Source organism: Castor canadensis, chromosome 16, assembly GCF_047511655.1.
Source record: "Castor canadensis chromosome 16, mCasCan1.hap1v2, whole genome shotgun sequence".
Taxonomy (NCBI): Eukaryota; Metazoa; Chordata; class Mammalia; order Rodentia; family Castoridae; genus Castor; species Castor canadensis.
Window position 1 is genome coordinate 13,623,203 of NC_133401.1, and position 266,190 is coordinate 13,889,392.

At 50.7% G+C, this 266,190-nt stretch overlaps 10 protein-coding genes, 1 long non-coding RNA gene and 1 other non-coding gene across 34 annotated transcripts; 6 read left to right on the top strand and 6 right to left on the bottom strand.

Moving 5' to 3' along the window:
- Positions 1 to 17,408: 17,408 nt before the first annotated feature.
- Ltbp4 (latent transforming growth factor beta binding protein 4) lies at positions 17,409 to 47,743 on the bottom strand. 4 transcript variants are annotated; one of them, XM_020166957.2, is made up of 33 exons: positions 45,671 to 45,840; positions 43,825 to 43,883; positions 43,523 to 43,658; positions 42,939 to 43,048; positions 38,094 to 38,285; positions 37,673 to 37,920; positions 37,494 to 37,596; positions 37,045 to 37,119; positions 36,826 to 36,948; positions 36,442 to 36,606; positions 35,651 to 35,800; positions 35,445 to 35,552; positions 34,846 to 34,977; positions 34,635 to 34,760; positions 33,814 to 33,939; positions 33,119 to 33,361; positions 32,561 to 32,686; positions 32,354 to 32,473; positions 31,289 to 31,417; positions 30,935 to 31,060; positions 30,482 to 30,604; positions 30,107 to 30,238; positions 29,022 to 29,153; positions 28,817 to 28,942; positions 25,947 to 26,093; positions 23,755 to 24,021; positions 23,452 to 23,523; positions 23,073 to 23,201; positions 22,739 to 22,885; positions 20,739 to 20,891; positions 19,561 to 19,941; positions 19,021 to 19,173; positions 17,409 to 17,809 (listed from the first exon to the last, which is right to left on the bottom strand). In XM_020166957.2, exons 1-33 carry the CDS (start codon positions 45,817 to 45,819, stop codon positions 17,655 to 17,657), a joined length of 4,863 nt encoding a protein of 1,620 aa, XP_020022546.2. In that variant the 5' UTR covers positions 45,820 to 45,840; the 3' UTR covers positions 17,409 to 17,654. The 4 variants fall into 4 exon arrangements, with proteins under 4 accessions (XP_020022546.2, XP_073913193.1, XP_020022545.2 ...); XM_074057092.1 differs by lacking the exons at positions 43,825 to 43,883; positions 45,671 to 45,840 and adding an exon at positions 47,694 to 47,743; XM_020166956.2 differs by lacking the exons at positions 42,939 to 43,048; positions 43,523 to 43,658; positions 43,825 to 43,883; positions 45,671 to 45,840 and adding an exon at positions 41,479 to 41,764.
- On the bottom strand, positions 28,048 to 28,151 carry LOC141418271 (U6 spliceosomal RNA). The gene has a single exon (XR_012442955.1). It is a non-coding gene; the product is annotated as a U6 spliceosomal RNA (small nuclear RNA).
- Positions 47,744 to 50,205: 2,462 nt separating the features above from the next.
- Shkbp1 (SH3KBP1 binding protein 1) lies at positions 50,206 to 62,183 on the bottom strand. 2 transcript variants are annotated; one of them, XM_074057111.1, is made up of 18 exons: positions 62,051 to 62,183; positions 61,792 to 61,845; positions 61,616 to 61,661; positions 61,435 to 61,508; positions 61,069 to 61,127; positions 60,737 to 60,817; positions 59,624 to 59,785; positions 59,453 to 59,543; positions 59,177 to 59,367; positions 58,462 to 58,577; positions 57,707 to 57,794; positions 57,507 to 57,623; positions 55,205 to 55,375; positions 52,649 to 52,804; positions 52,133 to 52,229; positions 51,103 to 51,281; positions 50,725 to 50,836; positions 50,206 to 50,616 (listed from the first exon to the last, which is right to left on the bottom strand). In XM_074057111.1, exons 1-18 carry the CDS (start codon positions 62,134 to 62,136, stop codon positions 50,385 to 50,387), a joined length of 2,112 nt encoding a protein of 703 aa, XP_073913212.1. In that variant the 5' UTR covers positions 62,137 to 62,183; the 3' UTR covers positions 50,206 to 50,384. The 2 variants fall into 2 exon arrangements, with proteins under 2 accessions (XP_073913212.1, XP_073913211.1); XM_074057110.1 differs by having other exon boundaries at positions 50,725 to 50,839.
- A 365-nt stretch (positions 62,184 to 62,548) lies between these two features.
- Positions 62,549 to 138,149, bottom strand: Sptbn4 (spectrin beta, non-erythrocytic 4). 4 transcript variants are annotated; one of them, XM_020166916.2, is made up of 36 exons: positions 138,046 to 138,149; positions 135,470 to 135,656; positions 126,696 to 126,847; positions 125,011 to 125,184; positions 122,369 to 122,460; positions 121,279 to 121,359; positions 119,753 to 119,868; positions 117,866 to 117,978; positions 117,583 to 117,770; positions 117,393 to 117,510; positions 116,967 to 117,125; positions 115,756 to 116,058; positions 114,851 to 115,001; positions 111,430 to 112,366; positions 109,827 to 109,964; positions 107,372 to 108,122; positions 105,721 to 105,923; positions 101,036 to 101,126; positions 97,536 to 97,682; positions 96,127 to 96,390; positions 82,514 to 82,738; positions 81,708 to 81,797; positions 79,120 to 79,398; positions 78,897 to 79,027; positions 77,811 to 78,015; positions 76,523 to 76,903; positions 74,401 to 74,645; positions 71,031 to 71,169; positions 70,829 to 70,913; positions 70,263 to 70,459; positions 68,845 to 69,464; positions 67,808 to 67,880; positions 66,909 to 67,201; positions 65,253 to 65,426; positions 65,023 to 65,065; positions 62,549 to 63,578 (listed from the first exon to the last, which is right to left on the bottom strand). In XM_020166916.2, the coding sequence occupies exons 2-36, from the start codon at positions 135,639 to 135,641 to the stop codon at positions 63,420 to 63,422; spliced, it is 7,689 nt and encodes a 2,562-aa protein (XP_020022505.2). In that variant the 5' UTR covers positions 135,642 to 135,656; positions 138,046 to 138,149; the 3' UTR covers positions 62,549 to 63,419. The 4 variants fall into 4 exon arrangements, 3 of the variants coding, with proteins under 3 accessions (XP_020022505.2, XP_073913230.1, XP_073913231.1); XR_012442493.1 differs by lacking the exon at positions 66,909 to 67,201 and having other exon boundaries at positions 63,482 to 63,578; XM_074057129.1 differs by lacking the exons at positions 101,036 to 101,126; positions 105,721 to 105,923; positions 107,372 to 108,122; ... (13 more) ...; positions 135,470 to 135,656; positions 138,046 to 138,149 and adding an exon at positions 99,651 to 99,749.
- Positions 138,150 to 139,500: 1,351 nt separating this feature from the next.
- On the top strand, positions 139,501 to 155,443 carry Blvrb (biliverdin reductase B). 2 transcript variants are annotated; one of them, XM_020166954.2, is made up of 5 exons: positions 139,501 to 139,651; positions 148,977 to 149,141; positions 149,275 to 149,364; positions 153,516 to 153,644; positions 155,199 to 155,443. In XM_020166954.2, exons 3-5 carry the CDS (start codon positions 149,289 to 149,291, stop codon positions 155,354 to 155,356), a joined length of 363 nt encoding a protein of 120 aa, XP_020022543.1. In that variant the 5' UTR covers positions 139,501 to 139,651; positions 148,977 to 149,141; positions 149,275 to 149,288; the 3' UTR covers positions 155,357 to 155,443. The 2 variants fall into 2 exon arrangements, with proteins under 2 accessions (XP_020022543.1, XP_020022542.1); XM_020166953.2 differs by having other exon boundaries at positions 139,502 to 139,661.
- A 1,647-nt stretch (positions 155,444 to 157,090) lies between these two features.
- Positions 157,091 to 160,940, top strand: Sertad3 (SERTA domain containing 3). Of its 3 annotated transcripts, XM_074057131.1 has the most exons (3): positions 157,092 to 157,650; positions 159,001 to 159,135; positions 159,673 to 160,939. In XM_074057131.1, exons 2-3 carry the CDS (start codon positions 159,106 to 159,108, stop codon positions 160,273 to 160,275), a joined length of 633 nt encoding a protein of 210 aa, XP_073913232.1. In that variant the 5' UTR covers positions 157,092 to 157,650; positions 159,001 to 159,105; the 3' UTR covers positions 160,276 to 160,939. The 3 variants fall into 3 exon arrangements, with proteins under 3 accessions (XP_073913233.1, XP_073913232.1, XP_020022504.1); XM_074057132.1 differs by lacking the exon at positions 159,001 to 159,135 and having other exon boundaries at positions 157,091 to 157,566; positions 159,673 to 160,940; XM_020166915.2 differs by lacking the exon at positions 159,001 to 159,135 and having other exon boundaries at positions 157,095 to 157,650; positions 159,673 to 160,938.
- Positions 160,941 to 168,971: 8,031 nt separating this feature from the next.
- Positions 168,972 to 172,137, top strand: Sertad1 (SERTA domain containing 1). Its single transcript, XM_020166914.2, has 2 exons — positions 168,972 to 169,129; positions 171,063 to 172,137. Exon 2 carries the CDS (start codon positions 171,066 to 171,068, stop codon positions 171,777 to 171,779), a length of 714 nt encoding a protein of 237 aa, XP_020022503.2. The 5' UTR covers positions 168,972 to 169,129; positions 171,063 to 171,065; the 3' UTR covers positions 171,780 to 172,137.
- Positions 172,138 to 180,164: 8,027 nt separating this feature from the next.
- Positions 180,165 to 186,575, bottom strand: LOC141417853 (uncharacterized). The gene is made up of 3 exons (XR_012442497.1): positions 186,540 to 186,575; positions 184,379 to 184,630; positions 180,165 to 180,366 (listed from the first exon to the last, which is right to left on the bottom strand). It is a non-coding gene; the product is annotated as an uncharacterized lncRNA (long non-coding RNA).
- On the top strand, positions 180,217 to 195,099 carry Prx (periaxin). 4 transcript variants are annotated; one of them, XM_020166952.2, is made up of 7 exons: positions 180,217 to 180,273; positions 183,514 to 183,557; positions 183,640 to 183,738; positions 184,405 to 184,530; positions 186,413 to 186,569; positions 190,298 to 190,494; positions 191,119 to 195,099. In XM_020166952.2, the coding sequence occupies exons 4-7, from the start codon at positions 184,504 to 184,506 to the stop codon at positions 194,884 to 194,886; spliced, it is 4,149 nt and encodes a 1,382-aa protein (XP_020022541.2). In that variant the 5' UTR covers positions 180,217 to 180,273; positions 183,514 to 183,557; positions 183,640 to 183,738; positions 184,405 to 184,503; the 3' UTR covers positions 194,887 to 195,099. The 4 variants fall into 4 exon arrangements, with proteins under 4 accessions (XP_020022541.2, XP_073913237.1, XP_073913235.1 ...); XM_074057134.1 differs by lacking the exon at positions 180,217 to 180,273 and adding an exon at positions 182,735 to 183,215; XM_074057136.1 differs by lacking the exon at positions 183,640 to 183,738 and having other exon boundaries at positions 180,222 to 180,273.
- Positions 195,100 to 199,280: 4,181 nt separating this feature from the next.
- Positions 199,281 to 206,641, top strand: Hipk4 (homeodomain interacting protein kinase 4). The gene is made up of 4 exons (XM_020166913.2): positions 199,281 to 199,745; positions 203,373 to 203,729; positions 204,694 to 205,542; positions 206,191 to 206,641. Exons 1-4 carry the CDS (start codon positions 199,281 to 199,283, stop codon positions 206,368 to 206,370), a joined length of 1,851 nt encoding a protein of 616 aa, XP_020022502.2. The 3' UTR covers positions 206,371 to 206,641.
- A 603-nt stretch (positions 206,642 to 207,244) lies between these two features.
- Positions 207,245 to 229,046, bottom strand: Pld3 (phospholipase D family member 3). 3 transcript variants are annotated; one of them, XM_020166951.2, is made up of 12 exons: positions 228,910 to 229,046; positions 216,027 to 216,122; positions 215,854 to 215,928; positions 215,623 to 215,765; positions 215,031 to 215,214; positions 213,193 to 213,313; positions 212,988 to 213,115; positions 211,745 to 211,945; positions 209,209 to 209,348; positions 208,174 to 208,339; positions 207,844 to 207,943; positions 207,245 to 207,739 (listed from the first exon to the last, which is right to left on the bottom strand). In XM_020166951.2, the coding sequence occupies exons 2-12, from the start codon at positions 216,051 to 216,053 to the stop codon at positions 207,552 to 207,554; spliced, it is 1,473 nt and encodes a 490-aa protein (XP_020022540.1). In that variant the 5' UTR covers positions 216,054 to 216,122; positions 228,910 to 229,046; the 3' UTR covers positions 207,245 to 207,551. The 3 variants fall into 3 exon arrangements, with proteins under 3 accessions (XP_020022540.1, XP_020022539.1, XP_020022538.1); XM_020166950.2 differs by having other exon boundaries at positions 228,867 to 229,025; XM_020166949.2 differs by lacking the exon at positions 228,910 to 229,046 and adding an exon at positions 216,649 to 216,781.
- Positions 229,047 to 229,148: 102 nt separating this feature from the next.
- Positions 229,149 to 252,934, top strand: C16H19orf47 (chromosome 16 C19orf47 homolog). 8 transcript variants are annotated; one of them, XM_074057139.1, is made up of 11 exons: positions 229,161 to 229,258; positions 229,407 to 229,701; positions 231,536 to 231,651; positions 234,164 to 234,215; positions 239,050 to 239,173; positions 239,280 to 239,394; positions 241,790 to 241,871; positions 245,923 to 246,060; positions 248,268 to 248,420; positions 250,033 to 250,103; positions 251,646 to 252,934. In XM_074057139.1, the coding sequence occupies exons 3-11, from the start codon at positions 231,607 to 231,609 to the stop codon at positions 252,138 to 252,140; spliced, it is 1,275 nt and encodes a 424-aa protein (XP_073913240.1). In that variant the 5' UTR covers positions 229,161 to 229,258; positions 229,407 to 229,701; positions 231,536 to 231,606; the 3' UTR covers positions 252,141 to 252,934. The 8 variants fall into 8 exon arrangements, 7 of the variants coding, with proteins under 7 accessions (XP_020022532.2, XP_020022535.2, XP_073913240.1 ...); XM_020166943.2 differs by lacking the exon at positions 229,407 to 229,701 and having other exon boundaries at positions 229,149 to 229,258; XM_020166946.2 differs by lacking the exon at positions 229,407 to 229,701 and having other exon boundaries at positions 229,150 to 229,258; positions 239,086 to 239,173.
- Positions 252,935 to 266,190: the final 13,256 nt, after the last annotated feature.

The window sequence follows — 266,190 nt, forward strand, 5'->3', positions numbered from 1 at the left end:
GTGTAGAAGGAGCAGGGTTGCAGAGGCTGTGTGTGTGAGGAGGATGTGATCTCCCTGAGCAATACATCTGAGTCATAACTCAGGGATCAGCACCTGCCACATGGGTATTAGAGGAGCCCAAAATTAATCACCCCGTTTCTATTATTAACAGACTTTGAGCCAATGGATAAGAAATGCAAGTTCTAAAGTACTGCTAATTGGTCAAATTCAACATTCCATATAAATAGTTTTGCAGTAGTGTATCTTTGACCACACTGGTAAATTCAGCCATAACTCAGGCCTGATACAGCCACATGTCTTAAAGGCTCTCTATATTTTTAAGAATATTGCTTGGGGATGTAACTAAGTGGTAGAGCAATGCCTTGCATGCACAAGACCTTGGGTTCCATCCTCAGCATCTCTCTCTCGCTCTCTCTCTCTCTCTCACACACACACACACACACTGTATTATTTATAGCTCTTTCAAATGAGATGATTGATTTTGTGCAACCCAATATTCTATCCCCATTGGATACATGGGCAAGTGGAGTCACTCGCCTAAGGCCACACATCTGATTGGTGGAGGATCTGGGACTCAAACCCAGCCTCTGGCCAACCTCAAGGCGCATCACTAAACTAACCAGGCTAAGAAGTAAACCTAGGATCTGCCCTCCAGAGTTTCCATCACAGCCCATTAACATGCTCGGAGAATCCAGGACCAGGGGAACTGACGAACAGCTCTGCAAGTGCACAGGCATCCCCCAGGGAGGGAAGAGAGGGCTCTGCTAGAGATAAGCCATGCTTCGTCACCTCCAAGCCTTTGCCTGTGCCATTTCCTTTGTCTACATGCCCTTCCCCCACCTTCTCCCAGAGAATGCTGGTCACTAAGTCCAGCCAGGACTCCACAGCCTGGAGCCCCATCCTGTCTTTTTTTTTTGTCAGTACTGGGGTTTGAACTCAGGGCCTATGCCTGGTGTCACTCCAACAACCCTCTGTGTGTGTGTGATGGGTTTTTTCAAGATAGGATCTCACTAACTATATGCCTGGGCTGGTTTTGAACCATGGTCCTCCAGATCTCTGCCTCCTGAGTAGCTAGGATTGCAGGCATGAGACACGGGCACCTGGCATCATTCTGTCCTTTTAGTCTTGGGTTTAGACAGCTCTTTACCACACTCCCCAGACTGGGTCAGGAAGTACCTCCTTTGGGACCCTGGGCTTATCCATCAGATCTCTGACCCACCCTGGGCTGTCACTATCCTTGACCCACTCTGGGTCTGTAGCAGGTCTGTCTGCTCCACTGGACTGTGAGGAGAGGAGGGTCCAGTGCTCTCTCATCTCTCCCGTGTCCCAGCACAGGGCCAGGCACAGAAGAGGCAGTCTCAGCTGCTCACCTCTGCCAGCGACTGGGAACTGAGCTAAGTAAAAGAGCCTAGAACCGGGGCAGAGATGGTTTGGAGCTATAGGTCAGAGGGGTACAGCACGCAGCCATCATGGACTGACTCAAGGCCACGTCCAGGTGCCCAGAGCGGTCTTTTCGCTGAGCTCCTCCACATCAGCCCCACAGATGCAGGTGGGAAAGGCGACACCAGGGGCAGCTCCTCAGCGCCGCATCGCTGGAAGATCTTTCATGGGCCCCTCTTGGCCACATACCCCATCTTCCCTTCCATGCCCTGGATGGAGACTCTCGCTCTTTTTTTTTTTTTTTTTACTTTTTATTTTATTTTGTTTTTGTTTTTGTTTGTTTGTTTGTTTGTTTTGTTATTCATATGTGCATACAAGGCTTGGGTCATTTGAGACTCTCGCTCTTCTTGTTGCTTCTTTCTGCACAGAGGCCGCAGACTGGGGTTAACCTCGGCATGGCTTCCGCCATCCCAAATGCAGGAAACCCTGAGCTAAAGATCCCTAACCTACAAGAGATGCTTCATCTCACCTAACGCCAGGTGCCGCACCTCACGCATCGAGGTCATTTGGAGGGACTACCCCTTGGCACCGATCCGCACCCGGTTTCCTGCTTTTGGAAAGTTCTGCCCCTCTTGCTCCTTCTCCCGGGAGCCACCAGGGGCCGCGCCTGCCACATGGGCTCGTTCCTCGCAGGACCGAGCTCTGCGCCCCGCCGCGTTTCCCGTGGTTCTGGGAAGCTCCGCCCTCCGTGAGGCCGCTGCTTCTGCTGCCTCACGCACGCCCACCGCCACCCCTGAGGACGCAGCTGGGAGATCAGCCCCAGCCCCCCACCGTGACCGTGACCGTGACCGTGACAGCGGCAGCGCGCGAGCCCAAGCGGTCGGGGAGATGCTGGAGGGCGGCGGGGCAGCGCCCCCTAGTGGCCCTGACCGCGCAGCACCCGCAGGTGGCTCTCCGGGAGGGCCCCGCCAGAAGGATGCGGAAGACAGAAAATCATTTTTTTAGAAAAAAAAAAGTATTAACATCGCAGCCATGAAGAACCTTACCATTCAGGCCCTGGCTCAGCCGTTCCCTCCTCTGCAAAGTCCTCCCTGACTCTCCCAATTTGCATCCGGCGCCCTTTCCGGCTCCATAATTCAACGTGCATGCCTGTGCCTCCCAACCCCGTCCACTTCCCTCTGCCGAGCCCCCATCCCATTCCTGACCCTCTGCGTCCCCGGCCCCCCACAATCCCAGCTTTGACCACCTAGCTTGTCACTTTTTTTTTTTTGCCTTTTTGTTGTTGTTGCTGCTGTTCTTTTTGTCTTGTCACTATCTATAATGGGTTCGGTTTTTTCCCCTACACAAGAGCCCCATGAGTGCAGGAATGAAGGCTGTTTGGTCACCACTGTGTCCCCAATTGTCGCCCAGGCCTGCGGTGAACCTCCTAGGAAGTATGCCTCTCTCATCACTGTTTTACTTTGTTTTGTTCCGCAGCTTTTTAAGAGTACAATCTACTCCTAAAATCCACTCGTTTTAAATGGCTTAACGATTTGAGGTGATTTACAGTTGAACAACCGGCACCATAATTCAATCTCAGAATGTAAACGTCACTCTTAAAAAAAAATCTCTCTCACGGCCTATCCCCACCGACCCCCCACCCCATTCAGCCTCTGATCTACTTTCCTTCTGCCACATCTTCAAGGCTCAGGCACTGAAGTATTGTATTATTATTATTAACTAATATGGGGACAGGGAAATACTTCCTTGTCAACTGTCCAGTGCTGACGTTACACGAGAACTCAAAGCCCAGTTGGAAAAACAGCTAGTGGGGAAAATATGTTCACTCATTTTATTCATTCACTTTAAAAAATTTATGAAGACCTGCCATCTGACAACCAGTTTTTTTTTTTTTGATGGCACTGGGGTTTGAACTCAGGGACTCAGACTTGCTAGATTCACTCTTACCACTTTAGCCACTGCACCAGCCCCAACACGCATCACTTGTCAGGCACAATTCTAGGTTCTGAGTGCAGGGAAAAGGAGAAACGTCTCTGTCTGATATCCTAGTGGGAAATGGAAAAGAACGAAATAAGATAGCGCTCCTCTGTAATCCCTGCACTAGGGAAGTGGAGGCAGGCAGATCGGGAGTTTGAGGCCAGCCTGGGCTACATAAGGAGAGCTGTAACGGCTCAGGTTTTAGCATGATTTGCTGTTATAAGTAGTGCGGTGGCAGAGAGCTTGTTGCTGAATTTTTCTGCACATACAATAACACCATTTTCATTGACTCCATTCCTTCTTTTTTGTGTGTGGTACTGAGACTAAGGCCTCACCCATGCCAGGCAAGCACCCTACACATGAGCTATGCCCCCAGCCCTCTCCTACTTTCTAATGATTCTGAACCCAGGACTGTCTAACAAATGATGACGTGCCATTGTTTAATCGGTCGGGTTTTATTCTGTCCTGGTGCTTTGAAGGACAATTCATGTTACCATTGATGGCCTCTTGGATTTGAGTGGGAGTCACCTGATAGCAACACTCACCCTAGTGCTCACCATGCACCAAGTTAACTCTTAGGACAACCCTGGCAGGTAAGCTGCTATTCTTCTTTGGGTTTTTTTTTGGGGGGGGAGGTACAGAGTTCATGGGGCTGTTTTTTGGTACTGGAGTTTGAACTCAGGGCCTCATACTTTTTGTTTGTTTTGTCTTTTAATTTTATTTTATTTTATGTGAGTACATTATTTGGGCCACTTCCTCCCCTCTTGTTTTGTCTTAAGACAGCATTTTTTTTGTTGAGACTGGGGTTTGAACTCAGGGTTTCTTGCACGTAAAGCAGGCACTCTACTGCTTAGCCACACCTCCAGTTCACTTTTTACTGTGGTTATGTTGAAGATGGTGTTTTTGTTTTGTTTGTGGTGCTAGGGTTTGAACTCAGGGCCTACACCTTGAGCCACTCAGCCAGCCCTTTTTTGTGTGATGGGTATTTTTGAGATAGGGTCTCTCAGACTATTTGCCCAAGCTGGCTTTGAACCCTGATCCTCCTGATCTCTGCTTCCTGAGTAGCTGGGATTATAGATATGAGCCACTGGAGCCTGGTAGAGTGCTCTTCTTAATCAATAAACTGGGTACAGCAGTTCATATGTATAATCCCAGTTACTTGGGAGGCAGAGCTGTAGAAGGATAAAAGTCTGAGCCCAGCCCCCATGCAAAAACATTCAGAGCCTATCTGAAAAAATAAGTAATGCAAAAAAAAAAAAAAAAGGACTGTGGGCATGGCTCAAGTGGTAGAGCACCTGACTCGCAAGTGAGAGGCCCTGAGTTCAAACTGCAGTACATCCAGAATCAGCAGTTGTTAACATGTTATGCGATTTGTTTCCTCTGTCTCTCTCTGTATGTCTGTCTCTCTCTCTCTCTCTTTACCTCTCTCTCTCTTTGTTCCTCCCCCTCTCCCTACCTCCCTCTCTCTCTCCAAATACTCCCACATCAACGTTTGTCCCTCAGTATATCCCCTAAGGATAATAAGGACACTCATACAGAACACAATACTGGTATTACACCTAAAAAACATTATCGATAATTCCACAGTAAATTTATTTGTAAATTTTTTGTTGAGATGGGGTTTCACTATATGTCCCAGGTTGCTCTTGAATTCCTGGACTCAAGCCAACCTTCCTCTCACTTCAGCCTTCAAGTAGGTGGGACCATAAGCTGACCCAATTTTCTTGTGTGTGTGCAATGCTGGGGATGGAGCCCAGGGCGTCGCACATACTAGGTAAGAGTTCTTCCATGGAACTAAAATGCCCCCAAGCCCCAAGACAAGATACAGAGAAAACATAGAGACACAGGGTCTCGCTATGGAGCCCAAGATGAACTGCAACTCAAGATCCTCCTGCCCAAGTACTGGGATTACAGGTGGGAACCACCATGCCTGGCTCCAAGACCACATATTCAAATGAATGAAAATGAGACTGGTGAAACTGCCTTTAAATTTCCCTGTGATTTATTCAGGGAGAAAAAGAAAACTAACCTAGATAAGAGGGGGTGGCAATTTACTAAAAAACAAAAGGAGACTTGGATCATGTTTTCAACCTGTAATGCTTAGGATGTGAAGTCCTCCCTGCAAAAGAAAAAGGCTCATGCTGGGCACTGGTGGCCCATGCCTGTAATCCTAGCTACTCAGGAGGCAGAGATCAGGAGGATCAAGGTTCGAAGCCAGTCCGGGCAAATAGTTCTTGAGACCCTATCTTGAAAAAAACCCATCACAAGAAAGGGCTGGTGTAGTAGTTCAGGTGTAGGTCCTGAGTTCAAACCCCAGTACCACACACACACACACACACACAAAAGAGGTCTTTGGTGACATTGCTGAGCTGTTGTGTCAACTTTGGCTAAAGCCAACCCAAGTGTGGATTTTCCAGTTACAAAACTCTATAATTTAAGCCATTTGAGTCAGCTTTTCTGTTGCTTGTATCCCGACAAGTCATTAAAATATTTAACAATCAGTACTTTTGAGCACTGAGCAATCAGAATGGTTCGCCGCTGTGCCGAACACTTGCTCTTGCTGGATTGTGGGGAGGTCTGAGAAGTCCTGGGAGAGGGACCAGGTTTATAGATACATAAACTTCCAGGGTTAGGGGGCATTGCCCAGCATGGGCAAGGCCCTGGGTTCAATCCCCAGAACTGAAAATAAATTTGAAGGTCAAACAGTATAAGCATGTATGGAAATATCACAGTGAAACCCCTTTGTACAGTTATTATATGCTAATAAACAAATAAGTAAAAATCCATTTCTGGGCGCTGGTGGTGCATGCCTGTAATCCTAGCTACTTGGGAGGCTGAGACTGAGAGAGTCATGGTTCAAAGCCAGCCCAGGCAAATAGTTCTGGGGACCCCATCTCCCAAATAACCAGAGTGAAATGGACTGGAGGTGTGGCTCAAGCAGTAGAACACCTGCTTTGGAAGCACAAAGCCCTGAGTTCAAACTCTAGACTCACCAATCAATCAATGCATTAAGATCCCTAAAACAATTCCAGAAATAAAAAATTCATAAATTTTAAGTTTCATGACATTCTGAGTAGTGTGGTGAAATCTCACCCAATCTTCATGTTTTGCAGAACTTGGCATGTATTTCATCCATTTTATTTTTCATTTTTTTTTCCTTTTTTTTTGGTACTGTGGTTTGAACTCAGGGCTTTGCACTTGCTAGGCAGGAACTCTACTGCTTGAGCCATGCAGGGTCTTGCTATGTAGCCCAGGCTGGTCCCAAACTCATGGTCCTCCTGCCTCAGCCTCCTGAGTGCTGGGATTACAGTCGTGCACCACCACACTTGGCTTGTGAATCATTCCTTCACCCGGCACATCCATGCTGTATACAATGCCTGTTCATAAGTCACTTATAGCCATCTCTGTATCAAATATGCTGTTTTGGTACTGCATGCTGTGTATAGAATTTGTTTCTATCTGAAGTTTCAGGCACCAACTGGGAGAGTCTTAAAACTTATTCTTTGGCAGCCTGGCATGGTACACTTCTATAATCTCAGTACTTAGGAAGCTGAGGCAGGAGGATTGCAAGTTCAAGCCTAGCCTGGGCTACATAGTGAAAAAAGAAAAATCTCATCCCTGGTGGATAAGGAAAGACCTGTATTAGCTTTAATTGCTGGAACATACAACTCACTTCTTCGTGAGCTGGTATGAATAGATTTCTGTTTTTTGCAGCTAACCACATCCAAAAAAGAAAGAAAGAAAGAAAGAAAAAGAAACATCCTGTCTTGAACCTGAGTCATGACTCCAACATGAAAATAACAAGAGCAGTGTAATCTCGCTCTAACTCATGAGGTCATTTCAGCTTTGGGTCAGGCCGAGATTTTGATGACGGGCTGCCAAAGTGTCCGCACCCTTTGGCCCAGGAATCACCCCCCTGGGACACACACGGATGTGCACGGGGCATTATTTATAATGGGGGGGGGGAGCTGGGAATGGCTTGGCCATCTGGCAACGCTGCCCTGGTGACTAAACACAGTGCAAACATTGGGATTGTGTTTACACAGAGACGTTTTAACAGGAGAACAGCTTACATTGTAAGAGGGGAAAAAGCGGGGAATTGTATAAACAGTCACTCAACAGCCATGGAAAACACACTCACGCTCACACACACACACACTCATATTAAAGCCCACACAGAACAAAAAACACTGAATTAGAAATACATCAAAATGATCTGGGGGGCCAGGCACTGGAGGGTCACGCCTGTAATCCCAGCTACTCAGGAGGCAGAGATCAGGAGGATCACAGTTCGAAGCCAACCCGGGCAAACAGTTCAAGAGACCCTATCTTGAAAAAACCCATCTCAAAAGAAAGGGAGTGGCTCAAGGTGTAGGCCCTGAACTATTTGCAGAAGGAACATCAAACTATTATTTATTTATCTATTTGCAGTGCTGAGGATGAAAGCTGCAGTGTTGTTCATAGCAGGCAAGCCCTCTACCACTGAGCTGCACCCTTAACCCTTTTATTTTCCATTTTTCAAATTATATCATGAACAATTCTTTCTTCTGCTCCTTCTCCTTCTTCTTTTTTGGTGGTACTGGAGTTTGAACTCAGGGCCTTAAGCTTGCAGCTCTGCCACTTGAGCCACCCTGCCAGGACTGGCTTCAAACCTTGATCCTCCTGATCTGATCTCTGCTTTCTGAGTGATTAAGATGCTAGATGTGAGCCACCAGCCTGGCCTATCATGAGCACTTCTAAGCAGACACAAGTAAAGAAACAATACACTTACATAGACCCTCTCCCAGCCTCGAGCACCATCAATATTTTGCCATCTCACCTGTCCCCTCCCTAGTTTTGAAATACTTGAAAAATTGCAAGGGGGGGTAAGAGTGTGGCTCAAATGGTACAGTGCCTTACTAGCAAGCACCAAGTCCTGAATTCAAATCCAGTACTTCCAAAGATTGTAAGTGATGGGTTATCATGTAGTTTCTTGGGTTTTTGGTTTGTTTGTTTGTTTGTTTGTTTTTTGGTCTTTTGTTTGTTGCTGTTGGGTTTTTCTGTGTGTGTGTGTGTGTCTGTGATACTGGGGATGGGACCCTTGAGCATGCTAGAAAAGTGCTGTACCAGTGAGCAACACCTCAAGCCCATTGCTTCATTTTTAAATATTTCCAGGAGAAGGAGGAGGAGGAAGATTTGCTTACATAACCACAAGGCCATTATCAACTCTAACAAAACCAACCAGTTTTTGTATCATCTAAGAAGCAGTCAGGATTCAAATTCCCCCAATTGTCTCACAAACAAACTTTCACAGTTGTTTGAATTGGATTCCAGACAAAGTACATTCATTAGGTCAGGTCTTGAGTTTTCATTATTCTTAGTTGCAAACAGTAAACTTCCCAAGTGAGCAAGCATGTTTGTGCACCGGTTTTGGGAGATTTGGAGTTTTGACATGGGCAGTTGTGTAATCCCTCAAGGCACTTCTATTGCCTCAAGAGTCCCCTGCAGCTTTGTAGTCAAGTTCATTTGGTTTTTGTATCTCTGCATTTATTTTTCCAATGGAAGAAAAAACAATCGTGGGAGGTCGTTTCAGGTCTGAAGAGATTCAAGTTCCAAATTCCAGCAGCAAGAACCCAGGTTTAGAGACCACTGGGGTGGTGCACACCTGTAATCCTAGCACTTGGGAGTGAGTTTGAAGTGCTGTCATAAAGCAAAGCAAAACAAGACAAAAAGTAAGTTGTTGATATGGCCCCCAGGCCTGCTCTCTGCTTAAGACCTCACTGTCACTGAGCCTCAGTTTCTTCATCTGTAAGGTGGGTGCTACGAGGACCCTAAGAGTTGGAAAAACATCCAGGAAGGTCTCAATTATGACACTTGTTGGTCTAACCTGAGTCTCCTTTTTTTCCTTTTGTGGTAATGTGGGTTTGAACTCAGGGCCTACATCAGCCCTTTTTTTGGTGGGTTTTTTCAAGATAGGGTCTCATGAACTATTTGTCTGAGGCTGGCTTTGAACCACGATCCTCCTGATCTCTGCCTCCTAAGTAGCTAGGGCACAGGCTGTGTTGTCTCTTTTTGTTTTATTTTATTTTGTTTTGTTTTGAGACAGGATTTCACAGTGTTGCCCAAGCTGGCTTAGAACTCATAATCTTCCTACTCCCTACCTCAGCCTCCCAAGTGCTGGGATTACAGTGGTGACCCACAATGCCCAGCTGTAAGTTCATTGCTTTCTGCCTTCAATACCACTCAGGCTTGACCATTCCACAGCCCCCAGTCCCCAGGCCTGTCCTGCTGGTCTCTCCTGGTCTCCCTGCAGCTCTGCCCCTCTGCTGCCTGGCTGCCTCCTCCCTGAGTTCCTGCCCTCCCTGTGTCCCCTCAGACCCACTCCCACACAGCCACCCACAGGTCCTTCCTAAATCTGACCATACCTTCCCATATCCCCAACAATAACCCCAGGGCGGCCAACCCTCCCTTCCTTATGCAACAAAATTATTTCCAGAAATAACCAGGAGAGAAATTAATGATATTTATGGCCAGGAAAGAAATGAAAATATTTTCTTTTCTTTCTTTCTTTTTTTTTTTTGTTTGCAGTACTGAGGTTTGAACTCAGGGCCTACACCTTGAGCCACTCCACCAGCCCTTTTTTGTGATGGGTGTTTTTGAGATAGGGTCTCTCGAACTATTTGCCCAGGCTGGCTTCCTGAATTTTGTCTCCTGAGCTAGAATTACAAATGTGAGCCACCAGCGCCCCACACATTTTCTTTTCTTGAACCTCATCTATACAAAGTGGTGGGAAGAGGAGGAGGGAAGAAGAGGAAGAGGAGGGAGGAGGAGGAGGGGATGGAAGGAGGGGGGGGAAGGAGATGGGAGGGAGAGGGGGAGGAAGGGGAAGAGGAGGGGGTTTTAAAATAAACATTATAGTACCAAAAAAGAAAGGATTAGTATTTATTCAAAGTGTACTGAAATTCAGATTTTGCACTTGGATCCTCTATGTAAATAATTGTAAGGGTTTTTTTTTTTGTTTTTTTTTTTTCCTGCTGGAGGAAAGAGATGGGAGAGGGGAGACGCCCTCTGAGCACTTGGGAGGCAGCCTGTAAAGTCCCCCCAATCCTAATCAGAACTTAGGGTGAGTGGGGATGTCACAGAAACGTTACCTTGCCCCAGCTTCATGGGGAAGCCCAGCACCATCCCGTCCCAAGGGCCTCATAAGTTCTCTACCGGCCTGATTTCTCTCTGTCCAGGTCCCTCTCCTGCGCTGTGCACCACACGCCCTAGGGAAACTGCTGAGCAAGCTGGGGAAAGGCGGGACAGTCCTTTCCCATATAAAATCACGTGGTAATGGAAGGAGGGAGCTTGGGGGCCACGCATGTTCCATCTCATAAACTGGTGCAATTCCTTGTCTTTTGCAACTGTTTTTATTGCAGCAGAAAAAGTGCAAACCCTACGTGTAACCGGTGGCTGAGTTCTCACCAACTGAACACACCTGTGTCTCCAGCTCCCAGACCAAAGGCATTTCCAGCCTCCAACTCCACCTGGCTCCCTTCTGTCCTCTCTCCCTCCCTCCAACGTCACCACCATTCTGATTTGTGACAGCATACAGTGGTTATGTCTCCTTTAAATTTTACAGGAATGGAATCAGAAAAGATGTCCTCTTTACTGTCTGACTTTTTTCACTCAACGCTGAAAAAGTTTCATCCTGGTTTTAATATGTAGCTATAGGTTATCCTGCATGGTTCCATGGTGGGACTGTACCCAATTTATTTATGTGGGTGGTGAAGAGTCCCCTCTGGGCCCAGACAGACAGTCCAGTGCAAAGGTCCTGAAGTATGTCTGGTATTTTGGAGCCTCGTGGCTGGAGAGGCGTGAGCAAAGGGGGTGGGTACTGAGGAAGGATGAGGTTAGAGAGGGGACAAGAAACAGATGGTGCAGTGTCTTTTTTTTTTTTTTTTTGTGGTCTGGGGTTTGAACTCAGGGCCTCCACCTTGAGCCACTCCACCAGCCCTTTTTTGTGATTTTTTTTTTTCAACATAGGGTCTCTAGAACTATTTGCCTGAGCTGTCCTTGAACTGAGATCCTCCTGATCTCTGTCTCTTGAGTAGCTGGGATTACAGGCGTGAGCCACCAGCACCCAGCTGTGAGGTGTTTTATGGGAACTTTGGCTCTTTCTGTGAGTGACATGGAGCCCTGAGGGAGGTTAGGAGCAGGAGAGGGACTTGATGGGAGGGTTGGTCTGTGCACACTTCCTTGCTGCAGGAGAGGGGAGTGCTCAGTGGGGGCGGGGGTGCAGGATGAGGCTGACACAGGGTGGAAGCAACAGAGGTGGTAAATAGTGTTTGGACTCAGAACTCACTTTTTCTGTATGTGATTACTGATGTATTTTATTTATTTCTACTATTTTTCCTCTGTGATTTATCATCCTCATTTTTCCAATGCCTTTTTTATTTTTTCATCATTTAAGCTTCTTAAAATTGGCTGCATTTCTGGCTTGGTTTGTCTTTTTTTTTTTTTTTTCTACCTCCTTCTCCCTCTACTAATTTGGAATCTATTCCTTTAGTAGTAATTTGTGTTACCAGCATAGCTTTTTTTTTTTTTTCTTTTGAGACAGGGTCTTACCATGTAGCCCATGCTAGCCCCAAATGGGAGATCCTCCTGCCTCAGCTTCCCAAGGACTGGGATTACAGGCACCACACACACAGCCACTTTTTAAAGCCAGGTCCAAAGTTTGATCGATGTCGTAATCACCATACTAAACTGTGATGCTCTCTGGATGCCATAGGGTTTTTATTTAACCTTCCTAATTCTTACCATATTAATATTGTTGTCTAGGGTATTAAACCTGCTACTGTGGTGTGGATGTGATTTGCCCCCTCAAGGTTCGTGGGTTGGAAATGTGGTCCCCAGAGTGACCATGGAAGAGGTTTTAGTTGCCTGGGGGAAGGTGATCGGGTGGTTGGGGACGTCACCCTGGGAAGACATTAAGACTGTTCTCACAGGACTAAGTTCTCCCAGAGAGGCTTGTTATAAACTAGCAAGGCCGGCCCCTCCCTGTGTTCTGGCCTCCTGCCCCTTGCTGGCAAGCCAGCCAGACAAGAAAACAGTGCCATGCTCTTGGACCCCAAACTACTACCTAAACAAACCCCTTCTGTTTATATATTTCCCATCTTCAACTCTTGTCACTTTGGGCCCTTGAGCAGGCTAGGCAGCTGCTTTACCACTGAGCTGCTCCCCAGCCCTGCTTCAGGGGCGTTGTTATGCCAATGGGAAGCAGTCTAATAGAAAACCTCTCTCTCGCTCTCTCTCTTTTTTTTTTTTTTTTTGTGGTGCTGGGGCTTGAACTCAGGGCCTACACCTCCAGCCACTCCACCAGCCCTTTTTGTGATTTTTTTTTTTCAAGATAAGGCCTCATGAACTATTTGCCTGGGCTGGTTTCAAACTGCGATCCTGCTGATCTCTGCCTCCTGAGTAGCTGGGATTACAGGAGTGAGCCACCAGCACCTGACTGGCCACACCTCTCATTCTTAAAACATATTTTGACTATTTCTTTAGAAATACTTACCTGGGTGTGGCTGTGCACATCTGTTGTCTTAGCAACTCAGGAGGCAGAGGCTGGAGGACCTCCACTTCGAGGTCAGCCTGGGCAAAAGTTAGTGAGAATCTGTCTGAAAAGCAAATAAAAAACAAACTAAGGCCCAGGATCAGTTCCCCAGAACCAGAGAGAGAGAGAGAGAGAGAGAGAAAGAGAGAGAGAGAGAGAGAGAGAGAGAAATAATTGTTCAAATTTATGAAAAAAGTTGCAAGCTAACTAATAGCAAAAAGAATGTTCATGTAGTTTTGATAAATTTTACCAAATTTACTTTATCATTTACTGTTTCTTTCTCTACTATGTGTTTTCTGAACATTTGAGGCCTGTGAATACTTTAGTGTGTTTTTTCTTTCTCTTCTCTCTCTTTTTTTTTTTTTTTTTGTTTATTTTGGCAGCACTGGGGTTTGAACTCAGGTCCTCAAGCTTGCTAGTAGGCAGGCTCTCTACCACTTGAGCCACTCCACCCACCTTTGTAGAATTATTTTGAAACAAAACTCTAGCTATGGTATCATTTTGATTCATGATTCTTCTTTTGAGATCGGGCCTCAGTATGTTTTCCCAGCTGGTCTCAAACTCCTGGCTGCAAGTTGATCCTTTTGACCCAGCCTGCAGAGTGGCTGGGACTACAGGTGCACACTACAGCTCCCACCATTCATGTTTTGTTTTGTTTAAAGGCACTGGGGTTTGAACTCAGGTCTTCACACTTGCAAAACAGGCACTTTACCACTTGAGCCACACCTCCAGTCCATTTTACTGTGGTTATCTTGGAGATGGAGATCTCATAAATTATTTGTCCTGGCTAGCCTCGAACCGAGATCCTGTGGATCATAGACTCTCAAGTCGTTAGAATTATAGAAGTGAGCCACCGGTGCGTGTCATGGTTATTTTGAATGGCTCAGAAAATGACTCTGGGGCCAGACTGCCTAAGTTTGATTCAGGCTTTGCCACTTTGTAGCTGTGTGACATCAAGTAGGGCTGATGTGATGATTAAATGACGTGATCGATATGTTCAAAGTATCACAGTTCTGGGTGCATAGAGTTATTTAAGTCGGGCGCCAGTGGCTCACATCGGTAATCCTAGCTACTCAGGAGGTAGAGATCAGGAGGATCGCGGTTCGAAGCAAGCCTGGGCAAGTAGTAGTAGTATCTGGAAAAAACAAAAAAATCACAAAAAAGTTCTGGTGGAGTGACTCAAGTGGTAGAGTGTCTGCCTAGCAAGCATGAGGCCCTGAGTTCAACCCCTTCCCTCCAAAAAAAAAAAAAGAGTCGTTAATATTATTTAGATGTGACGACAGTGACCACGACATTGAGGACCCCATCCTGTAGATCAAAAAGAGGCTGTCAGGAGCTCTGCGCTTGCTGATTGGCGGTACGGTTGTCGGCCACTAGGGAGCGCAGCGGGGGATGGGATGCACCAACGCGTGGTGACCAGCAGGGGACGCTGTGTCTCTGGTCCCGCGGGCACAGTGACCAGCTGGACTATTTCCCTTTGGACATTCCACAGGAGAACGCGTCGATCCCGGCCAGCGCCAAAAGCCCCAGGGCCAGGGCTGGGGACTAGTGCGGGGGACGTGGGCAGGAGAGAAACTGCATCCTTGGCGCAACCTCCAGGCCCTGCGGTGGTGAGAGGGATGTGTGTGGTTCCCAGACGACAGCTGCCTTCTCTGCCCCAGGAGCTGAAAATTCCAACACTTTTGGCCACCCCTGTCCCATTCGTGGGACATCTATACAGCAAGGTGGTTGGGGAAGGGTGAGGGGATGGGATGTCCTCAGGAGCTCCCCAGGAAAGGAATGGAAATATTTGGAAATTGCCTGCAACATTTTGGTTTTCCTTCTATGAATGTCTTCGCTGTACATCTTGTCACGTGTGTCCGTGTGTCTGTGTTCCCAACTGGAGTTTCACGAGGGTACACCTCCCTCCCTTTTTTCTCCTGTTTTTGGTGGTGTTGGGAGGGACGCAGGGCCTTGCACTTAAACCTGCCCTCAGCCCCTTTGCTTTGTTATTTTTGAGATAGGGTCTTGAATTTTTATCTGGGATGCCCGGACCTGGAACCTCCTATTAATGCCTTCTGGATAGCTTGGATGATAGACCCACCCTGTTTATTGATTGAGACGAGGTCTCACCAACTTTTTGCCTGGGCTGACTTTGAACCGTGATCTTCCCAATTTCTGCCTCTAGAGCAGCTGGGATTACAGATGTGGACTCGTCCTAGGATTTCTTTTCTTTTCTTCCTTGCTTTTTTTTTTTAAACTCAGGGCCTTGTACTTGCTAGGCAGGTGCTCTACCGCTTGAGCCATGCCCCCAGCCCACCCTGAGATGTCTTCTTAAGCACCTGAAATGTCACCAGCATTGTCTAGGACCTTTTTTACCCATAGGCCTTTGCAAATGCTGCTCTTGCCACCTGGACCACGATCCTCCACTACTTTGTCTAGCTCATTCGCCATTCAGGTCTCAGCCTAGACATCTCCACGATGGAGATGCTGCCTAGCGCCCACCCCAGGGACTGGGCTAAAGTTTCTATTCCCGACACTCACAAGCAAGTATCATGGAAAATATTCACTGAGCACCAGTGGCTCACGCCTGTCATCCAAACTACTCAGGAGGTTGAGATCAGGAGGATCACAGTTTGAAACCAACCCAGGGCAAATAGTTCAAGAGACCCTATCTTGAAAGCCCATCACAAACACACAAAAAAAGGCTGGTGGAGTAGCTCAAGGTGTAGGCCCTGAGTTCAAACCCCAGTACCACACACACACACACACACACAAAATCTAAAAAGTAAGAAAGAAAAAGAACAAGATCTCGTCATATGCCCTCACCATCTGACTGATTGCCAAAGAACTCAGGATTTCCTGGAGGCCCAGAGTCATAGCAGTGACTGAGCACTTGCAAGTGAAATCTGAGCACTTGACATGTACAACAATTCGTTTAACTGTCACCAACAGTCCTACAGAGCAGGCACTGTTAGTCTGGGGCACAGAGGCTGTCAGGAGTGTTTCCCCACCCCAAGCTTTGGAGGTGGGCGGAAGACAGATCAAGAAGGAGCAACCTGGGCTGGCAGAGTGGCTCAAGTGGTAGAGTGCCTGCCTCGCAAGCGTGAGGTCCTGAGTTCAAACCCCTGTGCTGCCAAAAAAATTTTAAAAGGAGCATCCTGGGCTAGGTGAGGTAGTGCACACCTGTAATCCCAGCTACTCAGGAGGCAGGGTAGGATGGTCTAGGTCTGAGATTGGCTGGGGAAAAGTGAGAAATCCTATCTGAAAAAATAACTAATACAAAAAAGGGCTGGGGACATGGTTCAAGTGGTGCAGCGCCTGCCTAGCAGGCAGGAGACCCTGTAGTTCAAACCCCAGTACCACCAATATTATATATATATATATATATAAATTTATTACATTGTTATATACTAGATATGTATTATTTAAAATTATATACAAATTATTATTTAAAATAGGAAGGTTACCCTTGCTGTTCCACCCCATCCCTTAAGCAGAATGTCAATTCTTGTGCTTTTTGTGATTTTCTTATCCTGCTTCTGGGCCCCTTTAACATCATTTGCGGGGTCCCTGAAACATTTAGGGTGAGACACTCACAGGTTGGTAACGAATGACTCAGATGAGAGTGGTAGTACATACCTGTAATTCCAGCACTTAGGAGACTGAGGCAGGAGAATGGTGAATTGGAGGCCAGCTTGGTCTACATATGGAGACCCCATATCAAAACAACGCACAATCACACACAGTTCATTCCTACCTCCACTCATTCCTGCATAGGCCCCTGGGCCAGCACTGTGTATCCCTACTGTCCGCAGCCAATTTCCAGCTGGGATGGTTTGGGTCCACCGCCCAGGGAGTCCTGTCCCCTGCCTGCACCCAACTTGTCCCAGGATGACTTAATACATCTTTAAGAAGCAGAGAAAATCTGGGGCCACCTCCAGATAAGAAAGGAGGGACCACTAGAGCAGTGTCAGAGGCTGCCCCTTTCTCTCCCATCCTAAGGCCTCACACAGGGAAGAGTAGACTCCCCCAAGAGGGTCTACAGTAGTAGCTGCTAAAAATCTTGAAATTTCTCTTGAGATTAGAAACTGAAACAAAGAGAAAAGAGGAAGACACCCAGAGAGATGCAAAGACAGAAAGTCACAGAGAACTGGGCAGAGAAAATGAAGCAGACAAGACAGGAGGAGATAGGCAGAGGCCAAGAGGGACAAAGACACGTCACAGAAATTAAGAGTCAGACATGGAATCAGGAACAATGTGTGTGTATAAAAGAGAGAGGGGGATTTAGTGATGAGAGAGAGATTGAGATTTATTTAGTGACTCAGAGAAGAAACTCTGGAACCAGATTTTGAGGCGAAAAAAAGGCATGCTGGGTGTAGCACTGCACAACTGTAATCCCAGCACTTGGGAGGTTAAGGAGGATCACTAGTTACACAGCGAGAATCTGCACCAAAAAAAGAACAAAAGCTAGAGAGAGAGAGGCAGGCAGAGGCAAAGGTACAAAATAGGCGTTTTTAATTGAAAATTTTATAAAAGGAAGGGAAGGGGGTCAAGGGGGTCAAGGGCGAGGCCAGGTCCGGGCGCGGCGGGAGGGCAGGGCGGGGCAGCAGTGAAAGGCGCGGGTCTTTGGGTCAGTCCATCCATCCTCTGTCGGTGGAGTCCCTGTGCGCACGCGCAGGAGCGGGCAGCCGGCGCGCGCCGCAGGGCCCCGTGCGCAGGTGCGGTGGGGGGCGGGCACGCGCGCTCAGGCCCGGGGCCGCGCGGGCGCGCAGTGGTGCGGCTGGTGCGTGGGCGCGAATCCCGGGCGGCAGACGCAGCGGAAGGAGCCGTCCGTGTTGACGCAGCGCGCGTTCACGCAGAGCGGGGAGGCCGCCTCCGCCTCGTCACACTCGTTGATGTCTGGGGAGGGGGATGGCGGATTGCTGCTTAAGCCTGGGGACCCACAAGCCCTCCTCCCTTGGTCCCTTGGCCTCGTGGGGCCGAGGAGCACGCATATGGAGCCTCTCTTCTGGAGTCGAACTCAGCCACCTGCTGGCTGTGTGAGTCCAGGCAGGTGGCTTCATTTTTGTATTCTGTAAGGTGGGTACGGAAGCCCCTATGTCACTAGGCTTTTGATAGGGAAATAATAGCGTTATTGATAAACAGTAAACACTTACCCTCCACCAGACATTATTGCAAGTCCATGACCTGTGTTAACTTTATCTTCCTAGTATCCCTAGGAGGCCCAGCAGGGGAAAGCCCCTAGCCTGATGTCACACAGCAAGCCCACCCCGGGCAGCAGGTCCTCTGGGCAGCTGTCCCAAGTTTCTAGGTGCCCAGCCCCCGCTACTCTTCCCCCCACTCTCCTCCCCACCCCCACCCCGCCCGTGGGACTGGGGTTTGAACTCAGGGCTTTGAACTTGCAAAGCAGGCGCTTTGCCACTTGAGCCACACCTCCAGTCCATTTTGCTCTGCTTATTTTGTAGATATGATCTTGCAAACTATTTGTCCAGTACTGGCCTTGGACTGGGATCCTCCTAATCTCAGCCTCCCTAGTAGCTAGGATTACAGGCATGAACCACCAACACCTGCAGCCCCCCCCCCCCATACACACATATACACACACTTCTTGGCCGTAAGATCTCAGGATTAATTTCTCCCACAGGACTCAGTGTTGTAGATCTGTGTTAATGGTGCTCAGAACTCTGTGAAAGGGGTTCTTTGAATATGCCCACTTTTAGATAAGAAAAGCTAAGCAAAACACCCCGTGATCTAGCCAAGATCACAGGGCAACTGGCTGACTGAGCCCGAAGTCTATCCGACTGCTCCAGAGTTCTTAATTGTAATCACTTGATTCAGACATGATTAATATTCCCATTTTGTGGATGGGAAGACTGAGGTTTTCCAAAGAGGTCAATGCAAATTGTCCAAGGTAGCACTGGGAGTCTTTAGAATTCACATCTGCAGGATTCTACCCCTGCAGATGGACCAGCCCTGCTCTGTTACCCCGCCTTCTTCAGCCCCACCCCTGAGCAATCACTCCCTCCGGGCTGGCTGACGCAGGGTAGCTAAGTCCTTTCCCAGTCCCTGGCCATTCTCACTGGTAAGCCCCAACTCTGCCCGCCTCTCACCGACGCAGGCCATGCGGGTTATGTCCAGGCGATAGCCGTCGAAGCAGTCACAGGTGAAGCCTTCAGGGACACGCACACAGCGGCCGTGCGCACAGCCATCCAGGATCCCGCACTCTTCCGCCTCCAGCCCTTCGTAGGGCTCAGACAGGGCACCTGCACAGAACGGGGAGCTGGTGACTCAAGACCTCTGCCTTCTGTCCCTTCATTCCACCCCGCCCCCACCGCTTTCAGCGTCCTTGCCTGGTTCCCTTGGGCGCCCTGAGTCTCACTCTAAGCGGTCCCTCCCACTTCAGGGCCGCAGGAGGCGCCGTGGGGCCAGGAGGTCCACCCTGATCAACTCTCCCTAGCTTTCCCTGTCCCCCGTCTCTCTCTGTGGGTCTACAGGTAATTTTCTGGTCTTATGCATTGTGGCTCTGCTGTCCGCTGCTCGGATTTTATGTGCTTCCCCCATCTCTAACTCTGTCCTGCCTTCCTTTCCTCTCTCCAGCCCTCCCCCGCTTTCTGTGTCATCTCAGTGTGTAACTGGGCTGCGGTACTCACCTGCATAGCCTCCACCTTCATTAGACTCCTCAGACTCTGGGAAGGAGCCACGAGTGTCGCGGGACCGATAGGGCCAGCCAGTGCCCCGGCCGGAAGGGGCAGGAGCCTCAGATTCAACATACGGGCCACCATCGTCCTCAAAGTCAGGCATGTCGAAGGGTGGTGCCCCATATGGGGCCTCCCGGCGGGCAAAAGGCCCAGGTGGTGGTGGGTAAGGGTCGTAGGGTAACACAGGTGGAGCATACAACTCAGGCCCATAGGGAAGGCCCTGGTAAGGTGGGCCTATGTCTGGGCCATATTCATAGGGGAGTCCAAAGCCACCTGGCCGTGGGGGACCATATGCAGGGGGACGCAGCACATTGCACAGGGCCTCGAAGTCATCTGTGAACAGGAAACAAGCCACACAGTTAGAACCATAGGTGTCCCCTCCACCATCCCGCACTGGGAAGAGAAATCCAGAGAGGATTAGGGAGGGGCTTGACTGAAGCCTGGAGCAGGAGAGGCTTGAGAGGGGCTGGCTTTGGAGGAGCAAGATACGAGGTTTCTGAAACCAGGATTGAGATTCTGGGGGCTGATGCAGGGGTCCTGAAGACCGCAGCTAAGAATCAAAGTCCAAGGGGCTAGAGTTTCTGGGGGCCCATGGGAGAGGACTAGGAACTTGAAGAAATAAGATTAGGGTATTTTATATGCCAGAACAGCTGAGGATTCAGGACTAGAATGTTTGGGCCTGGAGTCCCAAGGACTGAGGATTAGGTCCTCAGATCTCTGGGGCTATCTCAGGTCTTGGGCACGTGGACTGTCTGCCCAACACAAGGGAACTTGGTCTGTGGGGCTATGACCAGAGAGTCTGTGGGCCAGCATGAGGTCTGAGGGTCCCAGATTGGGAAAGGGCATCTCATAGGCTGGATCTTTGGGTTTAGAGACCAGGATGGAGGGGACCAGAGACTGGACTTCAGGAGCCTATGGGGCTGGAAATACGGGCTCTGCTGAGTCCACCCTGGGATTTCTGCCACCAAGACTCGGAAGTCTTTACTATATGATTGGGGACCAAGATTTGAGTTAAAATAACAAGTTTTGGGGAGAGGGGGTCTGGGGTTTCAAGACTGGTTAGACTGAAAGCCTGGATTTGGAGCCTAAGGGGCAGGGCCTCTGGGTACATCCTAGGCCCATGGCAGTACCTGAGTCCTGGGCAGGGCACAGGGCACAGTCCATGCCCCAGGCTTCCCCATAGAGGCAGCAGCATTCTGTGTAGGTGGCCTGACGATCTAGCCGAGGGCGACTGCAAACCAGGTCAGGTCCCACTTCCTGCCAGCACACGCCCAGATTGTCATCTGTGGGTGGTCACAGATCAAGGCGGATCAGGTGATGGATCAGGGCAGACTGGTACTGGGACCTCCCAAAGGCTGAGCCCCTCCCTTACCGGAGCCCAGCCACCTTCTGCCTATCAGTAAATCCTCATTAGCTGTGGTGTGCCTCTCAGAAACCCTGAGGATTAAGGAAAGGCTTGTTCTTGCATGAGGCTGTCATATAGGAGGAGAGGGCCAAAAAAGAGGGCCAAGGATTGGGAGATGGGGTCTGAGAAGGCTGTACCCAAGCCCAGGCTCCTCAGGGCTTTTCGATGCCAGGGCAGTTGCTTTCCTTCTCTGGGCATTGTTTCGTTTGTTTGGTTTGTTTGTTTTGAGGCAGGGTCTTGTTATGTGGCCCAGCTTGGCCTTGAACTCAAACTCTGGAATCCTTCTACGTTAGCCTCCTGAGTGCTGGGATTAAAGGCACACACCATCATGCCCAGCACAGTTTGGTTAAATTTTTTTTTTTTTTTGTGGTACTGGGGTTTGAACTCAGGGCCTACACCTTGAGACACCAGCCCTTTTTTTATGATGGGTTTTTTTGAGATAGGGTATTGTGGAACTATTTGTCCAGACTGGCTCCTCAATCCTCCTGATCTCTGCCTCCTGAGTAGCTAGGATTACAGGTTTGAGCCACTGGCGCCCAGCTTGGGCAATGTTTGTGTTTGAATGAAGTCTGGGTTTTGAAGATGTTGTAGGAATAGGAAATGGGAAAAGAGAGTTTGGGCCAGAGGCAAAAACAGAGTATGCTGGTGACTCAAGAAAGATGGACAGAAACCTACAGAGAGGGGGGAAGTCAGATAGAGACGAAAACCAGACTAAGAAAGGACCCAAAGAAACAGATACAAACACATCAAAAAGTCAAAGACTCAAAGAAAACAGGAAAACAAAGATATAGAAAGAATGGAGAGAAGCAGAGACCTAGAAACAAAGAGATCAAAGAGTGTCAGAAATTCAGGAAAAAACCAAAAGAGACAAGTAGCAATCAGCCAGGCACCGGTGAGACATGCCTGTTATCCTAGCTACTTGAGAGGCTGAGATTAGGAGGATAGTGGTTTGAGGCCAGCAGGGGTCAAATAGCTCTCCAGACCCTAACTCGAAAATACCCAACACCAAAAAGGGCTTGCAGAGTGGCTCAAGTGGCAGAGTGCCTACCTAGCAAGTGTGAGACCTTTAGTTCAAACCCCAGTACTGCCAACACCCCCTCAAAAAACTAAAGTGGCAATTGTTGAGTACCTGATAAAAGTAGGCTCCATTTTGTCCTTATAAAAAAAATTCCAGGGGCTGAGGCTATAGCTCAGAGTGTGTGCTTTGTATAAGGTTCTGACTTCAATCCTCAGCACCAAAAAACAAAATAAAAATTCCACCCTATAGGGGCTGTGTAAGAGGGAAGCTAGGGCCTTGCATGGTGGTACATGCCTGTAATCCCAGTACTCAGGAGACTGAGGCAGAAGTATGACAAATTCCAGGCCAGCATGGAATGCATAGGAAGACTATCTCAAAAAATAAATAACAATGTGTGTGGAGGGAAGGCTGGGGTCCAAGAGGAGACCTTGCAATGTGCACATGGACACACAGCCAGTAAGTGGCAGATTGCCTCTAAAACCTTCACCTTTAACCAGCTGACATCTCAGGGATGAAAGATAAGGAGACAGACTCTGGGGCCCCAGGGGGCGTGGCCTTTGCCAGATGCCCGGGGGGTGTGGCCCTTCTCGAAGGCGTGGCCCGGATGCGAGCTTGAGGCTGAGCCAAAGGAGGGAGCGCCTGGGGGTTGTGGGCGGGGGATAGGGCGGGACATAAAAGCTGGGGGCGGACTTAGGGGGCGGGGTTACCGAGGCTCTGGCTCTCATTGGACACGCAGCGGCGCCGAGAGCCGTCCAGCACGAGTGGGGGCTCGCATGTGCAGTGATAGGAGCCCACCGTGTTGACGCAGCGGCCGCCCTCGCAAGCTGGCTCCTCGTCAGCGCACTCGTCGTTATCTAGGGCGGCACGGAGGGCGTGTCTAAGCAGCCCTCCTCCCCTTCCCATTTCTCTCCCCAGCCCATTGACAGTGTGATAGATGGCGTCTAGACTCCAGGAAGGACTTCCCGCCGTGATTGCCACATTCCTGGCGTGGCCAGGGTTTGGAGAGAGTCAGGGGGAGGATGGTGGAGGTGGGGCCCATACCAACGCACTCCAGCCGCTGTGCATGGTAGTAGTAGCCATTGCTGCAATAACACGAGTAGCCTGGGGCTGTGTTCACGCACACGCCGCTCTTGCACACCTGGTCTCGGAAGAGCTGGCATTCGTCCACATCTGCGGGATGGGTGGAGAGAGATGGGGACAGGTCAGGGTGTGGGGTGGGCTGCATGAAGGGAGTGAGTGACAGCAGGTGTGCATGACCAGAGAGGAGGTAGACAGACTCAGGAAACACAGATTGGGGTACAGTGGAGGAGAGTTAAGGAGAGAAAGAAACAGAGATAAAGAAGACAGGAAAAGACAGAGAGGGTGAGACAGAGTTAAGCCTGGGGGTTGAGGGTGGGTAGAGGTTGAAGTCTGGTCTCACCTCTCCGGAGGCTCAGGTCTCCACTGGGCGCCAGATAGCCCCGGCCATGGGGGCACAACGACTGGTACTCAACTGCACACAGAGACAAGGCTGGGTCCAGATCCTCAAGTCCCAGCCACATCCCTGGGCCCTGGGCCAACCTGTATTTGCCCCCAGTCTAAGTCCTTGGCCCCTTGCCTGTCAGTGCTCAGCTCTCACCCACCTGGTAGCTGGTAGCTTGCTTTTGCCCTGCCAGCACCGGTAGCTCAGCCCTATGTCCAACCCAAACCCTCCGCCCTGCGTCCAGCCACAGCCCACACCCACCAGTCTCAGTGCTTGGGCACTGCTGGATTCTGCAGCCGCTGCCCCAGCCCTCGCCCACAGTACAGCAGCATTCCTGCCATGTCACGTTCCGTGCCAGGATGTTGTCACATGCATCCGGGGCCGCTGTGTCAAAGTAGCACTCCCGGCGCCCGCTGCCCACAGGACCCTGCCTGGGTGTGCTGGGCCGGCCAGGTAGGGGAGGCGGGGGTGGCCTGGCCGGCAGACTGGGGCTGGCAGGTGCCTGGGGCTGAGAGCCCGGTAAGGTGCCTGGGGAAATAAGGAGCTTTAGCTCAGTGTGGGTTGAGCCCCCAGCTCTCCCATGTCATAGATGGTGCTCTCCCAGAGGGCACCAGCCATGAATAGCAGAACCATACTTCACACTTCTCATCCCTATGTCATTACCTTTCTATCACTTTCCCCTCCTGTCACTTCTGCAGAGTTTGTCTCACCATCTCACCCTTTTCCAGATGCCCCCCACTCATCACTCAGCTACAGTTTAGGTGGGTGACAGACCATTTCCATGGCCTCCTGCAGCCACCCTGGGTTGTCACACTCAGAGTGTCCCAAACTGACTGAGTCTTCTTCCCCAATCTAGGTTTTGTACTGGACACATCTCCCCACCCAGGCAGCCCTACCCATGGCCTCTTGAGATTTCTCCCACCTTTTCTCCCTCACCTCCCAGGGTAGTATCCTCTTTGGTCCCTGCCCCAGCCTGCTCCCTAGGCTCCCAGCCTCTAGTGTCACCCTCTCCAATCACTTCCAATATGGCAGCTAAGGGAGAGTTCAAAACTGGTTTTACAACTGTCCTGCTTAAATCTCTTCCATGGGCTGGTGGAGTGGCTCAAGTAGTAAGAGCACCTACCTAAGCAAGCGTGAAGCCCTGAGTTCAAACCTCAGTGCCGCAAAAAAAAAAAACTTCCATGAAAACTTGGGGCATAGCTCAAGTGGTAGAGCACTTGCCTGGCTTGTGCACAAGGCGCTGGGTTCCATCCCCAGTACCACAGAAACGAAAACAAACTCAAACCTTTCTATAGTACCACATGCCCTGGGTCAAAGTCCTCCGGTGACACGCGTTAGGACGTGTGGCACCTGTCATCGTCTCGGCCTCAACTCTCCCCACCCCTTGTTTTCTAAACCATGCTGTGGCAAACTGATTTCAGCTTCTCAAACGGGCCAGATACTCTCTTGCCTTGCCAGGCCTTTGTTTCGCTCTTCTGGGTTCTCTGCCTAGAATGCCCCCTCCCACACTTCGCCAGCTCACGCTACTGCTCTCAGTGCACACTGTCCCCTACCGGAAATCCTCCCTCGTCCTCTTCGCAGGCTGGCCCAGGCACCTCTTCCAAAGCCCTCTAGATTTTCCTCTCACAGCCAGGTTCCCTCTGGCCTTGCTTCCTCCCTCCTCTTAATTTCTCTGGATTGTCACTAGCTGGTGACATCTCTGCTCCATTAGATTTTGTTTTGGTTTGGTTTTGGCTGTACTGAGGTTTGAACTCGGGGCCTTGCATGCATGTACCCAAGACAAGTGCTCTACCTATTGAGCCACACTCACAGCCCCTTTGTTTTGATGGTTTTTTGTTTTTGGGATAGGGTCTCACTAGCTTTTCCTGGGCTGGCCTGGAACCACAATCCTTCTGCCTCTGCCCCCTGAGTAACTGGGATTACAGAGTTTTTTTCTTTCTTTCTTTTTTCTTTTTGGAGACAGAGTCTCGCTATGTAGCTTAGGCTGACCTCATACTCCTACCTCAGTCTAGTGCTGGGGTTACAGGAGTGAGTCAATATGCCCAGCTCCCCGCTGGATTTTGAGGCTGTTAAAGATAGACTTCCCTGGTCACTATTGTGTCCCCAGTGCCCAAAATAAGGTCAGAACTGGTATTTTTTTTTTTTTTGGTGGTACTGGGACTTGAACTCAGGGCCTTATGCTTGCTAAACTTGCTAGGCAGGCACTCTACCACTTGAGCCACTCTGCCAGCCCCAAATGAAGGAATCTGGTAGAGTCAGAGAGTCAGGGTTAGCCTGAAAGAGTCCTAATACCCATGTTAAGCTACACATTCTAAAGTTTCTTGTTTTTGTTTCTTTTTTTTAAAAAAACAATAGCATTTAATGAGGGCAGCTGTCCACATCGAGAACGATCAAGCCACATCATTTTCCTGCAGGGCCAGCGGCCATCAGTTAAATAAACACGTCATTCTCACCAACAGAAGTCCGCGGGGGCACACAGCGTCCAGTCATGGGGTCAAACTCCTCAGGGCTGGTGGGGCAGAGGCACAGGAAGGAGCCTTCAACGTTCTCACACAGGGCAGTTCCGCACACACCCTGTAGTGTTTCACACTCATTCACGTCTGTGAGCAGGAGAGAACGGGAGGGAGACCGTGGCTGTAATCTTCTGTAATTCCTCAAGTCTGAAGAGCTGAACTTTTCTTTCTTTCTTTTTTTTTTTATTATTCATATGTGCATACAAGGCTTGGGTCATTTCTCCCCCCTGCCCCCACCCCCTCCCTTAGCACCCGCTCCGCCCCCTTGAACTTTTCTAATATACTGGTTATTTTTAATGGCCCAGACCCCATGCTCCACTTTTCTTCTGGTAACAAACCCTAGCCTTCCCTTGGGAATTCTTTGCTCCTTCAATTTCAAGCCATGTGTTTTGGGAAGGGCTGAATGTGTTCTGGGGAAGAACCAATCAGATTCCTTCATTTCTTTGCTTCAGAGATAGGACACTGGGTCAATCAAAGCCAGACTTGGAACTTTTGTTACAAACATTGAAAAAGAGCCTTTCTCTTTAGCTCTAGGACTGCCAAGCTGAGGCTGTTATTCCTGACATGCTAGGGTCACCCTTATCACTGAAAAGAGGGTCTGTCTAAAAGTAAATCCAACAGAGGGAAAGTAGAACCTAGGGGGAGACAGAGAGAGCTTCGTTATAATTCTTGAATCCAGTTAAACCTAAAGTTCAAATATGTCTGAGGACACTGCAGTTTTAGTTCCCTTTTAAGAAATTAAGCCTATTTAGGGCCAGGCATGGTGATGCTCGCCTTTAATCCCAGCTATATAGGAGGCAGAGATAGGAAGATCTCTGAGGCCTGCCCTGGGCAAAAAGTGCAAGGCTCCATCCGAAAAACAAGTGAAAGCACAAAGGACTAGAGGTGTGGCTCAAAGGGTAGAGTGCCTGCTTGCTAGGCACCAAGGTCCTGAGTTCAAAACTCCCATACTGCCTCTCTCCACCCCACCCACACACAAAAAAAGAAAACCTGATGCAGGCTAAGGATATAGCTCAGTGGTAGAGCAATTGCCTAACATGTGCAAGGTTCAATCGCAAGCACCAAAAAAAAAAAAAAAAAGTTTATAGTTATTACTAAGTAGCATTTACTGTATACCAGGCTATATGCCTTACATTTATTAGGCTGAGTATGGTGGTGCATTTCTGTAATCCTAGCTTCAGGAAGCTGAGGTTAGCCTGGGCTACATATTGAGACCCTGTTTCCAAGAAAACAAAAAGCTAATCCTAGGTACTTGAGAGGCAGCCAGCTGGGGAATAGTTACCAAGACTGACCCTCTCCCAAAAACAAAATGCAAAACAAAGGGGCTAGAGATATAGCTCAAGTGGTAGAGTGAGGGGCCCTGGATTCAACCCTCGTATTGCAAAAAACAGAGAAAACAAAGAAAAGAGAAAAAGAAGTAAAGCCTGTTACATTTGCATTTATGAAAATGTACAGAATGTGAAACTGAAGACTCATGCACTTTGCTATATTGTAAATTGAACTTCAAATTAAAATATTACAAGAAAAAAAATAAACAAAATATTGCAGGGCTGGTGGAGTGGCTCAAGGAGTAAGAGCACCTGCCTAGCAAGTACAAAGCCCTGAGTTCAAACCCCAGTGCTGTCAAAAAAAAAAAGGAAAGAAAAATATTATAAACACATATTGAACTTTAGTAAATGATATGCACACTGAGGAAAAAGATCATAAGAAAATCTAGATGACAGGTACGCAGGTGTTCACCCTACAATTCTCTCAATTTGCTGTATGTTCAGAATTTTTCTATAACTTGTTGGGGAAAGTTTTTTTTCTTTTTCTTTTTTTGGTGGTACTAGGGCTTGAACTCAGGGCCTCATGTTTGACAAGTGCTCTTGAGCCACACCCTCAGTCCTTTTGCTTTTGTGTCTTTCAGGTACAGTCTTACACTTTTGCCTGGATGGGCCCTGGGCCTCAACCCTCCTACCTCTGCTCCTGCTTCTGACTAGCTGAGATTACAGGCGTGCACCACCTCACCCAAAAAAAAGCCCACAATTTATGTATTTTTTTAAATATGGAACGCATCACAAATTTGTGTGTCATCCTTGTGCAGGGGCCATGCTAATCTCTGTATTGTGTCAATTTTAGTATATGTGCTATGGAAGCCAGCACCAAACAAAAAGGAAAAAGAAAGAAAAAATTTAAAAGCCCCTACACAAAAAATGAAATACAAATGAGTAAGGTTTCTGTCATTTGCCACTAAAACAGTTCTTACTGATAGGGAGTTGACCTTATATTCCAAAATAAGGTGGCTCACGCCTATAATCCTAGTTACTTGGGAAGTAGAAATGGGATCAAGGTTCCAGGCTAGCCCAGGCAAAAAAGTTCAAAAGACCCAATCTCAACAATAAAAGCTGGCAGTGGTGGAGCCGCCTGTCATCCCAGCTACCTGGCAAGGTAAATAGGAGGATAACATGATGCCCTACTCAAAAGCCAAAAGGGCTAGAGGCACAGCGCCAGTGGCTCACGCCTGTAATTCTAGCTACTCAGGAGGCAGAGATCAGGAGGATCAGGGTTGGAAGCCAGCTGGGCCAAATAGTTTGTGAGACCCTATGGCAAAATGAGTCAACACAAAAAGGGCTGGAAGAGTAGCTCAAACAGTAAGAGCGCCTGCCTAGCAAGTGTGAAGCCCTGAGTTCAAAACTCCAGTACTGCCAAAAAAAATAAAAATAAAAATAAACTACAACCCTAAAGTTCACATTTCTTCAGTTGTATGGAAAAGGGCCTGACACCCATCTCTCTCCCATCTGGCCCCACCCACCCGTGGAGCCCCGTACCCACGCAGTGACGCCCATCTCTTGCCCCCTCGTAGCCCTGGTCACAGAGACATTGGAAGGCGCCAGGCAGGTTCTGGCACACAGCATGGGCACCGCAGAAGGACCGATTCCGGCATTCGTCCACATCTGCAACCATCAGACAGTCAGGGCATTTCTGGAACTTCCACCCCCTCCACACCTCACCCACTACCTGATGGACACCCACCTTGGCATCCACCCCCTGGTGTGGGCTGATAGCCGGGGTCACAGGCTGGAGTACAGCGGTAGGAGCCAGGGGTGTTCTCACAGCGCTGAGCTCCACAAATCACCGCACCATATTCTTGGCATTCATCCACATCTGCAAGAGAGTGAGGAGGGGAAACTATTTGCAGAGGCTGGCCTCAAACTGCGATCCTCCTGATCTCAGCCTCCCAAGTAGCTAGGATTACAGGTGTGAGCCATCGGCACCAGGTTCTATTTTCCTTCTTTTTTCTCGTGTGTGTGTGTGTGTGGAGGGGGGGGTAATACTGAGGTTTGAAATCAGAGCTTCATGTTCATGAGGCAAGCACTGTTTAAGCCACTCCATCACTCTTTTTTGTGTTGGGTATTTTCCAGATAGGGTCTTTCCCACTATCTGCCAGGCCTGGCTTCAAACTACAATCCTCCAGATCTCTGCCTCCTGGATAGCTAGGATTACAGGCGTGATCCACTGGTGTCTGCTCTATTTTCCTTCTGAAACTTAACATTGTTATTTTTCTTTTTATTTGTTTTGGGGGCACTGGGGTTTGAACTCAGGACCTCACCTTTGCTATGCAGGTGCTCTTGCATAGCACTTGATCCACACCCCTAGCCTCTGACATTATATTGTATCCACATATTTATTGGAATGCCCACTGTCGCCTTTCTAGAATGCAAACTCCAGGACAACAGAGATTTGTCTGCCCTGCTCTTCACTGTATCCTCAAGGAATAGGACACACAGTAAGTGTCCCCATATTATTTATTGACTGAATCTTGAACTTATTCACATAGTTACTGTCTGCCCCCTCCTCCACAACCAAAAGTTAATTCTAGGGGGGCACAGGTTTCATTTGGCTCATTTCCTGTTGTGCCCAGTGTGTAGCACATAGTAGGTGCTTAAAGACAATGGTGGCTTATTTCCACGATAGTGCTAAGGTGGGAGGGGAAAGGTTCCTTGGTTGGGGGCCCTTTCCCTTCCTCGAAGACGGTGAGGCAGGGCGTCCCTTCTTGGTACCCAAAGGAGCAGACTTCAACAAACCATTGTGGGGACTGAGGTAGGGGTTTGTCTCACCGTCACAGGTGCCCTCGGGGCCCGCGTGGTAGCCAGGATCGCAGTCCTGGACACAGCGGTAGGAGCCGGGGGAATTCTCACAGCGCTGGGACCCGCACAGGGCTGGGCCCCGCTCTCGACATTCGTCAATGTCTGAGGAAAGAGGCAGAGGAGTCGGATGGTGGGAGCCGAAGGAGGCAAGGAGGGGGCAGGAGAGGAGAGTCAAAAGGGATAGGCGGGGAAATCAGAGGAGAGGAGAAGAGGGTAGGAAAGGGGGGATGGAGAGGCAGGGAAAGTAGCGTGGAAAAGGCAGGGCTGGGAGGCCAACAAAGGACAATGGGGGGGGGGGCGGAAAAGAGAGGGGGAGAAGGATCAGGCTGGGGCGGGGCCTCTCACCAAGGCAGGAGGCCAGGTCAGGGCCGGCGCGGTGTCCGGGAGGGCAGACGCATTCGAAGGAGCCATCAGTGTTGGTGCAGATGCCGCTCTGGCAAAGGTCCTCCTCGCTGCACTCGTCCACATCTGCAGGACCGGGTGTCGGAACATCCCAAGCCACGCCCCTCCACTGCCCTTGAACGCCCGAACCCACCTGCCTTATGTCCCGCCCTTCCCTGCAAGCCCCGCCCCTAGGGCTTTAGGATTGGTCCTTTCCAACGATCTAGACAACGTCCCCAAGGACCTGCTCCTCCTTCGTCCGCACCGTCACTCCTGGAAGTCCCGCCCCCATCCTGGGGAAGGCAGGGAGACCCTTGCCAAAAATTGGGAGTCCCCATTCCGCCCTCTTCTTTTTTCCCCGCCTTTTCCTGCTATGAGCCCACCCTTTCCGCGTGCAGGCCCAGCCTAGCTACCGACCAAGGCAGGATGCTCCGCGGGGTCCGGGCCGGTAGCCGGGGGCACAAGTACAGGCAAAGGAGCCGTCGGTGTTGAGGCACTCGCCGTGGGGGAAGCAGAAATCACCTTCCAGACACTCATTTATGTCTAGGGTTCGAAAGAGTTAGGACTGGGTTGCTTGGTCCCCTGACCCGACAACCCAGACCCAAGTCACGCCCACAAAGTCTTACTCTGGTCCCCAAACCACATGCCCGATAACCCGTGCCTAGGTTCCTCCCATAGCCCGCTTAGTCCAATTTCCACTTCCCCAGCGGGTTTTGCTCAGGAACCCAGGTCCTACTCCCAGGCGCTCCAGCTGGTCACAGTCCTGCTCACCCGAGCAAGGTCCGGGCCGACCCGACGGTGCTCGGTAGCCCGTCGCGCAGCTGCACCGGTAGGAGCCTTCCGTGTTCGTGCAGTGGCCGTGGAGACCGCAGGGGGCGCCTGAACTGCACTCGTCCACATCTGTGGAGTTAGAGGAGTCAGAATGGGGTCGGTGTAGGGACACTGGCCACATCCTTTTGGAGGAGAGGCGTCTGGGAGAGGTGATGGAAAGTGTCTTTAGTAAAAGATCCAGTTCTACCCAGATGTAGGTACAGCAGTCAGGTTCCCTGGTTCTGGGGGGTGGGGGGAGTTGGGAGTCCTGTGGGTGTCTGGGAATTCCCTGTGCTGGGATCCTGGGGTCATGGGAAGGGATTCCGGATTGGGACAAGGATCAGAAATTAACTAGGATAAAGGGTATTATAAGCATTATAAACTAGTATCATTGAATGGGATTCTGCTGGATAAATGGGTCAGTGTCAGTAACTGGAATCTGAGACCAGTTAGGGTCAGAGGTTAAGTCAAGAGTTCTGCCTGAAGTCAGGGATCCAGATCAGGGACCATGAGCCCAGTTAGGTTCTGAGGAAGGGATTCTGAGAAGAGACAGGGGCAGGAGAAGAGATAGGATCAAAGGTTGGGGTTGTGAGCAAGGTTATGGTTAGGGTCAAATGTCACAAACTCAAAGGTCATAGGCCACGTTCAGGGCCAGGGGACAGCGAGGGTTAAGAGAGCCGCAATTGCTGTCAAGAGCTGTGATCAGGGGTTATCAACAAAGCTCATGGTTAGAATCAAATGTCACAGTCAAGTTGCATGTTCATGGGTCACAGAGTCAGGAGTCACATTCAGGGTCACAAATTACAGACCAGGTCAAGGACTGCAGTCTGGGTCAGAGGTCAGTCTGGGTCAGAGGTCAGTCTGGGTCAGAGGTCTGTGGTCTGGTCAGAAGTTACAGTCAGGTTAGGGGAGTTACGGTCCAGAGGTCCAGGTGAGGAGTTTTTGGGTCAGGTCAGGGTTTTGGACCAGGTCAAGAGTCACAATCATGATGCACGTCCCAGGTCACAGCTAGGAACCTAGTCTCACCAGTGCATCTGCCACGGTGCAGGTGGTGGCCAGCAGGGCAGGCCCTGCACTGGAAGGATCCAGGTGAGTTCACACACTCCTGCCCAGGACACGCCAGATGGTTCTCACACTCATCCACATCTGAGGATCAGAGGAAAGGAAGGCTTTGAAGTAACAGACCATCACCCCCTCACCCATCCACACTCCTCCCTCCCTCCCCGGCCTCACCCTCGCACTCGGAGCCGGCAGCGTTCGGTTGGAAGCCTGTGGGGCAGACACACTGGAAGCTGCCTTCTGTGTTCTCACACCGGCCATAGGCGCAGGGCGAGGGGATACGGGCACACTCATCCACATCTGGGCCAAAGGGGACCAGTCAGGCTGAGGAACGGGCCTAGAGCCTTCCTTATTGCCATCCTCACCCATTCCAACATTCCAGTTTTGAGCCAGCCTCCTGGGCTTTGCCAGGCTGTCCTCTACTCCCAGGAGAACAAAATCATTCCTTGTTTGCCCATTTCACTGTCTCTCCAGCTGCTAGAATGGCTAAGACTTTACATCCCTCATGTTGCCTTCCCTCTCCTCTGGGTCCCCACAAACAAAGGGAGAAGGAATGGGAGTGCTCGCATTTTGGAGAAAGGGGAGAAGACTGGAGTGAGTGCCTCTGGCCTTGGTCACTGTGCCCGATACTAGGCCTCTCTGCAACCCCCTTGCCCCCCACCATTCCCAATAATGTCTCTCCAGTACCCACAGAAAGTCGCGGTGCCGCAGGGTTGGACCCAGCACCCTCACCTTGGCAGGGGGCCCCCGGTCCTCTGGAGCGGAAGCCAGCAGGGCAGGCACAGTGAAAGGAGCCAGCCGTGTTGTCACAGCGGCCTGGCCCGCAGGGTGGTGGCTCCTGGGTACACTCATCCACATCCTCTTCACACGCCGAGCCCCGGAAACCAGCCGGGCAAACACAGCGGAAAGAGCCCGGCAGGTTCTCGCAGACCCCGCGGCCACATAGGCCTGGGCTCTGGGTGCACTCATCCACATCTGCGGGGGCAAGAGGAACCTGGCTCCTTTATCACTCCCCCCTCCCATGCTCCACTTTGACTTTCCACCCTCCATCCTTCCGCCTCCGTGCATGTCCCTGGCATTTTTACTCTCTCCATCCGCCACCAATCTCTGGTTGGCTCCTAGAACTTTCTAGTCCCTATGAGTCCGGCTCCTTCTCTGTCCTCTTTAACTTGGCCCCATTCCCAGTTACTGGCATCTCCATCCCTCCTCACTCTGCTCCTCCATCCTCCATGAGTCAGCCTTTCTGTTCCTCATCACTTGGCATCTCCATAGTCACTCTATAGTCAAGAGACCCCACACGTCTGGTTTTCAGAATCTGATCTCTGTCTCCCATCAGTCAGCCTTCCTTTTACCCCATTGCTTAGTCTCTCTTCACTCCTCATCCCTGCCCCTCTGCTCTTCTCCAGTGTCCCCTCCCAGGCCCTCACCCTGGCAGCTGGCTCCGTGCGGTGCAGCCTGGTACCCAGCGGGGCACACGCACAGGAAGCTGCCTGGCGTGTTTTCGCAGCGCCCGCGGTCACACGGCGGCGGCACGCGGTGGCACTCGTCCACGTCTGTGGGCAGAACCCGGCGGCTGTGGGACTGTGGCAGACAGTCCCGGGAGAGACCAGGCGGGGCGGGAGTAGGGGGGCAGGGCAGGGGCGGGGCTAAATGGGGCGGGGCCACACTGGGACTGAATCTCTGGGCGGGGCTCGAAGCGGGTAGGCTTAAAGCGAAGAGGGACATCGCCCGGAAGGAGGCGGAGATGAAGACCGTGAGAGGAAGGCACTCTGGAGGACAGGGCAAGGGCGGGAAGGGAGGATACGACGACCCAGCAAAGAAAAGAAAAGCAAGGAACGGGGCTAAAGAAGGAAGGGGCAGTTTGGGACGGGGATCTGATATGGCAGGTATGGAATCAGGGATCCTGGTCATTTTGTAAAACAGAGGAGGGCCTGGGAGGTAGCCTGCGACCAGGAAGAGGAGGGGGCAATGGAGAGGCGGAGCCAGGACGTGGTCTGGGGGAAGGCAACTGGAAAGCCGGACCTCCGGAAAAAGAACGGCCAGCCTGGGGACAGGGTGGGGGTGGGGTGGGGGGTGGGGGGGTGGAGCCATGGGAAAGCTGGGGCTGGGGCTCCGGCCAGAGAAAGACGGAGCAGCAGTAGGGTTGGACCTGTGTGGGGAAGGGAAAGAAGGCCGGAGGGGCTCTGGAACCAGAGTGGCAAGACCCAGGCCGTGAGTGGCCTGGAGCCTGACCGGGCAGATTTCTCACCCAGGCACTCCGAAGCCCTCGGGCCGGCTCGGAATCCCGGGCCGCACACGCAGCGGAAGCTGCCTGGTATGTTCTCGCAGCGCCCAGGAGTACAAGGCTGGGGCACACGGCGACATTCATCCACATCTGGAGGACACGGAGGGGACTGGTCACAAAATGACTAGGCAGATCTCCCGACCCCAGCTCCACTCACGCCCTCTGCCCAGCTCACCGATGCAGCGGGTACCCTGGGGACTAAGCCGGAAACCAGAGTCGCAGGCACAGGTGTAGCCACTGGGCCGGGGTATGCAGCGTCCCGGGCCACAGATCTGGGGGTTGCGCTGACACACACCCAAGGAAGGACCTGGGGGACCCAATCAGCGGGGTTTCCCCAACTCTGAACTTTTTGTCCTTTGCATCCTAATACACTCCCCTCAGGTCCTCCGCCTAGTACACCTTCATCGATGTCCCTCCCCTCCCCAAGCCCAGTGAGGGTTCTCATCATATCTATCTGAATCTGCTCACAATAACACTATATATATGCTCCATACTCCGGAGACGTCTCATGGAAACCTCATGACAATCCCATTTTAACAGAATGAGAAACTGAGTCTCAGAGAATTTAAATAGCTTGCTCAATTAACAGAGAATTTGAGCCCAATTCCAACTGATCTAACTACCACCCAACCCTATTCCACATTCTATTCCCACCATATTCCACTTTCTATTCCATATTCCTGTTTGATATTTCCTGGAATCTTTACCTTGGACCCTCTACCTCCAGACCTCACCTGTGCTACCCCCATCAACACCCTCAATCCTCTACTGCACCTGATTCAGGAATCTCAGGACCAGTCCAAGCAGGGATGCTGGGTGGGGGAAGGTCAGGGCCAGGCCGAGGCTCCGGATGTGGCTCCGGACGACGGGTGGGCAGAAAGCCTGGTAAGGAAAGAGTACCAAGATCTGAATTTGAGTGTCCCTGCTCCTCTCCTCAATTCTCTATGGAGCTGGAGCAGCCCCTCTAGAGGCCAGCTCACCTGTGGGTGGCCGAGGGGTGGCTGGTGGAGCACGTGGCTGGCTGAGAGACACTCGAGGTGGCTCTTGACTTAGGGGTCTGGTGTTGTATCGGAGGTCAGAGGCTGAGTAGTGGTAGCCAGGGCCAGCGGGGCAGATCTCCCGAAAACCCTCTGGGAATAAGACAGGGAGAGGGGCAGCAAGAAGGTGAAATGCGAGGCGAGTCGGGGGGGAGATCTAGAGGCGGGTCAGGGCTTGGCCTGAGAATATGTGAGGGGTTTCACTTGGATGCTGGGGTAGTGTGGTGCCCAGGACGTCTTAGAGACTAAAAGTGGGGCCACGAGTTTTTCCCCATTTGTCATGATGGCAGGGACTGGGGTTGAGGGCAGGGGCTAATTTGAGTTGGGGGGCAGGAACAGCGCGGTGGTGGGGCTTAGACTAGGCATTGTGCCAGGGAGGGGTGTGTCTGGGGTGGGGCCTAAAGGATTAGCCTAACCTGAAGGCGGAGTCTTAGGAGCTGGTACCTTAACCAAAACTCTGGGACAGGGATGCCTGTTTCAGGGGCTGTAGGTGACACACGGGAGACACAACCTAACTTCAGGGTGGTGCGTCTCAGAAGTGGGTGTGGTTAAGGATGAAGGTGAAGCCCAGGGTGGAGTCTGAGGCTAGCGGGTCTCAGAGGCTTGGGGGCGTGGTCAAGGCTAGAACCCCATCTGGGTTAGAGGGCTGTGAGCCTCAGAGGCAGAGGGAGGGGTTTAGACTGAGCCTCAGTGCGTCGCAGTTAGGGAGGAATAGGTACGCAGGAGGCGCTCACCTGAGCCAAAAGGTGGGCAGAGCTGGCAGCCTCGGCCCCAAGCCTTGCCCACCCGGCTACAGCAACAGATCTGTTTGGTGATGTTGCGCAGAATGGGCAAGGAGCAGCCTCCATCGCGAAGCACGCGGAAGCAGGGGCCCTTCGCCTCTGAGATCACGTGTTGGGCTGGGGGACAGGGAGGACATTCTTCAGGGCGGGGTGGTTGTGCAGCGGGCCTGAGGGATCTGGGAGGTAGGAGAATGGTCCCAGAGAGGGTTTGATAGGTGTGAGCAGTATTGGGGGGTAGGTATGAGGGAATTAAGGGTTCTGGGATGCTCTGGGATGACGTTTGGGGTCAGGGTGGGCTTGAGACCCAGCAGCCTCGGTCCCCTCCCAGAGGCTCACAGATGCAGCTGCTGCGGGATGAGTCGAGCAGGAAGCCATCAGGGCACACACATGTGTACCCGCCGCGTGTGTTGGCACACTCCCCATGCTGGCAGCGCCCACCTGTTGCGCACTCATCCACATCTATGAGGGTTGGGAAAGTCACCGTAGAATCAGGGATTCCATCCCTTGCCAGCCCACCCCTAGAGCTAATCCCCTGCCTCCCCTACTCCTCCTCACCTACACAGGATCCATTAACCCTCTCAAAGCCAGTCGGACACGGTCCATCTGGGCTACCTGCTCGGTTGGAGTTCCCTGTGGAGAGAGGAGAGGGGTGGGCCAGGAACGGATGAGTGGAGAGAGAAGTGGGAGAGGACAAAGGTGGGATGGGAGGGTGGCTTGAATGCAAGGTCAGCCCTTCACTGGCCTAAGTGAAGGTAATTTTGAAGCCTCCAGAAGTGCATGGATATGACCAAGGCCACAAAGACAGGTTGAGAGCTCAGAGTGTCCAAAATCAGAAAATAGGATGGGTGGTTCCAGAGTCATGTAGATAGATCTAAACTAGAAAGAATCCGTCTAACAGGGTAGGCCTAGCTAGAAACGGGTTTATCTATGAGGAGAGGAAGAGGAAAGGCGAGGTTCTCGTCCCTCCCCGGCTTCCAGGATCTCAGGGACGATCTGGGGCTTACCCAGGTGCTCCGAGCACGGCTGACAGTCGTGAACGCCCCAGGCCAAGCCGTCCCCTCCGCAGCAAACATCCTGCGTCCTGAGCCCGGGTAGCGGCGATGCACACTGTGGGGAAGTGTTGGGTGAGCGCGCCCGTGCGCGGTGGTACGCTCCGGACCCCTCCCCACGGGCCTACTCTCACTTCGCTTTCGCGCAGCTCCCGAAAGCAGTAACCGAAGCCCGAGGCGTCTGAGTAGCCGTCCTCGCGTGGCGCGCTCTGTGCCAACACCGTATAGGGCGCTGCCGCCTCTGCCCGTGCTGCCGCCTCAGCCCTGGCCACAGCCTCGGGGTCTGCCTCCTCCCAAGGCCCGGACACACGCTCCACCTGGTGCACTATCACCGATGCCTCCTGTGGGTGCTCCACGTGCACGCTCACCATAGACGCCACGCCTGACGGGAGGCAGGATGGGCAAAGGGATGTCTACAAGGGTTCTTATGGGCTGGTACTAGAAATGAGAGGAAGGGCGAGTTGGGGAAGAGTACTCGAAAAAGCCAAGCTTGAGGTCTGAGGAGCAGTGAGATGGTTGACAGATTGGAAGGGACTTCGGCCATACTCTTCTCACCGTGTTCGTCGTCGCGGTGGTTGGCCAGCGGCATAGTGTACACGGAGCGGGTAAGACCTGGCATGGCTGGGACCGGGGGCCTGGCACCAGAAGAGTGCAACTGGCAGAACTTGCCAGCGAAGTCCGGGGGACAGAGGCAACGGTCAGGCTTCATGCACACACCGCCGTTGTGACAGATCAAGGGACATAGGACTGAAGGGAAAACGAGGACACGCAAGGTCAGCACCATGCCTGGCAAGCACCCTTCCGGCCAACCCATCCAAACTAGGCCAGTCCCCAGCTCTGTAAGTAGGGCCTCAAGGTAGCACTCATTTGACATAGCTGTCTTGTAGCCCCGCCCAATTCGGGTCATTTGCATCGGCAGTGGTTCAGCCTTCTATGATACAGCCCCGCCCCCTAAATGGGCTCTTCATTCACTTCCTGTCACCTGCTTACTTCTGGAGTCCCGCGGATTCCACTTTCTTCCTGAGTACGCGGCGTTTCAGCCTCGCCCAGACAATGCTGTCCCCGCCCATTGGCTCGGCCCCCTCCATTCTGGCTCTTCCCTTAGCTTTTAGCCTTGCCGATGAATTCACCCCCCTTCCAAATCTGTGTTGTGCCGGTTCACACTCACTCTGAGCCAGTCCACCACGTCCCAGCTCCGCCCACTGGCCATGCGCCCCTTTCTAGGTCACCCCACAACGCCTTCTACCCGCCGGATTCCTAACTCCTAACCAAAGCGTCTAACCTGTCGCCTTTAACCCCGCCCATCCCTTTCCTCACTCTTGTTGGCTTTCCGTCACTCACGCCCCTCCCACTCTACCTTGTAGCTAGCTGAGACTATTCGCCCCGCCCACCACATCAATCTCCGCCCACTTCCCCTGAGACTGGCTCCAGAGTTCTTGCCCTCCCTTCCCGCCTCCGGTAGCTCCCGGGCGGGGCAACTAGCGGGAACGAGCCTCCTCTCCCCTCTGCGCGCCCTCCCTGGGCCCCAGGCCACCTCTGGGCGGGGCACTGCCAGCTGTGCGGCGGGGTAAACAAAGAGAGGGGTGCGGCGGGGGCAGGGCGGTGGCTCGACATTCCGGACCCTTGGGGAGCCCCGGGACCGCTGAGCCAAAGGAGGCCGGACGTGTCTTTCGAGGGCACCCCCTCCCTTTCTCTCCCGGGGCTGCAGAAAACAGCTGGAGACAGCTGTGCAGAGGGGAGGGAGGGGGCAGACGGCGGGGGCTGTCCTGGGACGCGTGTGTGGGATTCTGAGACACAACTGTAAGAAAGAAAGCACAGAAGAAAGCCACCTCAATTTACAAGGGTCAGGGGACAGGAGTCCTGGGAGACCAGCTAAAGGGCAGTACTCTGGGGTTCAAAGAGAGCTCAAGGTTTCTAGCACAGAGTGGGAGGCTAGCTCAGAGGAAACCAAGAGTCTTTCAAGTCCTTTTGGAGAGTTACCTAGAAAACAGGACTCTAGTGTTTTCCCGGGGGGGAGGGGGTGACCCATTTGAGAGTGGTGAGAACAGAGTTTAAATGGAGAAGTGGAATTCCTGGAAGTTTCCAGCACATAAGATCCTTAACTAGCTGGGCCCCCGAGACACTGTAGAAACCCCCTTTCCTCCCATCTGAGAGATTAGGGGCCCCAAAATTTTTGATTAATGGCTGCCTTTGGTGGGGGGATTAGCACAATTTGTAGTGTCCTCTTGGGAGAATCCACTGATGTGATCGAGAACAACTCTGGGGTTCTCTGAAGATGGGTGGGATCTACAGGTCCTGGGAGGAGGTCAGCTGGAAAAGCAGTACTTAGAGAGACAGGAATCTCTGTGAGACCAGGAAGCATCCCTTGGAAATATGAGAAAACTCAGCCTTGTGTGAGATAAGAATTCAGTGGAGTTATTGGTGTTTAAGGCTTGTAGTCTAGGGTTTCTCCTGGAAGTGGGGAGAGATAGCCATGGGATAATCCTAGAGTTCTCCAAGGAGGGGCATAGTTCGGGGTGGGGGATTATCTCAAAAGACTGAGAGCCAACTCCACTGGAGGAGTCCCTCTCTGGAGTCTGTTGACAAGAGTGGAGAGGGAGCTTGGAGGTGTAGGGGCAGAAACTCTGAGCTCCCAGCTTAGGTGAAACAGACCAGGACTCCAGGTACTCTAATGGGAGTCCTGGAATAGCAGGGTCTGAGAGGCTTAACTAGGAAGCAAGATTCAAAAACGGGAAGGGTCTCTGACTGGGGCGCTGGGAAACTGACCAGGTCTAGGGGCATTTCCCAGCTTCAGAAGGCATTTCTTGCCTTCTCTTGGCCTAAGTGTTTGCTCCCAGCCCAGCGCCCTGAGGGTGCCCACACCAGGGCTTGCCACTAGATAGATGGGCAAGGCCAACTCCTTGTCCCACCCCCCTGGAGGAACAGGGAGCTGAGGACATGGGGTCCCTCCGAGGTCAGTCCTCCTTCACATGCCCCTCCTTGTGCCTCCAGGGGCTTGGCACCCGCCTGGGCACGGCGCCTGGCACGGGCGCGTTGGGGCGGGGCCGGGAGGGAGTGAAGGAAGGAGGGAGGAAGGGGAGGAGAGAGGGAGTGGCAGCAGGCGGGGGCTCAAGAGGGAGATGAGCTCACGCCGGCCCGGGTTGGGCTGGCTGGGGGCCAGGCTGGGCGAGTTCTTGGCGCCAGGGGCCCCCACTCCCCACTCCGGAGGGCCTGAGGGGTGGGGGGCAGGGAGAACCCGACCCCCGAAGAGCCCGCTCATCCCCGCACTCTAGGACAACAGGTGGCGTGCCCTCTCCACCTCACCTGAACCCGGGAGGGCTCCCCATGTTTTGGGGTGTCGCAGCGCGCTCTCCTTCGGTTCCCTCCGCCCCCAGGGGGCGCCCCTTCCCCAGGCCTCCTATCTGGATTTCTGTCGCACGTGGGGCTCCTGCAACTCAGGTCGTGCAGAGAGACACCCCCTCCCCCTTTCTCTGAACCCTGGAACTCTTAGCTCTCCTTATCCCTAGCCCTCACATGCAATCGCAGGTTGGACTCTTCTAATCCCTACCACCCAAAGACACTGAAACTGAGGCATCGCTCCACACTGCCCTGAAATTCTCCCTCTGTCCCTGGGGACCCATTACGCAGAGACTCAGAATTTAGGCCCCCTTCCCAGAAGTTCCCAGGCCCCTCAATTCTGAGATTCCCATTTTGACTGAAAGGCATGAAAGCCGGCCCCTCACGTGGGACACCACAAGTCCCTGAAAACTTGCAAAATCGGGACCCTCAGAACCCACTCCCCAAACCAGGAATTAGGAGCACCCTTCTTTACCCCAGAAACTCCCCAGCACTACTGCACTTGGAATCTGGGCTCCTTCTCCCAGGGGGATTGTCTCCCTCATCTCCGGGGGCCCTCCTCCCTCTGGGTACCCCTCCCTCGGGAGCATCATCCCGCACTCACAGGCGCGGAAGCCGGGTCCCCCCGGGGCCGCCCCGCCGGGCGCTCCGCTGTCCACGCTGGTGGCGTTGCGGGGCGCGCATGTCGGGGTACAGCGGGAGCCAGTGGGCCCATGGATGCAGCGCAGGCCACACACGGCCGGGGTGAAGCGCACGCGGAGACGCTCTCGAGGCCGGCCCAGCCCGGGCTGCGGCGCGAGCTGCGCCAACAGCACCAATAGCGACACCCAGAGCAGCCGCGCGCCGCCCGCCATGGCTGCAGCGCTGCGCTCCGCCGCGCCGCCGCCCCAGCCCGCCCGAGGGGCCCGGCCGCGCCCGCCCGCCCGCGGGGGAGGGCGGCCGCGCCCCCGCTCAGGCCCCCCCCTCCCCACCACTCCCTCCCCGGCGGCCGCGCGGGGGCGCGTGGGGCTGGGCGCCTAGCCAGAGGCGCGAAGGCTGGGCGCTAGACTCGCAGGGGAAGGGGGGGCGCCCCCTCTGCCCCCACTCGCGCTCCAACAAGTGGATGGGGCCTGCAAGGGGTAAAGGGAACAGGTGGGGGCGGGAGGGTTTCCCCCCAGACAGAGCTAAATCCATTAAGAGGAAATTCATAAAGTGTAGTGGAGGCCGCATTTGGGGAGATGACTAAAGGCTGATCTGCCTAGGCTCAGAGAAAGGGTTTCATCTAGATAAGGAGCTATTATCGTACATCTGAGCAGCCAGGTGACACATGTGGGGAGAGGAGAAGGGTCGTTACACATGGGCACATGAAGGAAATAGGGGGGCTGGATCCTGGAGAGGAGCCTATCAGGGACACACTTGAAAATGCAGCCACACCCGCCCACTACTCCCCACACCTGGCGGGAGACCTCAGATGGATAAAGGGAAAGGATGGATTAAGGTTGTGGGCGAGGGTCCTCACATCTGGATCTGGGAACCATCTGGAAGACTTTAAGAAGGAGGGGACTCGTGGGCTGAAGGCCGCAGACGGAAGGGGACTTTTGAGGTTGATTCAGTATGAGTGTGTTCTAGTCTGGAGGTCGGGAGCTGGAGTAGGACAGTAGGGGCAGGGAAGGGTCAGGCAAGCAGTGAGCGGGGAAAGCGTTCAGCCCCCAGCCGGCCGGCAATTTTGGGCACTAGGTGCCAGAGCAGGCGCCAACCGGCACAATCGCTTTTGTTGTCTGGGCTGGTTCAGCCTCGTTCTCTGCTGGGCCAGCACCCCCCTCTTCGGCGGCGGGAGCCCGGACGCCTGGCTTCCCGGCCCCACCCCAACGGGTCAGCGCCTCTGGCCTGCGTCTAGTTCTGTCCCTGGCTCACCTCACACAGCTGGATGCCCAGATCCCTAGAGGTGGCCGCTTCCTGGGGGTTTGGGGTGGGCTAAGCTACAGTGAGGGGCGGGTAGGCAGCGACTGGACCGTGGGAACCAGACGGCTTTATCAGGCCAGGAACCCCCCACCTCCCAGGCGGAGGAAAGGCGGATGTTCTTACCCCGGGCCTGGCCGGCAGGGGCGCGATGTGGGGGCCTCCTTTTCAGTAGTGCCCGGCCCCCAGGCCCTCTGGGCCGCCGTCGCCTCAGCAGAGCACGGGCCTCCTGTAGTCTGGGTGGGAGGGGCCAAAAAACGACTGTCACCTCAGTTAAGTTGACATTTCCCACCCCTTAGGAAAGGGTCCCCCATGCCATGAGGTCTTCCAGTAGCGGCTTCTCACAGCCACTAACCACCCCCCAATCCCTTATGTGAACAGGCTTTGAGTGGCCTTTAGACACTTGCCGGAAAAAAAACAAAGCCTTGGAAGAAACAGAAGAGCAAGAGAGGAGAGAAGAGGAGAAGAAGGGAAGGAGAGGAGAGGACAGGAGAGGAGAAGCAGGGAGGAGGCAAAACTATGAGAGAAACAGAAAGACATGGGACATGAAGACAGAAACAGAGATAGAGACCCACAGACTGAGCCAGACAGGGAAAAGGAATAGAAACATTGGTACAGGCAAAAAGAGAGAGAGAGAAAGAGAGAGAGAATGGTGGCAAAGCTAGGTGACCCTCAGGGAGGATCTGGTAGGGGAGGGATCACACACTTACGTCAGCGGCTGCCAGTTGAGGGACACCTGTCTCTTCGTCAGGCTGGGGCTGGGGCTTGGCACTGGAGGTGCTGGGGTCAGGCACCGCTGGGGACCTGTACACTTTTCAGGTGGGCAGCTTCGGACCCTGCAGGAGGCTTCAGAGACAGCCAGGGGCTAAGTGGGGAAGGAGGGGACTGAGTCTCTTTCTCATCCAGTGCATTCAGCTTTCCAGTTGGGATGGAAGCTGGGGTAGGGAGCCCCCAGCCCTTCTTCTCCTACCCCCTTTCACCCCCGACCTCTACTCGACCTGGAAAAACCCACCTCGTATGCATCGGCTCCTCCTAGGTGTCTGGCCTAGGCAGCAGCGACAGGCAGCAACGCTATATAAATAGGGGGCGGAAGTCACTCAGGCCCCTAGAACCCCAGAACTCCCCAAAGGAGGGCAAGACAAAGCTTAAAGAATCTCCAAACAGGTATGTGACTATCTTGAGGCACATCTCTGCATACCTCAGTTTCCCCATCTGCACAATGGGAGGAGACAAATTGGCTTAGATTTTCCAGGAGTAAAGGCCACAAAAAACTTACTATTATGAGTCTTATGAAGTAGGTTGGTGGTAAGGTTTTATTGGAAAAGATATTTTAATCTGTATATATATATATATATATATATATATATATATATATATTTTTTTTTAATATTCAAAGAAGGTTTCTAAGTGCATTTCCAAGCCCCCACTGTCTGGGGTGTAGAACTCCGCCCCCCCGCTCCGCCCTGTCCGAGACTCAGCAGCCATCCTGCTCATGGTCGACAGGTGGCGCCACGTCCACAGACCTCAATGGCTGGGCACAGCGGCATTCCCTTTGACTGTAGGTCCCACAGGGTGCTGAGGTGGAAGGGGATACTGAAGTCCAGGAATGCGAATCCCGAGGCCTGAGTTCTAGCCCGTTCCTGCCCTTCCACGCTGTATGTCCTGGGGCCAGCGACTCCTGGTCGTTGGGCCTCAGTTTCCTGCCTGACCAGGAGGAAGGGCTCTTTCCTGGAGACATCCCCGCGCCCAGAGGGTCTCGGCGGCCGAGCCTTCAGCTCCAGCGCAAGTGCGTCGCAACCCAGGGGCCCCCCAGACAAATCCATTATCCCCAGGTTGGGGGGGGATGCGAAAGATGAGGTGCGCTCTCAGACCCCGAGAGAAGAGCAGTGGAGGATGCTAAGGCAGGGTCATCCAATGCGTGACCCATCTCAGACCAGTGGGCCCCAGTGGGAGAGGAAACCTCCCTGGGGAAAGTTTCCGAGACCCCCGATCCTGTCGTTATCCCTCCCGCTTTTGCTCTGGGTTAACCCCTTCCCGGCCCCGCCCCCGGCGCGGCTCGGGTTACTAAATGCATTCGCAGAGACCGAGGCGGGAGCTGAGCCCGGGGCCTTTGTAACGGAGCGCAGGGCCGCGGGGAGGGGGGTGGGGGTGCTAGGCAGACTGTTTTCTTCGATCTCGTCACCCGTGGGTGTGGAGGAGGGATAGAGCCCCCAAATCTGTAGGACATTCTGCATTTTCGCCACGAAATCACTGGTAACTCATTCAATCGTAGATTCCTCTAACTCTAAAAAACTAGAGCGTCCCCAAATCTCATAAAACCTGAGGAACCCTCCCCCCTGTCCCCGATTACCCCCGTCTCTATGCCTCCTAATTTATTAGAAAAAAAATACCTTTTTAATTAACCCAGCACCCCTAGAAATCAAGGACATCTCAACTCTTACGTAAAGGTCCTTCCAGAACCTTTCAATACCTTTCTTGAGCACTCAAGAAACTTGGGGAACTCCATCCTAGCGCTAGGGCCCCACCCATCTCTATCATTCTAGAACTTAAAGCCCCACCTATCAGCTGGGTATCTTTTCCCACTAAACCCCCGAATTCTCTGGAGTCTTATTCATCTCCACCGTACTGGGATGGGGTGAGGGGGGGTCTCCTTTCCTTTCAAAGTCTCAGTATTTCTCTGATTTTAACCCCTACAAAATAGTGACCCCCTAAAAGATCCAAGAGCCCTGGCTATTTCATTCTCCCACCGAAGAAGTGGGTTCGTATTTCCCTAAATTCCGAAAGTCCTGGTCCTCCCGGACCATCAGACTTATTAAGTGGAAGGTGCACCAGGAGGAAGGGGCTGCAGCGGGGCTTACCCGGCCGGGCGGCCCAGATCCCCCGCGACCTCGATGGCCTGGCTGGGGCTGGGGCTGGGACTGGGGCCGGTGGCGGAGGCGGCGGCTGCGAGGAGCAGCAGTAGCAGCATCAGGAGGGGGCGGCGGCCGCTGGGGCCAGGCTGCCGCATCGTGTCTGGCGCGGAGTCCGGCTCCGGACAGGAGGTCTGTCCAGCGGGTCCAGCTCTGCCCGGCCCAGCCCCGCCCCCTCCCCCCGCCCCCGCCGGAGGCCGACTCACTTTCTCCACTGTCCAAGCCGGGACTGCGAACTTCCCGCCAATCAGAGCCCTGCGCTGCCTGCGCTCCCCATGTGGCCAATCGGGCGGCGTCAGGGGCGGGGCTAGATGGACAGGTGCGGGGCGGGGGACCCTTGGGAGCCTGGAGTTCTCCAGGCAGTGGAAGGAAACCTGGAATCAGGTTCTGATCCCGTGAACCCTCTTGTGAAGCAGAGGCCCTAAGTGAGGGGAGGCTTACAACCTGGAAGAATGTGCAGGGTGGGGTAGGGTCCCCTGTGCTAGATTCCGGCTGGCAAGCCTCATCCCTTGCTCACAGTTCTGGGAAATTTCTGTCAGAATTTAGGTCTCTGGCTGGTGGACCTTCCCCCCCCCGCCCATGGTGCCCATTCCCACTGGAGGGACTAAAGATTCTGAGGACGGGATGGGCATGGTGATGCACGCCTATAATTCCAGCACTCGAGAGGCTGAGGCAGGAGGAGCTCTAATTCCAGGCCAACCTGGGCTACATAGTGAGATCCTGACACCCTGCAACCCCCCCCCCAAAAAAGAACAACAACAAAAAAAGATTATGAGGCATACAATGCTAAATCCTGCTCCAGGTCCAGGTCCCGCCCCTCCGAAGGTCCCAGGCCCACATTAGGCCTTCCCAAAGGATTTGGACCCAAGGCTCTGTCCTACATCGTTCCAGGATCACCATCCGCAAAAGCTTGTTCCTCTTAAATTCTGCCCTTTGGTGGACCCAGGCTCCGCCCGTGACCCACGGACGGGTTCCCAGCCTCCTTCTGCTCCACTCTCCGCTACCATCCCTAGAAGATACCAGACCTCCTTCCTTGCTTGAACCTTTAGTCTCAAAAAAGCACCCTCCCGTCCCCCGAATAATAGACTTTCTCCTTAGAAAGTTCATGTCTCCTTTCCTAAGGACCGCCGTGGTCAACAGCCCTAGGCTACAGGGGATCTAAAACCCCATTCACACCCCTTTAGTTGGTTCTAGGCTCTAAGCCCAGCTCCAAAATCAGATGATCTCAAGACAATTCCTTCCCTTCCTTATAAATTCAACTTAAAGCCCTTTTCTCAGACTCACAAGCCCCGCCTTTCTTCTCCAAAGGCACCGCCTCCAGGGCTTCAGACCCCGCCCCTTAGTCATCTCCTTTTCTGAGCAGAAACCCATAGGCCTTCCCAGACAGAACTGGAATACAGTTCCACACGTAGGATCCCACACCACACCCCTTCCATGTTTGCTCTGCTTCTGGGTTCCCGGCCCATCTCTCTGCAGTTTGGTGCTTGAAGTTTTCCTTTCTATAGCGTAAGCCCCGCCCCCAAAGGCACAGAGGTTCTGTCCACACAGGCTACGAGGGCCACAGGCCCTCAATGCAGGGTCCACTCAGACCAAATTCCTGCTTTTCTGATGGAAGGTGTACAAGATGGACCCTTTTTCCCTCCCTTGCAGTGAGATACACGGATGACTCACACAGCCACACTCACACCGTTAGTGCCACCTACAGCAATCCACACCTCCGTCCCACACTGACACCTAGAAATCTGGGACCACCCCACCATCCAGGGACACACAGCCCCCTGGAGCAGTAACAATGACACTCATATCTCATTCACAGCCATTCGTGGGCTGACCCAGTGCAATGATGGAGTGCCTGGTTCTGTCCACTAAATATGCTCTGGCCTCTGCCTTTATAAGGCTTCAAAAATCCCTGTTCACATGGCCTTGCAGGACACTGTGTCCCTCACCCGTTTCCCCTCTCCCCACATCCTACCCTGTGGCTGGAGCATTTGCTGGGGGCGCTGGCGAAATTTCTCCCTTCTGCCTGGGATCCAGGGCATCTTCAATGCTCGTTGCTAGGCAACAGCCTTGGGCTCACCACTGCAACTTCCGGGGATGGTATCGGCTTCCCTTCCCCCCAGAATTTGGAGTCCTTTCTCATCTCCTGGGATCTATTTATCCCTAGATCCTGATCTGATCCCAACTCTTCAGAAACCCTCGGAGTTCTAGACCCCTGGCACTCCCCATCATTCTCCCCTCCACAGTCTTATCCTTAGTATTATTTTAAGAAAGAAAGAAAGAAAGGAAGGAAGGAAAGGTAGAAAAGGAAGGAAAGGAAGGAAGGAAGAAAGAAAGAAAGAAAGAAACACCAGCCGGGCGCTGGTGGCTCATGCCTGTAATCCTAGCTACTCAGGAGACAGAGATCAGGAGAATCATGGTTTGAAGCCAGCCTGGGCAAGTAGTTTGTGAGACTCCAATCTCGGAAAAAAAAAATTACAAAAAAAAGGGATGGTGGAGTGGTTGAAAGTGTAGGCCCTGAGTTCAAATCCCAGTACTGCAAAAAGAAAGAAAAAGGAAACACCAACCCTTCAGCATTCTAGATTTAACAAGACTCCATCTTTCTCTATTACTTCTAGAATCATGAGCATTCTAGATACAAGAGATCTCTGGCATGGAAAAATAACCTCAATATTCTAGATGTCAGACCATTATACAATATCCACATATTCTAGATTTCCAACACTTTAGCCCTCCTACCCCACTCTTTCCAGAATCTCCATCAGTTATACTTCTCCCAGTATTTTGAGTGTCCCAGAGTGTTTCATTTTGCTTTGTTTTGTTTAAATTCCATGGCTGGGGATGTAGCTAGTGGCAGAGCACTTGCCTAGCATGCATGAGGCCCTGGGTTCCATCCAAAACCCTCCCAAGAGTTTGAGATTCACAGGTATTCCAGAACACCCAACTTTTAGAATCACTCACCTTTTAGGTCTCCCATTTATTCTAGATTATCTGAAAATCAAGAATCCCATACCAGCCATTCATGGTGCTACTGCCACCTACGGCAACCCACACCTCCATTCCATGTTAGAAATCTGGGTTTTCCCACCATCCAGGGACACATAGCCCCCTAGAGCAGTAAGGATGCCACTGTAATTCAAGCTACTTGAGAAGTGGAGACAGGAGGATGGAGGTTCGTGGCCAGTCTCAGGAAAAAGCTTTAGCTTATCTGAAAAAAATAGCTAAAGCAGAAAGGACTGGATACGTGGCTCAAGTAGTAGAGTGCCTGCCTAGCAAGCATGAGGTCCTGAGTTCAAACCCCAGTACCACCAAAAAAAAAAAAAAGAACATGCTATTATGAATTTCTTAGAATGCAAACAAATGCCCTACTGCTCTGGAAGGACAGAAAGCCCAGACTCCCCTTCTCTGTATGTCCCAGAATCCAGATTCCTTTCTGCCTCTCATAATTCTTAGCAATTCAGAAATTATGGCATGCAAAATATTCCTACTAGCAGAGATTCACAGGTATTCGATGACTGTCTCCCATTCCAGAATCAGTGGTTTTTCCAGGTCTTTTTTATCAGAAATATCTACATCTGGATTCTCTAATATGCAGAGGAGAATCCTAATATTGCTAATCCACTGATATTCCAGAATAGCCCTGGGTTCTAGATTCCCTAGCATTCTGGACCCTCTGCACACCCTGGCATCTCAGAAACTAGGATTCTGGAATTAGCATACTCTAAAAACCCTTGCTCCTAGTCTGGCCAACTTCCTCTCCTCCTCATTGGCCAAAGTTAAAGATGAAGAAAACTTCTCTGAAAAAGTGCCAGAGAAGCAGGCATGATTTGGAGAAAACCCCCAAAGGCAGCAGCCTAAAGCCAGTGGCATGTCCCCACACAGGAAAGGGGTGAGGGGCTGGGCAAAGAGTTTGCAATGGCGAAGTTTAGGTACAAATAAATGTTAAAGATGAGCCAATCACTTAGTCAACACCTGGGCTTCTGCCTACCTGCAGTCATTCACCCTGCTGGAAGTAACAGTTCCCTAATTCTGTCTTCAGGAACTGCTCTTCTACTCTGTCTGCACGGGGCTGACCTCACCTCCTAGCTCATGAGGGCTCACAACCTCATCACCCTGTCCATAGTGAATGGCTCAGGACAGTCATATGACTCAACTAAAGCCTGTAAGAACTACTCCTGTGATTTTTGCTGCTGCTAGAAAGAAAAAAAAAGTTAAGGAGCTTCCTGGAATTATCTTGCCACTCAGAGGAGAAAACCTTTGCATCCAAGAGGAAAGCAAAGGTATGAGATGGAAAGACATTCTGGACGAGTATTTGCACCCCTGGATCCGGCCATGCCTGAAGCCAGAATGTAAGTCAATACATTTCTTTGCTAAAACCAGGAGGGGCCAAATATTCCCAAATTTACAGCAGGAACCTGATTGGGTCCCATATCTCCCCCATCCCTTCCCTGGGGATCCCAAAACCTACTAAGAATGCAAACAAGGTATTGGCAGTGAGGATTTTATTGGGGTGACTTTGGCTTCCAGAAAAGGGAAAAGATGGAGGCCTGGTAACAATGACCACTTCAAGGAGGCCCTGGCCCTGAACCCAGGGCTCCAACAGAAAGCAGGGAGGCACCTGAGTCCCCTGGAATCAGGGTATCCAAAGGCACCATGGCAGCTGTGTTCAAAAGGAAGTTTTATTGAAGCTTTTCTTGGGAGGCATGAGGGGAGCCCCGAGGCCAGTGGAGGGCCGAGGGGCTGGTGTTGGTGGCCGACGGGGCTCTGGAGCACTCCGTACCAGTTCCTGGCATCGTTCCACGAAGCTGCCTCCCACTCGGCGCCGGGCCTCCGCCTGTGGGGGGCTGGGGCTCCCATGACGGCCAGTCAGGGAGGTGTTACTGGAGGCTGAGTAGAGACTGAAGTGGGGGGGTGTCACTAACCTACTAGCATCATGGGCCAGGCGGCCACCCCTTCCACAAGGCCTGGGGGCTGTTCCTCAGAATGGGGACCGGAGCCGCAGCTACCTGGTGAGAGAGGTCCGGGGTGAGGGGCTAGGGAGAGAGCCCCGAGAGGAAGCCAGCAGGGCCAGCTCACACTGCTCCAACTGTCCCATCAGTTCTTCCTCCGTCAGGCCACCTGCTGGAAGGAAGCAGAGTCAGGAGGCAAGGGACAGTAACTGTAGTGCAGGGCCGGGATAGGTGAAAGGATGCAGAGATCGACAGGCAGGGGTCAGAGTCCATGAGAGAGGGGTGGAAAAACAAGGACGAGGAGAGGCTGGAGGGCAGGGAAGTGGGCCAGAGGCAAGGCCTTAGGAAGGGAGACCCTGTGGAAGTAGGTGCTGTGGGTCAGGGTTCTGGGTGAGTGTGGGGCCTGGACTGTGTGCAAAGTGAGGTGGGAAATACCAGGGGCCTGGCCGAGGCCATCCATGGCTGTGGTCAGGTCCCACATGGCCAGGCTCCCATTGGCTTGCCCTGTGAGTAGGTAGCGCCGGGGCCGGGAGCCGAGCCGCCGGGAACCCTCACACTCCAGCACGGTGAAGGCAGTTGTGGGGGATCCATCTACGGAGCGCACTGAGCACACCCTATAGAAAGCAAAGGGTGAGAGGTCAAAATCTGCTGCTTGTTCCTGGTCCCTCCAAGTCTCATCCCACCTCCCACCAGTCAACCCAGGACCTGGCATCTCTCCCATGGCTGCCTCCTCCTCTCTCACACCAGGCACCTGGCCTCACCCCATCCCTTCTCGTGTTCATTCCTTACAATGACCCTGGAGCACTCAGGACAAAGCTTCAGCTTTCTACAAACTGGACAGGCCACAAGCCTGCCCAACCATGTGACCACTTCTTACCCCAGCTCCAGGGGCCCACGATCCTGGCCTCCTACCCGTGGAGCCCTTCCCAGCCTTTGCACTGGACACGCCCTGTCCCTCTCCTTTCTTCTGCTCAAGGTTCCTCTTCAAGAGAACCCTCCCAGGCCCCCTTCCCTGCTGGAGCTAGCACCTGCTCTGGGCTCCTACAGCTTCCTGTGCCCCATCCAGGCCTGACTCTGTACCTGTGCCTCCTACCCCATCCCTCTCTGCCTTACCCTCCTCATCCCATCCCTGACCCTCTGCCTGCACCTCCCCATTTTGTCCCCAATCCTCTGCCTGTGCCTTTCTTCCCTATCCCCTTCCCTGTAACTCCCCATGCCATTCTCTTCCTGCCATTACTGTACTGGGCCCTCTGTCTCAGGTCCAGCACAATAAGGTTCTCCAGCATCACCTCACCCACACGTCACACCTTTGGTCCCTCTAGCCCCCAAACCCACCAGGCCTGTGCACCCTCCAGTCCTCTGCTCCCTCATTGCCCCTTGGCTGGGGACCCCTTTCTGGCCCCTAACCCAGCTGGCATCTTGTCTTCTCCCCAACATCCCCTCCATTTGGTGGGACAGTCCTCACCGCTGCCCAGTGGATGAAAGTCGCACGAAGAGCTGGCTGGCACTTGGCACCACCTTCTGAATGAACACCTGCTGGTCATCTCGCTCACCGTAGGGGCCTAGCCAGGTGGGATGGGATCAGGGCCAGTCACAGTCCCTTGGGCCTTCAGATCCCAAGGTGCTTCTTCCTACGCCACTACTGGTCCCCTCCCAGACCTAGGTCCCATTCCCAGGCTACAGGAGTTGGGCGGGGTTAAAGAGGTCAATGAATTCAGGCCCATCAAGGAATCGGGCACTGGACTGTGGAGATGGGGCCCTGGGCCATGTGGCAGTCAGTAGGAACTAATGAAGGTAGCAGAGTCAGCTACCTAACAGGGTTCAGCCAGGAGTGAACAGAAATCATCATGGGTCAGGTGGAAATCAGTGGGGGTCAGTAGGGGATCAAAAATGAAGGGGACAGAGGTTGGCCAGGACATCTCGGTGGGTCAGTAGAGATCTATAGGGGTCAGCAAGGAGGGAGCCAGGGGTCAGTAGGCACCAATGTCATTGCCAGCACTGCAGCCGCCATGCCCGTCTGCTGACTCCAGCGCCAGGATCTTGAAGGAGGCGAGCGGGGTGGAACCCGGCTGTGTAGAAATCATACCTCGGAAGCGAGTCACAGACCACGTTCGCACGTGGTTGTTGTCAGCACAGACTGAGGAACACGGGGATAACAGAAAGTCAGGTCTGGCCATGACATCCATGTGGCCCGAACTACCTGAGCGCCAGGGTGACCCTTTCAGAGACACCAGGTTCCAGACTCCCCTGAGTCCTTCCCTTTCAGAGAATTTTCTGTTACAGAATTCCAAATGGTCAGAGATTCAGTTGTTCTACCTCCAAAATGAGCCTGGCCTCACGTTACTCTGGCCACTGCCCACTGTGATGCGTCCACCTCATATACTGCCTGGACCACTGTGACAGCCCCCTCCTTGGACTCCCTGCTCCCATTTGGTCCCCACAGTCAGCCAGAGAGAGCTGTGAACACCTGAGTGCAGCCACGTCTCTCCCCTGCTCAGAGCCCTTCCGCAGTTCCCGCTCCCAGCACCTCTCTGCCCTCATCTCCTCCCCCTGACCCCCTTGCTCTCTCCTCTGCAGGCTCAGGGGCTTTCTGCAATCCCCAGACACACCAAACATCCTCTCACCTCAGTGTCTTTGCAGTGCCTGTTCCCACTGTCTGGAATGTTTTGTCCCTGCCAATCTGCAGTGCTTATCCCCTCATTTCAGCTCAGAGGTTCTTCCTCAAACAGACCCTCCCTGAATTACCCATTTCCAGTGACTCCTACACTCTTGTGAAAGAAATGTGAGTTGTCAGAATCAAAATGGAGTCACTTAAGCCAAGTGGGAGTATACAACTGTAATCCCAGGACTCAGGAAGCTAAAATAAGGAGGAACTGGAATTTGAGGCTAGCCTTCGCAACATAGGAAGATGCTGTCTCAAAACGAAACAAAGTGCAACAAATAATAGCAACAAACTTCTTCCCCTTGCCATGACCCCTTTGAATACATCCATAGTTTACTATGTCTGTGTAGTCCCATTCCAGTGCTCTGCCCCTTCCAAATAAATGTCATTATTCTTCCCAGAATTTCTCTTTTATTTAGATTGACACTCTATAGCCATATACCACTTTTGGTTGTTTTTGATGGTACTGAGGTTTGAACTCAGGGCCTCACACTTGCTAGGGAGGCACTTTATCACTTGAGTCACTCTGCCAGCCCTTTTCTGTGTTGGGCATTTTTGAAATAGGGTCTCTCAAACTATTTGTTCAAGCTTCTAATCGGGATCCTCTAGATTTCTCTGCCTCCTGAGCAGCCAGGATTACAGACATTAGCCACTGGCACCTGACTTCCACTGGTTATTTTTGAGATAGGGTCTCAAAAGTGCTCAGGCAAGCCTGTACCGCGATCCTCCCATTTATGCTTTCCTAGGTATCTAGAATGACAATCCTGTCTCTGTCTCCTGAGTGCTGGGATTATAGATGTACACCACCAGGCCCAGCTATTTTATTTATTTTTTGAGACAGGGTCTCACTATGTAGCTCAGGCTGGCCTTGAACTCCCAATCCTCTTGCCTCTGCCTCCCAAGTGCTTGGATTACAAGTGTGTGTCACCACAACTGGTTCTATCTCTGTTGCTCTCTCCACCCTCTCTATATATGTACATACATTTTTGGGGGGGTGTGCAGTAGTGGGGTTTGAACTCAGGGCTTTGCTTGCTAGGCAGGAGCTCTAACACTTGAACTATGCCTCCAGGCCTTTTTGCTCTGGGTTATTTTTGAGATAGAGTCTTGCTTTTTACCCAGGCTGACCTGGACCTTCCTATTTTAAGCTCCCCACCACAGCTGGAATACCATTATGCACATACCATTATGCTCCGCTTTTTTCCATTGAGATGGGGTCTTACGAACTAGGCTGGGCTGGCACTGTGATCCTCCTTATCTCAGGTTCCCTCATAGCTTGGGATGACAGGCACCAGCCATTGCACGCAACTCTCTGGCTCTATTATTTTTGTGTTTTTTGATTGGACTAGGGTTTGAATTCAGGGCTTTGGGCTTACAAGGCAGGCACTCTACCACTTGTGCCACACCTCCAGTCCATTTTGTTCTGGTTATTTTGAAGATGGGATCTCTTGAATTATTTACCTGGCCTGGCCTCGAACTGCAATCCTCTCAATCTCAGCCTCCCAAGTAGCTAGGATTACAGGCGTAAGCCACTAGTGCCAGGCCTTTATCTACCATCTGCCACCCCACTCGAACATTAGCTCCGTGGGGGCAGAGATTGGCCTGTCTCATTTATCACTGTATTCCCTGTACCCGGTACACAGTAGATGCTCAATAAATGCTTTTCCAATTCATGAGGTCTTTTCCACACCCCCCTCCCCATGCTCTATACCCCAGACTGGTCCCCTTACAGCCTTGCAATTGAGTCTTCTCTCAGTTCTGCAATTCCTCTCCTGGTCTCTCTGCCACCATCAGCCTTGCAGAGCTCTCTCCCTACCAGCCATCTGCAGTAGAAATCCTCACTCCTACCCAAGCCAACTCTCCTGCAGGGGGACCTACCTGAGATGAGGTGCTTCTCAGACAGCATGATCTTGGTGACAGGGCTGCGGTGCACAGTGAAGGTCTGGAAGAGCTGGGGTCCTGAGCCTACTGTCTCAGGGTGCTGCACAATGACCCGCACACTCCCTGAGCTGGTGCCATAAGCGATCTCAATCCAGTTCCCACTGTCACCTGGTGAGGGGCCAAGGATGAAGAGAGGGCCTATGTTGAGGAGAGACAGAAACCAAGGCAGAAAGAAAGAGACAGGCAGAGAATAGAGCCAGAGCCAGAGCCAGGAGAGAAGGGGAGAAAGGTAGTGAGATGTGAGAAATGGAGGGCCAAGGAAACAAAGGCACAGATACAGAGAGAGACAGAGAAAGACTGACCCAATAAGAGAGGGAAGAGATTGAAACACAGAGAGGCCAGACATGGTGGATCACACCTATAGTCCTAGGTACCTGGAAGGTGGAGGTCAGGAGGACTGAGGCTGGTGGCCAGCCCAGGGGAAAAGTTCATGAGAACCATCCCCATCTCAACCAATAAAAGCTGGGCATGGTGGCATGTGTCTGTCATTCCAGCCATCCGGGAATTATAAATAGGACTGCTGTGTACACCAGCTTGGGCATAAAGCAAGACCCTGTCCCCAAAACAACTAAAGCAAAAAGGGCTGGAGATGTGGCTCACATGGTAAAGTATCTGCCTAGGAATTACAAGGCCCTGAGTTCAACCCCCAGTACGGAAAGAAGGGAGGGAAGAACATTTTGTGCAGTAGGTGGAGTGGCTCAAGTGGTAGAGCGCCTGCCTAGCAATCATGAGGCCCTGAGTTCAAACACCAGTACCACAAAAACAAACAAATAGAACATTTTGAAAGGATCAAAATTAAAAAAAAAAAAAAAAACCACAAAAACAAAAAGCAAAACAAAAAAAAGTTTTGTGCAGCAATCATGGGCAACGGATTGTGGTTACAAATAGTAACAAGATGTAAGAGAACAACTGAAATATATTTCCAGTATCATTTCTGGAAATTTAAAGACACATCTACAACCTCCTTTTTTTGTTTTTGTGGTACCAGGGTTTGAACTCAGGGCCTACACCTTGAGCCTCCACTAACCCTTTCTTCTGTGATGGAATTTTTCACATAGTTCACATAGGTCTTGAGAACTATTTGCCTCGGCTGGCTTCGAACCTTGATCCTCCTGATCTCTGCCTCCTGAGTAGTTAGGATTACAGGTGTCAGCCACTTGCACCCCCTACAACCTCCATTTTGTAAGGACATATGCAAAGGAAAGGATAAGTGTTAGACATGACGGAATAGCAGTGGGCAGTAGGGAGGGACATAGGGAAGAAAGGAGTAGATAAATGAAATACAAGAAGGGTGCAAATGTGCACTGAAGTTAGGTCAATGATTAACTTATTCCTGCTAGGAAAGAAGGAACTGTAACCCCTACCTGACACCATATGCAATGTGTAAATGATGAAACAAAAAAAAGCTTCTAGAATAAAACAGGGGAAATCTTTGTGACCTGGGGTAGACAGATAACTTCAGATCAGAAAGCACTAACCTCTAAAAAACAACCATTCTGCTAAATGAAAAACTGGATGGTGGATGATTGGTTATATGACTTTGTAAATATACTAAAACCAACTGAATTGTGCACTTTAAAGTGGTGGATGTGGCTCAGGGTACAGCTCAGTGGTAGCATGCTGGCATAGCATGCGTGAGGCCCTGGGTTCATTCCCCACCACCCCAGCACCACCAACAACAAAAAAGACGAATTTTGTTATGTGAATTATGTCTCAAAATCAAAATAGATGGGCTTTTGCATTTAACATCAAGAAAACAAAAGTAGGCTGCAAGCATGGCTCAAGCAGTGCTTGAGTTCAAACCCCAGCACAGTTAAAAAAAAGGGGGGGTGTAGCCCTAAATAAGAACTTGGATTTGTCCACTATACAATATGCATGTTCTTGGTTTTACAAACAAGCAACTATCATACCCTGATCAGAGATGGGAGGGAACACAAAGATTATCAGTGGCCTGTTTTGCCCCTGGTACAGAGGCTGGTCACAGTCCAGCATGTAGAACAGTGCTCAGGAAATATTTGCTGAGGGCTGGCAAAGTGGCTCAAGCAGTAAGAGGACCTGCCTAGCAAGCATGAGGCACTGAGTTCAAAACCCAGTGCTGCCAGGGGGGAAAAAATACATATATGTATGTATGTATGTGTATCTTTGCTGAATGACTAAATGATAAGTCCCACGACAGGCCACGTGAGCAGAGACACAGCTGGCTTGTGACAGCAGGGGCAAAAGCTGTATCATAACTTACTGGTCTTGGGGGTGAGGTAGACACTAAGGGCAGTGACTCCATCCTCCGCCGGGTCCCGGTAGAGCTCGCTGACAAGGAGGTCATTGTCCTTCATGCGCAGGGGGAACTTCTGCACATCTGGGTAGGCAGGGGTGGGGTGGGTTTATCCAAGGTGCCAGGCCTGCCCTGCCCCTCATGTCCCAGGGGAGGCCGCTGCTCACCCACGTAGTAGATGGAGCCATTGCTGCAGCCCAGGAGGAGAAAGGATCCCGCCGCGTCGTAACTGGTGATGGGCTGCACCTCCTGGACCTGGGGCCCGGGCAGCAGGAGGCAGTGGCAAGGACCCTTCCCACCTTCGCTTCCAGTGTGCCCTCTCCCTCTCCAGAACCCACGTCTCCCTCTCCAGAACCCACATGTCCCTCTCCAGAACCGTCTCCCTCTCCAGAACCCACGTCTCCCTCTCCAGAACCCACGTCTCCCTCTCCAGAACCCACTTCTCCCTCTCCAGAACCCACTTCTCCCAGGCTCGCCAGCTGTGGGACTTTACCTGACTTCTGCCTGTCTGTGTGACTCCCTTTGTGCCTTTCTCTCTCACCCTCCTTCTGTCTCTTCTCAACTTCAATCTCACTGTGCATCCCAGACTGGCCTCAAACTCCTAATACTCCTCCCTCAGCCTCCCAAGTGCTGGGATTATAGGTGTGTACCACCAGATCTAGCTCTATTTGGGTTCCTGCCTCTTACACCATCTTCCCTACACCTGGTCCCTCACCCAATGCTAGGAGAATTCTCTCCTTTCCTTTCTAAACCCATGCTCTGCAGCTCCTCCTCTGGGAAGGCCTCTTGGATTCTTCATGGGCCTTTATCATACACACCCAGGCCCTGTCCACTGCTGGGTTCTCTGACTCTCTCCAGGTGGGGTGGGTCTGTATAATCTGGACACTTAAAAAAGGGGAACCAGGCTGGCCAGAACCCTGACCTGCCAGTGCTTGGTGACTGCATTCCACACTCCGATGCGCCCCGTGTGGCTTGTGGCAATGAGCTGGTTGCCAACGAAGAACAAGGCTTCCACAGGCACCCCCAGGTAGAAGACTCCTGGGGCAGAGAAGGCTCATTTGGGACCATGCTTCACAGGGAGGAGGGTGGCGGTAGGAACTCTCTAAGGGCCAGAGGGTTCTGTTGGACCCCGGGTACCTCCCTGAATAGAGGATTCTAGGAGAAATTATACAGGATTTCTAACAGCTGTGGTTCTCTGCGGTACTGGGGAATTCTAATACACTGAGACATCCAACAGGGCAAAACACCCAGTGGCTGAGGGCTCTTAGGGAGGACTGAGGTTTTTTTTTTTTAGGGACAATTTGGCCTAACAAGTCGTATTCCTAATGTCAACACAGATTCTAACAGGCCCTGGGATTTTACTGGCATGGAACATTCTAACAGAGCAAAGAGATCCAACAGGGCAGGGTATTTTGATGGAGGAGAGAATTGTAGTGAGTAGATTCCCCTAAAAGGCCAAGGAATTCCAACAGGATATGGAATTCTGAAGGACAGAAACATTTTCATGGGGTAAAGAGATTTCTATTAGATTTAGGCAAGGAATTCTTATGGGTTTGAGAATTTTATAGAGTGGATTATTTTAACAGGTCATAGAATTCTTCAAGGTAGAGGCTTCTGGAAACAACCTGTGGACATACCTATCTCAGAGCCACCGCCTTCTGCCTGTAGAGCCCACAGCAGGATCTCACTGCCGGTGGCTGCTGCCACCATCTTGTCATGCTCACCCAAAGCCCCAGCAGGCACCCGGGCAGTTAGCGCCAGGCGTTCGATGGGCCAGTCTAGGCGAGGGCTGGAAAACACCAGCTGCCAGCCAGATGCTTCCTTCAGCCTGTAGGATGGGAGCCATTACAACTGCCACCTCTAACCCTCTAATCCAGGGCTCAGAGCCTCTGCTGCCACCCCCTTCCCAGCACCTGTAGCAGACAAGAAACTGGGCATAGGCCACAGCAATCCAATTCTTGTGACCACACACCAGGCGCACCATTCCCGGCTCCTCTGGTTGTCCTGGTGGGGAAGAGAAGGGACCAGAGCAAGGTCACAAGGACCCACAGGCTGCCCTAACCTCCCAGAAGACAGAAACTTACCTGAAGGGGAGGGGGGGGCTCTCTCTTCCAGCATTCGGCCCAGCAGTCCTGCACTGCCCAGGTTGGGGGGCATTGTGTTGCTTCGTCGTACTGGGGATGGGCGCCCCCCAACCTGCTGGGGCCCCACCAGGCTGTGCCGGTTTCGCCGTTTCACTGGGAATACTGGGGAAGGGACAGAGTAACCATAATTGTAATTATGGCTGTCTGTAAGCAATTAAACTACAACATAACATATTCAGCTCTCCCCTCCCCATAGACCACAGTATCCTGGTGAAAATGTTAGTGGTGCCAGGCATAGCTTTCAATTACATAGTGTGACACGGGAGTTAGTCCTTTTCAGTTCCCTGAAGCCCATTACAGAGCAAGAATCAGTTTGGTGCTAGGAGACATTAACCCCTCTTCACTTGCTAATCTTCTCTCCTAATAAGAGACGTCTTTGTGCTTGGTAGGTGACAAACAGTCTCTACCCAGAGTCTAATACCACTGTTATGTTTGAGTCTTATTTTCATGCTTGCTTTGTATTGGGGTATAAAGGTAGTGTTATAAAGGTTCTATTTAAAACTGATGTTTTGAGAAGCGGGGTAAAACTAAGGAAAATAATAGTTTGGCTCTTTATATCTGGCAAATTTCATGAAGATAATATAATAGCTGAGGTTAGGAGGAAAAAAGTCATACATTAAGTTTTACATTCTGTTCCTTTTACCAATCAGCAAAACCTAGTAACAATTCCCAATAACCTCTGAGGCAGACTTTTCCAAAGCTGAATGATGCAAGGTTTCACAGAGAGCTCAGTCAGTAACTTACCTTTAATATTTTCCCCTCTGTGCAAAAGAACCCAGCTCTTCCAAAGTTTTCCCACAAGGAAATCAAATGTGGACTACAACTCCCATCAGGCTCTAGTGCATGCTTCGGAGCTTTAAGGAGAACTAGCTGGCCCATCTGCCTCACAGAAAATGCTGTTTCCTACTTCCTTTCCAAGCATCAAACCAAGCCTTTGATACGTAACTACAATTCCCATGATGTCTCAGTGCTCATAGTCCTGGCACGCAAGTGCTACAGCATTATGGGAAACATAGTCTTTAGTCTGCCCGCTCCTTTTCATTGAGTGCCCACCTGGTGGAGGTAGATAACCATTGAAGAGGACATTTCCACAAGAAGATCGATCCAACTCCTCCCTCAGCTGCAGGCGACGAACTGCAACAAAGTGCTCAATGCTGGGCCTTAGGGGACACTGAGGCAGGCTCCTATTCACCTCCCCATCTCTTTTGACCATTCCTATCATCACAGCCAGGACCGAATCCAGTGCTTTCAGCTCTAACCCGACCCTCTTCCAGGACAGAGTGGGAGGAGGGGTAGAGAGCGTTCAGGAGGCATACTTAGAGAGCTGGTTTTCTATGCAACGAGGATGCAAACTGAAGGGAAGTCGGGGGTGAGTTCCCACTTACCCAGTGGAGTGAGCCCATAGAACTGAGCTTCGTGGAGAAGGCTGGAACCGTGGACACCCCTGGGTAGTAGAATTGACTAGGGGTCAAAATCTGGGGTATGGGAGTGGGCAAAGAATTGTGAGGAGGAAACTGCACAGAGAATTTTGAGAGGTAGCTCAGTAAGTCTGAAAGGATAAAGATTCTAAGGGGCAATGACAAGAGTAGTGAAGTGTGTGGGTGTGTTTGGGGGGAATTCTAAGGTCAGGTAACTTTTAAATGACCAAGATTCTGAATAATTTTAAAAGAATGGCGCTTAAGGGAACACTCTGAGAAGAGACTTCCATGGTTGTGAGGACGGTGGGGGACTCCCTTTTTATCCATACCAACCTGGGGTCCAACTCTTTGGTGCGCAGGAAGTTGAGGATGGGGGCGAAGACAGTGGGGTCCCTGTCAATGAAGATCTGTGGGAAAAGGGGGCAGGGGATGGACAAGGCAAAGAGCGGACGTGAGTGGGTGTCCTGTCCCTCCTCCTACCGGTCGCCCCCATTTCAGCTATTGCCCTACTCACTGCGCCAGTCTCATCTTTCAGAGTCGAGATGCGTCCGCTCAGAAGACTACAGGAAGAGGAAACAAAGCAGGTATCACGGCCCCAAGGAGGTGAAGTGTTAGTGGTGGAAAGTAGGTCTCCCCACACCCTCTCCTCCTACCCCTCTGCCCTCGTCCCAAACTCGCTCTACTTATCACCTGGAGAAGAAGGAGTCTGGGATCCAGGTGAGAGTCTGGCGAGAGGTACTGAATCTGGACGGGGAAGTAAAGTGGACGCACGAGATGATGGGGAGAAGATGAGGAACACCGCCCCCTCCCGCAAGGTTCTTCCAGGCTCGGAGCCTTCAGCACAGGGCGGAGCAACCCTTTGATGGACAAGGACTCCCCAGGACAGATGGGTACTCCCATTCGGCTCCCCGTCCCCGAGAATGGGGCCTCGGAAATTTCCCACAGTCACCTCTTGCCTCCCACGTTCAGATGAATCACTTCTCCTGGAGGTCCCCGACCCGGGACCCCCTCAGCTGCAGTAATCGCCGCAGCCATGGCCCCAGGGCGAGCCTGGCAGCCAGCACCCACTTCCGGGTTGCAACCAGACCCCGCCCCCACTTCGTGCTCATAGGGCTGAAGACTCCCGGGGCCGCCGAGGATTGGGCCGAGCGCCCGCTCGTCGCAGTTAAATTCTCCGCCTCTTTAAAGAGGGCGGCCTTTCCTGACCTGGACGTAGCGGACCAAGGCGGCTCCTTTGGGGAAGTTTAATCACTTCCCCATCCCTTTACGGTTCCTATTTTAAGTATGACATGTAGGTGATTCATGGAGAAGTGTGTATTCACACCGCGAAATAAGTCCACACCAAGGAGTACATCTAGATGATCTCCGCAGTCACCGCCCCCGTCCCAGCCCACCCTTCGGTTCCTCCTGCGCAGTCCAAGTTACGCGAACAAACCAGCGTAGACCGTCAAAGCTAAAGGATTTATTATAGGTACATACAGTGTGCGCCTGCCACACTGCCCCACGCCGGGGCCCCAGCGGCTTCTCCAGGTTGCCATGGGGACTGCCCACAACCCTGATCCCCCACTCCCCAGGGAGGTGCTCCAGCCAGAAGCATGCAGGGGGAGGGCTTCCCCTCACCCCTCCCCTCGTGAAGTGGCATTTACAGCTGGAGGGGGGAGGGGAGAGGAAGGCAGTTTTGAGCTTTGACGTCCCTCCCATTAAAAGCCTTCGCGGATGCGGGGCGGGGAGGGGGAGGGTCGACGTTTTGCAAAAAATAAACTCAGGAATTAATCGCATGGCTCTGAGGCGGTGGAGTGCAGGGGCTAGGGCCCCTTCGTTCCCCCCTCCCAGACAGAGATCAAGGCAGCATTGGAAGTGAGGTAAAGGCGAGGAGGGACTGTCCCCTCCCCACCCCCTAGCACCCTGGATGGTCCAGGGGACCTCACCAGCGCCCCCGTGCCCATCCTTAGGGCGGAGAGGAGGCCAGGAATTATCGCCCCCACCACCCCAGCTTCTTGGGGCAGGATCTGTGGATGGGTCAGGGGGCTTGGCTCAACTGTCCCCCTGCCCGCCTCCACCAAGCTCAGTTATTGCATAAAAAGAATGGAGCCCCAGCACCTGGGGTGGGGTGGCGAGCAGGAAGGGGCCGAGATATGGCTATAGGGGTAGCAATCCCCCCACCACCATTTCTTTGGGTGCGGGAGAAGTCCCCTCCTTTCCAGTGCCCATTGTGGCGCATCTGCAGCGTAATCCTGCCCTTCTGGAAGAGAAAGTGCCTTCGTGCCCACCGTGCAGAGAGGAGGGACAGACTTGTCAGGCCCTGGGGGTGCCACGAATCACTTCCGGCGCCCACTGGCCCTGCGCTCCCCGCCGTCGCGCTTGGGGTTGCCCTCGTCTGTGGATGATGTGGTGGGTAGTGTCTGGCCCCAGCGGGCGATCTCAGCGTGTTCTGCCACCGAGGAGGTCACCGCCTCCAGCCAACCGTTCATCTCCTCCTGAAGGAAGAAGCAGGGCACAGAGTCCGTATTTGGAAGACAGGAGCTGAATAATTTAGAACTAGCCTGCCCTCCCTGACTTCCGTTTCCCCCTCTGTTAAATCAGGGGGTAATAAAGATAATGACGATTAGGAAGCAGACAGTTACACTTACTACTCAGGCTCTTTTCTAAGCACTTTCGTAGTCATTCACTCAAACCTATGTATTAGGATTATAAATAACTCCCACTACAGAGATGGACAACCAAAAAAAGAGTACTGACATTTACCAGGCCCTGTGCTCAGTGTTCTGCATGAACCAAAATCTCATGATAAGAAACTATGTTTTATCTCCATTTTCCTGAGGAAGCACAAAAGAATAAGGCCTAAGCATAAGAGAATATGGCTTCCTGTAAGGACTAGATGAGATACCAGTGATAGGCATTCTTGTCAACATCTCAGCCAACCTCCATGCCTGTGCCTCCTCCTTGACCCCTTAGTCCCATCCCTGAGGGACTCTCCCTCTTGGATTCCTGTCCTGGCTGCCTCCTGGTCTCCCCAACTCCACTCTCACCCCCTACAATTTACCCTACACATGGTAGCTAAATGTTATTACACAACATTTTAACCCTCCATGGCTCAAAACCCTGCCATGACTCCCCAGTGCCCTGAGGACAAAATCCAACCTCCTCCAAACGGCACATGCTGCCTGGCAGATCCAGACCCTTGGAGACCTTTCTGGGACCATGAGTTTTACTCCTGTACTTTGTCTTCCAGCAGTTAACCCTTTGCAACTCTATCCTCTGGGTCCAGCACTTACTATTCTATCTGGATGAGCCCCATCCCCTTTTTTTTGCTGGTACCAGAGTTTGAACTCATGGCCTAGGGCTCTCTCACTTGAACCATACCTTCAGCCCTTTTTTGCTTTAGTTACTTTTTCAGCTAGGGTCTTGCTTTTTTTTTTTTTTTTTTTTTTTTGCCCTGGCTGTCCTCTGACCATGATCTTTCTGCTTGTACCTACTGTGTAGCTGGGATGACAGGCACACACAACCACATCCTGCTTACTTGTTGAGATGGGCTCTCCCTAACTTTTTGCCCAGACCATCATTCTCAAACTTCAATCCTCCTACTCTCCACCTCCTGAGTAGCTGGGATTACAGTCATAAGCCACTGAACCTGGTCTCTGGATCACTCCTTTTTAAAGCTAATTTCTTCCTATCTTTCCAATCTCATCTGAGTGGCCAAGGCAAGGAGGTTGGACTTTGACATCAGGGCTTCCAGGCCACCCACCGTGAACCCTTCCCCCCACCCCTGGTTTAGGAACCTCCTCTGGGCTCTCCCTACCCATGGGCTTTCTCATTACAACCCTGCTAACTCTGGCCCCTGTGTTTCCCTTCTATAGCCCCATCACTCTGGGACAGAGTCATTTTAAAGGTCACATAGTGTGTAAAAGGACCAGATCTCACCTCATCTTTAGCCTGGAGCAAAAACTCACTGCCATCCTGGGTCCTGCAGGAGGAAACACAGGACTTGAAGGATCCCAAGGGAAGGGATCCTTCAAGTGATCCAATGAGCCCCCCAGCCTTCATCCCCACACCACCACCAAATGTCTTCCAAAGGAACCCGGGTCCTGCTGGGAAAAGGAAGGTGGGCCTTGGATCCCTCCCTCCTGCACACTGGGGGCTGGGGGGCTCACTGGAGCTTGAAGACATGCTTCTTTTTCTTGTAGTCATTAGCCACCTCGCTGGTGGCCTTGTGCAGGCTGAGCAGTGGTTCCCCGCCATGTGTGCCCCCCGATGCTGGGCCTTTGGAGTCCTTGTAGAAGCCCAGCTCCCCCTTGCTGAGCACGCAGTACAGGCTCACCCATGACCTGGGGTGATGAGATGGGGCTCAAGGCAGAGCTGAGCACTCACATGTTCATGCACAGAATACCCTGGGCCTTTGCTCTAGCTAGTTCACCATATGGCTGAGATGCTCTTTTTTTGGCTGTTCCTGCACTGACAGGAGCAGCTAAGGCTCCCAGTACTAAACCTCTGCCCAGGCTGACCTCTGCTGGGCTTGGCCTACCCCCTTCCATGCCTTCCTCCCCCTTTCACTACCCCTCACCAAGTTCCTTCGTGGAGGATCAATTGGTCTATTTTCTGGAAAGAATAATTCTGGTCTCCCCCACAACCAAAGCCCCAATCTAGGGTAATGTCCCCCACAAGTAAAATACACTGGGTACTCCTCTTTATTCCTATCTTGGCCTAAGAACAAGGAAGAAAGACTACCTCCAGACCCCAGCAAAGTCTAAAGCCTCCCTGTCCACTTCATGTCTTGGGCCTAGGCCAGTGCTACTTTTTTGGGCTCTGCCTTTCCCCAGATTCTGCCTCCTATTTGGACAAAACTGTGTTGAGCAACTAGGAGTTGAACTCCAAGAGTAAACACATACAAAAAATGGTTAGGCTCAGCCGGGCGCCAGCGGCTCACTCCACTACCTACTCAGGAGGCAGAGATCAGGAGGATCACCAGTTCAAAGCCCGTCTCAAAAAACCCTTCACAAAAATAGGGCTGGTGGAGTGGCTCAAGGTGAATGCCCTGAGTTGAAGCCCCAGTACCACAAAAAAAAAAAAAAAAAAAGGTTAGACTCTCGTTTGGAAATAAGTGAGATACTTCTTCCACTCCACTCAGTCTCTGAGTTTAGACTCTGTTCCTTCAGATTCTCCCTCATTTGAAACTTCGAGGGTGGGCCCAACCCTCTCATAGGCTGGATTGGATTACATCTTTCTTTTGAACAGGATGTTACTTTGTATCCCAGGCTGGCCTGGAACTTGTGATCCTCCTGCGTCAGCCTACTGAGTGCTAGGATTACAGACGTGCATCACCATGCTCAGTTGTTGGATGACATTTGGAGGGGAGGGGGCAGTACACTTTTTGTGATTTTTTTTCTAGATAGAGTCTCTCAAACTATTTGCCCAGGCTGGCTTTGAACTGCGATCCTCCTGATCTCTGCTTCCTGAGTCCAGGCGTGAGCCACCGGCGCCTGGCTTGGAAGACATCTCAATGCTCCACTTCCCATGCTGTTGGAACCCATGCTATTGGGGATTCCACCCCCACCTTGCTCCTTAGCTACAATCAACTCCTGTGTAGGTCACTATGAAAATGGGTCCCAATTTATTCACTTTCACAACGTTTTCGTCTCTCGCCCATCTTAATTTCATCCACTCAACCACTGGCCGCACTAACCTTAGGCCATTGCCCTTCCTTCATTGCTTGTGTTCGGTGACCCGCCCCTCCTCTGGCCCAATATTCACTCATGGGACACGCTTATCCTGGGCCCCGCCTCCGTCCAAAGCCCCGCCCACACGCTCACCGGTTGGACGACTTGCGGTTAGCGTCGAGCTCGCGCTTGCGCAGCAGGAAGCCCTCGTGCTGCACTGTGTGAGTGGGCGGAGCCGGAGGGGCGGGGGCGGAGCCTCCCTGGGCCGGGGCGGAGCGCGAGCGCCGGCTTCCCCCGCCCTCACCCCCCTCTCGTGGCCTCGGCCGCCGTCGCGGCTTGGGCCGGTCCCGCGCCCGCGGCCGATCCGGCCGAGGTGTCCGCTCGGGCGGCTCAAGCCCGTTGGGCAGGCGGCCGGGGGGAAGCTCGCGAGGCTGAGGCAGCGACGGCTGTGTGAATGAAGGGAGGGGGAAGAGGGGTGCTGTCCATGGAGGGGGTGGGAGGCTCATCTGTCTGGGGGAGCCCGTGGGTCTGGGGGTCCCATAATCTGCAGGTCCATCTGTCTTGGAGGCGGCCATGGGAGGATCTAGAGCTGGAAGCCTAACTTTTAGGGGAACCCCTGGGTCTACTAGGATTCCTCTTTGGGATCTCTCCGGAAGGTGGCAAGAATGGGTTCAATCTTACGGAGGTGGGGTGCAAGGTTTTCCTGTAGGAGGAATCTGGGACTGCCTTCTGTGTGTGTTTGTGACTGTCCATGAGGAAATTTGGGACCCCCTGGAGAAACAGGGAGTCCAGAATAGATATGAGAAGAGTTCAGAGGCTATATATGTGTGTGTGAAAGGGCGGGGTTGGGGGGGACAGAAGTCTTTTAGGTCGGTGACCCCATCTTTCAGACTTTGGGGGCATCTGAGGGTCCCCGAAAGTCCTTGCTGACTAAAGGGTCCAGTTAAGGGGATGGGGGAGAGGCACCGGTTATTTCTGAGATCCTGGCTCCTGCTCTGAGGTGAGGGGTTCTCATGCCCCCACACCCCAACCCATCCTGAGGCTCAACTTACCACTGCAACAGGGAGCCCAGGGCCTGCCTCTTTCTCCTGCAGCTGCTCCACAATGTCAGCCAGGGTGGCCTTCCTGGGGGAAGGGGTGCAGGGGAGAAGGCAGAAAGATCAATGGAAGGGAGGTGCCTTTTGCCACACCCGTCTGGCTGGACAGGGGAGCCTCCACCCCTCAGCCTGAAACTCCAAGCCCCTGTCCAATTTTCACAGTCTCCTGCAGCTGCGTGCTTTACACACCGCTGATATTCCAGACACAGATGCTGAGCGGAGGACTGACCTGTCTCTTCATCTAGTTTTAAGCAGCCCAAAAAGCAAAGGGAAAACTGATGCCTTCAAGCCTTTGAACATAGTGTTGGCTTTCTCCACCCACCTCCTGAGCTCCCAAGTCCCTAGACTTCATCCATCCAGGCCCATTCATTCTGGGTCATCACTGTCCAATGACAAGCTGTTTCTCCCCCTGGATTGTGAACCACATGAAGGTGGAGCTGGGACTGGTCTGGTCACCTCTCTCCTTTAGCAAAGTCCATAAAATAGGAAATTTAAAAAGAGTCAAGAAGCAATCATGTCCTGACCTCTCTCCAGGGTCCAGTTATCTCTGGTTAACTGGATAACTGGAAGGCCTGGGCTCCAGTCCTTGTTTATCCAAACGAGTGCCTGGCCTCCTGTGCCTCCATTGCCCTGTCCATACAGTGGTGATGACACTTCTTAAGGCTATCGAAATTGTGTCGGGGAAATGTGTGCAGAACAAAAATCCGCCAGGGGACACCCGGGAATCCATGCAAGACTCCTTAGCTGAGAAACTGCCCCTGTAGGAAGGCAATCTGCCTTTTTCATTCAACAGGAAGAATTAATTGCCTCTGTGAGACAATGGGCACATCTACCCTCTTTCAGCCTCAGTTTATAACTGCAAAGTGCGAATCACAAAGATACATTGCTCCTTAGGCGGATCTGAGCCCAGAAGCCCGCCACTGGGCCTGCGCAGCCCTGGGAGCTCTAGCTCCCCCTACCCTTACTGCCTGGTCGCACATGGCCTCCCTCACCCCTTGACCAGGTCTCCCCTGGTGGGCGTCTCCTGTTCGCTGGATTCCTGGCGCTCCAACCGCCGCTCCCGCCGCTCGCGCCGCCGCTCCATCTGCTCGTAACGGCCCAGCGTAAGGCTGTGCGCCCCCTCGTGCTCCGCCGACTCCTGCCGCTCGGATCGTCGCCTCCGCGCAGCCTCCTCGGGTTGATCCGCCGACTCCTGCCGCTCCGGCCGCCGCCTCCGGGGCAACTCGTCCGCGCGATCAGCTGACTCTTGGCGCTCCGGCCGGGGCCGGACCTGCTCCGTTACCGCGGGGGGCCCGGGGGTCTCCGCCGTGTCCACCGGTGCGGCCGGCGGGGCCGCGGGCTCTGCCCTTCCCGGGACCTCCGACAGGCGGTCAATGCGCGGTTGGAGGCGCTCGGGTTTGAGCTCCTGGCGCACATACCCCACCCGGGTCCGCACCTCGGCTGACAGCGTGTCCGAGGCCCTGCGGGCCAGGGGCTCCAAGCCCCTCTCGTAGCCCCCTGGCCGCAGCAGGGGCGCTGCCTTGGTCGCCAGTTCCGTGGGGTCCCCAAAGAACTTGCGCCCCAGCAGGGGGGTGGGTGGCTGCTTGCTCTGTTCTGCCTTGACTTTCTCGATCTGGGGAAGAAGGGACCGGGGTCAGGTTGAAAGTGTGTTTGGGGGGGGGTGATGTGAGGAAAAGCGCTCTGGGGTTTTTGTCTCAACATTCAGTTGATTAGAAGCAAGGTTTTCAGGCCCTGCCCTACTTTATTCTCGGCCAAGAATTTAATTCCTATTCTTCGGGCAAGTTGGCTCAACAATCACGGGTTGTTGTTTTTTTTGGCAGTACTGGGATTTGAACTCAGGGCCTCAGCGCTCTACCACTTGAGCTACACCCGCCCCTATTTCAGTTATTTTTCAGATAGAATCTTAGGGTGTTTTTGCTTCAGTTGGCCTCCTACCTATGCCTCCTGAGTATCTGGGATAAGGTCTCGGTAACTTTTTCCCTGGGCTGAGCTGGAACCACGATCCTCCTGATAAGTCACCATGTGGCTTCTAGGTGTCTTTTTGACTCCCACTTTCTCTTTTCCTAATATCTAACCACACTCAAGTCTTTTATCATAATGGTCTCCTCACCACATTCTTCAAGTCTCATATTGGACTCCCCAAAGCCAAAGCAAGTACTCTGGACTCCCACAGACCCCTGTGCCTACCCCTTCCAGCCCCTGTTCTCTACCTGTTCTTCCCCATCAAAATTCTGACCACTCTGTGTTGTCACAAGTGACAGTCTGCTCCTCGCCATACACCCCACCACCACCACCCCTGCACCCACTGGGAGCCGAGTAAGGATCTGTCTCCTTCAAGTCCAGGTGCTTCTGCCTCATACCAGGGAAGGCGTGGGGACGGCGGGGGCGGGTCGGGATCTGGGGTGCTGACCGTGGTCAGTCGCCGTAGCGAGCTGAACCTCTCTTCCCAGGCTGCAGCTGCTTTGCGGAAAGCCTCGTGGCGCCGGATGAGCTGTTCCACCTCATCCACGCTGCTGCCCAGCTCCCGGCTCTGCAGGAGCGGCTCCTGGGCTGTCAGCCAGGCATCGGCCACCACCGCCTCCTGGGCAAACTGGTGCACCTCCAGCACTGGGGGGCAAGCACGCAAGGTGAGGCGCTGGGAGTGTCTGGGGGTCCTTCCTGGGGCAGCGGCTGTCTTCTCTGGCCTCCCATGCCCCTCTGGCTTCCCCCATCCCATCCCTGGCATTCTGGGCTCTCCAAGAGTGACAGGGGCTGGGGCTATTTCTGAAGGTACCAGTTTCTCCCCCTAGGTGCCTGGGATTCAGTGACAAGGTAGCCCCCTTATTAACGCCACCCCCCCCCCAGGCCCTTGTGTTCGCTTCTGGGCATCCACAGGTGGTGTGCAAAACAAACTCATATCATCTTCTGGCCCTTGGCCAGACGTGTCAGTGCTTGGCCCTGTGTCCTTGAGCCCTGTGTGTCTCGGCCCCCACTCACTCTGCTGGAGCCATTCCCAATGGCGGTCCCACTTGTCCGACACCTCCTCCTTCCTGGTTCCCAGCTTGTCCAGCTGTGCCTGGATCTGGCAGCAGTGGGTCAGAGGAAGGACATGAGGGAAGGAGGGGCTCCAACCCCAATGCGCCCAGGCAGGGGGAGAAGGGCCCCCCTCCCCCCACCCCCTTCCCCCTGCCCTTCCCACCTCATCAGCCATGGCGCTCTTGTTCAGCAGCAGAGAGCGCCCCAGCTCCTGGCAGGTGGTCAGCTCGGGCACTCTGGCCTCCAGCTCAGTCTTCAGGCCCTGGTGGTAATTCATGAGCACCTCCACAGACGACACGTCCCTGCAGAGGGCGGCAGGCAGGGATCTGAGCCACAGGCAGGTACCCTCCATCGGACCATTCTGTGCAGCTCCCAGAAAGCCCAAACCGTGGGGCTGCCTGCCACAGCCTCTCAGGACACCTGCCCACTATGGCTTCGGGGTCTTCACCAATTCAATGTTTTCAATCGTCCACATTGCCAAAAGTTCACTCTTCTGTTATTCTAACTTTCTAGAATTTCAAGTTCCAGTGTTTCTAACTTATTTTTTTCTTTTGAGATGGGGGTCTTGCTATGTAGCCCAGGCTGGCCTGGAATTCCCTATGGAGCTCAGGCCAGCATCCAAGTCTCCATCTTCCTGCCTCTGCTTCCTGAGTAGCTGGGATTACAAGCATGTGGCACCATGCTAGACCAAATTTTTCCTTTTACTTTGGGGGGGCTGGGGTTTGAACTCTAGGCTTCATGCTTGCAAAGCAGATGCTCTACCACTTGAGCCATTTTGCTCTGGTTATTTTGGAGGTGGGGTCTCACAAGCGATTTGCCCAAGCTGGCCTCAAATCTCAGTCTTTCAAATCCCAGCCTCCCAAGTAGCTAGGCTTACAGGTACAAACTACTAGTACCTAGCTCTGGACCAATTTGTCTAACTTCTATAGCTACGTTTTTGAAGGTTCCACTAAGTAATGGAACCTGGCAAGTTTGGGCTGTCTGGTGTGGCAGCCACTAGACACGTGTGGCCATTTGAGCCCTCGAATAGAGGTGTGTTGAACTCTAAAGCTCATATGAGATTGAGCTTTTAGTGTATAGAAGCAGGTAAAATACCTCAATAATTTTAATAATAACTAGAGGTTGAAGTCTTAACATCTTAAGTCTATTTAGTTAAATAAAATGTATTGCTAAGATTTAGTCTTACTGGCTTCCTTTAAAAACTCTATGTGGTTCCAAAAACTATTTAAATAATTATATCTGTGGTTCACATTTGTGGCTTGAATTATTGGACAGCACCATTCTATGACCAAATACCAAATTTATTTTTCTTTTCGGCACTGGAGATTGAACTCTGGCCCTCAAACAAGCATGCTACCACTTGAGCCTCACCCCTAGTTCAGTTTTTGAGATAGGGTCTAACCCTGGGCTGCCTTGAACCATGATCCTCCTGTCTCTGCCTCTGGAGTAGCTGGCATTACAGATGTGTGCCACCATATCTAGCCCTATAAATACCAAATTTCTGAAGGTCCCACCATAGCTTTTTGGTTTGTTTGGTTTTTTTTTGGTGGTGGTACTGGGTTTTGAACTCACAGCCTCATGCTTACTAGGCAGGCGTTCTACCACTTGAGCCACTTTGCCAGCACTTTTTTGTGCGCTGGGTATTTTTGAGATAGGGTCTCTCGAACTATTAGCCAGGGCTGGCCTCAAACCACAATCCTCCTGATCTCTGCCTCCTGAGTAGCTAGGATCACAGGCGTAAGCCACTGGTGCCTGGCTTAGTCATTATTTTTTATTGTTGTTGTTTGAGGGAGGGTTTAGCTATGTAGCCCAAACTAGCCTCAAATTCACTATGTAAGCCCAGGCTGGCCTTGAACTCAAGATCCTCCCACCTTAACCTCCTAGCGCTGGGATTACAGGCACACACCACCATGCCCAATTAAAGCCTGAGATATGTTTTGAAATAACATAATAATACAAGCAAAGGGAGTGTAGGAGAGTGCGTAACTCCCAAAGCAGCATTGGCCAAATGCTGATGGTCAGTCAAGCCAGGTGTTACTCAACACACACGTGGATTCACTGTACTTTTATCCCTACTTCTGTGTACAGTTTATTTTTTCATGACAAAAACCACCACATTGGTCCACGCTGCCATCCTCTGGAATCGGTATTATTGCAGCGGATTCCTGACTGGTCTACGTGTTTCCAGGTCTTCCCTTGCTTTCCCAGTCTGTTCCTCATCGGAGTGATTTTTCTCAAATGCACTTCCTGGCACACCACTCCTTGCTCTAAACTCTCTGGTGGCTCTCATCTCACTCAGGGAAAGGGAAAGCTCTTTCCCATGTGTGGCCCCGGGGTACCACTGCTCCTCTGACCTCACTTCCTCCACTCTTCACTCTCCTCCCACTCACTCTGTCCAGGCACAGGGATCATCTGACTCTTCCTCACCCGTTTTCTACAACCCACCTCAGGCCTTTGCATGTGCCTTCCCACCCGGAGAAGTCTTTACCTGACTCATCCATCCATTTATGCAGGTCTCCACTCAAATATCACACTCTCAGACAGGCTCTGATTTCCCTTTCTTTTTCTTCCCATACTGGGGATCGAACTCAGCGTCTTGAACTTCTCACACAGCACTCTATCACCTGAGCCACGCCCCCAGCACTTTTGCTTTTTAGTTTTGCAGATCGGGTCTTGTGCTAACTTTGCCTGGGATGGCCTCAAACCATGATCCTCCTACCTCTGCCTCCTGAGTGCTGGGACCACAGCTGTCACAACTGGCTTTCTTGCTTTATTTTTCCTGGTAGCACTGTCTTGCTCTATGAACTAATATTAGGGGTGGTTGGTTTAGTAATTTATTGCCTGTTTCCATCCTCAGAATGTAAGCTATCTTGGGGCAAGGGATTGGCCCACACCAGGCACTCATAGGGCTGGGAGTAGAGCATAAGCCCAGCCTTTGAAGCCCTAGGTTGGATCCCCAGCACCAAATCAATAAATATTTGCTGAGAAAATAAAAGTGGATTCAAGGCCCACACCACAGGGATGATGCCACCGGTCCACACCCTTCAGGTTCTTTTCTTCCAGGGCACACCGCTGGGCTCAGCGGTGACCTTTCTCCACTGGCATCTGTGCAGAGGGTCCAGCAAATGACCCCAGGAGGTCCCTGGCTGCCAGTTACCGTGGGACAGTCTTCTGCAGGACACTGACAGAGAACCATTATGTGAGCAATCAGTGCCTACTAGGATAAGACCTGGGATGCTGGAATTGCTTGTTCACCCTGACAAATACAGCGCCACTCCTCTCCTGCCCCATTCTGGTCTCAGCCCATCCTACACTGTGACATCCCAACAGGGAGGGAAGAGGTGGGCACCTGGGGAGGACAGAGCACAGGAGGATGCCCTATGTTCTGAGCCCCCAATGCCAGGCCTAGAACAGGGCCTGGCACACAGGTGTTGGCTGTTGTGGCTTCCTACGGGAAGGGGACCATGGATGGACCAGGGAAAGCTGGGGGAAGCTGCCAGAAACAGGAAGCCCAAAGCGGGCTGAGGGGCAACCTCGGTTTGTCGGCTGCCCCGATTTGGCCGGCGATGCCATCCATCCAGGAGAGCAAGTCGCGGGCCTGGCTGTGGAAGCGCAGGGCGTCGGCCGTGGAGCTGACGTGCAGACGGGCGTCCTCGCAGGCTGCCAGCAGCTCCTTCCAGCCCTGCAGCACCTCCTGCTCCCGGCTGGCGATGGCCTCCGCGTGCTCGCCCGCATACACCGTCCGCAGCTGGGCCGCCCCCTCCTGCAGCTGCCGGACCTGAGGGCCAGGCCAGCTGAGGTTCCAGCCCTCCACCACCACCAGGCTCCGCCCTCTTCCCCGCCCCTGTGGCCCAGGCTCCGCCCTCTTCCCCTCCCTTGTGGCTCAGACTCCACCTTCTCCCCCCTCCCGTGTGGCCCAGACTCCACATTCTTCTCTCCATTGTGGTCCAGGCTCCACCTTCTTCCCCCTCCTCTAAGGCTCCAGCTTCACCCTCATCCCCTCCCCTGTGGCTCAGGCTCCACCTTCTTCCCTCCTCCCTCTCCCCAACAGACTCCACCCTCTTCCCCATCACACTCTTTCCAGTCCCCCCAACCCCTCCCACTCCTGGCCCAGGCTCCACCCTCCTGCCAGAGACCCAAGCTCCACCCTCTGTCCGCCCCTTTGGCCCAGGCTCCACCCCCCTTCTGCCCATAAGGCCTGGCTCCACTGTCTTCCCCTTATCCGCACAACTTCAAGATACAAGGAGCCAGTGCTCTGTGATCTCAATACCGGGCATTCCTTGTATCCGCTGCCTGATTTCTCGTGGTCTTCCCTGCTTTCTGACTTGTAGACTCACTACCACATTTCTCTCATGCCTGCTGCCTGACTGTTTGACCTACCTGCGTTCTGACTTCTTTTAGCTCTCTACTGGGTTTCCTTCCGTTCACTGCCTGACTTCTTTTGGTCCAAGAGCTCTTATTTCTATTGGGTCTCAACTATTTTTGCCCCAGGCCCACCTCTATCTTGTTTCAGAGTCATTGTTTCAGGAAACCTCTTTCCATCCTAGTATCTATTAGATATGCTTCCCAATTTTTCCCTCTCTCCATTTATATCAGACTTACTACCGACTAGCAAAGTAGTTTCCAAATGGCTATTCAGTTCTGATCATGTGTGCCCCGCCACCTGCGAGCGTTCTATCGCTGACCACACCCCCAGACCTTCCTAATTTCTACTGGTTCTGCTGTGCCAGTCTGGTTTGCTCTTCCGGTCCAATCATTTAGTTTCTTCCAGAGTGACACTCCCCCTTTTCTATCAGATCTACTGTCACTCTCAGCCCGATTTCTAAATGTCATCCACATGTTTTATAAAACTAAGTGTCCGATTTCTACCTCCCATCAGACCTGACATCAGATTCCCTTCAGCCTGGAGGCTTGAGTTCTGCTAGGGCCAAATCCTCATTTCCACCTGATTTCTCAGACCCCCATTCCTCTCCGCCTCTCTGCCTGATTTCTATTAACCCTGTTGCCTTTTGCCTTTAACCCTCCCCCCATAAAATTTCTTTCAGAAAAAAAAAAATCATGATTTCCATAAAAGGATCTGCTGTCTAATTTCTATCTACCCCCAAACAAATTTCTCTTAGCCCTTTCCCACTTCCATTTGGATCCCACATCTGGATTTATCACTTTGGAATTTCACATTCAGCAGTTTTAGGACTACTGACCAGCCTCTATAGGAAACGCGATGTAATTTTTTTTTTTTTTTGAGACAGGGTATCAACTAAAGCCCAGGCTGACCTCAAACTTGTGATCCTCCTGCCTCTGCCCTCCCAGTGCTGGGATTACAGTTATGTGCTACTGTGCCTGGCAGAGCATGTGATTTTGTGTGTGGGGGGGGTGGTACTGAGATTTTAACTCAGGGCAGGTGCTGTACTGCTTGAACTACATCTCCAATCCATTTTATTCTGGCTATTTTGGAGATGGGGTCTGAAAAACTATTTGCTCACCTTGGCCTCAAACTATGATCCTCCTGATCTCAGCCTCCCAAGTAGCTAGGATTATAGGCGTAAGCCACCTGCATCCAGCTACAGCCTGCTTTTTTGTCTGCTCTGCTACCCACATCCTTTGGCCACACAGTCCAGGCCATCCCACTCGGCCCTATGGCCGCCGGCGCCCCACCTGGGACACGAGGAGCTGCAGGTCGTGCTCGAAGGCTCGCAGGGTCCGCTGCATGGAGCTGGCACTGGGTCTGGGCTCGGGGGGAGCGGTCAGGCGGGGCAGCCGCCTCCGCTTCTCCTCGATCTGTCCTTGAAGCTCTCTGGCGTCGCTGAAGAATTTGTGCAGCTCCCGGGAGGCAGCCAGCAGCTGGGCCCGCGTGCCCATGAGCTCCAGCAGCTCGGCCCAGGCCTCGTTCAGCCCGTCCTTCCACTCGGCCATAGTGGCCGCTGCTGTATGACCGCACTCGATCAGTTCATCTACCATCTGGTTCACGGCTGCCAACCGCTCTCTCCCTGCCGTGCCCGTCTCGCTGGCGAACTCAGAGAATTTCTCCTGCAGCACCTGCCACCAGGGCGGGGGAGGGGCAAAGGTGTTGAGTACCCCAGCCCCCTCCGACCTACTACCCTGTGGTAGGCCTGAGTCCTAGCAATAAATCACCACCATCAAAAATAATATCTAGTTCTCCTTGGCCGCTTGCTCTGTAGCAATAATAAAAACAACAGTAAGAAAAAAATATCGTAATATAGTGTTAACAACACTGTGTTAAGCATTGACTTGTGCTATGCACAGGGTGGTTTTTTTTGGGGGGGTAAGGATTGAACTCAGGGCCTCTCACTTGCTGGGCTGGTGCTCTACCACTTAAGCCACGCCCCTAGCCCTTTAAGCATTGGTTATTTTTGAGAGAGGGTCTCTGCTTTATGTCCAGCCAGCATGGACCACAATCCTATTTGGGCTTCCTGTATAGCTGGGATGACAGATATGCCACACCACTCCCAGCCAGTAGTTAAGATGGGGTCTGTTGAACTTTTTGCCTGGGCTGGCCTCAAACTGTAATCCTCCTAATCTCTGTCTCCCAAGTAGCTAGAATTACAGGCTTGAGCCACCCCCACCCCTCCAGGGCCTCATGTATTTATTTTTTTCTTTTCATCTTAAATTGTCCTTTCGTGCCTATTTTTAGAACGGCCCTCCCAAACTGAGGAGGAATTGCTGTGTGTCTTGCCACTGGTCTTCATTTCATTGTATTATTTTAGTTTATTTGCGTGCTGAACCCAAGGCCTAGGCAAGTCCTCTACCACTGAGTTACATCTCCAGCCCTTTATGTATTATAATTATTTTATCACAGTGCTTGAGATGGAACCTAGGGCCCATCCACACTTTTAAGTCTCATATGGGGAAACAAACAGGCCCAGAGAACTTTAGCAGCTACACAGTGGCCACGGGAATCCTTTTTACTCCTAACGATGCTCACCGAGACGTGCTCAAAGTCCTGGCCCAGCTCCGGCGAGCCAGCCACCACCTCCTTTTCTGCAATCCAGTGCTCCAGCTCGTCCACCTGGCGGCTGAGCTGGTACAGCCAGTACTGCTGCTCCAGGCCCACCCTGCGCTCCTCGGCCAGCTCCTTGAGCGCCACGTACAGGCGGTCCACCTGAGACTGCCGCCGGCTGATCTGCTCGCTGAGGGGCGGACAGGGAGGGGCAGGAAGAGAGCCCCCTGAGACCTCCAGGGCAGCCTATAGCCCTGGGACCTCCTTCTCCCACCGCACGACTGCAGTTCCCCTAAATCATCAGGCAGGGTCGTGTTCCCTCGAATTCCCCTGGCAAGACTATTTTTTGAAAATCTCAGATTTAATCAAACATCCACTTGAATCTCTTCACCTCCACCGCAGCTCACGCAGTTTCTTTTACTGTTTTTGTTTTTGACCCAGTGTCTATCTTCGGTCCCTTGCTCCTCCCGTCTATGGGTAGGGCTCCCACCTGAGGGCTCCCCACTGCGGTCTCAAACTCAGGCCAGGGTCCTACCACTGCGCCACGCCCCCAGCCTATCCCGCCCACTTTCTATGAGCGCATTTCTTTCAGTATGTCCTCCCCCCATTTCTACCAGATCTGTGCCCCCTCCCAGAGTCCATCCCTGGGCCACGCTTCCCAGGGGCTCAGTGAGGCGACACCACGCAACCAGTCAGAAGACCTCAAGTCGCGTCTCCATACCCCATCTCAGCACGCTAGGCTTTTCTGTCCTCCCTGGGTAAGAAGAGGACTCTTGGCTGTCCTGGCTCTGACTTGTGGAACTCAGTCCTCCATACCCAATGAAGCCCTTCAAGACACTCAAATCCCAATGCTTCTTAGGGATGACAGCCATCCCTAGGAAATGCCCCCCAATTCTGGCCAAAAACCGGAAGCTCCAGCACGCGGCAACGGGGGTCCCTTCTGCACCCCAATGTCCAGTTCTAGTCCTGCCCCAAATTGCGGCAGCGGAGCTTCAGCTCTTGCTGGACCCTCCCCTACGAGCTGCCCACTCCTCTCGTGGCCCCGCCCCCTCGTGGCCCCGCCCCGCCCACCTGTCCGGGTGCCCCATCTCCAGCAGCGCCCGGCACTGGCGCGACAGTTGCGCGATGCTTTCCTCGTAGTTCTCCACGCCCTGCTCCAGCTGCAGGTGCTTCTTGAGCAGCTGCAAGGTGCTCTGTTCGTCCTGGGGGGCACATGGCGCCCGCGATGAGGCGGCAGCGGCCGGCCTCCGGCTCCAGCGCCCCCAGGTCCCCCGCACCCCCAGCCCGGGCGCACCTTGCCCTTGTCCTCACTCATCATGAGCAGCTCCTGCTCGCCCAGCCACGCCTCCACCTCGGCCACGTCGAAGTAGTACTGCTCCACCTGGAAGGCGGCGTCCAGCGACTGCTGCCGGCGCTCGGCCGCCTCCCGCAGTCCGGCCCAGGCGCCCTGCAGTTGCTCCTGGCCGCGGCGCACGGCCTCCGCCTCAGGGCTGCGCAGCGATGCCAGTGCGCACGCGCGCTCCAGCACCTCCTCCAGGCGCGGCCCGTGCGCCTGGATCTCCCGCCGCAGGCTCTGGGGAGGCGACACCGGGCGGAGAGGGACGTTCAGAGACCCCGCAAGGCCGCCTGAATTGGTAGCACGCACAGATCGCTTACTCCGTCACTCATAGCCCCATGCTGTGGGTGGGCAGACAGGCCAAGTACATTGGCTCCAGAGACTGCTCTGAACCAAAAAGGTTGGAAGCACAACATAGGACTCAAAGGTCCGGAGAAAGGACCTGAGAGTCCCGCTGCTTGGCTCTCAGTATCTGTAGGTTCTGGGCGTTTTTTTACTTTGGTGGTTGTGGGGTTTGAACTCAGAGCCTCACACCACCCAGGTGCTCTACCAGCGGCCCCCCTTGTTTTGATACTGGGGTTTGAACTCAGGGCCTCACGCTTTCTAAGCAGGTACTCTACGACTTGAGCCACTCCGCCAGCCCCCTCTGTGGGTTCTGTATCCATCTGATCAGGGATGGCCAATATTCCGGAAGAAGCGGGGCCTGTACTGAACATGTACAGACTTTTTCTTCTCATATTTCCTAAATAATACCCCGGTATACCCAAATCAAGATAGAGCACTTGCCTCTCCACAGAAGGTTCCCTCATCCAGCTTCTCCTGTGCCTCAGTTTCCTCAACTGGTAAGTGGCACTTAAACAACTGCCATCAGTTCCCAGTGCCTGTTTCTACCAGGTGCCTTGCTAAGGAAAGGCTTTATTTTACCTAACTTACCTAACTTAGCGACACATCTCCTCACTCCAACCTCAGGAGCCACACAACACTACTGTTCTCATTTTACAGGTGAGACAACTGAGGCACAGATAGGGTGAGGACCTTGCAAAGCTGGATGGCCAGTGTAAGCTGCAGATATCCTTTGTGGGGCTGTTCAGGGATCAATCATTGAGCACTTAGAACTAGGCTTGACTCAGTCAACACCAGCTTTGATTACTTGCTTATTTATCAGTCCTGTATATCCAGCACTCTGTATAGAGAGTATCTGTATAGATATCCCCATCTTAAGTATTAAGGGCAACCGGGAATGATAATTCATGCCTATAATCCCGACACTCAGAAGGATCTTGTGTTTGAGGCCAGCCTGGGCTACATAGCAAGACCCTGTCTCAAAAAAAAATAAAAAAAAAGTGCACTTGATCAGGACTTCTCAACATAACAATGACATCCAGTTCTGCTGGTTCCCAACACTGTCAACAATCAGTAAGGACCTTACATCTGAGACTCACTCTCAAACAGTTGGTGTTACTTTGTGGGATCTGTTTGTTTCCTTTGGGGCTTTGGGGGGGTGGGTACTGGGGATTGAACTCAGAGCCTTGTGCTTACTAGGCAGGTGTTCTACCATCTGAGCCAAACCTCCAATTCTTTATTTTATTTTTGTAGTACTGAGGCTTGAACTCAGGGCCTTCACCTTGAGCCACTCCACCAGCCCTATTTTTGTGAAGGGTTTTTTGAGATAGGGTCTCTTGAACTATTTTCCCAGGCTGGCTTTGAATGGAGATCCTCCTGTTCTCTGCCTCCTGACTTGCTGGGATTGCAAGGTGTGCACCACAGGCAGCTCAACCTTAGGTTTTGTCTTGTTTGTTTTGTTTTGAGATAGTCTTGCTATGTAGCCCAGGCTAACCTTGAACTCACTTATGTAGCCATGAACTCGTGATCCTCCTGCCTCAGCCTGCTGGGATTACAGGCGTGTACCACCCCACCTGGCTTGGTAAGCCTTTAACCAATGCGTTATTATTGTTATTTTTATTATTCCTGTTAGGTCTTTCTTTGGACTTGGGATTCTCTGCTATAGAGTTTGAGAACCACTGCTCTAGACCAAGTCTATATTCACATGTGGAAACTGAGGCCCAGAGAGGTGAACAGAGATGCAGGTATTTTAGGGGCTCAAATGCTACCTCCCTGCTCACTGATTATCTGACCCCTCCTCCTATGTGTTTTGAAGCTTTCTTATCCCTTACCCCTTAGTCTTTCCCATTACTTCCAGTCACAGAGTGCTGATTTCCCTTTGGGGAACCCCTTTGCCTCCATCTTACCTCCACCAGCAGACTCCAGGGGTGGACCCTTAGCCCCAGCCAGGCTAAGGGACAGTCCAATCCCCCAGCTAATGGGATTTACTTAGGGATAAGCACATGACTCAAGCTGGCCAATAACAGGATTTCCCTGAGACTACTATGCCTCCCATGTAGCTGGGATTGTAGACATAAGCCACCATGCCTGGCTTATTGGTTGAAATGGGGTCTCACCTGGATGTATATGTACCTGCTCTCCACAAGAGCCAATACATTCTCATCCATATTCATTCTCTCTTTCTCTCTCTGTCTCTCTCTCACCTGGTTCTTTTTGATGTGCTGCTGGACAGCCTGCAAGCCACTGCCTCGCTCTGTCAGCATGGCCAGTGGCAGCCGCTCTTGAACCCATGCCTGGAGATGGAGGAACAGGTTGCAGATTGGGGGGAAACACACTGAGGCCTGCTGTGTCCCAATAACCTCCAAGCCCCGTGCACACAGCATCCAGCATCCTTCGCCTAAGAGCAGGATGAGCCCAGCCACCTCTGTTGACACTCAGTCTTGCTCTCTGCACTGGGGGCAGGTTTTGTTGCCGTTCTCAGACAGAGGTCCTTATATCTTGCCTCCCCAGCAGCTCGGATTGCAAGCATGCATCACAAGGCCCAGCCCAGCACACGCTCATCTTGCTTGCTGGAATTCCCTTCCCGTTCCCTCCCACTCTGAGTCTTCATCGGCTCAGACAATACCTCTTCCAGGAAGCCCTCCTTGAACTTTGACCAGCTTCCTTCTCTAGGGTCCTCCAGTGACTTCAACCACCTTGGGACGCCACTGTCTGGGGACAAGTCTGTTTTTCCCCTTGGACTAGGCCCTCAATGGGCAACAAGTAGGTCTGCCTTGGTCATCTGTGCACCCCGCCATCATCCAGGGATAGGTCTGGGCTCAGACTGATGGAGTGAGTAAGTGAGTGAGTAAGTGAGTGAGTCGTAAGAGAGTGTAGGAACAAAGGATGGGTGAGTGAGTGAGTAAATGACTTCGTGAAGAATTCAGTGAGTTATTGGAGTGAGGACTCAGTGACAGAGTGGGCCAGTCCTCTCCACCCTCCACCAGCCCCGCCCCTTCCCCAGCCTCACCAGCTCGTCATCTAGGTCGTGGGCCACCTGATGCAGCTCCTTGGAAGCCAGCAGCAAGCGCCGGCGCTCCTGCAGCGGCTCCAGCAGGCGCACCAAGCGCTCGCCCACCGCGCTCTGCCGCTCGCCCACCAGCTCCTTGCTCGCCGGCTCCAGCGGCAGCGCGGCCGTCTGCGCCTGCAGCTCTCCCACCTCGCGGTACCACTCCTCCACCTGGGACTCCATAGACTGCGGGGACAGGGGCGGGGGTCAGCGGGCGCTGCCCTCCCTCCCAATCCCGCCGTGGCTCCCCAGTACCAAACCGCTCACCCAGCCCCACCACCGCTCCACTGCGCCCTGGCTCAAGCCACTCCTACAGGACCCTGTTGTACACTAAACTAGTCCCTGCCTTTGCTGCTCCCTCTGCCAGGTCCCTTCTTCCTTGTCCATCTGATTTCAGCTCAAACATTACCTTCTCAACGAGGCTCATCCCGGGTCTAAAAATCTTTAATTTATTAATTTTCAGGGCAACCTTTCCATGTTGATTGTTTCCGTTTTACAGAGGAAGAAATACAGGCCCAGAGAAGTAAGTAATTTAACAGTCAACCTTGACGGAAATCAAAAATAAATACAAAACTTCAGTGATTTGGATGGTTGATGTACCATGAGGGAGTAGATAGGAAGTTCAAAAGCAGACAGGCACGGTGGTACACCACTGTAATCCCGGCTATTCCCCAGACAGAGATTGGGAGGATCCAGGTTCAAGGCCAGCAGAGACAAAAGGTTAGGAGATCCATCTCAACCAAAAACCTGGGCATGATGGAACCCACCTGTCATCCCAGCCATGCAGGGAAGCATAAATAGGAGGACCAAAGTCCAAGGCTGTCCTAGGAAACAACTATCTGAAAAACAACCAAAAGGTGGGGGGAGGGGGAGCAGGGAGCATGGGTCAAGTGGTAGAGTGCCTGCCTAGCAACTTCAAAGTCCCAAGTTCAAATCCCAGTTCTGCCACCCCAAAAACTATACAAAAGCAGCCCCTAAATACATAGGAAAATTAGTATATCTTGTAGCTGACACATCAAGCCCCCAAAGAAAGATGGATTATTTAATGAATGGTCCCAGGCCAACTGGCTAAGCAAATTAGCTGTCTCGCTCCCTCAGCCTTTATCCTGGAAATAGGTCCAGATGGATCAAAGACTTACACAGAGTAAGTAAATCCAGAAGGCACGAGATGAAAACCTGGCCAAATGCTTTGGTAATGTTGGGTGTGAGAAAGCTTAAACACCCTAAAGGGAGAGATTTATAAGTATAACCACATAAAAATCTTGCTGCACTGAGCAAAATTTTATAGATGGACTTAGAAGGCAAACGACAGGCTGGAAAAATACTTGAGAGGTATTGGTGCAGGGAACGAGTTTCTTTAACAATCAGAATTCCACTCTCTCTTTCGTCCTTCTCCTCATTTACCATCATTGAATAATTGTCTTAACTCTGTGCTTTTTTTTTTATTGGCAGTACTGGGGGTTTGAACTCAGGGCCTCATACTTGCTAGGAAGGTGCTCCACACTCCTCCAGCTCATTTTTAACTCTTCAATTTAGAAAACTTCAAACAACCACAAAAACAGAATAGTGCACTCCCATGCACCCATCATTCAACAACTTTGCAAATCTCATATCCCCTCCCTTCTCATTTTTACCATAGTATTTTAACGCCAATCCCAGACATCATTGCAATATCACCTGTAAGTATGTCAGTACAGGTACCTTTTTTTTTTTCTTTTCTTTTTCAGTACTGGGGTTTGCACTCAAGGGTCTCACAGTTGCTAGGCAGGCACTCTACTACTTGAGCCATTCCACCAGTCCTTTTTTTGTGATTTTTTTTTTTTTTTGAGATAGAGTCTCGTAAACTATTTGCTCATGCTGGCCTCAAACCTTGGTTCTCCTGATCTCGGCCTCCTGAGGAGCTAGGATTACAGGTGTGAGCCACAGGTGCCCAACCCCTTGTGTGTTTTTTCACTTGCTCTCCTGCTTCTAGAATATGAACCCCACAAGGGTGGAATTCCCAAGTGCCTAGGACAGTGCCTGGCACACTGTAGACTTCCCTGATAATGTGTTCAGCAGATGAATAAATATCAGAAAAGAAAAAGACTGACCCAGACAGAAATGGGTAGCAGGTGTGAACAGGCAACACACAGAAGAAGAAATAAAAGTAGGAAAAGATGCTCAAATCTCACTAATCAGCAGGTAAAGGCAAATTGACACACTATCCCTTTCTTTTTTGGCGGTATGGAATTTGAACTCAGGACCTCATGCTTGCTAGGCAGGTGCTCTACCACTTAAGCCACTCCGCCAGCATCATGATATCCTTTTCTATCCATTGAAACAGCAAACAATGTAAGAGATGGAGAATATCTAGCCTTGAAAAGACCCAGGGAGATGGGTATAGGGAGCCACCTTTGGTGGTGGCATAAATTGGCAGAGCCTTTTTTGGAAGGCAATTTGGCAGGAATATCAAAATGCAAAGTGTGCATTTGCTGGACCCACTACTTGCACTTCCAGAAATGTTCCTAGAGAACTACTGGTACACACCCACCAAGAGATTTGTCCAAGGATTCATTGTAGCAGAGGTTTTTTTTTTTTTTTTTGCAGTACTGGGGTTTGAACTCAGGGCCTTCACCTTGAGCCACTCCGCTGCCCTTTTGTGAAGGGTTTTTTCGAGATAGGGTCTCACAAGCTATTTGCCCAGGCTGGTTTTGAACCACAGTTCTCCTAATGTCTGCCTCCTGAGTAGGTGGGATTACAGGCGTGAGCCACTGGCAGAGTGGTCTTTTTTTTATCACAGATTTTTTTTAAATTTTATTTTAGTTGGGCCACCTCCTCGGTGATGGGGGAACATTGGAGACAACCTCACTGCTGGTCAGGAGGGAAATAGTTAAACAAATCTGCATGAGCACAGAGTAATAGCCAAGCGTCACTGTGAGAGGAGAAAGGAATTTAGGACGTCCATGTGATATGTATTTGTAGTGAATTGCACGCAAATGAAAATTCCCTGAGTAAAGCAGAAATTAATAACAGGTGACACCTATGGGGGGAAGGGGTGTGAACCAGGATGGAGAGAACATTACATACGATTTTTTATATGGTTTTTTGATGTTTAAGCCATGAAGTTTTTATTTATTCAAATATTTAAACATGAAAAATAAATAAAAACAAAAACATTAAAACCCATATGAAGCCAGGCACCAGTGTCTCACGCCTGTAATCCTAGCTACTCAGGAGGCAGAGATCAGGAGGATCGCAGATCAAAGCCAGCCCTAGGCAACTAGTTTGAGAGACCCTATCTCTAAAAACCCATTACAAAAAAGGGCTGGTGGAGTGGTTCAAGGTGAAGGCCCTGGGTTCAAACTCCAGTACAAAAAAAAAAATCAAAAAAACCACGGGTGCTCTTGTAAATGCATAGAAAAATATCTAAAAGGATGAATGCCAGATTCTAGCTGAGGCTCCTCTTGGTTTGTGGTAACTGGAGATGGATTGAAGGGAGACTTTCTGTTTCACTGAAAACTTCTAGGTTAAAACGGTATTTTACCACAAGAATATGCTTATGTATTACTTGTGTGATTCTAAACAGATGCAGGACAGCTAGAAAAGAAAACAAAATAATAAAGTTAAGAGGTAACAGATTACAGCAAAAGACTGCAACCCAAAATCACAAAAGACAAGGCAAGACTTTTTTTTCTTTTCTTTTTTTTTTTTTTTTTGAGACAGGGTCTGGCTATGCAGCCCAGCCTGGCTTCCAACTCAAGATCCTCCTGATCTCAGCCTTCCTAGTGCTGGGATTATAGAAGTGTACCACCATGCCTGGCTTCCAAGTCAAGATTTTAGTTCTAAAGTTCTGTCGTGTAGAGTTGTTGGTTTTGCCTAACCAATATTCATTCTCTCTCTTTTTTTTTTTATCATGTTATTGTCATGCTGGGGATACACTGTGACATTTACAAAAGTTCTTACAATATATCATAGTTAAATCCATCCCATTCTCTTCCAAGCACCTCAGGTCCTAATTAGTGAAGCCTAGGGTACCAATGTGACCAAGTCTGTCCAGTGAGACTACAGAAAGCACCCTAGACCCTGGGGTTGGATGAGGGACTGCTGATACCTAAGCCAGGCCAGTGAAACCTTCCTAAGGTGCTGATGAAACCCAGGGCCAAGGGTGGCCCGTGAGAACACTGAATCTTCCTGGGCAACTGGGTCAGAGAGGAGCATGTGACCTAAGACAAGCCAATGAAAACTCTTTAAGCTTTTGCTGGGAAAGCATGGGGTTTTCCATGGGGTTCTTAAACTGGTCAGGTGTAGGCCTGGGACACTGAGTGCCAGCTTTCTACCAGGGCAGAAGAGACACAATAAGACCAACACAGAGACATGTAGGGCTCAAAACTAGAGAAATTCCTGAGAACACAATTAGAATAACAAAGCAACCAACTTACACAGCCGAAGTCAATTTGGGTCAGAGTGCTTATGACTTGCACCCTACAGTCCCAACACACACAACGTATGATCTATAGGGTAAAAAAATCAGCCATCAGTTGGGCACTGTAGTGAACATCTGTAATCCCAGCTTCTCGGTAGGCAGTCAGGGAGGATCTTGGTTAGAAGTCAGTCTAGGCAAAAGTTGGTGAGGCCCTGTATCAGCCAATAATCCTGGCGTGGTGGGGTGCACCTGTCATTCTAGCTACAAGGGAAGCCAGGGTACGGGGAGTAAGGTCCAGGCCAGAGGCCCCTGGCAAAAACCTTACCTGAAAAATAACTAAAGCAAAATGAGGGTTGGAGGCCTGGCTCAAGAGGTAAAGTGGTGCCAGGCACTGACGGCTCACACCTACAATCCGAGCTACTCAGAGAGCAGAGATCAGGAAGATCGGGGCAAACAGTTCTCAAGATTCTTATCTGGAAAAAACCCATCACAAAAAGGGCTGGCAGAGTGGCTCAGGAAGTAGAGCAACTGCCTAGCAAGTGTGAGGCCCTGAGTTCAAATCCCAGGACCAAAAACAAACAAAAAGCCAAATCAACCTTTAACAAGTTATACACACGAAAGAGGATACTAAAAAGGCACACTTAGAATTGCAGAAATCAAGGAAGAAAGAGTCAACACAGAAACTCCTTCATTAAGAACGTTTTGTCTACCAAAGCATCACGGTACCAATGAAATTTCTAAATGCGTTAGAATCCAGGAAACCCTCAAAGATGGTTCTGAAATGTCAAGGTAATGATTACCTCCCCAGCCCCTCCATCCACACCAGACAAACGACCCTGTGTCCTGAGACAGAATAGCTCCAGAGACTGACACTTTTCTACCTCCACAAAAAAAACTTTGCACAGGTGCTTTACCACCTGGACACTCTCAGTCCTTTTTACTGTAGTCATTTTTCAAATAGGGTCTCACACTGATGGCTGGACCAGCCTGGACTGTGACCTCCTATGTATGTCTCCCACATAGCTGGGATGACAGGTGCATACCATCCCACCCCACCTTCCAGCTTTTTTTTGGTTAAGATAGGTCTGTGAACTTTTTGCTCAGGCTGGCCTGGAACCTTGATCCTCTCAGTCTCCACCAGAGTAGCTGGGATTACAGCTATAAGCCATGGAGCCCAGCTTTTAAAAAATGCTACGTATTTTGAACACTTTTTGAGTGTAGGTATTTTTTTCCTGCAAATGTGCATAAAGTATTCAGAAATATAATGGCCATTTAAACACACAAAAAGATGTTCAACTTCCTTTACCATTTAAGAAAATGCAGCTGGTGGGGTGGCTCAAGTGGTAGAGCACATTTCTAGCAATTGTGAGGCCCTTTGTTCAAACCCCAGTGTCACCAAAAAAAATTAATGCATACAGCTTTTTTCTCAGAAAGTTTACTTTGAGGACCATTTCCTACAGAAATACTGGCACACAGGCTCAGATGTGTATGACCAAGTTAGGATCCCTGCTGTTACACAAAGGCTGTGAACAGGAGGCTGGTTAAAGACACACTATGGTGCTGAGAGTGTGGCTCAGGGGTAGAACGCTTGCCTAGCATGTGTGAGGTTCTGGGTTTGATTCTCAGCACCAAAAAAAAAAAAATCATCAAACAAACCTGTGGAGTACTATGCAAGTTTTTTTAAATAAATTTTTTATTAGGATATATTCATTATACGAGGGGAGGACTGGGATTCGTAGTGACAATTCTGATTAGACTTATATTGTACATTAGTTACATTGCCCCCATCGTCTCTTCCTTTTTCTTTTTGAGAAGGGTCTCGCTATGTAACCCAGGTTGGCCTTGAACTGGGATCCTCTGGCCTCAGTCTCCCAAGTGCTTGGATTACAGGTATGCACCAACACACCCAGCTTTAGCAACAGTTTAAAAGAACAGGGAGGGGCTGTTGTGGTGCCTCATGCCTGTAATCCCAGCTACTCAGGAGACTGAGATCAGGAGGATCATGGTTCCAAGCCAGCCTGGGCAAATAGTTTAAGGGACCCTATCTCAAAATACCCAACATAAAAATGAGCTGTCAGTGGCTCAAGTGGTGGAGTACCTGAATTCAAACCTCAGTACCACCCTCTTCCCCCGCAAAAAAGTGAGAGCCCATGTCAACAAATAAGCCAGGAGTGTTGGCTTTCATTTGTGACCCCAGCTATGTGGTGGGCATAGGTAGGAGGATCAAGATCCAAGACGAGACATTAAAATCAGAGGATTAGGCCTGAGTAACACATGGCTCAGTGGTTGAGTGCTCGGTCAGCATGTGCAAAGCTCAGGGTTTGAGTCCCAGCACACAAAAAATAAAAAAATCATTAAACAACTAAAACCAAAGGAACTGTAACATGGGCTGCCCTTGAAAAGAGTGCTAAGTGAAGGAAGCCAGACACAAAGAACCACATATTGTACGGATTTTTTGGTGGTACTAGGGCTTGAACTCAGGGCCTACACCTTGAGCCACTCCACCAGTCCTTTATTGTGTTGAATATTTTCAAAATAGGGTCTCATGAACTATTTGCTCCCAGCTGGCTTCGAACCATGGTCCTCTTGAATCCTCCTGAGTAGCTAGGATTACAGGTGTGAGCCACTGGCGCCCAGTTTATATATCAATTTTTTTGAGACAGGGTCTTGCTATAACCCAGCCTGTTCTGGAATTCAAAATCCTCCTACCATTTGTTGGGATTACAGAAGGGCACCACCATGCCCAGTTTACTAATTTTTTTTTAAAGGCAGCGAAGTTTTGAAAACAAATCAAGAGCCTTCTTGCAAAATGGCCTGGGTGCTAGCCACATCATAGGTGGGACCAATTCCTAGGTCAGCCTTATTCCTACTTGGATCCACCTTGCTCCTTCCCAGGTTCCAGTTGTGGAAACTGAGGCTCAGAGGAGCAGACACTGGCCCACAGTAAAATCTTCCAGAGGTAGAATTTGAACCCAGGACCACAGGACTGCAACTCCAAACTGCCTATCACTCTGCTTCTCTATAATTAAACAGTGTGGCTCAGAAAGGTGAGGTCCCAGGCCCTTGGTGACACAGCAGTGGAATGGATTCAAACCCTGGGCAGTATAGCTCAGGAATCTGGACCCTCGGTTACACTGAGCTGGATGCAGAAATGTGAGGCGGGGGGGGGTAGGTGATGGAGGGGGACCAGGTTTCCTTGGGCAGAGAAAGAGCATTGCATGGGGTGTGGTGGGTGGGATAAGGGGCCCCAGGGACTCAGCCCAACAGCTGCAAAGTCTCCAGCACATTTTCTCTGCTTATTCCCCTCAGATGGCAAGAGACCAGCCCCCACCCTCCAAGCAGGAGCTGCAGCTGAGCAGGACCAGCTGGCCCGACCCCCGAGGTCTGGGAAGCAGCAGCTTGGAACTCTACCATCTGGTCCTTACCAGTAAGGAAAGTTGGGCAGGAGGCCACGAGTCAGGGTTCTGGGCCTGGGCCTGGGAGTTGGCATCTCTTCTGTAGGGGCTGAAGAGGGGAACAAGGGGATGAGGACACGAGGGCAAAGGGAGATCAAGGGAGGGTAACAGCCCTGTGTTCAATCCAAAAAGAAGAGAGGGAGGGGGTGGCGGGGAGAGCAAGAGAGAGAGAGAGAGAGAGAGAGAGAGAAGAGAGGGGGAGAACAGGCAGAGAGAGACATACAGAGGTGGAAGCGAAAGAGCACAGCCTGAGGGTGGGGCAGCCAGGACACGGTCCAAGCTGGAAGGCTCAGGCCCTCCCTCCAGCAGACACCCTGGGCCCCAGGGAACAGCAGGACCTTGGGAGGCCCCTCCTGTCCCCAGCACAGCTCCTGAGGCCCAGCTGGGCTCCATCTGGGGCCTTGGCCCGCTAGGTCACTCCCTGTCTTGGGCTCCCTCTGCTGGAGAAAGAGCTGGAGTCCTGTGTGCTGGGACACCCATTGCTGTGACCAAAGGCCAGTCCTTTATCCCATTCAGGCCTCAGCCTCTCCTTTGGACAATGGGCACTCATCTTGTGTTCTGTCTGCCGGTCCTCCCCACGGCACACACACCTGGGGAAGGATGCCCTGCTCCTGTCTTCTGGCTGAAGCCAGAGGTCGCAGATCGTCCCTCTGCCACTTACAAGGCCAACAAGAGGATCCTGAGGCCCACGCTACACAGTTACAGGAAAGATGGGCAAACGCACAGGCCACAGTGCGATGCCAGTTCCCGCCATCAGACTGGGAAAAATCAAAAAGGTCTGTCGGTACCAAATGCTGGCAGTGGTACAGACAACAGGTGCTCCTGCCCAGCGGGGGAGGGAGCATCAGCCATCAGAGGGATGCAGCACAGGACCCAGACAGCCGCAGTGACTACATTTAGTACTGTGTTCATATACCATATGCCACCCCCAAAATACATTTTTTAAAAAAGCAACACAAAGAGGAAATGCCCCAAATTGAATAGGAACAAAACAAATGAAATAACTATGTATCAAATAAATAGTGTAACCAGAGCAAAGGTGTTTATTGGTTTTTTGTTGGTTCTTTTTTGTTGTCGTTTTGCGGTGCTGGGATCTAACCCAGGGCCTCACATATGTTAGGCAAAAGTATTCTGGTACTGAGCCACTAGCCTAATATTTTTTGTTCTTGTTTTGGTTTTTATTTTATTTTATTTTGCAGTACTGGGATTTGAACTCAGGACCTACACCTTGAGCCACCCCACCAGCCCTTTTTTTTGTGATTTTTTTTCCAGATAGGGTCTCACAAACTATTTGCCCAGGCTGACTTCAAACCACAAACCTCCTGATCTCTGCCTCCTGAGTAGCTAGGATTACAGGCGTGAGCCACTGGCGCCCAGCTGTTTTGGTAATTTTTGAGGCAGGGTCTCACTATACAGCCCAGGCTGGTGTAGAACTTGCTCTATAGCCCAGGATGGCTTTGATCTCATGATCCTCCTGCCTTTGTCTCCCAAGTGCTAGGATTTTAGGCAAGAATCACCCCACTGGGCCCAAAGTAATTTTTGAACACAGTATGGCAAAGACATACCTGCAGGTTGTAGACAATTAAAATTAAAGGCCTCACCAGGCGACGATGGCTCATACCTACACTGCTTGATACTTAGAGGCTGAGACTGGGAGGATCACCGTACAAGGCAAAAAGTTTTTGAAACCCCCCATCTCTAAAATAGCCAAAGCAAAAAGACTGAAGCCTTGCGTTCAAATCCCAGTCCCACCTAAATTAATTAAATAAATAAATCAAACATCAAAGACCTCTAAACAAATATTGTATCTAAGATTTGCTGGAGCAGCAATTCTTTTCATCTTCTCAATGTCCACAGGAGGTCAGACGTACTAGTATGACCATTTTACGGAAGCAGAAATTGAGGCACAAAGACACGTAACATCCCCAGGCTGCCCAGCTAGTAAGTTGCAGTCAGGGCGTGGGCCTGGCTCCCATCTGCACCCTTGACCATGATGCCCCAAATCCAGCCCTGCTCACAAGGAGTGGGCTAGCACTAGGGTGTTTGCCATTGCACAGAGGTAGCTGAGGTCTAGAGTGAGAGGCAAAGCCCCCAGCCCCACATCAGAGGGCTAGAGAGCAGTAGGGCCATGACCCAAATCCAGGCCTGCCTGAGTCAGAGTCTGAGCCTTTAAGCTTTTAGCCACTGACATATGCCTTTTTTTTTTTTTTTTTTTAAAAACGGTACTAGGAATCGAATTCAGGATTGAGCTTAGGGCCTTGTGATTGCTGGCAGGTGCTCTACCACTTCAGCTACACTCCCAGCTCTTTTTGCTTTCTCAGTTTATTTTTCAGGTAGGATCTTGCTTTTCCAAGGGCTGGCCTCAGACTGGTCCTGTCTCAATTTCCCAAATAGCTAGGATTACAGGTATGAGTCATCATACCCAGTTGGCTGCTGGGCTTGACTTAAGGGTCTTAGATCCAGTCTGGTGACTATCTCCTTCTAAGACTTCTCCTTCCCCTTCCTCCAGCTGAGGCTCCCAGCTGTCAGGTTCAGTACACTGAACTCCCTATGTCTTCCTCACCTGTTGATCACACCTTTTCAAGACATTCTTTCTGCTGGCAAGGCAGCACACACTTGTAATCCCAGCACTCAGGAGGCTGAGGCAGGAGGATTGGGAGTTCCAGGCCAGTTTGGGCTACATAGTGAGACCACATCTCAGTGAGAGAAAGGGGTGGGGTGGGGACTGACTCTCTGTAAGCCCTCCTCAGATTTTCCTCAGTTGACCGTGACTTCTTTGGGGACACTGACAGTCACAGATCCCTATTTCTTGGGAGCACACCACATCTCACATACTGTGCTAAGCGGCTTCTATTCATGTACAACCTCATCTGACTGTGGGAGGCCCACACAGATAGAGTCTACTTAAGAGGGCAGATGGAGGACTGAAGGTGTGGCTCAAGTGGTAGAGTACCTGCCTATCAAGTGCAAAGCCCTGAGTTCAAACCTCAGTTCCGCCCCCCACCCCCAAAAAGAGGGCAGATGGAGGCTTAGGGGGACACACATGTGAAAATGTGCCTGTACTCTGAACCCAAGCTCTCGTCCCTGAGTCCTCAGGCTGCTTTTACTGCTTGCTCCGCCTCTGTCTGACCGTCTAGGCTGCCAACCCCTCTTATCTCTGCCAACATTCTGGGAGACCTGTAAAAGCAGACTTTGGACTAAGTCACTCTGTGTGTCCACTGCCTGCCCAGTCAGAGGGGGTCCATGTGATCAGTTTCTCAGAGGCCAGCAAGAGAATCACCATGGTTCTCCACTGTAGCCTGGGAGTAACTGAGGAACAGCAGTGGATGGGAGCTACACAAGGTACTGAACAGCCACTTGGTGGCCATATGACCTTGGGCTAACCATGGATCCCTTCTGCACTGTGGCTTTCTCATGGACACATGAGGATGACAGTAGCTTCCTCACAGAGCTGCTGGGCAGAGGTGGGGGTACCAGTGCCTGGCACAGAACATACATCAGGGTTCTCAAAGTATAGTCTGTGGACCCCTGGGATCCCTGGCATATTTTCAAGGTTACGATTTTTTTTTTTGCAGGTACTGGGGTTTGAATTCAGGGCCTCATGCTTGCTGGGCAGGTGCTCTATCACTTGAGCCACTCCACCAGCCCTGCTATATGTTGGGTATTTTTGAGATAGGGTCTCGTGAGATACTTGCCTGGTCTGGCTTTGAACAGTGATCCTCCTGATCTCTGCCTCCTGAGTAGCTAAGATTACAGGCATGAACCATTGGCTCCTGCCCTGACTTTTTGTGGGTTTTTTTTTTTTTTTTTGGCAGTACTTGGCATTGAGCTCAGGACCTTGTGCTTGCTAGGCAGGTGCTCTGTCACTTGAGCCACCTGAGCACCCCATTTCTTTTGCTTTTTAGTTTGTTTTTCAAATAGGGTCTCTCACTTTTTCCCTGGCTGGCCTCAACCATAATCTTCCTAACTCTGCCTCCTGAGTAGCTGGAATTACAGGCATGAACCACTAAGCTGGGATACTGGTTACAATTATTTTTATAGAAACAATAAAGTTTTATTTGCTTTTCTTGCTTTCATTCTCTCCCAAGTGTACAGTAAGGTTTTGCAAAGACTAGATGACCCATGGGACAGTCACAGACTGAATGAGGAGGCAGGTGTGAGAAGCCAGCTCTCCTCTATTCCACACTTGAGTTGCAAAAAATGAAAATGCCAACCTTCTCACTACAGTTTTTTTTTTAATATAGTTGTTCATTAAAAAAAGGGCTATTTGGGCTAAGCTAGGATAGATTTAATACTGTTTTCAAGTGAATAAATAACTTACATATTTCTCCAGTTTCACTCTTCATATGGTAAATATCAGTAGGTCTACTCTACACAGAAGGTCTTTTCTGTTTGTTTGTTTTTTGCAGTACTGGGGCTTGAACTCAGGGCCTTCACCTTGAGTCACTCCACCAGCCCTGTTTTTGTGATGGGCTTTTTCAAGATATGTCTCTTGAACTATTTGCCCAGGCTGGCTTCGAACCATGATCCTCCTGATCTCTGCTTCTTGAGTAGCTAGGATTAGCACCTGGCCACAAAAAGTCTTTGAAGATCAGTGTCATTATGCTTTTATTATTAGGTTTTTTTTTTTTTTTTTGGTGATACTGGGGTTTGAACTCAGGACCTTGCACTTGCTAGGTAGGCACTCTACAAACTTGAGCCACATCTCCAGCCCTTTTTGCTTTGGTTATTTTCCAAATATGGCCTTGCATTTGTTGCCAGGTCAGCCCAGACCGAGATCCTCCTTTGACACTTGTGGCACAGCTGGGAGGACAGGCGTGCACCATCACACCCAGCTTATTGGTTGATACAGGATCTTGAGAACTTTTTGCCACCACACTGAGCTGTTCCCCACCCCCCCACACACACACTGTATACCAAGCAGTTTATAAGCAAAACTAAGCAGGAGAAGCAAAGAGGTGAGAGACCTAGACTTTCTACCCCAAGCAAGGAAATTCACCTCTCAGAGCCTCAGCTTCCCACTGGTCACCATCAGGCATTGTTCCTGGCATATAAAGGCAGGAGCCATTGCACGTGGGGAGGTGAGAAGCACAGCCTACATTCACAGCTCAAACCATTCCACATCAGACCATCATGTCCTAGCATCAGTCTGCTGCCAGGCGGGGAGCAGAGGAAAGCAGACATGTGCCTGTTCTCTAGGAACTCCATTTTGTAAGGCAGATCCTGGATACCCATAAATTTTGGGGCCAGGCCCTTCACTTTCTGTGCCTCAGTTTCTCCACTGGTACAATGGAGGGGGGATAATAATACCAATGTCCTAGGATTGCTGGGAGGGATCAGGGAGAACTCAGCCCAAAGACCAGTAGAGGAAGTGCTCAATGAAGGTCATGGTTCCTCTGCACCCTCATTTCTCTCCACAGGAGACAAGCGTCAGGGTCCTGAGGAAACTTCAGTGTGTGGTTATTTATCTACACCTTCTTAGCCCTGCATCCCTCCTTTCCTTTGTGCCCTTTGCCCTAGGGGTGGTGGCTGCTTCTAACAGCTACTACTAGGACTGCCTCAGTAGTCCCTTTGTGCTCTTCCAGCCTCTTCCACACGTTTGAAATAAACTCCTACATTAAACCCCCTCAGTCTGAAATACTTTCAGTGGGGTTGGACCCTGACCTGCCCCATCGTGGCACAGGGATCCCTCATTGGACCAACCAGGCCATCCATACCTGCAGCCTCTTGAGCTGGCTGTTGACAGTGGCCAGGTCCCCACCAGGGTCCACATCTTGCAGCTGGCTTTCCATGTGAAGAAGCTTCTTGTCCAGCTCAACAAAACTCTGCACCAGCTGGTCTGCCTTGCTGGCCTCGAAGAGCTGCCGTGCCTTGGCCTGGGTGGTGCTCTCCAGCTCTGCCCAACACTGCCGGATCTCACCCAGCTTCTTCCGCACAGAGGCCGCCAGCTCCGGCTTCTCCTGTATCAGTTGCTGGCCCTCCTGCCCCAGTGGTGGATAGCAGATGGGAAGGAAGGGGTAAGCAATTGTGGATGGACAGAGAAATGTGGACACAGAGAGATGCAGGAAAAGAGACAGGAAGTTGGAGACCGAAGGGTAGATCGAGAGATAGGCCCAGAGACAGAAGGAGCCAAGGAAGAACAACAAAAGAGAGACAGACAGACAGGTGTGGGGAGGGAGATGTGGGAAGGAAACAGGAAGAGAGAGATATTCATAGAGTGACAGACACAGAGACATAGAATCAGAACCATGGGAGAGGACCATACAAAAGACAACAGAGAGACAGAGGTAGAAAAAAGAACAAGTGAGGCATGAATGAACTTCCATTAAACCAAAGTCAAGAAGACTGGCTTTGCTATATGTCATCATTCATAGGGTATCAATGATCATTTAAGGGTGTAAGGCCAAGCTAGGTATCTTCATTTGAATTAGAAGAATGGGAGTTTCCAGGGTTTCAGATCTAGGGGTTCAGCCATAATCGGGGGAAGTTTTTGGGTGGGGTGTTGAAGCTTTAATACCTGGCTGGGTTCCTCCAAAACTGAGCTCAAGCACCTTGGTGGCCCAGAGCTACACATTAAAAATAACACCACCAGGGTAATTACAGCCCCTAGATGCCTGGCGTTGTATTACGCACTTTATATGCTCAAAAGCCTAGGGAAATGGCTACATTTATTATTTCCTTAATTTCACTCAGAAGAGTAAACTGAAGCTCAAAAGGGTAACGCAACTCTCCAAGGCCCCACAACTGGTAACAGACTTGACATATTAGAACCCAGGGTTACAAAAATCCAAAGCTCACATTAACCCAGGGCCTCCCAGGGCTTCCCAGTCCATCTCCCTGGCCTTCCATCTTAGATGTCTCAAATGACTTGAAACCAAGCCTGGTGGAGGTTACAGGAAGCGGTGAAATACTTAACATGCAGGAGGCTATGGGCATCATTTGGAAGAGATGCGCCAACTGCGGTCTGAAAGGTAACATGAATTACTCCAGGTCACATAGGTAGGAAGACGTGGAGCTGCTCTGAACCAGTTCAGGGATGTGAGGCCAGCAAGATGGCAGTGGAGGGCACTGGAAGTAAGAGGTGATTCCCTGGAGGCCGGGGCAGAGGGGCCTTCTGCATCCTCACCCTCTCGATCTTCTCCAGCCACTCCTTATTCTGAGCCAGCTCGGCCATGAATGCCTGGTGCCGGAGCCATCTCTTGTGCAGCTTGTGGCTGTCTTCCCGTGTGCCATCCCGCGCCATCAGCATTTTCTCATGGATCCAGCCATCCAGCTGTGCAGGGCACGGTAGGAGGGCTCAGCGCCGCCTCCCCATCCTGTCACAGCCCCCCCCATCGCTGCAGGAAGTCCCAGGTTCAGTGCTGGGCTGCTAAAGTGGGGTGTGTGGGGGGAGGATGAGGGATGGATAAATCTTTGAAAGGGAGGCCTTTATGCTGGGAGTGGGCAACTCAAGCCCTTTCTTGGGTAGAAGATAAATGGAAGGGTCCCCAAACCCCAGATCCTCTGGGTCTAGGGCAGCCCACACTGTCCAATTCAGGACTCCTGAGACAGTCAGCCTCCTTCCACTGGAGGCCAAATAGCCCGCCAAGCAAGCTCTCGAGCCTAATCTAGCTAACCCCCAACTCAGCTCCAGCCCCACCCATAACAAAACTTAAAACTTTTCAATTCAGTCTCAGCTCCCCTAATAAGGACCAATTCAGACTGGGGACATGGCTCAGTAGTACAGCGATTTGCCTAGCAAGCATGAGGCCCTGAGTCCTATCCCCAGTACCACACACACACACACAAAAACCAAAACAGGGCCAATTCAAGACCCTCGCCCATTCCTGAGGTTGAATGAAGCTCCTGTATCTAGCCCAACACCCCAACATGACATCAAACCCCAAACGACCACTCAACCCCTGCCAAGTCTCCAATTTGGAGTACAGCTATCCCCCACAACTGAGTTTCAGTACCCCTACAAGCCCAGAGGCTTCCCTAAATCCAGCCCTTGGAGTCTTTAAGACCCTAGCTCCCCAAACCATGACCAGCTTAAGCCCCCAACCAAAAAGCCAATCCCCCAAATGTGAGCAACAAGGCTCCCAAACCAGCATACCCCAAAATCTAGCCCTAGACTCCCCAGTGTGTGTTAGATCAAACCTCCCAGACTAGCCACCTCCATAGAAAAACAAGACTTGTTCCCCAAGCCACAACCTCTCCGCTCATGGCCGAACCTAGTACCTGGGACGGTTTGCTCCTCCCCTTTCTCCTCCCCCCCTCTAGTCACAAGATCCTCCTCCTCCTCCCTCCTGGAAAAAAAAAAAAAATTCCAGTTCCGCGGCCGCAGCCGCGGTCCTGGGAGGCAGATGCAGTCATAGCCAAGGGCAAATCCCAAACCGACCAAACCCCACCCCACGTCCCTTGAGCATATGCTCTCCAGGGGTCCAGGATAGCTTCACACACACACACACACGCACACACGAGCCAAGTCAAATGCACACACACACACACACACACACACACACACACGCACGCACACACGAGCCAAGTCAAATGCTGAGCCCAACTCAGTTCACAGGTTCCCAGGGTTTACGCAGGGAAGAGTCCAATGGCAACCAGAGACCACAGTAAAAGCAAAGCTCCCTAAAGGAGATGGTACCGGTCCTTAAGGTAAAGTCCCCCGCCCCAAAGTGATTGCCCCCTCTCATCACTGAGGCCAAGGCAGACTCCCCCACAACAAACGCAAAGGCCCTCAAAGTCAGAGTCCCCCAGCCTCAGATCAAATCCAAGACCCATCGCCAAAAGCAGAGCCCCCGAAAAGTGATTCACCCCCATCATCCAAGGCTGACACAGACCCCTCGAGAACCAAAGATGCAAGCCCCAAAAGACTGAGCACCGCCCCCACACTCAGGGCAAGTCTCAAATCCCTTCATTACCCAGAGAAGAGCCTCCTAGAGAGCTTAGGACCCTCTGAACCCTCACGGCAATTTCAGACCACCCTAAGAGTTAGGCTTGGAAGTGCCCCCTCCCCTTTCCCGGGGGCCGGCTCCTCGGTCCCGCCCGCACCAGCACCGCGGACAGCTCCCGGCGTCCTTGCCCCTCCCCCAGGGCGGGGGTCCCGGCGCCTGCCCGGCCCGCCCCCGCCCCCTCCCTCCCTCCCTCCCTCCCGCGGCCCCGCCGGGCGAGCACGCGCCTAAGCCCCCTCCCCCGCCCATGTCGGCGGGGGCGTGCGCCAGCCCCCTCCCCTGGGCGCCCCCGAGACCTGAAGCGGCAGCGGCGTTGGCGGGGCGTCCCTGCGGCGGGCGGGCGGGCACTCGCCCCTTCACTGCGACGGCGGCGGCAGCGGCGGCGACGGCTGAGGCTTCGGCGGACGCGCGCCCCCTCCCTCGCCCCCGCGCCGCGGCCACGCGCCCGCCCGCGCGCGCCCCCTGCCTGCCTCTATGCTCGCCTCCTTGCGGGGCCCTAATTGGGGTGAGGGAGTAATCATCAACCACCCTCCCTGACTTTGGGGTTGGGGGGCTTTTACGCTATCTCAGATCACTGCTACTTGGTCCAGAACAATCTCACGACGGGGTGGGGGGCACGCTGGACCAAATCTAACTGCGCTGGGACGAGGGGCCCTGAGACCCGGGCTATCTCAGCTATGTGAGGGTAGGGACTATGAAGGGGGACTAAAAGGATCTCCCGAGTATCTCTAATGGGAAGAGGCTCGGGTTCGTGGCTACTGTACTGCATGCAGATAGGGAATATGGGAAGAGGGACCTAGAACATCTCTTACAATACTTCAGTCCAGAACATCTCCAATGGGAGAAATGGGGGCCAGGCGACCCATCTCTAACAGGCTTGAGCCCCAACATCCTCAAGGGATGCTCTTGTTTATTGTAAATGTGGGAAAAACAATCACCCATAGGTTTTTCTACATGGAGAGGCTCAAGCCATGTTTAGTTGGGGTGGGAGGAAGGAAGAAACCTGGTTTCGGAACCATCTTTAGTTGGAGGAAACAGGTACTGGTTCAGCATGGGGGGGAATCCTTGGTCCCTCAGATGGATGAACTAGGGGCCAAGACCGTCTCTGTTCGGGGGTTAGGAAAATACTTGTCCATCTCTGATGTGATAGGAGTCTAGAACAGTTCCTATGGAATACGGGGAAGGAGGAGGAGGAGGCAGCGAGTCTCCTGAACTGTCGCTAACGGGCAAAGAAGCCTGTATCATCTCGAATTTGGGGCGACCCCTGTGTGTGTGTGGAAGTAGGGGCTTGATTCCCGGACACTTTTAAAGTGGCAATGGCTTGATTCGGAGTCATGCGTAACCGAAGCTCCACCCCTCTTCTGGAGCACAGCGCTTCTCACAAACCTCTAGAGAGAAGGGTGAGATCAGCGCTCGTCCCCGCGGAACCCGTAGGCGCGGACGCGCGCCGTTGCCATAGGCATCCGGGGCCCCTCCCTTCTACCAGGGAGCCCGCGTAGGCGGGCAGGGACCTGCGGAGCATGCGCACTGACACCGGGATACGCGCGCCTCCTGGCGGCACAGAGAGGGCATCGCTCTGCGACCCACTTAGACGGGGCGTCCCCGCCCCCACCTCTGCTATGGAGCAAGTCCCTCTTAGGAAAGGGGGAATCACTGTCCTCAGTCCAGCTGGAGGTCCTACCTCGTGGCAGTCTCGGAGGAAGTGCTGCAGCTCAAGCTGGTCATATAGCTTCTGCAACCACTGCTGGGCCTGTAGCTGGTTTTCTTGGCTCCTGGTGACAAGGAGAAAGGGCTAGGAGAAGCCCAGGTGCTGGCAGAAGGACTGACTGTAAGGACCTCGGGCTGGGTAGGGGCAGGGAAGAGAGGAGGAGGAGAGACCATGGTGGCAATGTGGGGAGAAACAAGACATTAATGGGACAGAGCCAGAGACCAGGCTGCAGAGGGGCAAAGAGATACAGAGAAGGGAGGGGGTGTTAGAAGACAGACAGACATGATGAGAGAGATACCCTTACAGAGACAGAAAAAGACAAACCCTGGGAGATGAGAGAATAAGGGATACTCAGAGACAAAAACTGAGAGACGTGCAGGAGAGAGCACACGCGAGAGGAATACAGGGCCAGAGATAAAAAGATAAACAGAGACCTCAAGGGGAAATGATTGACAAGAGACTCAGAGAGATAAAAGCAAAGAGAAAGAGACAATGGGGAGATGGAGCCAGAGAGATACAGAGAGAGAAACAAAGGGCTGGGGATGTAGCTCAGTGGCAGAGTGCTTGCCTAGCAGTGCAAGGCCCTAGATTAGAGCCCCAGCCCCTACACACACACACACACAATGAAAGGAGACAGAGGGTCAGGAGAAGGCTATCCCAAGGAGGGACAGGCAGCAAGGTGGCAAGATGCCATCAGCAAGACACAGTCTGACACACAGACAGGAGAGGGGTAGTAGAGTAGTAGAGAGAGAAGAGAACAGGTATAGGGAAAGGTGGCAATGGGATCCACAGGGAGGCTGGTGTGGTACACCACAGGAACGATTAGGCCCTTGGCCTCAATGCACTGGCCAGGCAGGAACAAGGACTGGACGTCCCAACATCCCAGTCCTGGGGAGCCAGGCCTCCTGTGCCCACATCAGCTTGAGTTCATGCCAGTTCTGTTGCCCTCTCCCCCAGGGAGAGGGAACAAAGAGACAGATGGAGAATGAGACTATCCCCAACCCCAGGTCCCCCTCCAAGCCCCTCCTGACTTTCCAGCCCCGCACCCCCCCACACACATACACCACTCCTTTTCCTCAGTCTGCTGTAAGCCTGTTGGCCTCCCCACTGTGTCTTAAACAAACTGCTTCCACCTCAGGGTCTTGGCACTGGCCGTCCCTCTTCCTGGAATGGCCTTTCTTTTCCCAATGTCTAGTTAAATGTCCCCTTCTTGGAGAGGTCCTTCCTTTCTGGTTTCCTTTCCTTCTTCAGTTTTCTCCTGGGCACTTCTCACTATCTGACACACTGTGTGTGCTCTCTGTCTGGTCCATCTCCCACACTGCAATTATACTTTTGAAAAGGCAAGGATTTTTGTTTTGCCCATAGCTGTATGCTCCATGCCTAGACAAGGATCCAGCACACACTAGGTGCTTAATATGTTTTTTACTGAATGAACAAAGAATGGATGAATGAATGCAAGAGAGATCAGAGATGAGAGAAACAAAAATAAAGTGTCTAAGAAAGAGAGGATGAGGCAGAAGAAAAGGCAGACAGGGTTAGAGATGCAGACAGAAGGAGAGGAAAGCAGAGCAGGAGGAGAAGAGCAGGAAACAGACACAGAAATAGATAGATGGAGGCAGAGACAGGGCATGTAAGAGACAGTTCCAAACAGACCCAGAGGTAGAGCAGCAAAGACCCAATAGGAGCAAACAAAATAGGGACGGCCTCCTGATGAGCTAGGTAGCCAGGGAATAGGAACTGAGCTGGCATCAATCCCTCTGGGCTGTTTGTTACCAGCCAGATCCACAAGCTGAGTCCCAGGAGGAGGAAAGGCCTCCCTCTGTGATTCTGGGAAAGCATCAAGGCTCCAATCCCGGCTGTGCCACTTCCTGTCTGGGACCATGGGCAAGTGAATTTCACATGCCAAGTGCAGCTAAGGAGAGCATGTCACACACATGGACCTGGTTCCAGCCAGCTGAGGTGCAGAAAGACTGTGACTCCCCCTCAATCTCACAGGTTGAGGGCTGGAGCTGAGACAAGGATGTGACCTGTCTGACTCCAGGCCTCCACAACCCAACTCTGCAGGGTGCTGCCCCCTCGTAGGTGAAAAGCCCTCCCTATCTGTCCACGGGGTAGAAATGTGCCCCTAGACAAGCAAATGTCCTGGGGTAGAGGTGCAGAGATTGGGTCAGTCTCAATCCTTGCTGGGTTCCCCACCTCGCCCAGCACAGAATTGGGATAGACACCCTGTCTGGGCTCCTACAGCCCTCTGTACTTCTCCCATCCAGGCTCTGACCCCTCCGGGTCATCCTTGTCAGATAGAGGGGGACATCTGTGAGGCAGGAGTCATGTCCTGGCCTGGTCGCTGCTGTGTGCCCTGAATTGCCCTGCACAGCCTGGAACAGAGGTTGGGCTCACTCAGTATGTGTGTGACTGACTGAAGTCTGTGACACTAAACAATAGAATGAATGGAGTAATTTATGAATGACTGAAAAGGAAGGAATGAGAGAGTCACGGAATGACAGTCCCCTGGGCCACTCCTGTTCATCCTGCAGAGCATGGTATATAGAAGATGCTCAAGAAATGTGGGACAGAGGCCTGGCGTGTTGGCACACACCTGTAATCCCAGTTTCTCATGAGGTGAAGGCAGGAGGATCTCAGTCCAAGGCCAACCCCAGGCAAGAATGTGAGACCCTCTCAAAAAATAACTTATGCAAAAAGGGCTGGGGGAGCCAGGTACTGGTGGCTCATGTCTGTAATCCTAGCAACTTGGGAGGCTGAGATCGGGAGGATCGAGGTTCGAGGTCAGCTGGGCAAATAGTTATAGACCAATCTCCAAAATAACCAGAGCAAAATGGACTGGAGTTGTGGCTCAAGCAGTAGAGCACCTGCTTTGCAAGTGTGAAGCCCTGAGTTCAAACCCCAGCTGCTCCCCACTCCCTCAAAAAAGGGCTAAGGGTAGTAGTCCAAGTGGTAGAGTTTCTGCCTAGCATGTAGGAGGACCCTGAATTCAAACCCCATTACTGCCAAGGAAAAGAAAAAAAGAAAGAGAAATGTAGACCTGGAGAGGGTAGCACTAGAAGATGTTTTTGCATCTTCAGGGTCAGGATTCTTATAGCAATTTCCTTTAGACACCACCAGCCTTGTCTCAGATTAATATGGGCAGGGGGGGAAAGAGGCCTGAGGCCAGATTAGAAAAGGAGCTGAGGTTTCAGGGCTGTGGTGTAGAGCAAAGTGACAGTTATGTTTCCCACTGGAAGACAGACAGAGGGACACTGGTCCTTCTTCTAGCCTGGGTTATGTCAGGAGAGTCAGAGGACCAGAGAGGCAAAATCTGGGGTCACCAGAGGACAAGACACACTGAAAGAGAAAAAGGTGGACCTAGGTGGGCTTGATAGTGCACAGCTGTAATCCCAGCTACTCCAAAGGTGGAGGTAGAGGTCTGAGAGTTGAGGCCAGCCCTGGCAAAGAAAATGGGGGGGTGGGGAGGAAGTGGCACAATGTATACACATGTAAGTAAATGTAAAAACAATAACATTTAAAAAATAAAAACAAAAGGGCTGGGGGCATGGCTCAAGTGGTACAGCTCTTGCCTAGCAAGCATGAGGTTCAATCCCCAGTACCACACACACACACACACACAAAACTAGACCTAAACAAGGTCCTAGAACGGTCCCTCCATAACAGCTAAGATCTGGGGAAAGGGTAGTGTTGTTTTGTTTTTTGCTTTGCTTTATTTGGTGTTTTTTGTTGTTGTTTGTTTACTTGGTTTGGTTTGGTTTTTTGTGGTGCTAGGTTTTGAACTCAGGGCCTACACCTTGAGCCACTCCACCAGCCCTATTTATTGTGATTTTTTTTTTTTTCCGAGACAGTCTTGAAAACTATTTGCCCAGGCTGGCTTCAAACCTCAATCCTCCTGATCTCTGCCTCCTGAGTAGCTAGGATTACAGGCGTGAGCCACTGGCGCCCAGCTTTGGTTTGCTTTTTTTGAGACAGTCTCATTATGTAGTCCAGGATAGCCTCAAACTAGAGATAATCCTGCATTAGTCTCCTGAATCCTGGGATTATGAGAATGTGCCAGCACGCTCGGCTGGTGGTACTGTTTTGTTGAGGCCTAAAATAGTGCCTCACACATGGTAAATGCTTGATTAGTGCATGGACAAAGAAGGCAGTGGGGACAGATGGTGAGAGCAGCAGAGAGTAAAGCGCAAGAGAAGCGTGAAGGAGACTCACAGACACGTGGGCAGCAGGCTTCCTGGAGAATGGGTGGCTGGGGCCAGGCAGGGGACATCACTATCCTATCTGGAAAGCTGGAGAGCTCCAAGGCCAGCCTGGGGAAAGGTAGCTGGGATTTGGGAGTTGGGGGATCCCAGAGCTACCAGGGAAGGTTCAGGGCAAGATGGCAGAGGCAGAGAGCATCTAGCCTAGGTCCAGCTCTCCTGTGCTGTGGGCAGGCTTTTGAGAAACTTCTCACTGTATATTTTCTGTATTTTTTGTGTTTGCAAGCTTCTGTTCCTTTCCCACAAAATATCCAATTAAAATCAAATCTAAAACAATATGGGATTAAATAAAAACCAGAGAGAAGCAGAAAACAGTGTTGGAAAGACAGATTCTGGCCTCCCTTGCCCCCTCCCATGTGCCCAGATCCATCTCCTAAGCCCCCAGGTCTGGGGACCTACTTTTCCAGCAGCCGGACCACGGCCTCCTGGGCCTGCTCCCCGTAGACGTTGCCCTGCCGCAGCAGGCTCTCTGCGGCCTGCACAGCCACCTGCATCTTCTGCTGGTTCAGCTCCATTGTGGTGAGAAAATCCCTGTGTCTTTTCATCGCCTCTTCTACTGATTCCACTGTGCCTGGGAGCTCTGCACCAGACAGTGCCACCTCCTGGGAAATAGAGGGGGCACAGGTCAACCTCCTTCCATTCCAGGACCTGGGAGAGCCTGCCAACTGGCTTCTATCACTCTTCTCCCTGCTGGCAAAAATGGTCTTGCCTCAGGGCCTTTGCACATGCTGGTCCCTTTCTCTGCCTGGCAGTCTGTCCTTCCAAGTACCCCCATGACTGGCTCCTTCCCTTTCTTCATGTCTCTGACCACCCTACCAAAACCATCAACCCTCTTCTCAGCCACATCTCTTTACCCTACTTTGTTATTCTCCTACCATATACCTGGCATATTTTTTGCTTGTTTGTTTTTTGGAGAAAGTGTCTCGCTAGATAGCTCAGGCTGGCCTGGAACTCTCCATCCTCCTGCCTCAGGCTCTTGAGTGCTGGGATTACAGGCGTGAAACACCACGCTCAACATCTCTGACATATATTTGCATATATATATGCATATATATGTGCATTTGTTTGTGTACCATACACACACACACACACACACACACACACACACACTCACACTAACTAGAATGTCAACTATATTAGGGTCTCATCTTGTGATTTGTTTCTTGAGATGTGCTCAGCAGTGAGGGAACACTCAGGAAATATATGATTAATTGATGAGGACAGAAATGGGTGCTGTGCAACCTCAAGAAAATTCTTTTCCTCTCTGAGGTTAATTTTCTAAATGGATACTAGTAAAATGGACACTAGAAATGGTCTCTTAAGGCCACCGCAGCTCCATATTTAGTATAAGCTCATGATTCAGAAGCTCTCTGTCACTCGTCTCCAGATAATCCTCACACTGGGTGAGCGTCCCTTACACAACAGCATAGGAGATCATCTAAGATGGCTCCAAACGCTGGTTCCTCCTTTTGGGCAACCTGAACAACTGGGTGTTCTATCACTCAAATCCTCACATTTGGTTTCCCTTCCAGAATGATCTTTGTCCCCAGATAATCACCGCAGGTGGCTCAAGCTAGAAACAATCACCCTCTCCAGAAAATCTACAATTGTCTCCAAAATGAAGATAATTTGCGGACTTCGGCATCCACAACTATTTAATCCACATCTACTGCCCCCCCCCAAAAAAAACCTCTCAGCGTGCCATCGACCTCCATAAATTTGGGAGGAGGGTTTACTGGGAATTGAACCCAGGGCCTCACACATGCTAGGCAAGCGCCGGACCACTCGAGCCACGCCCCCGTCCTCCCTGCAGAATCTTACGCCTTTGACATCTCCCCCGGGGTCATCTGCCACCTTCCTTAGGACACCAACCCACCCCGCCATCACAAACTCGCACTGGATGATCTAAAACTGAGTTTTCCGGATAAATGGGTCCCTCCCTCCGAATTCCCACCCACTTCAGATAAGCCACGACCCCAGTGGTCCCGGCGACCACCCCTTCCCTGCTAGCGGCCTAGGATCCCCCACTCCCAGTGTCCCCAGCTGGCACCTGGTTGCGCAGCACGGCGAGCGCCTGGCGAAGGTCGCGCAAGAAGAGCTGGTAGACGTGCGCCTGGACCAGCGCCTCCCTGCGCGCCTCCCACAAGCCGAGCAACTTGTGCCAGCCTACTTCGAGGTGTGGCAGCCACTCGTCGAGCGCCAGTCCTGGGCCCAGCTCGGCGCCGTCGGCCGCCAGCAGCGCCTCGCTGGCTGCCACGATGCGCGCATAGTCCTCCTCGCGCTGATCCACCTCCTCCTTGAGCGCCGCGTGGCGCGCCAGCAGCGCGTCCGCCTCCTCCAGGCTACCGGGCAGGGGACCCTCGACGCCGCCCGCCGCCTCTTGGGCGCGCACGAGCCAGTCCAGGAACGCGTCCAGGTCGTGCAGGAAACGCTGCAGGCGCCCGGCCGCCGCCACCGCCTCGCCGCAGGCCTGCGCCGAGCTGGCCAGCGCGCCCCACTCGGCGCCCAGCTCCTCCGCGCCCTGGTGCAGCCGTGCCGCCTGCGCCGGGAAGCGCTCCGCCAGCAGGGCTGCCTCCTCCAGAAGGGCCGCCTGGCGTGGCTCGAGCGCTTGCAAAGCGGCCTCCAGGCCACTAAGGCGCCACTGCAGGGCGCCGCCCGCGCGGGGCGCGCTCTCCACCGCTCGCCGCTTCTCGCGCACCTGGGCGCGCACCTCGGCCACTTCCAGCACGTGGTTCTCCACCAGCAGCACGGCGCTCATCTCCTCCTTGCGCTGCTCCACCAGCTCCACGATGCGGTTCCACCTGCGCAGGACAAAGAGGGTGACTCCTCTTGGGTGTGGGGGAACCCAACCTCCCAGGGAAGAAGCGAGGCCACTACGTTACCTTGGGAAAGTCACTTTATCTCTCTGAGCCCCTTTCTGCCTGTGTAAAATGAGACCCGCACCCAGCACGCTGCTTAGAGCAGCGGTTCTCGACGTAATACATAATACGATCGAGCACAGAGTATATTCGTAATGCTACACGATGTTTGCCTTTTCCCGTTCTTTCTCTTCCTGGGTTCAGTGGCCTTTCCAGAGGTCACATGCCAGGCAGTAAAGGCAGAAGCAGACCCGAGAGCCGGGCTGCCTGCCTTCAGCCAGACATTAAAGAAATTTGTAGCTAGGAGTACATAGATCAGTAGTAGAGTGCTTACCTAGCATACATAAGGTCCTGGGTTCTATCCTCAGGACCAAAAAAAAAAATTGCAAACTCAAAAACCCCATGCCACTCTTTTCGCTACGTTTTTCTGATTTGAAAAAAATATATATATAGCCCATTGATAAGAGAACTTGGCCTAGCATGGGTCAGGCCTTGGGTTCAACCCCCAGTACTGCAAAAAAGGTTTTTGGGTTTTTTTAAAAAGGTAATTATGCTAACATTTAACGGACTCATTATCTTGTTCCTTTATTTATTTTGGGTTTTTGGCTGGCCTTGAACTTGAGATCCTCCTGTCACAGCCTTCCCAGTGCTGGGATTATAGTTGTGTACCACCACCCTCGTCCTTGCTGGACAGATGCTCTACCACTTGATCCACACCCAGTATCAGTATTATTTTCAAATGATTTAATATTTTTAAATTTCTCGGTATTAAGTTCTGTAAGGTCTGACTCATGGTTATCGGACTGAGTAATCCTGGATACGAATTTTACCTATTTGGTTTTTATTTTGATTGGGGTTTTGAGACAAGATCTCACTACATTGTCTAGGCTGGACCTGAACCCCTGGGCTCAAGTGATGCCCCTGCCTTGGCCCCCCCAGTATCTGGGACTATAGGCACTGGGCCTGGCCAGATTTCACTCTTGTGGATCTGCATCTCCATCCATGACCCCCACACACTAAGAAAATTGCTGGGAATGTTTCAAGAGGAAAGAAACTAATTTGCCACTTTTTTTTTTTTTTTGGTGGGGGACAATACTGGGAATTGAACTCAGGGCCTCAAACGTGCTAGGCAAGTGCTCCACCATTTGAGCCATGCCCCAAACCTTTGGACTTTAGTCTCTTTTTCAGACAGGATCTGATATTTTTGCCTAGACCAGCCTCAGACAGTGATTCTCCTACCTCCTCTTCCTGAGTTGCTGGGATTACAGGTGTGTACCACTACACTGGCAGTTTGCTACTATTCTTAGAGTTCTAAATTCTGGAAGCTTTACAATAAAAATTGGGATATTAGAAGATAAAACAAAATATATAAAGTGTTTTGGAAGACTCCTGGCTGATAGTGGATACTACATAAGTCCTTTCTGAACAGCCAATGGAATACAGTGTATCCTTATTTTACCATATCATCACCTGCACAGGGTATTACCATTTTCTCAAGATTTTACTGATTTATCAGCATGTCAGGAGTAAGAAATTGCACATCTTTGATTTCCATGGTGGAGTGAATGTGGAAGGGACTGACAGGAAGGAGTGGTATGCTTCCAGGAAGGACTTCCAGGCCCAGTCCCAGGCCCAGGCCCTGCCTACCTGCTGTTCAGGTGGTCCTGGCAAGAGCGCACCTCGTCTGAACTGGGGTGTCCTCCTTCCACCAGCTCCTGAACCGTGTGGTTCACGTCCAGAACGCGACCCATCAAACTGTTCATTTCCTGGTCTAGGCTCTCAAATCTGCAGGAGGATGGAGATGCTCAGAGGCCAGAACCCAGTGACCTGCCCACTTCTTGGCTATTATGAAGCTTCCTCCTCCTGGCCCTGGTCTCAGCTTCCAGCTTCCTTCCCAGGATCCTTTGCCAGCTCCTCCTCCTCCACTGACTGATGAAATGTTAGGCCACTAAGCGCCCTGCCCTGAACCCTGTGGACTTTCCATCACATCCTCCCTGGGCCATCTCCACATATCCCCATGTCCTCTGACCTCACCTCTGTACCCACGACCTCCACATCAGTCTTCAGCCTCAACCCCTTTCCTTTTTAACTTGCCTCCAACCTGAAAGCCTGCTGTATACCTCGTTGGGGCTCTCACACCCTCTGTGTCTCAAACTGCCCTCTGCATTTCCCTCCAATTTTGGTCTTCCTATGAGTCCTCAACTCAGGGTCCACCCCCACCAGCCCCAGGCCTGACTTCTGAGCCTGGTTTTGGGCAAGTATCCCAGACCATCAGTCCCCATGGCCTGCTCACTTGGCCTCCTACTGTGGTCCAGGCCTGTCCCTTCCCATCTGAGTCCCCAACCCATTTGCCTCTCTGGGTTCCCAGCCACTGTCACCCCCTCCACCTTGCCCTCCACATGGCAGCCTGGGAGATCTTTTTGTTTGTTTTGAAACAGAGTCTTGATATGAAGTTCAAGTTGACCTGGAACTCACTACGCAGCCCAGGCTGGCCTTGAACTCTCAATCTTCCTGCCTCAGCCTCCCAGGTGCTGGGATTACAGGTGTGAACTAGCATGCCTGGCCTCCAGGAGATCTTTTTAAAGCTGGGCACTGTTCTCCTTTATATAAAATAATGTGTAAAGCAACTAGAAAACTATGGGCACAGGGTGAGGCCTAGAATGTAGCAGGCACTCAGAAAATTCCTGTGAACACATGGATGGATGAACAGGTGACAGGGAGAGGGAGAAAGAGAAGTGTACAGAGGGACAGTCTCCTGACTAAGTCAGCCAAGAAACAGATCAGTGTGTGTGTGATACAGAGCGGATAAGGGCTATGCAGTGTAAAACAGGAGGAAAGAGAAAGTGACAAAGGTTGGAGTTAGGGAGATGACATTTGTGCAGGGCAGTGGGTGGTCCCAGAGGGTAGCCAGTTTGGGGTGTCTGTGGAGGACCTTAGGTGGGTAATTTTGCGCAGGGTGAATATAAACTTCATTGTAGCAATAGAAAATTCGAGTGGAATGTTCCTGGTAGGCCCAAGGTGTTTGCTAAGTGTTTCACAATCACTCATTTTCTGTTTGCCACTAGCCTGTGATGAAGGGACTAATAATAGGAAACCACTTTATAGATGGGCAAACGGGTTCAGAGAGGTTAGGCAAGTGCAGAATTGTCACAAAGCTGCTTAGGAATGAAGCCAGGTTTGGATCTGGAACTACTGAACCAAGAATTCACATGAGGAAGGGGACCCAGGAGTCCCCCAAGCGCGCTCTCACCGGTGCTGCACTACTTCGACGTCGTCGAGCGAATCGGGCACGCGCATAGCGAGCAGCCACTGCTCCTTCTCGCCGATCCACAGTTCGCACGCGTGCACCTCGCCGAACATGCGGTACACGGCGAGCGCGTCCCGCAGCCACTGGCGCCGCAACGCGGCCACCTCGGTCACCTCGGCGAACAGCTGCTCTGCCTCCACCACACGCACCTGCAGCGCCACCACCAGAGGCCCGGCACCGCTGGCGCCCCCCAGTGTCGCCAGCTGACGCCGCAGGCCGCCCACGGGCCCACGATGCGCTTCCACCTCCCCGGTGAGCGCGCGGTGCTGGCGCGCCAGGCGGCGGCTGGACGCCTCGTCGTGGCCGAAGTCGCCGGCGGCGGCCAGGCGGTAAGCGTCGCGAAGCCAGTCGAGGAGCCCGTCGAGGTCAGCGCCGAATTGGTGCAGCGCGCGCGCCTCCTGCAGCCGCCGCTCGCGCCGCGCCGCCGCCTCCTCCAGCCGCTGCCAGCGGCGCCGTGCGCTCGCCGCGCGCTCCGCCAGGCCGGCCAAGTGCACGGTCTCGGCGCCCGGGCCGACGGCGCCCCCGGCCGCAGCCAGCTCCTCGCCGCGCCGCAGCGCCTGCTGCAGCAGCGCCCGCCGCCCGCCCAGCTCGCCCTGCAGGATCTTGTGCTGCGCCAGCAGGCGCGCCGTGCTGGACAGGTCGTGCGCGCCGCCCGCCGGGCCCGCTGCGCCACCGCCGCCGCCGCCCGCCGCCTCCAGGAGGCGCTCCTTGTCGCGCGCCCAGCTCTCGGCCTCCTCCAGCTCCTGCAGCAGCGCCCACAGGCTCCGCGACGCCTCCAGCTCCGCGCGCCGCCGCGCAGCCTGCTCCTGCAGCTCCGCCAGACAGCCGTGCACGTGGTTCACGCGGTTGCAGATGACCTGCGGGTCGCACGGCTGGTAACCTGGGGCCAGGGGAAGAGGAGGATTTGCAGTCGGGCACCGGCCCTAGAGAAAGTGGTGTCCTCGCCCTGAAATCAACAGGTGCGCGTCCTCCGCCTCCAGGCAACCTTCCCTCACACCTTCTGAAGCAAACACTTCTAGACTCAGGCTTCTCTGCTTCCCACATCCCAACTCTGGGCTGTCACTGCCTGTTCGGTCTTCCCCATGGACTGGGGAGGGCTTGGGACTGTTTCCGTCACACTTCATTCCCGCCACTTCCCAGCACACAGTGGAGCCCAGAACCATAGCCTAGTGGCTTGTGGCTGGATGATGGATGCATTCCCATACATTTAAGTGTACGTTATCTTTCCGTGAGAACTAGGCCAGGTGCAACTTCCCAGCTCTTAAACCATAGTTCTGGGTTCCCCCTATCCTCTGTCACCTTATCTACTAACCAGTTGTGACCCGAACTTACTCAAATAGGTCACCTTCCTCCTGGGTCTCCGGTTTATGACTAGAGAATTATGAAATTAATTTAATGGTCACAGTCAATATTTATTTACTTATTTCCTATGTTGGGAGTCAAACCCAGTGTCTCCCACGTGCTAGACAAGCACTCTATCACTGAGCTACACCTCCATTCCCAACCAGCAATTTTTTTTCTTTTTTTGGTGGTACTCTTTTGGTTTCAATTCAGGGCCTCGGACTTGCTAGGCAGGTGCTCTACCACTCGAGTTATGCCCCCATCCCTTTTTGCTTTAGTTATTTTTCAGAAAGGGTCTTGCATTTATGGCCTGCCTGCCTGGAGGGCTAGCCTCCTTATTTACGCCTCCTGCATAGCTGAGATGACAGGTGTGGTTGAGTTGGTTCTGAACAGTCACTGAGATGGATTCAAATGCCAAGGCCTGCAACTGAGTAACAGTAACAGCACAGCTTCCATGTATCCACCCCTTACTCGGACACTGTGTCATTTAATCCTCACAACCATCCAACCTCACAACATCCTTGCTGGCCTCATTTAAAGAAGAAAATGGAGGCATGGAGAGGGGAGGGAACTTGCCTAGGATGAGTAAGAAGTGGCCAATCAGGAGAGCACACTCTGGACCACTTACCAGGAAGCACTGCCTCTGGTCACCATGACAACAGTCTACACACACACACACACACACACACACACACACACACACACGCCCCCTTGCTGCATTCTCAATGTTACTGGTTGTCTCCAGGAGCTGAGATCTCATGAGAAGACAGAGGCAGCTTCCAGGAAAGATACCTCTAAGGTGCAGGAGAGGTCCCAACAGCCTTCCCTGAGGTTATGATGTGGGTGAGAAGGGACTTGGTTAAGATTGGGAAGACCACAACAGGGCTTGAAAGGAAGCCTGGACATTTATTTGCTCTTAGCAGTGCTGGGGCTTGAGCCCAGGGCCTCGTGCATGCTAAGCAGGGACTCCACTACTGAGTAACTTGCCCAGCCCCTGGATGTTTGCCCTGAGATGACACAGTCCCATAAGGATGAGATGCCCCCCACACACACCCATGATGCTTATTTCCTCATGAGGGACAAAGGAGCAGCCCTAAGTGCTGTCAGCATTCACAGCTACCTGATGAGCACTGGACATCTTGCAGACTGCTGTCAGACAAGGGCACTCTGTACCAAGGTGAAGTGGAAAAAAACCAATCACACCTGTGCACAGTCAAATATAAGGACACTGTAAACTACAAAAATGACCCATATCTCCCTTCCTGGCCAAGGTGAGTAACTGCTGCCAGTTACCTGCAACAGTCTCCCTCTCTTCCTCCCACTATCTAGATAAGAATGGTTAAGATGCTCAATCAAGAGCTGGAGATGCGGCTCAAGTGGTAGAGAGCCTGCCTTGCAAACATGAAGCCCCGAATTCAAACCCCAGTACTGAAAAAAGTCATCTAATTCCCCATATCATGATAGCATCCCAGCATCCCATCCACAGCAAAACACACTGCCTTGAAGTACCCCCAGTCACCTAACCAAGCCCAAATAAGTTTCTCTCTCTCTCTCTCTCTCTCTCTCTGTCTCTCTCTCTCTGTCTCTCTCTCCCCTTCCTTCCGTCCTTCCTTTTTTGTTCTAGGTATTGAATCTAGGGCCTTGAACATGCAAGGCAAGCACTCTATCACTGAGCTGACCTCCAGACCCTTACAGTTTTGTTTTGTTTTTTTGGTGTGTATGTGTTTATGGTATTCACTGGGACTGAGCTGGGAAGGACTTAGCACATAAATGCTCAGTAAATGTGGGCTATTATTGTAGAATCTCAAAGAAGGAAGAAGTCAAGTGGTCCAACCTCTCACCCAGGGCACTGATTCTCCCCGCCCCCAACCACCATGATTTCCCTACAGGTGATGGATGCTAGTCTCTGCTTAGTGACAGGGAGCTCACTATTTCCTCCCATCTCTCAAGAGTCATCCTTGCCTCTATCAGCATCAGCCCTGAAAAACTCTACCACATCCCCCGCCCCGTCCCCCAGACTCACCCTGCAGCTGGGAGAATCGCAGGGCTGCAGCATTGAGAGCCTCCACTCGCTCACTCTGGGCTGCGATGTCCCCCTCCAGCAGTCCATGCTTCTGCAAGAGGTCATCCGCCTCCACCAGGTGCTGCCCACACTCCCGGGACAGCAGCTGAGCCTGCAAGGTGGGCAGCACTGAGCACACCCCTGGCATTGCCGAAGGGCCTCTCACCTCTCCCCACCCCTGTGCCAGCCTTGGTCTGCATGGCACTGTTGTTTGGAACTCCGATTTCTGTCTTGGCCATCTTGTGTATGTCATCCTCTTGCTTTGTCTTTCTCTCTCCCAGTATTTCCATCGCTCATCACCTTCACCTTTCTCATCTCTGTCACAGTGTTTCCTCTCTCTGCCTGCATCTCAGCTTCCTCCACATCTCTCCCTCTCTCTCTGTCTCTCTCTCCCCTTCCATCTTTCCTATCCTCTTCTCTCTGTATCCATATACCTCTAGTAAGTGTCTCTCTCCCAAACTGACCCCACCCATGTGTCATTGTCTGTAGACAAAGAGATGTCAAATGCCCACTTCCTGCCCACCCCTCTGGCTCTCCCTTTTTCTCTGATTTCTCTTTCTCTCTCTCTCTCTAACTGTAACCATCTTTGTCTGGTCTAGTCTATATCTCTATCCCTGGCTCTCTCCATCTCTGTATCTCTGTGTCTTTTCCTTCTATTTTGCTGTCTCTTTCTTATTCTACCTTTTTCTGCCTCTCCTTTATCTTTCTCTCACACTCTCCCTTGGTCTCTCTGGCTTCATCTTTATCTTTTTCTGCTCTCCTACTTCCCTCTCTCTCTCTTCCTCTCTGTTAACTCTTTCAGATCTATATACCTCCCTGTCCTCCCCATCCCCTACCCACATCCCCATCCCTCTTCTGATACCCACCTGCATCTCCTCCATCCAGTCCACCATGTACACCATCTCCTGGAAGACCTTCTGCAGAGCCAGGTTCTGCTCAAGTCGGGTCCGCCGGGCACCTACCAGCCCAGTTAGTAGGGCCCACTGGCGCAGGACACTGTCACGCTGGGCTGCCACCCGCCGAGCATCATAGTAGCCTTCGGTTGCTAATGCCTGGGCCAGTTCTGCCACGCCCTGTACCCGCTCCTCATAGGCTGCAATGTCAGCTTCAATAGCTTCGTGCTTCTTCATGGCTGCCTCCACTGCTGGCAGCTCATACCCAAAATTGTCCTGGGCAGTGCAGGCCATAGACACTCACCACGCTGTCTCAGTAGTCCTTGACCCTGAGTGACCCTGGAAACTTCCCTCCCCCATCACCCTAGACATCAAGTCCACTCCCCCCTGTTACTCTGGAGACCAGCCCCACCCTCCCCAGTTACCCTGGTCATCAGTCTACCTTTCCCTGTTACCCTGGAGACCAACTCCACCCTCCCCAGTTACCCTGGAAATCAATCCATCTTCCCCTGTTAGCTTGGAGACCAGCCCCACACTCCCCAGTTACCCCAGAAATCAGTCCACCTTCCCTATTACCTTGGAGACCGTCCCACCTTCCCTTATCACGTCTCTAACCCTATCTTGTTACCTAGGAAACATTTCCCATTCTTCCAGTGTCCTGGAGCCTTTGAGTTACCTCGGACACCAGTTACAACCTGGTCACTTAGCCTAGTTAAATGCTACCTCTATTTCTTTTTTTTTTGGCAGTACTGGGGATTGAACTCAGGGCCTATACCTTGAGCCACTCCACCAGCCCTTTTTCTCTGATGGTTTTTTGTTTGTTTGTTTGTTTTGAGATAGCATCTCCTGAACTATTTGCCAGGCTGGCTTCGAACCATGATTCTCCTGATCTCTGCCTCCTGAGTAGCTAGGATTACAGGTGTGAACCATTAATGCCCAGCTTTCCCCCTACTTCTGAAGAGATTAATTCTGCCCTCCTTTGGAGACCAGCCTCCCTCTCCTGTTACTGTGGAGATCAGGCCTATTCCCCTCACCCACTAATCCTTTAGGACTCCCTCCACCCTCACTTGTCACCTAGGAGACTAATCCAACACTTCCCAAGGTCATCCATCCTCTCCACTTTCCCTCCCCACCCCCACCTCCCACCTCCCCCACCCCCCGGGGCCAAGCCCAACACCTTGTACCTGGGAGACCAAGCGCTGGTTCTCATTCAGCCAGCTCTCCCTCATGGCCACCTTGTGGTCAAACCTCTGGGCCAGAAGTTCCAGCTTCTCCTGCCGGATCAGCTCAGCCCGTAGGGCAGCCTCCCGCTCGTGCTCTGCCTTCTCCAATTGGCCCCATGCCTGAGGAAGACAAGAGGAACCAGTCAGACTACAACATCTCCACCAGTTTAATGGCCTTGCCTTCTCTGTCTAAGACCATTCACAGCATATATGGTACCTTTATGCAAATTAGAAAAATGTTGCTTCCTCTTGATATGACTCCTGGGAAACCGTCAGAATGAATATCTAATCTCTGATGTCTACAATGTGAATGGCTTCTTTGAACAGTGCACAACCTATTCAACTCCACAAAGTAGCCTGGCTTCTCCCCTATACCCCCAACCTTACCTTGTCAATATCCCAGATGCCACAGCCCTCCCGAGGCACAAAGAGGCGACGGTTGCAGGCACGCAGTTTGCTCTGGATGCTGAAGAGCAGCACTTCCAGGTTCCCCTTCTCCTGAAACCTGAAGGGGCATGAGCTTAGGGGTCCTGTCCCCGGCCTCCAGCCTCCACCCTCCTCCCAAGCTGGGTCTCACTTGACAGGCTTCTCCAATGTGCAGTAGGCTGTGAAAGCCTGCAGCTGTTGCTGCACCCCACTCAGGGAGTTGGCAAACTTCTGGTTACTGATGAGGCTCACGGTCCGGTGGATCCAAGCCAGCAGCTCAGCCGCCAGCTCCTCGTAATGTTCTACAATCTTTCCTACCTCCAACACCTGGTCCAGGACCTGACCCAGCAGAGGAGGGTGGGGTCAGTCTCATCCCACATCTTCCCCCAGCTGGTTCCCAGGCCTCCATCACCCCATCCCTTGGCTCCTCCTACCTTCCCAATCCTCTTTCCTTCCACAGCCAGAGCCTTCATCTTGGAGAAGTAGTGGTAGAAAGAGACCACATAGGTGATGATGGATTTCTCATCTGGGGCCTCCATGTTCACATCTGCAGAGGAAAGGGGAATGGGGGAACTTCAGTAGCTGTGTGACCTTTGGCAAGACAACCTCTCTGTTCCTCAGCTTTTGTATCTGTCCAGTGGAAATCTATGTCATAGAATTAAATAGTGCCTAACACATATAACCACAGAGAAATGATCTGTAATTATTTCTTGAACGCATCATTCTGCCTTCACCTCAGGGCCTTTGCATGTCCTCTTCTCTCTGCCTGGATACCATTCCTTCTGTGTGCCTAACTCCCACTTAAAGCTCAACTCAAATTAATTCACACAAACTCCCTTCTTCCCCCTGCCTGAAAATGGTTTCCTCTTGCTATTCTTTCTCACACCATCTCATCATTTCCTTCCTGTAAGGTATCACAAGTTGCAACTAAGCATTCGCTGATGTGATTGAGTCATTACCTGGAGTTTGAGCTCTGTCTGAACAACTGTGCCTCTTTTAAACCACTGTTCTTGCCATGCTTAGCACCTAACAGGTATCAACAAATACCCAGTAAGTATATGAATGGTGTGTGAAGTTGAAGTCAAGGACTTGGGCTTTGAAAGCAGCGTGTGCTTGAATCTGAGCTCGACTACTTATTTGCTGTGTGTCCTTAGAAAATGGACCTAATTTTTCTAAACTTCAGTTTCCCCACTGTTATAGTAAGGACAATCCAGCTTCCTGCTTCCCAGGACCACAGAAAGAATAGACTGACACAGAGGGGGCACTCGATAAATCCTGATGTCATTTCAACTTACACATTGATTGACTGCACATTATTTTTGGTCCTTATGCTTCATAACCTCATGAAACTGATATTTACTAATGCCCACTATCCGTCAGGTACGCAGCACAAAAGATAGCCACCAGAGGCAGGGTAGAGGAATCATTGAAACCATAACTCGTGTGGTCACAAAGTCCTGTTTACTATTTTTTGGTGTGATGCTAGGCAAGTGACTTAACTTCTCTGAGCCTTCATTTGTCTCTTTTTTTTTTAATTTCAGTTTTTCAGTGGTACTGGGGTTTGCTAGGCAGGTGCTCTACTACTTGAGCCATGTCCCCAGCCCAATTTTCTTCTCTTTAAAATGGGGTTGATCAATTCTACCCAACCAGGTCAGTGTGCAGATGAAACGGAACAGCGTCAGGATGAAGAGGAACAGTTGTGATAATGTCCCGAGCCGTGTAGGTGCTCAGGAAAAGGGAGTTGCTGTTATTTTAGAGGCAGGGGACTGGTGCTGGTGAGGACTATGGATTGGGGAAGGGTCTGAAGTTAGGGATGGGGCTGGGAAAGACTGAAAATGGGGAAGGAGCCAGGGGTGAGGACAGAGCTGTGGCTGGTAGTAGATATGGAGTGGGCTGGGATAGAATTGGGGGTGGATAGGGATTTGGGATGGACATAGGAAGGGGCTGGGATTGAAGATGTGGCTGAGGTGGGAACACTTGAATATGGGGCTGGCATTAGGGATGGGGATGGGTTTGGAGATAGGTAAGGGAGATGGTTGAGAATGGAGTTGGGGAGGGAATTCAGGGCGGGGAGGGAGGGATCATGCTGGAATGGGAGTGGGGACAGGTTGGGGTTGATGATGGAGCGAGGAAGAGATGTGGAAATGGGAAAGGGGAGGGATGGGAGATGAGGAAAGGGAGGGGCTGGGTAAGGAGGTGGGATCTAGAATATCCTTGGGATTTGGAATGGTGCTGGGGGAGGATGGAATTGAGTCTGACATGGCACTGAGGTTGGGAGCCCCTTGTGGAGGAAGTCAGGACTGGGGCCACACAGGGCTCACCTTCAGGGTCCAGGAGCCGTGCCAGCCCCAGATGCTGCTCGGCTGTGCGGAAGGCTCTCTGCAGGTTGTAGGTGGCGTTGGACTTGGTGAGTTTGCTGAAGTCCACAAGATCAGGCCTGGGCAGGAGCACAGAGCAGGCAGGCAGCAGGCAGGCTCCAGGGCCAGCAGTCAAGCCAGTGGACAGACAGCCTTATCTGGGCCCTACCCAGGGTTGGGGGCACAGGGAGCACATCCAGCCAGAGGGAAGCTATGTGTGCTTGTGCAGGATTGGGCTGGGCAGTGTGTGCCCATGGTGTGAGCAGTCCTATCAGAGTGTATGTGTGTGTGTGTGTGTGCACTTGTCTCTGGGCACACAAAAGCTAGCCCGTGTGTGCAGATGTGGGGGTGGGTCAGTCCACGCGTGCTTGGAAGAGATGCACCCACAAGGAGCCTGCCCGTGTGAGTTTCTGTGGGACGATCTGACAACACAGGTGTGTTGGGTGTAGGGTGTGTGTAGGGTGATGCAGGCATGGCTACTCAGGTGTATTTATAGGTGGTATTACGAAGTGGTTAGAAGTGTGAAGTCTGGGCCGGCCCATTGGGGTCCAGACCCAGCTTGGTGACATGCTGGCTGTGTTACTCTGGGTTGACACCTCATTTCTCTGTGCTGGTTTCCTAATTTGTGAAAAGGGGACAATAATGGTAAATGCCTAGTAGGACCATAGAATAATAATTGACTTAGTGGTGGACTGGCAGGGTGGCTGAAGTGGTAGAGCACCTACCTAGCAAGCATGAGGCCCTGAGTTCAAACCCCAGTATCACTAAGTTAAAAAACAAATAACTAAATAAGTGAATGAATGAATAAGTAAATAAATAACTTAGTGGAAAGCAATGAAGCAGTGCTTAGTGTAAAGAAAATACTTGGTGCCAGGCAACCGTGGCTCACGCCTGTAATCCTAGCTACTCAGGAAGCAGAGACCAGGAGAACTGCAGTTTGAAACCAGTCAGGGCAAATAGTTAGTGAGATCTTATCTCGAAAAAACCCATCACAAAAACAGGCTGGTGGAGTGGCTCAAGGTGTAGGCCTTGAGTTCAAGCCCCAGTACCACACACACACACAAAAAAAAGGTCTAAGTCAGACACTGGTGGTGGCTCATGCCTGTAATCTAAGCTACTTGGGAGGCTAAAATTGGGAGGTTTGTGGTTTGAGGCCAGTCCAATCAAATAGTTTCCCAGACCCCAAAATAACCAGAGCAAAATGGCCCTGGGGTGTGGCTCAAGCGGTAGAGTGCCTGCTTTGCAAGAGTGAAGGCCTAAGTTCAAACCCTGGTCCCACCAAAAAAAAAAAAAAAAAAAAGCCTATGTGGGTGTGAGTGCCTGCATGAAAGTGTGAAGGGCAGGTATGTTAAGGGAAATAAATGTGTACGTCCATGTTAAGGTGAAGGGATTGGGTCCTCATTTATACACTACACGGGTAAAAGTATGTGACTGTGGGGACATGAAGCAGGGTGTGGAGCAGGACTGGGCTGCCCCAAGTCAGGTAGTACCTGTGTCGGTGAATGAGGGCATTGAAGGCCAGGCCATCCCTCCAGCTGGTGGTGAAATTCTGGATGTTCACCTCAGGATAACTGGCAGTGAGGAAGGGGAGAAAGAGGCAGAGATGGAGAGTCAGGAAGGGAGAGTGGGAGGAAGATGGAGAAAGATGGATATTCCATGGATACATAGGCAAATAGATACATAGACATGTACACATACAGCCAGACAAATAGATACAGCAAGGTTAAATAAGACAGATGGGTGGGAAGAGCCAGGGAGATGAGAAAGACAAGAGAGGAGAAAAAGAGTCAAAGGGAAGGAACGAGAGAGGGAGAGCAAAGACAGAAATGGCAGAGGAAGGAGAGAAGAGAGGAGGGCAGAGAGACAGGAGGTCAAAGAGAAAGCAGGGTAGGGGAGAGGTAGGGACAAGGAAAAGGAGACACAGAGGTAAAGACAGACACATGGAGAAACAGATGGAATTGCAAGACACAATCAAGTCAAGTCACACAAAGCCTACCTCTGTGCCATCCATCCCTCCTGCTACCCCCCCAAGGGGCGGGGCACTGCTCTCCACAGGGTGCTGGAGTTTTGGGCTATGCCTCTCCCTTCAGGGCAGAAAACTGGGGGCTAAGGGGAAGTGCCCACTAGAGTCTGTGCCTACCCCTCATTATCTCAAATCACTGCCCAGGCTACCAGAGGCCTGACAGGTGCCCTTCTAGATGGAGAAGTGACTTCTAAATAGGAGGGGATGGCCAGATCTGGGACTTAGGCTGGGGGTCCACACAGGTGCCTGAATAACCCACCAAACTTCAGGATGAGATGAGTTGGAAGGCAGAGGGAGGGGAGCAGGCTGGGAACAGCTACCACTTTCCAGCAGTGTTAAAGTCCAAGAGTTCTGCACTTGAACTTGGCCTCCCAGCTTGCAGGGAAGATTTGTTTATCGAGGTTGAAAAACTGGACATATTCTATTTACCAGTTTGTTAGCTTCGGATGTAAATTTCAACACAAGACATGGACTCCTCCTTCAGCTCTTGTCCCAGAAGGAACCCCAAAGGTTAGGGGCCCACCTGCCTTGAGGGGAGGAGGTGCTCACCCACTCACCCAGCTGTCTTCATTTGGCACCATAAGAGCAGAGCGTCCTTGGCCGAGCGTGTCTCTCTGTTGTCCTCAGTCTCAATTTTAATGACTTGAATCTGTGAGGACAAAAAGTGCTACAGAGGCCACTCATCCTGTTACCAGGGAGGCCGGTGGCAGAGGGGAAACAGGGAGTGAGGTTTTTAGGAGTGTGAGGACAGCCAGTTGGGGGAGGCAGTGATGGGGTGAGTTCTCAGTTTCCAGGGAAGCCTCCAAATTGAGTGTGTGGATCACTTCCCTGATCCAGGCCACCTTGCCAGTGAAGTGACCTTCCTGGCAGAAAAAGGGATCCTGTGAATATTCAAACCAGACTACATGCTCTGCTCCTCAGCGCCCTTGTGGTTCCATGTCACTCCGGGTAAAGGAAAGTCCTCCTGCCCTCCCCTCACTAAGTCTACGGCCCCATCCTGCACAGCTCACAACCCTGCAGACACCTGCAGCCTTTCCATCCGATCACCAGCGTCCTCCAGCCTTGGGGCGCCTGCGCACTGGCAGTTTCCTCTGCCTGGAACTTCCTAACCCCCTGGTTGAAGCATGGGTCCATTCCTCCCTCAGGTGTTCACTCAACTATCACCTTCTCTCAGTGAGGCCCTCACCCACCACTGGATTTCAAATCTCAGCACACATCCAAATCCCACTCTTTCCTTCCCTGCTTCCTTACCTCCTCTGCGTGTAACACCACGTAGGTGTCTTCCTCATTCTTCAGATGGACTGTCTTTCACACTGTACCGTAAAACCTCCAGGACGTCATTTATTTTGTTCATTGCTGCAGCCCACTTAGTAGGTGTTCAATACAGTTTTGTTTGTTTACTTGCTTGGTGGGCTGGTTGGTTTTTTTGAGGCAAGATCTCACTATGTAGTCCACTCTGGCCCCGAACCCACTATATAGCCTAGGTTGGCCTCGAACTCGAGATCCTCCTGCCTCAACCTCCCAATAAGATTTTGAGTGGTCCAGAATCTACAGTGGATTCTAGATCCTCAGGTGGGGAGGGGTGTTTGAGACTTGAATTGGATTTGGCATGTTGGTGCCAAGGAAAAGAACCAAGACCCTTCCAAGGAGGTCCCAGACCCTTCTGGGGGCTCCATCTGCCATATGCCAGCTGTGATCCCCCATCTCCATGATCTTATTTCTTGATTCTATAATGACACTTTCATTCTTATCTCCAACCCCAGCCCATCCCCTGAGCTCCATCCCCAGTTCTAGTGGCCTCCTAGATGTGCCCCCCACTCACACCCACAAATCCAACAGGAACCATGTTCCAAACTGTCCTCAGTATCTCCCCCTGGTCCTATCTCAGGGCAACCTCATCATTGCCTAGTCCCCAGCCCAGAGCTCTGAGTCTCCTCCTGGCACCTCTCTCCCCTTCCCCCTCTTCTTCCCCTATGGGCCTGTCCACTCCACCTCCTGAGTGTCTTCCCCACCTGCCCTCTCTTCACCTCTCCATCCCCTACCCTACCCTGGCCCAACTCCAGTCTCCTCTGTGGGCTTTCAACCTCCCCTTCCTTTTTTTTTTTTTTTTTTGTGAAACTGAGGTTTGACTTCAGGGCCTCCAGCTTGCTAGGCAGGAGCTCTTCCACTTAAGCCACACCTTCAGCCCTTTTAATTTTCGTGATTTTTTTAGATAGAGGCTCACATTTTTGCCCCTGCCTGGGACCTTGATCCTCCTACCTATTGCCTCCCTAGATCACAGTGCATACCACCATGCCCAGCTTCTCAGTTGAGATGGGGTCATGATAACTTTTTCACCCAAGCTGGACTAGAACTGTGGTCCTCCAGATCTCTGCTTCCTAAGTAGCCCTGTGTCTCTATGCACTGCCCCCCATTTTTTATTTAATTTTTTTTGCCTGGGACTCAAACCCAAGGCCTGTGCATGCCAGGCAAGCACTCAACCATTGAATTATATTCCCGGCCCTTGGCCCCAGTTCTGGTGACCACCTCCAATTTAGAGTGATCTTTCTAAATCTGATTAGACCCCTCTTCTTGATTAAAAAAAAAAATAATCTCCAGGCTACTGAACTCAGTAGTGTATGCCTATAATCCCAAGCACTAGTGAGTAAAAGGCAGGAGAATTCTGAGTTTGAGACCAACCTGGGCTACAATAGTGTGTTCAAGGCCAATCTGTGCTATATAGTGAGACTCTGCCTCAAAAACAAAAACAAACACAAAAACTCTTCATTAAAAAAAAAAAATCTTCAGGCTCTCCCAACTCCAGACAGAATAAAATCCAAACTGCTAATCAGAGATCCACCTAAGCCCTGGTAACCCCTATATCTCATCTCTGCCTCCCCCTTGCATTCTGTTCTCTTGCTGCTCTGCTCTTCTTTCTGTAGTTCAACAATATGAGCTATTCCTACCTCCGGGCCTTTGCATCTGCTGTGCCCCCTGCCCTGGAATGCAGCACATTAGTGACATATTAGGAATATTTTTAGAAGGAAGGGAGGAGGGGAGGGATGGAGGAAGGGAGGAGAGAAGGGAAGGAGGGAGGAGAGAGGGAGGGAGGGAGAGAAAGGTAAGGATAGAAGGAGAGAGGGAGAGAATGGGTAGAGGCCTTCATAAGGGGCCACTGTGGGGGAGAGGGAGAACTAGGCTGGAGTGACTTGGGGCTCACCTGGAAACGCAGGATGATGGTCCAGACCAACCCCAGCGTCAGCCGATGGTTCCCATCCACGATGTCATGCGATCCCACGTTTTCCAGGTGCACACGCTGCTCCTTCAGGAACTGCAGCGCCTTGTCCACGTTCTCCAGCGAGTGGATCCGCATGCGGCCACGCGTGGGCCTCGGCTAGGGCAGCAGGAGCGTTGGGCGCTGCGGACCTGGCCAAGAGCAAGGCGCCCTCGGCCCTGCTCCTCGCACAGCCACACTCCGGGTGTCCAAAGCCAGGTCCTCTCCAGAGTCACATCCTTTCACCGCTTAAGTGCGGGCCTCACCCCTTCCACTGACGCCCCACCTCCAACCCGATGGCCACACCCCTCGCCACGAGGCTCCGCCCCTTCCAGGGGGTCTGTGGGGTTCCCAGCATTTGCCACTATTCCATGACCACGTACTCAGTTTCAGCCCCCTGCCAGGAGCTATGCCCGTGCCAGTCAAGCCCCGCCATAGGCCAGAACTCTTCCCTTAGTTTGTGACTCAGTTCCTCCCAATGGCCTTTCTTGCTATGTATGTACAGAACTCACGACTTTCTGAGCCCTGGGCTACTTTCTTTCAGTGAATCTCTGTCCCTTCAGGATCACTGAGATGAGTTGAATCCAAACCCAGAAATACCCCACTCCATTCCACAAGCCAAACCCCAAGCGACCCCTGCGTAGCCCATCCCCCTCCTCCCACAGTGGGCACTTTCAATGGAGTCATCCTCCACCTAGTCACCTATTCCTTCCTTCCAAACATACCCTAATATGCCCCAGGAACTCTGTTCCAGGTGGTGGGGATGAAAGTTACAATGCTATTTGTGTCCCCAAGACCTTCATGACCCTTTAAGTCTCATCTTACCAAAGAACGCTACCTCTGAGTTTAGAACCCCCCACCCTCATGCACTGACCCCCTGCAGTTCTGCCCTTTTTTTTTTTCCCCCGTTGTTGTTTAGCGTATCTGGGTTTGAACTCAGGGCCTCACACTCACTAGGCAGGCATTCTACCGCTTGAGCCACGCCCTCAGTCCTTTTACTGCTTTGTAGTTATTTTTCAAATTAGGGTCTCTGGGTTTTGCCCTGGGTCCTGCCTGGGACTGCGATCCTCCTACCTGTGCTTCCCGAGTAGCTGGGATTATAGGCCTGCAGCACTGTACCTGGCAATTTCTGCCCTGTTTTATAATCAGGCTCTTTCCAACCCCATGACCCCATCAGTCTTGGGCTGAAGACATGGCTCAAGTGGTAGAGTGCCTGCCTAGCAAGCTAGAGGCCTGAGTTCAAACCTTAGCACACCACCAAAATAATAATAACAACAACCCATCAGTCCCTTCTAGTAAAGCCTCTCTCTTCTCCACTAGCCCAGCCCTTCCAACAGAGCCCCGACCCTCCAACAAGCCCCTCCTCGGAAACCACTGCCTTAGGTTCACCAGGATTTTGGTTCAGTTCTAAGCCCTGTACTCCAGCTCTTCACTGCAAGCTCCACCCCAGTGCCATAGCCTCGCCCATTTAAACCAAGGCACCTTCTTCCCCCAGGGCCCTTGTAGGGTGCTCCAGCCAACCCTTAGTTTGCCAGACCTCTGCTTAGATTCCAGCCCTTCCAGCCATGCCCAACCCCCATCCCAAGACCCCAGGGCCACCCCCTTCCTCCAGCCCTCAGGCCGCTGCTCACCAGCTGCTCTCCCGACAGCACTTCCAGGAGCCGCGTGAGCATGAAGCCGTCCCGGAGGTCCGTGTACAGGTCCCCGATGTGGCAGCCCACGCGGGCCAGGTGCGAGTTCACCCACTTGGTGAAGGTTTTCTTCTGCACGGCCTCCCGCTCATCTGGACAACAGGCCCCATGAGCCCTGCTTCTCCAAAGCCCCTGGTTCCCTTCCAGCTTCTCTCCAGGCCTCCGCCACCCCAGCCAAGACTTGGCAGCTCCTCCTGAGTGTGACACATTCCCCCACCTGCTGCTGCCCACCTGGTGACGACATCCCTGACAAGAAGCCTTCTCTGCTACCCTACTTGGCTCTGTTCATTCGTTCACTCATTCATTCAATATTTGAGTACCCACTCTATTCCTGGTACTGTACTCATGGGACTGGGCGGAGTGGGGGACAGACAACACATGAGTGAACAGTGGGGAGCCATGGCAGGTTTAAGAAGGGGAGAATCAGGATGAAAGTTGCATTTCACAAATTTCTCTGGTTGCTATTTGGAAAGGAAACCGGAGAGAGCAAGAATGATAGCCAGACTCAGGGAGGTTATTGGGGAAAGGACCCAGGAGAGAGAGGATGAGGCTGGAGCAGTTGTGGGGATGGAAGGAGGGGAGACATATTGGAGAATTATTTAGAGATTAAAAATAAACAGCACTTCACAGACCTCAGGAGGTGATAAGGAGGAAGGAACAGACTGAGCACTCCTGAAGACACAACGTCTCCTCTACCTCTCTCTTAGAGCAATCGCACTGGACAAACAGACAGTAGGTTTCCTGCCTCCCAAGGGCAAGGGAAAGGAACAACACATGACTTTGTCCTCACCAATGGGAGGGCACTGGAAGAAAGTGTACTGTCTGCCCTGCTTGTTTACGGGGAAATTGATGAGATCTCTCTTGCTAGCTTTTTGTTCTTTAAATAATATCTTCAGTATGAGCTATAATTTATACTATAAAATACATCCTTTTAAAGTGCAAATTTAGTGGGCTTTATTACAGTCAGAGTCGTGCAGCCATCACAACTAACATCAGAACATTTTCATTACCCTCAAAAGAAACCCTGTACTCAGAGTTTCCCCTTGCCCTAGTCCTAGACAACCACAAATCTACTTTGTCTGCCTGTGGATTTGTCTGTGCTATACATTTCATGTAAAAATGCCTGGCTTCTTTCACTTACTATAATGGTTTTTCTTGTTACTTTTGCTGTTTTGGGTTTTGTTTGTCTGTTTTGATTTTTTTTTTTTTTGCAGTACTGGGGTTTGAACTCAGGTTCTACACCTTGAGCCACTCTGCCAGCCCTTTTTTGTGATGTGGTTTGTTTTTGTTCTTGTTTTTTTGTTTTTTTGAGATAGGGTCTCAAAAACTATTTGCCTGGTCTGGTTTTGATCCTTGATCCTCCTGATCTCTGCCTCTGAGTGCTGGGATTATAAGTGTGAGCCACCATTGCCCAAGGCCACCGGTGCTTTTTGAAATAAGGGGGGATCTCAGCTACGTGTCTCAGGCTGGCTTTGAAATCTTGACTCTCCTGCCTCAGCCTCCCAAGAAACCAGAATTGCAGGCATGTACTACCATACCCCGCTAGTGAAATATTTTAAAGACTCACTCATGTCATTGCAGGGGCCGATATTGTATCCTTTTTTATGGCCGAATAATATTCCACTGTGTGGACATATTTTATCTATTCAGTTAACAGACATCTAGGGTGTTTCTACTTTTTAGCAATTATGTGAGGCAGTTATGGACATTTGTGTACAAATTTTTGTGTGGATGTAAGTTTTAAATTGTCCTGGGGATAGAACAGTGACCCCTTATTCATGTTCCAAGATGCTCAATGGAAGCCTGAAACCACTGATAGTAATTAGCCCTGTGAATATTATGTTTTCTCCTGAGCATACTGATGACAAAGTTTAATTTATAAACAAGGCACAGTAAGATATTATCCATAACCAATAATAAAATAGAACAATTATAGCAATATAGTGAGATAAAAGTTACTTATGGGTTGTTTGTTTCTGGAATTTTCTTTTCTTTTTTTTCTGATAACTTTTTTTTTTTTAGTGGTACTGGGGTTTGAACTCAGAGCCTTGTGCTTGCTAGGCAGGCAACTCTACAGCAGCCCTGCTCTTCTCTTTTGTTGAGACAGTCTTGCCATGAAGCTCAATACTGGCATGAAGCTCTCTATGTGGCCAATACTAACCTCACCTGTGAGCCTCTTGTCTCAGCCTCTCGAGTGCTGGGATTACAGGCATGCACCTCCCTGCCTGACTCTATTGCTGGAATTTTCCGTTTCATGTTTTTGGATTGCAATTGACCGTGGATAACTGAAACCACAGAAATTCAAGCTTTAAAGAAGAGGGGACTACCTTCTGAATACCTAGGATGGGTATCCTGAGTCACCTGGTAACTCTGTGTTTAATTTTTAAGGGAACTATCAAAATATTTTTTCAAACTCACTGCCCCATATTATATCCCCAAGAGCAATGTACAAGGGCTCCAACCCCATATTCTGTCAACACTTATTAACCCCCCCTTTTTCTGGTGGTATTAGGGGTTGAACTCAGAGCCTTGTGCTTGCTAGGCAGATACTGTACCACTTAAGCCGTGCCTCCAACCCATTATTTTTCTCCCCTTTATAAAATTGCAAGCATCTGAGTGGGTTTGAAGTGGTATTTCATTGTGATTTTGAATCTACAATATCTTTTCGTGTACTTCTTTGGTCATTTGTGTATCTTCTTTGAAAAAAAATGTTGATTCAAGTCCTTTGACCATTTTGTTGTTGCTGCCATCATTTTTTTGAGACGTGGTCTCACTATTTAGCTCAAGCTGTCCTTGAACTTGCCATTCTCCAGTCTCTAATGAGTGCTGGCTTCCTTGACTTTTTTTTTTTTTTTTTTTTTTTTTGTGGTGCTGGGGTTTGAGCTGAGGGCTCGAGCTTCCTAGGCAGGCACTCTCCCACTTGAGTCACTCTGCAGCCATTTTTGATGGGCTGTTGCTATTATTTATTATCAGTCATAGTAGTATTGGTGCTGGGATTTGGAAGCAGGGCCTCATACCTGATAGAGTTTTTTTCACTTCAAGTTGTATGTTGAATGTTTACCTCTAATTTGAGAGTGGATGTGCAGACAGCAAGCCCGAATATGATTTCTTGTTGGTTGGGTATGGGTTTTGTGCTGTTGTAGACTGGCTGGAAGCCTGTGTAAACATGCGATGATCCGTCACACATGAGGAACAGGTGACAGAAAAGACATTTAAGTGGGTTTTATTCCTCTGCCTTCCAACAGCCAACGTTCGTGCCTATCTGGCAGATTGTGGCCAACAATGAAGCCAGAAGGAAGTGTAGTGCATCCCCACAGAGGCATCTATTGACTTCAGACTGACCTTGATGGGTGGCCAGCTGTGTGACCTCTCAAGGCCATCTCCACTCTCGGAGGGATGTGGACTTGATCCGGGTTTCTGCTCTGGGTTCTGAGAACCCCTGAGTGCTTGGGAACTCCTGCTTGAAGAAGCTAAACCGATGATAATATTTTTTGTTTTGCAATTTTATTTCCATAACACCCAAAGACAACCAAGAGAAACCCATGCTGGACCACTGGATGATGACTTTATAAAGGACAATGCCATAAGGTTTCTATATTTGTTATCATGGTCTTTTATTTGTGTGTATCTGTGGTATTGGGATTTGAACTCAGGACCTCAGCTTCCTAGTTAAGTGCTCTACCACTTAAGCCATGCCCCCAGACCTTTTGCTATTAGTTTAATTTTCACAGAGGGTCTCCAGCTACCTTTGCCCAGGCCAGCATCCAACTGAGATCCTCCCATCTCTGTCCCTGGAGTAGCTGGAATTACAGAGACGACCCACCATGCTCAACCCTGTAAACACAATCTTGTTAGCCTTACGCAGGGATCAAGAATGAAGATGCCAACAGAAGCCAGATAGACCATGATCACTGAAAGAACAGGACACCCTAAAAGGCAGCAGCAGCCATGCATCCCCAAGAACACAGTCTTGAAGGAACAGAAGCCCAGTGTTCCCAACTCATGTGACAGTTCACAAGAAGTCAAACAATCAAAAATCTGTTTTTAAATGTCGGCAACTGATGTACATGTTAGTAAAACACAGGAGAGGATGGCAACCAAATACGTCTCAGAGAGCCACTCTGAGCCAAGACAACACGAATGTTTGCTGTGTTGCTGGGTGTATGTGGCTACACTGTGGGGACCCTCAGTTTGCCCCTCGGTGCTCCCCTCCACTTTTCTAGGCAGGTGCTCTTAGAACCACTTGAGCCACTCTGCCACTTTCTACACCTGCTCTGAGCCCAGGAGCATGGCTGGGGTAGGCAGGATGAATGGGCTCCCCAGTGCTCAGAGCCCTTGGACTTCTGGTCGGATTTGGCCAGTAGAAGATAAAAGGAGAGAAGAGGTCAAGGAATTTGTCCTTCCTGCTCCTTCCCTGACCAGTTTCTGCAAAGCCTGGCTCCTCTCCTTACATCCTCAGCAACATCTACCCCGACACAGTTATCTGTGGGTTGTCAAGACTCCAGGACAACCAGGCACTGGAGGGTCACGCCTGTAATCCTATCTACTCAGGAGGCAGAGATCAGGAGGATCACAGTTCCAAGCCAGCCTTTGCAAAGAGTTTTCGAGACCCTATCTTGAAAAAACCCATCACAAGAAAGGGGTGGTGGAGTGGCTCAAGGTGTAGGCCCTGAGTTCAAGCCCCAGAACTGCAAAAAAAAAAAAAAAAAACGAAAGAAACTCCAGGACAGGACTGGAGGTGTGGCTCAAGCTGCAGAGCACCCACTTTGTGAAGCCTTGAGTTCAAACTCCAGTCTCATTAAAAAAAAAAAAAAAAAAGCTAGGCACCAGTGGCTCAAGCCTGTAATCCCAGCTTCTCAGGAGGCAGCTTCAAGCCCCAGTACCGCAAAAAAAAAGAAAAGAAGAAAGATATCAAAAAAGACTCCAGGATAACAACAATAGTCCTACTTTTGCTGTTGTGCTCATACTTTTCTTCTCTTTCCCCTTTTCTTTTTCCAGTACTATGGATTGAACTCAGAGCCTTGCATTTGTTAAGCCGTTGGTTTCTCTCTCACTTGAGCCTCGCTCCCAGCCCTTTTGTGTTCAGTTTGTTTTTGTTTGTTTGTTTTTTTTCTAGGTAGGGTCTCACACTTTTGCCCAGGCTGGCCTGGAGCCTGGAATCTCCTACCTCTCCCTCCTAAGTAGCTAGGATTATAACTGGGCATCACAATGTCTGGCTTCATACTGAGTCTTTCATATTGATTTTGACATATTTCTCTCTCTCTCTCTGTACTGGGAATTAAACCCAGGACTTCCTACTTACTGGATGAGCACTTTACCACTTGAGCTAGGCCCCCAGCCCTCCCCCAACCTTTTTAATATTTTGGGTTTTTCTTTTCTTTTTTTTGAGACAGGATCTCACTATGTAGCCTAGGCTGGCTTCGAACTCAGGCACCAGCTGCCAGACTCGTTTACATATTCTTTCCCACTGGGTGATCACGAATCACAAGAGAAATAGATTTGTTTAGAATAAGCAGCCTCCCAAGTAGCTAGGATTACAGGTTGAGCCACAGTGCCCAGCTTGAATTTAACTTATTCTTACACCTGATATATGGAGACTTTCACGAGAAGAGAAATAGCTACTCTTTTACCCGTTACTGGCAAAGGAGGAAAGATAAAGACTTAATATGTAAATCATGTTTGATTATTAGTCTGGGGAAAGGCAGGAAGTGACGAATACCAAGTATAGGTGTGAATGTTGGGATAACATAACTGTCATGCCTGCTGGTGGGAGTACAGACTGGACTGGCCACACCGAAAGCTACTGGACATTCCTAAATCAAATGAAATTAGGTGTGCCTGCATGACCCAGCAGTTGGCCCCTGTGTACACAATCCAAAAATCTTTTTCGTGCTGTTTCACAAGGAGCTATGAGCGAGGTCGCTCAGCGCAGATGGTTTGTTGTGGGGAAGGTTCAAGGTTGTAGGTAGCATGGTTGTCTATGACTGTGTGTATGAGTGCACACAATGGGTACTGCTATGTTTTAAATATAGTTTGCTTCCTCTGAAACTCAAGTGGACATTTGGTCCCCACTGCAACAATGATGATAGCTGAGGCCTTAAAGAGGTATCTAGATTGTTTTTTGGTTTTTTTTGGTAGGAGTAGGGTTTGAACTCAGGGCTTCATGTTCAGGTGCTCTACCGATTGACGTCCATTCCATTTTGCTCTGGTTATTTTGGGATGGCCTCTAATTGTTAGGTGAGACTGGACTGAGTCTTCCAAGTACTAAGACTATGGGTGGCCACCACACCTGATTATTTATGTCTTTCTTAAGAAATCTTTGGACTGATCATGGTGGTGCATACCTGTAATTCCAGCTATACAGGAGGCTGAAGTAGGAGGACCGCAGTCTGAGGCCAGCCCCAGGCAAAAATGTTTGGGGAAGAGGGGTAGGCTCAACTGGTAGATTGCCAGGCCCTGAGTTCAAACTCCAATACCACCAAAAAAAAGTATCTCCGAAATCTTGGAGTAGGCAAAGACTTTTTTTTTCCATATTGAAATTTGAGGTCAGGTCCTCACCCTTCGTAGGCAGGAGCTCTACCACTCGAGCCACACCCCTAGCCTTTATGTTTTTATTTTGTTTTTGAGATAGGAACTCTCTAACTTTACCGGGACTGGCCTCAAACTAGACAAAGTCCTGCCTCAACCTTCTGAGTAGCTGGGATTACAGGCTGGGTTCAATCCCTAGTACCACAAAACAAAACAAAAGAAAACAGAGATTCATTACTGTTTGCCAGGAGTGTGGATGAAGAGGTATAGCTCCTGCTTAGTTAGCATGCTAGAGGCCCTGGGTTCAAATAAATAAATACAAATTATGCAGGAGGAGGATATTTGCAGGTTATAGTCAAACATTGTGCCATTTTATAGAAGGCACTGGAACACCCTCAGATTTTTGCTATCTACCATGGTCCAGTCCTGGATCCACCGGGATTCTGGGGACTGGCTCCATGAAAGCTTCTATCATGGCAAAATGCTGAGTTTCTCAAGTTCTGAGATCCTGAGGGAACTGATTGGGACTTTAGGATTTTCGGATGTCATGATTGTAACCAAATATAGATACCGGAGGGAGAGGGGTGACTGGGGTTTGAACTTGGGGCTTTGCACTTGCAAAGCAGGCGCTCTACTGCTTGAGCCATACCTCCAGTCCATTTTGCTCTGGTTATTTTGGAGATGGGGTCTCGGGAACTATTTGCCCTGACTGACCTTGAACTGTTATCCTCCTAATCTCAGCCTCCCAAGTAACTAGGATCATAGGCGTGAACCCTGGCATCCACCATCCATCCTTATTTTGTGACTACAGGGCACCATGTTGCAAAGCGTTAACATTTCCAGGGGCAAAGGGTTAATGTTTTAGAGGCAATGCTGAGTGTTTAAGCAGATGGTTAAACAGTTCTGAGTTTCCAAAGCCCCTTCCAAAGCCCTAGGAATATCAAATCCTAAGGTTTAAGGGCCTGCAATTCTGGAGGTTCTAAGACTTTATAGTAAGAGCTGGCAGAATGACTCATGTGATAGATACACTGCCTAGCAAGTGTAAAACCCTGAATTCAATTTCCAGTACCACAAAAAACAAAGATTCTATAGTGATACATCTCTCAGGTTTCACTGATACCGTTCTAAGACAAAAAAAACAGAACGAGCAACCATCTAGGATGGCCTGAGATTAAGGATTTCAGAGGCAAAGAGAGGAAGGCTCAGTCACTCTGCCTCAAAGACTCAGGACCCAGATTTCTAACCAGAAATCCTAAAGGTTTAGAATGATAAAGTCCTAAGGATTTATATGCATTTGTTTGTTTCTATGGCTTTAGGATCCTAGGGGCCAGTGATTAAAACTTCTAAGGTTATGACCATAAAGTTCTATATTTCCAAACATCTTAATTTCTAAATGGCTCAGTTTTGAGCCAGGTGTAGCATGCCTGTAATCTCAGCACTCAGGAGCTAAGGCAGATGGATCACAAGTTCGAGGCCAACCTGGGCCACAAAGTGAGACCCTGTCTTAAAAACAAAAACAACAATGAAGGGTTGGGGTATATCCTTGCCTAGCATGCACAAGATCCTTAGTTCTCTCCCAGCACCAAAAGGAAAAAGTCTCAGTTTTGAAGAATGTTTGAGTACGACATTCCAAAGTCAGCTGAAGTCCAACTGTTCTGCGTTTGGGAGTCCCGAGGAAAATGCTTACAAAGTTCTGTGTTCTAAAGCAATCTGAGTTCACACCTGTAATCCCAGCATTTGGGAGGGTAAGGCAGGAGGATGGGGAGTTCGAGACCAGCCTACACTACCTAGGGAGTTGAAGCCACAGCCTAGGCTACTTAGCAAGACCTTGTTTCTAAGAAAGTGCTATTCATACAGCTCACAGCTGCGTTTGTCTATTTAAATTTAAATTAATTAAAAGAATAAAATGTTAAAACTGTCCCTTAAGTAGCACTAGCCACACTTCAAGTGCTCAGTAGCCACATTTACTAATGGTTACTATATTGGCCACCACATATACAGAACACTTCCATCAGAATGGAAAGTTCTATTGTGCAGAGCTGGTCTAAAGATACAAGTGGTGAGTGTCTGTAACTCTCCTCCACCCCACCTCTTGGCCATGGAGGTTCTCAGGCTCTAAGATGCACTGAGACCACCCCAGCACCCCCCTCCACTCCCCTCTGCCCACCCAGCCTTCCTCCAGGTACCTGCTAAGGCCTTGATCCGTGAGCACTCAAACAGCGAAGCGGCTGCAGTGGAGGCAGCCGTCGGCTCCCGCTCCCAGCCCCGATCTGGACTCTCCCAGCGGGCTGAAGGGTTGTTGTTGTTGAGGGCAGGCAACCCCTCCATGTTGTCCACTTCCCCTGGAACCTGTGCCATCAGGGAAGGTGAGGCCTGGGGGTTGGGGAGAGGTAGGTTAGGACTGGAACCAGGGCCTGAGCTCAGAGGACCCCACTTCTAACAGTGACTGGCTATGAGTCCTGAGCCCTCGCTGACCCTCGATTTCTTTGTCCTTCAAGTGGACATAATAAGAATGAATGATATTCACACTGACTACTTCAGAGGACTGTGGTAATGTACCTGACTTAATGCCTGACCTGGGGCAGCTGCCTTGCAAATAGTCACTGTATTATTATTACTATTAGAACAATAACATTGTCATCACAGAACTACGATGCAATAATTATAATGAACATGCATTGAGCACTTGGTGTTGCTCAGTACCTTACATGCATTCTCTTATTTAATTCTCACAAATTGAATTCCCCAGTGATCAGTTATTATAGGCCCATTTTGCGAAGGAGAAAATTGAGGCACAGAGTGTAATTCACTTGCCTGAGTTATACAGCTTTGGGTTTTTTTTGGGGGAAAGGGACAGAACTGGAGTTTGATCTCAGGGCCTTGTGCTTGTTAAATAAGCAAGCATTCTAACACTTGAGCCACACCCCCAGCCTTAGTTACACAGCCTGCAAGTAGCTAAGATTTAAATGCAGGCACTATGATAGAGTGGTTGTAATAATGGCCCCAATTCTTCACCATTGTAGTCACAGCCTTTGCCATATAACTCTTTAGTGTCCTCCAACTGTTCAGGTGGAAAAGGTATGAGTGTGTTGGGTGTCCCACTCTCTCTTGGGTTTAACCATGTGACTTGCTTTGGACAACAGAATTGGGCGGAAGTGCTGTCGTGCTAGCCTGGATGGTTAGACTCAAGAGACCTTGGGTGTTCCTGCTTATGCTCACCTTAGCCATAAGAAACATACGTGAACTAGGCCAGCTCCAGGGCCCTGGCCATTCCAGCCAAGGGTAACTAGAGTAGACAAGCCCCCCAAGGAACCCTAGTAGTGAGTGTGTCTATCAGAGATCAGAAGACCTGGGCAGCCAGTGCAAATTTGTCTCTTGAAAACCTATCCAAAAAAAGGGTGGGTGGAGTGGTTCAAGGTGTAGGTCCTGAGTTCAAACCCCAGACCTACAAAAAAAAAAAAAAAAGAACCCTATGTCAACAAATAAGACAGCATGATGGGCCCACACCTGTCTTCCCAGTGATGTGGGAAGTGTAGGGAGGAGGATCACAGTCCAAGGTTGGCCCAGGCAAAAATGAGAGACACTCTTGGAAAAATAACTAAAGCAAAAAGGACTAGGGGGAGGGGTGGCTCAAGTGGTAGCATATCTGCCTAGCAACTGTGAGGCCCTGAGTTCAAGCCCCAGTACCACCAAAACATAAAAATAAAAGACAGGAAAGAATGACACTCTCAAAAGACCCAGACAGTAGGAAGGCAGGTAGGGTCTGGGTTGTGGGCCAAGGTTAGTGGAAGTTATCCCTTTTGGTAAGCACACCAAAATCCACTGTTAGTCTTCTCTTCTTCCATAGAAAGCTGCAAGTAGTGACCTTGAACAAGTCACTTCTCCTCTCTGGTCCTCAGTCTGTTTAATCTATAAAAACTCCAGGGACGTTTGAAGATGAAATTAGTTAATAACAAAGGAACATGGTAATTTGTATATAGCAGGTCCTCAGTACATGTTCCTTGTCATTATTCTTTTTTTTTTTTCCTTGTGGAGCTGGTGAGATTGAACCCAGGGCCTCAGGAGGCTTGCCTGCTCTGTACCACTGAGCTACACCCCCAGTCTGCTATAATTCTTCATCTTTTGGTCACATATCTTAGTAAATCAAAATGCCTTTCTGGAGTCAGACAGAAATAAGTTCAAGTCTTGCCTTGTTCCTGCTCTATCTCTAACCTAGTATCTTTAACTTGGCCTCTCTGTGCCTCAGTTTCCTTTCCTGTTAAGCGGTGATCACAACTGTTCCCTCGATGGAGGCTACTTGGGGATGGGGAGGCGCTTAGCACTTGTCGAGCTCTCTGTCGGCGGGGCCGGGGAGCAGCTCTGGCCCTACGTGGGGATTGAATGGCGAAGTAAAAGGGGAGAAGGTGATGGGGGAGGTGGGAAGGGTGTCCTGCCCAGACCCCATCAAAGGCTGGCCGGACGCTGAAGGGCGGGTGGGATCGGATGCCTTAACCGTTCCAAAGCCGCCGTCTCTCTTCCTCTGCGGTCCAGTCACCGTGCGGAGGAGGAGGGACCTGGAAAGGACAAGGCCTGCGGGAAGACCCACGCATGGCTCGCAGGCAGGACTAGGATGGGGGTTGGGGGCTCATTCTACCTTCGACCCCTTGTGTTCACCCAGCTAGGGAGACCGGGGGACTCAGGCCGTGCCCACAGCCCCCCAGGGAGGATGCTAGGGCAGGTGGGAGATGCTGGGGAAGGAGCCATCGGCCGCAACGCCGCTCACCTGGGCCCGCGGCCGCCGGTGCTGCTGTCCCCGCTGCTCGCCGCGCCCGACAGCCCTCCCTGTCGGCGTCCGCGGCCCGGCCCGGCCCGGCCCGGCTCGGTCAGATCCGCATGCGCCGCCGCCGCCGCCGCCGCCGCCGCCGCCGCCGCGCCTCCCCCAGCCCGCGCCGCCGCGCTCCTCCGCGCGCCCCCGGGACCCCCTCCCGCCCGCCGGCCCCGCCGCCCCTGCCGCCTGCTGCGGCGCGGGCCCCCGCGCTGTCACACGCCGGGCCACGCGTGTGATGCACAGCTGCACCCACGAGGGGCAGAGGTAGCGTCACACACTCCCACACTGCCACACATACACTGGGTCACTTGCAACGTCACACACTCTCCACATCCACACACGGTGTCACTCCCTCGCATGGGGGTCACCCAGGGTCAAACCTTCAAACTGCCATACGCAGTCACACAGTGTTCCACACTGGAACAGTGTGTCACACATTATGACACACTCAAATAGGACACCACCCCCAATGTGGTATGACACACAATCATATGTGTCACACATTGTCGCACACTTCCAGGGCGTCACTGAGTGTCATATACTCACACATCATGCACATCTTCACAATCACAGTGTCATACACATTTAAACACTCGAACCTGTCACCCAGGCACGCATCCTGCACTGTTACACACTCATACATCACAGCCACGGCAAATCACAAAGAGCATCGCAACAGTAACTCCCATAGCCACACACTCAAATGGAATCAGTGTTCACATACTCTTACATGACACGTGGTGTACACCACTGTCACAATCTAAAACCTCACACGTGTCCCACATTCATGCCATATCACACAAGCTGGCATTCAGTGTCACCCACAGTGTCAGCGCAAAGTCACAAAAGAGTAGCACCAAATGCTAACCACACGTGGAATCACCCAGAGTCACACTGTAACACAAATGATGACACAAGGTATCACCCACAATCGATCTCTCTTTTGTGGTTACTTAGGGTCACACACTCGCAGTTACACAGTGTCACACCCCAACAACTACACTGTCCTCCCTCATTTGTCCTCTTGTTTGTTGGAGGAAGCCCTGGAAGTTAGTGCAAGGGCCACCTCGGACCCCTAGCGCGGGGAGAGGGTGCGTAAGCTAGAAGAGCCCGGTGGGCGTGGCTTCCCGTCCAGCCTTGCCCATCCCATGTGGCTGGAGCGTGGAGGCGGGGCACTGAGTGACAACTTCTCTGGCTCCGCCCACTCTCGCCCTCCCCAGAAGATGGAGGCGTGGTTTCCAAGTCTAAGAGGCGGTCCGAGAGTGTGGTGCTGGGCAGTGAGGAAACGCAAGCAGGCTCCAGCCCCGCCCACTTGTGTTCTTCCCAGAGGGAGGCGTGGTCTACTTGGCCCCTCCCTTTGACCCAAACCAGGGGTGGGGCCTGAGGCGGGGCTCTCAGACAAGGCTCCGCCCCGTCCCTCGGATTAAAGAAGTGCAGAAAGCACGCCCAGCAGCCATTGGGTTCCCGCGTCGCATACTTAGGACCCCGCAGCATGGCTGTTAAGAAGATCGCGATCTTCGGTGCCACCGGCAAGACTGGGCTCACCACCCTGGCGCAGGCGGTACAAGCAGGCATGAGCCGGGACGGGGTCGGGGATATCACGGGATATACCCGCAGAGCGTTAAGAAGGGGCGTCATGAGGCCGGGCTGAGGCTGGTTGGGGCCATCAGTGTCTCAGCCAGGTGTATGAAGATTCAGGGAGCAAAGCAAGTGACCACGGAGGCCGAAATGGGGGAAGCCATGGGATTCAGTTTTAAGTGCGTCCAAGGCACATAAAACTGAAAGTGGCCATGGGAACCTGGGGGACCCCAGTGGCTCAGTTATGTGTAACCCCAGGGCTATCATGAAATGTGGTGGTTGTGATTGTAGTTGTGGTTGTTGTTGGCACACTCAGAGAGAGTTTCAGCTCGCCGCCCAGCAGTGCCCTCCTCTCTACCCGTGTGAAATCCGGGCAGCCCTCATGTGGACGGGGAACTAGTGTTTTCCCACTTGACAGATGAGAAACAGAGAGTGACTTGCCCAACATCACACAGCTGGTAAGCGGCAGCTCTGGACTTTGAACGCAGTTCGTGCTCTTAGGAACAACAAAAAAAGGTCATGGGATTTTGGCTTGGACACCCAAGCTGGAAATTGAAAAGGTTACTGTGGCAGGTTGCTGTGAGCACCTAATGGAAAGAGATCACAGAGACAAGAGTAAAGATTCGGGGACACTCGTCCTGGGAATGTCAGTAAGGACTGAAAATTTGGAGTGGTCATGACCCAAGAGCCCATAAGAATGCAGGGTCCCCCAGTGTCCTCTGCTCCTCACTCCAGAGTTTACCACCGCCCAACTGGGTCTGGGACTTCCAGATATAGGGTCCCACCCCAGTTAGTCTTGGTGACTCTGAAGATATTGACTATCTGAGTGTCCCATAAGGGTGGAGGCCACCAGAACACCACTTTTTGTTGTTGTTGTTGTTGGGACTGGGGTTTGAATTCAGGATTTCACACTTGGAAAGAAAGTGCTCTACCGCTTGAGCCACACCTCCAGTCCATTTTGCTCTGGTTATTTTAGGAGATAGGGTCTTGTGAACTATTTGCCTGGGCTGGCCTTGAACTCCTGATCTCAGCCTTTCAAGTAGCTAGGATTACAGGCATGAAACACTGGTGCTTGGCTTTTTTTTTTTTTTCGAGACAGGGTCTCCCCATCTCCCCATGTAGGTGAGTCTGACCTCAAAAATCACAATCCTCCTATCTCAGCCTCCCAAGTACTGGGATTACAGGTGAGCACTACTGAGCCCGGGTTGAAAAGTCTTTCTGGAAGTTCCTTTTCAGGCAGGCTGGACTCTTTCCTGGGGACTTTGTGAGGATCATGACTTACGGGGAGGAGAGACAGTCCTGGGCCTCCCAGTAAAAATGAACTTGCTGATAAGCATTTCCCCCGCGGCAGTGGAGAAGGAAAAAGAAGTTGAGAAGTGCTGAATCACCCTGAGTATCTGGATTCCGCGTGACTATTTTCACCTTAATCCCCAATTCCAAGGGTTTCACTTGCCCACCCTGCTGGTCACAGCTGGGACTGCACCCAGGGGGATGTGGAGGGTGGGGGGAGCCTAGGGGAGGCCCTGCTTTTTCTGGGAGTCTGAAAGGTTTCCCCTGCCCCTATCAGAATCGGGAAGGGCTTGGATAAATTGGATTTTTTTTTTTTTTACCCCAGTGTGATTCTGTAGGGCCAGAGTCCTGACAGGCATGGACTCCATGCCAGCCAGCCCGAATTCAAGAAGCCAGGTCTGCCACTTACCACTTCTCTCTAGAACTGTGTGTAAAGTGAGAATGAAGCTAGCAGTCCTTGCCCTGGGGCACTTAGGATGAGATACTGTGTAGTAAGCCCTCCTTGGCTAATTGAACTATACCCTTGAATGCTGTAGGCTATGGATAAGACTCACTTAGGTAAAATTTTTACTTTTTCTACCTACGTGCTGTGTGACCTTGGCCCAGTTACCTAAAATTGTGTCAGTATCCCCATCCTTGAAACAGACATGCCGAGCACGGTGGTACACGTCTGTAATTCCAGCTACTTGGGAGGCAGAGGTAGAGCAAAGTTAGTGAGATCCTATCTCAAAAATAAAATAAAAACAAAAGAGCTAAAGGTGTGGCTCAAGTGGTAAAGTCCTCAATCGCTCCAGGGCTCTGGGTTCCATACCCCAGTACCACAAAAAAAAAAAAAAAAAAAAAAAAGGCATAATAACTACCTTGTGGAGTTGCTGGAATCTGTATTTTTCAAACTGAGGGTCACATGAGTTGTGAAATATACTTAATTGGTCACAACAGTATCAAAATGTATTACATGTTAAATATTGGTTTGATGAAGCTAATTCAGATTATATGAATATCTATGGATTTGTGTGCACTGGTTCAGGCAGCGAAATCTATTTTGTATCCAGGGTTGAGATAAAAAAAGCTCAAGGGGTTGGACTGGAGGTGTGCCTCAAGCAGTAGAGTCCCTGAGTTCGAGCCCCAGTCCCACAAAAAAAAAAAAGCTCAAGGAACTGGAGGAGTGGCTCAAGTGACAGAGTGCCTGCCTAGCAAGCACGAGGTGCTGAGTTCAAACCCCAGTACCACCAAAAAAAGAAAAATGTTTAAAAAGGCATCACCTTGACAACTTACTCTCAAATTCAGGGTAAATATATATAAATGTGTAAGTGTATTTATGCAAATGTATATAAATGTGCATATTACAATTATATATCTATGTAGAGAAGGATAAAGCAAATATGAAGAATCTGGATCTTGCAACTTCTCTATAGGTCTGAATTTATTCAAAAATAAAAAATTAACTGAGCCAGGACAAGCACTTGTGGCTCACACTTATAATCCTAGCTACTTGAGAGTCTGAGATAAGGAGGATCGAGGTTTGAAGCCAACTCAGGCAAATATTTTTCAAGACTTCCATCTCCAAAATAACCAAAGCAAAAAAAACAAAAAAAAGGATTTGAGGTGTGGCTCAAGTGGTACATGTCCTGCTTTGCAAGCACAAGGCCCTGACTTCAAATCCCAGTCCCACCAAAAAAAAAAAAAAAAATTAACCGAGTGGGGCTTGGTGGTACAGCCTGTAAGGGACTTTTTTTTTTTTTTTAATAAAAGGGGTATGGAAATACATAATAAATGCTCTTGCTTTTTTTTTTTTTTTTTTGAGGTACTGGGGTTTGAACTCAGGGACTTCACCTTGAGCCACTCCACTGGCCCTATTTTTTGATGGGTTTTTTTGAGATAGGGTCTCACAAACAATTTGCCTGGGCTGGCTTTGAATCTCGATCCTCCTGATCTCTGCCTCCTGAGTAGCTGGGATTACAGACATGAGCCACTGGTGCCCAGCATGCTCTTGCTTTTTATAAAGGGTAGATCTGAGAGTCTGTGACTTGGTGTGTAACTACTAGCCACTAGGTGACTTATAAACAACAGAAACTTATTTTGCATGGTTCTGGAGGCTGTGAAGTCCAAGATCAAGGCGCTGCTGGTGTCTGATAAGGGCCAGCTTCCACACATCACACCACTGACTCCGTCCTTGCATGCTGGGAACTGCTTGCTCACTCTCTGGGGTGTCTTTAGTAAGGGCACCATTCTCATTCATGAATACGGAACTTTGCTGGGCATGATGGGGCACACCTATAATCCCAGCATTTGGGAGGCAAAGGCAGGAGGAGCTTGAGTTCGTCAGCCTGGGCTACATAATGAGACCCTGTCTCAAAAACAAAACAAACCAACAGAAAGAACAGAACAGCAAATTTTTGTGTTGGGTATTTTTGAGATACAGTCTCTCAAACTATTTGCCTAGGCTGGCCTTGAACCGAGATCCTCCTGATCTCTGCCTCCCGAGTGGCTAGGATTACAAGCACCCAGCTAAGCCCCCACTTTGCTAATTAGTTTCAGCATGAGTTGAGGGAGGGGATGTAAACATTCAGACCCTAGCAACATGTTTGCCAAAAAAATATTCATAGAGTAAAGGAGAGTTTTTAACAAATGAAGTGGCAGTGCCTGCCTTGGCTCCCTGCAAGTCCCCACAACTCTCTGAGGTTTTGTCATTCTTTTAGGAAAAGAAATCACAGAGGTTTTACATGCTTCGTGCTGTGATCTCATTTCAGAGTTGAGGAAGCTGAGGTCCCATCAACAAAAATGTCCCATGAGGTTCCTCAGCCAGTAAATAGCAGGGTCAATTTGAAAACCACTTCCATAGCACTCAGGAGGTTGAGTTAGAAGAACCAAAAGTTCAAGGTCAGCCTGGGCTACATAGCAAGACCCTGTCTCCATACAGCCTGAACTCTCAAGTTTGTAAAGGGTCAGGGAGGTGGTGATGAATATGTCACAGTCCCTGGACTCACAGGGCTCTTGGTTTTCTCCAGGTCAGCCAGGAGAGCCACAGCAGAGGAAGTGTAAGTGACTGGGGGCAGGGATGTTTCAGGCAGAGGGCATAGCACGTGCAAAGTCCCGGAGGCAGGAAAGAGCTTGGTGTGTTTGAGGAACTGAAAGAAGTGCTAGAGAAAGGAGAGACTCAATCCTCTGCCTCCCTTTGCACCCCCACCAGGCTGTGGTGAGGGTGTGGCTTCACTGCCGGGCGTAGGGGGTTCACCAGGGGAGGAGTCTGAGCAGGGAGGCACTCAGACATAACTGGCAAGCACAAAGCTCTAGGCGCTTGAGGAATCTGGAGAGAAGGAGGCAGAACAGGACCCTGGAGCCTAGGGAAGACCCAGGGAAGGGACCAGGAAGGAGAGAGACTCAGACTAATCCAGGCCAGGGAATAAAATTGTGAGATGATTAAAAGGCATAAAATAATAGCGAGTAACCAGTACCAGGCACTGTGCCAGGCACTACCCTAAACTTCTGGTTAATCTGTCTCAGGGTTTTGTTTTTGTTTGTTTGTTTGTAGTACTGGGGATCAACCCCAGGGCCTTGTGTAAGAAACCTGTTACCTAATTACAGCCCCAGCCCTACTTTTGCATTTGGTTTAGTTTGGTTTTTTTGGTCTCATTACGTAGTCCCGGTTGGCCTTGAACTCAATATATAACCTAAACTGGTCTAAAACTCTGGATCCTCCTGCCTCTGCCTCCCAAATATGGGGATTGCAGGCCTGCACCACCAGAACCTGCTGCTTTTTCTTTTCTTTTTTTTTTTTTTTTTTGGTGGTACTGGGATTTGAACTCAGGGCTTCACACTTATGAGGCAAGTGCTCTACCACAACCTCAGGCCACACCCACAGCTCTGGTTATTTTGGAGCTTTTTCCTAGGCTGGCCTGAACCTTGATGCTGCTGTTAGGTTTCCTACTATTGCTGGAGACATTGGTTGAGATGGGGTCTTGCTACCTTTTTTTGCCCATGTTGGCCTCAAACCGCAATCCTTCTGATCTCAGCCTCCCAAGCAGCTAGGATTATAGGCATGAGCCACCGGTACTCAGCTTGCTTTTGCATTTTTAATAACAACTCTGTTGAGCTATAATTCACATACTGTACAATTCACCCATTTAAAAATACAGTTCAGTGGTTCTCAGCATATTTACAGAGTTATGCAAATAGTATCATAATTGTTTTAGAATGTTTTCATCATTCCAGAAGGAAGTCCCTAGAAGTCACTCCCCACCCCCATTTTCCAGCCCATTTACCTACTTCCTGTTGGTGTAGATTTGCCTATTCTGGATATTTCCTGTTAATGGAATGATTCGATATTGGTTGACTTAGGGAAAAAAGTACTTAGCTAGACATCGTGGCTCAGGCCTGCAATCCCAGCTACTCAGGAGGCAGAGGCAGAGATTGGAAGATTGAGGTTCGAAGCCAGCCTGGGCAAAAAGTTCTCAAGACCCCATCTCAAGCAATAAAAAGCTGGACACAGTAGTGTACACTGTCATCCCATCTACATGGGAAGCATAAATGGGCAGATCACAGTCCAGGCCAGCCCAGGGAAAAAAAACATCGAGACCCTTTCTCCAAAATAATCAGAGTAAAAAGGGCTGGAGCGTAGCTCAAGCAGTGGAGCTCCTGCCTGAAATCACAAGGCCCTGAATTCAAACCCCAGTACTGCAAACAAAACAAAACAAAAACAAAAACTCAAAGTTCATCTAATGTTGCAGCACGTATCAGTATGTCATTCTTTTCTTTCTTTTTTTTTTTAATTTTTGGTGGGGGGCATTTGAACTCAAGGTTTCATGCTTGCAAGCAGGTGCTTTTTTGCTTGAACCATACTTCTAGTCCATTTTGCTCTGGCTATTTTGGAGATAGAGTCTCAGAAACTATTTGCTTGGGGCTGGCCTCGAACCTCAATCCTCCCGATCTCAGCCTCTCAAGTAGCTAGAATTACAGGCGTGAGCCATGGGTACCCAGCTTCTCATTCCTTTTTATTGCCAAGTGGCATTCATTGTGTAGATAGCACATTTTAGTTATCCATTAAGCGGTCAGTGGATATTATGAAAATGCTACTGTAAACATTCATGTGCAAGTTTTGGGGTGGAAATAGGTTTTCATTTCTCTTGGGTCTGTGTCTAAGAGTGGATTTGCTCCTAGACACACAATATGCTCTGCTTAGTCGTTTGAAGAACTGCCACACTGTTTTGGAAAGAAGCACATCAGTCAACATGGCCCCGAGCACCGCACGGAGGTCCCTTTCCCCATGAGCACGCCAATGCTTAGGTCTGTCTCGATGGTTGTAGTGCTCGTAATAGGTGTGTAGGGTTTTTGTTTGTTTGTTTGTTTGTTTGCAGTACTGGGGTTTGAACTCAGGGTCTTCACCTTGAGCCACTCCACCAGCCCAATTTTTTGTGAAGGGTTTTTCAAAATAAGGTTTCACGAACTATTTGCCCAGGGTTGGCTTCGAACCACGATCCTCCTGATCTCTGCCTCCTGAGTAGCTAGGATTACAGGCGTGAGCCACCAGCACCTGGCCCAGAACCTGTATTTTTACTTTCTTTTTGTTGTTGTTGTTGGAGGTATTGGAATATGAACTCAGGGCCTTGCACTTGCCACGAAAATGCTCTATCACTTGAGCCATGCCTCCAGTCCTTTTTGCTTTTAGTTATTTCTTGAATAGGGTCTCACTTTTATGCTCTGGCCAACCTTGATTGAGATCCTCCTATTTACGCTTCTTTATAGCTGGGATGACAGGCACGAACTACCCTGCCCATCTTTTTTATTGAGTGAGATGGGGTCTTTAGAATTCCTCCCCACTAGCTGATCTCAACTACAATCCACCCTATCTCTGCTTCCTGAGTAGCTAGGATTACAGGGGTAAGTCACTGTGCCTGGCTCCAATTTACTTAGTTTTCCTTCTCTTTCTTTTTTTGGTACTGGGGCTTGAACTCAGGGCCTATCCCTTGAGCTACTCCACCAGCCCTTTTTTGTGAAGGATTTTTACAAAATAGGGTCTCAAAGCTATTTGTCCAGGCTGGCTTCAAACCTCAATCCTCCTGATCTCTGCTTCCTGAGTAGCTAGGATTACAGGTGTGAGCCATCGGCGCCTGGCTTATTTTTCCTTTTCTTGCTTGTGCTTTTGGTATTGTAGCTAAGAAACCATCACCTAATCTAAAGTCATAAAGATTTATGACTGTGTTTCTTCCAAAATTATATAGGCTTTGCTTACATTTAGATCTTAAATCATTTTGAGCTAATTTTTTATATGTGTTGTGAGGTAGGAATCCAAATTCACATCTCTTACCTGTGGCTGTCCAGTTGTCTTAGCACCATTGTTCAAAACACTATTCTTTCTTAGCACCCTTGTCGAAAGTCAACTGACTACATTAAGCTTTTACTTTTTTTTTTTTTTTTTGGCGGTCCTAACACTTTGAACTCAGGGCCTCACACTCGGTAAGTGCTCTACCACTGGAGCCACTCCACCAGCCCTACACTAAGCTTTTAGATATGTAATTTAAACCCACAACAACCCTGTAAATTTGAGACTATTATTAGTGTCACCTTAAGGCTTGGGGGCGTGGCTCAAGTGGTAGAGCATGAAGCCCTGAGTTCAAAGTCCAATACCACCCCTTCCCCCCACCCCAAAAAAAAGAAAAAAAGCCGGGCCTCATTTTGTCCTTTCCCTGCCCCACCATCAGCTACTTCGCTAAGGCGTGCTGGTTGGCTCAGTGAGTTTGAGCTACTATAACAGAACGCCATAGACTGAGTGGCTTAAGTAGCAGATAGTTTTTCTCACAGTTGTGGAGGCTGAGAAAGTCCAAGGTCAAGACACCAGCAGGTTCAGTCCCTGCTGAGGAGCAATTTCTGGTCTTGCAGTTGGCTGCTTTCTGTGCTCTGGGATGGTGGAGGGAGAGACAGATCTCTGGTCTGTCTTCCTTTTCTTATAAGAACACTAATCACATAATGGGGACCTCACCCTCCTCAAAGTCATTCACCTCCCTAAAGCCCCACCTCCAAACACAACAGGGGGTTATGTTTTCAACATATAAAGGGAGGGGGAATGTCACAAACATCCAGCCCATAACAGATAATCTGTCATTTTATTTTTAAAATACCACCATTACCATACACTGAAACACCAACGTCCTTTACCACTGTTTATTTATTTTATCTGGCAGTACTAGGGATCGAATCCAGGGCCTTGTACATACTAGGCAAACACTTAACCACTGAGCTACATCCCCAGCTCCTTTGCCACTGTTTAAAACAAAAGAAGAAATATGTCCATGGTGAACTTTAATATTTGTGTGTGTGGTTTGGAGGGGGAAGAAATAGAACTGTCCACCTGTTTGTTTACAGAGCTGGGGATGGAACCCAGGGTTGGCAAGTGCTTGACCCCAGAGCTACATCCCCTGCCTTCAAAATCCTAAGGACCACGAGGGTGGAGATGGGCCTCCAGAAGCAAGGCCAGGCGCAGGGTCTGGGACCAGTTCCAGAATCAGTCAGTCTTTGGGAGCTTGGTCCTTCTACTTCCCCTAGGACCATGGGTGATGACATAAAGCAGTGACTTACCAGGCATTATCCCTTTCCTTGCTGGAAGGTGGGGAAGTCTGGGGCAGGGAGAGGCCCGTGGAGGTCGCTGTATGGTTTATTTGTGGATCAGCATAAAAGCATCACCCTAGTTTAAGAACTAGCTGGACATCAACCACGGGTTTACTAGCAAAAAATGTTTTAAGAGGGCTGGGTGCGTGGCTCAAAGCAATAGAATACCTGTCTAGCAAGTGCAAAGCCTTGAGTTCAAACCCCAGCACTGCAAAAAAAAAAAAAAGCAAACTCGATATTGATAATCAAGTAGAATTATTGTATTCCACATGTAAAACAAACAAAAAATGTTCGAAGCTCACTGTCAGAGCAGGGGATCTGGCGGATGGATTTAAGAGTTCATGGGACCTTCCAGGACTCAGGAGTGCCATCCCACAAGCCCGCTGACCCGCTGCTCTGCTCCTCTTTGCCCACAGGTTACGAAGTGACCGTGCTGGTGCGAGACTCCGCCAGGCTGCCGTCGGAGGGCCCCCAGCCGGCCCACGTGGTAGTGGGTGACGTTCTGCGGGCAGCTGATGTGGACAAGACGGTTGCCGGGCAGGATGCTGTCATTGTGCTGCTGGGCACTGGCAGTGACCTCAGTACTGAGCCCCCCCTCTGCCCACGGCCCACCCCTCCACTTCGGCCCCCAGCACCGCCCCCACCCCCAGCCCCACCCCTGCCGCTGCCACCACCACCGCCCACCAGTGACAGCCGCTCTCTGTCTTCTCTAAGGTCCCACTACAGTGATGTCCGAGGGTGCCCGAAACATTGTGGCAGCCATGAAAGCTCATGGAGTGGACAAGGTCGTGGCCTGCACCTCGGGTGGGTGGTGGGGTCATGGAGGTGGGGCTGAACTGGAGGGTGGGTACTGGGCAGGCAACCGAGGGCTCTCTGAGAGGTGATATTGAAGACACTCCAAGTTACTGTGCATTTACTGAGCACCAGGTGTGTGCCCTAACCTTGCTGGGTGATTCCAGGGACATAGGGCTGAACAATGCAGGCCTGGACAGGGCCCACAGAGGAGACAGAAGTGGTGAACAGATCTGGGACTGAGCTGACATCCCAGATAAGCAGGGCCAGGATGGAGGAGGCACAGTGGGGGATGGGGAGAGGTGTCAGAGCCAGGATAGGAGAAGCAAAGGATCCTGGGAGAAATAAGGGAGCCCAGAGGAAGCCAGAGAGAGGTGAGTGGGACTTCCCTGAGGAAGTCGTAGAGGTGTGGTATACACCAGCTCACTACCTTCCTGGAGCCCCCAGTTATGGAGAGATTAAAGAAACAGGTGCCCTCCGGGGCTGGGAATGTAGAGCGCTTGCCTAGCATGTGTGAGGCCCTAGTTCCATTCCCAAACCAGAAAAAATGAAAAGCTGCCCTGAGTTATCTAAAAGGAAGACCACCGTGTCCAGCAGGAGCAGTTAGTGCCAGCAGCATCTATTGAGTGCTTATTAGGGATGAAAGCCTCATAGCCTTCCTTTGCATAGGGCTCAAGTGTAGCTCAAGTGGTAGAGTGGCTGCCTAGCAAGCACAAAGTCCTGAGTTCAAATCCTAGTACTGCCAAGAATTCCTTTGCATATAAAATACAGTAGGTGCACAGCAAGGCTAATGGGTCACTTGCCTGGGTTCACACTGCTGTGGCCAGCAGAGTGAGAGGTATGCCAGGCTATCTCCACAGGGAAGACTACATGGTGGCAGTAACCATGCAGGTGGCACAGGGGCAGTAAGAGCAAAGTCATGGAGGCCAGATCTAGATGAAGAGCAGGAAGCAAAACCATTTATGGTGATTTTCCCTCAACCTTTAAAGTGGAAAACTAATCCCAAACCTACAAAAAAAAAAATTAACCCAGGCTGCTCTGGAACTTGGGATCTTCCTGCCTCAGCCTCCCAAGTGCTGGGATTACAGCTGTGCATTCCTGGCTTTCAATTTTTATTGTAAAAATTTTCAAACAAAAATAGAAAGAATAGTAGAATGAACACCTGTATTCCTGCCTTAACTCAAAAATTGTTGATGTTTATCACAATTGATTTATCTACACTCACATGCATATACAAACTTTTCCTAAACTATTTGATGTGGAGTTTCAGGCCCAGGGACCTCTTCAGAAATTCCTTTGCAAGGAGGAGGAGGGAAGAGGAGGGAGAACTTCCTCTTCTAGAACATAGTACTGTCGTCACACCTGAGGAAAGAACTCTAGGTCTCTAACAGCCCCTAGTTATTAAGAGTAGCTTCCTTCCTTATTCAAGTTTTACTTGAGGCCCTGAGTTCAAACCCCAGTGCCACCAAAAAAAAAAAAAAAAAGGCTGGTGGAGTGGCTCAAGTGGTAAAAGTGCCTGCCTAGCAAGTTTTAATGTCAAAGATTAGAAAGACCCTGTCCTAAGAGCATAGAGTACAATCCATTGTAGTTTGGGAAGTTTGGGTTTTTTTTTTTTTTTTGGTGGAACTAGGGTTTGAACCCAGGGCTTCCCACTTACAGGTGCTCTACCGTGTGAGCCACACCCCCCAGCCCATTTTTCTCTGGTTATTTTGGAGATAGGGTCTCTCAAACTATTTGCCTGGGCTGGCCTTGAACTGAGATCCTTCCAATCTCAGTCTTCCAAGTAGCTAGGATTGCAGGCGTGAGCCACGGGTGCCTGGCTGCAAAGGTTATTTTGAAAGAGGTGCCTGAGGGCTGGCAGAGTGGCTCAAGTTGTAGAGCACCTGACTAACAAGCATGAGGCCCTGAGTTCTAACTCCAGTGCTGCCAGAAAAAAAAAGACGAAGAAGAGGAAGATTCTTAGAAATAAACCCAGAATATAGCTAGTGTGGTGTCACATACCTGTAATCCCATCTAGATTGCAAGAAGATGGTGAGTTTGAGACTAGCCTGGTCTATGTAGTGAGACCCCTCTCAAAATGAAACAAAACAACAGCAATAACCTAGAGTGTTGGTATCCAGTACTGCCAAAAAAAGAAAAAAAAAAAAAAAGGCCTGGCAATGTGATTCCAATGACAGATCTTGCCTCACGTGCACAGGATCCTGGGTTCCATCCCAAGTACCGTTAAAAAAACACAAGAGTGAGAAACAGAGCAGATCTGAGACTGCGGCTGCAGACCAGAGGCTGCCGCAATGCAGAATGAAGAGGTTGTACCCCAAGGCCCTGTGGCATTGAGCCTCCACCTCATGCCCTGAACCTCAGTTTTCTCATTTGTAAACAGGGAATCCTGCTGTAGTGAATTAATGACATCACAGTGACCAGCGAGTGAGTTTGTTTTGTGCCAGACCTTGTCGTAACCACCAGCATTAACTCCAACTTTTTTTTTTGGTGCTGTGTCTAGAACCTAGGGCCTTATGCACACACCATACCACTGAGCTACACCCTCAGCCCCAACACCAGCACGTACATCATCCCAGTTTACACATGGAGATACAGGCAGCTGGCCAATGTGTAGACCCAGAATTTGAGCCTCTCTGCAGCACACGCTTTTATCTATCCAAACTGCTCCTAACACATTTAGCATAGTTGGGACATGGTAAGAATTCTATAAAGGTGAGCTCCTGTTCTAGTTTAGCCAAGGCTAAGTAATGTCTTCAAGAAATATATGCTAAGCCTGGCACCAGTGGCTCACACCTACAATCCTAGATACTCAGGAGGCAGAGATCAGGAGGAGCTCTGTTTGAAGCCAGCCTGGGCAAATAGTTTGTGATACGTTATCTTGAAAAACCCTTCACAAAAATCTGGTGCAGTGACTCAAGGTGAAGGCCCTGAATTCAAGCCCCACTACTGAAAAAAAAGAAGAAGAAGAACTATTTGCTGAGCACCTGCAGAGGTCCAGGCCCCTTGAGGACTGGGAATGGGGAAGGTAAAATGATAGACAAAGTTGCTGCCACGTAGAGCCTCCTAGTAGGAGAGAGAGATAGTAAGTTAGGTCCAGGGGTAACAGTGGCATTGATGGCACAAAAGGCTGCTAGAGAAAACACCAGGCAGGGTAAGGGATTGTCTAAGCTGGGGTGGGGTACAATTTATTTATGTACTTTTATTGGCAGAATTGGGGATTGGACTCAGGGCCTCAAGATTGCTAGACAAGCACTGTACCACTTGAGCCAAGCCCCCAGTGCTTTTGCTTTTTAGTTTGTTTTTCAGATAGTCTCATAAGTTTTCCCAAGCCAGCCTCAGACCTCGATTCTCTTACCTCCTTCTCCTGAATAGCTGGGATTATAGGTGTGTACCACCATGCCCAGCCTTGGGTGCAATTTGAAATAGGATGGTTAGGGGAAGATGTACCAAGAGGTGACCTTTGAACAAAGTGAACAAAGTCTGCAAGCAAAAGAAGGAGTCATGAGAGAGAACTTCATTGGGATGGAGGGATCAGCAATTGCAAAAGCTGTGAGGCTCAGTGTGGCTGCACAGAGCAATTGAAGAAGAGCAGGCTGGGCTGTGATGTCAGAGAGCTAGTGGGGCCAGATCAGGTGGAAGTGACCATGGTGAGAACCTGGCTTTTTTTTTTTTTCTTTTCTTTTCTTTTTTTGTGGTGCTGGGGGTAGAACCTAGGGCCTTGCATGTGGTAAACAAGTGCTCTACCCCAGCCCTTGGTCTCGCTATGCAGCTCAGGCTGGCCTCAAACTTCAATCCTCCTTTCTGTGCCCTCTGAGTGCTGGAATTATAGATGTGCACCACCACACCTGGTGATGACTTGGCTTTGACTCTGAGTGAGATGAGAAACCACCAATAACACCCCACTCGGGTGTTCACACGCTTCCTCTGGCTGTAAGGTTGTGGGGCAAGGGCAAGAGGTCACAGTGCACAGGACCAAGTGAGAGAGAAGGGGGTCAGATTTAGAACTGGCGTGATCTGCTGGCTGTTCTGTGGAGTGAGAGAAGTGGCCAGAGTGACCCTTGTTGTGGCAGCTGAAAGGCAGTGCTGAACTACTGAAGGATTCTGTCCTGCCACCTAGACAGGACAGCCCAGCCTGACCCTGCCATGTATTCCCCACCGTGCAGCCTTCCTGCTATGGGACCCAACAAAGGTGCCCCCACGCCTGCAGGACGTGACTGACGACCACATCCGGATGCACAAGGTGCTGCAGGAGTCAGGTTTGAAGTACGTGGCTGTGATGCCGCCACACATAGGTGAGTGGGATGGGGACCCAGGGATACTCTTGCCACCAGCCTGTTCCCTCATGCCCTCTGGAGGGATCTGTGGGCCTTCTCTGGTCACCCTAAAATTGTAAACACTGAGCCAGGCTTGATGGCTCATGCCAGTAATCTGAACACTCAGGAGGCTGAGGTAGGAGGATCAAAAGGTCAAGGCCAGCCTGGGCTACCTAGCAAGCCCTTGTCTGAAAGAACAAACCAAGAAATACAAGCTCTTCACATTTTAGATTTTTCTGGCTGTCTTCTTACAAATTCCGATCAAACATTTGGGACAGGAATGCCACATGGATGACGCTGTGTGCTTTTTCCAGGCTGTTTCTGGTCATACTATGTTTGGTCCCTAAGTTTATTGGTCTCTTTCAGTTCAGTCAGATTTTTTTCCTTTTATTTTTGGTAAGGTGCTGGGATTTGAACTCAGGACTTTGAGCTTGCTAGGCAGGAGCTCTACCACTTGAGCCACACTCCAGCCTTGATATTTTTGTTTATTTATTTACTTATTTATTTTTGAGACAGGGTCTTACTATGTAGTTTCCAGGCTGGCCTTGACCTCTCAATCTTCCTGTCTCAGCCTACTGAGTGCTGGGATCACAGGCATTCCTCACCATGCATGGCTCAGATATTTTTAATTACCATAGTGCAGCCATCAGATGTCCTCTTAACAGCCACCTATGCCTGTCCATTCTCCCCACTATGAAAGACCTAGGTGGAGCCAAGAGCAAAGCTTAGTGAGAGAGGACCCGCCTTGCACGCCCAAGGCCCTGGGTTCCATCACTGAAAAAAAAGAACAAGTTCTTGAGACCCCTGTCTCCAAAATACTCAGAGCAAAATGGACTAGAGGTGTGGTTCAAGCCACAAGTGCAAAGCTCTGAGTTCAAACCCCAGTCCCACCAAAAAATTCTCAAAACTCAACAGTTAAAACAGAAGTAATCAAATTAGAAAAAAATGGATAAAAGTTAGCAAGAGATACTCCACTACAGAGAATGCACAAATGTCAAATACTATCAACTTAATTGGCCATGTGGAGAATGCAAATTAAAGCCACCATGAAACACTACTTCACATGTACCAAACTGGCCCACAACAGAAAATCAACAGGGATTTGTGGAATAGCTAGGCACCTGCTGCTTAGCTGCTAAGTGAAGGACACACATAGGTACCCTGGGAAGGGCTTTCCGTGGTCACCTGTTGAGGGAGCAGAAGGATATCTACTGCTGGAAATGGTGGTGCACACCTGTAATTCAACCACTCCAAAGACTGAGGCAGATCATCTGGACCAGGTGCCTATGGCTCACGCCTATAATCCTAGTTCCTTAGGAGGCTGAGATCTGGAGGATCATAGCTGGAGGCCAGCCCCAACAAATAGTTTGCAAGACCCCATCTCCAAAATCACCAGAGTGAAAAACAGACTGGAGATGTGGCTCAAGCAGTAAAGCGCAGGCTTTGGAAGCTAGAAGCCCTGAGTTCAAACTCGTGACACACACACAAAAAAGAACATCTGCTTCACCCATCCCCTCTGTCATTACCTCACAGGGGACCAGCCGCTAACTGGGGCCTACACAGTGACACTGGATGGACGAGGGCCCTCAAGGGTCATCTCCAAACATGACCTGGGCCACTTCATGTTGCACTGCCTTACCACCGATGAGTACAATGGTCACAGCACCTATCCATCCCACCAGTACGACTAGAACCCTGGCCTTGTCTAGGAGGATAACAGGTTGAGAAATGAGCCACAAAGGGGGAGCAATAAATCTTGAACCAAGAGCTTCAAATTATTAGAGGACCTAACTTTGACTCTGTCTCGACCTGTGAAAATTGCAATGTCTCTGTCTCTGTGTGTGGTGTTCATTCATTTATTCGTTCATTTATAAGTTTATTTAGTCCCTTGTCTATGCCCAGCCCTGTGCTGAGAGCCAGTGGTGGCCATGGTAGCCATGAGCCACCACTTTCCCAGTTCTCACAATTCAGTGGGTGAGAGAGCCCCGCCCCTGACAGTGACAACCCAGAATGGCCAGGGCTCCTTTGCAGGAAGCACGTAGTGCTTGAGGAGCAAAAGGGGCTTTATGGAAGAGGAGTGTATGTCCAATCTGAAACCTGTTTTGATAAGAATGAACCAAGAGAAGGTTTTGGAGTCCCAGCAGAAGAAACATGAGCAAAGGCCAGGGAGCCAGAAAGGTCTCAGCTCCTCTGAAGAGTTGAAATCTGTCTGTCCCCTACAGTAAATAGTGCTGCTGTTCTGAGGTGAGGCGAAGACGGCTGACTAAGAAAATGGTCCATGGAGCAGTAATGCAGTTATTGTAAAAAGTAGAGCTTTTGTCTGAGGTTTTACGGCAAGGAAGTTGAAAATCAGGTTTGTTTTTTAATTTATTTGTTTTGCTGATGCCGGCATTTGCTAGGCAAGCACTCTACCACTGGCCCTGGCTCGAGATGGTTTCCATGAGCTGCAGCATAGGAATTGGGGTAATTAAGTTTAAAGAGCCTGAGTCCATTCATTCTCATTGTTGACTGCTTGCTATGGACCTGGCATGTTTTTTTGGGTAGATATCTTTCAGGAGATGAGGTAGGAAAGAAAACAGGCAAAACTCGCCGTGGTCCTTCTTGCCGGGCTACTGGAGCCATTTTAGAAAAGCTATTCTAAGCTACTTGGGAGGATGAGATCAGGAGGATCGCGGTTCAAGGCCAGCCCAGGTAAATACTTCCTGAATGGAGTGGAGGTATGGCCCAAGCGGTAGCGCGCCTGTTTTGCAACATGAAATCCTAAGTTCAAACCCCAATCCCACCAAAAAAACCCCAAAAAACTAAAAGTGAACGTAAAGTGCAAGGAGGGCGGCACAGAGCAGATCTGGAAATGCTTTGTGGCAAAGGTAAGGAGTTTAAACCGGGCCTGGTGGCACGTCTACAATCCTAGGACACAAGGGCTTTGGCAGGAAGATCGGGAGAGGCCAGCCTCAGCTACATAGAGACCCTGTCTCAAAAAAAAGAGAGCCGGGCCCTTGGTGGCTCACGCCTGTAATTCTAGCTACCCAGGAGGCAGAGATCAGGAGAATCCCGGATCAAAGCCAGCCCTGGCAAATAGTTCGTGAGAAGCTATCTCGAAAAACCCATCACAAAAAAGAGTTGGTGGAGTGGCTTGAGATGTAGGCCTTGAGCTCAAACTCCAGTACAGCGGAAAAAAAAAAAAGGTAAGGAGTTTGGACTTTGTCTCCAGGGCAATGTGAAGCCATGAATAGTTCCCAGCAGCAGAAAGGGTATCCAGAGAGTGGGAAGACGGGCTCCAGAGGAATCCAGGAGGGACCACCAGACTACGCGCTGAGAAAGGATTAAAAGGGGTCTCCGACCTGGTGTGTTGCGGGGGCGGGGGGGGGGGCGGGAGACAGGACAGAGGAGAGGCGGGGCCGCGGTCGTCCAGGCAACGGAGGCCGCGCCAAACTACTGGCTAAACTACTTAATGCGCCATCTCAGGGAACCCCGGGGGCGTGGCCTCCGCCAGCTGCCCAGCCCCTCCCTCCTGAAAAGCGAGGGAGGCGGTACGGGATGGGTGGGGCTATCCGGTCTTCCTCCGAGATGGCGTTCAGAACTGGTCTAAAGGGGTCTCAGAGATCAATGGTGACCACTTCGAAGCACGGACCCTCGCAGAGATGAGGGAAGTGGTCCTGCCTGTCCCGCCACCGTCCTCCCTAGAGACGAAGCCCTGCCCCTGACGAGTCAAAATCCTTTAAATGGTCCCGGGCGCTGGGGAATTGCGGGCAAGTCGGGCGGTGCCTGGCGTCCGGCGATGGCTCCGCCCAGCCAATCGGCGCCCCTCAGCGGGCAAGACTCCAGCCAATCGCGGCTTGCGGCTCGGCTCGGGGGCGGAGCTGAGTGGCCTTAGGCCAGATCGAGAGGCCCCGGGAAGGAGGTGAGCGAAGTCTCTACTCTGTACTGGTGGGTCGCAGTGCCGCAGACATTCCAGAAGGTGGTCATTGCGAACCTGGCAGTTGAGGTAGGCGTGGCCGCCTGATTTGGGGCTTACCTTGGGGTGGGTTGGAGCGCCCCCGAAATTGGCAGAGGCGGGGTGTGGGCTGGAGTGGAGGACGCTGATTAAGGGTGGACTGATGGGGTTTGGAGGTCTGGAGGAACAGCGACTGAGCTTGAAATCCAGGGCGGAGGGCAAGGCAGGATTTTTTTTTTTTAAGTGGAGGGAGTTTAAAACTGCGACACGAGGTGTTTGGAGACGCGAGAGAACGCAGGGAAGAAACTTGGGGCAGAGAATCTGAAAGTTAGGACAGTTTGGAACTCCCGAACGAGCTGAATTAGGAGCTCCATCGTGTTCTGGAAATGGTGTGAGAAGTTTAAGGCTGGGCTCCCGAGCACTTGGAGAAGCCAGAGAAGACTCTTAGACTCCAAGACGCCGCTGCGGGGAGAGCCGAGTGAAATGTTCGGTTCTTGGGGCCGGACGGGAACTTTGGAGGTGGTCTAGAGACGTTAGAAAGCCTGGAGAATAAGGAAGCATATCGGAGAGCATTTGTCGTCTTTGAGCGACGTGACGGGACCTGGGGCTCTGGACCCGAGTTTTGGGGGAAAATTCCTTCTGGAATGGTAGAGACCGGGAGAAAGCAGTTTTAGAGCTGGAGTCGGGTGGGGGAGGGGTGCTCCGGGCGTGGAGCTCAGACCCGCCGCCCCGGAGGCAATGGAGGGCGGGGCTCGGCTGGCGCCCGGCAGCTGGACGTCCGGGTTCCCTTCCCCCACCATCCCGGGCCCCTCTGCGCATGTCCTGAGGGAGGGCGGGGGAGTTTCGTCCGGTTGGCAAGCAGGGCCCTCTGGGAATTGTAGTAGTGCTCGACGTCAGTGCATGTACCTGGCGGCTGTGAGTCCACATTTCCCAGGAAGCCATGGGGCAAACTGGGGCGTTCCTGGGTGCTGAATAGAGACACAGGGAGGGGGCGGGCCTGTGGAATGCCGAAGTCTGGTTGGGTGGCTGGCTGGGGGCGGGTTTGCGTTAGTTGCCTTCTAGCAAGTTTTTTTCTGGGGCGCGCTTTGGGGGAATTTGAAGACGCGGATGGAAGGAATGAGGAAGGTCCCTTCCCTGCTTTTGGGAGCACTCCCAGTTAGTGTTGGAAGAAGGCAAGAACAGAAATATCCTCCCTGTAAAAAAAAAAAAATATTGACAGGTAGATGCTCTAATAGGGCTCTGGGTGGCAGGAATGTAGTAGGAATTCAATAAAATTATTGACCAAATACATAGTAATTAACTCTTGTTTAGTACTTCCTGTGTTCTGTGGCTGTGCATATTACATGTGAGGATCTCCTTGGCGATGTGGCTTGAAGTATTTTTACAATCCCCATTTTACAGATGAAGAAACTGGGGACCAGAGAGGTGACACCACGTCACTTCCCAAAATTACACAGCTGAGCAGTGGCCAAAGGCAGAATTCAAACCCAGGATTCCCTCATTTTGATGCAGGACTCTGTACTCTACACTTGTGTGGTGGGTGACACGTTTGAAAAAAATTACTGTGGAGGAATAGTTTTAAGACCATAGAGACTTGAGTTAGGATCCTTATTTTGGAAATTAGCTTGATTGAAGCCAATCTACATTTAAGTCCACATGTTGGTGGTGGTGGTTTTTTTGTCTTTTTGTGAGACAGGTTTGAACTCAGAGCTTCACTCCGAAAAGCAGGCACTCTACCACTTGAGCCACACACATTCCCAGTCCATTTTGCTCTGGTTGTTTTGGAGATAGGATCTTGCAAACTAGTTCCCTGGGCTTGCCTCTAACCTCAATCCTCCTGATCTCGGTCTCCCAAGTAGCTAGGATTATTGGCATGATGAGCCACAGGTGCCCGGCCACATCTTGTATTCTTAATTGAATGCAAGGCCTTGTAGGATTCAGACTTTATGCATTTTATGTAGATGAGTACGCAGAGGTTCTGATCATTAAAAATCACCCATAACTATATAAGCCTGCCTGAGGAGGGGGGATCTGAAAGCCCTTGTGCCTGACTGTCCTCTCATCTCTCTGCAGGGCATCATGGTGGGAGGGGTGAAGAGGAAACACTCAGATTTGGAAGAGGAGGAGGAGACTGAGAAGTGGGACTGGAGTCCAGCTGGCCTTCAGAGCTCCCAGCAAGCCCTGCTGCGCATCTCCTTAGACAAAGTCCAGCGCAGCCTGGGCCCCCGATCCCCCAGCCTCCTCAGGCACGTCCTCATCCACAACACCCTGCAACAGCTTCAGGCTGCCATTCGCCTGGCTCCAGCACCTGCCCTGCCCCCAGAGCCTCTCTTTCTGGGCGAGGAGGATTTCTCGCTGTCCACCACCATCGGTTCTATCCTTAGGGAGCTAGAGACCTCCGTGGATGAGACAGAACCACCCCAGAATCCAGTGGCTGCCCCAGGCTTCCAGAATGAAGTACTGCCCCAACCTGATCCAGTCTTCTTAGAAGCTCTGAGCTCTCGGTACCTGGGAGACTCTGGCCTGGATGACTTCTTTATGGACATTGACACATCTGTAGTGGAAAAGGAGCCTGCACTGGCCTCCCCGGAGCCACCACACAGCCTCTTCTGTGCCCCGGGGTCCTGGGAGTGGAATGAACTGGATCACATTATGGAAATCATTCTGGGGTCCTAAAAGTGGGATCAGGGATCCCTCCTGGAGTCAGCCTCAGCAGACCTAATCCCTGGATGGGACTGGTTGTGTGTGTGTGTGTGTGTGTGTGTGTGTGTGTGTCTGTCTGTCTGTCTGTCTGTCTTGGTGGGGGCTCTCAACAATGACTGGCCTCCTTCCATCCCATTTCAGGGTTCCACGAACTCTTGCATGTGTGTCTGTCTGGTTACCACAGCCTTCTGTGAAGGTGGATGCTCCTGAATTAATTTATCTCCAGATGCCTTATTGAGACTCTGTTACTGGGAGTCTGATTCTCTACGTCTACGTTTCTTCTGCCTTCAGTTCCCACTCCCCTAGTGACCACAGGGGCCTCAGGGAAGATCAAGCTGGGCCTGTCAAAGGGTGACAGCTGTGTGATACCAGGCTGCTCTGGAAACCCATGTTCTGCCTATTTAGGGAGGAGGAGGGGCTGGTCTCTTCCTCCCCCACCGGCTGAACCCCACTTCCTCGGCAGGGCCCCAGTCCCAACAGCCTCCTGATTCATAACCAGGCCGGACCACGTGCAATAAGGGTGGAAACCAAACTGCTTCATGCCGAATTATTTAAATGAAAGGCAGGGTTTGTGGTGGCTTTTTTTTTTTTTTTGGATTTTTTTGTAATTTTTTTTTTTTTTTAATAAAAATATTTTGGAAGAAGCAGTGTTGCCTTAAATTTGTAAATTCACTGGAGTGATTGGAAGGACCTGGTAAGTTTCTTAGGCATTGTCCTCTTTCCCTGCCAAAGGTGGAGCAGGTGTCACATTGTATATAACAGTTACTGAGTGCTTGTTAAGAGTACTATTGTACCCATTTTATTTGAATTAAATCCTTTAATCCTCAGGGTTATGTAGAAATAGATACTTATTATTATATTTTACATAGGAAAACCCTGGACGCGGAGTATAAGAGTGATAAACGTTTGCATAGCATGTCTTAGACTCTGGGTTTGGCCCCACAGCACTGCAAAATGCAAGACGTAAATTCTTTTAAATGCAGAAGTTGAGAGAGGGCAAGTCACTTGCTCAGGGTCACACAGCAAGGACTAGGGAGGTAAATTTAGTTGGCTGCTGAAGCTTCCTTTTTTTTTTAGTGGTGCTGGGGATCAAGCCCAGGCCCCCCTCTATGCCAGGCAAGCATTCTTACCATTGAGCTCTGCACCCCACCACAAGGGCCTGTTCTCAAGGCTTGCTACTCGGTAGATAATGAGCATCCTAGCCACATGGGCCCTCTTGGAAAGGATGTGTTGCAACAGAAGGCTGGCTAGCACTGAAGTCAACCTTTCCTTTGTTAGGAAGTATGCTTTTGAGGCCCAGGGGGCCCCCCACCCCATACTGAAAGAATTTTTCCGGGCACTTTTCCCAAATCAGAGCCAGGCATGAGTTCAGATGCTGAGGTTTGATTTGGGAGGTGCAGGCTCGCTGGAGGGAGAGGGGAAAGAAGGGAGCCCAAAGAGAGGCAAGCTCACATGCTGCTATACTGCCTGTACCCAGGTGAGCTTTTGCTGCTTTAGGGACTTTCCTGGAAGGTTTTCAGGGAGGAACCTACACTTTTGTATAGAATCTATGGGTAAAGAAAGGATGGGGATTTTGCTTGTGGTTTCTGGCCTGTGCCAGGCACCTCGCCCTGAGCAGACACTATCTTAAGTCAGAAAGTACTTGGCTTACCTGAAGGTAGGTGCTAATCCAGGGGGAAGAGGGAGTTACAAAACACAGGCCTGCATTCCAAGATGGGTGCCCACTGAATCATCGCTTTCTCTTCCGTGAAACCTCCAGAACAAACCTCAGAATAAAATAAAGCCCCAACTCCACCCAGGGGGTCTATAAAGCTTGGCAACTTCACCAGCTTCGATTCCCACTCCACACAGTTCTAGCTATGCTGGTCTACTACCCCGAGTTCACTTCTATCCTAGGGCCTTTGTACTTGATGTTACATCTGCCCAGAAAACACTTTCCCTATAGCTCCACCAATCCAAATGTCCCCTGCCCTTCCAGTGGTACCACCATCCCGTTTCATCTATTAGGGTTTTTTTTGTTTTTTCCTTCGGTACTGGGGTTTGAACTCAGGGTCTACACCCTGAGCCTCTCCACCAACCCTTTTATGGATGGGCTTTTTCAAGATAAGTTCTCTGGAACTATTGCCTGGGCTGTCTTTGAACCCCTATCCTGATTTCTGCCTCCTAAGGAGCTAGGATTATAGGCATGAGCCACAAACACCTGACAGGTTTTTTTGGGGTTTTTTTTTTTGTTGTTTTTTCAGTGCTGGGGATGGAACCCAGGTCTTGTACACACTGGGCAAGTGCTCTACCACTGAACCACAGCCCCAGCCTGGTCTGATTTTCTAAACAGCTCTTTTCCAATCCCAAATTACTTATTACCATTTGTGGTAAGCCTCCTACTCTATCAGAAATTCTCTGAGGAGGGGTTGTGTTGGACTATGCGTACCCCACTAGCCTGGAAGTACACTGGGCACAGGTGGGTGCTGAAAAGTTATTTGCGGGTGTTGAAAAACAACTCCAGACCTTATAATGGCTACCACTGCCTCCTACCTCTCTCAACATACCCTCACTCCTGTGCTCCAGCCACACCTTACCTTACCACCAGCTTCCAACCTCAACAGCTGGATGAAGCTGGGCATGGTGGTATATTCCTGTAATCCCAGTTACTTGCAAGGCAAAGGCAGGAGGATCTCCAGACTAACCTGAGCAAACGGAGCAAGACCCTGTCTCAGATTCAGGAAAATGGATGGAAGTGGGGAATCATGCTAAGTGATCTCACTTAAAGCCATGAGTGTAAAATGGGGATGGGAAAGGAAGCAATGGGAGGGAGGAGGAGTGTGGAGGGGTAAATATTATTGAAGTCCGTTACGTTCATGTATGAGATAGCATAATGAAACCCGTTAAAATTGTTAACAAAACAAAACAGAAGGACTGGGGCTGTGGTTCAAGTAGTAGAGTACTTGCTTAGCAAGTAACAAGGTACTGGATTCAATACTCAGTATCAAAACTACAATAACAACAGAAAAGCCAGGCATGGAGGCTCACTCCTATAATCCTAGCTACTTGGGAGGTTGAGATTGGGAGGATCACAGTTTGAGACCAGCCTGGGCAAATAGTTCAAGAAACCCCACCTCCAAAATACCCACAACAAAATGGTCTGGAGGTGAGGCTCAAGTGGAAGAGCACCTGTTTTGCAAATGTGAAGCTCTAAATTCAAACCCCAGTCCCTCTGGCAAAGTGGCTCAACTGGTAGAACACCTGTCTAGCAAATGTGAGGCCCTGAGTTCAAACCCCAGTACGGCAAAAAACAAAATGTCAGGATTGGAACTCAGGAAATCTGACACCAGAGCCCACATGTTTGGGCTGGAGGAGTGGCTCAAGTGGTAGAGCATCTGCCTATCAAGTGTGAGGCCCTGAGTTCAAACCCCAGTCCAGCAAAAAAGCAAAACACCCAAAAAAGAGAATCGAAGGGGCAAGGGATGAGGTGGTGAGACAGGCTTCATGGACAAGGTAACATTTGGATTAAGAGTCTGAAGGTGGTGAGGGGTGAGCCATGTGGGTTTCTGAGGGAACAACCCAGACAGAGGAAACAGCCAGTGCAAAGGCCCTGAGGTCAGAGTATGAGTGGAAGGTTTGTGGGGCAGTGAGGAGCCAGTGTGGCTGCAGCAGAGTGAGCAAGGGGCAGAGTACCAGAAAACGAAGTGAAAGAAGTGAAAGGCAATCAAGTCGCCCTAGTGTACTGGGAGGACTCCAGCCTCATTCTGAGGAGATGGAAGTGATGGGAGGGTGTTGGGCAGAGAAGGGACGTGACCTGTCTCACCTTCTTCTTAGAGGTCTCTCAGACTTCCCTGAAAGAAAAGAGAAGCCAGGCACGGTAGTGCACATCTGTAATGCCAGCACTCAGGAGGCTAAAGCTTTAGGATTGAGTTTGAGGCCAGCCTGGGCTACCTAGCAAGACCCTATCTTAAAGACAGCCAAAGCAAGAAAAGGGGAATGGGGAGCTTCCTAGCGTCTCTCCCTTCTCTCCCTCCCCCTGCCAGTCCCTGCTCCAGCAGAACACCCCAGTGTGCAAGTGAACAACTCCGAGAGGCCCAGCTCCTTCCCAAATGTCGCACCTGTTAACGACCTGGCCCCAGAAGTGGAAAGGCTGGCCCTGCGGAGGGACCGAGCCCCTGAGGGCAGAGTCCGCGTTCCCCAACCAGTCCTCCCCCGCGGTCCTGCGGTGGGGGATGGGCCACGGTGGCTATGGGAGTGGCCGGGAGGTGGCGGGGAGGCCGGGTCCCTCCCACCTGCCCACCCTCCTCCGGGGCTGGGCAGCCAGCAGGAGACCAGGGACGCAGTGGCGGCTGGAGCCGGTCTGGCGCCTCCTCCCTCCCCAGGGACCGGGCTGAGGCGGGCGCCCTCCCTTCCTCTCCCTCTCCCTCCCTCCCTCCCTCCCCAGCTGGTGATCCCCACCCTCCACCCGCCCTCCTTGGTGGCTTAGCTTCTGGTTTCATTTCTCCAGGCCCGGCCTCCCTCTCTTTCCTTTCTCCAGCCTTTGAATTCCTGGCTCCGGTGTCACCTCCTTGGGGGTGGCTCCATCGGGACCACCCAGGCCACAGGCACCTCTCCCTAGGCTTCTCTACCCACTCCATCCTATTTTATTTTCTTCTGTCACCTGAACACAGGCAAAGATTCTTTTTCTCACTTTTTTATCTTTCAGGGACTTGTCATTCCCCCATCTTTGAATATGGACCTTAGTGTAAAAGGCCTAATAACTTCTTGGACCTTCCCCCACCACCATCACAGCTCTCAGTCCAACTGGCCTTGCCACCCAACCAACAGTACCCCAGGGCCTTTGCACTGGCTCCTTCCTGGGTCTAGAACACCTTCCCTCCATGGTTTTGCTACTGCTCTCGTTTTGTCAGGTTTTCAACTCAAATGTTGCTTCTTTAGGGAAGCCCCTTGCCCTTTTCACTTTTCATCCTCCATCCCACCACACTTCATTCTTTGCCTTTGCACCTATCTGTCAGCCTCCATTGTCAGTACTGGGGTTTGAACTCAGAGACTGGTGCTTGTTGGGCAAACCCTCTACCACTTGAACCATGCTCTCAACCCTATTTTGCTTTAGTTATTTTTCAGGTAAGGTCTTGAGGTTTTTGCCCAGGCCTGGCCTAAGACTGAGATCCCCGTACCTATGACTCCCCCACAGCTGGGATTACAGACAAATGCACACCACTGCACCCAACTGATTGGTTAAGAAGGGATCTGAAATCAGGGGTATTGGGGTTCAAAGCCAGCCAGAGGCAAATAGTTATAGAGACTATCCTGAAAAACCCAAAATAAAATACAGTTGGCAAAGTGGGTCAAGTGGTAGAGTGCCTGCCTAGCAAGCAGGAGGCTCTGAGTTCAAGCCCCAGTGCCACAAAAAAAAAAAAAAAAAAGATGGAATATCAATAACTTTTTGCCCAGCCTGGCCTCAAATCTTGACCCTCTCCCCCAATCTCAGCCTCCCAAGTAGCTGGGATTATAGATGTTAGCCTTAGCACCTGAACTTTTTTACTTTTTTTTTTTTTGCTGCGTAGCCCAGGCTGGCCTTGAACTCTGGATCCTCCTACCTCAGCCTCCCAAGTGCTGGCATTACAGAGGTACACCAGCACACCCAGATTTTCTGAGCCTCCTTTTTGTGGAGCCATAAACATGGGTTGTGGGGAGAATTATGTGGCTTTACCTAGCAGGAGCTGGGTTCAAATGACCATTTTATTCTGTTTTTATTGTGTAAAAAGTCAAATACATAGAAAACAATGGAGAAAAAAGTATACATATGTCAAAGTCATTTCAAGAAGAGGAGTGGGAAGCCAGGAGCTGGTGGTTCACGCCTGTAATCATAGCTACTCAGGAGGCAGAGATCAGGAGGATCGAAGTTCGAAGCCAGCCCAGTTTGAGAGACCCTATCTTGAAAAGGGCTGGTGGAGTGGCTCAAGGTGAAGGCCCTGAGTTCAAACCCCATTACCACACACACACAAAAAAAAGGGGAGTGGGAGGGAGATTAATGGAGGGGAATGAACCAAACTGGGGTACACTATATTTTATATGGAAATGTCACAACAAAACCCCTGTATAATTATAATATACTAATAAAAAATGTTTTCAAAAGTATAAATATTCTGAGTGCCCAGCTACCTCCCAGCTTAATTTAATCCTTATTCATATTTTGCTAAATTGCCTTCATCTACACATGCATATATGTGTGTGTACATATTTGTGTGAACCAGCGAAGAGTAAATTGCAAACATCTTGACATTCTGCTCTTAAGTCATCATCAGGCATCTCTCTCTCTCTCTCTCTCTCTCTCTCTCTCTCTCTTTCTAGCCGGGAATGGAGCCAAGTTCTTGCACATGCTAGGCAAGTGCTCTACCACTGAGCAATATCACTTGCCCCAGACATCTCTTAAGTCAGATGTGGTGGTACATGCCTGCAATTCCAGCAGTCAAGAGACTGAAATAGTAGTAGGATTGCAAGTTCTAGGTCAGCCTGGGATACAGAGACAATGCATTAAAGAAGGAAAGAAAGGAAGGAAGGAAGGGAAGGGGGGAAGAAGGAAGAAAGGGAGGGAGGGAGGAAAAGAGAAAGGGGAAAGAAAGAGAGAAAAAGAAAGACGAACATTAAAAGGGGTCAGAATGCAGCTCAGTGGTAGAGTGGTTGCCTAGCATGCTCGAAGCCCTGAGTACTAGCACTGCCAAAAGAGAAAAAGTAAAAAGTAAATTAACTTACAAACCACAACCACAATACTACTTCACATCAAAAAGAATTAACAATTCCATTATAACAGCCAGGAGCTGGTGGGTCATGTCTATAATCCCAGCTACTTAGGAGGCTGAGTTTGGGAGAAGCAAGGTTTGAGGCCAGCCCAGGCAAATAGTTCAGGAGACCCAATCTCCAAAACAACCAGAGCAAAACAGACTGAAAGTGTGGCTCTAGCAGTAGAGCGACTGCTTTGCACCTTTCCAAAAAGAAAAGAATCCCATAATATCACCTGTGATGTTTAATCTTGTCAACTTAATAGGAGATTGGTAAGGCCCATGTGTCTGTGAGGGTGTTTCCAGAGATGACTGACTAAAGGAGGAAGACCTGCCCTGAATGTGGGTGCCACCAGTCCATAGGCTGGAGCAGCTGGAATAACATAGTATCTGATTCTGAAACACACACCATCCCTTTTTGTCATTGAATTTTTTTTTTTTGCCTTTTTGAACTCAGGCCTACACTTTGAGCCACTCCACCAACCCTTTTCTGTGATGGATTTTTTTCGAGATAGGGTCTTGAGAACTATTTGCCTGGGCTGGCTTCCAACCATGATCCTCCTGATCTCTACCTCCTGAGTAGCTAGGATTACAGGCACAAGCCACCAGCACCCAGCTGTCATTCAATTTCCGATAGAATGGTTCAGTTGTGCTGTGGGATGCCCCACATTCTGGATTTGTCTGATTGTGATTAATCTGTTCCTCTCTACTTCCAATAAACTGGAGGTTTGGTCTAGAAGTTTGATGAGTTGCAATTTGACAGGCAGACGCTAAGCAGAATGTTGTGTACTCCCTAATCCACTATAGAAAGATTTCCCCTTTGTGGTGGTGTTTCTGGAGGCTGTCAAGACAGTTCCCCATCAAATTTTCACACAGAGGTTTGAGAATCTGTTGATAATTGCTGCTGACTGAATCAGCTATTATAGCTCCTTATTTATTTATTTTTTGATGGTACGGGGGATGGAACCCCAGGCCTCTTCCATGCTAGGCAAGCACTGTACAAATGAACATCTCCAGCCCCATAGTGGGCAGTTTTGAGAGCTTACTTTGGTCAGGAGCTTTATTCACAATTAAAAGTACTTTGCATAGCTTTGAATTAGCAGACATGCTACCAGAAGAAGGTAATTTCTTTGGCTAGTTTATCTCACACCCCCTTGCGTACTAAGCACTCCACTTACCAACAGCTATTACTGCACCCAGCTCAGAACATTTTGCACAAATCGTTCTACTTAATCCTCAAAACGATCTCCTGAGCCAGATACTATTTTCCTTATTTCAACTGAGGAAACTCAGACGCTAAGGAATTAAAACACTTCCCCCAGGTCACACAGCTTCTTAGGGAAGGGAGCCAAGGATGTGACCCCCTGGTGACATTCCATCCCCACCGCACTCTGGTCTTCAGCTACAACCTAGGTTAACCGTCCAGAATTTCTTGAATCTGGTACAGCGCTCTAACAAATACGATCTTATTTTAATTTTTTAACCCTCAGTGGGAGGCAAGACGATCTCCATTTAACACTGTGTGTAGTGCAGAGGTCAAACAAACATTCTTCCAAGGTCACAGTGTTGAGCTAGTATTTGAACCCAGAGTTAGCTGGTCTAGAGTGTAAACCCTTGTTGGGCTGAGTACGTAAGACATTCAGTTGCTGGGTTTGGCAGGAGCATGGGTGGGTGTGAAACTCCAAAAAGTCCCGACCAGCCTCGATTCCACCCGGCAAATCGCCACCAGTCTTTGCTCCTTCGCGCAAGTAGCCGCCCGGGCATGCGCCTTGATGTCAACCTTCCCCCCTCCCCCTCCCCCTCCCCCTCCTCCTTTGGCTCTATCCCAGATAGGCTCCGCCCATCACCGTCGAGAGCCAATCCTGGAGTGGGGGCGGGGCCGCCACGCGAGTGGGCGGTAGCTAAGGGTAGTCAAGAGTCTGGAGTCGTGCGCCAGAGGCAGAACTGCGACTCCCGACCCAGGCGCTGGTTGCTGGCGGAGAGCTAGCGAGCGATGCTGCCGCCGCCGCTTCCTGATTGGCTGCGGGTGGCTACCTCTTTGTTCTGATTGGCAGCGAGTGAACTGGGTATGTAAATGAAGGGGCCTGGGGAAGAGAAGGGGTTACCAGCGACCGGGTCCTTTGGTGTGTTCGATACCCAGGCCTGGCAGTTACTCTCCGGGGCTACCCGGGATCGAGACGTCCGGGCCTCTACGTGCCTCCCGCCCCGGCCGGGCTGAGTGAATCACGCCGCAGCCCGAGAAGGGGGCGGAGGCGCCGGCTCCCTGGCTCCGGCTGCGTGACTCACCCGCCCCCGCCGCCGCCGCTTCGGGAGGAGCTGCCTCCACTGCCTTCCGGAAGCGAGGGGAGGCCGGGAGCGCAGAACCGCCCGCCGGGGTCCCGACTTGCGTGGCCTGGGACGGCAGGCGAGACGCAGGGCAGCGTGGAGGATCCCGGGGTCAGAGGGGCCGGAATCCCCGGGGGAAAGCCGGCTTGGCCACCGCTAGGGGGCGCAGGGCCCCGGGGGGCGGAGTCGGGGTGGGGGCTGAATTCCTGTGGTTCCGGACTCGCGGGCCTTCCGCGAAGTGGGCAAAGACCCAGTTTTGAGTAGTGCGGTGGGTCACTCATGATGTTGCTGGGCAGCGCGTCCCGGGGACAACTGGATCCTACAGTTTTCCTCTCCCCCCACCCCGCAAGTAGACTGGACCAGGAATCCAAAACTCCAGGCCCTCCCATCCCGGGAAGAGTGGATCCTCGATCTGTCAGTGGCTGACCCCCGTGCCCATTGGGATTTCTTGGGAAACCCTGTCCACTCTGTCTCCGGAATAAGTTGTGAACCCAGCAACTTCCATGTCCATTACTAGCTTCTGTTCTAACCAAGCCGCCAGCATCGCTCATTGCAGCCAGCACCGCAGCTTCCCAATGGGTCTCAGTCCCACACTCCCCCGCATCCCGGTCCCCCCACTGCCCTGCCACCAGTCTTCCTCAAAGAAAAACCTAATCAGTTCACAGCACCACTCCCTTCCCTGCTCGACCCCGCTCAGTGACTCCCACACTGAAGACCCTTGCACCCCACCCCCACCTGGATTCCTACGGTGACACTCTGTGCCCCTCTCACACTGGGCAGCTCAGGTTTACCAGCCTCTGGCTCTTTCTTTGCCTTTGTTGTCACCTCTTTCTACATCAGGGCTCAGTTCCAATGTCACCTCTTTCCAGAAGCCTTCCCTAACCATCTTCTTGGACCTTTTGGTATCTTCTTATCACTATCTGTACATTTCCTGTATTTAAAAAATTTTTTTTTGTTTGATGCTAAATAGACAACTGGATAACGATGGAGCTATTCTGAAACAGCTGCTTTTGTAAATTAAAAAAGGTTGAATATTGGTCATTCTACATGGTTCACTGAAGAAATAAATACTGTTATTATTAAGAGTACTCATTAATAAGAATAATTACCGTGTACCAGACAATGTTGCAAGTACCTCTTATTTATTTCATTTAATCCTTAAAACAACTTATAAGGTAGATGATATTATCCATATCTTAAAAGTTCCCTTAGAAAATCTAGGCTCAGAACTGATGTAGTGGTGCATAACTATGATCCCAGCTCTGGGGAAGCTGAGGCAGGAGGATGGAGAGTTCAAGGACAGCATGGGATACATAGTGAGACCCAGACTTACAAAACAGATGGAGCCAGGCACTGGTGGCTCATTCCTATAATCCTAGCTACTTGGGAGACAGATCAGGAGGATCACAGTTCATTGCCAGTCAGGGCAAATAGTTCATGAGAACTCCCCATCTCCAAAAATAGAGCAAAATGGACTGAAGGTGTTGCTCAAGTGGTAGAGTGCCTGCTTTGCAAGCTCTAAGCCCTGAATTCAAACTCCAGTCCCACAAAAAAAAAAAAATAATAAAATACCTAGACCCAGAGAAGTTAAGTGATTTGCCCAAAATCACACAGAGCCAGGGTGTGAATTAAATATTTGCTTTCCGTCACTGACTGGCTCCTGCCTTCCTGCAGACAATGCTGAGCAAGGGTCTGAAGCGCAAACGGGAGGAGGAGGAGAAGGAAGCTCTGTCAGTGGACGCCTGGTGGCTGGATCCAGGCCACCCATCCGTGGTGCAGGCACCTCCAGCTGCAGCCTCCAGCTCCCTCTTTGACCTCTCAGTACTCAAGCTTCACCATAGCCTGCGGCAGAGTGAGCCTGACCTGCGGCACCTGGTGCTGGTGGTGAACACCCTGCGCCGCATTCAGGCGTCCATGGCCCCAACAGCTGCCCTGCCATCTGTGCCCAGCCCGCCTCCAGCCCCCTGCGTGGATGTGGATGACAGCCTGCTAGCCAGCTCAGATGCCGCCCTCTCAGCTTCTGTGGCCAGCCTCTTGGAGGACCTCAGTCATATCGAGGGCCTGAACCAGGCCCCCCAACCCCTGGCAGATGAGGGGCCACCAGGTCGCTCTACTGGGGGAGGCCCATCCAGCCTGGGTGCCTTGGACCTGCTAGGCCCAGCCACTGGCTGTCTGCTGGACGATGGGTTTGAGGGCCTGTTTGAGGACATTGACACCTCCATGTATGACACTGAACTTTGGGCACCAGCATCTGAGGGCCTCAAATCTGGCCCTGAGGATGGGCTGGGCAAGGAGGAAGCCCCAGTATTGGATGAAGCCGAGCTGGACTACCTCATGGATGTGCTGGTGGGCACACAGACACTGGAACGGCCACCAGGGCCGGGGCGCTGACCCCTAGGGCTGGGATGGTTGTCTGGTGTCTGAGCTGAGCCTGGTGGCTGAACCAGCCCTCCTTGGAAAGACACAGCTGGCTTCCCTTGCACAGAGAATGGGGCCTGGGCCACTTTGGAGGGAAAGAATCCAGTTCTGGGTAACTTCACATTGGTCCTCTTGTCATGGGGCTAGCACAGGAGTCCCAGTTTGGCCCCAAGGATGGAATGACAGGGCCTGATGGCTGGAAAGTGTTTGGTTCAGGCCCCAAGCTGTACTGAATCCCTTGGGGTGATAGTCTGGGCTTTTCTTTCCCTGATGTGGGAAGAGACCTCAACCTTTTTTTTTTTTTTTTTTTTTCTTTTTTTTGAAATTAAAACCAACCCTGAGAAATCTTAAATTGGCGTGCTTCTTTGTCTCTGGGCTTATGCAAGCGTGAGATAACATCTAACATTTACTGAGGGAGGACTGTGTGTCAGGCACACTTCTGAAGCACTTGACATGTTAGCTCATTTAATTCTCTGACAACCCCATGAGATGGGTATCATTATGATGATTCCCATCTGACAGCTGAGAAAACTGAGGCTCTGAGAGGTCCCTGGAAAAGATGGGTTTCAAATCATGAATTTGACTGCCTTATTGACCTTAGAAGCAGAAGTAGGCTGGCGACGGCAGGGGACAAACACTCCAGACCCTACTCATCCAGGTTTCCTTGTGCTGGTGGTGTGTGCCCCAGGCCACTTTTAAGAAAAAAATTTAATCCTTCCCTTGTGTCCTGAGGGGGAGAGAGGCAGTCTCAGAATGGCCCAGAGTTGGGCACCATGGCTCAAGCCTGTAATCCCAGCACAGGAGAGGCTGAAAGAGGAAGATGGAGAGTTCAAAGCCAGCCTGGGCTACATAGCAAGATCCTCTTTTCAAAAAAAAAAAAAAACAAAAGAATGGCCCCAAAATGAAAACACAAAGCAGTAAGCCAGCTAGGCACCCATGGCTCACTCCTGTAATTCTAGCTACTCCGGAGGCAGAGATCAGGAGGATCGCGGTTTGAAGGCAGCCTCAGGCAAATAGTTCACAAGACCCTATCTCGACAAAACCCATCTCAAAAAAGCTGGTAGAGTGGCTCAAGGTGTAAGCCCTGAGTTCAAGGCCTAGTAACGAAAAAAAAAAAAAAAAAAAAAGCGGTAAATCGGGCAGAGCTTCTCCAGGGAACATAGTCCAGGAAAATGGTGAAAGAAAGGGAGACACCAAGTTTTCAAAGAATAAAGTCTAATCCCCAGCCTCAACTGTCTTTGGGCTAAGAAGTCGGGCATCTGCAAAGGCCATCTTCAGAACAAAGCCACCAGGTTTGGTGGCTGGAGGGAAGGCAGGGCCCCTCGGGGACAGGCAGCCTGGCTTGCTCTCTAGAAGACACCCAGGCCCAGGCAAGCCGGGGCCACCTGCCCGACTGCCCGTGCGCTGGGCCGGGCCTGGCCGGAGCCGGGTGTCTGCGGCCGCCCCCGCGGTGCAGCTGCATTCCTGGCGGGGCTGGGAGGGGCCGCACACTCACAGGCCTGGCACGGGACCGGGCTGCGTCCTTCCTGGCGGCCGTGGGGGCAGGGCAGAGCCCGGGGTGCCTGGCGGGCGGGGCGGGGCGGGGATGTCACCGTCACCGCATCGGAGTGGGGGGGCGGGGAGGAGCAGGGGCTGGATGGAGGATCCGAGGGGCCAACAGGGGACCTGAATCGGAGGCCAGCCGGCCAGCCAGGGGACAGCAAAAGACGTAGGGTGACCCCAGGACCTCCCCCTCGGGCCGGAAGCTTCGGGGAGCGGCGGCCCGGGTGGAGCCGGGGAGGCGGGAGCCGCACGCGGCCCCCGGGGCCGGGAAGGGGCGGGCGGAGCGCGGCTTCCTGGAGGAGCGGAGGAAGCTGTGCCCATTTCTGGAAGTGGCTGAATCGGGTCCGGGAGGCGGGTGGAAGTAGCTGCAGGGAACTGGTGTCCAGGCTGAGGGTTTTCCAGGGGTCCGACTGCAAGCCCTGGTGACTGCAAGCCGTGCACCACCGGCCGCAGACTGCCCCTGACCGAGACCTTGGAGTCCAGGCTGGCTGAGCTTTGCAGCGCCCTCTGGCGCCCAGTCTTGGGCTCTGCAATGCCATCTCCTAGTGTTCGCTGAGGATCCATCCAGCCTGGGGTCCCACAGGAGATCTGCGGGGTGGGGTCAGCCATACTCTCGGTTTACAGCGTGCTGGAGGGCTGCTTGTGATGTCTCAAGAGGCCACTTTGGAGGGTAACCTGACAACCTACAAATGCGGACGGCCTGCCAGCCTGTGAGTGACACGTGATCACGTGTACCTTTTAGGCTGGGTGTGGTGAAGCACGTCTGTAATCTCAGCTACTCAGAAGGCGGAGACAGGAGAACCGGGTTGGAGTCTGGCCAGGGAAAGAAGCCGAAGACCTTATCTGAAAAAGCAGCCAGGCGCCAGTGGCTCACACCTGTAATCCTAGCTACTTGAGAGGCTGAGATGAAGATCATGGTTTGAGGCAGGACCTGGTAAATAGTTTGTGGGACCCCATCTCCAAAATAACCAGAGCAAAACGGACTGGAGAAATGGCTCAAGCGGTAGAACACCTGCTTTGCAAGTATGAAGCCCTGAGTCCAAATCCCAGTCCCACAAAAACAAGAACAACAAAAACTACAGCAAAAAGGGCTGGGGTATGGCTCAAGCAGTAGAGTGCTAGGCAAGTGTGAGGCCTGAGTTCAAATCCCAGCACTGGCCTCCCCCATGGTAATAATAAGATGTACCTTTACCCAAGGCCAAGCACACAGGCAGTTCTCATACAGTTTTGCTTAATAAGGAAAAGAAAAAAAGGAGGGAGGAAGGCAAGAAAAGATGGTGAAGCGCAGCACATCACAGTTCTCTCCCTAGTGTCAAGGAGGAGAAGTGTGTGCTGGAGGGAGGGGGTCCTGTGAATGAATGCTCCCGAGGGCAGCTGGCCTGGGTTTTGTCGTGGCTGAAATACACAAAGGCTCTGTGAAAAGCAGTATTGGTGCCAGGGCTGGCAACTCTGGGATAGGAATGGTGTGGGCCCTGGAATCTGCTGGCGGAGGTGGCCTGGCCTCCTGGGGTTGAACCAGTCAGTCAGAGTCTGCACAAGCATCTGGGGGGTTAGACATGGGGGAAGAGAGGCAGGTCCTCAGGCAGGATCCCCTCCTAAACTAAAGAGGGTCAAAGGGATGGAACCAGTGCTGATGTAACCCTTATGGTACTTTTTGTGTAAAAACATTTGACCTCCACCTGCTGGGAAACTGTCAATAAACCTGTAAGTGTGGGGTACCTGAGACATGCCTCTTAAATGGGGAGCCTATGTGAGTGCACAACCAGTACAACTGTACTGAGAGGCCCTGGGCAGAGGGAGCGTCACTGGCCAAGCAGACACAACGGCGAGTGTGTTGCAGAAACTGCAGAAATATAACGATGTCACAGATGCTATTGGAGCAATAAGCTGTTGTGCTCGAAAGAGGTTGCCCCAGCTTTGCTACTCTGGAGCTGTGTGACTCTAGACAAGGTACTTAACTTCTCTGGGCCTCCCAGTCCCAATCTGTAAACTGGAATAGTAACAGGATGTACCTCAAAGGGCTGTTGTTGGGGGAGGAGGGACAGCACCTGAAAAGACTAAGAGGTCATGTACTCTCCATCTTCTGGGCTCTGTAAGCAGCTGGGTTTGGCTGGAATGAGGGGGAAAGCCATTCGGTAAGTGACAGGGCTGGGGGGGGGAGTGGTCAGCAGGGGCCAGGGCACACAAGGCCATGAGTGTAGGATTTTACTATGAAGACACTAACGAAAAAGAAGTAAGTGTTTCCCTCTGGCTGCCAGGTGGGCACAGTGACCAGGGGGCGAGATTGGAGGTTAGGAGTGGGGACCTGGGCAGGGACAGAGCAGGCACTTGGAAGGAAAGGTAGGGAAGAGATACAACTGAAGCCCAGTGGACAGCCCGCTGGGACTAAGCGTGGTGGAGGAGGCTCAGGACTCTAACCAGGGATGGGGACTGATGCTGAGGTCAACAAGGGACGACGCAGTGGGTGCAAGGGGCTGGGGGACATCTAGGGGAACACTTCAAAGCTGCTGGGCTGGACTCAGTAGAGAGGACATGGGGCAGGAAGGAGCATGAAGGGTTGGGGTGAGCGAGAAGTCAGTTTCCCTGGCCAGGCAGGGGCAGGGCAGGGCAGGGCAGGAGGAGATTCCTGCTTGGCTCAGGCTGGGTCAGGAGAGGGTGGTTCCCACCCAGGGAGATGCTTCCGTTCTCTTCCCCCAGCCCCGCAGGATGTCCTGTGTTTACAGAAGTGACCTGGACACTGGTGCCACCCCCTAAACTTAACTTCCTATGGCCACACCCCTTTGTGAGGCGAAAGCAAGATAGGGACAAAGAGAAAAACAGAAAGACACAGCAGAGAGCTGGGTGTGACGGGCACGCCTACAATCCTGGCAGCTGGGAGGCCCAAGCGGGAGGATCAGAGTTCAAAGCCATCCTGTGCTAACATAAGGAGACCCTATCTCAAAAAAAAAAAAAAAAAAAAAAAAAAGGGCTGGGGGCGTGGCTCAAGTGGTAAATAAAGCATATGCCTAGCAATTGGGAACCCTGAGTTCAAAACCCCAGTACAAGCTGGGCACTGGTGGCCCATACCTGTAATCCTAGCTACTCAGGAAGCAGAGATCAGGAGGATCGTGGTTCCAAGCCGGCCCTGGCAAATAGTTTGTGAGACCCTACCTCAAAGAAAACCCTTCACAAAAGTGGGCTGGTGGAGTGGCTCAAGGAGTGGCCCTGAATTCAAACCCCAGTATTGGAAAAACAAAACAAAACAAACAAACAAAAAACCCAGTACAAAAGTACCCCCGAACCAAGGACTGGGATATTGCCTGGCACACACAATACACTGAGTGCATCCTCAGCAGGACCACCACAAAACAAAAACCCAAAAAACCTGGAGAGGAGATACAGCCCCAAGGAATAAAAGGCAGAGAGAAAGAGGGGGACTGAAATACAAGCACAGGCAGAGACACTGCTGTGACCAAAACCTCACAGCAGCTGGTGGCTCATGCCTGTAATCCTAACTACTTGGAAAACAGAGATAAGGAGGATCATGGTTCAAGACCAGCCAGGGAAAATAGTTTGAGACCCTATCTCAAAAATACCCAATACATAAAAGGGCTTGGTGAGTGGCTTAAGTGGTACAGTACCAGCCAAGCAAGCGTGAGGTTCTGAGTTCAAACCTCAATACCACCAAAAAAAAAAAAAAAAAAAGTCCTCAGCTTAATTAAGGCCACCTACAAAAAATGGACAGCTGGCATCAGTTGTTTGGGTTTGTTTTTTATTATTCATATATTCACATGTGTGTACATTGTTTGGATCATTTCTCCCCCCTGCCCCCCTCCTCCACCCTCTCCCTCCCATCCCTGTCTTGGTTTGTTTTTGAAACAGGGTCTCACTATGTAGCTCAAGCTGGCCTCCAACTCTCTCTCCTCCTGTCTCAGCCTCCCCAGTGAGTCTCACTATGTCGCCCATGGTGGCCTCTAACTCCTTAGCTCAAGTGATCCACCCGTCCCAGCCTCCAGAGTGCTGAGGGACCACAGGAAGTGCCACAGAGCTTGGCTCTAACATTCTGTTTTAATGACAAAATACTGAATGCCTTTCCTTAAGATCGAGAACAAGAAAGGACCTCCACTCTCTGTGACACGGAGTGACAGTGTGTACCCGCCTTCCTTTTCTATTTGACCTTAAGCAGAGAGGAGCAGACTGTCATCTGCCTCTAACCTGGCCAGTAGTTCAGACCTTTCTACCTCAAGCACTTAAAACTTTAGCTCTGCTGGGTGTAGTGGTATACACCTATAATCCCAGCACTGGAGAGGTTGAGGCTGGAGGATCCTGACTTCCAGGCCAGCCTCACTACATAGTGAGACCCTGACTCAAACAAACAGTAAAAAGCTCAGTTTATTGCATCCCTCCCATAGGATCCAGAATCCTAGGTACAAAGTCTCAGTCCTTCCTCATTGCCCACCTGCCCCTGGACCACCTGTTTCCTTCTTCTTTTTTGATGGGACTGGGGGTTTGAACTCAGGGCCTTATGCTTGCTAGGCAGGTGCTCTACCACTTGAGCCACTCCACCAATCCTTTTTTGTATGGGGTATTTTCAAGACAAGAGTCTCACAAACTATTTGACCAGGCTGGCTTCAAACTGTGATACCTCTGATCTCTTCATCCGGAGTAGCTAGGATTATAGGCGTGAGCCACCAGTTTCTGGTCTGACTCTGTTTCCAGCACACTCTCAGAGGGTCATTGCACAGGCTGGTGCCCCCTACCTGAGTCACTCACCACCCACAGCTCTGTATCTATGCATATAGATCCTTCAGTTCATGCAAATGCCACTACCTCCAGGAAGCCTTCCCTGGCTTCTCACCCTGTGATCTCCAGACCTCAGGATCTGGGTTTGTTCCCTCCAGGTTCTTCTGCCTTTTCCTTGGCCCTTCCTCCTCAGTGCTCCTGAACTATTTCCAATGTCAGCCCTACAGGAACCTTTTCTCAAGTCTGTCCCCAAGGTGATGTTGGTGTGCTGGGGCCCCCAGTGCTCTCCAAAGGACCTGCCATTCACAAGGGCTTTTGAATGTTTGCTGACTGAGTAAACGAACAAGTGACTCAATGAATGAGAGAGAGAGAGAGAAGAGATGAGGGTCTCAGGCCGCCGGCAGCCCTGACCACACCATCTCTGTTCCTTTCACCCTCCTAGGAGAAGGTTGCTGGCTGGGTTCCGGCCACACCCCAGTTCTCTGTCTGCCAGGCCTGGAAGGCGTTTCCCAGAGCTCAGCACATTCCTGCTTTCCCCGGTGGCTGAGAGTGGGCAGGAGGGGGCACTTCGGAGGAGTGGGGGAGGCCCCCAGCATTCTGGGCTCTTGCCATCCTGTTCCTCACCCCATACCCTCCGAGTAAGCCCCAAACCCTCCGTGTAGGGTGGGGAATGGGTCCATGGAGGGGCCACCCAAGCTCGTGTAGAGACCAGGGCGCTGCCCAAGGGCCTGGTGTCGGCGCCTGGCTGGACAATGGGGCAGAAGCTGCTGACATGCACTTTGGGGGTAATCCCCCAGCCTCACCCTGGCCCCAGCACCAGGCCCCGGCTCAGAGAGCCACCAGCTTCCGAGGCAGCAGCCTGGTGGGTGCATAGGGGATGTGGGGGTACCTGTGCTCCCTGTGCCGCCCCCCGGGGTCTGGTGAGTCAAGGCAGATTGGGGCTGGTCCAGGGGCCAGTGGAGTGGGGGTAAGGCCTGGAAACCTTGGTTTGGGACTTTGGCAGTTCTGGGTTTCAATCTGCTGTGTGACCTTGGGAGAATCATTCACCCTCTCTGAGTCTCCTTATATAAGAAATTTAGGGACAGAAGAGTGTACCTGGATTTTTGGGGTCCAGCAGGACCAGGCTCAGGGTCCAACTCTACCACTTCCTGGTTGTGTCAGTACAAATTGCATATACTTAGGCCACCTTAAGTGGGAGGCAGACTTTGTCTGCGTTGTACTTAGCATATGACAGGTGTCCCCTAAAGACAAGCTTCACTGAGCAGAGAGTGGGGCTCTGCTATGCCCAGTCTTAGGAAAAAGGGTTCAGAAGCCCCTTGAAACTAACCAGCCTCCCTCCAGTTTGTGTGAATAATAAAAAATACCTTGCTTTGGGAGGGACAGTTTTGCTTTTAGTCTTTTTATTATTACTGAGAGTGTATGTGTGTGGTATGGGGATTGAACCCATGGCCTCCCACAGGCCAGGCCAGCCCTCTACCACTTGAGCCACGCCCCTGGCCCTCTTGTTTTGTTTTCTTTTTTTGCACACTGGGGTTTGAACTCAGGGCCTTCACCTTGAGCCACTCCACCAGCCCTCTTTTTTTGTGATGGGTTTTTTTTCAAGACAGGGTCTCACAAACTATTTGCCCGGGCTGGCTTTGACACGATCTTCCAGCTTCCACCCCCTGAATAGCTGGGATTACAGGCATGCACATTTTTAGCCTTTTAAAACTCATTTGGGCTTCATAACTGAGGAGATGAGGAAACTGAGGCCCAGAGGCACCCTACGATTTGCCAAAGGTCACACTTCCAGGAGCGGCTGAGCCAGTTCTGAACCTGAATTGTCGGGGAGAAGGAGGGGAAGGAGTTTGTCTTTGGGGTCCCAGGAAGCATGGGGGGGCCAGACCTGGGCCAAAGAGCCAGGAGATGGTGGAGATGGGCGTTCTGAGTTTCCGAGTGTCTGTGTGTGCAAATCCCTGAAGCCAGTCTCAGGGTGAAGCTCTCAGCTTAGGCAATAGAGTTCCATGGTCCCCACCCCCTTGGGAGTACTGGAAGAAGGGGATGTTTGTTTGTTTCCCCACCACCCACCCTCTGGTGACATCACACCTCAGCAGCCAATAGCCAGGGTCTCCCCATCCTACCCCTCCCATCCCTTTTCCCCCCAGCCTAAGACTGGGATTGAGCAGACAGACCGGGAGCTCTCGAGGTGTCTGGAGGTTCAACGGTAAGAGATCAGCTGGCCAGTCCTCTCCTGGTCAGGCTGACAAACCTTGGGAATGAGCTCCAGAGTCCTGGGAGGTCTGGGAGGTGCCTAGGGCTGGGAAGGCAGGGTATTGTAAGAATTAATGGCACAGGCTTGGAAACCAGACCCTGGGTTCAAATCCCAATTTCCCCTTTCCCCCTATACTACCTCGGGCAGCCTTTATGCCTCCATTTTCCTATCTCTAAAATGGGCTGGTGGAGGCCCCCTCACAGGGCTGATGTGGCACAGAGTTTCTGCTTCTGAAGTTCTGGGGCCAGCTTTCTACTCTGTGGAAGAGGGTGCTGATCCTGTTGCTGGGAGGCTGCTGCCTGAGCTGGATTTCCCAAATCCTTCTTTGGCTAAGGGTAAAAATGGTGGCCGCTGGGGAGCAAAGGCTGGATATGAGACCCTGTGAGATGCACAGGCCACTCCTGCCTACCTTTTCTGTTGTCAGAGGTTAGTTTTTGTGTGTGTGTGTGTGTGTGTGTGTGTGCACTAGGGCTTAAACTCAGGGTGTGCACCTTGAGTCACTCCACCAGTCCTTTTTTGTGATGACTTTTCTTGAGATAGGGTCTCTCGCAAACTATTTCCCTGGGCTGGCTTAGAACCTCAATCCTCCCGATCTCTGCCTCCTGAGTAGCTAGGATTACAGGTGTGAGTTACTGGTACCCGGCTAGAGAGTAGTTTATGTTAGTTGAGCACTTACTGTACACTGGGAATATTGTAACTGCTGTTGTCTTGTAAATCTTCAAAGCTATTTTATTGGCTCCATTTTACAGGTGAAGATATTGAGGCCCCAGAGGGGAAGGACCTTGCTTACCTACTCATGCCTGGGAGGTGCTGGTGCAGCGACTAAGTGAGGCTGCCCTAGCACCTCCCCTCTGCGTCATTCAATGGCCTTAGATAAAATGTCCAGGGGCCTGGAGGAATCAGAACCCCCTCCCCCCTTCTCCCCCACCACACACTCCCAAGCTCAGGGATCAGACCCCAGAGGGCTAGGGAAGCTGAGGCTCTGAATGGGCAGAACTCTCAGACGAGGTTAACGGAAGCCCCTGGAGAAAGAGGACCAGAGAGAGAAAGTCTTGAGCAGGTTTCTCGGGGGCCGGGGCTCAGCAGAAGGGCAGGACCCAGGTGACAAGCTCTCCCCTTCCCAGCCACACTGAAGGGCTTAGCACATAGTAGGTGCTCAAGAAAACAGAACTGTGAGAATTCCAGAAGTTCGTGCAGATGCCAGGACAAGGCCTGATAACCACTCAAGAACTAGGCCTGCCCTTAATTCTCTAGGGGGATCCAGTAGAATTGTCCTCTGACAAAAGTTGGGACTCGGGGGCTCCCCCATTCCCCTGCCCAGTGAGCTGGGTAGGGCTGGGAACAAAGAGTGCTGGGAGTGGGTGGGTTTCCTTTGGAAGCTGACATGTTGCTGAGGAAGGGCACAGTTGGGCTAAATATAACATGGGCTGGGCAGCTGGCCTTGGCAGAGATGAGGAAGGAGGGTTACTGTCTTGCTCCTGCCCTGCCAGGCTTCCTCTGCCAGGCTCTGGGTGTGACCCTCACTGGGCCTGGAACAGGGAGCCTGTGGCATGGAGGACACGCTTTGATATATACCACTGGCAACAAGACCCAGTCCTCCCCACCCCCAGGCTGTTGTCTGTGTCACGGTTCTTGGTAGCTTTTTTACACCTGGGTTCAAGTGTGACATCCTGTCTCTTCATTCTCTTGGCTCATCAGTGAAATGGGGTACTATGGGGTGGGCCAGGCCTGGCATTAGTGGGGTCCCTCTGAGAATGTATTCATGGTACTCTCGAACCTTCCTGCCCAGCCCAGCTCAGAATCACCAGTGCAAGTTGGGCTCAGGGTTGGGGTCCAGGACAAGGGCCCTAGCTTTTCCTGGCTGTGTGACCCTAGACAGCTCACATCCCCTCTCTGGACTTCAGTTTTTACCCCTGTGACAGCTAGCACATCCGGGGTGATTTCAAGGCTTGTAGATGTCAACCCAGTGTCCAGAGCAGACACTCCTGACACAGGAGCTGGCCTGGGAGGGCTCCTTGCTGTGTGCTGGTTGCAGGGCCTAGAGACTCAGAGTGGGGCTGGGCATGGACACAGGCGTCAAGACCCCTGGGAGATGCAGAGAGGAGCCCTCTGACACCTGTCGCTTGGGGGCCCCACCAGTGGGGTGGTTGCAGCAGGATATAGAGGAGGGGTCTCTGGGTTCTCTGTCCTGGCCAGTGGTGGGCTATGAAGGGCCATTGTGTAGTTTCGAGTGGGTGGGCAGAATGTGACTGGCCCAGCAGATGGGCCATTGTGTGAGGGAATGTGCCGCGTGAGGCCTGACCTTTCCCTGTGCAGTAAGGGTTGGCGGGTTGGCATGCCAGGTGGGGGCCAAGCCTGGAGCCAGGGGGTGGGGGGACAATGTTTGCCTCCATTGCCTGAGAAGAGCCTGCAAACCCCAGTTCTGTTTCTTCTCCCTGCTGGATGCCTGGGCCAAGTTCTCCAAGGGAACAAGGTTGTCAGAGGGTCTTAGTATGAAAATAATGGTAAGAAGAAGAAGAAGAACCATTCAACAACCATTAGTTCTAAGGCTGGCAGAGTAGCTCACGTGGTAGAGAGCCTGCCTAGCATGTGTGAGGCCCTGAGTTCAAACCCCACTGCTGTCAAAAAATTATTAGCTATATAGTGCTGGCCCTTCTATGTGACCCGAGCAAGGGACTTCCTTCCCCCCAGCCTTAGGTGTCTCCTCTGTAAAGAGCTCAAAAATAGTACTGACCTAATGAGGCTGTTTTGAGGCCTATGTTCCATGACCTCTGAGACACTCAGTACAAGGTCAAGGCTACAGGACATTATAAGCAAGTACTCATAACACACCTGCCACATGCCTGGCACTTTCTACCTTTTAACTCATTTGGTCTTCAGAACAGCCCTGCAAGGTGGGTGCTCCTTTTCTCCCCAACTTCTAGACAGGAAGGAGAGGCACTTTGCTCACTAGCAGACCCCACTCAGTGGACCAAGGTGGTAGCTCTGCTGTTGGATAGGTCTAGGAGTTAGTTTGGACTTTACAGTTTGTTCCCCAGTTGTGTCATCTGGAGCAAAAGTCTTCTGACCCTCAGTTTCTTTGCCTGTAGTCTGGGGACAGGGCACTGGCTGAGGCTGTGAGGGGAGGGTCAGACACAAAGAAAGTCACCGGTAAGCCTTAGTCAATAATATTGAACACATTATTCTTCTTAGAGTCCCGGACCCAGGAGGCTCAAGGTGCTGGAAGTAACCCTCAGGTGAGCGCTGTTGGTGCCACATGCCCCTCCCTGGCCCTCCCTGGTTTGTCTGGAGCCTCACGCCCCCATCTCTCCCTAACAGGCAGCAAGTCTCCAGGGGAAGGGCACAAGCCCCACAGACAGCTGTGCCACACCTCGGGCTGGGCTCCTGTTAGGAGAGAGTACCTGCACCCAGGCAGCGGTGAGGGGACAGCTGGGGTGGGACTTTTCCCTTTTTCTAGTTTTTTATAATAATAATAATTATTTTTTGTGGTATGGAGTTTGAACTCAGAGCCTACACCTTGAGCCACTCCACCAGTCCTTTTTTTGTGAAGGGGTTTTTCAAGACAGGGTCTCGAGAACTGGTTTCAAACCAAGATCCTCCTGATCTCTGTTTCCTGAGTAGCTGGGATTACAGGTGTGAGGCACCGGTGCCTGGCTATAATTGTTTTTAATTTTGCTGGTACTGAGGTTTGAACTCAAGGCTTCGAGCTTGCTAGGCAAGCTTTGCACTTGAGCCACACCCCCAGCCCTTTTGATTTTAGTTTGTCTTTCAGATAGGGTCTCTCATGTTTGCCCACCTGGCCTTGGACCTTGATCTCCTATTTCTGTCTGCTAAGTAGCTGGGACTACAAGCATGCCCCTTATGCCTAGCTTGTTCTTTTGACATACAGTCTTCTAATCTTTTTGCCTAGGCTGGTCTAGAACCATGATTCTCTTATCTCTGGCTCCCAAGTAGTTGGGATTACAGACATGAACCACCACACCCAGCCCATTCCCCCTTCTAAGGGCCACCCTGACCTCCCCAATAAGCCTGACATCCATCCTTATCCCCTCCTGACCTCCAGCTTCCATTCCTGCCCCTCAGGCTCAGCGGCAGCTGCTCCATGCAGAACTGAAGCTGGTCTTGCAGCAGAAGGAAGAGAAGAAGCAAGCGTCTGGGGCCCGAGTGACTCCCAGCAGTGCCATGGAGGTCAGGAGCCGGAGTGCAGAGGTGAGTGCCCACAGCTCTGCAAGGGGCCTTATGGGTATGGAGGATCACAGAAAATGACAAGGACACCCTTCCTGGTTTCTCTGTGCCTCACTCTCTCCATCTGTAAAACAGAAATAGTAATTAACATATGTGAAGTTCTTAGTGCAGTGTGTGGCCCAGGCCAAGATGCAAAGCAGCTAATTCATTAGATCCTAAAGGAGTTAAATTAATAATGAGCTAAAAGAGCTGGGTGCTGGTGCCCGCTGAGAGCTGGGCATAGTGGCACACAACTGTCATCCCAACCAGTGGCAGAGGAGGGAGGAGAGTAGGATTTCGAATTTGAGGCCAGCCCAGGCAAAGGGAGACCCGGTCTTAAACAGATGGTCGCTCCCGTCTGTAATCCTAGCTAGTCAGGAGGCAGAGATCAGGAGAATCGAGGTTTGAAGCCAGCTCAGGCAAATAGTTTGTGAAACCCTATCTTGAAAATACCCAACACAGCCAGGTGCTGGTGGCTCACACCTGCAATCCTAGCTACTCAGGAGGATGGAGGTTCAGAGCCAGCCTGGGCAAATAGTTCATGAAACCCTATCTCTAAAAAACCCTTCACAAAAACTGGCCAGTGGAGTGGCTCAAAGTGTAGGCCCTGAGTTCAAGCCCCATGATCCCGTCCCCCCAAAAAATACCCAACACAAAACAGGACTGGTGGAATAGCTCAAGTGGCAGAGTACCCGCCTAGCAAGTGTGAGACCCTGAGTTTAAGCCCCCGTACGGCAAACACACACAAAGTTATGCACACAGAATGCTTAGCCCAGGGTCTGGGAAGCCAAAGGACAGTGGGCATGCTCTTGATTTTCCCAGTGGCCCCTGACACAACTCTTTTTACTCCCCACATTGCTCTGCCACTGCAGTGAGGCATCTGGCCCAGACCTGCTTTCTCCTTTCCAGTCCTTGCTGCTTCAAAGTTCTGCCCTGTCCCCTGGGGTCCATATTTCTTCAGGTCACAGCTCAGAGAGTCCTTCTAGTGCACTCATGTTACCCAACTGTATAGCAGAGGGACGAGCCCAGAGAGGGCAAGGTAGTCCCCCAGAGACACACAGCAGACTGGATTCCTAGACAGAACACGGGTCTTTCACTTCCTCTTCTGGGAAGCCTTCATGCAAATCCACCAGTGAGTTGCGAGACTCACCAGGGCCAGATTGCACCATTTACAGTAAATACCAAGAATGTCACGTGTGCTGATCACTATTCATTACCCACGCACCGCCCCCCCTTCACTGGATTCCCTCTCCCGTGGGCGCTATGCAGGCTTTGGGGTTATGGAGTCCACAATAGAGCACAGTGTCAACGCACATTCACGCCCGCAGGGGGCCAAGTCCCACTCCCCATTCTCCCATCCCGCATAGCTTAAAGGTCCAGCCCTTTCCTAGGAATCCCACACGGAACCTTGCCCCTTGTTCTGCAGCGATTAAAATCCCCATGATTCAAATCGGACCAAAATAAATCCCTCATAAACTCTGGCCACACCCCTCTCATCGCCTTGGTGCTTTTCTGCACCTTGTTTGGCCCCTCTTCTCTGGCCGGTGCTCCTAAACCCACCCTCCCCATTGGCTTCGCCCCAGGATGTAGCCACGCCCCCGGCTTCCTCTACCCTCCGCCTCTCCCGGCTCCTGGCGATCGCCTTGCGCGCGTGAGCGCAGCTGTTTAACCGTAACGCGGGTGCTAGGGAGCGAGCGGACCGCGCGCGTGCTTAAAGGGGAAATGCAGGGTGCGTGGGCCCGGATGCCCTGCCTGGGTGGCGCCGAGAGCCATGTGTCCCGAGGACCCGTGGACCAGCCTCTTTTAAAGTGCGAGGGCGAGGTTCAGCCCTAGCGCTCCATCAGGATCCTTTGCCACCCCCCCGCAGGAGCTGAGGCGAGCGGAGTTGGTGGAGATCATCGTGGAGACGGAGGCGCAGACCGGCGTCAGCGGCATCAACGTGGCGGGCGGCGGCAAAGAGGGAATCTTTGTACGCGAGCTGCGCGAGGACTCACCTGCAGCGCGGAGCCTCAGCCTGCAGGAAGGTGGGCGGGGCCGGGCCGTGGGCGGGGCCGACCTGCGGGGGTGGAGCTAGAAATCCGGCCTGGGTGCCTGCAGGGCTGAAACTGATTTGGGGTGTTGTGGGCGTGGCCGGTGACTAGGAAGCGGGGTTAAGGACCTGAGGCGGGGCCTCGCTTTTAAGATTGTGACTGTTCAACTCCGGTTCTGGAAGTTCCTTGTCTGGATTGGGATTCCCTGAATCCTCGTTTACCAGTTGTGATGTTTCTGTGTCTCAGTTTTCTCGTCTTTAAAATGGGAATAACTAATACTGACATCATGAGATTATTATGTAGATTAAGTGAGTCAGGATTTGAAAACACTTGGCACACAGCTAAGTGGTACATAGTTAGCACTGTGTGTTAGTTAATGTTTGTGCCATGGGGCAGGAGAAAAGGAGTGGAGTTAACTTGGAGGGCATAGAGAAGGGAACTTAGTAAAGGATGTTTTAGGAAACGTGGATGAAGCTGATTTGATTTATTTCTGCAACAATTTTTTATTATGCACCTTCTATCTGAGACATTATTTAGGTGCTTGGGCTGTAGCAGTGAACAAAATAGACAACTGGCCAGGCACAGGTGGCTCACGCCTATAATCCTAGCTACTTGGGAGGATGAGATCGAGAGGATCACTGTTTGAGACCAGCTTGGGCAAATAGTTCTTGAGACTCCCATCTCCAAAATAACCAGAGCAAAATAGACTGGAGGGGTGATCCAAGCGGTAGATCACCTGCTTTGTTAGTGCGAAGCCTTGAGTTCAAGCCCCAGACCCACTTAAAAAAAAAAGTCCACTATCTAGTAGGGAGAGACATATTTAAAGAAAATAAGGAATTGGAGATTTTGTTCAGTGGGAGAGCACCTGCCTAGCAAGGGCAAGGCTCTGAGTTTGGTCCCTCGGACCAAAAAATGAATAAAGAAAATAGTAAGTTAGATGGCGATATGTGCTACAGGTGCCAGAAGGAAAGCTGCTTTTTAAACATAGGGTAGGCTGGGAAGCCTGGCCATCTGGAAGAGCATTCCAGGTAGAGGGAATAACCCTGCAAACACCCCATGGTGGGAGCGGGCCTCGTGTGTATGCAATAGAATAAATAAAGAGTAAGACTTGCTGGGCGTACTTGCTCCTGCCTGTAATCCTAGCTACTGGGGAGGTGGATATCAGAAAGTTCCAGGGTTCCCAAGACCCGATCTCAACCAACAAAAAGCTGGACGTGGTGGGCACCCGTCATCCCAGATACCCGGGAAGCATAAACAGGAGGATCATGGTCCAGTCTAGCCAGGCATAAACGCGAGACCCTATTAGAAAAATAACTAAAGCAAAAAGGGTTTGGGGGCGTGGCTAAGAAGGTCGATCGCCTGCCTAACAAGCACAAGGCCCTGAATTCAAACTCCAGTACCCTCTCCTCCCAAAAAAAATAGTCAGACTTGAGGTCAGAAAGGTAGAGAAGGGCCAAATTTTAGAGAGCTTAGTAGGGCATAGTGAGGACTTTGACTTTTATTCCGTGAGGCTGTGAGGAAGAACAGGAATTGATCTTGTTGAACTGCGGCATTACGGTAGACTAGGGGGCAGTGTTGCGAGCAGGGCGATCAATAATGCCGCTACTTTGATTATCCAGGTAAGAGATGGAGATACTCAGGGCTAATAAGTTGTGGGAGGTGAAGAGAAGGAGTTGAATTCTGGATATATTTTGAAGCAGAGGCCTTCAAAGGACTGGATATTTGAGACTAGATATGGGGGATGATGGAACAAGAGGGGTCAACTTCCAGGGATTTTTTGACCTGAGGACAGAAGTGTGCAGTTTGCAGCTCTCTCTCTCTCTCTCTCTCTCTCTCTCTCTCTCTCTCTCTCGTTTCTGATGGTACTGGGTTTTGAACTCAGAGCCTTGTGCTTGCTAGTCTCACCACCAGCCCCAGTTTGGATGTGGCGGACCAGTTCAATCCACAGTCCACTCTCCGTATATCTGCATCTGAGGATTCAACCAAAGATTGAAAATATTCGAAAGACATTTCTGTCTGTCCTGAACATGTCCAAACTTTTTTCCTGTCATCATTCCCTAAACAGCACAGAATAACAACTATTTACGTAGCATTTCTATTGTATGAGGTATCGTAAGTCATCTAGAGATGCTTTAAAGTACATGGTTATATGTACTTTAGGTTATATGGAAATACTGTGCGATTTCATGTAAAGGGTTGGAGCATCCACAGATTGTGATGTCTGGGGGGAGGAGCCCATGGAACTCCTGAGTCTAGGTGAGCTTCCCAAGAATTCCCAAGGGTGAGTGTAGTATGTATACGAGAAAAAAGTTCCAAGGCCCGAACCCTGCAACACTGTAGCTTTAAGAGTTCAGGAGGGCTGGAGGAGTGGCTCAAGTGGTAGAGTGCCTACCTAGCAAACATGAGGCCCTGAGTTCAAACCCATACAGAAAAACGACAACAACAACAACAACAAAAAACCTTAAGAGTTCAGGAACAGGACTGCAGGTGTGGCTCAAGTGGTAGAGCATCTGCCTGGAGTTCAAACCCAGCACCTCCAACAACAAAAATCAGGAAGCTGGGTGTGATAACACAGCCTGTAATCTCAGCTCTTTTGGAGAGATCAAGAGTTCAAGGCCACCTCAAGCAAAGTTAGCACGACCCTGTCTCAAATACTAACAAAAGGGCTGGGGGTGTGGCTCAACGGTAGAGTTCTTGTCTGGCATATGCAAGACTTTGGGTTCAATCCCCAGTATAGTGCAAAGTAAATTAATAAAATACATTTTAAAAAACGTTCAGCGCCTGTCTAGCAAGCTTGTGGTCCCGAGTTCAAACCCCAGTGCCACCAAAAAAAAAAAAAAAAAAAAAGAAAGCATTCAGGAAGAGATGTGGGGACTATCCATGCAGGCTGACAAGGAACCTCTAGACAGCTTCCAGAGGGTGTGGAACCCGGCAAGCCCAGTGAATGAAGGAGAGAGTGAAATTGGGTCAAATGCTGCGTGGCCCACGCGGATGAAGTCTGGGACTGAATTTAGCTCCTGCCTGAGACCTTAAGAAGAGCAGTTTATGTGAGTGGGGGTGGTGAGTGGGGGCACGGTGGAAAGTGTGATTGAGAAGGGGAAATAATGTTGATGCAGTTTTTCCTGCCAGGGTGAACAGGTAAATGGGGCAGGAGCTCCGGAGAGGAGGCAGGTCAAGACATCTTTTTTTTTTTTTTTGCGGCACTGGGGGTGAACTCAGGCCCTTCACCTTGAGCCACTCTGTCAGCCCTTTTTTGTGATGGGTTTTTTAAGAGATAGGATCTCGAGAACTATGTGCCTGAGCTGGCTTTAAAATGTGATCCTCCTGATCTCTGCCTCCTGAGTAGCTAGGATTACAGGTGGGAGCCACCAGCGCCACCTTTCTGATGGGAGCAGTAGTAGCATGTTTATATGCTTATAGGGATAATGTGGAAGACCAGCGATTGGCCATGTGGGAAGAGGGAGAATTGCTGGAGGATGTGAGAGCTATAGGATTTGCTCCGAGCGGAAGGGGGCGGGGCTAAAGTCATGGGGCGTGGCTTCCCTCTCAGTGTCTGGGCCTCAGATTGGTTAGAATTTCAGGTCGTAAAGCCTTCGGCACGGGGTAGGTGGGTCCAAAATTTGGGGCGGGGTCTCGCTGTGTTGACTCCCAGGAAGTGGGCGGGGCCGAGCCTGGGCGGAGCCAGGAGATGCCGACGCCCTGCCCCGCTCCACCTCTACCAGGGGACCAGCTGCTGAGCGCCCGCGTGTTCTTTGAGAACTTCAAGTACGAGGACGCACTACGCCTGCTGCAATGCGCAGAGCCTTACAAGGTCTCCTTCTGCCTGAAGCGCACCGTGCCCACCGGGGACCTAGCACTGCGGCCCGGGACCGTGGCTGGCTACGAGATCAAGGGCCCGCGGGCCAAGGTGGCCAAGCTGGTACGCGTGCTTAGCCCGGCCCCGGCCCTGGACTGCCCCAGCGATCCCGTCTGTGCGCCGTGAGCCCACTTCCCGTCACCGTGGGCCAGCCTTGCCCTCTGTCTTGTCACTAATCCAACGCTAATCCCACCCTCTGCCCCTTGTGCTCTGCCCCTAAACTCCTCCCCCAGGCAGAGGGACCCACTTACCCCAGACCATGGCCCTCACCCATCTTGGAGAGGCAGCCCTGCCATCAGATGCAGATTCACAGGGGTCCTGGGAACCAGGAAGGCCAGGTTCCAGCCTGCGTGCTGCTCAGTTACTTCTGAGTAACCCTGGACAAGTTTCTTTCCCTCCCTGAGCCTCATTTTCCCCATCGTTACAATGAGAGTGTTGGGAAATTCCTGGATAAAGCCCTACAAGCTTGGGTCCCAGTTCCTGCACTCCTGTTGATGCCAACTGTGAGATTTTAAGTGAAAGTCTTTGCCTTCCAGTGATGAAGTGACAGGAAGTGGGGATGGTGTTTTAGGAAAAGATCATATGCCCAACACATCCCCAGCCTGGTCAATGGCAGGTGGGTTTCTTCCTGTTCACTCCCAGCCTCCCACTGTCCCACCGCCTCCTGCCTCTCTCCTCTCTCCCCAGAATATCCAGAGTCTGTCCCCTGTGAAGAAGAAGAAGATGGTGGTGGTGCCTGGGGCCCTGGGGGCCCCTGCAGACTTGGCCCCCGTTGACGTCGAGTTCTCCCTTCCCAAGTTTTCCCGTCTGCGTCGGGGCCTCAAAGCCGAGGCTGCCAAGGGTCCTGTCCCAGCTGCCCCTACCCGCCGGCGCCTCCAGCTGCCTCGGCTGCGTGTTCGAGAAGTGGCTGAAGAGGCCCAGGCAGCCAGACTGGCTGCCGCTGCTCCTCCCCCCAGGAAGGCCAAGGTGGAGGCTGAGGTGGCAGCAGGAGCTCGGTTCACAGCCCCTCAGGTGGAGTTGGTTGGGCCTCGGCTGCCAGGTGCTGAGGTGGGTGTCCCTCAGGTCTCAGCCCCCAAGAGAGCCCCTTCAGTGGAAGCAGGCAGCGGTTTCACCCTCCACCTGCCAACCCTTGGGCTAGGAGCCCCGCCTGCACCTGCTGTGGAGCCCCCAGCTGTAGGGATTCAGGTTCCCCAAGTGGAGCTGCCCACCTTGCCCTCTCTACCCACTCTGCCCACACTTCCTTGCCTGGAGACCCGGGAAGGGGCGGTGGTGGTGACAGTCCCCACCCTGGATGTGGCCGCACCTTCTGTTGGGGTGGACCTGGCCTTGCCAGGCACGGAGGTGGAAGCTCGGGGAGAGGTGCCTGAGGTGGCCCTGAAGATGCCCCGTCTTAGTTTCCCCCGATTTGGGGCTCGAGGGAAGGAAGCTGCTGAGGCCAAAGTGGCCAAAGGCAGCCCGGAGGCCAAGATGAAGGGTCCCAGACTTCGAATGCCCACCTTTGGGCTTTCTCTCCTGGAGCCCCGGCCCTCTGCCCCAGAAGCTGTTTTGGAGAGCAAACTAAAGCTGCCTACCATCAAGATGCCCTCCTTTGGCATCGGAGTGGCAGGGCCTGAGGTCAAGGTGCCCAAAGGCCCAGAAGTGAAGCTTCCTAAGGTCCCCGATGTCAAACTCCCCAAAGTGCCTGAGGCAGCCCTTCCAGATGTGAAACTCCCAGAGGTGCAACTCCCTAAAGTGCCTGAGATGAAACTCCCAAAGGTGCCCGAGATGGCCGTGCCAGAGGTGCGACTCCCAGACGTGCAACTTCCCAAAGTCCCTGAGATGAAGCTCCCAAAGGTGCCAGAGATGACTTTGCCCGACGTGCACCTCCCAGAAGTGCAGCTCCCAAAAGTTCCAGAGATGAAGCTCCCGAAGGTGCCGGAGATGGTCGTGCCTGATGTGCACCTACCAGAAGTACAGCTCCCGAAAGTTCCGGAAATGAAGCTCCCCGAGATGAAACTCCCTGAAATGAAACTCCCAAAGGTGCCCGAGATGGTTGTGCCCGATGTGAGACTCCCTGAAGTGCAGCTCCCCAAAGTTTCAGAGATGAAGCTCCCAAAGGTGCCTGAGATGGCTGTGCCCGATGTGCACCTCCCAGAAGTACAGCTCCCCAAAGTTCCAGAAATGAAACTCCCGAAGATGCCCGAGATGGCTGTGCCCGAGGTTCAACTCCCAGAAGTGCAACTCCCCAAGGTGTCAGAGATGAAAATCCCGGACATGAAACTCCCTGAAATGAAGCTCCCTGAGATAAAACTGCCCAAAGTGCCTGAGGTTGCCGTGCCCGATGTGCACCTCCCAGAGGTACAGCTACCAAAAGTGTCAGAGATTCAGCTGCCAGAAATGCAAGTGCCAAAGGTCCCAGAGGTGCGTCTTCCCACGGCCTCGGAGATGAAGCTGTGCAAGGCCCCAGATGTGCAGCTAAAAGCTGCTGGGGCGGAGCAGGCAGAGGGGATGGAATTTGGCTTCAAGATGCCCAAGGTGACCGTGCCCAAGTTAGGTAGGGCGGTGTCTCCGACACAAGGCAAGCCAGGTGAGGCAGGTGCCGAGGTCTCAGGGAAGCTGGTAACACTTCCCTGTCTACAGCCGGAGGTGGGAGCCGAGGCTCGCGTGGGCCTTACTCTGCCTTCTGTGGAGCTAGACCTGCCAGGGGCCCTTGGCCTGGAGGGGCAGAGCCAAGCCACTGAGGTGGGCAAGGTAGAGCGGCCAGAGGGTCCCAGGGTGGCAGCAGGTGTTGGAGAAGTGGGCTTCCGGGTGCCCTCCGTTGAGATCATCACTCCACAGCTGCCCACAATGGAAGTTGAGGAAGGGCGGCTAGAAATGACAGAGATGAAAGTCAAGTCGTCCTCCAAGTTCTCCCTGCCCAAGTTTGGACTCTCGGGGCCAAAGGTAGCCAAGTCAGAGGCTGAGGGTGCTGGGCGAGCCACCAAGCTGAAAGCGTCAAAATTTGCCATTTCACTCCCCAAGGCTCGGTTGGGGGCAGAGGCTGAGACCAAAGGGACGGGGGAGGCAGGTCTACTGCCCGCCCTTGATCTGTCCATCCCACAGCTCAGCCTGGACACCCATCTGCCTTCCAGCAAGGTGGAGGCAGCAGGGGCTGATGTCAAGCTCAAGGGGCCCAGGTTTGCTCTGCCCAAGTTTGGGGTCAAAGGCCGGGACACTGAGGCAGGAGACCTAGTGTCGGGAGTGGCTGAGTTGGAGGGCAAGGGCTGGGGCTGGGATGGGAAGGTGAAGATCCCCAAGCTGAAGATGCCCTCTTTTGGGCTGGCTCGAGGGAAGGAAGCAGAAGTCCAAAGTGGGCGTGTCAGCCCTGGGGAAAAGCTGGAGTCCATAGCTGGGCAGCTTAAGATTCCTGAGGTAGAGTTGGTCACGCTGGGGGCCCAGGAGGAAGGGGGAGACAAGGGGGCAGTGGCCATCAGTGCAGTGCGGCAGGTGTCCACGACCAGGCAGGTCACTGAGGGCCATGGGGGGGTGCTTAGGATGCCTACTCTGGGCATCTCCCTGCCCCAGGTGGAGCTGACCAGCTTTGGGGAGGCAGGCGCCACAGGGCTGCAGGCTGAGGGTACAACTCCTTCAGCAGAGGACACAGCAGGCTACAGAGTCCAGGTGCCTCAGGTGAGCCTGGCTTTGCCTGGAACCCAGGGGGCAGGTGGTGAGCTATTAGTGGGCGAGGGTGTCTTCAAGATGCCTACTGTGACTGTGCCCCAGCTTGAGCTGGATGTGGGGCTAAGCCACGAGGCGCAGGCAAGTGGGGTGACCCCGGGTGAGGGTGGGCTGAGGCTGAAGTTGCCCACACTGGGGGCCAGAGCTGGGGGAGAGGGTGCTGGGGACCAGTCCCCAGGGGCCGAGCGGACCTTCCACCTCTCCCTGCCTGACGTGGAGCTCTCGCCACCCGCCGTGGGCAGCCACGCTGAGTATCAGGTGGCTGAGGGCGAGGGGGATGCCGGACACAAGCTCAAGGTACGGCTACCTCGGTTTGGCCTAGTGCGGGCCAAGGAGGGGGGCGAGGAGGGCGAGAAGGCCAAGAGCCCCAAGCTCAGGCTGCCCCGAGTGGGCTTCAGCCAGAACGAGTCGGTGCCTGGAGAAGGCTCCCCCAGCCCCGAGGAGGAGGAGGAAGAGGGCAGTGGGGAAGGGGCCTCCGGACGCCGGAGCCGGGTCAGGGTCCGCTTGCCCCGTGTGGGCCTGGCTGCCCCTTCTAAGGCTTCCAGGGGACAGGAGGGTGAGGCAGCCTCCAAGTCTCCTGTTGGAGAGAAGTCACCCAAATTTCGTTTCCCCAGAGTGTCACTAAGCCCCAAGGCCCGGGTTGGGAGTGGGGATCAGGAAGAGGGTGGCTTCAGGGTCCAGCTGCCCAGTGTGGGGTTTTCAGAGACAGGGGCTCCAGGCCCCACCAGGATAGAGGGGGCCCAGGCTGCCGCCGTCTGAAGCCCTAGACAGATGGATCCCCCACTCTTGTTTTCCCATTCTCCCTTCCCTGTTTTGTGTGTGAGATACTAGCACTAACCCTCAGAGGGCCCCAAGGTGGTCAACTCATCCAGGCAGGGGTGGTGAGGCCTGTGCCCCTCTTACTGGCAGGAACGCCAAGCCATGTGAATAAAATAAATCCTACGGTAGCCACCTGTCCGTTTCCTTCTGTGTGTGTTTGGGTATGGTAGAAGTGTGTGTAGAGGTTTACAAAGAAAGGAGTCCCCAAAGAGGAGGTTCACAGCACAAGGGGAGCCTCTGGCAAGAGGGAGAAAAAGGCCACCCCTGGTCTGAGAAGAGCAGGGTAGCTTTAGGGTAGGCCCTGGTGCCAGGTGGCTTGCCCTAGTCCTTCAGTATTCCCAGAGGCCTTTGTGGAGGACTCCGGACAGTTACCCAGCAGAGTATAGCAGTGAACCCCTCTCCTGGGGAGTCAGCTGAACGAGGGGCCCACTCCTACCAGGACAGTTACTACCCCCTGTCCTCTGCTGGGCACCTCTGTATACTGCCTTCCTTTTCTTGTCTGGCTGGTTTGACAGCTCTGTCCACCTCAGCCCCACCCAGGAAAGCCCTTCTGTGGATTCAGAGCCTCCACCCTAAACACCTGGCTGCCTCTTAGGACAAGGTCCCAAGGTCCTGAGATCCTGTCAGTGCTGGGTCTCAACCCCTGGGAACTGTAGGCCACTCATCCCCCCCTTTTCATCTCCATTTGGGATCTAGGTCTCCACACTCCCCCATGTCTGTCTGTGACATAAGACAACCTATCCAGTTCAAAGTATCCCCCAAAATTCCCCATTTGACCCTTCTACTCTCTTCCAACCTCCCCCACTCCCCTGGCAGAGGACAAGGGACATGGGCCCCCACTTACTAACTTTAGCCTTCCAGTCAGCTCCCCAAGTCAGGTCACTACACAGTGTCCCCACCACACATAACAGAAGTTAGCTGGGCATGGTGGTACACAATTCTAATCACAGCATTCCCTCTGGAGACAGGCAGAAGGATCACAAGTTCAAGGTCAGCCTAGGCTACACGTGAAACCTGGTCACCAATAACCATATAGCAGAAGTTAACTACACTCAGCCAGGTGGGGTGGTGCATGCTAACTAGGGAGTTAGAGGTAAGAGGATGGCAAGTTCAAAGCCACCCTGGGCAAAATTAGCAAGACCCTATCTCAAAACCAAAATCCAAACAAAAGGGCTGGGAGCATTACTCAAGTGGTAGAACACTTGCTTAGCATGTGCAAAGTCCTGGGTTCAATCCCCAGTATTGCAAAAAAAAAAAAGTTATCTATGCTCGTGGTGCAGTCCCCTGCCCATCCCCCAGGGCCTGGGGTTTTCCTTCCACTTCTTTGGCCTTCAGTGTCGGCAGCGGCCTCTGTGGCTTCCTCCCTAAAGCCTTCTCCGTCTTCCTTGTCCTGACTTTTTTTTTTTAACATGGTGCTGGGGTGGAACCCAGGGCCTCATGCAAACTGGGCAAGCCCTCTGCACTGAAGTCCCTGAGTTCACCCTCAGCTCTCTTGGCCAGACATCTTAGGGAACCTCCATACTTCCCGACCTTCAGGGCTCCTCCAGGCCCCCATCCATCCCCACAGCCACCCTGGGCTTTGTCACCCTCCCCAGTGGTTTCCACCCTCACTTCTGTGCTGACAGCTCTCAGACTGTTCTGTGTCCCACTGGGGAACCAGTAGTCCTGCAGCCTGCCCCTGGTATGTGGGTGTTGGATCTGAGCTGGTCAGGGATTGAACTCAGGGTTCTGTGTCTGTTGGGCAAGAGCTCTGCACTTGATCCACACCGCCAGCCCTTTATTGCTTTTAGGTTCTTTTGTATTTATTCCTCTTTTTTTTTTTGACAGCACTGGGGTTTGAACTCAGGGCCTCATGCTTGCTAGGCAGGCTGTCTTACCACTTCAATCACTCTGCCAGGCCTTTTTCTGTGATGGGTTTTTTCAAGATAGGGTCTCCTGAACTATATACCCAGGGTTTACTTTGAACTGCAATCCTCCTGATCTCTGTCTCCTGAAGTACCAAGGATTATAGGCGTGAGCCACTGGTGCCCAGCTTGTATTTAATTATTCTTCACTTATTTTTTTGTCCATTGAGGCATTTTATTCCCATGTATATTTTATGTCCCTAGAAAAAGAAGCCCTGGTCCTGCTTCTTGGTGCATGATACTTGCTGACATCAGCACAATGAAACTAAACTGACAGGTGGGGACAGATCATTCTGCCATTTTTCTAGGTCTCTGAGCTGCACATCAAATTTGGGGCTATCACACCACACTTGTTTAACCTGCCTGTGAGGCTCACCACAATTTTCCCAGCTCTTGACCCTCAGTGGTTTCAGATTCACCAATGTAACCAAGTTTCATCATCACAGTTAGAAAGTGGATGCTAGCTGGGCTGGGTGGCTCATGCCTATAATCAGGAGGATTGAGGTACAAGACCAGCCTGGGCAAATAGTTTTTGAGCCCCTATCTCCAAAATAACCAGAACAAAATGGATTGGAGGTGTGGCTCAAGTGGCAGACTGCCTGCTTTGCAAGCACAAAGCCCTGAGTTTAAACTCTAGTCCCACAACAAACAAACAAACAAAAAAAACTGGATGATAACTTTATAGCCTCATAAGGACCTGGAGTTTACCTCTTTTCTTCAGCATTGTTGGTTCCTATGAGAGCATCAACCAGGACACTTATGTGCACTATTATGACAGCATAGAAAGATGACAGAGAGAGAACAAGGAGAGGCGAGCATGTGGAGTTGTGCTTTTAGGTTATTTTTCAGACAGGGTTTTGTGTTTTTGCCCCCAGGCTAGACTTGACTGTGGTCCTCTTACCTGTGTCCTCCCCTGCACAAACACCATGCCTAGCTTATTAGTGGAGGTGGAGTCTCACTAACTTTTTGCCCCAGCTGGCCTTAATCCATGATTTATTTTTATTTTTTATTTTTGGTGGTGGTACTGGGATTTGAACTCAGGGCCTCTGCTTGCTAGTTGCTAGGCAGGTGCTCTTACCACTTGAAAGCACTCTGCTGGTCCTTGTTTTGTAATGGGTTTTTTCAATGCAGGATCTTGCAAATTATCTGTACGGGGCTGGCTTTGAACTGTGATTCTCCTGATCTTTGCCTCCTGAGTAGCTGGGATTACAGGCATGAGCTACCAGCACCCAGCTAATCCATGAGGTTCTTGATCTCCATCTCCTGAGTAACTGGGGTTACAGGCTCCATGAGCCACTATGCCTGGCCATGTTGAAATGATTTGATACTCTCCAATCTGACCTCAGCTTTTCTCCTCTAAACTGTTCCTTATCCATGTCTCCTTGTCAGGGACTAGACCTTGTGCAGCTTTCTACCTCCAGCCCAACCTGTCAGTTCCTGGCCCGTCCTTGCCTTCCAGATGTCTTATTCACCACCTCCTCTGCCCTTCCCTGCCCCTGGCCACTTGGGCCATGTCCCTTCAGGGTTTGGGGCCTTCCAATTATTCTTCACATAGAAGCTTTCTTTCATCTTTTTTGGTGGGACTGAGGTTTGAACTCAGGGGCGCTCTACTGCTTGAGCCACACCTCCAGTCCATTTTGCTCTGGTTATTTTGGAGATGGGATCTCGAGAACTATTTGCCTGGGCTGGCCTCGAACCAAATAACTAGGATTATGGGCGTGAGCCACTGGCACCTGGCATAGAAGCTTCCTGACACTCAGCTCTGACCCTGCCCTCCCTCTGTCAAGGCCCTTCTGTGGCTCCCCAGTGCACTCAGAACAAAGTGCAAACTCTTTAGCCTGCATTCAGGGCCTTTTACAACTTGACTCTAGCCCCGGCCACACCTCAGGATGATGGCAGCCTTAGGCTGGAGCAGGTGTTTTCTGGAAACTCACACACACTTACCTAACTTGAAATGTCTTCTGTTTCTCGCTTCTGACTTACGTGTGTCCCCATTTCTTATACCCAAGGTCAACAATCATACTCCCTCTTCTGCCAACCTCTCTGGCCTCTCCAGGGTTCCGCCACTGGGTGGGGGAGGGGGGCCTGACCTGGCACCCCACCCCCCATTCCAGCCCAGGGCTCAGGTCTCCAACAACAGAACCAGAGCCACTCAGCAACACTGGAACCCATTTGGGGAGGCCTGGGGCCCCTCAACCCAAGCCGGGAGGGCTTTGGGGGAGGGGTACAGCCCCTGACAGACTTGCCGTGTGGCCAAGGGGGCCGAGGGGTGCCAGGAAGGTGGGGGCCAACCTCGTAGGGGAGGGCACGAGTGTGGTTCTCTTTCCTGCACTGGGGGCCCGGAAGGGTCGGCGGCTGGGCAGGAGGCTTTGCCGACAAAGCCCGTGGTTCAGGGGTCAGGACAGGGTGGTGACTGGTGGCCAGGGCACCATGGCCACCATCCAGTCAGAGACCGACTGTTATGACATCATCGAGGTGCTGGGCAAGGGCACTTTCGGGGAGGTGGCCAAGGGCTGGCGACGGAGCACGGGTGAGATGGTGGCCATCAAAATTCTGAAGAACGACACATACCGCAGCCGCATCATCAAGAACGAGCTGAAGCTCCTGCGCTGTATGCGAGGCCTGGACCCCGACGAGGCCCATGTCATCCGCTTCCTGGAGTTCTTCCATGACGCCTTCAAGTTCTACCTGGTCTTCGAGCTGCTGGAGCAAAACCTCTTCGAGTTCCAGAAGGAGAACAACTTCGCACCCCTCCCTGCCCGCCACATCCGCACGGTCACCCTGCAGGTGCTCAGAGCCCTGGCCCGGCTCAAGGAGCTGGCCATCATCCACGCTGACCTCAAGCCAGAGAACATCATGCTGGTGGACCAGACCCGATGCCCCTTCAGGGTCAAGGTGAGCACGGCTGCCTGCCCGGGGCAGTGGCTCTTTCCAACAGGGAGGTCTCCCTTGTCCCACCTGCTGGCCCTGATGGCTCCCTAACCTCTCCATGGTATCTCTTCTTGTTGGCCCACAGCCCCTCGCCGTTTTCCATCCCAGTTCTGAGGTCTCACCATCCTGTGTCATCCTCAGCTCATCTCCTCTGGCCCAGTCCTGTCCTTGTGGGACTGACATTCCAGTGGGGGAGATAGAGTCACAAGAATAAGCAGTCAAACATGGCCTGGGAGTGAGGAGGAGAAAAGAGAGATTGGGATGAGGAAGTTACGGGGTCTTGATTAGGGATGGGACATGGTGATGACTGAACATTTAGGCCAGGTGGTCAGGGAAGGTGAATGTTTGAAGGATGCCCTGCGGGAGGGAGGGAGCTGTGTAGACATCTGGAGGAATAAGCATCCAGGCAAAAGGAACAGCCAGTGCGAAGTCCCCGAGGTAGGGATGCACCAAGTGTACGTATTAGAGGAACACTGAGGAGGCCTATTAGGGCTGGAGTTGAATGGGGTAAGAGGGAGAAAATGAGATCAAGAGGTAATGGTGGGGCTGGCAGAGTGGCTCAACTGGTAGAGTGCCTGCCCAGCAAGCATGAGGCCCCAAGTTCAAACTCTAGTGCAGCCAAAAACAAACAAACAAACAAACCAGAGGTGATGGCATGGAGTCAGGCATGCCCTTGTAAGGCATAACAGAGACTTTGGTTTGATTCTGTGTTAAGATGGAGCCACAGATGAATTCTGAGCGAGGAGGGATGTGGTCTGACTCAGGTGGGCACAGGCTGCTTCTGGCTGTGTGAGGGGTGCACCCTGGGGAGGGGAAAAGAGCAGGACAGAGGGGTGACTTGTGCTGGCCCACGTGGGAAACATGGGTGATGGGACAGAGTCATGGCATCTTGGGTTCTGGGTAGATTTTGGAGCTAGATGAGACAGAATCCCTTGATGGGCATGACACGAGGAGAGGAGAGGAGAGGACATGAGGGGAGGGAAGCCTGTTGGCCTGAGCAGCTGCAAGCTGGGTCGCTCTGTTGCTCTAATACCTCTCCATGGTGTCTCTTCTACCTGCTGACCCCCAGCCCACATCTCCCATTCCAATTCTGAGGTCCTCTATGCCCCAGTCCTGAGGTTATCCCATCCCTCAGGGTGCTCTGCACCCATCCTATATGGGCACACAGGCTCTGCCTCTGGGCTCTCACTGGCTGCGAGTTTTCCTCTTCCCAACTAGTCCTCTGTCTGCACCTCCCCATTCCTTCCTGGACTCTGCCTGTGCCTCCCTATCCCATCCTTGACCTCTTTCTACCTCCCCAATCCAGCTGTGACTCACCAGCCTGCTCACGCGTTTGTAACTGGTGATGGGTTTGACCTGGGAGCACCCTGAGGGCAGGGCTGGGATGAAGTATTGGTCCTGGGCCTCTCCTAGCTCACATCTGCATTCAGTGCTAAATGAGTGTTTGTGAGAGACACGGAGACAGGAGAAGACATCATTCTTACCTGAGAGATGGACAGACAGAGACCTAGGGAGGAAGAAACTTCCACAGACACAGCAGGGGACAGACAACACCTGGCTACATATTTGTGGAATGTAGGGACAGATCCCACAAGCACTGGCCCAACGTCTAGTGTCACTCAGTTTCTCAGAGGTGCAGGCTCCAGGGGGCTTGGCTCAGAGTCCAGATTAATAACTATTTCATGATCTGGCCTTCCGTGAACAGATGGTGAGGGATGGCTGAATAAAAACAGAGAAACTCAGAAAGGATAAACTGAAGCCTTGACCAAAAGTCATGCAGACTGCACGTGAAGATGACAGAGCACCACCCAGCGGCGTGCAGAGAGACAAAGGCTTTAGTCATTCACTCTGCTGGTTCCACGTGATCTGGAGGTACCTGTCACATGCCAAGTGCCTGTGCAAGGTGTTGACAGTGCCTAGTGGTAAAGGCAGAAGAGGTCCTGGACTGCAGGGCAGTGCTTTTCTAGTGGGTGACAGCGATGAAGGCAGAGAGGGACACTGAGAGACAAGCCATGGGGAAGCAGCAGTTGCAAAGAAACAATGAGAGACAGATTCAAATGAGAGAAAGGATGATTCACCCAGATGTAAACTCCATCTGTTCACCCATTTTGAACCCCTACTGTGTGCCAGACAGTGTTCTGTGTCTAGAGACATGGCAGCCTTGAACAAAAGACAAAATCTCACACCTGTAATCTTAGCTACTCAGGAGGATTGAGGTTCCAAGCCAGCCCCAGGCAAACAGTCTGAGAGACCCTATCTCGAAAAAACTCATCTCTCACACACACACACACACACACAAAGACTGGCAGAGTGGTTCAAGCAAGAAGAACAGCGGCCTAGCAAGCTTGAGGCTCTGAGTTCAGATCCAAGTGCTGGCAAAAATAAATAAACCACAAAATCCTGTCCTTGTGGAACTGGCATCCTTAGTTGGGGAGAGAAACAATGAACTTGATTTAAAAAAAAAAAAAGTAAAATACAAACAGGTGTGGTGGTGCAGGACAGTAATCCCTGCACTCGGGAGTCAGAGACAGAAAGGTGGAGAGTTCCAGGCCAGTCTGGGGTACATAGTTGAGAGCCTATGTTTAAAAACTAAACTATATAGTCTGTGAAATGGTGTTAAAAATCACTTCCAAAAGCAGAAAGCTAGTAAGTGGATAGAAAAGGCGGGGGCTGCCATTTTTGACAGGATGGCCAGGGATGGCCTCACTGAGGTGACCTGGAAATAAGGACCCGAGGGAAGGAGCTGCATTGTGGGGAAGGGCATTCAAGGCAGAGGGAACAGCCAGCACAAAGGCCCTGAGCTGAAAATGTGTCCAGTCTCTTCAAGGAATAGTGAAGAGCCTTATGTAGCTGGAGGGAGGGTGTGAGAGGGCAGTCAGTGGAGATGACAGCAGAGAGGTGATGGGGCAGGTGTTATGATGAGGACTTCAGCTTTTCTCACAGATGCGAGTGTGGGCAGAGGATGGATGTGATCTGACTCAGGTAGCCCCAAGATTCCTCAAGATGCAAATGAGGGATGCCAGCGGGGAAGCCTCTGTGTTAGTCTTGGTGGAAGCTGCAGATGGGAGGCAGAGTGAAAAGGTTGAGTCTGTTTAGAAGATGGAGCCGGACGGGTGTGGTGGTTCATGCCTGTAATCCCAGCACTTGAGAGATAGAGGCAGGAGGATCTTGAGTTCAAGACCAGCCTGAGCTACATAGTAGACCCTGTTTCAAAACACCAAGGATTGGGGATGTGGTTCAGTGATAGAGTGCTGGCTTAGATGCACAAGACCCTGGGTTCCATCCTGAACACTGCCTTCCCCACCCTAAAAAAAAATAAAAGACGGATCCAAATAAGATTTGCTGATAGACAAGTATGGGGTAAAAGAGGAGGGTCCCAACACCAGAGGGTTGTACAATTGTAGTACAGAGAATCAGACAGAGGTCAAGGCACATAACACAGAGACAACGACTAGAAGACAGCACTAGAAAGAGACATGAGAAAGGAAGGCTCAAGGGCACAGAGACAGCCAGATTCAAATGACAGATGCAGAAGGCACCAGGGAAGAGACACCAGGTGATCCCTGCCCACTTGGCCCTTGTGATCGACAGGTGATCGACTTTGGCTCGGCCAGCATCTTCAGCGAGGTGCGCTATGTAAAGGAGCCGTACATCCAGTCCCGGTTCTACAGGGCCCCTGAGATTCTGCTGGGGCTGCCCTTCTGTGAGAAGGTGGATGTGTGGTCACTGGGCTGCGTCATGGCTGAGCTGCACCTGGGCTGGCCCCTCTACCCAGGCAACAATGAGTACGACCAGGTGCGCTACATCTGTGAGACCCAGGGCCTGCCCAAGCCGCACCTGCTGCACGCCGCCCGCAAGGCCCACCACTTCTTCAAGCGCAACCCCCACCCTGATGCCACTAACCCCTGGCAGCTCAAGTCCTCTGCTGACTACCTGGCCGAGACTAAGGTAGGGGGCAGGCGGAGTTGGGGTGGTCAGTATGTGGGCCGCTATCAACAATCTATGTTAGCTGGGTATGGTGGTGCACTCCTGTAATTCCAGCTACACAAGAGGCAGAGATGGGAGAATTGGGATTTGAAGCCAGCTCGGGCAAAAAAAAAAAAAACTGCAGCAAGACACATCTGGGGGTGACTGGGTTATACGGCAAGCGTGACAGCAAAATGAGGGCAGCATTTTTGCCACCTTCAGTTCTGGGAGTAACGACTTGTGCAGCATGAAGTATTCGAGGTAGACCACAGAGAAAACGGGCTGTGGGGTGAAGTATGAGTGGCAACAGAAAGAGGAATGTGAGCGGGACCCCAGGTGGGACTAGATGTTTAGGGCAACCCATCTGCTGCTACCTCTATGGTTGCAACCATCAACCCTGTACAACATGAGTCTGAGTTACACAGCAGAGGGGACCAGAAGTTTGGGGCCAGCTAGGGGAGTTTTCACAGCAAGAAGGGTCTGTGGTCAGACCACTGGGAGGCCTGGGATCAGGTGTGGGAAGCAACAGCCTAAATTAGACTCCAGAGAGGACTGGAGGTTTTGAGCAGCCCTCTGCCAGCTGCTGGTAGGGGCTGGATACAGCTCTGAAGAAGACTGGAGATCTGGAGTGAGGTGTGGAGCTTGGGTCACTGAGGGCTCTGGGTTAGGTAACAAGAAGACCTCAGAGCACAGCCAGGTGTCCCTCCTGGCAGCAGAAGAGCTCTGGCTAAGGGGAGGTCTGAGGCTGGGTATGGTGATACATGCTTGTAATCCCAGCACTTTTGGAGGCAGCGGTAGGAGGATCATGAGTGAGGCTAGCTGAGGGTACAAAGGGAGATCGGGAGATCGTCTCAAAACAAACAAAAGGCTGGGGGCGGGGTCTGGTATGAGGGAGCAGGTGTGGCCCTCCTAGCGGGACACCTCTGTATTCTCCACCCTTCTCCAGGTGCGCCCACTGGAACGCCGCAAGTACATGCTCAAGTCCCTGGACCAGATCGAGACAGTGAATGGCGGCGGGGCTGCCAGCCGGCTGACCTTCCCGGACCGCGAGGTGCTGGCGGAGCACGCCGACCTCAAGAGCATGGTAGAGCTGATCAAGCGCATGCTGACGTGGGAGTCGCACGAGCGCATCAGCCCCAGCGCGGCCCTGCGCCACCCCTTCGTGTCCATGCAGCAGCTGCGCAGTGCGCACGAGAACACTCGCTACTACCAGCTCTCGCTGCGCAGCTGCCGCCTGTCGCTGCAGGTGGAGGGCAAGTCTCCCCCGCCCATGGTCGCTGCCGCCGAGGACGGGCCCCCCTACTACCGACTGGCCGAGGAGGAGGAGTCCATGAGCATGGGTAGCGTGGCAGGCAATGGGCCCTTCTTCCAGGAGGAGAAGGCCCCTGGCGTGCAGAGAGCCATCGACCAGCTTGATGACCTGAGCCTGCAAGAGGCTGGGCGAGGGCTGTGGAGCGAGACCCGAGCCGATGCGGTCTCTGACATTCTGGCCCCATTGAAGGCAGCCACCACTGGCCGCTGGGTCCCCGAGTCAGGCCCAGAGCCCATCCTGGCCTTCTATGGCAGCCGCCTGGTAGGCTGCCATAAGGCCCGAAAGCCACCTGCCGGCTCCAAGTCCGACTCCAACTTCAGTAACCTCATCCGGCTGAGCCAGGCCTCACCTGAGGATTCTGGGCCCTGCAGGGGCAGTGGCTGGGAGGAAGGAGAGTGCCAAGGGGCCTCTGCGGAGCTGCCTACCTTCCCACAGCGGGAAGGGGATGGGCCTAGCATCAAGGACATGACCATGGATGCTGAGGTAAGCCAGATGGGCTGGCAGGTGGTGTGCAGTTGGGGCTGGGGGGTGGTTCTGGGTCAAGCCCTCCCCTAGAGCTCACTCCAAGGTGGGGACATGAAGGACCAGGTTGTGCCTCCCACTCATCTGTATTATCTGCAGTTGGCACAGGCCCCTAGATGTGGCAAGGCTCAGTGTATGTTAACCCACATCCTGACAAAGGTTCAGCAAATGTGAACCCACCATATTAGGTGATAAGGCTCAGCTTGCACTTATACCCTTAGGTCAGGACAAGGCTCGGCCAACACTAACCCTCCTTCAGGCTATGACTAAAACTCAGGACTCAGTAGTGAACCTGTATGAAGTAGCCAAGGGCTAGAAGTGGTGGTGCATGCCTGTGATCCCAGCTACTCCGGAGGCGGAGGTAGGAGGATTGAAAGTTTGAGGCCAACCCTGGCAAAGGTAGTAAGACCTGCTTCAAAAACAAAGTAAAAACAAAAAGGGCAGGGGACATGGCTCGAGCATGCTAGGCAAGCTTGAAGTCCTGGGTTTAATTCCCAGGACTGAAAAAAAAAAAAGTGGCCAAAAGAGCTGGCAGAGTCCCAGCAGATACTAAGGCGCCCCACAAGTCACTCACACTCCTTGCTGAAGCCCCTCTCTTCTCCTCAACAGAGGTCAGGCCCCGAACTCTTTGATCCTGGCAGCTGTCCTGGCGAGTGCTTGAGTGAGCCAGACTGGACCCTGGAGGGTGTTCGGGGACCATGGGCTCAAGGGCTTCCACCCCGCCACCCCCACCCGCATGGTCCTCCCCGAGCCACCAGCTTCTTGCAGCACGTTGGTGGGCACCACTGATGGTGACCTCATCCCTGCCCATTACTGGGGCTGGCATCCCTGCTTGAACTGAACTGTTCCACACAGCCATCCTCAAACCCACAAATTATTTTTACAGAAAAAGAGTTATCCAGAATCCTCACCCCCAACCCTCAGCACATGCCTGCACCCTGTCCCCCAAACACTGGAGGCCTCTAGAGCCTGGCCGGGGCCTCGGCCGGGGGTACAGGAAGATAGTTGCACCCCACTGGCCTTGAGCTTGAACTTGGCCCTGCGGCCTCCACCTATTTCAATAAAGAACTGTTCAGCAGTCCTCCTGTGACCCGTCCTCACTGCCTGAGCTTGGGCTGCCCAGGTCCAGGTTGACACCTAGGGCCTGGCTCTGTGGAGCTGTGCCCAGCTGGCCACCGGTTCAGGCTGCTGTGGCACTGGGAGAGAAAGGCTGTTGTTGGGCGCATGAACCTGTCCTCTGAGAATGCAGCCTCACTCAGAACATTCTCTCAGCTCATCTGAACTCGCCAAATGCTGTGAACTTGTCCTTGCTACATGTGGTGGCATGCACTCCCCATGCTTGGGACATGCTAAGTGTACATTCACTTGGCAGGTATGAATTCCTGCTCTGCTACATAGGCATGCCGGTCCCGCTGGGGAAATGGTGATGACGCAGGTCGTGCTCCTCTATCCGGGAACATGCTTGGTGTGTAGCACACGCCATCCCATGCTGGCTACGTCCGTGCTCAGTCTGTGCCAGCCTGACACTGCATGCCCAGCGTGTGGCAAACCACACAGGTCACAAGCTGAGGGCTTAGCACACTAAGCTATCCCCTCCTGAGGTCCATGCCAGCTATCCCTTACCTGACACCCCATCCCACACCACTCAGTCAGGCACAGGCTGTACAGACAATTATTTACTTATTATAATTTTGGGCCCTCTTTGCCCTGGAGAGGGGGGTGGGCCAGGGGTTTGGGCCCAGCATGCACCCCCCACTTCTTTGGGGGCTGATCCCTCCCCAAGCTCTGCTAGGTCCTGGGGCCATAGCGTCAGGCCGGTGAGGGTGGAGGTAGCGGCGGGAGCGCAGGGGAGAGCCCGTGGAGCCACAAAGGGGCAGACAAAAGCAGGGGCATGGAGACAGGGACCAGGACCCAGAGCATCTGGGTCCATGGGGGCCTTGAAGGCCTCAGCCTGTCCACTGGACCAGGCCTCAGAGCAACCGACAGGCATTGCCCACGCTGTCAGCTGAGGTGTCCAGGTCATGGCTGTACGGGGAGTCCCAGTCCCTCAGGAAAACAGCCTCCAGCTGACTGCGCAGGCCACCGCGCCCGTTCTGAGTCACCAGCAGAGAGGTGCCTGCGGTCTCCGTGAAGTAGCTGCCAGACCAGTTGGAGGTTCCTGGGGGTGGTTAGGGGGGAGAGTAAGGGCCCCATGGGGTGGCCAGGCCTTAGGCCTGGACCCTTCCTCCTTTCAACTACTCTGGTTGTGCTAAGGACACTCACCAATGTAGGTGGCACGTTCAGTCACCATGTACTTATTGTGGTTGACACGCGCATAGGGAATTCGGGCCTGGGTCTCATCCGCGGGGACCACGAAGAGTTTCTGCCAGGGAAAGGAAGGGAGGATGGTGAAGTGTGTGAAGTGCAGGTGAGAGGTCACAAAAGCCACGGGACTGAAGGGTGGGTATGCAGTTGGGTCCCCTATCTTCTGCCTGCACCTTCCACCCCATCCCTGACCCTCTGTCTGTGCTTCTCCATCCTGTCTAGAGCTCTAAACAGGAGGTACCCCTAACACTGGCCTATACAGGGTGGAGGGGTGGGGTGGTTGCTTACCACCTGGATGTCAGAGTGGGTGTGGTTGTCCCTCAGGGCAGCCAGGGACAGCAGGAAGGATCGCATGGATGGCTCAGAGTGTCCCCAGCAACTGATGAGCAGACGCACCTTGACACCCCGCTCATAGGTGGCTCGCCGTAGCCTGTCGTCAATGTCGGGCCAGAATCTGGGAGAGTGATGAGGTGGAGAGAGGATCAGGAGGAGGCAGTTTTATCCACAGGTTTCACTCTCAGCTTTGGGGATCCAACCCTGGGTCTCGTGTTGGCTTCTGAGAGCCTCTTTCGATCCATTGTCTCCTGTTCTGGCTTCCATTCCTAGCAAACTCAATCCTTCCATCTTTTTTTTTTGCGGTACTGGGGGTTGAACTCAGGGCCTACACCTTGAGCCACTCCACCAGCCCTTTTGGTGATGGGTTTTTTTTTTTGAGATAGGGTCTTGTGAACTGTTTTCCTGGGCTGGCTTCAAACTGTGATCCTCCTGCTTTCTGCCTCCTGGGTAGCTAGGATTACAGGCGTGAGCCACCAGCACCAGCTAGTCCTTCCATCTTATCTGCTGATCCCACACTGCCTTCTTTAAGCCCCAACCCAGGCCCAATCATCCTTTTTTTTTGGAGCTAAATCTCCCTATACAGCCCACGTTGGCCTGGAATTTGTAATCCTCCTGACTCCAACTCCTGAGTTCGGGGATTACAGGTATGCACCACTGCACCTGGCTTCCAGTCCATGCTTTCTACTTCTCCAAACCCCACACCCTGCACTCTTGCCTCAGTCTCTAGCCCCACCTCCCCATTCCTGCTCCCTACCTTAACAGTCTCATCTTTTTTCTTTGTTTCCCCCACCTCATCCCTGTATTCTCAGTAACTCCGTCTTTTGCCTACCTTGAACGTCTAGTCACTCTCTTCCTACCACCTCTGTTTCCCTGTGCTTTCGCTTCCATCTGTCCTCTTGACTTGACCCCCTTGTCTGCTCTCTGAGCCGGCCCCTCGCTCCCCCACAGGGGCTCCCCATCCTGAGCCCCGCCCACGCCCAGCAGTACTTGCGCGGGCGGGAGAACTCCATGGTAGGCAGGTAGTTCATGACCGCGATGTAGATGAAGCTGTGAGCATTGTCCACCACACTGAGCAGAGCCTTCAGGTCTGGGGTGCGGCCACTCGGACACAAAGGTGGGGGTGCACTCTAAGGGTGAGAAGACAGTCAAGAAAAGTCCCCTGCCAGGGCCATCATCGCAGTGCACCCTGTGTGTGGACAGCTCACCAAGAGCTGTTGGATCTCACTGAATCCTCAGCCTCTGCAAAGGGGAGGGATAATCCATTTCACAGGTGAGTAAACAAGCTCAGAGTGGGTAAGCGACTTGTCCAAGGTCACACAGCTGATTAATGGAGCCAGGATTTGAAGCCGAGCTGCCTGGTTCCACAATTTATGCTCTAAGTGAGTATAAGTGATTCCTGATTCAGCAGCAACAGCATCAGTTGGAAACTTGTTAGAAATTTCTTCTCAAGTGGTAAAGGGAAGAAAAAAACAAAAAAGAAAAAAATCAAGTGGTAAAGGGCCTGCCTAGCACATGCAAGGCCCTGAGTTCAAATCCAGTACCACCTAAAGAAAGAAGGAAAGAAGCCAGGCGCTGGTGGCTCACGCCTGTAATCCTAGCTACTCAGGAGGCAGAGATCAGGAGGATCACCGTTCAAAGCCAGCGCAAGCAAATAGTTCAGGAGACCCTATCTGGAAAAACCCTTCACAAAAAATAGGGCTGGTGGAGTGGCTCAAGGAGAAAGCTCTGAGTTCAAACCCCAGTATAAAAAAAAAAAAAAAACAGAAGAAAACAAGAGAGAGAGAAATGAAAATTCATGGACCTCACTGTGTATGACTTCTTGAATCAGAATGCTGGGGTGGAGTCTAGGGATCCTTTTCTTTTTCCTGCTTTGACTTTTTATTTATTCATATTTTAGGCGACACTGGGGTTTGAACTCAGGGACTCAAGTTTGATAGGGAGGCACTCTTACTGCTTAAGCAATTCTGCCAGCCTTTTCTTTCTTTCTTTTTTTCAATTGATGGGTTTGAGGTTTGACCTCAGGGCTTCGCAAAGCAGGCCACTCCTCTAGTCCACTTTGCTCTGATTTTTTTTTTCTTTTATTCATATGTGCAAACAATGTTTGGGTCATTTCTCCCCCCTTCTCACCCCCTCCACCCCGCCGTTATTTTGAAGAGAGTCTTGCAAACTATTTTCCTGAAGCTGGCCTCAAACTGTAATCCTTCCAATCTCAGCTTCCCAAGTAGCTAGGATTATAGGCAAGAGCCTTTGGCTGTTTGAGACAGGGTCTTCTCATATAGCCCACTTTGACCTGGAATTCACTGTAGAGCCCAGACCAGCTTTGAACTCTAGATCCTCATGATTCCACCTCCTGAGTGCTGTGATTATGGTGTGTACCACCATACCCAACTAGGGATCTCCTGGTCTCAGCAAGCCCTTCAGGTGATTGTAGCCATGGTCTGTTCCATTCACTCTCTTCGCTGCCTTGCTTACAGCTGGCCTGACTGCACAGGTCCTCTGTGTCCAGTGACATGCCCAGCCCCCTCAATTCTCCAGATGGATGATAACCCTGAGACTCTGAAAGGGAAAGTGGTCATGGAGGAAGAAGCCTTGGTGGTCAGAGCAGACCACTGTAGCAAAGGACCCCAGTGAATCACGCTTCCTTACATACAAGCCATCGTGCCTTCCACAGTGACCCTGGGCTTGGCCAGGTGACTTGCTGGGATCCAGGTGGCTCACCCCAACTGGGAAAAACATCAACAGCTAAAAGTAGTAATGCCTTGTCTCATGTGCTCAACATCTGCTCCAGGGCAAGAGCTGGCTGGGCATGGTGGTACATGCCTGTAATCCCAGCACTGAGGAGGCTGAAGCAGGAGGATCTTGAGTTTGAGGCCAGCCTATTTAAGACAGTGAGGCCCTGTCTTAAATAAAAAAAAAAAAAAGAAAGAAAAAGGGCTAGAGGTGTGGCTCAAGTGGCACAGAGCCTGTCTAGCACATGAAAAGCCCTGAGTTCAAACTCCAAAATCACACAGACACACACACACACCACACACACATACACAAAAGGCAGAGTTGTCCCATAAGCTTTGTGCAGTGATGGAAACATTGTCTCTATGCCTTCCAATATGGTAGCCACTTTCCAGTGTGTGTACTGAGCACTGTATTTAATTCTAATTCTTTTTTTTTGTGTGTGTGTGTGGTTACTGGGATAGAACCCAGATCTCACACTTGCTAGGCAAGCACTATGTAATTTGAGCCACACCCCCAGGCCTAACTTATTTTAATGGAAATTCACCTGTTGCTATATGGGGTGATGTGAAGGACTTGGTGTGCATGAACCCAGCTGCATCTCATCCAGAGGTTAGAAATACTAGGTACTCATTTTCCAGATGAAACGGAGGTCTAGGGAGGCTGAAACACTTCCCAGGCTCCTGACAGGGCCTGAAGACCAGCGGTCAGGGCACCCCTCCCAACCATCATCAGGCAGGGCCAGAGGGAGGCTGTGGGTGATGGCGTGTGACCATCCTGCTTCCCTCAGACTCACCGCCAGGTAGGCCAGAGCAGGGGTCCCATTGAGGCAGATCTCCATCGGTGTCTCTTGATTGTAGCGGGTGTCGTAAGGCCGGGGCCAGGTTGACGGAATGGAGCTGCCTGCCTGGCCCAGGAACCAGTAGGCCTCGAAGATCTTGGTGAGGTCTCGAGCCAGGCAGCTACAGTTGTACATGACCACGCCCAGCTCTTTGACCTGTGGGAGGGCAGTGCTGAGGTCAAGGACAACCAGCCCATTCTCCTCTGTGTCCCTCAATCTTTCCTAGATCTTCAACCTGAAGACCTTAAGTTCACAGGCATGAATTTGACTCAAGCTTTGTAGAAAATCCTTCTGTTTTTCCAAAGCTCCAGGTTTCCTGAAGCTATTTTCTTTTTTGGCAATACTGGAGTTGGAGCTCAGGGCCATAAGCCACACCCCCAAGCCCTGGAAGCTTTGCATATTCTGTGGCTTCTGCCTTGTACCCAACTAGCTCTTGCTCATTCTTAGGTCTAAAGTGAAGTGTTTCTTCCTCCGTGAAGCCTCCCTGGACTGCCCAGACTGTGCCAGGCGTTCCCCTGAGCTCTCAGCACCCTCGGGCTTCCTTCCTCATTCTCTGCAGTAGTGTCAAACCCATCTCCCCATTGGCAGGAGGACAGGTACCAGGGGTGTCCTGGCCACAGCTGGATCTCCAACATCGCCCTGCATTGTGGGTGACACTGCAGAAGTATCTGTTGAAATGAATTAAGGAACCGATGTCCTGTCCTCTTTCTTCACATCACCGCCTAGGCTGCTCCTGCTTTCCTCTCTCATGCTAATTCCTGCAAATTCTTTGGCTTATCAGCCTAGTTATCACCTCCTTCTGATGTCCTGTCCCATTCCCCACTACCCACTGCACCTCCCCATCTCATCCCCAGCCCTCTGCCTGCACCTGCCCTTATCCTGATCCCTCTAGGCTGTCACTGCCTGGTGACAGTTCAGGCTCCATCCCGCAAATTCACAAAGTCCATCTGTTACCACCATGTTCCCAGCATCCCCCAGGACAGAGCTGGGTTTTGAATAGACATGCAGGGAATGAATAGGGGGGGCCAAATGAGAGGCCAGGGCCTTGACTGCCCTGTGCCTGGCTGGCAGCTGTCATGACGGACTGGAGGGAACCCCAGGTTGGAGCAGGGAGAGGGCAGTGGAGGGCTGAATTGGAGGATCTTTAGGTGGCAGGACATGGCCTAGAAGGGAAGCTGGGCAGGGAGTGGGGGTACACCTGTGTCAGTGAGCGCCAGTCCATGTTTGCACTGCCCAGGTAGAAGTGGGTCTGGTCCACCACCCAGAACTTGGTGTGCAGGACTCCATGGGTCAGCTTCTGCATGTCTACCATGCGGACCTGGGCACCTGAGGCCAACAGGGGCAGCAGTCAGGGGCCAGCTTGAATGGCCCCAGGCCTGCCACCCCTCCTGTCCCCAGCTCACCGCTCTGCAGCAGGGCCTGCAGGTCAGCCTGTGGTTGGGGCCCATTGGGCTTGCTCACGGCGATGCGGACTTTCACACCTCGAGGTGCCAGGGCCTGTAGCTGCCGTAGCACCTCCTCGCCCTGCAGGGAAGGAACAGCTTCTCAGGGGTGGGCCAGCCAGCACTCCAACCCCTGCAAGATTCAGCTCTGAGACTGAGTAAGAATGAACAGGCTTTCCATTAATCTTTATAGATTAAAGGATTCACAGATTAAAATATTAAAGCTTTTTTTTTTTTTTATTGTACTGAGGTTTGAACTCAGGGCTTCACCCTTGCTAGGCAGGCACTCTACCACTTAAAGCACTCCACCAGCCCTGTTTTGTGTTGGGCATTTTTGAGATAGGATCTCTGTTTGACTGGGCTGGCTTCGAACCGCAATCCTTCTGAGTAGTTAGGATTACAGGAGTGAGTCACTGACACCAAACTAAAGCTCTTCTTTATCTGTTTTAAATGTCTACCTGGCTGCTCTGAGACTCGCCCTCGCCCCCATTCCCAAGGTCTTCCTGCCTTTTTCCCTTTCAGGGACCTACCAAAGACTCATTACTTTAGAAATGTCAAGGATAGGCCCCCACGTGCCTCCTAGGATGTTAGCGGTGAGGCTCCGGCTGGGGAAGGTATAGGGTGAGCTCAGCACAATGTTAAAAGTAACAGCCAGTCATTCTCTGGTACCTGCTGTGTGCCAGGCCCTGTTCTAGGCTTTTCATGTTTGAACTCACTGAACTGCCACAAGCCTATGACCAGGGTTGATTACAATCCCCACAGCGCAGGTGAGGAAACTGAGAACTGGAGAACTCTAGTGCAATGGGATTTGCTAAGATTCATTTTGGTAGGAGCCTGCACATGTGCGTTCATCAGGGGTTTTTGTTTTCTTTTTTATTGTTTGAGACAGGTTCTCACAATGTAGATTGGTCTCAAACTTGCAATCCTCCTGTCGAAACCTTCTGTATGACAGGATTACAGGCATGAACCACTGCACCTGGCTGTTTTGTTTGGTCTTTTCTTTTTTTTTTTTTTTGTGGTACTAGGGTTTGAACTCAGGGCCTATACCTTGAGCCACTCCACCAGCCCTTTGTTGTGATGACTTTTTTCATGATAGGACCTTTTGAATTATTTGCCCAGGCTGGTTTTGAACTGAGATCCTCCTGATCTCTGCCTCCTGAACAGTTAGGATTACAGGTGTGAGCCACCAGAGCCCGGCTCTTGTTGTTGCTTTGAGGCAGGGTCTCACTATATAGCCTAGATTGGCTTCAAATTTGCATCCTCCTGCCTAAACCTCCTGAATGCTGGGATTACAGGCAGTGCCATCATGCCCAGTTTAGGAAGGCTATGTTAACAGCAAACGCTTACAAAAAGATGATTCTGTGCTAGGCACTGTGCTAAAATTTTTCATGGATTAGTCTCTTGCAGGGTTCTCACATGAGCCCTGCAAGACAGGTGCTATATGTTGGCTCCATTTTACAGACAAGGAAACTGAAGCCTGAGAGGGGAGATGACTAGCTGATAGGTGGCACCTTGTTTGAGGCTGTGAGTGCCTCATATGTTCCTTTCTTTCATTTCTTTGTGTGATGGTGTCGGTAGCTTGTGGGCAAGTGACATCTGTCAGCCTAATCCCTTGTAACCAAACCAGCACCCTGACATTCAGAAGACTGTAGATGATTTTGACAGTCCAGAGTACCCTATGAAGACAGATGCTTCCAAACACCTGTGGCCAATTCTCTTGAGTCACACCCACCTGTTTCTAGGGCTTCAGGGGAAACCCCACCTCCACCCCATTAGCCAGGGCCCAGGCTAGTGGATACCTGCTGGGCAGAGGGCTCCTGCGTGTGCGTGTCATTGTTGGTGAGCGTCCAGTAGAAGGAGGCGATGTCCAGGGTGCTGTGAGCCCCAGCCAGCAGGCCCAGCCAGGCCTGGCTAGTGGAGGGGTTGCTCATGGTGGCATTGGGGAAGTCCAGGCCCTCAGGAATGCTCTCCACCAGCACTGCTCTAGTAGGGGGGAGAGGGTAGAGCTAGCATCAGCCACAGGGGGTGGGAGATAATGGCCTGGGTCACTAGTGCTCACCTGTCTGCCCACAGATGTGGATGGAAGGCTGTATTTATATATGTGCCTGTACTCATGACTCTGTGTCTGCATTTGTCAGTCTAGAGATGGTGTGGAAGGCTGCATGTGTGGATGGAGGATGCTGTGCGTGTCTACTTGTTCACAGATCTGCATAGAAGATGACGCTGTAGCTGCCATGGAAACACTGTGTGGGGGGGAAAGGGGTGGGCACGCACTTGGGCATCTGCAATCTCCTTATCACAGCAATGGGTGTGGTTGAGCGAAGGCCCTGTTCTCCTGCCCCTGGCCTGGCAGGGCCCCTCCCCCCACATCCAGCTCCCCCTGCCACTTACTCGCAGGGGTCATAGCAAGGGGCTGGGCGTTGATTGGGTCCAAAGAGATGCAAGTCCCCATATTCCCATAGAAACAGCTGAGTCATCAGCGCACCGAAGCCCACCACAGCCAGGATGAGGACCAGCAGGACCCAGCGGGCTTTCTGTGGGGAGGAGGAGGCGGTCAGCCTGCCCAAGGCGGGGTTGCAGCCCAACCGTCCCCCGGACAGATCAGGGGCAGACGGACCCTACCTTCTCCGCTGCCTTCCATGCCTCAATCTCATTCATGGGCAGCTCCGTGGCGGGCTCTTCAGCAGGCACCTTCAGCTGGGGGATGGTAGGTGGGGGTGTAACAGTGCAGCTCAATGGGTCTCCCACCTTCCACTGCACCCAGCCCCTCCTCACTGGGCCTCCCATCCACCTACCTCCTGGTACATCAGTTTGGGCTTCATCGTGCCTGGTAGCTGAGGGATAAGTAGAGCCCAGGCGGGAAGGTGGGTGTGTCAGGCAGGGTCTCGGAACTGGGGGGACAAAAGGAGGCACTGTGTGGGTGTTCTGGGTTTTTGGGGGACACCACAGAGGGCAGTTTAGTCTAGGGTTTATGGGATCATTGCCCATGATCACGGGGACTCTTGGCACTGCGTCGGTCACCCCAAAAGGAGGAAGCTGGGCGCTGGGCAGCAGGGATTTCGAAATCCCTCAAGATCCAAAGCCTCTGCATCCCCCTCCTCCTTCAGCGTCCACGCTGCCCCCCCATAAACGCCCCCGTAGCACCCCTACCCCATTAGCGCCCTTCTCAATCTTCCTCTGAGTTCTAATCTAGACCTGCCCAACAAAAAGAAAATGCTGGTTAGGATCAGGGGAGCCCCGAATCTTTGCGCTCTGGGACTCCGTAGGGCGCATTTTCAGGTGGCTCCTCTGACCTCATCCTCAGGTAACCTACCAGACCAGACAGCTCAGGTTCGAAACCCAGGACCACCCGGGCCTTTCCACCACCCTACAGCCCATTTCCCCCCAACACCTCCCCCTGAAGGACTTAGGCCTTACTCTGCAGGCGGCTGCTGCTACCTCCGCGGGGCCCCAGCTTCTGCCCGGACAGGCTGAGCAGGGGCGTGAGGAAGGAGGGGATGGGGGCGGGGCCTACAGACAGGCCCCGCCCACTGCAGCGGGGCGTCTGCGCAGTGCGCGCGTCAGCCCGGCTCACTGCAGCCAGAAGGGGGGCCCGGCCCGCACCCACAGTCCGCCAACCTGGCGCGGGTGGGGGGATGGGGGTGGGGGGGACATGGCTGGGGGATGGGCTTTGCCACGCTCCTCGTAAGGCGCTCCCCTCCACCACGAGGGACGTGGAGGCCACACATAAAAAGGAACACATCATTTTTGGTTTACAGACCTTGTGAGTTTTTTGTGTTATGGGCATGCATTACCTACCTAGTCAAAAAATAAATGAATAAAATTAATAATTAAAACATTTCATAAGTAAAATGGTGAGACTGAAGTTAAATAATATAATTGAGGGAGGAAGTGATAAAAATCAGCCGAAGACAGCCCACGCTATGGAATGGGAAGAGAAAGGTGGAGGACTGGGATGGTGGATTTTCTCTTGGAGTGTTTGGATTACAGTATTTGAGTTTTCTTTAAACCAACTGAAATTTTGATAGGGATTAAGACTTTTTTTTCTTTTGAGATCCAAGCTTCTGTTTCCCATCTCCTTATCCCCCAAGCAGGATTTAAAGCCTCAGCTGGAGATGTAATAGGAGACCCCCCTCCCCCCACACATTTAACCCTCAAATACACAGCAATCAACAGATACAGCCGAAAAGGTAATCTATGGAGAGGAGTTAGTGACAGCATCAGAAGAGGCTGCCTTCAACAGAAAGGGGTTGGGGGAGGGGGTCAGTATTGCTTTTTATTGGAAATCTGTTCTCATCTGTCTATCTGTCTCTCTTCTTCCTTGTGTGACAGGGTCTTGCTATGTGCCCCAGTCTGGTCTTGAACCCACACCTGGGTTACTTACAAAAAAATAAAAATTGAAAAAAAGAAAAATTAAGGGCATGCATTTCTAAGATTTTTTTTTTTTTTTTAAATAGTAAGAGTAATCCTAGCTACTCAGGAGGCAGAGATCAGGAGGATCGCAGTTTGAAGCCAGTTCTGGGCACAATAGTTCTAGAGACCCTATCTTGAAAAAAAACCCAACCCAAAACAGGGCTGGTAGAGTGGCTCAAGTGGTAGAGCACCTGCCTAGCAAGCATGAGGCCCTGAGTTCAAACTCTAGTACCACAAAAAAGGAAAAAGGCCAGGCACCAGTGGTTTGTGCCTGTAATCCTAGCTACTCAGGAGGCAGAGATTAGAAGGATCAGGATCAAAGCCAGCCTGGGCAAATAGTTTGAGAGACTCTATCTTGAAAATACTTAACACAAAAAGGGCTGGTGGAGTGGCTGAAGGTGTAGGCCCTGAGTTCAAGCCCTGGTACCAAAAGAAAGGAAGAAAAAAATCCCCAAAGAAGCTAGGTTCTCCCCACTTCCAGATCCAGGGAGAACAGGACAACTAGGAAACAATTCTCCACCAATGTCTGATCCTAGAGTGCAGGGCAGAGCATACATGGTCTCTTCATCTCACTGCAGAAAGAAAAAAGGACTCAACAAACACTCTGGGCACAATGGTGTATGCCTGTAATTTCAGCTACTCAGGAGGCTAGAGAAGGAAGATCACTTGAGTTCAGGAGTTTGAGGCCAACCAACCAGGGCAACTTAAAAATTTATCCTTAAAAAAAAAAAAAAAAAAAGTCCTGCAAGAAAGGGCAACAGCTCAGGGTTATCTGAAGCTGATAAGGTCATCAGCAGAAGACAACAGTCTTAAGTGGACCAGAGATTGGGGGTGGGGGAAGGGAGAAGCAGAAAAGGTTTGATTTTATTTATTTTTGAAGGCCTTGGTGAGAAATGTTTTATTTGGGGTGAGGGTTGAAACAGCAGGTGATGTGAAATTAGGGATGCCAAGATCAATAAAAACACATCTGGCTGGGTGCCAGAGGCTCATGCCTGCAATCCTAGTTACTTAGGAGGCAGACATCGGGAGGATCAAGGTTCGAAGCCAGCCTGCGCAAATAATTTGAGAGACCCTATCTCAGAAAAAAACAGAGTGGCTCAAGTGGTAGAGCACCTGACTAGCAAGCATAAGGCCCTAAGTTCAAACCCTAGTGCTGGCCAAAAAAAATGAAAGAAAGAAAAAGAAGTAAAAGAACAAAAAAGTTAAGTTCAGTGGGGCAGAGGGCATGGCTCAAGTGGTAACAAGCTTGCCTAGCAAGGGCGAGGCCTTGAGTTCAATCCTTCATACTGCAGAAAGGAAAAAGAAAAAAAAATTGATGTTCTTAGGAGTGGAGGTCCTGGAAGCCACTGCCCCCAGATATTGAGAGACTGTAATATGACAGAAGGTAATACACACTATTGGGAATCAGAGAAGAGGAGTGAGCAGGGAGGGGAGGAAGGAAGCTACTTGACTACTGGGGGAGAATAGCCAGTACAAAGGCCCTGGGGCAGGATTTTGTCTGGTGTGGATGGGAGGAGCCAGAAGTGCAGTGTCTGTATAAGACTGGTTGGGAGGGAGGTGAAGGAGATGAGTCAGACAGAGGCCAGGTCCTGCAGGGCTGCCTGGACTGGTGGTGAGTAGGACAGGGTCATGGGTGGCTTCCTGGCAAAGGAGGAACATGACCTTGGGTGTTATGCTGAGTTGGTGACCTCAAAAAATAAAATGTTTGACATGGAACTTGTGTATGTGAGCTTATTTGGAAAAAACAGATGTAATTAAATTTAGGATCTTGAGCCAGATGTAGTGATACATGCCTATAATCCTAGTGTTCGTAAGCCTGAGGGAGGAGGTTCAAGAGTTGGAGGCCAGTCTGGGCTCTGTAGCAAGACCCTGTTTCAAAATTTAAAAAAGAAAATGAGGATCTTGACATGAGATTCTGCACTGTTGTAGTAGGCCCCAAAGTCAAAGGCAAGTGTTCTTATAAGAGAGAGATGTCACACATAAGGCCATGTGACCAGGGAGGCAGAGACTGGAGTGATGGCGTCACAAGCCCAGGCATACCTAGAGCTACCAGGAGCTGAAGATGGCAAGAATGGAATCTCCCACAGACTTCTGGTCTCAAGACAGAGGTGTCTTTTTTTTTTTTTGGCGGCGGGGGGGGGGGGGCACAGTACTGGAATTTGAACTCAGGGCCTCATGCTTGCAAAGTGCTCCACCACTTGAGCCATGCCCCCCAGCCCTTTTGCTTTTGTTTTTCAGATAAGGTTTCCACTTTTGCCAGGACCCAACCAGGAAAGGTAATCCTCCTGCCCCTCTTGCCTCTGCCTCTGAAGTAGTCACTGGCCACCAGCCCAGGCAACATTTTCGTTGTTTTAAGCTGCCAAATTTGTAATACTTTGTTATGTTACAGTGGCCAGAGGAAACAACACAGGTGTTTCTTTCCTTTTCTTTCTTTCTTTTTGTGTACTACTGGGGATGGAATCCAAGCCTTGTGAACACCAGGTAAACACTCTACCACTGACCTACATCCCCAGTCCTTTTTTTTTTTCCCCTACTGGGGTTTGAACTTAGGGCCTCATGCTTGCTAAACAGGCGCTCTACCATTTGAGCCACTCTGCCAGCCCAGTCCTTTTTTTTAAAGGTCTGGGCTTAATTTTGAGGGTTTTGCTATAACTCCAGCCTGGCCTGGAACTCACTATGTAACTCAGGCTGGCCTGGAACACTAGATCCTCCTGCCTCTGCCTTGTGAGTGCTGGGATTACAGGCATCACCATACCTGGCTGACAGAGGTGTTCATAGGTCCCTTTGGCTGTGTGTGGGAAAAAGCCTGGGGAACCCCAGGGTGGAGGCTGCTGGACATCCAGGCAGGAGACAGAGTAGATAAAGAATGGGTGGGTTTGGAACACAGTTTGAAGGTGGAGACAATGGGATTTCTGGACTGGATGCGGGTTGGAGAATAAGGAAGAAGCCAAGATGGCTCCAAGGGTTTGACTGATCCAACCACACAGATGGCTGGTCTGGGGAAGAATGAGAGGAGCAAGTGTGGGGAAAAGACCAGGAGTTTGATTTTGTTTTGTTTGTCATGTATAGCAGGCTGGACATGAACATGTGATCTTCCTGCCTTAGCATTTTGAGTGCTGGGATTATAGCCATGCACTACTGTGCCTGGCTTGGTTCTGAACAGAGAAAGTTTGAGATGTCCAAAAATCCATCTAAACAACAACCTGATCTAAAGAAGTTAACACAGAGAACACAGGGCTTTGGATGTAGCTCAGTGGTAGGGCACTTCCTTAGCATGTGTGAGGTCTTGGGTTCAATCCTCAGCAGAAAGCAAGTAACTAGAATAGCCCCTGATATGCAAAAGACTCTCAATAAATGTGACTATTAAAACTCTTGACAGTAGCCCCCACCCTCCAGGAGACCCCATCCCACCCCAGAGGCAAAATGGTAGGTCTCTACTACTATTTAAAATGCATGTCATTTGTTTCTTTCTTTTTGGCAGTACTGGTGAGCTCAGGGCCTCCTGCTTGCTAGATGGGCATTTTACCACTTGAGTCATACTTCCAGCCCTTTTTGTTTTAGTTATTTTTTTGGATAGGGTCTCCTGCTTTTTCCCAGGTGGTCTCAAATTCATGTCCTCCGACATCTGCCTCTAGAGTAGCTGGGATTATAGATATAAAACACCATACCTGGCTTGTTTCTGAGATAGGTTCTTGCTAACTTTTTTGCCTGGGGTGGCCTCAAACCTTCTGAGTACTTGGGATGACAGTAGTGTGACACCATGCCCAGCCCCAAAATGGACATAATTTCTATGGAAATTAAGTGATATTGAGGCTCAGGCTCCTAGCTGGGGTGCCCCCTCCCCCAGACCCCAGCCTCTGGAGTGCTATGGCCTAAGCTGGAAAATGAATCTGGTCCCTTTCAGCCCCAGATCAGGGGAGGGGGGCGTCTCAGAGCGGGGTACAAGTGAAGTGGGCAGGGCAGGTTAGAGCTGTTGTCTCCTCCCATGCCTGTGTTCCAGGAACCTCAAAACCCCCAGGGGCTGCAACTCAACCAACCCAGGCTGATCCTGGGGGGCACTTCAGCCAGGAAAGGCACCCCCTCATAGCCCACAGAATATCCTCCACTTCCCCTGCCTGTGGCCATGCCCATTTTTGGGGCACAACACCGCAGCCCACAGAAGAGGAAGCAAAATCCAGTCAGGCTTCTGAGACATGTGCTGTGTCACAGCTGCCTGAACACCCACCTCCATGTGACTCGATCCCTTCCCGTCAGCATCTCTTTGGTTGGGAGAGTTTGGGGTTCAAATCTTACCTCTGCCACTTTCTTGATGAATGGCCTTGGGTATGGGGATTGACTCCCTGAGCCCTGCTGGCCTTGTCTGTGAACAGGGATCATCTCATACCTGCCTGCAGGGCAGAGATCTGTGAATGTTACAGGAGAGACATACCTGTCGCATACTTGTCTGAAGGGCTCAGCTCTGGGGAGCTGGAAAAGAGGCTCTCTTCTCTGAGCCCCACATTCATTATCTGATCAATGGGGAGATAAATGCCGATAGCACATCTGCTGGGAAGCATCAGTAAGGCCATCTACAGGGCTCTCCTAGGTCAACAAACCCTGATATATTCTGGTTGGTGGGGTCTATGTGGCCCCTAATACCTTGTATACACTTTCATCGCAGGTAAGAAACACAGATGTGTCCTTCAAAGAGCTAACATCACTGGTGGAGTGGCTCAAGTGGTAGAGCTCTGCCTAGCAAGCATGAAGCCCTGAGTTCAAACCCCAGTACCACCAAAAAAAAAAAAAAAAAAGCTAACATCTTGGCTGGGCATGGTGGCTCATGTTTGTAATCCCAGCTACTTGGGAGGCAGAGATCAGGAGGATCATGGTTGGAGGCCAGCCTGGGTAAAAAGTTAATGAGATCCCATTTCTTTTTTTTTGAACTCAGGGCCTCACGCTTGCTAGGCAGGTGCTCTATCACTTGAGCCACTCCACCAGCCCATGGAGATCCCATCCTAACAAACAAGCCTGTTGTGAACCCAGTTACACAGGGGGCATAGGTAGGAGAATTGTAGTCTAGGCCAGCCTGGGGTTCGGAAGGGAAACATGAGACCCCATCTGAAACATAACTAAAAAGAGTTGGGGCATGGCTCAAGTGGTAGAGCACCTGTCTTGCAAACATGAAGTCCTGAGTTCAAACTCCAGTATCATCATCATTTGAAAAAAAAAAAAAGCCATGTGCTAGTGGTCATGCCTGTAATCCTAACTACTCAGGAGGCAGAGATCAGGAGGATTGAGGTTCGAAGTCAGCCCAGGCAAATAGTTCTTGAGACCCTATCAAGGTCTGTTGGAGGGGCTCAAGGTGTAGGACATGAGTGCAAACCCCAGTACTGCAAAAAAAAAAAAAAAAAAAATGGCACCTGTGGCTCATGCCTGAAATCCTAGCTACTTGGGAGGCTGAGATCAGGAGGATTGTGGTTGGAGGCCAGCCCAGGAAAATAGTTCATGAGACCCCCTATCTCCAAAATAACCATAGCAAAATGGACTGGAGGTGTGGCTCAAGTGTAGAGTGCCTGCTTTGCAAGCGTGAAGCCCTGAGTTCAAACCCCAGTCCCACCAAAAAGAGAAGGAAAAGCTCTGTCTGCATCTGATTCACTCCTCTACCTGTGGGATCACTGCGTACATGTCATAGAGAGCAGAAGGAATGGAGCAGTAAAATGGAAAAGTTTGAGGAAAGATTTTCTTACATTTTGTTTTAGACCTAGCGACACTTGTTTTATACCCGATGATAACCAGCTTTCCTTCTTGCAGATAATGGGAAGTCAGCCTGAGAGTTAGGGCTGAGAGAGAGGGGGGAGTTCAAGGTGGATCATGGAGAACACACAGAAGGGGGCTGCCCAGGAAGCTCTGGCTGGGCCACAGGAGACATTTACAAACCAAGGGGTCTTCCAAATGCTTTACGATACCAATGTTCTCATGTTCAAAGGAGCTGATTTTCACTGACGGATTGAACACTTTAATAGCCTGTAGAAAACAGAGTGGAGGGCACTGGTTTTGCAAACTATTTTGTTTTGTTTTAAGCAGTAGGTCTTTTATTTCAAAGGACCCCTCCATGGAACTCCAAAACCTGAGTTGTTTAAGAGTGGCTCAAGAGGCACTGCCTAGCAAGAATGAGGCCCTGAGTTCAAACCCCAGTACCACCAAAAGAAAAAAAAATAAGCAAAAAACCTTCTGGGGCTTCCTATTGACCTCAGGACCCAAACTTCCTACCTTGACCTATAGGAACCAACTTGGACACCCCCCCCCATGGTCCCTCATCCACCATTACAGCTTCAGTTCCCTCCTCCCCCTTGAACTCCAGCTTCAGCTCCATGGCCTCCCATGTCCCTGGAGCCCTCACACCCACCTGTTCCCAGCTGTCTCACCATCTTTCCTTTGTCTGCTCCTCTTCCAGGTCCCCATTTCAAGGACACCTGTCCTACCCCTTCTTCAGGTCTCAGCCTAGGTGCCACCTCCTCCCTCAGCCCCAGAACTTGTGTTGGACCCCTATAACTTGTCCCAAGGATCTCCCACCTCACCCCTCTCCTAGCTCTGGCCTGGCCTCTCCCATCTGGGTCCCTACTCCAGTCACTTCCTTGGGCTCCTGGCCCTCACTCGACCTTCCAGTGCCTCTTCTATTTGATACTGGTTCCTCAGTATTCCCAGAACAAAGTCTTAGGACTTAGAATGAGTTTTCCACAGTGATCTCTTTGGCTCACTGTCTTACCATACTTTGCCCCCAGCCATTCTGAGTATCTTTCACTTCCTTGAACCAAAACCACATATTCCTCACCAAACCACTTATAGCTACTTTCCTGTCCAGCTCACCTTCCTCTCCCCTCCTTGCTGCTCATCCCTCCTGGTGCATCTACCACCTCCTCCAGGAAGCCCTCCCTGACCACCAAGGCCAGTACAGGCTCCCTGTGCCTTCCCATCCCATCCCCATCCTCTTAACCTCCCTTATCAGTCATAACCTCTCTGGCTGTCACTGCCTGGTGAGTGGTCTGTCTCTCCTACTGGACAGTGAGTGAGCCTCATAAGTGCAGGTTCAGACTATCTCAGTCACTATTATGTCCTCAGTCTTATCGAGCACACAGAAGCACATACCAGGTACTCAATTGCCAGTTCATTCATCTACTCATTCAATCAAACATGTCCATTGACTACTCATTGACAAGCTCTGTTCTAGAAACTACAGCAACAGCACAAAACAGAAAAAAGCAAAATCTGCCAGGTACTGGTGGCTCATGCCTGTAGTCCTAGCTACACAGGAGGCAGAGACCAGAGGACCATGGTTCAAGGCCAGCCCAGGCAATAGCTTGAGACTGTCAGAAAAAATCCATCTCAAAAAAAGGGTGGTGGAGTGGCTCAAGGTGTAGGTCCTGAGTTCAAATCCCAGTACTGGAAAAAAAAAGAAAGAAACAAGCAAAATCCCTCTATGGATGACAGTCTCTTGGGGAGTCAGATAATAATGAATGAAATATATGATCTGTGCTGGGAAGGGGACAGTGACATCACAACTGAAAATGGGTGATGCCCCAGTTCAAAAATAACAACATATACTAGGCATGGTGGTATGCATCTGTAATCCCAGCACTCAGGAGGCTGAGGCAGGAGGATCATGAGTTTGAGGCCAATCTGGGCTGCAGAGTGAGACCCTGCCTCAAAAAACCAAAAACGAAGGCTGTACACTGGTGGCGCATGCCTGTAATCCTAGTTACTTGGGATGCTGACAGGAGGAGGATCGAGGTTTGAGGCCAGCCCAGACAAATAGTTCATGAGACCCCATCTCCAACACAACCAGAGTTGGTGGAGTGGCTCAAGTGGTAGAGCACCTGCCTGGCAAACGTGAGGCTCTGAGTTCAAAACAACCACGACAAAAACCAAAGTACAGCAGATCTTTTTTCATTACTTCCAGCAAGGCACCCAGCCACCTGGGGGAACGCATGAGGCTATAAGAGTTCAGGACTCAGGTGACAGGGTCAGTGCCCATGCTTAGTGAAGTGGGTTTGCTTTGAAGTACTTTATAAACTTCATTTTCACAAAAGTCCCTTTTATTCTTTTTGTTGGTTTGCTAATACTGGGATGTGAACTCAGAGTCTCATGCTTGCTAGGCAGGTGCTCTACCACCCTGCCACCCCTACAAGTCTCTTAAATTTCCACTCAAGCTGGGTGTGGTGGTACACACCTGTAATCCCAGCAACTCACGTGGTGGACGTGGGAGGACTGAGCATTTGAGGCTGGTCTAGGTAAAGATAGTGCAAGACCCTATCTGAAAACAAAAGGACTGGGGTGTGGCTCAAGTAGAAAAACACTTGCCTAGCAAAAGCAAGGCCCTGAGTTCAATTCCCTACTGAAAAAAAAGTTTATATATGCATATATATGTGTGCATGTATGTGTATATATAAACATACATGTTATGTTTGTGTTATATATAACTATACATTGTATACACATATATAAGTATACCTTATATACATGTGTATGTATGTGTATATAATTCCACTCACCAGGCAAAGTGACGAAAGATCCAGAGAGGTTGAGTAATTGGCTCTAGGAGACACAGCTAGGACAAGGTGAGCCATGATTTGAACCCAGACTGTCCCAGAGTTTCAGGGATAGATGCCCCACAACAGCTGTCTTTCCGGTTTATAATCTGTATATTCAAAGCAGCTGAGCCTAGTGGTGGCCCTGCCATTCAAAAGCCCCACCCTCCCATCCCCTCCAAGTCGCTGATGGGGCTTTTGAAGTTTTGTCCCAATGAAAAGGATATATAAGTGCAGCTTGAAGAAGGCTCTCTCTTCAAACAGTCCATCTCAGGTAGATGTTCTGGGGCTGCTGCTGCTGCTTGGTGTGATGGCTTGATGTCACATCTGATCGTGTCCCTCCTCTGCTCCAAATCCTATGTGTCCCACCTCACTCAGAATAAAAGCCAGTATTCTTTGAGCCTTATGATCTGCCCTCAGTCTGCCCCATTATCTCTCTGGCCTCCTCTCCATCTCCTCTTTCCTCTCACTCTCCTCTCTTTGCTATTCCTTAAATATTCCAACCACGCTATGACCTCAGGGCCTTTGTATCTGCTGTTCTCACCTGCTAGAATGCTCTTTCCCCTATTTGCAAATCTTTGTTCAAATGTCACCTTCTCAAAAAACCTGTTCAACTATAGGGTAGGAGGACTGGAGGTGTGGCTCAAGTGATAGAATGCCCACTTTACAAGCATGAAGGGAGTTCAAACCCAGTACCACCAAAAAAAAAAAAAAAAAAGATCACAAAAAACTTCAGGGTGGGAGTCTGGTATGTGTGAGGCCCTGGGTTTGATCTCTAGCACTAAATAGAAATGTGTGTGTGTGTGTGTGTGTATACACATATTTTATATAATGAAAATTTAAAAAATAAAGCTACAATCTTGAGTATGCATTCTGCATCCCTCTTCTAACATACCAAATAACTTATTTACTTACTTACCATGTTTACTTCTTGTCTTTTTTTTTTTTTTTACTGGGGTTGGAACTCAGGGCCTGTACCTTGAGCCACTCCACCAGCCCTTTTTTTTGTGTGTGTGTATTGGGCATTTTTGAGAAAGAGTCCCTCGAACTATTTGCCTAGGCTGGTTTCAAAGAAAGATCCTCCTGATTTCTGCCTCCTGAGTAGCTGGGACTATAGGTGTGAGCCACACCCCCAATAGAATGTACACCACATAAAGCAGGGACTTTTCTGTCTTGCTCACCAATTTGTCCCCGTTGTCTAGCACAGCCTTAGGAGCATAGTACAGGCTCAGGAAACATGTTAAATGAGTAGCTTGTGTTTTCACTGCAGATGTATTAACTGAGGCACAGAGAGGTGAGGCCACACGCCAAGGTTATGCAGCTCTTTTGTTACTAAGTGCTGGAACCAAGATCAGAGCCAGGGTGTCCCAGACCTCAGGCTCCCCACCCCATCATTAACCACTGCACAACACTGCCCACTGCCAGCTGAATGAATAAGACACTCTGTGCCTGAGGATTCACGACTGCTGAGGTTTGACTGAGGTGTGGGGGTCCTGCTTAATTTTTCCATACCCCCAATTCCAGAAGTCCAGGAAGACCTACAGTCTCAACTTCCATGCTCTCCTTGACTCCCACAGCACTAGCTACGGCTCTGGCTCTCATCTTGTGTGTGTGTATGTGTGCAGGGGTCACTCAATCCAACAAGACAAAGAGATGGGTATTAAGGACTACCAGAAGCAAGGGTTGAGATGGCCAATGAACCACCCCCTCAGGTGTGGTGATGTGGCAGTTATGAAGGCAACATGGAGATTATGGGGTAGCATGACTGCTGTGACAGCCATGACGATGAGTGTGCCAACGCCATGGGAGTGATGAGTCCAGCTTGTGGGGGGGGACTGTGAGCAGGCGATAAAGGGGTTCAGGAGAGTGACATGGTTAATAGTAGTATGAGCCCAAATGCCATATCAAGATCACCATGTCACAGGAACAAATGACTCCTCCCTGGTGTGGGTGTCTTTTTGTGCAGATAAGGAAGCTGGGGGTGGAGAGGTGTGATTAGGAGGTCAAGGTTACCCAGAGGATTAGGGAGGACCTGTTATGGTAGAGTATGTGAAACCTGATGCAGGGCAATGATGGACACCTGGAGGGAAGAGAAATAGTTGTACTGCTGAGTGGCTCTTATGGAGAAAAAACTGGGGGCATGAAGCATTGATGGTGACTGTCAGATGAGCATTGGTGGCAGGGGAGGGAGGGAGATATACGGGGACAGAGATATACGGGGACAGTGATCGAGGTACAAGGGATGAGATGAGCCAGGCATCGTGGCACACGCCTGTAACCTCAACACTCGGGAGCCTGAGGCAGGAGGACTGGGAGCCAACCTGGGCTACACAGCCAGACCCTGTCTCAAACACAAAAATATGGGGAGATAGTGACAGGAAACGAGTACATTGATTAAGATTTAAAAGTGAGCATTTTTTGAAGGAGAATTAGCAATAAAAGAAGCAGTGCGGGTGACTGAAGGCAAATGACGACTTAAAGGGGCTGATGGCGACATAAGGAAGGTGATGGCGACTGAAGGGGAATAGTGACAATTTCAGTGAGATAAGACCTGAGAAAGAATGAGTGACATAAATGGACCAAGGACGACATAAGAGGAGGAATGCATTACAAACAAGGGGGTAACGCAAGGAGGACAGCCCCCAGATCACACAGTACCTGCACTCCAGGCCTCCCACTCCGAGACCCAGCCCGCACGCACCTTCTGGGCTGGAGCCCCGCCTTTCTGCCCCACCTGCGCGCAGGCGCACTCCGGCTACACTGCGGACCGGCGGGGGCCAGGTCTAAGCCGTTCTCATTGGCTGCACTGCTCGCTAGCACAGGGAGGGAAACGCCTGGGAGACTACGCGCGGTCACGTGACTGCTGGAGCCTCACTCTTGGTGGTAGCTTCCCGGCGGGCTAGAGCGGCCACAGGCGGTCCATCCGGCTTCCGGCGCTGAGGGCGGCACTTCCGGGGCGGGCGGCCCCGGAGGAGAGAGGAGTGTCTGACAGTTGGCGCCGCCGGGAGGGCGGGCGGGCTGCACGAGTTGGTGCGGGCCCGGTGGGTCAGGTGAGGCGCGGGCCGGGGATGGTGAGACTTGGCGGGATGTGGTGGGGATGAGGGGAGCGTCCGGGACTACGGAATCACAGTCCGGGCTCCGCTGTGCGACTCCGAATGAGCAATTTCTTTCTTTGAGCCTCAGTTTCCTCTTCTGTAGAATGGGGATCAGAATCAGACGGTAGCACCCGGTTCCTGGGTTGGAAGGAAAATTCAGCACATGCACGTCGAGCTTTCTAGCACAGCGGCTGCACCCAGTGCTCACCTCGTTACTACACCATTATTGTTGGCGCTGATGATGATCGTGCTGCGCGGGAGAGATTGCTGGGCTTGCAGGCTGACGGACTGGAGTTCAAGTCCCAGCTCCGCTGTGCGGCAGCCGGCCAGAGCCTTTCCCTCTCGAAACCTCAGTTTCCTCGTCTTTACAGGGAGGATTGATAGTCCCAATAGCATAGGTTCGTTGTGCGGATTCTGATAAATGTTCATGCCTTTAGCATAGCAAGAGGTCAGCAGATCGGGACTGTAATAATAATGATATTGAGAGTCTGGTTTAGCTGGGAATTCCAAGAAAGTAGAGAAGGGAGGAAGCTCATACACAGTAACAGGAAAAAACAGAACTGGAGCCCAGAAAATCAACATCCTGTCGCTTACTGTTTGGCTAGTTTTGCCCTGTAGTGTAGGTTTTCCTTTTCTTTCTTTTTTTCTTTTCTTTTTTTTTTTTTTGAAAATGACTGGTGCATGTTTCTCAATCACATAATTGAAGAAATAAAATTTACATTAGTATCCTAATGGAAAACTAACATTGCTTGTCATGAGAAGAAGGAAACTTAGCCTGAAACACAGTAGAAATACAACAGTCCATTCAGTTGTAGGTAGTAAAAGAGAGGTAATTGAAAAGAGGATAATTAATACTATATGATTCCATGTTGTCAGATCCCATGGACCCCATCGAGTATACTTTGTTCCCGACTCAATTTGGCATGCAACTAACATTAGGTTAGTTACTGTCCCACTCTGTCCCTAGCTCAGTGAAGATTCATTTTATTTTGTTCTAAGGGCTTTGAGTTTATTAATTCATTAAATCCCTCTAATACTTTTTTTTTTGAAAACAGGATCTCCCCATATAGAGCTCAGGCTGGGCTTGAACTGGACATCCTACTTCCATTCCCTAGTGCTGGGATTACAGGCATGCAGCACCATACCTGGTGTTCTGACACTTTTAAGAATAGATGATTTTATCATTCTTATTGTATGTTTGAGATAGGTTATTTCCAGAAAGTTTAATTCATTTGCCCAGGATCAGAAGTGGTAAAATCAGGATTTGGATCCAAGTCTTCTAAAGGTTTAGCACATGGAGTCTGGTAAATGGTAATTACTTGAGTTTTGGTAGCTGGCCTTTTAAAAGTTCTTACTTTGTAACTTCAACTATTCAGAGAGTCAGTGCTGAAAATGGGATTTTATTTGTTTGAGGGTTTTTTTTTTTTTGGCAGTACTGAGTTTTGACAGGTGCTCTACGACTTGAGCCACACTCCCAGCTCTAAAGGTGGGCTTTTTGTTTTTGGTAGTACTGGGGTTTGAACTCAGGGCTTTGTATTTGTGAAGCAGATGCTCTTTATTGCTTGAGCCACACTTCCAGTCCATTTTTTCTCTGGTTATTTTGTTTATTTATTTATTTTTGGCAGCACTGGGATTTGAACTCAGGGCCTCATGCTTGCTGGGCAGGCACTTTTACCACTTCAGCCACTCTGACAGGTGCTTTGGTTATTTTGGAGATGGGGTTTCGAAAGCTATTTCCCTGGGCTAGCCTCAAACCTCAATCTTCCAATCTCAGCCACCTAAATAGGATTACAGGCATGAGCTATTGGAGGTGGACTTTTTATTTTTATATTATTTATTTTTTATTTTTTGATGGGGCTTTTTAGATGGTAGAGTGAAGAATCTGGGCATGGTGGTATATGCTGTAATCCCAGCACTTGGAAGCAGAGGCAGGAAGATCACAAGCTTGAAACCAGCCAACAAACAAAAAAGGTGGTAAAGAGAGGAAATTAAGCTCAGTAGCAAATTCTGCCACAGTGGAGGTGGGGGGATATCAATTCTTAAAGGATTCTGGTAGGATCTTGCAAAGACAGATCATACTGCCTGGCTTATAGGCATCAGTGATAACCATAGCCATTAGTCTGACTTGAGTTCAAGTATTGGCTCTGCTATTCCTTGCTGTGTGACCTTGGACCTGCCACACTCATCTCATTTTGTTTTGTCCTTGTTTGCTCATTTTTGCTTTGTTCCCAGGCTCGTTATGAGAAGTCACTGAGATGTACTCAGTTCCTTGCACGTAGTAAACACTCGAGAGGACCTGCTTCATGGGCATCGGAACCAGGACAAACTTGTTTTTGAATCCCAGTAAGGTCAGTTGCTAGATGTGACATTTGGCCAATGACTGTTCCTCACTGAGTCACTTTTTTTAATTGACGAAAATGGGGCTAATAATAGTCTTCCCTCATGGGGCTATGGTGAGGCATGTGCTGGACGCTTGGCTGTGTCCTGGTGCACAGTTGGTACCTGGTTTGGGGCTTGTTATTCTGTCTGACTTTCTGAGCCCTGTCCACGCACTGCTCTTTGAGAGGTGCCTGTTGTATCGTCTTTGTCCAGTGGTAAAATCCAGAAAGTGAATCTAAGAGTGTCAAGTGCAGGGTGGACTGTCATCTGTCGCCATGTTTATCACTCCGAGATTCAGCAGAAGTCAGAGAGGGCAAGAGAATTATTAACTGTGTTAGAGGAGAGAGTCTCACATGTGGGGACTTAAAATGTCACAAATCGGGACAGCCAGGCAGCAGGAAGGAAAGCTTGCTAGGAGGACAGTGGAGATAGTCATTCCAAGTGCAGGTGACCTCCTGTGCCCAAACTGGGAGGCAAGCTGGGCAAGGTGGCACATGCCTATAGTGCTAATGACTTGGGAGGGAGGCAGGAGGGTCAGTGAGCTCAGGAGTTGGAGGCGAGTCTGAGCAACATAGCCAGACCCTGTCTCAAACAAAACTGGGAGGCATAAAGCTGAGGATGGTTGCACACACTTGTAATCCTAGCATTGGGGAGGCTGAAGCCAAGGCTTCATAGCGAGACTGTCTCTAAAAACAACAACAAAACAAAACTGGAAGGCAGGCAAAGCCACTGTTGGAGAGGGAGAGAGTCTGGGGGATGAGAGCAGATACATAAATGTAAGCCTTGTTTCAGTGTCTGTAGACATAGAAACCAATCTAGCCCATATTGCAGGCCTTCAACGTAAGTAATGTTTGCACCATCCCAGTTCACAGATAGGGATACCGAGGCCTGAGTGGTGAAGCAGTTTGCCAGAACACACAGCTAGTAAGTGGCACAGCAGGATTTGAGCCCTGCAGAGCCATGCCTTTTTTTTTTTTTTTTTTTTTTTTTGTGAAGAGCTTTTTCGAGATAGGGTGTCATGAACTATTTTCCCAGGCTGGCTTTGAACCGTGATCCTCCCGATCTCTGCCTCCTGAGTAGTTAGGATTGCAGCCATGAGCCATCACTATTAACCACTCTGTTACACCAATAAAATGGGATGGTAAACAGAAAGGGGTTGGAGAAGAGTGAGGGACTTCTGCACCTAGGGTAGAGGCAAAGGAGGGGTGAGGGAGAAGGATCGACATAGGGGGCTGGGCCAGATGGAAAGGAACAGAGTGAAGGGAGGGGGCTGAGGAGTTGGAGGAGATGAGAGACCTTTGATGCAGGGCAATGTGGCCAATGTGAACCATGAGAAAGTCGTTTTCATTGGTTTCCTTTCAACACTTACATTTATGGCTGGAGAAGATCTCCATTGGTGCTAATGGGTCTTATCTTTTTTTTTTGGCAGTACTAGGGTTTGAACTCAGCCTTGAACTTGCTGAACCATACCTCCAAATCAGGGCTACATGCTTGTTAGGCACTCTACCACTTGAGCCACTCCACCAGCTCTTTTTTGGTTGGGTATATTTCAGGTCTTTTGAACTATTTGCCTGGGCTAACTTCGAACCTCAGTCCTCCTGATCTCTACCTCTTGGGTAATTAGGATTACAGGCTTGTGCCACCAGCGCCCAGCTATTAATGTGTGTTAAACACCTTTCTAGCTTCTCTTAGTCTGATCTAAGTGAAAATTGTTTTTCCATTCCTTCTCTGGAGCCTCTCATGACCTGGGGCCCTCCTCTCTGGCTTGTCCCCTCCTACTGCCCTTCTCACTCACTCCACTGCAGCCACCCTGGCTCCTTGCTGTCCCTCAGACATGCCAAATGAGCTCCTGGCTCAGGGCACTGGCCTCACAGTACCTTCTCCTGGAACACCCTTCTTCCAGAAAATCACACTGCTCACTTCTTCCCTCCTTCAGATCTCTGTGTCACTTTCGGTCTTTCCTGATCACCCTGTTGAAATTGTACCCTCCCATTCCTGGCCCTCCATGTTTTCTTTGCTTCATTGATAGCTTCTAACACATCAAACTGTTAACTGTTTTGCTTGTTTGCTTTCATCTTCCTGCCTTCCTGTTCCCAACTGCAGGCTGTGCTCCATGGCTTTGTCTCCTTGGTAGGTGCTCATTTGAATGGATGGAAGAATGGGTACATATGGTGGAAGTCTGAGGCAGGAGGTGCCTTTTTTCCTATTCTGTTCCTGTTCTAGCCAGACCTTTTGGAGTGTGTAGGTTTGGAGCTGTGGACATTTGCTGTCCCTGGGCCTCATCCCAGGCAGAAGCGATAGCTCTGATGGCAGCTCTGCCTCAGGCTGACGTCCTGCCAGCTGCTCTAGGCTATTCCTGGGTGATGAGCCCCTAGCCCAGGAATGCTCCTCTGGCAGCAGACAGACAGGCACCGGGAGAGGGACACAACACTTTTCAGTGGTAGCGACTTATGGGTTCTCTCCCTTCACTCTCTCTTCCAGGCTCTAGGGAGCAGAGTCAGAACCAAGGAGACGATGGTCTCAGTGACTATGGGTGAGTCCGGCCTTCCCTACGGGGTCTCCTCTCCCCACTGCCTTTTCTGAGGTCTGGCCTTGATTGGGGGAGGCACAGTGGAGGAGGGAGGGCTGGCTCACGGGTAGAAACAGCTGTGCTCTGACGAAGGTGGGGTGGGAGTGGGGCCTGCGCAAGGCGCCTACCTGCCTCTTTTCTGTATCTGGGCCTCCTGATTGTGTAGCTTGGCCATGAGAACTTGGGTTATGAAGTTGGGCAGATTCCTACCTGGCCTGTCAGAACCTTGGTTTTCTCACCTGTGAAATTAGATGCTAGTACACCCTGGAATTAAGGAGATTATTGTCTGTAAAATCTTGGGATAGTTATGAACAAATGCTAACTGTTGTGATCATTATGAAACTGGTCCCCATATTCTCTTAATTCTTTGATTTATTTATTTTGGTGCTGGGGATTGAATCCAGGGCCTTGTGCATACTAGGCAAGCCCTCTTCCACTTGAGCCACACCCCCAACTTCCAGATTCTCTTTAAATTCTGTATTTCAGGATTGCCAAGGCATAGAAATTCATTGGTAGCTTAGAAAAAAATTTAAGATTTATTGTACATATGGAAAAATATATCAGACATATTTGCATGGTTTTAAGAGGAATTAAAAAGCAAACATCTGAGTATATCCTTTATGATTTCATGTATATATAGCACAAAAGCAGGAAAAACCAATCCATCCTGTTAGAAAGTGGTGGTTGCCCTTAGGAAGTGGGAGAATAGTGGTGACAGGGGACTCAGAGGAGTAGAGGTGTTGGAAATGTTTTGTTTCTTGATCTGTGTATTGGTTACATGGGTGTGTTTGGTTTAAGAAAATCTATTGACTTGTGTACTTTCTCTTTTTTTTCAGAGCTGGGTATTGAACTCAGGGCCTTACACCTGCCAGACAGGAGCTCTACCACTTGAGCCTTACCTCGAACCCTTTTTATGTTTGTTACTTTTGAGATAGGGTCTTGTTTTTGCCAAGCTGGCTTGGACCTTGATTCTCCTATTTGTGCTTCCCTGCATAGATGGAGATGACAGGCATGTGTCACCATGCCCAGCCATTGATTGAGATGGGGTCTTATGAACTTTTCTCCTAAGTTGTCCTCCAACCACTATACTCTTGATTTCCACCTCTCAAGTAGCTAGGATTGCAGGCTTGAGCCACTGTGCACTTTTTTGTGTATATGTGGTTCAGTAAAAGTATTGAAAAACTTGGCTGGGTGCATAGTTCAAGTGATAGAACACTTGCTTACGAAGCATAAGACCCTGAGTTCAAACTTGAGTACTGCCAAAAGAAAAAAAATAAACCCATAAAACTTGTCATCACCAAGAAGTGAAGTATTGCTATAGTCCCCCACCCAGTCACATTCCCCTCCCTCCTCCAGGTGGAATAAACCACTCCCTTATCTTCTGTATATGTCTTTCCTTAGCTTCCCTTATAGCCATATGACCAGCAGGAATGTTTCTGTACTGTAGACTTGGGTTTTAAACTTACAAAAACAAAATCTAGTGTGTATCCTTTTGTGTCTGATTTCTTTGAATAACATGGTATTGAGGGTCACCTGTGTGACTAAGCATAGTTATTGTCCTTTCCTGACAGAGTCTTGTTATGTAAGCCCAAACTGGCCTCAAACTCAGGATCCTCCTGTCTCCTCCCAACTGCTGGGATTATGGTGTGCACCACCGGGCTGGGCCACTATGGTCCTTTATTTTCACTGATGTGTAATATTTCACCATGTGAGTGACACCATTTGTTTCTGATGCCAGTGTTAATGGATATTGCATTTTTTTGTTTTTTTTGGTGGCACTGGGGTTTGAACTCAGGCCCTCACACTTGCTAGGCAGGCACTGGAGCCACTCTGCCAGCTATTGCATTGTTCCCTTTGAGGCTTGGACAGGCTGCCATGAATGTTCTTGTACATGCCTCTCCCAGCATGCCCTGTGCGACAGCCTCATCTCACTAATTATAAGACACATTGTTGCACGACACCTTTGTAACGATTTTGAAGTGGACTACATTTTAAGAGTTTTCTGGCTACACATTTTCCTTCTTAGTAACACAGGAAAGGATGATCAGATGTGAGGCCTTTTGCAGTTCTTTGGACATTGGGTTTCAGTAGCCTCTTGGATAAAATCACAGGTGCTGGGCTCCATGGTAGAGGGGGTGCCTAACATGTACAAGGCCCTAGGTTCGTTCCATCCTCAGCACTGGAAAAAAATGACAGGTGGACTGGTGGCGGAGTAGCTCAAGTGAGCACCCATCTAGTAAGCTTGAGGCCCTGAGTTCAAGCCCCAGTGTTGCAAAAACAAACAAAAAAACAAATAAAACACAGGTTTTGTCTTAGGCAGAAAGCGACTCCTAACCTCTGGGGTCCATTTTCTCCACTTAGCTTAATTGAGATACAATTCATAGATCATACATTTTCATAGTTAAAGTATACAGTGGGTTTAGCAGTCTGTTCACAGAGCTGTGCGACCAACACCACAATGAATTTCACAGCATTTTCATCACTCTTTCCTAAATCCCGTACTTCTTAGCAGTTACTTCCCTCTTTCTGGCTACTGGCAATGACAAATCTACTTTCTATCTCTGTAGATTTATCTCTTCCCAGCATTTTATAGAAATGGAATCATGATACAGTGCTGTGGATATTTAGATAAAGACTTCCATCTTGGGGCTTAGGGCAACCCAGAGCCTTATGGCATGACAGTGCTGTGCAAAAGAGAGAGTGCACGTGGTAGAGGTGCTCATAAGGACAGGAGCTCCTTGCTGGTTCTAGTCCCCCAGGGCTCAGGCCACTAGTGTCCTCAAAGATGAACTTGTAGCTGGCTGGGTAGGGGATTCCTTGGGAGATGCATGGCCTATGGATCTTCTCCTGAGCCCTGTGTGCCACCCATGCAATGTCTGATTCTGAGTGTGTCAGTTTCTCTACTCTGAGCCTCAGTTGTTTTACAAGGAAAACCTAAAATAGCATGAGCCCAGCATGGGGCTGCATGCTGGTAATCCCAGCACTGGGGAGGCTGAGGCAGGAGGATCTAGAGTTCAAGGCCAGCCTGGGCTACATACAGTCTGGGAGACCCTGTCTCAAAAAAAAAAAAAAATATATATATGTATATATATGGGGGTGTGGCTCAAGAGGCTCTGAGTTAAATCCCCAGTATCATTAAAAAATAAATAAATAAATAAAAGCATGGATTGTTAGGTATAGTGTTATCTCCCATGACAAAGAAAAAAGAAGTTGCCAATAGTAGCTGGGCACCAGTGGCTCACACCTGTAATCCTAGCTACCAAGGAGGCAGAGATCAGGAGGATCGCGGTTCGAAGTCAGCCCAAGCAAATAGTCATCACGATCCCATTTGAAAATACCCAATACAAAATGGTTGGCAGGGTGTCTCAAGGGGTAAAGTGCCTGCCTTAGCAAGTATGAGGTCCTGAGTTCAAGTCCCAGTACCACCAAAAAGACAAAACAACTACAAAAAAAAAAACCAAAAAACCCAAAACCCTCATTTTTTTGTACACCATCAGTTATGAGGTAGATCTTAGTTTCAGAGGTGGTGAAATGTGAAAAAGAAAATGTTATATTTGGAATCACTGATCTTACCTAAAACTGGGGCTGAAAAGTCAGGGTCAAGTCGAGAGTCCTACTCAAGAGGCTGGGAAAGAAGTTTAGAAACAGTCATGGGATCTGTCATGGCTCTATGTTTTGTTTCTGTTTTTGTTGTTTGCTTTTTAGGTATGGAACCCGGGGTCTCGTGCTAAACATACAACTGTCTCACTGAGCCATAACCCCAGCCTAGCTCCAAATTTAGTGATGGTGGTACAAACAGTGACAATAAAATACTAGTAATAAAAGCTGACATGGGTTGGGGGACATTTTCTGGGTCAGACACCACTTAAAGGCTTATATGTGTGTAATCCCAGCTACTTGGGAAGTAGAGACAGAAGGCTCATGGTTCAAGGCCAGTGTAGGCAAAAGTTCTTATCACCCTATCTCAAAAAGAAACTATATGTGGTGGTTCATGCCTGTAATCCTAGCCACTTGGGAGGCAGAGATAGAGGAGGACTAAAGTTTGAAGCCAGCTGGGGAAAAGTTAGTGTGAGAACCTATCTGAAAAATAAACTAAAAGCAAAAGGGCTGGGTGCGTGGCTTAAGTGGTAGAGTACTTGCCTAGCAAGCTTGAGGTTATGTGTTCAATTCCCAGTACCACCAAAATTTTTTTTTTCTTTTTGAGTCTGCACAGTGACCCAAGGACTTTGGTACTGTTACTGCTAAAAGATCAGCTCCATGAGGGCAGGAGTGTCATATTGTGTCCTGTGGTATCCCCATTGCCTGGAACAGGACCTAACTTATGCTGAGTGCCCAGTAAAATACTTGTTAAATGTACAGTATTATCCCAAACCAAGCACTGACTGTTGACCGAGCTGGTATTCGAACTGACACCTTGAAGACTGTGCTAGTAACTTGCATGCCTCTTCCTGGGTCCAGCTGCTCCTGCAGCAGGCGGGGGTTTGCTGAAGCTGGTGGGCTGGTTCTGTGACCTTCCTCTCATTTCCTTCCAATCAGGGACCGGCCAGGCACGAGGGATCCTGTCCCAGCTCCAGGGCAGGGCTGAGCCTCTTAGCATCACTCCCTGGACTTAGTTGTTCAATCTCTCCTGCCTCCATTTCTCCATTGGCAGATGGGGGAGTCCCTGTACTGCTTGACACACAGTTAGTTAGAAGGGCCTGCTTCCATCCCCTGCAGAGCATGCAGCAGGTGCCCTGGCAGGAGAGGGACTTTTAATTGGGGCCACTGCTGCTGCAGTTTTGTTGCTGTTCTTCTCTAGAGAGGAGTGTGAATAACAAACCCTGTCCATCCCCAGCCACTTCTGAGTGGATCCAGTTTTTTAAGGAAGCTGGCATTCCTCCAGGACCTGCTGTTAATTACGCCGTGATGTTTGTGGATAACAGGTGAGGTGGCTGATGGAACAGGGCAGGGGGAGGTAGGAGCTGGCTGGCCCGCCCAGTGTGGCCCCCTTCGGCCCCCTTCGGGCCTCACTGAGGACTCTCCTGGCAGGATCCAGAAGAGCATGCTGCTGGACCTCAACAAGGAGATCATGAATGAGCTGGGCGTGACCGTAGTGGGGGACATCATCGCCATCCTCAAGCATGCCAAGGTGGTGCACCGCCAGGTGGGCACCCTGCCTAGCCCCACTGTCCCTGGGTTTAGCATGGAGGAGGAGGAGGAGACAGTTGCAGAGCCAGTAGGAGGCCTTGCAGCAAAGGCAGGTCGTCCTGGGTTCATGGTCACATTATCTAAACTTCTCTGAGCCTTATTTTCTCTGTCTCCTCTGTGCAAAGTGCAAACCTGTCTCGAAGGGTGGTTGTGAGTATTAAGTCATCAGGCATGGTACAAAATGCCTGAATCAGGTATCAGGAAGACTCTCTTCAGTATTGTCATTGCTAGTTCTTATCTTCATGATAGCTATAACCTTCTCAATGACCCTCTCTGTCCCCAGGCAGGAGCTTCTGTGGAACTTGGGTGGTAGCCTGAACATTTCGGTGTTGCCCCTCCACTTACAGTGATCCACCTTTCTGGGGCTCTCTGAACAGGCTGTTCACATACCCCTCATAGGGTGGCAGTGGCTGTCTACCAGGGAGTGACATGGCACTCCTGTGCCAGACCTGGAGGAGAGTGCTCACTATGTTATAGGAGTGAGTACTTGCCAGGCACTTGCTGTGTACTACTGGGCCCTGACTCCACCCTTTGTACACATGAACTCTATGACCCCTCTCTCCATTGGACCCAGAGGCGGCCTCTCAGAAACCCACTTTGCCTAGTGATGGCTGCTGAGCTGCTTCTGGTCCCTCCTAGTAGCTTCCTCCAGCCCAGGGACAGGCCTTCACCTGTCCATTATCCAGAACAGGATTCCACAGTGAGGACTTCCTCAAAGAGGGACATTAACTCAGTTGGAAATGTCAATGAGCAAAAAAAAACAATTTTTTTTTCTTAAATTTTATCATCAGTGCTAGGGATCAAACATAGGGCCTGAAACATGCTAGACAAGAACTACATCTCCAGCCTTGTATTTTCTTTAAACTTTTATAGAATCATTTTTGATTTCTAGAAAAATTCTGATATCAGTACAGTAAGTTTCCTTACCTCCTTCACCCAGCTCCCATTGATGTCACCATCTTAGGTTGCCATGTACAGTTCTCAACTAAGAAGAAAGCACTACCACACAACTAATGATGACACATTATTTGGATTCCATCAGTGTTCCCCAGTAGTTTGTTCCAGGATCAAATCCAGGCAACCACACTGTGTTTACTTATCATGTCTTCATAGTCTACTTTGATAGGTGATAGTTTCTTAGTCTTTCCTTGTATGAAACTTTGACAGTTCTTTTTTTTTGGTGGGACTGGGGTTTGAACTCAGGGCTTCTAGCTTGTCAAGAAGGTGCTCTACCACTTGAGCTGCACCTCCAGTCCATTTTGCTCTGGTTATTTTGGAGGTGGGGGTCTCATGGACTATATGCCCAGGGTTGCTTTGAGCCTTGATCTTCTCAATCTCAGCCTCCAAAGCAGCTGGTATTGTAGGCTTGAGTCACCTGCAGCTGGCTAAGTTGTTTGTTTTTTTCAGTGCTGGGAATTGAGCCTAGGGCTTCATGCATACTAGGCAAGCTCTCTACCCCATAGCTATATCCTCAGTTCATCCTTGATAGTTTAAGGAATCCTGGTCACAGCCAGATATGGTGGTTCATGCCTAATAGTCCTACCTACTGGGGAGGTGGACACAGGAGGATCACAGTTCAAGGCCAGTTCAGGCAAAAAGTTTGTGAGAATCCATCTCAACCAATAAAAAGCTGGGCATGATGGTGTGTGCCTGCCATCCCAGCTCAGGCAAGCCCAGCTCTATTTGAAAAATAACTAAAGCAAGAAGGGCTGACAGCATGGCTCAAGTGGTAGAACACCTGCCTAGCAAGCATCAGCCCTGAGTTCAAATCCCAGTATGGCCAAAAAAAAGGTACCAATTAGGTATTTTGTGGATTGGCCCTCGGTTTGGGGATATGTGATGCTGCCTCCCACTCAGGAGCAAGATTGTTCATGCCTATAGTGCCAGCATTTGGGAGGCTTGAGTCAGGAGGCATGAAAGTTCTAGGCCAGCCTGGACTACATAGTGAGACTCTGTCTCAAAAAAAAAAAAAAAACAAAAAACCAAAAAACAAACAAGAAGCAAGTCGGGCACTGGTGGCTCATGTCTGTAATCCTAGCTACTTGGGAGGTTGAGATAGAGAGGATTGTAGTCCAGGGCTAGGCAGGCTGGGGAAATAATTCTAGAGACCCCATCTCTAAAATCAAAATGAAGGTGTAGTTCAAGCAGTAGAGTGCCTGATTTACAAACACAAAGCCCTGAGTTCAAATCTCAGTCCCATCAAAAACAAAAACAAGACAAAATAAAAAACAAAAAAAGGAAAATGAGCTAGTTCATCTCTTTTCTAGCACTCAGATTCTGATCATCCAGTTGTCTCTCAGATCTCTGGGTTTCCAGTTCTGCTGTACTAATCTCAGTGCTGTTTTTTATAGGACATGTGCAAAGCTGCCACTGAGTCGGTGCTCTGCAGCCCCAGCCCCGTCCCAGGCGAGCTTCGCCGTGGCGCCTCTAGTGGTGAGTCCCGTCTGTTCCATCCTCCTTACATCATTGCACTCTGTCACTGATGAGATGGGTTTGATTGTCTTGTCCCTCCTGTAGTTTGCAGAGATGGAAGCAAAGTCTTCTGAGGCTCTCTTCTCTGAGGGAAAAAAACTAAGGTGGGCAGCAAGTGGCTGCTGTTCCAGTTCCTTCTTTTTTTATTTTTATTTTCAGTGGTATTGGGGTTTGACTCAGGACCTCAAGCTTGCTAGACAGGTGCTCTACCACTTGAGCCACTCTGCCAGTCCTTTTTTGTGATGGGTTTTTTTCCAGATAGAGTCTCTCAGAACTATTTGCACAGGCTGGCTGGAACCTCAATCCTCCTGATCTCTGCCTCCTGAGTAGCTGGGATTATATGTGTGAGAGACCTGCAGCCGGCTGTGCCAGTCCCTTTTCATTCACAGTACTTATGTTCTATGAAGTCGTTGAGAACACTGAATTAGTGACTACTGAGTCACTGTTCCCAGGGGGAATAACAGGTTAGGTTCCTTAAAGCCTCTTGTCATAGCACTTTCATTGGCTGATCAATACATAACCTCATTCTATTCATTTATTTGTTTTGAGGCATGATCTCACTTTGTAGCCCAGACTGGCCTGTAACTCAGGATTCTCCTGCCTCAGCCTCCTGAGTGCTGAGATTATAGGCAAGCACCACCATGCCCAGCTTATTATTAGTATTAGTATTATTCTTTTTGGTGGTGCTTGGTATTGAACTCAGGGCCTTGCACAGGCTAAGCACTGTACCACTGAGCTATACGCCCAGTCCATATAACCCTATTATTAATTTTTTTTTTTTGCTTTCATCTTTCTTAGTTTTTGGAAACAAACTATTTTTTTCTACTTTTTATTAATATACATTACCATGTAACCTTATTTTATGCATGTTTATTTGTGTGTGTGTGTGTGTGTGTGTGACTGGGGTTTGAACTCAGGACCTTACACTTGTTAACCAAGTGTTCTACTGCTTGAGCCATGTCCCCAGTCCATGTGTGTTTCTTTTTCTTTTTTTTTAATTTTTAATTTTGTTTTTTTTTTGGTAGAACTGGGGTTTGAACTCCGGGCTTCATGCTTGCAAAGTGGGCACTCTACCACTTGAGGCATACCTCCAGTGCAATTTGGTCTGGTTATTACGTATGAGCAATTATTTCTTTTTTGGCAGTACTGGGGTTTGAACTTAGGGTCTCATGCTTTTTAGACAGGTACTCTTATCACCTCAGTCATACCTCTAGCTGGTGTGGTTATTCTGGAGATGGGGTTTCGTGAGCTATTTGCCTGGACTAGCCTGGAACTACCATCCTCTTAATCTCAGCCTCCCAAGTAGCTAGGATTATAGATGTGAGCCACTGGCACCCAGCTGTGTATTTCTCTTTAGACACCTTAGTCACTATATATTGTTGATTCATTAACATTGAACTCATAGCCAACAAACAGCACCAGAACTCATTGTTGAACAACACTTATCTCATGAATATGTTTTCCATTAGACATATCACAGCCTTTCTACACTTGGGAGCACCAGACTACACCTCAGCACCATTCTTGGGGCCATTTTAAATAGCACAGTCATCAAGAAAAATCACAGAAAGACAAACAGTGTTCACATTTATGGCACTAACTAGGCTGTGGAAAGGACGTTTGCTTACAGTGTGGAAGCCGAGGCCAGAAGGCAGCGTGATGGGTAGCACGGTTCTCACCGTGCAAGTCTGAATGATTGCAGAAACACCAACGTGTTGATTTTGGGGCTACAGTGCATTTTAGTGAGTAGGCGAATTTGCAAATACAGAATTTGTGAATGATAAGATCAACTATATACTTTTGCTTTTTCAGCAATATGACACCTTATTTTTTAAAAATAAAATGTTTCCCTCCCTATAATGAATACATCCTAATAAAAATTTTTTATAATAAAATGCTAAAATTTAGCATACATTCCTGTTAGCCTTTTCTGCTTGACATGCAACCTCACAACTGGTTCTTTTTTCTTTTCTTTCTTTTTCTTTTTTTTTTTTTTTTTGAGAGGAAGGGGGACTTACTCTGTAGCCCAGGCTCTCCTCAAACTCTTAAACATCTGGTTTCAAGTGATCCTTCCACTTTCTGAGTAGCTGGGACTATAGGTACTGTGGATTTAAACACAGACATTTATTTCTCATGAGTTTATGGGTTGGCCATCCAGTTCCTCAGTGGTCCTATGCAGCTAATTTGAAGTTAGGTGATCAAGTATGGTTCTGGTTACATGTCTAGTGGTTGGCTTCATGTCATCTGGGTCAACAGGGGTGACTTAGACAATGCCACTTACTATGTAGCAGACTAGCCCAAGCATGTTCTCACAGTGGAAGTCTCAAGATTCCCAAAAGTAGCATAAGAGGGCAGGCCCCAATGTACAAGTACCTTTTATGCCCCTGCTTACATAGCATTTGCTCTTGTCTGATTGACCAAAATAAGTTACGTGGCTAAGCCAAGTCAGCATGGGCAGGGCCCCTCCAAAGGAGTGGATGCAGGAAAGCTGAGCAAACCAGGGCTCATTTCTGCGACAGTCCCACAACATATATGCAGAAAAGGGTTTGATCATAATGGCACAGGTGAGTGACTTTCAGAGATGGGACACCCATGCAGCCAGCATCTGATGCAGAAACAGCCGTGACCCAGAGTCATCCACATGCTCCCTCCCAGTTATGTTGCCTCTCCAGGGTGGCACCCCTGCCCTGATTGCTAACAGCATGGATTAGTTTCACCAGTCTTTCAAGTCCTCGTTGATGACATTTCAATAACTTTCTGTAGTAGTCTTTAATAGTCTTTATGTCTTTAGTAGTTTAAAATAGGTTTCACAGCCAGGCAGCAGTGGCTCACACCTGTAATCCTAACTACTCAGGAGGCAGAGATCAGGAGGATCGCAGTTCGAAGCCAGCCTGGGCAAATAACTTGTGAGACTGTATCTCAAAAATACCCATCACAAAAATGGGCTGTTGGATTGGCTCAAGGTGTAAGCTCTGAGTTCAAACCTTAGAACTGAAAAAATGAAATAAAATATGTTTCACAAATGAAAATGTGGGCTGGGAATGTAGCTTAGCGGTCGAGTGCTTGCCTAGCATGTGCAAGCCCCTGGATTCAATTCCTAGCACCAAAAAAAAAAAAAAAAAGTATATTTACTCAAGAACTAGTGAAGAAAGTAGGCAATTGAGAGGAGGAAAAAGGAAAAGAAAGAAAGGGGTGGGGAAGAGCACTCCAAAAGATCATTCCCGATAAGATCACTTGTATGCATTTCATAACAGGGCAGAGTCAAGATCCTGAAGTAAATCCCTTTTACTACCAAAAAAAGAGAATGTTTTAGGCACTGGGAATACAGCAGTATTCAGTCAATGTTTCCTCAGGGAGCATGTGTTCTTATGGGGCGTCTACCAGTAAGGGTAGAAATACAATTTCCTGTCAAGAAATGATAAGGGTAGATAGTGTGGGCAGGATGATAGAGGTGGTGGGGTGCTGGTTTGAATGGGGAGGTCAGGGGACTTTTCTCTGAGGAGTTGCCATCCAAGACAGAGGGAGCCAGGTGTGGCAGTGCACTGTGATCCCAACACTCGGGAGGCTGAGGCAGGAGGATTGTGAGTTCCAGACCAGCCTGGGATACATCAGGAGACTCTGAATCAAAAAATTAAAAAGAAAATACAGTGAGTCTGTTGGTACTTGGGGAACTGCATTCTGTGCAGAAGGAGCCGCATGTGCCCCAAGAAGGCACCCACTTTGTGGGTGAGAAGATCCTGGAGGTGGGTGTGGCTGAAGCAGCTCGGGGAGCTGGGGGGATTCTGGTCTAGGGCCTCAGGAAAGGCTCCCAGGGCAGGGAGGGGTGGATTGGTTCCTGGGAAGATGAAGAAGACACTGCACCCCCCAGCATCCTCATCTCCCCAGGGTGACCCCAGCTGCCCCTTGCTTATTCAGCCCAGTGCTCACCTTCTCTGCCCTGGCCAAGACTGTTGGATTCAGGCCTTCCTCCCAGGGCTCCACCTCACCATACTGTCTCCTTTCTTCCCTGCAGCTGCCTCTCGAATGATCACCAACAGCCTGAACCGTGACTCCCCACCTGGCACTCCCCCCAGGCGGCCGGACACGAGCACCTCCAAGATCTCTGTCACTGTGTCCAACAAGATGGCAGCAAAGAGTGCCAAGGCCTCCGGTGAGGGGACTCAGGCAGATGGTGGGAGGAGCTGGAGGTGAATGTGTTGACATGTGTTTGGGGTCATGCTCTCCATGCTGCAAAGCCACAGGGTGTTCAGTGTTTGGACTTGAATCACCTCTGTGAACTTAGTCACCACACCTCTGTGAGCCTCATTTCCAGGACAGTGGAAAGCATTTGAGAGAGAGTACTGAAGTACGTGTGTGTTACACTTCAGTGGCTCAGGTTTTTGTTTTGTTTTGTTTTTTGGGACCAGGTCTCACTGTGTACCCCAGGCTGGCCTCAGTCTTTCAATCCTCCTGCCTCAGCCTCCTGAGTGCTGGGGTTACAGGTGGGCCCCATCATATCCAACCACTCAGTTTTTCTTTTTCAGGCAGTACTAGGGTTTGAACTCAGGGCTTCATGCTTGCTAGGCAGGTGCTCTACCACTTGAGCCATACCTCTAACCCAACTCAGTCTTTTTTTAACACATGTTCTCTGAGCTCCCACTGGTGCTGGGCCTTGTGCTCGATGCCTGGGGTCAAAGGCAGCCAGAGAGATCCTTTACTACCTTCAGTCCAATCCTGAGATCCTGAGCCCTGGCTGTGACGTAACAGGGCTTTACCTTATTCAGATCATGAAGCCCAGCCTTCCTCATGTAGGGTCCTGCACTATGTATTCATTTCTTTGTCTTCTTCCCCCCTTGCCACCCCCATGGTACTGGAAATTGAACTCAGTGCCTCAAGTTTGCTACACAGGCACTCTACTACTTGTGTGATGCCCTCCTGGACTCATCTCTTGCATCCCTTCCTCTTGCCCGTTGGCACCCTCCAACTCCTTCTCAGTGTGGGTCTTCACCCTTCATGTCCTCATGTCCCTTCCCCTGGAGCACTCTTTCCGCCAGGACCTCCCCATGGCTGGCCTCTATTTCTCTTTCCAGTCTCAGCTTGAAAGCTGAGACTAGGACTCCAGTCTCTGGGCTCCTGAGTGACCCCCTCTCTCTGTCATGCTCTTATGTCTTTGTTGAACCCCTTCCCATATTGTGGTGTTAGAAGGCTCATGTGGAAACTGAGACCCATGGAAGTGTTAATGCCCAGTGCTGTCATACACTGTCCCTGGCCATTGCATGGGCCTCCCCTTTGTGTGTGTAGAAGCCTCACCCGTTCTGACCTTTGATTCATGTGCCATGAGCAAGAAAGTTAAGATTGAACTAATTGTATTCTTTTCTTTTTTTTTTTTGGTGGCGTTACTGGTGTTTGAATTCAGGACCTCATCCTTGCTAGGTGCTCTACCACTTGAGCCACTCCACCAGCCCTGTTTTGTGTAGAGTATTTTCGAGGTAGAGTCTTTCAAACTATTTGTCTGGGACTGGCTTCAAACCACTATCCTCCCAATCTCTGCCTCCTGAGTAGCTCGGATTACAGGCATGAGCCACTGACACCTGGCTACTTGTATTTTTAATCTAAGGTGTTGAAACAATGGTGATTTGGGAGGGACTGGCCCTTTTACTCCTTGACACTTTTGAGGGAATTCTTTTTTTAAAAAATTGAAGTTAAGCCAAGTGCCAGTGTCTCACACCTGTAATCTTAGCTACTTGGGAGGCTGAGATCAGGAGGATCACGGTTTGAGGTCAGCCCAGGCAAACAGTTCATGAGACCCCATCTCCAAAATAACCAGAGCAAAATGTACTGGAGGTGTGGCTCAAGCAGTCGGGCGCCTGTTTTGTAAGCACAAAGCCATGAGTTCAAACCCCATAAAAAAACCAAACAAACAAAATACACCTTTCTGGTAGCAGCTATCAGGTAGGCTGGACATAAAAGAAAATATGTGAAAGTATAATTTATTTTTGAATAATGCACAGATGGTATGTATACAGTTTGGTTCCTTGTTAAAAAGTGAGCATGCAAAAAAAAGAAAAGCAGAAAAAAAAGTGTGCAGTTGTGAAAGCGGTCCCTATGGGGTTCTAGAACCTTTCCACTGCCAGTGGGTTCCCTGTAGACGGGGCTACAATGAGCATAGGAGGCCCACCACTGCCCAGAGGTCCTGAGTGCCTCCTGTGGTCCCAGCACCTGGACCTGAGTTCTTCAGTGGCTCAGTGTGTTGAGGTAAGGGGCTCTAGTCATGCAAACATGGAGATAAGAACAGTGGTGTGCTCTCTGCTGGGTGTCCCCCCTGCCCTAGCGAAACACCCCATTCCAGAGGATGCTGACCCTGTGCCCTCCCCTCAGCACCTCTGGATTGCCGGGAAGAGGAGAGCCTGGCTGTTCCTGCCAAGCGGCGCCGGGTCACTGCGGAGATGGAGGGAAAATACATCATCAACATGCCCAAGGGCACCACCCCCCGCACCCGAAAGATCCTGGAGCAGCAGCAGGTGGCCAGAGGTACTGCAGTGTTACTTTCCCTGCTGTGCAGCATGCCTGTGGACAGCGGCTGAGAAATGGGGCTTGGAGACCTGGGGCCAAGGGGACAGCAGTGGTGGTTGTAGAGGAGAGGAGCACGTCACCTCTGTTCTATCATCCTGCAGTGCATGTATCTGGCTCCTTTGTGCTTTGTTCCTGAGGAGCAGGGACAAGGAGTTGGTGATGACCTTCCTGTAAAGTGAGTGACTGTGTCTGCCCGAGGGCAGGTGCCCAGAGTGGGCACTGTTACCATAAGGACGCTGGTGGAGATTCAGTCTGAAGCTAGGGCTTCAGCTGGTATAGGCTTTGTTACAGTAGGGTTGTTTTAGAATGTCATGTCTGAAACTCATGATATTCCTGCCTTAGCCTCCCAAATGCTGGGATTATAGGCATGTACCACCATGCCTGGCCTAATACAAATAGCATTATCAGTATCATTCTGTAACTTTCTTACACAGAAATTAAATTAGCACATGTAGATCTTACTTTTTATTTACTTTTTTTGTTTTGGCAGTAATGGGAGTTGACCTCAGGCTTCTTACTTGCCAGGCAGAGGAGCTCTACTACTTGAGTTATTTTGTCAGCCCTTGTTTGTGTTTATTTTTGAGATAGTGTCTTGCTTTATACCGAGGTTTGTCTGGACCTTGATCCTCCTGTTTGTTCTTCCTTGAGTACCTGTAATGATAAGGCACAGTGCCACTATGCCCATCCATTGGTTGAGATGGAGTCTCACTAAAATTTGCCTCTACTAGCCTTGAACCACCATCCTCCTAATCTCTGCCTCCTGAGTAGCTAGTATTACAGGCTTGAGCCACTGTGCCTAGCCTTCATTCTTTTTTGTTTTTTGCTTTTGGTGGGACTGGGGTTTGAACTCAGGGCTTCACACTTGCAAAGCAGGCGCCTCTACCATTTGAGCCACACCTCCAGTCCATTTTGCTTTGATTATTTTGGAGATAGGGTCTCAGGAACTATTTGCCTGCACTGGCCTCAAACCATGATCCTCCTGATCTCTGCCTCCCAAGTAGCTAGGATTACAGGTATGAGCCACCAGTGCCTGGCTCTTTCATTCTTTTTTTTTTTTTAAGGTGGTACTGGAGCTTGAACTCTGGGCCTCACTCTTGCTAGGCAGGTGCTCTACCACTTGAGCCACTCCACCAACCCTCTTCATTCTTTTTTAATCGTCACTTATTTCCATAGTTTTGTAGACCTTGGGTTAGTACACATTCTGTTGGTGGAGACTTAGGTTTTTACTTAGGGAGAGGATTCATTGCCATTCATCAGATTCTCTCAGGGGCCCCCAAAGTGAAAGAAACAAGTGAGAATTAAGAACTCTCCCCTACCCCACATTTCAAGAACTGTGCTAAGTTATACAGAAGTTTAGTGCCAATTTTAATTGCTCTTTCCCACATGTGACACTAGTGGGTGGTGGGGGCAGTCAAAGTCAACAAAGCCTGATTAAGGCACAGTCTTTATCTACTGTAACCCAGCTGACTGTACCAGCCACGTTGTCCCCTCTCTTGGTGTCTGCATGGTGCTCAGCCTAGTCCTGGGACCCCAGAGCATGTGCTGCCTGATGGCCTCGCTTCCCTCCCAGGTCTCCACAGGACGTCTGTGTTCGACCGTCTCGGTGCAGAGACCAAGGCAGACACGACAACAGGGAGTAAGGTGAGTTTGGAATGATGGAGCAACTTGGGCTTGCAAACTTGTGTCTTCCCTGTGTTGACCCTGACACTTCCACATCTCGCCTTCTCCCTTCCAGGTAACACATCTCCCCACCTTCTCAGCCTCAGTTTCCTTCTTTACCCTGGAGGCTCTCGCATCTTTCTTTTGCCCTGACCTCTCCCGATTTCCAGCCCCAGCCCCAGTCCCAGTCTCTCTGACTGCTGCTGTGGTTCTCTCTGATGCCTCCCACCTGCCATATCCCAAACTGGCCTTGGCATCTTCCCCTGAAGCCACTCCTCTCCTGGGGCCCATCGCAGGGTACCTACCATCTCCCTTTCAGTCAGTCACCAAGTCAGATGATTCCATCTGTCAGCTCCTATGCCACCTCTCCCTGTCTGCATAGGGCAATGGCCTCCTACTTGGTCTCACACAGCTGTCACCAACCCTTCCAGCCCTGCCCCTACAGCAGCAGTGCGTGCTACACAGAATGAGCTGTCCTCTCCCAAGGCTTTTCACTGTGCCCATGATGACAAAGCCACTCTTCTTGCATGGCTGCAGTCTCCTAGGTCCCAGCCACTGCATATAGGTAGGAGAACACTAGGAGCCCACTGTGGTTGGCTGTGTGGCCTTGGCCATATCACTTAAGCCCTCTGTGCCTTGTTTTCTTCTACAGCACCAGCTCATAGGTGGTCTCAAGGCATCACTGAAGGGGATTCTGGAGCAGAATAAGCACTCCTTTGCTGGACTGTGCAGAGCTCCTGGCTGCGTTCTCTCCCTTTCGATCCCTTTCTCACCAGGGTGCAGTCACTCTACCTGTCTCCCACCTCCCAGAATCTGATCATGGCAATGATGCCTGCAGCTTAGTGAATTCCACAGGGACCCAGCACGTACTCTTTTTGTTTCTTGTTCGTCCTGGAGGGTCTGGCTTGAAAGTTGGTGTCTCCAAGAAGGTCCTTCTGATCTCCAAGAGGAGATGAGCCACCCTGGTCTCCCATCCTCATTTCTCTCCCCTCCACAGAATGCATCACTGTCAAGCTGACAGAATTATTAGTGTCCTTTCTGATGCCAAATCTGTCTCCCCACTGGACTGTGGGCCCATGAGGGCAGGGCTGGCCATCCTGGCCATCACTGTGTCCCTAACTCTGCCCAGCCTAGGACAAGATACAGAGTTGGGCTCAGGAAATGCTTGCTGAGGAAATGACCAAAAGCAGCTTTCTTCCTGTGCTGTTCTGTTGACCTTACCAGAGGTCTTCCCTCTGTGGCTCATGCTGTCCCTCCCCGCCTATGTGAGATCTGCTTCCATTCAGTCCTCAGAGCTCAGCTCAACTGGGCCCTTTCCCAGGAAGACTTCCTAAGCTGCCATGCCAGGTCAGTTTCCTCTGGGTTCCCGTGGTCCCTCAGGTTCCCCCTGTCTCACAGCTGTCACCCTGTCTCAGATGTCACTGATGGGTGTGTCTCCAACTATGAGTTCCAAGAGGCCAGGAACAGAGGAGGCAGTATGTTGAGTGACTGAATGACTCACTGTCTTCTTTCTGACCTCTGCAGCCCACAGGAGTTTTCAGCCGCCTGGGGGCCACTCCAGAGATGGATGAAGATCTGGCTTGGGACAGTGACAACGACAGCAGCAGCTCTGTCTTACAGTATGCTGGGGTCCTGAAGAAGCTAGGACGGGGCCCAGCCAAGGCCAGTCCCCCATCAGCAGTGACTGTCAAAGCCAAGGCCACAAGCTCAGCAACTACGTCTTCCACACCAACACTGAGGCGCCTGGCGCTTCCCTCACTCCCTGGGCTTGAGAAGAAGTCAGAGCCCCTGTCCAAAGTCAGCATCATCCAGAGACTGGGCAAGGCTGCCCTTGTGTCTGAGGCCCAGGACAGCCAGGTCACAAGCACCAAGAGTAAGTCCTCAGCCAAGGTCAAGGTCACCATTAAGAGGACTCTGGTGGGGCCCCGGGGGAGCAGCTCCACCGAGGGCCTTGGTGCCCAGATGGACCATGCGGGCACTGTGAGTGTGTTCAAAAGACTGGGCCGCAGGACCTTCTAGCCCATGAGCGGGTTGGGGTGCGGGCATAGAGCTGCAGGGGGCTCCCCAGCCCCCTCCAGGATCCTGGCTTCATCTGAGCCCACCTCCCTGCCAGATCTGGATGAAATAGCTTGTCTCCCTCAGGCATTCATTCTGGGCCTGAGCCTTCTGGGGACTCAGCTGTTTTTCTTAGTCTGGGATGGTCGCTATGGCCTGGCCTTGCCTGCTCTGAGACTCTCCCTTTTCTCCTGCCCTCTGTTCTCTGCTCTCTGGCTGTGGCCTTGGCAGACCCCACTTTTCTACCTCTCCCAAGTACCAGGTGCCCTTCCTCTCTCTCAGCAGCATCTGCTGCCTGAAACCTCCCCTCTCCACATTCCCATCCCTGTCCCCATTGCCCACCCACAGCGTGGTGTGACCTGGAGGCCTCCCTTCACCTCACCCTGATTTCCCTCACTTCCCCCCATGCTGTAACTTCTCTCTCCCTCTCTTCACTCTGTTCATTTCTCTTCTGTTTTCTGTCCCTGTGGCAAGGCCCGACTGTTCGCTGCGTCCTGCCCGACCCTCCTGCGCCTCCGATCTCCCAGCGGCCCCCTCGTCGACGGTGGCGTCGAGCCTGTAGAGACTGTTAGCCGCCCTCCACTCCTGGGCTGGAGGGCTCCCCAAGCCCTGGGTTGCAGTGGGGCATCTCCATTTTCCTGTCCTGAGCATCTTTTTCTCTGAAAGTCTTGGCTGGTGATGGGCAAGGGGCTTTGGGAAGGGAGGCTGGTTTGGAGAGAAGATGACAGCTGTTTTAATATATTTTTGTGACTTCCAAACTGTTTCCCTCCTCTCTTTCAGGGTGAGTCACAGGTCTGTTTTTCATACCATCACTGTGGGGGGAAGGGCCAGCCAAGGGTTGGACTCTGCCTTGAAGGTCAAATTCCTTCACAAATGTGGTCTCCAAGTCGAGAGGAGTCCTGGTCATGGTTGCCATTCACTTAGACCACTCCTTACCCTTCTGTCATTCTCCCCTTCTCCTGTGGGTTTCCTTGTTTCTGCCACTCTGTGTGCTGGTAGCTTTCCAGACTGTGGGCTGCACTCGAGAGGGAAGAAGTCCTCGTTCATTTCACTCCTCGCTCTGTGCAGCTTCTCCTCTGTGCGAGGCCTGTCCTTGGAGCTAGGGAACCTATAGTGAACAGATGAGCGCCCCTCCTCACTGCCGACCTCTCTAGCAAGGGAGAGGGTGGTCTCTCCCTCCTACCCATTATGGTGCTGCCCATAGAACTGGAGGGATGGGAGAAAGTGGTCAGGGCCACCTCAGGTGTAGTGTGGGAGGAAACCAGAGGAGGCGACCCCTCTGCTGAACTTGGGAAAGAGAAGAAGCAGCTTTGTGAAGTTCTTGGAGACAAGCTGTTTCATCCAGAGCTGGCCCTGTGGGGGAGCAAGGAGCACAAAGAATGCTGGCCAGTGAGTGAGGAGCCTTCCGTCTTCCACAAGGTGGGGGTGGTGGACAGAAAGCAGATGCCCTGGGAGGGCTTTGGTTCTGGGGCGAGTAATGTGGACAAGGGCCTGAGAACATTGAGTTGGGGAGGGTTTGAAGTTGGGAGTGATCATCCAAGCTGCCTTTTATGACATAGTTCAGGCAGGGAACAGGTGGCTTGGCCCAAGGCCATGGCTGTGGGGAGCAGAAGAGAGAACAGACATGGGTGTACTGTGGAGGGGTGGCAGCAGACGGGGCAGTAACAGAACCATAAGGGATGACTAGTGCTAATATTTGGAGGGAAAATTTATGCTGAGGCCAAAAGTATAGGAAATTTTAAATGAGAAGTTTAGAGACTACAGTAACATCCATTTTGCTATTTCTGCGACTATAACCTTGAGATAACAATTAGCTTACAAGGTCTGGGTTGGTCAGGCCCAAGGTGTAAGGTGGGCTTAAAAATGAGTGTGTGACTCATTTTTACGCATTTATGTAAAACAGAAGAAAATGAACAACACATAGACAAGCACACATGCATTAGCAGCTTCATGTATTTGACCATTCCTTTCTTGTTCTTGTTTTGTTTTGCTTTGTTTTGTTTTATTTTGAGTCATACTCTTGCTACGTAGCCCACCATTCCCCAGCCTCTGCCTCCAGAGTGCTGGATTACAGGTGTGCACCACCATGCTTAAATGGTTTTAGAATTACAGAACAACTAAGAAGGTAGTAGATAGACAGTTACCATGTACCCCACATCCCATCTTCCCTCGGTACGGTATATTTGTTACAATCGATGAAGCAATGATAACTCATGACTTTTAATCAAATTTCATATAGTTTATTCAGATTGCTTTAAGTGTTTTTTTTTTTGTTTTGTTTTGTTTTGTTTTTAGTGGGACTGGGGTTTGAACTCTGGGTTTTGTGCTTGCAAAGCAGGTGCTCTATAGCTTGAGCCACACCTCCAGTCCATTTTGCTCTGGTTATTATTATTAGTTTTTGGCTACACTGAGGTTTGAATTTAGGGCCTCATACTTGCTAGGCAGGCATGCTACTGCTTGAGCCACTTCATCAGCCTTTTTTTTTTTTTGAGATAGGGTCTCAACTATTTGCCTGGGTTGGCTTCAAACTGCAATCCTTCTGAATTCTGCTTCCTGAGTAGCTAGGATTACAGGAGTGAGCCACTGGCGCCCAGCTTTGTTCTGATTGTTATTATTATTATTATTTGTCTTTTCTTTTTTGATGCTGGGGAATGAACTTAGGGCCTCTAGAATACTAGTGCTCTGGTTATTTTGGGAGATGGAGTCTTGAGAACTATTTGTTCAGGCTGGACTTCAACTGCTACCCTCCTGATCTCTGCTTCCCAAGTAGCTAGGATTATAGGCATGAGCCACCAGCACCCAGCTCTTGTTTTTTTAGTTTTATTTTTTTGTAGATAGGATTTCTTACTAATTGCCTGGGCTGGCCTGGGACTGGGATCCTCCTACCTCTGCCTCCTGAGTAACTGGTATCACAGGTATGTATCACCACATCTGGCCCAGCTTGGCTTAATTTTGCCCTATGCTTTGGACTCTTACAAGATCTTATCCAGGATACCATGTTGCATTTACATTGTCAAATTTGACATTATGTTGCCAAGTCAGGAATAGTCACCTCTTCTTAGGCTCCTCTTGGCTGTAGCAGTTTCTCAGCCTTTCCTCCCTTTTGTGGGATGGGGGGGTGATGACCTTCAGAGTTTCTTGTTTTGGTTTTTGCTGGTACTAGAGCTTGAACCCAGGGCCTTGCAAATGTTAGGCACTTGAGTCACCCCCCCACCCCCAACCCAACCCTGAGAAATTTGAAGCTCTTCTGGTCCGGTCTATTATGGGATGTCCCTGCATTGGAATTTGTCTGATGTTCTTCTCACAGTTTCTTGGGGAAATGTGCTTTTCAGAGGGAGACTTCAAAGATACAGTGCCATTCCACTGCATGTGTGGTACACACTCCACATTCTCATCCTGGTTGTTGTTGTGTTTTTTTTTTTTTTTCTTTTTCTTTTTCTTTTCTTTCTTTCTTTCTTTTTTTTGTTGGTATTAGGGTTTGAACTCAGGGCCCATGCTTGCTAGGCAGGTGCTCTATCACTTGAGCCACTCTGCCAGCCCTGTTTTGTGTTAGGTATTTTTCAGATAGGATTTTTGAACTATTTGCCTGGACTGGCCTCAAACTGCAGTCTTCCTGATCTCTGCCTCCTACGTAGCTAGGATTACAGGTGTGAGTCACCTGTGCCCAGCAAAATTCTGTTTTATGAAGCTCCTTTTCTTTGTCTCTGTAAGTCTGGCTTAAGGAGCTGGAGGACGGCATGCCACACTCGCTCCCTGAGGACAAAGTTCTGCTAGAAATCACTTGGAATTCTGCAAGGGAGGTGTGTCTCTTTTCCTGACTTATTAACTTTCCCAGTAATTTATTTATTTTTCATAGTGCTAAGGAGCTCTGCCACTGAGCCACATCCCAGCCCAACTTACCCAGCAACATTTTTTTTTTTTGTGGTATTGGGGTTTGAACTCAGGGCCTACACCTTGAGCCACTCCACCAGCCCTTTTTTGTGATGGGTGTTTTCAAGATAGGGTCTCTTAAATTATTTGCCTGGGTCTGGCTTCAATCCATAATCCTCCTGATCTCTGCCTCCTGAATAGCTAGGATTATAGACGTAAGCCACTGGCACCCAACTTTTGTTTTTGCATTTTTTGAGACAGGGTTTTACCAGAATGCTGGATTAACAGGTGTTACCACCAGTAACTTATTATTATTATTTTTTATCAATATAGACTCATAGGTGTTTATTTTAAATAATCAATACTACCTTATTGATTATTCCTCTTGTAGCCATTGGTTCTTGAGTCCCTTTAACTTGACATTTCCCCCCACCTTTTATTTTTTTAGCATATTCTGTCTTTCTGACACTACATGATGTGCAAGCTCATTTTATGTATTTCCTGCCCCAATCCTAGAGTCAGATCCTGGTTCCTTTTATTGTAGAACAATTTTAGAAACCAAGATCTTTGGGCTGGAGGTAGAGCTCAGTGATAGAGTGCATGCTTAGCATGCATGAGGCCCTGGGTTCTGTCTGCAGCAGTTAAAAAACAACAATAAATAAACAAACAAACCAAGAGACCAAGATTTAGGCATGAGATATACTTGCTTCTACTGGATCAATACCTCTCTTTTCTAAAAAAAAAACCAAATGAACTCTTACTGCTTAGCAAGTGTGTAGCCCTGAGTTCAAACCCTACTGCAGAAAAGGGAAGAAAGGGAGGGAAGGAGAAGGAAGGAAGGAAGATCGATCTTACCTGGGTGTGGTGGTGGACACCTGTAATCTCAACTATTGAGAAGGCAGAGGTAAGAGGATCGCAGCCCAACACCAGCCCAAGGAAAGTTAGCAGAGACACTATTTGAAAAACTAAAAGCAAAAAGACTGGGGATGTGGCTCAAGTAATAGAGTGTTTAGCCAGGTGCCTGTGGCTCATGGCTGTAATCCTAACTACTCAGTAGGCAGAGATGAGGAGGATGGAGGTTTGAAGCTAGCCCGGGCAAATAGTTAGAGAGACCCTATCTCGAAAAAACCCTTCATAAAAGCAGGCTGGAGAAGTGGCTTAAGGTGAAGGCCCTGAGTTCAAGCCCCAGAACTGCAAAGTAGTAAGTAGAGCATTTGTCTAGCAATCACCAGGCCCTGAGTTTAATCCCTAGCACAACAACAACAAAAAAAGAAGAAAAGAAATCTTACTATGGAATCCCCCTATATAAAGCATGTTTAAAACAGAAAACCACCAATTTATTTATATACATTTAGGTGCTTATTTTGGATTCATGCCAACAGTATAAAAGTCAAAGGTTCAAAAGAATATATTAAGAGTTGAGAGCATTGCGCACGCAGTAGAGAGTGCCTGCCTAGCAAACAGAAGGCCCTTATTTCAAACCCCAGTACTGCCAAAAATCAATCAAAAAAGGATATACAATAAAAGTGTTTTGTGCTCAACAGACTGCAAAAATCTTGTCTCAAGTGCCAGGAAAGAATTGGGGTTGTGAGATTATACATACTGTTAGTGGAACATAAGTTGGTCCTAGTCACTTTGGAAAATAATTTGGTAAGCTGTGGTCAAGTTGAAGATATCCTAGTCTCTGACCTAGCAATTACTTTCCTAGGAACATACCCTGGAGAAACATGTATACAAAGACATGTATAAAAATGTTTATAGGGCTGGGTGCCAGAGGCTCATACCTGTAATCCTAGCTACCCAGGAGGCAGAGATCAGGAGGATGCCTGGGCAAATAGTTTGAAAGACCCTATGACCCTATCTTGAAAATATTTAACACAAAAAGGGCTGGTGGAGTGACTCAAGGTGTAGGTCCTGAGTTCAAGCCCCAGTACCACACACACACACACACACACACACACACAAAGTTCATAAGTGTACTGTGTGTAATAGCATAAACTTGTAAATGACCCAAATATTCATCAACCAGAGAATGGCTAGAGTGTGGCATCTTTGTTCCAGTTACCCAACATTACCCAATGCATAGCGAATCACCCCAAATCTTAGTCACATAAATCAGCAATCATCCTGTTATCTTCTGTGGTTGAGGGGGTTGACTGGGTGCAGTGAGGCTGTTACCACTTGGGGTCCTCATGGTTAAGTGAGAACCTGATGTCCTCTTAGCAGTTTCTTCCAGATCTAATGGTGAACCATGGCTGGCACTTAGCTGGGCCCTCAGTGCATGCTGTCAGCCAGGATGCCTTCGAATGGCTTCTCCATGTGACCTGGCCTTCCTGACAACATGGCGGCTGGGCTCTAAGAGGGACCTTCTCAAGAGCCAGAGGAAACAGTGGCCTTTCCTAGCCTAGCACTGGAAGTCACATTGCTTTGCTTCTGCCAGTCACTGACCCACTCAGGTGCAAGGGAGGGATCATAGATCTTACCTCTTAGTGAGAGGAGTGCAGCATTTCAGTAGGAAGAGCAGGTGGGATGAGAAGTCACATTATGGCCATCTTGGGAAATTAGACATCAATATTAGATGTGTGAAATTATACATTGGCTGTGTAATGCTATACATCAAAGAAGAAGAGCTGAAATTGTTCATATCAATATGAGTAAACCAAAACACAAAGTGAAAAAGCAAACTATAGACGACTGCAGCTTTACAATATGCAAAATGGTGTGTACTGACTAGGGAGACTTAAAATATGGCAAGTGTGTAAAATACTTGGGAATGACAAACCCCAAATGTAGGACAATGTTTCCTTCCGTGAGGGGAGTGGGATTTAATTGCTGAGGGACACATGGGAATTCAATAGTATAATAATGGCCTGTAAAGTCAGGTGGGCACTTGGGTGTTCACTGTGGGATGTGATTCTTTTTGGTGGTATCAAGGTTTGAACTCACAGCATCACGCTTGCTAGGCCAATGCGCTACCATTTAAACCACACCCCCTGCCCTTTTAGCTTTAGTTATTTTTCAGGCAGGGTCTTGCGTTTTTGCCCTGGCTAGCCTCAGACTGCAATCTCATGGAGCTGGAACAACAGCCCATGGCACTACACCTGGCTTGTTTGTTGACAGAGTCTCGCTAACTTTTGTACGGGGGCTGGCCTCAAACCTCAGTCCTCCTGACCTCCACCTCCCTAGTAGTTGGGAATACAGATGTGAGCCACTACACATGGCCCATTGTGTTATACTTTATGCTTTTCTGGGTATCTCTTAATTAAAAAAAAAATACCACCTTTCCTACTGTGGGTCCCTCATTGTGGGTCCACTTCAGAGTCAATCAATGTTACTGGGGTTTTATGTTTCCTTCCAGAAGTACTCTGCACTTATCCATATAATGATATAACTGTATTTTCCCACTCGGTTGCATATATAATAGTTTTACGCTACGCTTTTTTCATTTAATGTATCCGAGGGATCATTTCATATCATACATAAAGAGGGTTTTTTGATGGTGTTGGAGATGGAGCCCTCCTGCTTGCTAGGCTAGTGTTCTGCCAACCCAGAAAAAGCACATTTTTTAGGACTAGGGTATGGTTTAAGTGGTAGTGCCTGCTTAGCAAGCGTGAGCTGCAAAAATAAATAAATAAATATTTTAAAACAGCTGTATTGAAGTAGAACTCACAAACTACATGCTTCATTCACTGATTAATTTTTTTGTGAGACAAGGTCTTGCTGTTACAGCTCAGACTGGCCTGGAATTCGAGATCTTCCTGCCTCTGCCTCCGCCTCCCAAGTGCTGGGATTACATCTCAATCAGTAGCCATGTGCTGTGGCTCATGGCAGTCATCCCAGCTACAGCAGATGGTGGCCCAGCCTAGTCTATGCAAGATGCAAGACTCTATCTCCAAAATAACCAGAGCAAAAAAAGTCGGGGGGTGGGGGGGCGAGCTGGGTGCTGGTGGCTCATACCTGTAATCCTAGCTACTCAGGAGGCAGAGATCAGGAGGATCGCAGTTCGAAGCCAGTCCAGGCAAACAGTGTGAGAGCCTATAAACAAACAAAAAGACTGAGGCCATGGCTCCAGTGGTACAGTGCCTGCCTAGCAAGTGTGGAGCCCCAAGTTCAAACCCTAGTATAACACCAAATACCAAACAAAGGACACTTTGATACATGCTAAAACCTGGAGGAACATTGAAGACATGCTAAGCAAAAGGACCAGGCACAGAAGGCCACATATTACACATTCCTTTTTATATGAGAGGTCCAGAATAGGCAAATCTATAGAGATGAAAGAATAGGTTGCCAGTTGTCTAGGATTGAGGGGTCAAGGCAAGGATGGAGGACTTGATGGCTAAGGGTATAATATTTCTTTAGAAAATGTGTTAAAATTCATTGTGATGAGGGATGACCAATGCTGCCAGTAACTAGAAGCTATTAGTTATGTGCTTTAAGTGGTGAATTGCTGCTGGCTCTGGTGCAAGTGCAAGGCCCTGAATTCAAATCCCAGTCCTGCCAAAAAAAAAAGGTGGATATTGAGAATTACGAGGTATGTTTAAGGAACAATAATTTTCTTTCCTGTGATAATGGCTGGTAGGTTTAGCCACATCGTGGTCAGCAGCCACACTATTTCCCTATTTTATTTTAGCTAAACATGACACAGTTCAAGACAGATTGTGGCATAGATCTGACTTTTAAGGTTGAGACTGGGCTTTAGAGCACACGATCAGCTATCCCCTCCCCCTCCCTCACATTTTGCATTGTTACCATTGTAGCACCTGTGTCATGTCTCCAGGAGACTGGCTTTCCTTACATTTTGTTTTTGTTTTTGGTGCTGGGGATTGAAACCAGGGTCCTGTACATGCTGAGTACATGCTGTACCACTGAGCTACACCCTCAGCCCCTTGTTTGTCTGCTGGCCGCTCTTTTTTTTTTTTAAAGTGGGATTTGAATTGAGGCCCTCCTGTTTGCTAGACAAGCACTTTACCAGTTGAGCCAAGCCCCAGCCCTTTTGTTTTTTGTTTTTTCCAGATAGGGTCTCCTACTAATTTTTTGCAGGCTGGCCTCCAACCTCCATCCTCCCACCTCTGCCTCCAGAGTAGTTAGGACTACAGTATTCACCACTGTGCCCAGTTTGTTTTTGAGATAGGGTCTCACTAACTTTTTGCCCATGTTGGCCTGAACCTCTACCCTCCTGTCTCTGCCTCCTGTGTAGCTGAGATTACAGGCATGTACCACCACTCCCAACTCTTCTTTGGCTTTCTTTCTTTTTTGGGGGGGAGAGCACTGGGGTTTGAACTCAGGATCTCATACTTACTAGGCAGGCGCTCTACCACTTGAGCACTTCATCAGCCCTTTTTTGTGTGGGGTATTCTTGAAATAGGGTCTTGCTTTTTGCTCAGGCTTGCCATAAGGTGCAGTCCTCCAGATCTCTGACTCCTGAATAGCTAGGCTTACAGGTGTGAGCCACCAGCACCCTGCAGTTTCATTTTGTCTTTGAGACAGGGTTTCAACATGTGGCCTCCGAATCACAGTCCTTGCCTCCATGTCCCGAGGCCGGGATTACAGGAGTGTGTCACCTATGGCCTCTGGATGTATAAGAGCTTCCTTTCATACAGTGAATGTGAAAATAACAGCACAAGGTCCCCAAATGACTTTATGGAAACCAAGCTACAAGGCTGAGATTCTAGTAGGAAGGTCAGCTCCTGTGGCGCCATCTTGTGACAACACTGTAAATAGAGTTAGTAAATCACCCCGTGAAAATTACTCCATTCTTGATGAATTTTTTTTTAAGATGGTATCAATTTAATATGGGACACTATGTTTTAAGTATTTCTTTTTTTCTAATCCACATACACTCACATCACAGAAAGGTATTTTGCTGCATCTCAAATCTGGCTCTATACAAGTCCCGGGATGTGGGTGAAAGGGTGGGCTTGGCCTGACACATCTTTGGGGAGGGGTCTGGGTGTACGATCTTTGGCAAGAGACTTCCCTTCTCTGGGCCTATGTTTACTTCTGCAAAATAGGCCTTATGGAGATTCTGTCCACAGGAACATCTAACAAGGCCGTGCATGTAGGTCCTAGCACTGTGTCTGATCTGTGGGAATTCTTCAGTGAAGGCTAGGAAATTATCTCGTTCATTCAACTCACCATGAGTCGACAAGTTCAGACCTGTAATAAAAATCAGACCAGTACATAGCTTTAACCTTCCTTATCAAAATCACATTTGGGGGCTGGTGGAGTGGCTTCAAGTGGTAAGAGTGCCTGCCTTGCAAGCATGAGTCCCTGAGTTCAAACCCCAGTGCTACCAAAAAAAAAAAAAAAATCACATTTGGGGGGTTGGGAATGTAGATCAGTGGTAGGGCACTTGACTAGGGCTACATCTGAGGCCCTGAGTTTGATCCTCAGCACCCCAACAAGCAAAAAAAGAATTAAAAAATTTTTTTTCAGTACTGGAATTTGAACCCAGGACAGGGCTTCATGCATGCTAGGCAAGCACCCTACCACTTGAGCCACACCCCAGTCCTTTTTTTTTTTTTTAATTGTTTTGTTACCTTTGTCTGGGCTGGTCTCAAACTTGCGATCCTATATCTTCCATGTATATAGGCATATGCCACCATACCATACCATTTTTCTTTTGTGGTACTGGGGTTTGAACTAAGGGCCTATATCTTGAGCCACTCCACCAGCCCTTTTCTTTGTGAAGGGGTTTTTTGAGATAGGGTCTTGCGAACTATTTGTCCAGGCTAGCTTTAAACCATGATCCTCTTGATCTCTGCCTCCTAAGTAGCTAGGATTACAGGTGTGAGCCACTAGCTCCCAGTGGAATATTTTTTGATTCCTTAAGTCCCAACTATGCTTCAGGTGTTGTTCTAAGGGCTAGGAAGATAGTGGGGCCCAAACAAGGTCTTTGGTCTGATGGGAAAATTTATATTCTGGTTGGGGAAATACAGCTATAAAACAAACAACAAGCTGGGCACAGGTGTCTTATTCCTGTAATCAATCCTAGCTACTCGGGAGGCAGAGATCAGGAGGATCATGGTTCAAAGCCAGCCCCAGGCAAATGGTTCATGAGACCCTATCTTGAAAAAACCCAACACAAAAAAGGGCTGGCAGAGAACTTCACATGGTAGAGCATCTGCCTAGCAAGTGAGGGATTTTGAGTTCAAACTCCAGTACTGGCAAAAACAAAAACAAAACAAAAAACCCTCAAAAAAACCAAAAAACAAAAATAAAAATCCCCCCAGTAAAACCCTCAAACCTTTTAGCATTAAATGGTAGCCAGGGGATTCAAATATATGAGCTATTTTGGATTTGGGGTGAAGAGGAAAAGCTTTGAAGAGGGAAGATTTAGCTGGGGCCATGGCTCAAGTGGTAGAGAGCACTTTTCTTAGCATGCGTGAGGCCCTGAGTTCAAACAGCAGCACCTCAAAAAATGGAGGAGGGGAGAGATTTGAACTGAGTGCCAAGAAAGAGCCAGTCATGCAAAAATCAGGATGGGGGATGACGAGGCCAAGGAGAGGGAGCAGCTCATGCAAAGGCTTCAGGTGGGGACAAGCTTGTCTATTTTTTGGTGGTACTAGGGTTTGAACTCAGGGCTTTAAGCTCATTAGACAAGTGCTTAACCACTTGAGCCAGTCTCCCAGCCCTTTATACTTCAGTTTATTTTTAGATAGGGTCTCACACTTTCACCCTGGCAGGCCTTGGACCATGATCCTTCATTATAGGAGTGCACTTCCATGCCTGTCCCCCCGCCTGCCCCCACAAGCTTGTCTTTTTAGAAGACAAGGTGTGTCTGAAACATGAGTTAAGGCAAGAGTAGCTTTAGTTGATGTTAGAAAGACAGGCAGAGGAGGCCCACACAGGGTTCTGAAGCCACACTAAGGTCTTTGGCTCTTTTTTTTTTTTTTTTTTTTGGCGGTATTGGAGTTTGTACTTAGGGCCTCATGCTTGTTAGGCAGGTGCTCTACCACTTGAGCCACCCCACCAGCAGGCCTTTGATTCTTATTCTACATGGTTAGGAAGCCATATGTGCGTTTGGAGAAAATTGGTAAGATGCTCTTTTTTCTTTGAAACAGAGCCTCCCTATGTCGCCCAGGCTGACCTTGAACTTTTGATCCTTGCACCCTTAGCCTCCCTTCTCCTCCTCCTTTCTGGCAGTACTGGGCTTGAATGTAGGGACTCACATTTGCTAGGCAGGCGCTCTGCCACTTGAGCCATTCCACCAGCCCATACCTCAGCCTCCCAAGTGCTGAGATTACAAGTGTGTATCACCATGCCCAACTCAGTTGCTCAATTTTATGGAGAGGAGAAAACACTTCATCCCATACAGAAGCACATTAGCCTCACATAGTAGCTTAAATGTTTGGGGTACTTCCTATACATTACAAGATTGAATGTGCATGTTGTCTTCTATTAAATTTTTGAAAGAGAAACATATTTTTTAAGAGGGAAATTGGCTTATCTGCATTTCTGCCAAACACATAACATTCCTCTGAAAGGACCTTCCCACTACAGTAGCATCTGGGGGAGGCTTAGTAACTTCTGGCTAGGGAACAAAGATATATGGTCTCAATGATTCTATCTAGTCTAGGGACCTCTTTTAAACATCTTAAGATAAGTAAAAACTTTAAAAGAAATAGTTCTGAGAGAAAAAAACAAAAAGAAATTTAAAAAAAGAAAAAAATGGTTCTGAGGCTGGGTAAAATGGTTTACATCTGTAATCCCAGCTACTCAGGAAGCAGAGATCAGGACATGGTTTGAGTTTGGCTCTGGCAAAAAGTTCTGGAGACCCCCCCCCCCAACCTCAATCAACTAGGTGTATATGGAGGTGCATGCCTGCCACCCAGCTTCATGTGGAGGCATAAGTAGGAGGACTGAGGTCTGAAGCTTGCTCTGGACAAAAACATGAGACTGAGAAATAACTTAGGCAAAAAGGGCTGGGGTGTGGCTCATGTGGTAGAGCCTAGCAAGTGCGAGGCCCTGAGTTCAAGCCCCGATAATGAAAAAAAAAAGTGTACTATCCATAGAAGTAAATAACTTTTGGTGATTCTTTTGTTTCATTATCCTGCACATATACATTTGGGTATATTATGCCTTAGATTAGAGCACAGAGCTTTTTTTTTTTTTTTTGGTGGAATTGGGGTTTGAACTTTGGGTCTCACGCTTACTAAGCAGGCACTATACCACTTGACTCACTCCACCAGCCCTGTTTTGTGTTGGGTTATCTTCAAGATAGGGTCTGGTGAACTATTTGCTCAGGCTGGCCTGGAAAAGCAGTCCCCCTGATCTCTGCCTCCCAAGTAGCTAGGATTGCAGGCGTGAGCCACCAGCGCCTTGCCAAGAGCTAGTTCTTAAAGATTCCACAAGAACCCACTCTGCAGAACTTTTGCAGACAGTGCTGAGTACATAGTATTATCCTGGTCTCTTCTCTCATAGGGCTCCCTGTTCAGTGGGGGAGACCAGATTTGACACTAAAATGGTCAGGGATGTGAAGGCAGAGGCACTGGTTAGATCAGGGAAGCTTGTAAATGAGGAGTACAGAACAGGGAGTTCCTAGCTGGAAATCAATGAACTAAGGGTTATTTTCAGCACGGAATGGTTTTAACCTTTGGGGAAACGAAGGCCAGTCCTAAGTGGGACTTGCCAGAAACTCTCACAGAGAGACAGAGATGGATTCTGGATTTAGCTTTCAGCCATTCATTTTTCTCACCAAGGCACATTTGTCAAGCTTCGTGGCATATTGTAAACCAAATTCAGAAGGTAGTAATCCTTTCCCAACCTATGAGAGAAGGAACCGGCAGCCAGATATCTCACAGCTGTTTAGTGCCTCTTCTAAACCATGGGCCAGGATCCCTGTGAAGCGCTTTGCTTTCGTTTTTCCTTTATTTTGATTTTTTGAGACAGGTTGTCACTACGTATCCCCACGCTAACCTTGAACTCACCATCCTCCCGCCTCAGCTTCCCACTGCTGGGATTACGCCTATGCACAACCACACCCGCTTCTAAAGCTTTTTTTGAGGGGGAATTTTATTACGGCCTATATTGCCCCATAAAAGTAGTTATATATTCCATATTCATTTCGATGTATATGGTGCGCAGCTAGCACTAACATTTTGGAGTCATATCCGTTCTGTTTCCGTGAAATAGTTTAAGA

Coding starts and splice junctions, on each gene's coding strand:
- Ltbp4 (XM_020166957.2), bottom strand. CDS start 45,819: ATGCGGCAGCCTGGCCCCAGCGGCCGCCGCCCCCTCCTGATGCTGCTA. Junction 30,239..30,481: donor TGACCTGGCCTCCTGCCTTG/GTGAGAGGCCCC, acceptor CTCTTTCCTCAG/ACATTGACGAATGTCGAGAG. Junction 19,174..19,560: donor TGAAGGTGGAGGCTATGCAG/GTGAGTACCGCA, acceptor CGTTCTGTGCAG/GTGCCCTGTCTGAGCCCTAC.
- Shkbp1 (XM_074057110.1), bottom strand. CDS start 62,136: ATGGCTGCGGCGATTACTGCAGCTGAGGGGGTCCCGGGTCGGGGACCT. Junction 61,509..61,615: donor TGAAAGATGAGACTGGCGCA/GTGAGTAGGGCA, acceptor CTTTTCCCACAG/ATCTTCATTGACAGGGACCC. Junction 57,624..57,706: donor TGGCTCCATCTACTACGTGG/GTGAGCAGCGGC, acceptor CTGCCTACCCAG/ATGTGCAGAAGTTCCCCCTG.
- Sptbn4 (XM_020166916.2), bottom strand. CDS start 135,641: ATGGCACAGGTTCCAGGGGAAGTGGACAACATGGAGGGGTTGCCTGCC. Junction 117,511..117,582: donor ACATTGGAGAAGCCTGTCAA/GTGAGACCCAGC, acceptor ATGCCCCTTCAG/GTTTCAGGAGAAGGGGAACC. Junction 79,399..81,707: donor AGCACATCAAAAAGAACCAG/GTGAGAGAGAGA, acceptor TCGCCTCCCCAG/AGCCTGCGGCGGGAGATCCA.
- Blvrb (XM_020166953.2), top strand. CDS start 139,583: ATGGCTGTTAAGAAGATCGCGATCTTCGGTGCCACCGGCAAGACTGGG. Junction 149,365..153,515: donor GGTCGTGGCCTGCACCTCGG/GTGGGTGGTGGG, acceptor CCCACCGTGCAG/CCTTCCTGCTATGGGACCCA. Junction 153,645..155,198: donor TGTGATGCCGCCACACATAG/GTGAGTGGGATG, acceptor ATTACCTCACAG/GGGACCAGCCGCTAACTGGG.
- Sertad3 (XM_074057131.1), top strand. CDS start 159,106: ATGCAGGACTCTGTACTCTACACTTGTGTG. Junction 159,136..159,672: donor CTGTACTCTACACTTGTGTG/GTGGGTGACACG, acceptor ATCTCTCTGCAG/GGCATCATGGTGGGAGGGGT.
- Sertad1 (XM_020166914.2), top strand. CDS start 171,066: ATGCTGAGCAAGGGTCTGAAGCGCAAACGGGAGGAGGAGGAGAAGGAA.
- Prx (XM_074057134.1), top strand. CDS start 183,161: ATGCCTGGCACTTTCTACCTTTTAACTCATTTGGTCTTCAGAACAGCC. Junction 183,216..183,513: donor CTTCAGAACAGCCCTGCAAG/GTGGGTGCTCCT, acceptor TATTCTTCTTAG/AGTCCCGGACCCAGGAGGCT. Junction 190,495..191,118: donor GGGCCAAGGTGGCCAAGCTG/GTACGCGTGCTT, acceptor CTCTCTCCCCAG/AATATCCAGAGTCTGTCCCC.
- Hipk4 (XM_020166913.2), top strand. CDS start 199,281: ATGGCCACCATCCAGTCAGAGACCGACTGTTATGACATCATCGAGGTG. Junction 199,746..203,372: donor GATGCCCCTTCAGGGTCAAG/GTGAGCACGGCT, acceptor TGTGATCGACAG/GTGATCGACTTTGGCTCGGC. Junction 205,543..206,190: donor ACATGACCATGGATGCTGAG/GTAAGCCAGATG, acceptor TCTCCTCAACAG/AGGTCAGGCCCCGAACTCTT.
- Pld3 (XM_020166951.2), bottom strand. CDS start 216,053: ATGAAGCCCAAACTGATGTACCAGGAG. Junction 215,766..215,853: donor CATGGAAGGCAGCGGAGAAG/GTAGGGTCCGTC, acceptor TCCTCCCCACAG/AAAGCCCGCTGGGTCCTGCT. Junction 213,116..213,192: donor GCAGGCCCTGCTGCAGAGCG/GTGAGCTGGGGA, acceptor TGTTGGCCTCAG/GTGCCCAGGTCCGCATGGTA.
- C16H19orf47 (XM_074057137.1), top strand. CDS start 234,065: ATGCTCCTCTGGCAGCAGACAGACAGGCACCGGGAGAGGGACACAACA. Junction 239,174..239,279: donor GTGATGTTTGTGGATAACAG/GTGAGGTGGCTG, acceptor CTCTCCTGGCAG/GATCCAGAAGAGCATGCTGC. Junction 241,872..245,922: donor TCGCCGTGGCGCCTCTAGTG/GTGAGTCCCGTC, acceptor TCTTCCCTGCAG/CTGCCTCTCGAATGATCACC.